Genomic DNA, 288,358 nt, shown 5'->3' with positions numbered 1-288,358 from the left:
TGCTAATCTGCTTTTGATGTAGTCCTTGCTCCGTCCATCATGGGGTATTTTGCTGCTCAAGTAGCAGAAATCATTAATTTCCTCTACTTCGTGTCCATCAATCCCGATGTTAAGTTTCTCGCTGACATTTCTGCTACTTCTCATTACTTTCGTCTTTCGTCGATTTACTCTCAGTCCATATTCTGTATTTTTTAGACTGTTCATCCCATTCAGCAGATCGTGTAATTCTTCTTCACTTTCACTCAGAATAACAATTTCATCAGCGAATCGTATCATTCATATCCTTTCACCTTGAATTTTAACTCCACTTCTCGACCTATGTTTTATTTCCATCATTGCTTCTTCGATGTACATACTGAACAGTAGAGGCGAAAGGCTAATTCCTGTCTTACGTGCTTTGTACTCCGAACACTTCGTACTGGATCTTCCATTCTTATTATTCCCTCTTCGTTCTTGTACGTATTGTACATTACTCGTCTCTCCGTATGGCGTACCCCTACTTTCCTCAGAATTTCGAACATCTTGCAGCATTTTACACTGTCGATCGCTTTTTCCAAGTTGACAAATCCTATTAACGTATCTAAATTTTTCTTTAGTCTTGCCTGTTATCAAGTGCAACGTCGGAATTGCCTCTCTGCTACCTTTACGTTTCCTGAAGCCAAACCGATCGTCATCTAACACATCCTAAACGTTTGTTTCCCCCTCCACATCCCTTAAACACGCACCTCGAAGCACGGGGCACGGAGTCGTACCACATGGGATTAGCACGATCTTAATCTAGCGGCTTACGAGCAGGAGCTGCCCTCGCTCGGCACCGTTGTCGTGATGTCACGCGGGCTATTTATAGGCCGACTCCCACTACAGCGTGGCGCGCGGCGACGGCAGCGGCAGCGGCAGCGGCAAGCGTTTTCCGCTGTGGCGCGGCTGCAATTGGCGTTCCCATATGGAAATGTCAGACGCTAGCGGTAGCCGGTGACGCACCGCCACTGTGGTGTGGGGCGGGTCTCACTGAAACGCCTGCCGCATTTGATTAACTATACCGTGAAGCTACATGAAAGAAAGGCTAATTGGATGATGACATAGCAATTTTTTATTTTCTTTACGGGGTACTGTTTCACATATTTCATTATTCATGTTTCCTTATTTCACCATAAACAGATTCGATGATTACTATTCACAACTGTTTACTGTCTCATACTGAAAACCGTTCGACCCAGAACAGAAACTTATTATTACTGTCATAACAGCATTTAATATTGCAGATTGCAGCACCTAAATGCAGTTTACTATAATGATAGTACATTACCTGTTATGTAGAAGTCTTTTATTTATAATTGTTGAAAATGTCTGACGGTTGACACTGGGTATGTGCTGTGTTAATATCATGTATTTTAGCCACTGTGTGAGTGTTGGTAATTGAAACTACCAATTTAGTGGTATCACCAAACCCAGCTAAATCTCTAAACTGCCATTAACATTATCATTATCAAGATAGACATAAAGTTAACACCAACATCACAGTGATACAAGTTTACATGGCTATCTACACCACGGATGACGAACAGATTGAAACAATGTACGAGAAAAGACTCTTCACACAGTTAAGAGAGACAAAAATTTAAAATGTGATGAGAGACTGGAATTCTAGAGGAGGCACAGGAAACGAAAATAGTAGAAAATAATAGGTTTGAGGAAAGGGATGAAAGGCGAAGCCAACTGAAAGAATTTTTGCCCAGAGCGTAATTTAACCATCGCCAAAACTTTGCTTAAGAATCATGAAAGGAGGAATCATATTTGGAAAAAGGATTTCGGAACCAGATTTTAAAACGTAGTACATTTCACGGTGCAGACGCAGTTCGACGATAATATATTGGTTATGATCTGCAGTTTACGACTAAAGGGATAGTAAACGGAAGCAAATCAAGGAGATAGAACCTGAATAATTTAAGATCCAGAGTTTTACGATAATCTTAAAGTGGCAATTAGGCAATGACTGACTGAAATTGAGGAAGGAATCCACTACAGTACGAATGGGTATCTTTGAGAGGAGAAGTGGTGAAGGCAGCAGAGGATGCAAATGGCAAAAGGTACAGTAAAAATCCTTGGATAAAACACGATATATTGAACTCAATTGACAATAGGGACAATATAAAAATGCAGCAAATAAAGTAGACCATAGGGGATAGAGATGTCTAAAAATGACGTTGACAGAGCTCAAAATCTCAACTACTATTCTGCGATTCGAAAACATAGATGCAGATTAAAAAAGGAAAACAGGGAAGTAAACATTGCTCAAAAGAGAAGCAACTGTCAAGAGCTCATTTGGCAAACCAAAACTAAGCAATGAAGAGAAGGCTAGAAGGTGGAATACGTGGAAAAAAAAGGGGGAGGGGCTATATGAAGTAACATGAAGACAATTCCTGTGACATGTCTGAACACGGAAGACAGTACTGATCCTGCCACTTAACTAGTAGGCAGGCTGACAAAACGCTTACCTGTGTTTAGAGCATTTGTACTTTTAGAGAATGATTTTGACAACCTTAACTGAAAGACACTCTTTGAACGCACTGTGCTCCCTGCCGCCGTTGGATAAGCAGCTGCAGCAGCAAGTCGTATACTCCTAGCTCACTCATTTGTTACATAGTTTAATTCTTAATTTCTTTGCCTGTTTTTGGTACTTGCATTGTTTAATTCATAAATTTCGAGCGTATTATAGTATTTGAGAGTTGTAGCATCGCGTTTTAGTACCTGAATAGTGTAAATTCGCGTAGTCGTTTGTCTACTGTTTTGATTTTAACGGCCAGTGTCGGTTGGTCGCAGTCAGTGTGCTCCCTGCCGCCGTTGGATAAGCAGCTGAGCAGCAAGTCGTATACTCCTAGCTCACTCATTTGTTACATAGTTTAATTCTTAATTTCTTTGCGTGTTTTTGGTACTTGCATTGTTTAATTCATAAATTTCGAGCGTATTATAGTATTTGAGAGTTGTAGCATCGCGTTTTAGTACCTGAATAGTGTAAATTCGCGTAGTCGTTTGTCTACTGTTTTGTTTTGAACGGCCAGTGTCGGTTGGCCGCAGTCAGTGTGCTCCCTGCCGCCGTTGGATAAGCAGCTGAGCAGCAAGTCGTATACTCGTAGCTCACTCATTTGTTACATAGTTTAATTCTTAATTTCTTTGCGTGTTTTTGGTACTTGCATTGTTTAATTCATAAATTTCGAGCGTATTATAGTATTTGAGAGTTGTAGCATCGCGTTTTAGTACCTGAATAGTGTAAATTCGCGTAGTCGTTTGTCTACTGTTTTGTTTTGAACGGCCAGTGTCGGTTGGTCACAGTCAGTGTGCTCCCTGCCGCCGTTGGATAAGCAGCTGCAGCAGCAAGTCGTATACTCCTAGCTCACTCATTTGTTACATAGTTTAATTCTTAATTTCTTTGCCTGTTTTTGGTACTTGCATTGTTTAATTCATAAATTTCGAGCGTATTATAGTATTTGAGAGTTGTAGCATCGCGTTTTAGTACCTGAATAGTGTAAATTCGCGTAGTCGTTTGTCTACTGTTTTGTTTTGAACGGCCAGTGTCGGTTGGTCGCAGTCAGTGTGCTCCCTGCCGCCGTTGGATAAGCAGCTGAGCAGCAAGTCGTATACTCCTAGCTCACTCATTTGTTACATAGTTTAATTCTTAATTTCTTTGCGTGTTTTTGGTTCTTGCATTGTTTAATTCATAAATTTCGGGCGTATTATAGTATTTGAGAGTGTAGCATCGTGTTTTAGTACCTGAATAGTGTAATTTCGCTTAGTCTCCTTCCGCCGCCGAGCAGTGTCAGCAGTGCGCAAGTAGCAGCATTACTGCATTTACTAGGCAATCTTGTATTTTAATAACCGTTTAAATTTTGTCGATTTGTTTACGCTCTCTGTAGATTAGTTCAGACGTTCTTAGCAAAACAGTTTTTAGCATGGATAGGGACTGCAACTGCTGTGTTCGGATGCAGGCTGAGTTGGCATCCCTTCGCTCCCAGCTTCAGGCAGTGTTGGCTTCGGTCACACAGCTTGAGGCTGTTGCCAATGGGCATCACTGTGGGGGTCGGGATGGGGGTTTGTCGGGGACGGCCAGCTCGTCCCACGCATCCCCTGATCGGACTACGACTGTGGTTGCCCGGGATACTGCCCGCATTGAGGCTGATCCCTCACCTGTGGTAGAGTGGGAGGTCGTTTCAAGGTGTGGCAGGGGGCGAAAGACATTCCGGAGGGCTGAACGGAAAGCCTCTCCAGTTTGTCTGACGAACCGGTTTCAGGCTCTGTCTCAGGCTGATACTGATCTTCGGCCTGACATGGCTGCTTGTCCTGTTCCAGAGGTTGCCCCTCAGTCTGCAAGATCCGGGCAGTCGCAGAGGGTGGGCTTACTGGTAGTTGGGAGCTCCAACGTCAGGCGCGTAATGGGGCCCCTTAGGGAAATGGCAGCAAGAGAGGGGAAGAAAACCAATGTGCACTCCGTGTGCATACCGGGGGGAGTCATTCCAGATGTGGAAAGGGTCCTTCCGGATGCCATGAAGGGTACAGGGTGCACCCATCTGCAGGTGGTCGCTCATGTCGGCACCAATGATGTGTGTCGCTATGGATCGGAGGAAATCCTCTCTGGCTTCCGGCGGCTATCTGATTTGGTGAAGACTGCCAGTCTCGCTATCGGGATGAAAGCAGAGCTCACCATCTGCAGCATCGTCGACAGGACTGACTGCGGACCTTTGGTACAGAGCCGAGTGGAGGCTCTGAATCAGAGGCTGAGACGGTTCTGCGACCGTGTGGGCTGCAGAGTCCTCGACTTGCGCCATAGGGTGGTGGGGTTTCGGGTTCCGCTGGATAGGTCAGGAGCCCACTACACGCAACAAGCGGCTACACGGGTAGCAGGGGTTGTGTGGCGTGGGCTGGGCGGTTTTTTAGGTTAGATGGCCTTGGGCAAGTACAGAAAGGGCAACAGCCTCAACGGGTGCGGGGCAAAGTCAGGACATGCGGGGACCAAGCAGCAATCGGTATTGTAATTGTCAACTGTCGAAGCTGCGTTGGTAAAGTACCGGAACTTCAAGCGCTGATAGAAAGCACCGAAGCTGAAATCGTTATAGGTACAGAAAGCTGGCTTAAGCCAGAGATAAATTCTCCCGAAATTTTTACAAAGGTACAGACGGTGTTTAGAAAGGATAGATTGCATGCAACCGGTGGTGGAGTGTTCATCGCTGTTAGTAGTAGTTTATCCTGTAGTGAAGTAGAAGTGGATAGTTCCTGTGAATTATTATGGGTGGAGGTTACACTAAACAACCGAACTAGGTTAATAATTGGCTCCTTTTACCGACCTCCCGACTCAGCAGCATTAGTGGCAGAACAACTGAGAGAAAATTTGGAATACATTTCACATAAATTTTCTCAGCATGTTATAGTCTTAGGTGGAGATTTCAATTTACCAGATATAGACTGGGACACTCAGATGTTTAGGACGGGTGGTAGGGACAGAGCATCGAGTGACATTATACTGAGTGCACTATCCGAAAATTACCTCGAGCAATTAAACAGAGAACCGACTCGTGGAGATAACGTATTGGACCTACTGATAACAAACAGACCCGAACTTTTCGAATCTGTATGTACAGAACAGGGAATCAGTGATCATAAGGCCGTTGCAGCATCCCTGAATATGGAAGTTAATAGGAATATAAAAAAAGGGAGGAAGGTTTATCTGTTTAGCAAGAGTAATAGAAGGCAGATTTCAGACTACCTAACAGATCAAAACGAAAATTTCTGTTCCGACACTGACAATGTTGAGTGTTTATGGAAAAAGTTCAAGGCAATCGTAAAATGCGTTTTAGACAGGTACGTGCCGAGTAAAACTGTGAGGGACGGGAAAAACCCACCGTGGTACAACAACAATGTTAGGAAACTACTGCGAAAGCAAAGAGAGCTCCACTCCAAGTTTAAACGCAGCCAAAACCTCTCAGACAAACAGAAGCTAAACGATGTCAAAGTTAGCGTAAGGAGGGCTATGCGTGAAGCGTTCATTGAATTCGAAAGTAAAATTCTATGTACCGACTTGACAGAAAATCCTAGGAAGTTCTGGTCGTACGTTAAATCAGTAAGTGGCTCGAAACAGCATATCCAGACACTACGGGATGATGATGGCATTGAAACAGAGGATGACACGCGTAAAGCTGAAATACTAAACACCTTTTTCCAAAGCTGTTTCACAGAGGAAGACCGCACTGCAGTTCCTTCTCTAAATCCTCGCACAAACGAAAAAATGGCTGACATCGAAATAAGTGTCCAAGGAATAGAAAAGCAACTGGAATCACTCAATAGAGGAAAGTCCACTGGACCTGACGGGATACCAATTCGATTCTACACAGAGTACGCGAAAGAACTTGCCCCCCTTCTAACAGCCGTGTATCGCAAGTCTCTAGAGGAACGGAGGGTTCCAAATGATTGGAAAAGAGCACAGATAGTCCCAGTCTTCAAGAAGGGTCGTCGAGCAGATGCGCAGAACTATAGACCTATATCTCTTACGTCGATCTCTTGTAGAATTTTAGAACATGTTTTTTGCTCGCGTATCATGTCATTTCTGGAAACCCAGAATCTACTATGTAGGAATCAACATGGATTCCGGAAACAGCGATCGTGTGAGACCCAACTCGCCTTATTTGTTCATGAGACCCAGAAAATATTAGATACAGGCTCCCAGGTAGATGCTATTTTTCTTGACTTCCGGAAGGCGTTCGATACAGTTCCGCACTGTCGCCTGATAAACAAAGTAAGAGCCTACGGAATATCAGACCAGCTGTGTGGCTGGATTGAAGAGTTTTTAGCAAACAGAACACAGCATGTTGTTATCAATGGAGAGACGTCTACAGACGTTAAAGTAACCTCTGGCGTACCACAGGGGAGTGTTATGGGACCATTGCTTTTCACAATATATATAAATGACTTAGTAGATAGTGTCGGAAGTTCCATGCGGCTTTTCGCGGATGATGCTGTAGTATACAGAGAAGTTGCTGCATTAGAAAATTGTAGCGAAATACAGGAAGATCTGCAGCGGATAGGCACTTGGTGCAGGGAGTGGCAACTGACCCTTAACATAGACAAATGTAATGTATTGCGAATACATAGAAAGAAGGATCCTTTATTGTATGATTATATGATAGCGGAACAAACACTGGTAGCAGTTACTTCTGTAAAATATCTGGGAGTATGCGTACGGAACGATTTGAAGTGGAATGATCATATAAAACTAATTGTTGGTAAGGCGGGTACCAGGTTGAGATTCATTGGGAGAGTGCTTAGAAAATGTAGTCCATCAACAAAGGAGGTGGCTTACAAAACACTCGTTCGACCTATACTTGAGTATTGCTCATCAGTGTGGGATCCGTACCAGGTCGGGTTGACGGAGGAGATAGAGAAGATCCAAAGAAGAGCGGCGCGTTTCGTCACTGGGTTATTTGGTAACCGTGATAGCGTTACGGAGATGTTTAATAAACTCAAGTGGCAGACTCTGCAAGAGAGGCGCTCTGCATCGCGGTGTAGCTTGCTCGCCAGGTTTCGAGAGGGTGCGTTTCTGGATGAGGTATCGAATATATTGCTTCCCCCTACTTATACCTCCCGAGGAGATCACGAATGTAAAATTAGAGAGATTCGAGCGCGCACGGAGGCTTTCAGACAGTCGTTCTTCCCGCGAACCATACGCGACTGGAACAGGAAAGGGAGGTAATGACAGTGGCACGTAAAGTGCCCTCCGCCACACACCGTTGGGTGGCTTGCGGAGTATCAATGTAGATGTAGATGTAGATGTATCAGCGAAAAATCACAGGGACTTTTAAAGAACCCAAACTGCAGTTGTAAGGCCTTAATGACTTGAAAGGGAAGCCGTAATTAAGAAGGCAGAAGTAGAGTAGATACAAAATGCAGACCACCAATAGCAAGAAAAGCGTTTCTGGAAAAGGAAATGTATTCAAATCGAATATAAATTTAAATAGTTGGGTAGTACTTTATAGGGTATTTGTATGGAGTGTAGTCAAGTGAAACGTAGACAATGACCATTTCTGTCAAGAAGACAATGGACGCTTTCAAAATGTGGAGCTAAAAAAGAATGCTGAAGATTAGATATGTAGATCGTATAATTAAAGAAGAGATACTGAATTAAATGGAGGGGGAAAAGGAAATTGCGGCATAACGTCTCTGAAGGAAGAGATTAGAAAACAGGACATATTCTGAGGCATCTAGGAATCGTCATTTAGTAATGAAGGCTAAATTTTGGAGAGAGAGAGAAAGAGATAGAGACCAAGGCTTGCCAACGGCAAGCAGATTCGAATGGATGTAGGATGCAGTAGTTACGTAGAGACGAAGAGGCCTACACAGGGTGGACTACTGTAGAGCACTCTACCAACACAGTCTTCAGGCGGAAGACTACAGCAAAAAAAATGAGACGAACTGTATTTCTTGTTAATGTAACCCAGCGGCAAGTAACATTACCTTTGATTAGGTACGTCACTTGCGTATTTATAGCCACAACAATTTTTTAATATAGCCTCCAGCACATATCACTGTAATGTATTTGTGTATGTATCTCTATTACTCTCTGCAAATAGCCTTATGTTAGGGAAAAATTACAACCTCAATTCAGTTTTCTTATGGCAACTGTCAGCAAACGATAAAGCTGAATTGCTGCTTTGGCGGCTCAACCATTTGCGGCATTTTCCACAGAACTTTTATACCTTCATGAACCAACAACCAGTAACCGGTTACGAATTATCAAATGTTCAAATTTGTGTGAAATCTGCTAAGGTTATCAGTCCCTAAGCTTACACACCACTTAACCTAAATTATCCTACGGACAAACACACACACCAATGCCCGAGGGAGGACTCGAACCTCCGCCGGGACCAGCCGCACAGTCTATGACTGCAGCGCCCGAGACCGCTCGGCTAATCCCGCGCGGCTATGAATTATCCAGGATTTTCGAATGCGCTGATAGCTCTCAAACTGTGTAGAAGTCATCGGTGTTAAATGTATTGCAGTGCAGTTCTACGTATACTGTCACACGCTTTTGTGGAGTCTTTTCCGCTGACTTTCAATATCATGTACCAATTCTTAGACGTATTAAAGGATGCTCTAACATCGTATGAAACAATTTTTAATTACCGTTTGTGACAGGAAAGCATGTTAATCAAAAAATAAGTAGGACATTTTGGCAACTAAATGTCGACTCGGCAATTGGATCATAACACCTAAAGCCGTAACTGTGAAACCAATTATTATTATTGGTCCTTCATAACTATCGGCAAGACTGGGATCAGTGAGACTTTACGGATGTCGAAGACGATGCATAAAATATTATATTTGGTACTTCATACCAAGGTGTTCGAAACAAACATTCGATCAGACATGTAACATCTTTCGGTAAAAGAAATCGACTTATCATAGGATATATATCCCGCCGGTAAAGACTAATTTAGCAATGCTGGAAAGAGTAATCGGCAATCTGGTGTTATTACAAATAATTATAAAGTATTCCAAATGTTGCAAATAAAAAATGTCTCAATGCAAACAAAATAATTAGTAACAAATTTGTTTACTTGTACATCACCAACATAATAAACGCCATTTTCTTCCTGTGATGTATTTTATTTGTTCCAGACGCGTTTCACCTTTTACTTTAAGGCGTTTCCAGTGGAATCTTTGCAATATTTGTAGATTATATAACAGCTTACCTCTTATTTTTTACGTGAATGAGTAATTACTTACACTTACTCGACTTTTTGGCTGGCGTCTGCGTTCCATCCCATCTGGCCTCAGGCTATAGGTCACACTATAACTTCACTTATGGGACATAAGCACATTTTCACATTACAAATATTTTTTTTCACAATTTTCATGTTCTTTGCGATAATTGGTGTGGAGCAATATTATTCATCTGTCACTAGCTACGGATATTTTACCAAAAACTGATTTATACTCGTAACTACTGTGTGTTCAATTTATGTCTCACCTTATTTGGTTTGTTTATGTACATGTTGCCTACCTTAACAAGTATATGCTGAAAAGTCTGTTCATTTCTGTTCGCTTTATATGTGTTTCTGTGTAGTTAGTCAGGACGAATTGTAGAAAGTTGAATGTGAATCTAATAGCTGTCAAAGAGTGATTGAAAGTTTCTGTGTTCAGCTGATCCGATTTTTGGTTTAAATACAAAGTGGAAATGTTCATGTAAAAGTGAGGCTAAAGGGGTTGGGTGGTAATATTCCGATAATAATTCTCTGCTGGAGTGTTATTCCACTACTCCATTTATCAAAGTAAGCAGTGAGTTTGCTCTTACATGAACCCCTCCACAAAACATTTCAACCAAAACTCAAATCAGCTGTACAGCAAAACTTTCAACTACTCTTTGACAGCTATTGCTTTCACATTCAGCTTTCTAAGACTTACACCAGCTAGGCACATACATATACAGATATAAGGAGAACAGAAATGAGAAGATGTTAATTTTCTGCATATAATTCGTTAAGTTGCCAACGTGTACATAAACACACCAAATAGGTAGAGCTAAAAGTGAATGCACTGCAGTTACCACTTTAAATCACAGTGTTTGGCAAAATGCCTACAACTAGTGGTAGAAGAATAAAAGGACTCCACACCAATTAGCGCAAATAACATGAAAATTTTGAAGAAAAAAGTGCGAACGTGAAAATTTGCTTATGTTCCGCAAGTTAAGTTATAGTGCGATCTCCAGCATGTGACCAGATGAGAATAAACGCAGATGTCAGCCAAAACTCGATTAACTGTAAGTAATCACTTATTTACGTAAAAAAATAAGTTGTGAACTGTTTTATAATTTACAAATATCGCATATCTAAACAAAATTGAATTATTCTAGACTCCACTGAAAATGTGTTAAAGTAACAGGCGAAACGCATTTGGAACAAGTAACATACACTGCAACAAGAAAAAATCGTTTGTTACTTACAAAACGAAATAACCAATAGTTGTAGATACTTAGCAACTCACATCTTATGAGATATCAGCAAATTAGTTTCGCTTTAACTAGTGTAGGTCTATATGTTGTTGTTGTTGTTGTGGTCTTCAGTCCTGAGAGTGGTTTGATGCAGCTCTCCATGCTACTCTATCCTGTGCAAGCTTCTTCATCTCCCAGTACATACAGCAACCTACATCCTTCTGAATCTGCTTAGTGTATTCGTATCTTGGTCTCCCTCTACGATTTGTACCCTCCACGCTGTCCTCCAATGCTAAATTTGTGATCCCTTGATGCCTCAGAATATGTCCTACCAACCGGTCCCTTCTTCTTGTCAAATTGTGCCACAAACTCTTCTTCTCCCCAATTGTATTCAATACCTCCTCATTAGTTATGTGATCTACCCATCTAATCTTCAGCATTCTTCCTTAGCACCACATTTCGAAAGCTTCTATTCTCTTCTTGTACAAACTCTTTATCGTCCATGTTTCACTTCCATACATGGCTACACCCCATGCAAATACTTTCAGAAACGACTTCCTGACACTTAAATCTATACTCGATGTTAACAAATTTCTCTTCTTCAGAAACGCTTTCCTTGCCATTGCCAGTCTACATTTTATATCCTCTCTACTTCGACCATCATCAGTTATTTTGGCCCCCAAATAGCAAAACTCCTTTACTACTTTAAGTGTCTCATTTCCTAATCTAATTCCCTCAGCATCATCCGACTTAATTTGACTACATTCCATTATCCTCGTTTTGCTTTTGTTGATGTTCAACTTATATCCTCCTTTCAAGGCACTGTCCATTCCTTTCAACTGCTCTTCCAAGTCCTTTACTGTCTCTGACAGAATTACACTGTCATCGGCGAACCTCGAAGCTTTTATTTCTTCTTTATGGATTTTAATACCTACTCAGAATTTTTCTTTTGTTTCCGTTACCGCTTGCTCAATATACAGATTGAATAACATCAGGGAGAGGCTACAAACCTGTCTCATTCCCTTCCTAACCACTGCTTCCCATTCATGCCCCTCGACTCTTATAACTGCCATCTGGTTTCTGTACAAACTGTAAACAGCCTTTCGCTCCCTGCACACCTTCAGAATTTAAAGAGTATTCCAGTCCATATTGTCAAAAGCTTTCTCTAAGTCTACAAATGCTAGGAACGTAGCTTTGCCTTTGCTTAATCTTTCATCTAAGATAAGTCTTAGGGTCAGTATTGCCTCACGTGTTCCAATATTATAGGATATTATAAATATTAATGTTTTTCATGACACTGTAATTTTCATTTCAGATGCTATTAAATGCCGTTTGAAGACGTTCATCGATCCATTGTGAAAAACTGTAGTTCTTTTCACGTCTCGATAGATAAATAGCGTTTTCACACTTATCATGCGACAAAATACGTGACTCTTTAAGAGCTATCATTTTCAAAGAAACCACGATTCGATTTCTTGATCCGTTCCCGAAACGGGGGCTGATACAACCACATGATATACGACGAACACTGCGGAGTATTAGTTGCATCGCTAGCGACCCGTGCGCGGCCACCATGAGGCCTGTCCGCCGACATGTCATCCAGTATCTCGAGAGCGGTGGTAGCTATCATTCTGCTCTCAAATTTAAAAACATTTTCCATGCGTTGGCTACATTTCATATGCAGTAATTTATTACCTAAAATTAACTATAAGCAAAGTCTACGCAATGAGTTTTTATCTCTGGGCACTCAATGAAATTTCGTAGAGTAGTTCACTTAAGTGATACAGCAAGTAACCATGATGAATAACGAAATCAAATTCAGTCCTTTATCGAACAAAGGCTGTAAGATGCAGAAAAATCAAATTTTTTTCAGCTAATAGTTTCCTTGAAATTGGATGATAAGTACACTCCTGGAAATTGAAATAAGAACACCGTGAATTCATTGTCCCAGGAAGGGGAAACTTTATTGACACATTCCTGGGGTCAGATACATCACATGATCACACTGACAGAACCACAGGCACATAGACACAGGCAACAGAGCATGCACAATGTCGGCACTGGTACAGTGTATATCCACCTTTCGCAGCAATGCAGGCTGCTACTCTCCCATGGAGACGATCGTAGAGATGCTGGATGTAGTCCTGTGGAACGGCTTGCCATGCCATTTCCACCTGGCGCCTCAGTTGGACCTGCGTTCGTGCTGGACGTGCAGACCGCATGAGACGACGCTTCATCCAGTCCCAAACATGCTCAATGGGGGACAGATCCGGAGATCTTGCTGGCCAGGGTAGTTGATTTACACCTTCTAGAGCACGTTGGGTGGCACGGGATACATGCGAACGTGCATTGTCCTGTTGGAACAGCAAGTTCCCTTGCCGGTCTAGGAATGGTAGAACGATGGGTTCGATGACGGTTTGGATGTACCATGCACTATTCAGTGTCCCCTCGACGATCACCAGTGGTGTACGGCCAGTGTAGGAGATCGCTCCCCACACCATGATGCCGGGTGGTGGCCCTGTGTGCCTCGGTCGTATGCAGTCCTGATTGTGGCGCTCACCTGCACGGCGCCAAACACGCATACGACCATCATTGGCACCAAGGTAGAAGCGACTCTCATCGCTGAAGACGACACGTCTCCATTCGTCCCTCCATTCACGCCTGTCGCGACACCACTGGAGGCGGGCTGCACGATGTTGGGGCGTGAGCGGAAGACGGCCTAACGGTGTGCGGGACCGTAGCCCAGCTTCAGGGAGACGGTTGCGAATGGTCCTCGCCGATACCCCAGGAGCAACAGTGTCCCTAATTTGCTGGGAAGTGGCGGTGCGGTCCCCTACGGCACTGCGTAGGATCCTACGGTCTTGGCGTGCATCCGTGCGTCGCTGCGGTCCGGTCCCAGGTCGACGGGCACGTGCACCTTCCGCCGACCACTGGCGACAATATCGATGTACTGTGGAGACCTCACGTCCCACGTGTTGAGCAATTCGGCGGTACGTCCACCCGGCCTCCCGCATGCCCACTATACGCCCTCGCTCAAAGTCCGTCAACTGCACATACGGTTCAGGTCCACGCTGTCGCGGCATGGTACCAGTGTTAAAGACTGCGATGGAGCTCCGTATGCCACGGCAAACTGGCTGACACTGACGGCGGCGGTGCACAAATGCTGCGCAGCTAGCGCCATTCGACGGCCAACACCGCGGTTCCTGGTGTGTCCGCTGTGCCGTGAGTGTGATCATTGCTTGTACAGCCCTCTCGCAGTGTCCGGAGCAAGTATGGTGGGCCTGAGACACCGGTGTCAATGTGTTCTTTTTTCCATTTCCAGGAGTGTATTTCATAGCTTCCGCAGCGCCTGCGCCAGCACTTCGGCGAAAGTATGTATGGCCAGATGTCCTGTACCTGACGTCACGCCCAACGCGTTCTGCGATTGGCGGCACGGACCTGCAGAGCGGCACGAGGCAACGGTTCGACATGGGCAAACCGCGATGCAGAGCCGGCCTTGTCGCGCCTGTGACGGCGTTTCCATGGCAACTAAGGCACTGCCGCGCAGTTTTGATGCGCGGAAACCCTAATGGGAAGCGGCCGTATCAGTTGTTGGAGTTCCAGCTCTGCAACCCTCGCAGCTTGCGCGGCAGCGTGGGTCTGGAAGGTTACGTCGGTGGCGGATGGTGCCCGCACCTCGAAGCCTGGGCACCCCCCCCCCCTTTACCCCCCACCACCATCCCGGCTCACCCGCAGCAGCACACCACTCGAGGCAGCGTCGCTTAACCCGACGCCATGCTGCGCGCGTTATTGCCGCCGGATAAGCTCCTCTCATCCACGAGCGGCCACTGCTACGGTTAATTTGCAGCTCTCTCTCATTTCAGACGCACACGTCGCCTGCTAATGCGTCGGAACTGATGCAACTTCTCTCTTACAAATACCTGCTGAGGCCACTACCGTTATTCCTGCAGTAGTCAACGTTTCTGCATATCGACACTGTTCACTGTACGAGGACTGAGCATTCTGACTGGCAGCGTTGCTTTCACCTACTGGCTAGTATAGCTGGTTGCGCCTGTCACCTTAACGCGATAATTTGCCACGAACGCTGCACATGCACGGCGGGAACTGTCAGCTGTCTGATGACACATATTCACTTTTTAATTAATTTTCTTTTGGTTGAATCTCACGAGGATTTATCATCTTACTTCAATAAAAGATATGCAGGTATGTGGAGAATGATTCACAGAAAGTAAAATCGCCGGCCGCGGTGGTCTCGCGGATCTAGGCGCGCAGTCCGGAGCCGCGCGACTGCTAAGGTCGCAGGTTCGAATCCTGCCTCGGGCATGGATGTGTGTGATGTCCTTAGGTTAGTTAGGTTTAAGTAGTTCTAAGTTCTAGGGGACTGATGACCACAGCTGTTAAGTCCCATAGTGCTCAGAGCCATTTGAACCATTTTTTTGAAAGTAAAATCGTTTTTTAATCACTGGAAGGAACCAGTTGCTTACATCCACATCTCTACGCATGATTTGAAATCCACGGTGAAGTGAAGGGCAGAGGGACTCCCCAATACACGTGTTATTACAACTTCTTTGCGTGCCACTGACATGCGGTGCATGGGCAGAATAATGCTCGGAGATTTTTGTCCAATCTTGTCATAGTGTTCCAAACAGGAACGATGTGTATGGGAGTTGTGTTATATTCGCAGATTCATCACTTAAAGGTGGTTCTAGAAACATTCTAAGTAGGCTTTCATGGGATAGACTGCTTCTATCTTCAAGTCACTAGCATCTTCGGCATTGCATCTTCTTGACAACACATCTGCGTCCATTTATGCTGCCTTCCTCGGCATACATTCAATGTCCTCTGTCAGTCTTATTCGGTGCTGGTCTAATTCACCTGATCAGTATGATACGATGTATCTCACAGATCATTTCTAAGCTGTCACCTCAGCCATTGAATCTGAAGTGTAGGTGCACGAGCAAGACTATCTCCCGTAAACTGACTCATTCCACATGATTTAGACAGATGATTCGTTCATATGATATATTGACCATGTTACTAACTAATTCATATCTGGTGATTTATTCGGTACCTTATTTGCTGATATTGGTGCAGTAACAGACCTTAGATGTCCATTGCATTTCGGAGGCGTAGAACGGTTATTATTCTTCTGAGAAATTTACTTTCAAAGATGAATTTGACCCAAATTACAATAAACATCTGCCCGCTTAGTTTGCGGGAATCATACCAGTACATAAACTTCGTCCTTACTGATCACTGAAGTGAGACACCAGCATACCTTATATTCATATAAATTAACTTCGTTATATTTTCATAATTGTTTCAAATTCTAATTTTACTTTTACAATAGCAAATCACTTTCCTTTCTGTATAAATTTACATCAAAATCTCAGGAACTGAAATTTACAACGTGACTGCCGTTAATAATCCAAAATCCCTTTTTTCGAGTATCTGTAATACATCCGGCTCCATTGACATCGCAGATAGAACTAGTTTATTGTCTTTCTTCATTCTGCGACTCGCAGCAAGCGCGGGATACTGACGCGCCCGATGCCAATTATTAGCGTTGGAACTCACAATGGAATCTAACACTATTTTTACACAATTGTATCACAAAAGAACACTTTCGGTTAGTGACCTGTCTTCCCCTTTCCTATGGGACGCAAGCTCCCTTTCACACGCTGTCTCATGTCATACCAGAAGATGTACTTTCATACCGTTATTCATGTGTAATTCCGACAATTCAAAAGACGACTGTGTAGAAACTATAAGCCTTATAGAAAAGATGACGTGGGCAGAGCATCTCTCAAATTTTTCAACTCACACGAAAGGCGCTGAATATAATCACCATCTGCGATTTGCCAGCGTCAGTAAGTACGTGCAGCTCAATGAAGTGTCTGCTGCTGCTGCTACTCGGTAAAATGCGACAACAACAGCCCGCTTTGGAAATCTATAGGTTGGATTGCCTATTTGCAGCCACTGACTAATTCGATGACACAGTATGGAACGGATGATCTGTCTATAAGGTGCGGCGCTTAAATCCGGACAAATTTCAGTTTGAATTTCCTGCCATATCGTTGTTCCACCGGATTAGTCATTGGCGTCCTTGAAAGCCATAAACATGTAGTAAACAGTGATAACGTTAAAATGGCCGATATGTTAAGGACAAGTACGGACTACAACCGAAAAGCCGCGATTATCGAAAGGTTTCAAGCTCGGCGTACGTACGTCCACTGAAATAGTTTGATTCCTCGGGTACCTGAGAACAACTGTTTACGATAATGTAGTCTAGTATAACGCTTCGGAGAAGTCTAGGGAAGATTCCGTTAACCCGGCGAGGAAATCTCACTCGAGTAAACGCGTGTCACGAACTGAGGCACTCATCGAAAAGGCACAGGCGCGATTTACTATTAAAATTTCTGGGCAGCACTTTAAAGGAGAAGTCAGACAATATATTACTCCCCCCCCCCCCCCCACCCTACACACATCGTGCGTATTGACCATGAGGAAAAAATTCGAGAAATTACAGCCAATACAGAGGCTTACCGACAATCATTCTTCCCACGCACTATTCGCGAGTGGAACAGGGCTGGAGGGATCAGATAGTGGCACCGAAAGTACCCTCCACCACACACCATTAGGTGCCTTGCGAAGTACGATGTAGACGTAGATGTAGATTTCGGAGGACACGGAGCAATCGCTAAGAAACTGGTATCATTGAATGTGAGCGAGCGAACAAAATGCGTCGGATGGCAGAGGAGGACCTCACACGAGCCATTCAGTCCAAAACTGGTTCTCGGATAACGTCAAAGGACTTCTAGCCCCGGAATAGTCCAAATTTTAACCTCCAAGACTTCTATGTTTGGAGCGTAGTCGAAAGAGTTACCAACAAGACGAGGCATCGTAATGTCGCGTCTCTACGCACCGTTATCGAAGCAGCATTCCCGAATATGGAAAGCGCCGTCTCAAAGAGAGCGTGCGACGGCTCCTAAACAAAACTGGAGGTGGGCGTTTGCGCTGGAGGGAGTTTCATCGAGTAATGTTGCTCTCGAAAGATACCTCTGCTTATATGTACAAGGATTTTTATTTAGTTCGCCTGCCTAGTGCGAGTCTTATGTCAGTCGACGCCACATTGGGGGACTCGTGCGCCGATGATGAGCATGAGGACGACGAGGACAACACAACACCCAATCCCCGAGTGGAGAACATCTCCAACCCGGCCGGGAATTGAACCCGGGCCCGCTTGCGTGGGAGGCGATCACGTTACCATCCAGCTAAGCAGGCGGACATTTTCATTTGTATTTCACTTTAATAAATTTGCTTTTAAAGAAAAGTTTCATTTATCCGAATTTAAGCGACACACCCTGTACACGTCCGGATCGGCTGCCTCCTGGTCGTACGCTGTGGAACTACGCCACAGTTTATATAATCAGTCTAAACTTATGGAGCTGTTCTGTCAACTGATACGGGTCATTTTTATCTACGTCTAGCAATTATCTTCTCAAACCGCGGAGAGACGTATGAGTAAAACTGTATTTGTTGTCAATACGCATGCAGAAACTTGTGTTTTCCATTTCCTTTCTTTATTTTATTCTCAGACTCAAAAATCATATTTCTGCGAACAAAACTGCAAAACAAAACTACCGCGAATGAAGAACTGGCACCTACAGATATGTACAGACACTCGAGCAGCTGCGGTGGAAATACGCGGTCCTGTTTGGAAGGGGGCAGCTGATGTTCGGAAGCTGCTGACAGGCTGTGGAACGCCCCAGTGCGGCTTCCGTAGCGCTCAGCACGAAGCTGGGCCGCCTCTAGCCGGCCACGCCCTCCCACCACACCTCTGCAGGCCACGCCCAGTGCTGAATGCTGTGCGCTCTGAGGGAACTGTCAAATGTTCAAATGGCTACGAGCACTATGAGACTTTCCATCTGAGATCATCAGTCCGCTAGAACTTAGAACTACTCAAACCTAACTAACCTAACGACACCACACACTTCCATGCCCGAGGCAGGATTCGAACCTGCGACCGTAGTAGTCGCGCGGTTCTGGGCTGAAGCGCCTAGAACCGCTCGGCCACAGCGGCCGGCTGGAAACTCTCCTGTTTTGTCCTATCCTGTCCTGACTGGGAGCGATCGCAGACAACAACTATACTTTACTACCCTACTCACAACTGCAAATTGTACTGCAGGTGCTTCACGTCCACGAGAATCCACCGGCGGTTCTGTAACCTGAACAGAACACTCTTACCTTTGGGGTGCGCTGTTTTTTTCCACCATTAGCGTATTTGCAGGGAAGTAACATCCACATGTACCTTCGGATTTCAACGCGGAAAATAGTTACGGAGTGCGTGGTAGAAATTTCTTTTCATTGTAACATATTCGTCGTGTTTGACCATGAATAATAAACGCGACGATAGTTTGAAAAGTTCGCAGAACCACCGCCCGATGTTAGCTCTAGCACAAACGGGTCACCACGAGGTAATACGTCACCCTTTATGAGTAAACAAGTGACGCATCAGTCCTATGAGTAGAGGTCGGTGGTGCGATCGATGGTTCAAATGGCTCTGAGCACTATGGGACTTAACATCTGAGGTCATTAGTCCCCTAGAACTTAGAACTACTTAAACCTAACTAACCTAAGGACATCACACACATCCATGCCCGAAGCAGGATTCGAACCTGCGACCGTAGCGGTCGTGCGGTTCCGGACTGAATGGCCTAGAACCTCTCGGCCACAACGGCCCGCTGGTGCGGTCGCTTTTCTGTTCTATACACTTATGTGGATATGGTGTCTGTTCTTTCGGACATGTCCGAAAGAGCAGACACCATATCCCTATACGTATATAGTTACGGCAATACCGGCCATGACCTTCCTCTTCTGTACGGGTGCACACATATTACCCGAACTCTTATGGGACTTGGTAAGACTGTCTTCCACGAGTAATGAGTGTGTTGGGTAGGGACACTACGAATGTGGGTCCCGCAGGAGGCGAGAGCTAGATAGTCCCTGCAGTTGCACAATCCTCTGTGCCCTCGATGGCTCAGATGGATAGAGCGTCTGTCATGTAAGCAGGAGATCCCGGGTTCGAGACCCGGTCGGGGCACACATTTTCACTTGTCCCCGTTGAGATATATCAACGCTCTTCACCAGCTAAAGGCATTAATATATAATTCTAATTTGTTTTCTGTTCTGGTTACCGAGCAATGATTTGAGAAGACAGAGAAAAAAATCCAGATTAGAGCAGTGATTAACTAATAGGAAGGTGTGAAAGGAAAGGGAATATATGCCAATTTTCAGAACACACTGCTAGGCTCTGATCCTTCATATTCAAAACTTTCGAAGTGAACGAACTAGTTTAAAGTTGCTGGGGACAGCTTAGGTGGTGATCCGAGTACTAGTCGAACAAGATTTGCCACTATCCCAGAAATTATTAATATCCATCATCTGTGTATTCTGTTTCCTTATACTATCGTTCATTTTTTGCAACATCTCCATGATCGCGTCCTGTCCTGTGACACTGTCTTCCGCTGAACTGTGCGATCTCTTTCTATTGTGTGTCTAGGTGACTTTAGAACTGAAATTAGTTTTGCCGATGACGGAAAATTACGAAACTGAAGAGAATCTTCAAACTGTATAGTAACTTGATCATACTTGGCATGCTTTAGGAAATCCGGGATAAAGGTAGCTGTAATAGAAAGCGATTGTGGACAAGAGTGGGAAAAGGCGGAAGACGACCGATCTGCTCCAGACAATAAGCCAATACGCGCACGGTCACAGTGAAGCCGATGTCATCGCCTGGTGGTACAGACTTACGGCGACAGTCGGTGAAAAATATAATGTAAGAAATTGACAAGATTAATCCAAGAAGGAACGAGTTTTTGGCATCCGGAGGTTGAAAATTATCATAACCGAGATATAGCTCTGAATTTGTGGACTGAAATCGTAGCTATACTGGAAACAAACGCCAGGCAAAATCTTTATGGAAAATTTCAAGGGTAAATTATACTTTGAAAAAATAAGTTTTCATGTGTGAAGAGTGGTATTCCGTAAACTTTAATGGGTCTTTTTTCAGTTACAGTAGAGGTGCATTAGCTGACGACACATTATTATTACTGCTTACTGGCGTTTTTATGCCATTGGACAGGTGTTTCTGTCACGTAAAGTGGTTTGCAATTGTTGTGTATATGTCTTTGTCTTCATGTTTAGAGGATCTTATCTTAAAATTGATTTTCATCTTTTATACGCACGTTGTATGACAGTAGCTGAAGGTTAATTGACATACGTTTATTTTGCTGAATTTATTCGAATTTGTGAAGAGTGTTTGGGACTCATGTTTGCATTACAACTTTTCTCTCTTCGTATCATATATTCGTAAAACTAGTCTGCTTATTTCCATAAGAGTGTATCGAGTGAGGTGGCACAGTGGTTAGCACACTAGACTCGCATTCGGGATGACGACGGTTCAAACCCGAGTCCGGGCATCCTGTTTATATTTTCCGTCATTTCCCTAAAATCGCCTCAGACAAATGACGGGATGGTTTCATCGAAAGGGCACGGCCGACTTCCTTACGCCGGCGGGAGTGGCCGACGGTTCTAGGCACTACAGTCTGGAACCGCGCGACCGCTACGGTCGCAGATTCGAAACGTGCCTCCGGCCTGGATGTGTGTGATGTCCCTAGGTTAGTTAGGTTTAAGTAGCTCTAATTCTGGGGACTGCTGACCTCAAAAGTTAAGTCCCATGGTGCTCAGAGCCATTTTGACTTCCTTCCCCATCCTTCCCTAATCCGACGGGACCAACGACCTCGCTGTTTGGTGCCCTCCTCCAGATCAACTAAGCAACCCATAAGAGTACAGTACTCGCCAGTTTCTTTTGTAGACAGAATTAGCTCCTTTATATGCATTCAGTGTCTTTTTAATAACAAAATGCGCTGTGTAGAACCCGTCTTCAAGTACAGAGGCGTCGTGCCATTCTTCCCGCCGTCGAAGGTTAAAACAGAGTCAAATCTTTTTGATACAGCAGATTTTTAATGCAACCTAACCTAACATCATTGACCTCTTGACAAACTGACGCGAGAGATCGGACACACTGTGACCAACCTTTGGGACGGTGTTATCGGGCGACATCTGGCGACGGCGTCTGGCGGTCGTCGTCGGTGCCCGTGTGAACGCGGTCCTAGAAGGGCAGTGTCGTCCGCGTAGACTGCACTGTTAGCTTCCCACAACCAGGCTGGTGGCTTGCTAACCCTTCTGCGAGATTCGATTTGTCAGCCACTGGCTGGGGAATGGAGTGTCCGTCCCCCTGGGCCAACACTACGGTGGAATCTGCGGGACATTTTGTCGGCGCGGCCCAGCGGCCGGCAGCCGGTGTGCCGACCCCGCCGTCGTGTGAGCCTCCTGCGTCCTCGAGCTCGCCTCGCCTCGCCTCCTCTCCGCTCCTCTCCTCTCCTCTGCTCTCGCGGCGCTGGCGACAAGAGCCCTCTGGAGGAGGACCACACCCACACCCACGCCTCACACCTCACACCTCACGCCTCGGCCGCGCCTCGCCTGCTCTATATTTAGACAGGCGGCGCGCGCCCGCGGCAGCGCCGCTCTGGCGCGCTTCTCGATCCAGCTTCACTGCAGGCTGCGGCCTTCTACAGTGCCTCCACTACGTGACACCCAGCCGGGATGCTGGTTGTGGTAGGCATCTGCAGCAGCCCACTACGCATCTGTGGCGTGGAGATAGGGCAGACGTGATTAGACAAGTAACAGCTAGCACAGAGTTGCGAAAGCTGTCACTTCACACCATGAATAGGGAGAAAATAAACCTCAATACAGGGTGTCTTTGGAGGGGTAATACAGACAGGGCTACTAGAAATGGTTAATTCGGTTTCGAACATCTGTATTACATATAGAAATAGGACTGATGCTGGAATAGAACTGCAAAAGCACCAGATTCGCATTTTACACTCTGCTAAAATTCTATGAGTACCCCTCTGGTGACATAACACACTTCCAAATGGTAAAGTTCGTTCCTCAACTGAAGTAGCGTTATCCTGTCTATGGTCATAACAGCAGCGTTGATGGGTTCTCTGAGCTCTTCCAGAGTCCTTGGAAGAGGGAGGGGAGGGGAATGACAACAAGGCTTTATGTAGAAACACCTTCGGCGATGGCGGGGGATGGAGAGGGGGGCATGGGAACAGAGCCATATCCACATCATTTTCGTCAAAAATGGTTCAAATGGCTCGGAGCACTATGGATCAATCTCTGAGGTCATCAGTCCCCTAGACCCCTTAGACCTAACTCACCTCAGGGCATGACACACATCCATGCCCGAGACAGTATTCGAACTTGCGACCGCAGCAGCAGCGCGGTTCTGGACTGGAGCGCCTAGAACCTCTCGGTCACCGCGGCCGGCCATCTTCGTCACTACACTCCTTGTCTTTCATTAGCAAAAAAAAAAAAAAAAAATGGCTCTGATCACTATGACACTTAACATCTTAGGTTATCAGTCCCCTAGAACTTAGAACCACTTAAACCTAACTAACCTAAGCACATCACACACATCCATGCCCGAGGCAGGATTCGAACCTGCTACCGTAGCAGTCCCGCGGTTCCGGACCGCAGCGCCTAGAACCGCACGGCCACCGCGGCCGGCTTTCATTAACCAAACAGAACATAAAAATGTGAAACTTCCTTAAGACTAAGTCGTGCACATATATTAACTTAGGATTAAATTGCAAACGAGTTAAATGCAGCCCAAGGAAAAACATGAACACAAGAGAAAGGACAAAATTACCTTGAAACACGGGAGCGCATAGGGACACAATGTAAAAGCCATACTTTTAAGCCGGCCGCGGTGGTCATGCGGTTCTAGGCACTCAGTCCGGAACCGCGCGAGTGCTACGGTCGCTGGTTCGAATCCTGCCTCGGGCATGGATGTGTGTGTTATTCTTAGGTTAGTTTAAGTAGTTCTAAATTCTAGGGGACTGATGACCTCAGATGTTAAGTCCCATAGTGCTCAGAGCCATTTGAAGCGTTTTAAACGGTTGAGTTCAGTTCTGTAATATACACAGCTAAATATGCCGCAGACGTCAATGTATCACCAGCGGCGCAGTGGGCCCAAAATGGCGGCCACTGGCAAGTTTGTCGTACTTTCCCTATACGGAGCTTCAGTTCGCTGCTTTCCTCTCGCGCTGCTGCGCTCCCGTCTGTGACATGCCGCCACGCCAGGCGCCGGCAACGTGGCTCACATCAGTCTGCGGTCGCGATTGATTTAAAGATGCGGCGGTCCCTCCGGGCAGCGGCCGTTCCCGGCTCGAATAAAAGTATAGTCCGAGCCCGACCGGATGCGTTTCCAATGCAAAGCGGGCCGCGCGAAAAAAGAGCCCTTCGGAAGGGGTTCATTCCGCGCGTGGCGGGTCGGATTTCCATAAAACACGTCCCATTTCGGCAGGAAGTCGCCCTGTCCGTAGCGGGGAAACAGACCGCGCTGCTCTTAGTTTCGACTGCAGCCTCAGTGTCTCATCTTTCTTGACCGACAGGTAATCTACGAGTCAGTGATTAATATAGGGCCAATGACTAAAATTTCATTCCTCAGCGTTCTTTAACTGCATGCTTTGACATATTGCCACCGTCAGAAACAAATTATAGTTTCTTAAAAGACATCATAGTCGCCGTTGACTGCATAAAATATTTATTTTTACTATTGCAATTTCGGCCTTATGGCCATTTTCAAATAATCTGCAAAAGTTACATTCTGGCAGAATATAAAACTGACATGAGTACATGTCTTCGTCAAAATACAGCCTTTTGACTGTGAGAGTCCCACAAGATCCCACAAAAGGCTGCATTTTGACGACGACATGTAGCTACTCATGTCAGATAGTTTTATTTTCTGACAGAATGCAACATTTGCAGTTAACTTTAAAACAGCCATAAGGCCGGAATTGCAATAGTAACAATAAATATTTTATACAGTCAACGGCTACTATGATGTCTTTTAAAAAATATTATATGACTGGAATCCCAACCATGAGAAGTTAATCAAATATAGAACGGTGGCATCTGTTTGAGAAACAAGTGAGTTATCTGCGAAATATGGTTTATCTCCCCTGTTACTTTCTACGGTACAACCACGTCAAATTTAGTACAAAAAGACCCTTTTCACACACCTCTCCTATCACTTCTGGTATCGCTTTGCACTTGGAAACGTACTGGTCACCGTATTCACACTCAGGAAAAGAGAGAAATTTTACACGATCTTTCGAAACAGCGTCGTCAAAGACAGCTGCCGACGGCTGTATGTGAAGAACATGCTCCGGTTTAGTCAGAAAACGTTAATAAATTTTAGAGAACAACATTTTGCAACCGTTATCGGTCACGGACAGTAATGTTAGCGAATCGGTAAATCTACTGGGGCTCCACCATTAGCAGTATCTCTTGCCATTTAGGTGCAGTCCTCTGTTCATTAAGACGGTTTCCATTTATCCTGAATGTTTCGTACATGTATTTCTTAATGCGCAAAGAGGGGCTGGAGCGTCGCAAACAAATGTCCGAGTGTCGGGCATGGCATTGGTAGCTCCAGTGATTGTATACTATTAAACAGCGTCTACAGAATGGAAATGGAAATGAGCGTTTGGCGTCATTGGCCGGGAGGCCCCTCGCGGGGCAGGTCCGGCCGCCATATCGCAGGTCTTATTACATTCGGCGCCACGTTGGGCGACCTGCACGCCGCATGGGGATGAAATGATGATGAACACAACACAACACCCAGTCCCTGAGCGGAGAAAATCTCCGACCCAGCCGGGAATCGAACCCGGGCCCAGAGGACGGCAATCCGTCACGCTGACCACTCAGCTACTGGGGCGGACATGTCTACAGAATAGGGATCTGCATTTGGTTCGCTCTTATTCTTGTCACTGATAAAAGAAAATCTTCCATTACATATCCAAAGTGCCCCATTCGCTGACAGTGCAGGTATTATAATCAAGCCTAATCGAGAAACTTCTGCACTAGAAAATGTAAACGGAATTTTCTTGAAAATGAATAACTAACTCTCTACAAATGGACCGTCTATTAATTTAGATAAAACATAGTACTTACTCTTCAGTACTCCACAAGACCTGACCCAGCCACTGTAAATAATGAGTGACGTACAATCAACAAACGAATACTCTAGGTCCTTAAGGGTGTGTATTGACAGGAAGCTGATCAGGAAGTCACATGCTACAGATCTTAAACGCCTAAGTTTCAAAATCGTTGCAGTACAGATAATTTCACACTTCTGAGCTGAAAACGACAAAAAATGCCTTACTTTGCATATTTTCGTTCATTAAAGTGTCATAACGCCATATTATCGGTAACGTGTTTATCGCACAGAATCATGTCAAATGGTTCAAATGGTTCTGAGCACATCTGAGGTGATCAGTCCCCTAGAACTTATATCTACTTAAACCTAACTAACCTAAAGAAACATCCATGCCCGAGGCAGGATTCGAACCTGCGACCGTAGCGGTCAGGCGGTTCCAGACTGAAGCTCCTAGAACAGCTCGGCCACACCGGTCGGCAAGAATTATGTCGTAGGATGATGTGTCCACATAGAACATCTTGTAGAGCACTGTTTATTCACAGTTATAACGGTCGTGGTGGTACAACATTGTTTCCCCCATTTTCTTCTTTTTAGTTTATTTTGCAGTTTTCCGATCCTAACTTCATACAATTTTGTTTGTAACTAACTAAAATCACAGCTGTCATGCTACTCTATACTCTGGAAGCCTCTTCATCTCGAAATAATTACTACAATATTTACAATATACGTCCAACTGAATCTGCATCTGCTTAGTGTATTTCTGCCTTCGTCTCCCTCTAGGAGTCTGAGCCCCCTCCCCCCTCCTTCGACACACACACACAGTTTCCACCAGTACTAAACAGATGATCTCTTGATGCCTCAAAATGTGTCCTGTCAACCGATTCCTTCTTTTAGTCAAGTTGTGTCACTAACTTCTTGTCTCCCTAATTCTATTCAGTACTCCTCATAAATTACACGACTTCCCATGAAATATTCAGCATTCTTCTGTATCACAACATTTCAGAAGCTTCTATTCTTTCCTTGCCTAAAATGTTTATCGTCCATGTTTCACACCCAAGACAAACACTTAAGTCAGTATTCGATGTTAACAAATTTCTCTTCTTCAGAAACGCTTTGCTTCCCATTGCCAGTCTACATTTTATATCCTGTCCACTTTGGCTATCATCAGTTATTTTACTGCCCAAATAACAAGACCTGTTTACTGCTTTTTGTGTCTTATATCATAATTTATTCTCTCAGCATTACGTGATTTAATTTTATTATAATCCACGCACTTGTTTTGCTGTTGTTGATGTTCATCTTACACCCTTCAATCTAGACACTGTCCAATCCGTTCAACTGCTCTCTCAAGTCCTTTGCTGTCTCTGGTGGAATAACAGTGTCATCGGAAAGTCTCAAAGATTTTTCCTGTAATAATTTTCGGGTCTTGATCCCGTCGACATCCTGACACCATATTTCGGCCCAGAGACGTCCTGCCGTCATCGGGTGAGTAGGAAACTACTTGACAGCCCAGGTACATTCATCGTATTTATGCCGAATCTCGCGCAGAATCCTGCCTAACGCTGTTGAAATGTGTGCCACAACGGAGTAGCACCTCGCCAGCTGCAAGAACTGCTGTCCACAGCCTCCGAGAAGATACTAGCATAGTCTTACTCCCTGCAGACAAAGGTAATGCCACCGTTCTCTTGACAAGAGATGCCTACAACGAGAACATGTTTAGTCAGCTCAGTGATTCTACGTGCCACAAAATCGAAAAGGACCTAACAAGCCGTACATTAAGAAATCAGCCACTCTTAAACGATAGTTCTCTATGTAAACAAGTTATCATGAGGCTGAGACCACACAATTCAGTACCACCAAGACTATATGTTGTTCCCAAGATATGCAAGGATAGTGTTCCACTACTATTAAAAGTGAGTAATATCGGTGCCTCGGCCCATTCTACTGCGAAACATCTGGCCTCTACTCAAGCCGCATATGGGAAAATGTTATCACCATATACGTAATTCTGTGGATTTTATCAATAGCTTGAAGACAGTTAAGCTCGTATTTAGTCGTTAGCTATGATGTGGTCTCACTTTTTACCAAAGTGCCTTTAATGGACTCGTTACATCTTATTTAACTTCCACAGTGCAGACCTGACGGCCTTGTTTGTACATACTCTCTCTTCAACCTACTTCTTATTTAATAATGAATACTTTCAACAAACAGACGACGTTGTCGGGGTGGCTAATTATTTTTTGTGGACGACTTTGAGGAAAACGCACTTGAATCTGTTGTTTAAAAGAGCACGGTTTTCTGGCGTTATGTAGGTGATACTATTGTTGTATGACCTCATGGCAGACAAGAACTGAACAATTCCTTTGTCACTTAAACGCATTACAGAGAACATCAAGTTTACGGTGGAGACTGAGAAAGAGGGGATTTTACCCTTTCTAGACGTGCTAGTACGCAGTAAGTGATGGGTCATTGGGACATTCTGTGTACAGAGAGCCAACGCACACAGTTCTGTGTCTCCTGGAGTCTAGCTGACGTCACCCTGCACAAACCGCCGGTGTTTTTAGTACCTTAACACATCCGGTGCACGTAATATCGGACGATGAAATCCTCCACACAGAATTAGAACACTTGGAGAAGGTTTTCTAAGAGCATTGCTACACTTCACGCCAAATAGGGAGAGCCATTCACAGCCATAACAACAAGAAGCAAATGCACTAAGGACACTGATGACAACTATAAACAAACTTAATTCCTTCCTAGTGCCGGTAATTTGTCTTCCAAAATATACAGATCGCTCAGGAAAAATAAAACCAATCTTATCTTCCATCCATGAGAGAATGGCTTGGCCCTGGTTAGATCCGTTAAGGCGATTTACAACTGAAAAGAGAGGGCGTTCACAAAAATCTCTGTGAGTGTGGTGCTGCATATATAGGCCAGACGACACGACCTGTCGAGGAGCATTGTAGAGAACACGAAAGATACACCCATTATCGGCGACCGTTAAAACAAGCGGTTACAGAACACTGTATTCCCATGGAACACTCAATCGAATACAATGTAACAAAATTTTTAACTCCAGTTTCCTGTTTCTGGGATTCAGTAATCAAAGAATTGGTAGAAATACGTCTCTCCGGTAATCCTACAAAACGAGACAACGGCTTTCAACTGAATAAAATTTGGAATCCTATAATTAGAGTTATCGAGTCACAGCGGAATCGACGGGGTCATTCGATACTCAACGATTAAATCATCTCTCATTTCCACCACCGAGGGCAGCACACACAACTCGGTTGTCCCGCTTTTGTCACCACCTGACGCATGCGCCGCAAGACGCCAGCACATCTCGCATGCGCGAGGTTTTGCACAATTACCGTGAATGCACCTGGGCTCTTCAGTAATTGTCTACTCATCGGAAGATGGCCGGACGTCTCTGGGTCGAAATATCAAGGCAGCACACCCGAAAATTACTAGAAGAAGAAACACGATGGGAAAATTTCAGAAGTTGCCTCAAAGTTTTTATTGCTCTTCACTGAGCTTTAATTTCTACTCCGTGTTTTTCTTTGGTTTCCCTTACTGTTTGCTCAATGTACAGATCGAATGACATCGGGGATAAGACTGTCTCACTTCCTTCTCAACCACTGCTTTGCTTTCGACTTTCGACTACTGTCTGGTTTCTGTATGAATTGTAAATAGCCTTTCGCCCCTGTATTTTACCTTCAGATCTGCAAAGAAAGTATTCCAGTGAGCATTGTCAAACGCTTTCTCTAGGACTACAAATGCTATAAACGTAGGTATGCCTTCCGTTAACTTATCTTCTAAGATAAGTAGGAGATTCAGTATTGCCCCATGTGTGCTTCATTTCTGCGGAACCCAGACTCATCTTCACCGAGGTCAGCTTCAACTAGTTTCATTTTGCGTTCTGCTGTAAAGAATTAGTGTTCGTATTTGCTACCGTGCGGTTTTAAACTGATAAGTTGATAACTATAGCAGTTGTCAGCAGCAACTGCTTTCTTTGGAATTGGAATTATTACATTCTTCTTCAAGTCTGAAGGGATTTCGAGTAGATGTAATAAAAGCCTCACAACATGACAAGGTGCAGATGTAAATACAAACATAGACTCAAGTTTTACGTAACAATTTTTAATTCGTAATTAAGTTTCATAGTAGACTCTCAAGGAGTCTTACTCGTAAGGATTGGACAAAATGCATCAGTATTGTAAAAGTAAGAAAGTATTATTTACAATTGTGATGACTAGCAACAAACATGAATAAATGATAATTTTTATGGTGTTACATGTCAGTCTCATTTTGTGTTCCTGTTATAGTAACAGTGCCAAAATTTCGCCGCTATTTTTGTCCTGGTCATGAATGTAATAGATGAATAAACGTTGAATTAGGGTGTTGGCTGGCTAAGGAAGTTCGTTCTAAAGACTGTCAGATATAGTGGGTATTTCATCTGAAATAATTTAAACTTTTAAGTCAGTGTGGAACACAAAACAGGCGAATATGTTGGTCTTTAAAAGACTCGGACAGAAAAATGGGGAACGAGTGCTTCAATCTCATTCCACTTTCCTCACTAAAACTTTTGGCATGCTAATATATTCCCACCCTTTTAACACAGGACATTCAAAATCCTTTTACTACTCTTTGTCACTCACCCTCTCCTCCCACCGGCACTGTCTCCACAGCAAGTCAAACATTCTGAGTGGTCCATTCTACTTTTTCCCCTACACCTACGTGTTTAACATTTCGGTTGAAAATGCTCGCTGCTCCACACCTACGTGTTAAAGCTCACCTGTCTGGGAAGACAACCGTCCCCGTTTACCCCTCCCTCCCCCCTCGAAGCCTATATTTGGTCACCACGTTACTTTTCATTTCTACTCTCTCTTTAGCTCCCATTACATCTGTTTCCAGCGATCTCTCTATCTGTCTCTTTCGCTGCCATTGTCTCTCACTGATCATCACTATCTCCTCGCTCTTTGACTCTTTGTCTTCATGCATCTCTCTTTTTCTTTTACTGCAACTCTCTTTTGCACACTATCACTGACTCTTCTCTCCCTATCTCCCATTGCCACTCCCTCCTCTCTCTTCCACCGTCGTTGTCTCGTTGTTACTTTCTTTCGGCAGTCTTTTGTAGACGAACATGCTCGTCTATTTTGTGCTCCAACAGGGGCATTTTTCCGCTGGTTTCCTTCTATTACCTGCTATCGGAGGGCGTGCTGCTCATAAAAAACGATTTCTGGAGGACGGTAAAGTTTTGACAGTATATTTATATCTCTCGACACGTTTATGAGCTTGGACACATTGGCAATGTACGGTTAATACAGAATCATTTCTTTTATATTTATCCTGGATATTTTGCTCATCAATTGCGATTAATCGAAAGCTCCGTGTTTATACGAGGGCTATCCACAAAGTACATTACGTTTTGGAATTAAAAATAAATAAAGTATTGAAATTTTTTTTAATTATATACAGATGAAAGCCACACTTAAATACTACTTTTCTACATAGTTGCCATTTAAATTAAGGCACTTATCGTAGCGATGGACGAGCTTGGAAATTCCTTCGTCGTAAAATTCGGCCGCCTGCGCCTTCAACCACGTGGTTACCTCTTCTTTTGGGACAGAAAAGGTGTGATTTTTGTGGATTGCCTGGAAAAAGACACTACAATAAACTCTCAAAGGTATTGTCAAACTCTGCAAAAACTCAGAAGAGCAATACAAAACAAGCGCAGGGGAAAGTTGGGCTCAAAGATCTTGCTGATTCACGACAACGCACGGGCCCACACGGCAAATGCCACTCGTGAAGTTCTCGAATCTTTTAAGTGGGAGTTGTTTCGTCATCCGCCGTACAGTCCCGACCTGGCACCGAGCGACTTCCACTTATTCCCAGCAATGAAGAAGTGGTTGGCAATGCAGCGGTTTGATGACGACGCACAGCTTCAAGAAGATGTAACCACGTGGTTGAAGGCGCAGGCGGCCGAATTTTACGACGAAGGAATTTCCAAGCTCGTCCATCGCTACGATAAGTGCCTTAATTTAAATGGCAACTATGTAGAAAAGTAGTATTTAAGTGTGGCTTTAATCTGTATATAATAAAAAAATTTCCAATACTTTATTTATTTTTAATTCCAAAACGTAATGTACTTTGTGGATAGCCCTCGTATTTTGTGTCATAAAAGAGTAAAATACTTATTGCGAATATTTTACTGAATTTTCAGCCTTTCCAGTTTTGCATAATTTGTTGCAGTTATTTATGAGCTGTTTTCAGGCATGTTAAGACCATTTTTAGCCCATTGATGTCACTGTAGTCTGTATTTGGACATAACTGAATAGGTGAGAAGTATGTAATATACAGAGACAGTGCATCATAACGATTTATTGGTGAAAAGATGATAACTAAAAATTTAGTTTTTTGATCTCAGAATCATGACGATAAACTTGCCATTTGTTCACTGAGTCAGTGAAAGCTACATTTACGCTTCGTATCGGGTACTACATACGTATTTTACGTACATAAATAAGGCTACTTTAAACCTCTGCATTTAGATAAGGAAAAATGATATAGAAAATAGTCTCAAAGTTTCCCATGAATATCGTCTTGTGCGGTTCTGGGCGCTTCAGTCTGGAACCGCGTGACCGCTGCGGTCGCAGGTTCGAATCCTGCCTCGGGCATGGATGTGTGTGATGTCCTTATGTTAGTTAGGTTTAATTAGTTCTAAGTTCTAGGCGACTGATGACCTCAGAAGTTAAGTCGCATAGTGCTCAGAGCCATTTGACCCAATATCGTCTGACGAACATATGCAAAAAGTTGGGAAGATTTACGATGGATAGAAATTATAGAAATGACCATCCTCACGATTGGTGCTCTTGGTACACAAAAATCATCATTGTCCGGACGTATCTTGATGAAGGATAAAGATTTTCCAAAACGGAAAAATGGCATTTCTGCATTAATTTCTGGAGAATTTATAGTTAAAATTTCAGCTATTTTCTACTGTTAGTTATTTGTATCACTGCGACCCACGATTCAAAGAATGCTAAATACCAGTGTTTGCGATGCTCTGTATACGTGTGGAAACTTTCAACCTCTGGATTTCGGTAACGAATAAGAATATGGAAAAAAATTTCGAAGTTCGCCGAGAATATCATATTACATGTAGTAAAAATTTCGGCAATCTGCCATGAATAGAAATTATAGAATTGGCCACCCCACAATTGGAATTTTCCGTACCCTAAATCCATGGTTTCTCTGAGTTTTTGCAGCAACCGCCCACGAGCAAATTGTGCTTTTGTAAGTTACCTAATATCACCTTAGACTGCAGTAAATCCAAAAGAAAGCAGCTGATTTGTTTTATTTTCCTGGGGGGAGGAAGTATGTAATATTTGAGTTTTGACCCTGTACTGCTGGTAAATACAGTATACAAATTGTCCCTATGACAAAGGCTATACTAAACACTTCACACCTCATCTCTGTTATCAACTACACCCGAGATATTAGCCCGTGGAAAAGCTGCCTTCTGGAACATTTTGTTCCTGTGTACTGTAGTGCTAGGACCGATTATGTTCTTTCCATTGTTTTGAACACTCCGAATTTCGTCAATGTGTGTAGATGGAGCACGTGGCCATGTGGTGACAGACGTATAGATTACCGGTTTTACTGTCGACTTGTAAAGCAGGGGAGTGTTTTTCTTATTTAGAAACGACCTTCTGCCGCTAAATGGATATAAGGCAGCTAACCCTGTTTCCTTCTTACCTGACCAGTCATATTTCCTTATCTGGGTGTGGAAATACGAAGTTCCGCATAAGGAAACGGTAGATTTCATGTCCAAAGCAGATGAATCCTAAGTTCTAAATACTGCAACTACTCCGAAATTACCAATCGAGCCTCATTTAGAACTGCGAGAGAAACATCCAGAAATTACTACAGATCCATCTGAAAAAGCAGAGTTGATAATGACACATCTGTAATTAACATAGCTACGGAAAGAAGCTATACCTCGTTCAATGAGGACTTTCTCACTGTTCATCCGGATGAACATAGTTTTACGATGTGGTCAGCTTAACAGAGCTGCCCTGTGCATTCCGCGCGCCACCGTACAGTCTTGCAACGGGGAATACTTCTTACCAGTACCAATCGTATCTTCTGTCTTGTTCCAATACGTAATGTTCTTGTGCGCGTTCCAATCTTATCGTCTGGTCGCTACTTGGCGTGTGTGAGCGACAGTCACACGGATAATAATTATTACCTCAAAAATTGAATTTAGGTAGTTACCTGGTAGTTTGTTTGCGGGTACACGTACACAGTCGGGGTACACGCTAAAATTCCCATCACGCAGTCCCCTGGCACCAACGTTAGACAAGCGAAAATAAAATAGAGCAACCCATTGATACAGTGGATTATCGTGGGGTAATTCGGTTACGGCAGCAGTCCATATGTTTCCGCTGCGTCACGCCGGTCCAGGCGATTTCTCTAGACGTGTGCACTGTCCTGACACAACTACAGTATACTGCCGTAAGCGAATTACCCCACGATCATATCAGCAGCCTGCGCTATTTTGAGGCTAGGGTACCACGGCACGGGAATTTTAGTGTGTACTAGAAACGCACACATGTAATTACCAACAAAAAAATAAACAATTACTTACGGTGCTTTATTTATTCGAAGTGACAAGGTTTTGTGACTGTAGTCATTGTGTTAACTGAAGAACGAGCAGCGTTTGTGGTGGGAGATTCTGGCTGTTCGCGGAAGAATGCCTTACCCGCCACACTGGATGAGTAAGTGTCATTTTCCCGTCTAGAAGTGCATGGCAGTGTGAGGTGATAAACGTAGAATGTGTCCGTGCACTTTCCTTTCATACGTCTCCTAGTAGGTAACAACTGCGTTCCGCATAATGTTAACCTTTCCCGAAATAAACCTCCCACGATGTCTCTACCTGTCGCATCGCCACTCAAGCAAGGCACGCTCTGCGAAAGTACTGTTATAAGCCCGTGAAACAGCCAGTAGTTGTTACACGTGACATCGACTGTGTGGGGATTCACCTGCTCGCTTTTCAGTTTGCAGATGGGCTATACCTGTTGTTCTGCGCTGGCGGCATGGACGATCTCACAGTCTTTTCCGTACACACGTTCTTCACACTTATCCGACGTAATTTCTCGAGATAGCAGTCGCCTTTCTTGCAAAGATTCCAAAATACGTTCCTTGGCCGTGTCTGTTACGCTCCCGTCCCATGATGTACCGATCTGTCACTAGCAGACTGGCTGTGGACTGACTTTACAGAGACGCTCGCCCACAACATTTCAGCACATCACAGCCTTCCTTTCTACTCTAGACTGATTTCACATGTTCATTTCATTTCGCATCACTTCCAAGCAACAATGATGTGCCTTTCAACGATATAAAGTGCTCCAAATATACACCACTAATGACGTAACTGGATAATGCGTGGTTATTTTTATTTCCTATGGAGGGGACTTCAGGGCTGGTTGACAATGCTAGTGGTTCACAATTCGTAATAAAATCATTGTTGAGATTGTATTTCTGTGGACGTATTAATAAAAGAGGATTTTCTAGCACATAGTATACTATTTTTAAAATTACCAAATATACAGAACCAGTTGAAAAATCATGTTTTATTTATTGTGAATAAATAAAACATGATTCTGCGACTGGTTGCTGCATATTTGGTAATTTTATGGTTTACGGGCGCTGCACGATTTGTGAATCACATGGAGCCCGCCATTGATAAGTATTATTTTTGTTTTAAAGAAATCACACTTATTTCCCGGTTTTAGAAGCTAATGAAACAGCGTCATAAGATAACTCTAACGATGCTGCTAGATGACGAAGACCAATAAAAGTTACATACACCTCATTCGTAGAAAGTATAAAGCAGTACATTAGGTAGTTTAACTTTGACATGTATTTCTTGTTCAATGGTGTTTAATGAAATGATTGTGATGTTGAAAGTTAACTTTCTATACCTCTACATCTGTGTTCTTCATTCACAAATATTCCTGCTTGGGAATTTGAGCATTAGCAACACTCCAGTCAGTCTTCTGGTTGAGGATGAACGTACAGTAAAAAACGAATTTTTGTCTATGGCGTCCGTGGTTGATTATTTTGTAAATTTTGCTTGTTTGTTTATAGACGCAATCACATGTTTATGACACAGTCATAACCGGATTCGACCATACAATGACCGTCTTCAGATGCTAAAGGCGGCATACACTGAACACAGGTTCATGCGTTGCCAAGGCACGAAGCTGTGTTCAGTGTATGTCGCCTTTAGAATCTGAAGATGGTCATTGTATGGCCGAAACCGGTTATGACTGTGTCGTAAACATGTGGTTGCGTCGATAAACAAACAAACAAAATTTTCAACGTACAGGGTTCGGTCAAAATTTTTCAAGCACCTCGAGAAATGAATGCTTGAACATAAATGCAGATGTTAGCAAAGCCTGCAAGTTGTGCTGTTGTATTTGACCACGAAATTTACCAGAGCAATGTCCTAAATACGCTGCAAGTGTCAGTCGTGCTGAGAACAGTGTTCTGCGCAGTTGGGGTGTATGTGTCGGACCTAAGTGACTTTAGGCTGTGCGGCTGGTCCCTGCGGAGGTTCGAGCTACTGTGCGGCTGGTCCCGGCGGAGGTTCGGGGCTTCGAGTCTCCCGTCGGCCATGGGTGTTCGTCGTTAGGTTAAGAAGTGTGTAAGCTTAGGGACTGATGACTTTAGATGTTAAGTCCCAATAAGATTTCACACACATTTTTTTGACTGTAGGCTTCACCAAATCGCTAATGCTGGTTTGGCAGGTACCACCGTAACCAAGGTAGTGGAAATTTTTGTATTCCATGAGCCGACGTATCGAAGGTAGCGTATACACGGAAAACGGAAAAACATCGTCCAATTCACAAGGATAAAAATGTGTGTTGAGTGATCATGAGAGACAGATACTGAAGAGGACTATGACGAAAGAGGACGATAGCTGGGAAAGCCACTGCAGAACTGAGTGTCGCACTAGCGAATCCTGCTGTCAGACCTACAACAACAAGAAGGGAGCCCCATAAGCTGGGGACTGCAGCGCGAGCGGGTATTCCGAAACGACTCATGGGTGACGCAACTGCCAAAGCCCTAAAACATGGACTGTGGGGTAATGGAAGAGAGTAACTTCATCTTGTGATCTTGTTTCATACTGTTTCTAACTTCAGGCCGAGTTTACATCCCAAGAGTGAAAGAGCCGCATAGTCACTGCAGAAGACAACATTACTTCCATGGAGTACCTAAGCCTGGAGCCTTTTGGCTGACCAGGTCCACCGCATGGTATGACATTTCTTGACAAATGTGTTACCGTGTTCCGAGACGACGAGGTCCCTGTTAATATTGTTTGTATCTTCGAGGACTCGTTTCGTGAGCAAGAGGATGAAATATCGCATCTCCCCTGGCTATCGCAGTTCGCAGATCTGAATGTTATTGAGCTTTCGTGGTCTGCTTTCGTCAGATGGGTTCGAGATCGTTACCCACCTACACCATTGTTAACCTGAACATGCCACTGCTTTTGCTGGGAAATCAAGACAAGATTCCATTGAGAAGCAAACAGGATCTGTATTTATCCATTCAAGACGACGGGATCTCTCCTCCACGGGGTTATGAATTTATAAAAGACGAAAACAAAAGACGGATCGAAAGTTAGTTGGGCATCTACTGAGTTCTAAACGGTAAAAAAATTGGGAAACAGCACCCGCCTGGCTAGCCTCGCGGCCTAACGCGCAGCTTCCCGAGCGGGAAGGCGTGCCGGTTCCCGGCAAGAATCCGCCCGGCACATTAGTGACGAGGTCTGGCGTGCCGGACAGCCTGTGGATGGTTTTTAAGACGGTTTTCCATATGCCTCGGCGAATGCGGGCTCGTTCCCCTTATTCCACCTCAGTTGGCGACTGCTGCGAAACACTGTCTCCTCGAACGCGTTCACCATCATTTATCTACCAGGCAAACATTTGGGGTTACTTTTTCAACTTCTCGCGGCGTAATGAATACTCCATTAAATTCCGGACATGCAGCCATGCAAATAAAATTTCCTCCACTGATATTTCGGCAGCGTATCGTCCAGCCATCCTCAGAGCGAGTCACAAGACTGACGGCAATATGCCAACCGCGGCCTTATATGCTGCACCGCGGCGGTAGTGCGCATGCGGGTCACATATTCTGGTCGGCGGCAGAGACATACGCTTACACATGTAAGACTGTGGCGAAATCGTAGACATTCGATTCGCTTATCGATGTATGATCGGCGGCGGTGACACCATGACGACTTGCAGTTTTACTACCCCAAGAGCCGGATTCCATTGTTTGTCCAAATTAAAACCATTATTAAATTACTAGCTAATCTAATCGCTAGAGCTTCCTTGAAGATAGATTCCCAAAAGGAAGAGGTGGATGTTAAAATCTTCACATCACTGTAATTAATAGAATGCCCTGTATCAATACAATTTTCGGCCTCAGCTGACTTGTCTGGCTGTAATAAGCGTGTGTATCTTCGAAGCTCCAAACATCTCTCAAGAACAGTGCGTGTTGTTTGACCTATGTACGACTTCTCACAATTTCCGCAAGGAATCTGATACATACTCGCTTTACGAAGCTATAAATCGTCCTTCACAGAGCCGAGTAAAGCTGCAATTTTCCTGGGGGGCAGGAAGATCACATTAACACAGTGTTTCTCAAGAATACGGCTTATCTTCGAGGAAAGAGCACCTACATAGGGCAAAAACGCATTAGATCTGAAGGAATTACTATCTTCTTCCCCATCACATACCTGCATTCTAGGTTTTCCACTGAATGCTCTACGAATTTGTTGCGGAAAAAATCCATTCGATTTAAAAATGCTCTTGAGGTATGTGAGCTCTTATTTGCAAATTGTCTTTATCGGATATACGATGCGACCTATGCACTAAATTGGTTAAAATGGCTCTGAGCACTACGGGACTTAACTTCTGAGATCGTCAGTCCCCTAGAACGTAGAAGTACTTAAACCTAACTAACCTACGGACAACACACACATTCATGCCCGAGGCAGGATTCGAACCTGCGACCGTAGCGGTAACGCGATTCCAGACTGTAGCACCTAGAACGGCTCGGCCACCCTGGCCGGCCCTATGCACTATGGTCTTAAGGACACATATGATCTGTGAAGGGAAGATTTTAACATCCACTTCTTCCTTTTGGGAATCTGTCTTCAAGGAAGCTATAAAGATTAGATTATCTAATAATTTAATAAATAGAGGTAGTGGTTTTAATTTGGAAAAAAAACACGGGGTGGTTAAACTGCAGAGAAGTCGTCATCGTGTCACCGCCACCGATCATACATCGATAAGTGAATCGAAAGTCTGTACACCTTCGCCACAGGCGGAACATGTGTAAGCGTATTTCTTTGCCGCCGTCCAGCATATGCGTCCAGCATGCGCAGTACTGCCGCGGTGGAGCGTATAAAGCAGCGCTTGGCATCTTGTCGTCAGTCATGTGACTCACTCTGAGGATGGCCGGACGATACGTGGCCGAAATATTAGTGGCGGAAATTTTATTTGCGTGGCTGCATGCCCGAAATTTAATGGACTACTTGCGGACACACTCGTCTGGTATGAGACATTCCCGTGGGTGGGGGTGGGGGGTGTGGAGAGGAGGGTGGTCCAATGGGGGCCAAACCGCAGAATAACCTTCGGTTCGCTGTGGGGCGGCGGTGGGGTTGGTGGACTGCTGTGGCCTGTTGTGAGGTTGTGAACCTCAGAGGCCTACTGCGGGACGAAGCCTCACCGTCGTTTCTAGGTCCCCGGTTCAATACACACACAATACACACAATGGGAAACATCTCGGAGAGAAAGAGCAGAGACGTTGTTTGATGACGAGGGTGAATGAGATTCGAATTCCGCCATTCCTCCATACTGGTTTGCAATTTTTTTTATGTGCCTAAATGCCGTCCCCACAGTCTGTAGGTCACAAGAGAGAGATAAAACTCAGGGAGCAACCAAGCGCGTGACGTATGATGAGTGTCAGAACACCGGTGCATGGGCATCTTCATCGTCCCCGCAGTGTGTGGCCGAGAACTGTCATGAAGAGGGTAATGCAAGAGGGTTGCCTTATGTGGGCTGCATGAAATCAGGCGAAATCTCTCAGCAGCCACTAATACTTGGTGAGAGACAGTATTTTCTAGCCACTGTACGTACTCGCTGTGCGCTCAGAACTGCGAAGAGTGACGTGACGCGTCGTCGTGCATATTGGAGGCACTACCCAACATATCTGAGCAAAGCTTAATCGAATTTTCAATAGGGTTTACATTTCGCATCTAATCGGTCCTTAATAAACGAATATCTGCCGCAGCATCGGCCAGTGGTTTGCAGCCGACTCGCGGTGCAGTTTGCGTTGTCTCAGAGGTCGCCGTTGCCGAATGCAACCTCTAACGCCCGACCGCATCCCTACCGTGATTACTCTGTACCCGTTAGACCCCAAGGTGATGGAGGCCAGAAAATGCTGCTAAGATGGTAGTGGCGGAGTTCCACACCAGTTTCCAGGAACTGTGCAAAGCCGAACGGCGTCGAAAGGAGCCTACGGCAGTGTTGGCTGCAGAAAAAATGGCTCTGAGCACTATGGGACTTAACATCTGAGGTCATCAGCCCCCTAAAACTTAGAACTACTTAATCCTAACTAACCTAAGCACGTCACACACATCCATGTCCGAGGCAGGATTTGAACCTGCGACCGTAGCAGTCACGCGGTTCCGAACAGAAGCGCCTAGAACCGCTAGGCCACCGCGGCCGGCAGTTGGCTGCAGAGCTTGTCGCCATTAATTTTATTGCCACCAAGGTAGCGTTGCCTTCACTTCACCAGTGAAACAGGGACCGTGCAGCCAGCACCGCAGGGGAAGCCGCGCTGGGAACTGCTACTGCCTTCTACGTAGTGGAGACAGCGGCGACTTCCAGACTCGTATGCTGTCCACTGTGCTGTGGCACCAGTCGGGTGCACCGGGATAGATGGTCTCCATCAGCGCCAGCGTCGAAACGAAGCCGATTTCAACAAAACATTTCTTTTACCTTCAACGGTTCATGCCATCGAGGGCCTGGTATTTTTCTGTTGGTTTTAATACGAGGGACGATCAGAAAGTCAGTTTCGTCACTCTTTCTCATGTCATCATGAACTATACGCCTTTCACAGTTTTTCGTCATAGTGGTCATCGACACTAAGACGTTTCTCGAGGCGTTCAGTAAGTTTGAAGAAACCACTGTGGTTAATCTCTGTGCCCTAGAATGTAAGGAATTGTCGCAGCCATTCTATCACCATTGATTTCATTTGCGGTTATGGAGGGACGATCATCTCAACCTTCATTCTCTACACTATGTCTTCTACCCGCCAACGTGCAACACCAGCGACGAACTATTTGACGAAGCAACACGTCATTCTGCCATCCTGATGTGTAGTCTGCTCACCGGTCTCCTACTAATCTCTCTACACTCTACTCGTGCGTCTTTAGGCCACCGCTGAAGCCACTTCCATTGTTGAACCAGAAACGGATGGTGGTGGTGGGTAGTGTTTAACGTCCCGTCGACAACGAGGTCATTCGAGACGGAGCGCAAGCTCGGGTTAGGGAAGGATTGGGAAGGAAATCGGCCGTGCCCTTCCAAAGGAACCATCCCGGCATTTGCCTGAAACGATTTAGGGAAATCACGGAAAACGTAAATCAGGACGGCTGGAGACGGGATTGAACCGTCGTCCTCCCGAATGCGAGTGCAGCGTGCTAACCACTGCGCCACCTCGCTCGGTCCAGAAATGGATGTGGATTCGTACAACACCAGTTTGCGTCACCTGGTGTACAGTCTTGTCTTTCAAAAGTAGTGATGAATCTTCCTTTCAGAACGAGCCTCGTATAATGCTTGGCGAGTATCACATGTTCCGAACTTTTCATTCGATGGTCCTTTACTGCTGTAACACATCAGTAGGTGCATAATGAAGAGAAAATGTTTATTTTGTATTTCGATGTTAGGTTTTACAGCTCATTAAATGTGCAGTCAGTCCACCTGCAATTGTGGTCATTTGGAGGTGTAATTTTCCCTTCAGTACGTACCCGTTATTTAACTTTTCATCAGTTGAATAATTCGATACTCTTCCTTTCTTAACTCTGGTCGAAACGTTCGTTAAGTGTGTGAAACATCTACGACAATAGTTCCCAACTTTTCTTGCACCACCTTTACCGCTGAGTGCAATTAACACCTTAACTACTGTCCTCCCTCCCCCTGCCATCTGTTGCCTTCCCGCCTCCCCCAGATTATGACCAAATGTAGCACCTGATTAAGTTGCAGAATGAAAGACTTTTCTTGGAAGACTTTTGTTGTGGGTTGACAGGAGAGCCAACACCGGGTTAATAGAGGAAGCCGAAAGGCACGCGTTTTAGCTCACGCAGGCTGGCGTGAGGTCTGGAACAGGACAAGAAAATTAGAGTTTAGAAAAAACGGACGTAGCTGGTGGAATACTTAACTTTAATCCATAAATGATGAGCGTCGCTCTTGACGGTACATTATTCATAATATCACTAGTAACTGAACATGGCGCCTTGCTAGGTCGCAGCAAATGACGTAGCTGAAGCCTATGCTAACTATCGTCTCGGCAAATGAGAGCGTATTTTGTCAGTGAACCATCGCTAGCAAAGTCGGTTGTACAACTGGGGCGAGTGCTAGGAAGTCTCTCTAGACCTGCCGTGTGGCGGCGCTCGGTCTGCAATCACTGATAGTGGCGACACGCGGGTCCGACGTATACTAACGGACCGCGGCCGATTTAAAGGCTACCACCTAGTAAGTGTGGTGTCTGGCGGTGACACCACAACTTTACTTTCAAAAATTAGGAAAGACGAATTATATTTAGCTCGTTTGTGTGAGTTATGGGAAAGTGGGGTGCTAGAATGAATCACGAAGGAACTTGTGCTACCCACAACTCTTTCTCAGATAAGAAAGCTAACTATCCACAGTACGGGTAGATTCTTGTTACAAAACATACTTCACCTGCATTATTCCTCAACATAGCGGCTCTTGCTTGACCTGCACGTAGTAACCCCATTTAAAATCAAACAAGTTCAGATGTGTGTATTATATTTACTGCTCATAGATAACTTGTCTGCTGCACTCTTTGCTTCTGAACTAGCAGAAATTGGAAGACTTGAGGATATTAATGCTTTGAGTCCAACCAATCTAATAATAATAATAATAAATAATAATAATAACAATAACACTGCGTACAGCACTACAGTAACCCTCATGTAGTTACTACTGTGTCGTGCTGCCAGTTAATTCATTTATGTGTTTCGAAAAGAATAATGAAGCAACACGAGCCGGCGGGGTGGCCGAGCGGTTCTAGGCGCTGCAGTCTGAAACCGCGCGACCGCTACGGTCGCAGGTTCGAATCCTGCCTCGGGCATGGCTGTGTGTGATGTCTTTAGGTTAGTTCGGTTTAAGTAGTTCTAAGTTCTAGGGGACTGATGACCTCAGATGTTAAGTCCCATAGTGCTCAGAGCCATTTGAACCATACGAGCATATGGACTTATATAAGACTTGGAGAAGACGTTTTCTTAATATATTTAGTATTTCCAGCATGAGATTTTCACTCTGCAGCGGAGTGTGCGCTGATATGAAACTTCCTGGCACATTAAAACAGTGTGCCGCACCGAGACTCGAACTTTACCTTTCGCGGGCACGTGCTCTACAAACTATTTTGTTTTTCATTTTATTCGTCGTTGATCGTTGTGTTTGGTCGTTGCGGACGTCACGTAGCGTCCGTTCAAGTTCGTAGTTGACCCTTTCAATCAGTTTTTTATTACACAGGCCAACGAGCTCTCTGACCAAACACGCTGAGCTACCGTGCCGGCTACCAACTGAGCTACGCAAGCACGACTCAAGCCCTGTCCTCACAGCTTTACTTGCCCACGAAAGGCAAAGGTCCCGAGTTAGAGTCTCGGTCAAGCACACCGTTTTAATCTGCCAGGAAGTTTCATATTTAGTATTTGTTATGTATGTGTCTCACTTTTACCGTCAACCAAGTAAGTGACAAAGCACATGTTTCTGTAGTGGGTGGGCTGTATGAGGACCTCTCACCTCTACCACGTTAATAGTACTAATTGAGAGAAAATAATTACTGATACCTTATGTAATCAACATTAGAGGCTTACAAAACTGTTGCAGTAGTAATGATCTTTTGAAGATTTAGTTACGCGACTAACACAGAATCGAATCGCTTATTTTTTACCCCTCAGAAAATGTCATTTTACCTCTCCAGGGGTAATTACCCCCAGGTTGGGAAACACTGATCTAGGAAGAGCGTGAGGTGCACAGTGTCGGCTGATCGGCACACGAGTCGCTGCGAGCGGGTCGCCAGGTGTCTGTCTGATCGCGGCGTCGGCGGCGGCGTCGGCGGTGGCGTCGGTTCGGGAGCAGCGCAGCGCCGCGCTGCGGGAGGCAGGCGCCGGATCGATGCGGCTTGGGAACCGCCGCCGCCGCCACCGCCGCCGCCGCCCCCTCTCCGCCCCCGGCCCGGCGGGCTGCAGCCGGTCGCTCTCATTACGCAGCGCCGCCTGTGACGCCGCCCCCGCCGCCGCCAGAATTGGCCGTCCGGTGGCCGCTGCCATTATTTCGCCACAGCCGGAACGCGCAGCTCCGCGGGTTCCCCATTAGGTCGCGCGGCCGTTCTGAACGCAACGCTGCGCTCGGCTCTGCCGCCGCGGCGCAGTTCCGCGGTACCGCTTGCCGACTATTCTCCCTCCTCCACACCGCGCGTTACTAACAGAATCCGCAACTACACAATGGTGCTCGTTGTCCAGTAACCACGCGATAGATGCCTCGAATAAAATCCACTCTGATCGTGTTCTCTGTTACAATCTCAAGTGTTCCACAGAAAACTGAGATAGTCACGGGTAGATAAAAACTATAAGTTGGGCTACACAGAAAGTGTTACTAGAACTGAAATATTTACCAATCAATCGCGGTCTTCGTCTTATTGGGTGTGGGGGAAATGTAAAGTGGTGTGTCTTATGGTAACTGCTGCAAGCAATAGAATTTTCTACAGTTATAATCTTATCTGTTAACAAGCTGGAGACGTTCGAAATGCGGAAGTACCGAAGCATGTCAAGACGTTATGACTCCGTCGCATCACGAGTGCTTGACCAATAACGAACCGTCTGATAAAAATTTTCATTTCGTAATGACCCTGAAACACAGGAAAGCGTGGTATTTCGTACACTTCTCTCGGAATGACCGCAGCCTCATATGGTTCGTCAAAAGGTGGAATTTATGGCTGTGGTCTGAGAAGAGTTTCACGCTTTCAGAACCTGCGACACCACCTCCGATATCGCAGCTATTGCAACATTGACTAGAGAACTGACTATGGAGGAGAATGTTCCATAGTCGTCAACAGCCTTCTCTCGGGAGAAGGAGTTTCACGTTCTGAGACTCTCCGAGAACGGCTTGGATTCGCAGCTATTAAGACAGTGACTAGAGTACTCTAATGACCTCCACAGAGGAAACAGATACGGAAAGAAAACAGAGAGAGGGTAAACGGAGAGAGAGGAGGGAGAGGACGGGATGAACGGAGCACAGAAAGAAGAGGAGATGCCCAGGGGTGGGGGGTAGGAGGAAATCGAGAGAGAAAATGAACAGAGAGAGGGGATAGGAAGAGACAGATAAAGAAAAGGGGAACAGGAAGTAGAATTGGAAAGGGAAGAAGGAGACAGAAAGAGAGGAGAAGCAAACGAATAGAGCGAGGAGGAGCAGATAGTATGAGGTGGGAAGGGAAGATAGAGAGAGGGGCAGGAGGAGATGGACAGAGAGAAGAAGATGGGCAGAAGATGGGTTGGTGGAGATAGGCAGAGAGAAGGGTAAGGAGTAGATGGACTAATAGAACATTGGAATAAATTATATACCCGCGAGACACCGGCTGTTCAGATAGTTCGTTATCTGATACAGACTAGACATCAAACTCATTCTGGTTATTAGAGAGCCCTTTCTGAACTTTCATCTCTAGGCAACAGAAGCCTCTCATGGATTCAATCCAGAAACATAAAGATACTTAAGCATACGCTCAATACTTTGTCTCGGGTTTATTTCTCTGAGGATGTGAGACCCAGCCAGTGAACGCGAAAAACTTCTAGAAACGGTGGAAATGTGGACGCGAGGCACAATCAGGCACACAGCTCGATCCGAACGAAAATAAATCATCGTTCACTCGAAGAAGTTAGGCAAGCCGTGGATGAAGTATAACGAGCGACCAGAAAACTTCTAGGTTACTTACTAAAGCTTAACAAACAGGTAAAAACCTTTTATAAAGAATAAATACATGTTTAAAAGTGCGGAGTGTGACCAAGGGGAACAGAAACCCAAAGATGTGAGGATCGGGGTGGCCACTAAATCTATCGATTGATGAAATGCTCAGTGTGAGACCAAAGAAAACGGTTTTAACCATCATGTTTAGAATATGGCAATGTTGGTGGTGAAATATCCACACACCACTCATAAACAGATCAGGGCAACTCACAGAGTCCGCTCACGCTTCTTAACTTACAGTAAATCTACAATCTAAGTAAGCAAGGGGGAAAATATTTCAATCGGAGCGCAAAAAAGGGCTAATACGCCCCTGTTTCAAAATATTGTGACTGAAAAGTGTGGTACTAGTTGATCCAGTTTATCTTCCTCGTCACATTTAAAAACAGTTCCCAAAAAATCTGGCATGCGAACGTATGTTGTAGGATGGTGGACTAAATCTAGGAAAATTTACAATAAACCGACCTGGACTATTTTTCGGCCAATGCTCAGAAATTTGTGGAGAAAACCATACATTTATACCAATTGTAATTGAAAGAACTTCGGTAAATTTATTTATTAAGTGATTATCTAAGATATCTAAGGAGTTAGTTAAAAAGTATGACATTAGAGTGTCAATCTAAAATAACTAAACAATTAGTACACCTTGAAACATCAGACAACTGGAAGTATGTAATCGTCTCTTAAAGGCGCTACAGTCTGGAACCGCACGATCGCTACGGTCGCAGGTTCGAATCCTGCCTCGGGCATGGATGTGTGTGATGTCCTTAGGTTAGTTAGGTTTAAGTAGTTCTAAGTTCTAGGGGACTTATGACCACAGCAGCTGAGTCCCATAGTGCTCAGAGCCATTTGAACCATTGTCTCTTAAACCAAACAATAGTAATTTAACGACTGCTTCTGATGGGGAAATTTAAATCCAAGCATGCTACGAAATTTTGGTCTTTCTTCAGGCCAACGAGCTTAGTGAAAGGGACAGTGATCCATGTCAGAAACTGTTCCTTAAAAAAAGCGATTTTCTTTATAGATGCATCCATTTTCGCCATTAAATGAAAAGTAAGTTGTTTCTCACCTTGCAATGTGTTACTGAGAGTAGTCTGCATATAACTCTATTTAACATGGAAAGTCTGTAATCAATTACGGATTCTTTAATTTTCGTTCTTGGTTTATTTTCGCTTTAAAAATTGCAAAATAGCGAGTCTTCATAGAGAATTCGCTCGAGATACGTCCTTTCATTTAATAAAAACACTTTTCCGCAATTTAGCTATTTATTAGTTCACAGATTCATAGAGAATTCGCTCGAGATACGTCCTTTCATTTAATAAAAACACTTTTCCGCAATTTAGCTATTTATTAGTTCACAGATCATTTAGTAAAACAGTATCGCACATGTCAGAAACATTACAGAAATAATATATATACGTATAAAACACTAGCAAAAAAGATTGACAAGATGAGGAAAATGAAGGTGCAAAAGTGATATAAATGTTACGAGCGACATAACTGCTTCATAGGCTTTCATTGATTATGAAAATAAATAATTCACGATTGTGTGGCAACTGAGTGATTCGTTTGTGATATACGTTGTTGAGAAATATGAAACTAAGGTGCACGCAATACTTTCACAGTTTTCTCTCGTCCCCTCTCCTCCCTCTCAAATAACGTGCTGTTGTAGAGGGCAAGCGTGCACTCAGGCGAGAGCGACTGGTCCGCATGCACGAGCGCTGCACGCGAGGCCGAATTCCCGGCCACCCCTAATGCAGAAGAAGCGACGAATAAGCATGTGACGTTCAACTTTATTTCAGGAAAGTAATGACTGGCCCCTGCGAATCTGCAAACAGTGGCAGCTCGACCGACAAAGACGAAACCATCCCTCTAACGAAAGCGTCATTTGCACAAGAAAGAGATATCTCCAGTGCTGCGCGGCAGCCGACGCTGTCACTTGGTGCCTGCTGTGAGGGCTACGCGAGGAGTCACGTACAGTAGCAGGTGATGAGCGCGACTGCGTGCGCCCAGCGAAAACAGCGCTGATGAGATTTCGCGGCGAGCGGCAGGCTGGCGCCGTATTAGCGGCTCCCTCGCCACTGGCGCCACAAATTGGCCTCCTCCAGTTCTTGCTCCTCTTTCACCTCTCCCGCCGCCGCCGCCCCTCTCCCGTAATAAGGTGGGCGGGGGCGGCGTGCGAACGCAAATTACCTGCCGACTCGGCCCCTGCGTTCGCCCCCGCCACGCCGCCGTAAACACGCAAAAGAAAACGCCGCCGGCGCCCGCCTACCGCCGGTCTCAGGCTGAGATAACCCGCGTGCCGACGTGGCCTGTTGCGTCACAGCGCGCTTGCCGGCGCCAAGATTCCTACTCGGTAAATATCTGTGATCTGTGCAACGACCGATGATAACATTACAATAGACAGCTTACATTACGACTAAATGTCCTCGTTGTACTACATCGACATCTCGACTTCCCCCTGAAGTGCTCCCACGCGACGAACCTGCTTCACTGTAGCGGAGGTGAGGCGACAGTCTGCATCTCCGGGTGCAGTTCAACTGAGAATCGCGTCAACTTTTCGCTCCTGGCAATGCTATCAGCTATTTTGTTAACGTCCAACTAAGCATATGAAGGGACGTGATAAATGTGCACTACAGGCCATTAAGATTGTTACACCAGGAAGATGACGTGCTAAAGACGCGAAGTTTAACCGACAGGAAGAAGATGCTGTGATATGCAAATGATTAGCTCTTCAGAGCATTCAAACAAGGTTGGCGTCGGTGGCGACACCTACAACGTGCTGACATGAGGAAACTTTCCAACCGATTGCTCTTACACAAACAGCAGTTGACTGGCGTTGCCTGGTGAAACGTTTTTGTGATGCCTCATGTAAGGAGGAGAAATGCGTACCATCACGCTTCCGACTTTGATAAAGGTCGGATTGTAGCCTGTCAGGATTGCGGTTTATCATATCGCGACACTGTTGCTCGCGCTGCTCGCGTTGGTCGAGATCCAATGACTGTTAGCAGAACATGGAATGGGTGGGTTCAGGACGGTACGAAACACCGTGCTGGATCCCAACGGCCTCGTATCACTAGCAGTCGAGATGACAGGCATCTTATCTGCATGGCTGTAACGGATCGTGCAGCCACGTCTCGATCCCTGAGTCAACGGATGGGGACGTTTGCAAGACCACAACCATCTGCACGAACAGTTCGACGTCGTTTGCAGCAGCATGGACTATTAGCTCGGAGACCATGGCTGCGGTTACCGTTGACGTTGCATCACAGACAAGAGCGCCTGCGATGGTGTACTCAACGACGAACCTGGGTGCAAGAATGGCAAAATGTCTTTTTTTAGATGAATCCAGGTTCTGTTTACAGCGTCATGATTGTCACATCCGTGTTTGGCGACATCGCGGTGAACTCACATTGGAAGCGTGTATTCGTCAGCGCCATACTGGCGTATCACCCGGCGTGATGGTATGGGGTGGCATTGCTTACACGTCTCGGTCACCTCTTGTTCGCATTGACGGCACTTTGAACAGTGGACGTTATATTTCAGATATGTTACAGCCCGTGGCTCTACCCTTCATTCGATCCCAGCGAAACCATACATTTCAGCACGATAATGCACGACCGCATGTTGCAGGTCCTGTACGGGCCTTTCTGGTTACAGAAAATGTTCGACTGCTGCCCTGGCCGGCACATTCTCCACATCTCTGACCAATTGAAATCGTCTGGTCAATGGTGGCCGAGCAACTGGCTCGTCACAATACGCCAGTCACTACTCTTGATGATCTGTGGTACCGTGTTGAAGCTGCATGGGCAGCTGTACCTGTACACGCCATCCAAGCTCTGTTTGACTCAATGCCCAGGCGCATCAAGGCCGTTATTACGGCCAGAGGTAGTTGTTCTGGGTACTGATGTCTCGAGATCTATGCACCCAAATAGCGTGAAAATGCAATCACATGTCTGTTTTAGTAGAATACATTTGTCCAATGAATACCCGTTTATCATCTGTATTTCTTCTTGGCGTTGCAATTTTAATGGCCAGCAGTGTACATGGTACAGAGTCATTCAGCTGTCTCTACCGATGTCATTTTATACAACTCGCAATGTTGAATCTAGCCGTCTAAAATCACACGTGAGATTTTCATGTTCTCTACTTCACTAAGTGCAAACTCCTACTCCTATAGAAGTCCGCCACCATATCTGAGTGGGCGGCGCGCCGACTTGTCATGCCGGGGTGCCCGGGTTCGATTCTCTGTTGGGTCGCAGAATTTTCTCCGCTCAGGGACTGGGTGTTTGTGTCGTCTTCATCATAATCATTGCATCCTCATCGATGAACAAATCGCCGAAGTGGTGTCACCTCAAAAGAGTTGCACCAGGTGATCTGGTCTACCCACCGGGAGGCCCTCGCCACACGGCATTTGACTTCACGACTACAGAATAAATTACCGGAACCTTTTGTGGGAAATTTGTAGTAGTAAGTTTTCTACTGATAGACGTTTTCGGCAGAGGCCAGAGTTTTCACTTTACTGAAGAAAACTCACAAAAGTGACCTTCAAACGCACTCATTCACTGTACAAAAATTTCCGACAACACGAACTATTCCCGATATTCGACCTCTTCTGGTTTCCCTTGATTGGGGCGTTACGCCAGGAGCATCGCCGGCTACTTCGTTAACATTATTAATTTAAGAGTGCCCGTGAGGGTATTGCAAGACAAGCAACTTTTGTAAACGTTACGGTAAAACTAATATTACGTTGGCTGTTCGATCCAACTTTAGCCCTTGCGAGCGCAGTAGTTCGTAGTCAGAAGGTCTGACGAATACAACGATATAATTGTTTAATTTCCGCTATAAAAATTCACAAAATTGTTGCGTAGAACTTACACAAACGTCAATTTTACAGTCGTCGAATGCGAAAAATAATTCGTGCAGTCGCAATATATATATATATATATATATATATATAATTTTTTGCACTGGCGGAAAGGAGTGCCACCAAATCATGAGCGTTGGACTGAGTGTAGAAATCTGGATGTGCTTGAAAGTCACATTTGTACGTTCTTCTTGAATAACTCGAAAATTATTGCCTCTAGCGAATGCGTATCCAAGTACAAAACTGAACTACATTAAATTTCGTACAAGAAGGTTCCGTTCACTTTTTCAGTAGGACGGGCTGTCTGCTTGTAGCGAGCAAGAGAATATAAAAATCTTACGTGTGGCTTTTGATGGACAAGTATAACATTTCAGGATGCATAAAACGACGTCGGAAATGAAGCTGAATTATCCGGTATGAGAACCGCAATTTTCACAGTGACTCGGTTTTCGCTACTTTAACGTCTAGAAAAGGGCAAGTCAGATTTTCTCTATCATACTTTTTATCTGTATCTGACTAAAGATACAGCTTTGAAATATGCTGGAAAGCCTTTTCTGATCGACACGATTTTGACTGATATTACGGTAATCCGGAAATTGTTGCGCGTATATGAAGTACACTATCGCAACTGAATACGACGAAAGTCAGCCAACAGGGCGAATGATCTTGCAGATCCGCCTGCTCTGTTACTACAGATGTTTCCATTTGTACACAAGTTGCATGACGTATAAAGGCCCTAGTTGAGTCTTGCCGCAAGAAAGCAGAACCCTGAAATCCTGAAAATGTATACCACCCTGGCAACTACAAGTGATGTTTTCGTCCTTGCATAGCAGTACTGCCGGCCGTTGCGGCCGAGCGGTTCTAGGCGCTTCAGTCTGGAACCACGCGACCGCTACGGTCGCAGGTTCTAATCCTGCCTCGGGCATGGATGTGTGTGATGTCCTTAGGTTAGTTAGGTTTAAGTAGTTCTAAGTTCTAGGACACTGATGACCTCAGATGTTAAGTCCCATAGTGCTCAGAGGCATTTAAACCATTTTTGAACACGAGTACCACATCGAGTTCAACACTCTTGCTGTGAGAACTGTAATGGACCTACTCGTAAACTGGCTACTTATCACTGCTACTGAGATTAAACTTCAGAAGTTTGTTCAGAAGCGATCGATTTTTAATTCCGTACTTAATCAGGTAAAGACGAAAACTGATCACAAAAACTGTATGGTGGCAAACGTTCACCTACAAAAGTCACTCATGAAGAGTATAATCATCCATGTTATTCAAAACTGTAATCCTGTAGCACTAATAGGTATGCTACAAGTATGGCAATTGTTTCACACATCATATTACACTTCCTAACCATAAATTATTCTCTGCTGTGCTTACAGACTCGCGATTTTATATGGGCACTGAAAACTTTTGGACCGTACTCTTTGGGCCCTCAAGTAAGGCAGACTTGGGTAGCATGACACCACTTCTCTAGGCGGTCATTTGGCGCACAGCCAAAGGCATACAATCTGATTCGACTACATTGATCTTTCTATGTAGATACTAAAATCAAATTTTGGGTGTGTAGTAACAGAATACTATTGATTGGTTTTCCCCTGTGCTTACTAACTAAATCCGATTTATATTTTAGAAATAATAACTTAATGCTAACGTGAATTTTGGCACGTTGAACCGAGAGCTATCCCTGTATCACCTATCAGAGCTTCCGACCATACAACACAACTATTCAGTTAGTGTAATTTCTCATGATAGATGTACTACCACTGTCGGCCGCCGAGAATGGCCGCGTGGTTTGAGGGAGCATGTCACGGATTGCGCGGCTTTCCCCCACCGGAGGTTCGAGTCCTCAATCGGGCATGGGTGTGTGTGTTGTTCTTAGCATAAGTTGGCCGCGTGGTTTGAGGGAGCATGTCACGGATTGCGCGGCTTTCCCCCACCGGAGGTTCGAGTCCTCAATCGGGCATGGGTGTGTGTGTTGTTCTTAGCATAAGTTAGTATAACTTAGTTAATGTACTGTGTAAGTCTGGGGACCGAAGACCGCAGCAGTTTGATTCGTTAGGAATTCACACACATTTGAACATACTACCATTGTTGTTCTTACCTCATTCCACTATATGACTTCATGTGTCCACTACTCCGTCGTTGCACAACTGTCATTTAGAGCACCGCAATAAGTCTATTATCTCACTGAGCCACAGGTGTTACAATATGCATGGTCACTATGATATTGAACGGCCATCAAACCAGACATTGTTTTCCTTCTTTGACAACTATTTTGGTATGCTAACACATTCTAACAATTTTTTAGAGTCTGGTGCTGTATTGGGATGAAGTTTTACATCTTTTGGGTTACTGTGCAGGAGGTTATATATGCAAAACGTTGACTCTGTGAGCACATCTTTCCACAGACCTCAATTTTCTTGCTAATTTAGCCAATGTTACATGTTATACATGCAGCAGCAGTCTAACTAAGGCGGAGGTGTTTCCCATTTTTGTTGCTTGATACGATGCAGACGCCTGCCTTTGAAATGCAGTCCCGATCTCCATGTTGGCGCTCAGTCGATGCACCACAGCCTTCACCTGGCAACAGAGAGCCAGAGCCCTGTCCCAGTTGGGACTTAAGCTGCACTTGTTTTGGGTCGTCATACGAGACCCTGCTGCGTCAGTGCAGGCTGGCGTGGCGAGCGGACAACTTCACATGCAACAGTCCGTCAGACGAGCATTTGAAGTCGATTCAGCCGCAATACTTGTTCCTTCTGAGACATTTAAAAAAAATTTCTAATGATATGTAAAATAGAAGTATTTACTTTGACCGTGTTATGTATTGAAAAAGAAAACGAACCAAATGTGAGCCAGTAGTTGATGCAATGACCAATGTATGCTGCACCCGCTGTGATCTGGAGTAGCGTTTTCTGACGTGTTGCTAACAGGCTGATATAATGAACCAGCCCTTGGAAGGATGTGTATTGCTGTCATTGGTGGGCTGCTTTTCCCTACATCGTCCTGTTGCCAGCACAGAATATCTACGCACTTTTACTTTCGTCAGTTTTATACGCCTGGTATCTACTGAGTTCTGTAATATATCGTACGGGGCATAATCGAGCCTCGCTCATTGGCAGTCATGCTTTGTACACTTTTGACGATCAAGTATTTGGTGTGCTCAATGTTGCTATGACAACCTAACAATGTGGTTTACTCTTAACTTCCTGATATCTGAGACTCCATCTGCATTATCTAATACTATCATTTTGAACCTGATGTGGCATCTATGCTGAAGTGAAACAGGTGGTTACAAATGAAGCACGTACAGCTACAGGGCTTTAGAAACACACCATTCTTATAATTTTTATGATAATTTCAACGGCTATTGTTATTCGCACAATTTTAATTTTTTCTACGCCGTTGCTGCAGAAATAAACTAATTTACTCCCAGTCCCCCCAGATCTCAAACAGCCCACATATCTCTTTGCTCGTAGTAGGGAATGAAAACAAAAATTGGTATAGTCTTGTAAGTGCCCATAAAACAAAGAATGACCCTTCTTTACATACGTGGCTGTGCTTGTGCCGGTTTCAGCACATGAGTCCATATGTACATTTGTGGACTGGCAAGACAGCCAATCCACTAGGACGGGAGGCCGAAGGGCACGCGTTTAAGCTCACGCAGGATGGCGTGAGGTCTGGAACAGGACAAGGTTTCTATAGTAGCAAAAATAGTACGTAGCTTCTGGAATACTTAACTTTAATCCATAATTGGTGAACATCGGTCTGACGGTACATGCATCACAAGATAAATAGCAATTGATAATGGCGCCTTGCTAGGTCGTAGCAAATGACGTAGCTGAAAGCTATGCTAACTATCGTCTCGGCAAATGAGTGCGTAATTTGTCAGTGAACCATCGCTAGCAAAGTCGGCTGTACAACTGGGGCGAGTGCTAGGAAGTCTCTCTAGACCTGCCGTGTGGCGGCGCTCGGTCTGCAATCACTGATAGTGGCGACACGCGTGTCCGACGTATACTAATGGACCGCGGCCGATTTAAAGGCTACCACCTAGTAAGTGTGGTGTCTGGCGGTGACACCACATGTACTCTGCAGCAGTTACCAAAAAGGCCCGTGACGTACTCTTTGTCACATGACTTCAGTCTCCTCCTATCCCGTATCCGGGAATGTTTTCATTATGTAAAGTTGTTTCTTGCGTAGATGTTGGATGTAGGAGGAAATGTTTTGTCTGTAGTCTAACAACAACCCAAGACATTTGGCACCCTCATGTCTTTTAGCTGCTCCTCATTTTTTACTGTAGAGTTTCTGCCACTTGAGAACGCCTAGGTGGCATCGTAGGAGATGCGTCGTCATTTGGATTTTACCATAATGGCACACACTTCTGCCGCGTATCCTTAACCTCTTCTTGACAGATCTCCACGTCTTCCCTCCTGCCTCTGCATCACCGTGTACCTTACCTCCAGACTGGATCCATCCTAAGCGTGGAGGCCAAGTTTTCCCTCATGCTGTTAGGAGTGTGGTGGTTGTTTCATGCTTTTGTTCAGACCATATCTTCTGCAACATCTGCGCCGTATCAGGTGCCACTATTCCGAGCAGTACATGTAAGTAGTCTGCAGCGTGTGTCGTATACAGCACTTTGTCCAACAGCAAGTGCAGTTCCATGTCCACTCGTGTGGCATGAGTGCAGACTCGCTCCACACTGGGACTCAGAACTCTGCTGCCAAATACTCGTACGTAGCGTAAGCATAGGGCGGCCGTGGGCAGAGGGGAATGATGATCGCCCACACTGTGCCGGCTGGAAGTTCCAACAACGTGATATCAGAGGTAAGGTCTCCCATGATGGTAGCTCCCAGACAGTAGAGATTGCTGCAGGGCTTCATACCTAATCCTTTAAGCGTGACTCAAATTTCGCTTAACCTCTCCGTTTAGAAGAGTAAAAGTGCAAGTCTGAGTTATGACTGGATTTGCTCGTAACTGGTAACACTTTCACTGTCTATCCGAAGTGCTGAGAACGGCAAATGTATTACTGTTCTGGCTCTCGTGTAACGCCTCGATGGCACTGGCAAGAACTGAGACGGTGCCGGCCGCGGTGGTCTCGCGGTTCTAGGCGCTCAGTCCGGAACCGTGCGACTGCTACGGTCGCAGGTTCGAATCCTGCCTCGGGCATGGATGTGTGTGATGTCCTTAGGTTAGTTAGGTTTAAGTAGTTCTAAGTTCTAGGGGACTGATGACCACAGATGTTAAGTCCCATAGTGCTCAGAGCCATTTGAACCAACTGAGACGGAAAAATGACTTTCATCACTCACCAAGTGCATGCGAACGCTCAAATATGTTTCAGCTGCTCTTCTCGTGGTTACTTCTTCTGATCAGCAGCCCCTTCTCAATGCCCTTTTCACCAAAGGATATCGCCACGCACAGCCACTTGTGTGTAATGGAAGAAAAAGCAAACGTGTACGCTTATTGCAGTTCAATATACTGTGCTATGTATGCCATTGTGATAGCGAAATGGCGGCTTGCGTTCGCTGCCCGTTGTGTCAACACGACGCGAAACGCTGTTGAAAGTTGAGGCCGTGTGTGCGGGGACACTTTGTGGCTCGTCGCGTTTTCAACACAAGAAGTTATCCGCCAAACCGTCATAGACTACAATGACGTCATGCGAACATTGAACCACCGTCGTGAGCCACAGAATACAGAAATTCTGGTTCGAAGTCGTCCGCGTCAGCAAAACTTATGCTTTGTTGGGCCAGACAGCAGAGAAATGTGTTCACACGATAGGTCTGGGCTCTAGGCATGTATTACATACAACCTTACGTGCACTACCGTGCTGGTCAAAGAAGCTGTCTCGGACGCGTCTGTCGGGGGGACGAATAGGTGCAGTTTCACGTATCCGTCTTGCCGTGCCATGGGTTCGGCAGGGAGGTGTGTCCATCATGATTTGGGCTGCTATGTGCTACTGACGGAAAAATCCACATCACCAAAAAATTAATTAATGTAGAGGAATTTTATTTTGAAATACATTTGTCTAGGTAACACATTCAAGCGATTAACACTGCAAGACCACAGGTTAATGTAAGGGTGAAGTGAAACATGGCAAATGTGAAATACTGGTACATCAATAACCAGAGTAATCGCCAGAATGTAGAGTGCAAGCATGCACACATTGCATGCACTTTGTTGCAGAGGTATCGTATGTCAGTTTGAGGGGATCGAATTCTATGCCTGTTGCAAATGGTTCAAATGGCTCTGAGCACTATGGGACTCGACTGCTGAGGTCATTAGTCCCCTAGAACTTAGAACTAGTTAAACCTAACTAACCTAAGGACATCACAAACATCCATGCCCGAGGCAGGATTCGAACCTGCGACCGTAGCGGTCTTGCGGTTCCAGACTGCAGCGCCTTTAACCGCACAGTGCCTGTTGCACTTGCCAGTCAATACAGAGACAGTAACACCGGTTGTGGATGACACTGTAGTCTTCGTTCAATAGTGTCCCATATGTGCTCGACTGGAAACAGATGTGGTGATCGAGCAGGCCAAAACAACATGTCACCATTCTGTAGAGCATATTGGATTACAACAGCGGTTGTATCCTGTTGGAAAACAACCCGTGGAATGTTGTTGATGATGGCAGTACAACAGGTTGAATAGGATTAGTAGCGTACATGTGGTTCAAATGGCTCTGAGCACTATGGGACTTAACTGCTGTGGTCATCAGTCCCCCAGAACTTAGAACTACTTAAACCTAACTAACCTAAGGACATCACACACATCCATGCCCGAGGCAGGATTCGAACCTGCGACCGTAGCGGTCACGCGGTTCCAGACTGTAGCGCCTAGAACCGCTCGGCCACTCCGGCCGGCAGTAGCGTGCAAGTTTGTAGTCGGGGTGCTTGGGGTAGTCACCATTACGTTCCTGCTGTTCTTCTGAATCGCACCCTAGACCATAACTCCAGGCAAAGGTCCAGAGCGTATAGCACGCAGACAGGTTGTCTGCAGACCCTCAGCTGACCTCCATCTAACCAACACACGGCCATCACTGGCACGGAAGCAGATCAAGCTTTCATAAGGAACCACGACGGGCCTAGACTCGCCCTCAAATGGGCTCTCGCTTGAAAACATGAAGACGGAAATGGCGACGGTTAGGGCTCAGTGGAATGCACGTTACAAGTGTCTGGCTCGGAGCCATCTATGAAATAACTGATTTGTAACAGTCACTGTATCACTGTGCTGCCAACTGCTGCTCAAATTGCTGCTGCAGGTGCAGTACGAAGCGCCACAGCTATACGCCGCACACGATAGCCTCCGCTCACGGCAGTGCGCCATGGCCGTCCGGAGCACTGTCATCTTGCGACCAGCCGGCCGTTGTGGCCGAGCGGTTGTAGGTGCTTCAGTCCGGCACCGCGCTTCTCCTGCGGTCGCAGGATCGAATTCTGCCTCCGGCATGGTTGTGTGTGATGTCCTTAGGTTGGTTAGTGTGGTGTCACCGCCAGACACCACACTTGCTAGGTGGTAGCCTTTAAATCGGCCGCGGTCCATTAGTATACGCCGGACCCGCGTGTTGCCACTGTCAGTGATCGCAGACCGAGCGCCACCACACGGCAGGTCTAGAGAGACTTACTAGCACTCGCCCCAGTTGTACAGCCGACTTTGCTAGCGAAGCTACACTGATCAATACGCTCTCATTTGCCGAGACGATAGTTAGCATAGCCTTCAGCTAAGTCATTGGCTACGACCTAGCAAGGCGCCATTACCAGTGTATAGTAAAATGGAGATTATATCTGTACAAGAGCGATGTATACCGATTATGGATTAAAGTTAAGTATTACAAGATTTTCGTACTTTATTGCAATTCTCAAGACATTGTCCTGTTCCAGACCTCACGCCGGTCTGCGTGTATTTAGACGCGTGCATTTCGGCCTCCTGTAGCGACACGGTGTTGGCTCTTGAGCCAACACTACAGTTAGGTTTAAGTAGTTCTAGGTGACTGATGACCTCAGATGTTATGTCTCATAGTGCTTAGAGCCATTTGAACCATCTTGCGACCGTACATTCTCGCGACCACTGCTGCCGGCAGTCATGCATGGTGGCTATATTCCTGCCAAGTCTTTCTGCAATCGCAGAAGGAACATCCAGTTTCTCGTAGCCCTATCACAGGATCTCGTTCAGTGAGGTGTTGATAACGGCTTCTCGTCTTTGACGGCTTAAAGCCATTACTGTCTAACGTCATCTCGCGACTTCCAATGTGTAGAATCATAGCCACAGATACTGCTACAACGCCGCGCCAACACAAGGCTGGCAGCCCGTCGTCTGTCGAGCACAGCGGAATCTAGCGGGCTGTGCAGCTCAACAGAACTGGAGTGTGCCTCGTTCACTTCTTAGCTAGATTTCAACCTAGGCAGACGCACTTTCATAATCGGCCCTCAGCCAGTTCTGTAATGTTTGCATTGATTCTCTGAGGAGGGCCGTTCAGGTTTAGTCTCTTAGAATATGTTGTATCAGTTCATGGTATTCCATGTTTCGAGATTTTGTTATAGCCGCAGCTGTAGTTCTACAAACTACTGAAGATAAGTAATTTTCATTGTTCTATGTGTTTCTTGAATAATAATCCTTCTTTCTAACAGCGTGCCGTACCGCATACTATTGCAGCCTGGACTCCTTCAGAACCTATCAACTCGGCCTCCTACTTATCTGCATTTAGTAACGAGCTGAAAACACCCATGCGTTTTGTGCCTCTAAACAGTTAGACACAATACAATGGCAAGGGTAACTAACGCCCACGCCCACGCTCATCGCGTATCGAAAGCAAACCGTGCTGTCCTCCTCATTTTCATGCCTCTAACGCCACTGTTATGCGACTGGCGTGAAATCTTTCAGATGTAGAAACACTCCTACCAATTTACGTTTATGTCGCGCAACTCTTTCTTGTTGTTGCGATTATATGGTGACGTGTAATCCATTGTACAGTGCTTCTACGGATTAGTGTGTGTTTATGTTCCATCATAGTGGTAGTTAAGGCATTAGGAGACACAACAGTTGCGCGTGTTGCGTCGCGCATTGACTTACATGAGCGAAGGAATCCTGAATCCTGAGCTTAAGCCTGAGTTACGTCTGCTGACAGAGGCGAGACGGCCGCTAGCTCTTGTCGTGGCAGGGAACTGGCGCAAGTCGCAGCGGCTGGTGGGCGGGCATGGCCGGGGGGAAGGGGGGGGAGGGTCTTAGCTCCAACTCCAGTCCATTACTGGCAGGGCATGCCTCAAATAAGCAAAGCGGAAATAATCGCATTACGGATAGCGCCAACTTCTCTGGAGCAGCAAACACAATTACTTCTGGTTTTACGGTCTGTCTCGTTAGCTCTAGGTGGCGGAGCTCACCCTCTGCCGCGCTGCTGCTTCTCCTGTTTCGCTCTCCTCTCCTCTCCGTCCCCTCTCTCCATCCTTACCCGCTGTCTGCCTCGTTACCCGTGACGTCTGCTGGGTTTCCCGATCAGCCGCGATTCTTTCCGCCGCGAAACGTCGCCCTCAAGCCGAGCGCTCCTGCCCGGACAGCGCAACGCCCAGCAGGGACAGACGTTGCAACAACATCCCGAGACACGTGCCGCCCTGATTCTCAGAGACAGTTTACTTGTTTTGTAGACTAAGAGGAAGAGAGAGGCAAGACATAGGAGGGGAAGATAAAGAGGTACTAGCCACATATAACACCATTGCACTCTTCAAACACGGAAGGGTGACCATTTGTACAATTTTCCCGATGTCTGACGAGTGGACACAAAGAGAGTGCGACCAGAGAACGGCGGGCAGTGTGCAGCACAAACATCAACGTTAAATACTACGAACTGCTTTTATAGTTACGAGTGCTGCGTAAATTTACATACATACTCCGCAAGTAACTTTGCAGAGGTTTCTTACCTCTGTGCTAGTTATTAGTGCATCTTCCAATTACTGTCCCGTATATAGCGTGGGATGAACGTTTAAACGCCTCTATGCGCAGTGTAATTAGTTCAGTATTGCCCTAGCAATTACTAAGGTAGTCGTGCATAAATGAATGAACACCCCTCGTATTTACTAAACAGGATTTCACAGAATAGTTTGTGTCTACCTCCAGGTGCCTCATAATTCAATTTCTCGACCATCGTGACTCGTGACTATTTCTGCTGACGCTCGAAATTCTCCGTCAATGCTATTTGGTACTGGTCCCAGACGCTTGACCAATATTCTAGGATGTGACACACAATCGTTTTCAAATAATTTCCTTTGTAGATGTATTGCTGTGTTGTGCGTACTGTAAGACCTTCGGTACACACACCATCAGATTATTTGAGTTATCGCTCTAACGAAGTAGGCGAGTGTCAGGAATATGTCTCGTGCCCTTATCGTGACGTGTTTATCTTCTGCTGTTAGGTCAGATGATAGAAATGCCACTTGCACGCTTAGAGTAGCAGTTTGATGGTGACCAACTTTAAACAGAACATGATTAATTTTCACACTCATTTATTAAAATAATAACAAGCTTAAACATTATGTAACTTGATTTTGGATGCTATTTACAATTGACAGTCTGAAGTTCCTTTGGTCTTGGTATGTTAATCTTATTCTCACATATCTCTGATACTTGACAAAGTGTCTCTACATTTCTCTTCATGGCTATGTACAGGAATATGATAATCTTATTAGGCGCAGACTGAAACTTGACTATAGACTGGTACAGACTAATGCAGACTTGTACAGACTGGTGCAGACAAATGCAGACTAACTAATCGGAGGTCTGTACACTCGTTATAATACCTCGCGCTTTCAGATATCTCTGTGCGAGTGTGATCCGCGAGGAGAAAAGGTTCTACATTAGCAGCAGTCTCATTGGCTGCGTTACATATTAATATGTGGATCGGCGGAAGCAGAATTTGGTCCGTCTCTAAGGCAGCGCCATCTCGTAGTACGGAGACGGACGAGCGCTGCGCCTGCGCTATTGTGTTTAGCGGGGCACGCTCTAGGGGGAAAGTTGTGTATGCGCTGACTATGCGGAACTATGTAAACAACAATTGCATTTCCCACTTTTTCTACCAAGTCAGCCGCCTGCTTTACCTGAGACAGTGCATAAGAGATCATTCTGTTTCATATCCCTGCAGGCCGTTACAACCACATCTTTGTATGAGCTGACAGACTCCAACTGTGAGCCTGTGATACTGAAGCAAGTTGCCAATACTTGCACCACTTTGAAATCTTATCTGTATACGGCTTAATTTTTGTCCAGCTTTTCCACGCAGTGCGTTATAGATAACTACTTCATCTGTGAAAGGTCTGAATTTACTATTACTAATGTCTACAATGTCATTAATATACGACATGAATAGTAAGGGTTCCAACATACTATCCACAGGCACATCTGAAGTTACTCCTACACATTCCCTAAAGAAATTCTCAATCCCGTCACAAGTTTCGCTTCATACCCCACACAATCTTATCTTCGGTAATAACCTTGTTCATTCGCAAAGATGATTATACAAATTTGTCACCATAGGTCCAGTCAGGGTGTAGTAACTTGTGTCAATAAATTACATCTTGCGAAGAATTAATCAGCAAAAATTCTTCTTATGAAAGAGAAATGAAATATATTTTAAAGAATTGGCGAAGTGGGAGTAGAGATTGTGCATTGAGGGTTCCGTCCCAATTTAATTATGTATGTAGATAGGTCATTCACATTTACCTCTTACCGATTTCGATACTGCCAATGTATTGGCGCTGGGAATTCCAAGACGTTCGAGAATGTTTTAATTTCAAGTTAGATTTTTTTGTGCAATTATGCATTCGCTATTGTAATTTTTCGTTTACTTTATTAATTCTACGATTATATTAACAAGCTCTGCTAATTAGCAGTATCAATTACTTTTCCTTTACATGTACTGTAAAACTTTACCTGTTGCCAAATATCTTCATTCTAGGTGAAAGGGAAGCACCCGATAGATTTTGGTGAGTGGATTTCCAAGTATCAAAACATAGGAAGTAAATGGCAGCAAGTTTTGACTGCATTGAGTTGAAAGCTTAAAATTTTTCAACGACAAGGGAGCGCAGATAAGTAGCCCAGATGCAAAAGCGGCTAAGTCAGTTTTAAAACGTTTTTGAGAAAATCCGAAAAACGTAGCTTTGCTCTAACAGCAATATTACAACGGTGGTTAAGTACTGAAATTCTGGTTTATTTTAAATATTTAAGAAGATTGAAACCTTTACACAAAAAAACTAAACATGAATTACTACAACGAACAATATTAATATCACTCAGATTTCGTCACTGAATTCAGTCTTAACATCTATCATGAAAGTGAGAAATCTTCGGAAATAAATCTTGGGAAAATGAAGTATTGCAAAGAAACTATCACAAAGTAAAATGAAGTATACAGCGTTTAAGCTGTGTTGGGGGAATCGCCGTCGCCTAAAAGCTCAAAATCAAGTCCTTCATCCTTGCTGTTTCGACATTTGTCTGTTTCCATGATCTGCTGCTCAAAAACATCAGTGCAGGAACTTTTCCTCCTCCGACCATGTCTCTCCCCAGTGTAGTTCTAAGAGCCGCCTGACGTCCATAATCTTAGCTTTTTTTCTGTGGGGCGCCTTTTGGAATCTCCTCAGGGAGAGTTTCTTTCGTGATACGTTTGTCTCTTTTAACAATAGATTTCGGCTCTCCACTTTCAAAATTGTAGGTTCGGGAGTGGAATCAAAATTCAAGACGATAGGATATCAATTATACGATTTGCTGGTGACGCTGCTATCCTCAATGAAAGTGACAAAGAGTTACAGAATCTGGTGACTGGAAGTAACAGTCTAATGAGTACATAACATGGGCTAAGAGTAAATCGAAGAAAGACGAAAGCAACAAGAAGTAGCATAAATGGCAACAGCGAGAATGTTAACATCAAGATTCATGGTCACAAAGTAGATGAAATTAAGGTATTGGGGAGGTCATTCCTGGCCAAGAGATGTCTACTAGTAGCAAGCGCAGGCCTTAATCTGAGGAAGAAATTTCTGAGAATGTACATTTGTAGCACAGCATTCTATGGAGGTGAAACATGGACGGTGGGAAAATCGGAACAGAAGACAATCGAAGGATCTGAGATGAGGTTCTAGAGACAGTATGTTGAAAATTAGGTTGTTTGATAAGGTAAGAAATGATGAGATTCTGCAGAGAACAGAAAAGGATAGGAATATGTGGAAAACACTGACAAGGAAAAGGGACAGGATCACAGAACATCTGTTAAGACATTGCGGAATAACTTCCATGGTACTAGAGGGTGTTGTAGAGGGTACAAGCTCATGAGGAAGACAGAGACAGGAATGCATCCAGTAAATAATAGAGGACTTAGGTAGCAAGTAATACTTGGCACTGGAGAGGAATTTGGGGCGGATCCCATCACCTATTCAGAAGACCGATTATTTAAAAAAGAAAAGAATGGGACAGGGTGAGTTGTAGCTTACGGCTGTTTGCTGATAACGAACTGTCGTCATTTAATGAGAATTGGCATATACAATGTGACGTAGGCTACATTTCTAGTTTGTGTGATGAATGGCTTCTTGCTCTACACGTAGAAAAATGTAGGTTAATGTAAATGAGTAGGAAAAGCAGTCCCGTAACGTTGTAATAAAGGATTAGGATGGTCTTGCTTGACACAGACACGTCGACTAAATATCTGGGTGTAGCGTTGCAAAGCCATATGAAATGGAATGAGCATGTCAGGTTGGTAGTAGGTAAGGCAAATGCTCGACTTAGTTTTATTGGGAGAGTTTTGGAACGTGTACCTTACACGTAAAGGGGTCATAATATGGGTCGCCATTGCGACCAGTTCTTGAGTACTGTTCGAGCATTTGGAATCCCCACTACATAGGATTAAAGGGAGTAATCGAAACAATTCAGCGGCGTACTGATAGGTTTGTTTCGGTAGGATCGATACGCATACAGGCATTACATAGATGCTTCATGAGGTCAAATGGGAATTCCTGGGAGGAAGATGACGCTCTTTCCGCATGGCGCTGTTGCGGAAATCTTGAGAACCGGCATTTGTGTAGAACGATTCTATTGCCAAATGGTTCAAATGGCTCTGAGCACTTTGGGACTTAACTTCTATGGTCATCAGTCCCCTACAACTTAGAACTACTTAAACCTAACTAACCTAAGGACATCACACACATCCATGCCCGAGGCAGGATTCGAACCTGCGACCGTAGCGGTCGCGCGGGTCCAGACTGTAGCGCCTTTAACCGCTTGGCCACCCCGGCCGGCATTCTATTGCCGCTAGTGTACATTTCGCGTAAGGCCACGAAGATGAGGTACGAAAATCATGGTTCGTAGAAAAGCTTTTAGACAGTCGCTTTACCCTCGCTCTGCGATAAAAACAGGGAAGGAATTGACTAGAAGTGGTAAGATGTGCCAAGCCACTCGGGGCAGCCGTACGGTCTATGGCGCCTTATCACGGTCCGTGCGGCTCCCCCTCCCCCCTCCGCTCTCCCCCCCCCCTCCCCCCCCTCCGTCGGCACGTACGGGTGTGCTGGATAAGGCATCCGAATCAGACTGCATGTGAGCCTCCGTCATCCAAGATGAGGTCCCACGGCTGGTGAGCCCTTTCAATATAAAGACGTTGCAAGTCTGTGACCGCATACAGGTTCGAACTGTGTGCAGTTGTCCTTCCGACCGTGAGTCTTTATTTTTGAAGCAATATATGAGTGCGTTGCGTCTCTTCTTTCTGATATTTGAGAAAGAACAGACGGCACGCATTCATGTACTCGATTGGCCTCAATGGCCAAATGATTGATACACTTCAGTACAGTTCGACATTCACGTCGACCTCCAGCGGGAATCTAAAATTTGCGAGCGTGGATGGGCAATGCAGACAGGTGACGCTGGGTGTGAATGTGAGTCAGCCGGATATTGTACAGAGATAGCATACGGTTTTGCGATAAACTCTGTGTCTGGGCCGGCCGCTGTGGCCGAGCGGTTCTAGGAGCTTCAGTCCGGAACCGCGCTGCTGCTACGGTCGCAGGTTCGATTCCTGCCTCTGACATGGATGTGTGTGATGTCCTTAGGTTAGTTAGGTTTAAGTTATTCTAAGTCTAGGTCTGATGACCTAAGATGTTAAGTCCCACAGTGCTTAGAGCCATTTCAACTATTTGAACCATCTGTGTCTGGTCGGTGCAGTACTTAACGCAACTGCCTAGGAAGCAGGATGTCCCAGGCCGGATCCGGTACACAATTCCACTAATCGCCGCTGATTCGGCATACAGTCCTTATGCTGCTGATATCAATAGTTCCTTCCCTCCCCTTTCCTTATGTGCCCAATCCACGGTCAATTTACGGAATCCTCTAGAACAGGCAGAGCTACATTCATGGTCATGAAATTAAACAGAAACATTGGTAAAAATAAGCTGATTGTTGAGTTACGCACATACGGTCGTTAACCAGAAAGTCCATCCGTATTCGCAAATTTTGGGCGCAGCCTCGAATCCTCCCGCGGACAGAAAAATGGTACCGAATACTCCCAAGCCCGCAAGGGTGTGAGAAACGGTGGGACCGAATACTCCAGTTTGGAGCAGGTAGCAGTTCTAAACGTTATGAATACTCCAAGCAGACAGAGGAAAGCATATGAAGTTACAGTAGAATATGTAAAAAATTTTCGCGAGGATTGTATGTTTCAAAGTTTTATCTTTTATCTTATTGAGATAAAGTCTTGCCGGCACAGCGCCAGCAACAAGGTCCTACTCAAGGTCACGCGCAAAGCGTGCGTAAGTGAATCAATATTTTTTGTTCAAAACATGGGAGGGGTAGGGGAAGGAGATGAGGAACATGGCAGAGATAATTAAACTATTGTCTATAACACAACATACAATGTGTCAGTTTGGGAGGATTCGGTCCTGTTACCTGCTTACCTACCTGGTTTCGGGAGGATTTGGGGCTGCGCCCCAAATTTTAAACCACGCATTTTCATAGCTGTTCCATGCTCTCTCTCCCTCCCTGTCCCCCTAACTCTCTCTCTCTCTCTCTCTCTCTCTTTCTCTTTTTTCCCACCTCCCACCCCTACCTCTCTCTCCTCTCCATTCTAAACACCTACTCACACAAGCACACACGTCACAGTGCCAATATTTGCGTCCAAGAACGACTGTCAAACCAGTGCGCGCACCCGCTCGTGTCGGTGTTATCATTACTCGCAGCGCATACGCTTACGGGCAAACGCCGCCCGTTTGCGGACCTCGAGGGTACACACGGCGGCCTCGATGCTGCAACGGATGATCGGCGAAGTTAGGGGTGAGGTTGCCGGGACGCACCTGGCCAGTAATCAAGCCAAATGGAATGTAAATAAATACGGACCGGGCCGTGCGGCTGAATCCACTAGCGCGGCGCGCGGCCCTGTTTGCGAGCACAACAGCAGGCGTGGTGTGGTGTGGTGTGGTGTGGCGTGGCGTGGCGTGCCGTCCGTTGCCGTGGCGGCCTAGGCGAGTCTTTTAATAGTCGCTAATCCGGCGCTCATCTCGTCGATAACCCGGCGCCGAGCCGCGCCGTCCCGCGCCGCAGCCTACGGCTACCGCTGTGCCCCAGGCTGGCCTGGCCGCTGCTGTCGAGATGGAGCGCCCACTGTCAGCAGCTGACAGCGTCAGTATGGCGGCGTGTGGCAGGATTCCGTGCCACAACTCGATTTAAAGTTACATTATCTGCTGCTCGGGAGCACTAGCTTTAATCGTTAGCCTGTATGTTCGTCCTGTGTATGACTTCGTACACAAAAGTAAGGAAAGGTGGGCTACAGAGTCGTGCCACAGCTGTCGTCGTAGGAAAGCTGGACAGCAGCAGAAATGATTAGTGAACAACTAACACAGCAGACACAAGATTTACTTAAGGGGGGACGTTTATGAAATTGACCAAAAATGTAATTTTCGATTTATTTTTTTATTTGTTATTACAACTCATGTACAGTAAGTTCCCAAAGTTCCAATGTTGAAATCGCATCCGAAGTGGCTGAAAATTAGTTAAAAGAGTGACGCGGCCTCCCTGCCACGCCCACGTTTTGAAGCAGCACTGCAATAGCAGCTCAGTGAACAACGATTCTGTGCAATACTTTGCCGGCCAAAGTGGCCGTGCGGTTAAAGGCGCTGCAGTCTGGAACCGCAAGACCGCTACGGTCGCAGGTTCGAATCCTGCCTCGGGCATGGATGTTTGTGATGTCCTTAGGTTAGTTAGGTTTAACTAGTTCTAAGTTCTAGGGGACTAATGACCTCAGCAGTTGAGTCCCATAGTGCTCAGAGCCATTTGAACCATTTGTGCAATACTTTCAACCAAACGTGTGCGGGATACATCTAGAAGGCCGTGATACATACTCTTCGGTTTTATAAATCATCTTTGTTCCGCATCTTATAAACAATAACAAACTAGCTGCATCGTTTATGATCCGAATGAGTCTCTAAACTCACTCACATGGAAACGACGCCCTAAAAACACATTTGTGTCTCCTACAGTTGTCAGAATTGCAACTTATAAAGCAGTTATTGTATTTAATGATGGTAACGTCGGGATGATGAAGGTATTACAAAGAATCGGCTTCAAGATAGGAAATTTTACTTAATACATCCTGAGAAAAATAGATTTACAGCGTGTCTCGGCAGCTGAAAAATCAGTTGAAGACCTGGTAAAGGGAAGAAGACAGACAACAAGAAATCAGAAGAGAAGGCTTGAAAGGAAAGACGACCCAGAGTACAAACATGATACCTTCTGAAGAAGTGACATAAGGAAAACGTTAAGTTGAACTTTAAATTACGTTTCCTGAAAAGTTTTTTTTAAGGTTATGTACTTTTTCCTCAGATTCTATTAAAGCTAGGATTACGAAATTTTCTCCAAATATTTCTGTAAACATAATAAACGTTGTCTAAAGAGCAAATTTAGTAATACTGATTGCAAGCTGAGATATGGAGTACAGCGCTTGAAATTTTGCATGAATTTAAAATTGTACTTGAGGAATTATAATTCAAAAATTACGAAAAGTCTTCTATTTGACATATTCCACAAACCTCATGAGAGAAGCTTACAACATATAAAGAGATGAAACAGAGAAATTTTTGTAGAAAACTCTTGAATACTTTCTAAGAAAAAGGAACATGCATTATTATTTGAAAATAAAATTTCAAATTTCATTAAAAGAAAAGTGGAACACATATAATCAAAGGATTTTATATGTAAATGTGTTACTTTAATGTAAAGCGTGATACACAATTTCATTGACATACCTCCAAAACTGTGGACTTGGTGCAATTTTGAAATAGTGTGTGTTTTTCGTCACTGTCCCCCCTTATGTTTCTCTAAACGTTCGAAGACTCATTACAAACGATACAACAAGAAATAGAATGTAGCTCACAAGGAAGAAGAACGAACGAAACTGTCGCGGCATAGCGGCTCCGAGCGCAAATCGCCGTGTACCTCGGTGTCAGAGGGCGCTCGTGGTATGGTGCCACTGCAGGTGTGGCTCAACGGGTGCGCACCACTGGCTCTGCCCGATCCCGAGTGACGGCTATTCGCGTCGATTCGAAGCTTGCAGTTCAGTTGCTATGACGCCTGGATGGTAATATCAACACATGGTATCACAGATCCGACTCAAATTTTTCTCTTCTTCTTCTGCCTTTCACACATTAGCCTATCTAGATCCATACCTACATCACTAATCTCCAGTCCACTCATAAGTGACTGGCACAGGATTCACTTTCACTCTGTCTGTCTACTATTCCACTATTCCACTCTCGAAATCTTTACGTGCAATTTCTGAGTTTTCTGATTATATTTCAGTGATCAGTTCTCCCATTACTTTCGCATTTGGAGGATAAAATTGGTGATTGAAGTGTGACGAGAAAATCTCGCCACAACCAAAAATGTCTTTATTTTAATAATAGCCATCCCAAACCGCACATCGTAGCTGTAACACTTTCTCACCTTTATCGCGATGACAAAAACGAGCTGCCCTTCTTTGAACTTTTTCGATATCCCCTGTCAGTTCCCTCTGGAAAGCATCCCATACTGCGGAGGGATGGAGAGGTTGGAAAAGCCTAATGTGGGTAGTCTCTTTACTAGACCTGTTACGTCCTCTAAGTGTTTTGCAGATAAAACGCAGTCCTCGACTCGTCTTCACTACCCCATTACCTAAGTGACTGTTTCTACTGAAGTTGTTTCTCATTGTTATTCCTACGTATTTAGAAATGCCTTTAGATTTGCTAGATTTACCGAGTAACGTTAATGTAATACTCATGTGGATCACCTCCCACTTTGCTTTATTTATGGCAATTACTACTTTTTTCACCATGCTTAGAACTTCTTTAAATCATTTTGCAATTGGTTTCCATCTTCTGAAGACTCACCCATTCAAATAAACGAGAGCCCAACGAGTACAATCCTATTTCTTTGAAAAGCATTGAACTAATTCAGTTCTAATAACTACAAGTAGATATTATAATAAACGGAACTCATTTTCCTTAATACTTCAAGGTTTCTTCATATATTTAAATAAATGTTGTTGTTGTGGTCTTCAGTCGAAAGACTGCTATGATGCAGCTCTCCATGCTACTTTATCCTCTACAAGCCTCTTCATCGCCGAATAACTACTGCAGCCTACATCTCTTGCTCTCTCTCTACAATTTTTAATCCCCCCCCCCCTGCCGCCGCGTTTCCCTCCACTACTAAATTGGTGATCCCTTGATGACTAGAATCATTTACTACCAACCGATACCTTCTTATAGTCTAGTTCTACCACAACTTCTTTTCCTCCCCAATTCTATTCAATACTTTCTCATTAGTTCATTAGTTCCGTGATCTACCCACATAATCTTTAGCATTCTTCTGTAGCACCACATTTCAAAAGCTCCTATTCTCTTCTTATCTGAACTATTCATCGTCCATTTTCACTTTCATACATGTCTACACACCATACAAATACTTTCAGAAAAGACTTCCTGGCACTTAAACCTATACTGGATGTTAACAAATTTCTCTTCTTCAGAAACTCTTTCCTTGCCATCGCCAATCTACATTTTTTATCCTCTCTACTTCGACCATCATCAGTTATTTTACTGCCCAAATAGCAAAACTCATCTAGTACTGTAAGTGTCTCATTTCCTATTCTAATTCCCTCAGAATCACCTGATTTAATTCGACCATATTCCATTATTTCTATTTGCTTTGTTTTATGTTCATCTTATATCCTGCTTTCAACACACGGTCCAATCCGTTCAACTGCTCTTCCAAGTCCTTTGTTATCTCTGACAGAATTACAATGTCGTAACGTTTAAGTTCACACATTAATACATTTAAGTAGAATTTATTCATGTTCCAGTAATATTTCTTCACGAGGCATTTATTTTCCGAAGATTTTATTCCTGGAGAATGACGTTAGCCTACGTTTTCATAAAATAAAATGTTTTTCCTGAAAATTGCTGTGTTTTGCCCAAGTATACCACGCTTTAGAGGGATAAGGCGGTTAATTACATGCACCCTGTTGATACGCACAGTGCAGCTAGTTTCTGTGACAGCTTTTCTCAGCTGAGGAACATCAAATGTCACTTCAGAATGGACCGTGAAGAACTCCCTAAGGTGTGTACATTCCTTATAAGCAGAAACAAGCTTGAGGAAGCGACGCCGGAACACTAATGCATCATCAGAGTTTGTGCGAACACCGCCACAGGGGGAGTGTGGGAGGAGGAGGAGGTTGGTTTGGTGGAAAGGTAGCTCGCGCTTCGACAAGGGATGATACCAGGTGAATTAGATTCACTGAAATGAAATAAGTTGACCTATAGGTTTCAAATTAGTCACGACATATTGATTTCAATGCGGGATAATCATTTCTGACTGCTTCTCACCGATACACTTCATGTTACTGCACCTTTATTAATTTTATCCAAATCAGTTATTCATTTCATAATAAACGAAAAAACTATGGAAGTGGAGAGTACATACAAAGAGTTTTACGGCTTCGTCAAGGCGGCGGTTACGGCAGCAGCACGCTGACACTTTCGCCACTCGGCAACAAGGCGAACTGTTTACCGTCTACGAACGTGCTCAACGTGCAGGGCAAGCGAATCGACAGAGATGCGATAGTAATATAGACTGACGAGCCAAAACATTATGACCACCTGCTTAACAGCTTGCTGGGCCATCTATGTAATGTGATATACCGCCGATTCTACTTCACATCGTATCTACAGTTCGCTGGTAGTTTTGTGGAGCTATGTGGCAGCAGGTGTCCCGTGAGTAACTGGCCACTGATTTGTGTTCGCGGTGATGACGCTCGATAGCTAGCCGGATGGGAACCATCGGATTTACATCAGGCGAATATGGTGGCCAAGATCATGCTCCTCGAACCATTGTAGCACGATTCTGGCTTCGAGACACAGACAATAATTTTGCTGAAAGATGACATCGCCGCCAGGAAAGACAACAAGCAGGCGCTTTGCAGCTGATATGATGTCTTCGATTACGACCACAGGTCCCATGCAACCACAGGAAAGTGTTTATCACAGCATAATACTGTTCCCACTAGCCTACGTCCATAGCGCGGTCCACCCATCGAGCAGCCGTTCGCCCAGATGACGGCGTATACGTAGACAAACATTAATCTGGTGTAGCAAAAACGTTTATTCATTTTACGAGCCTACACGATTCCAGTGATACAAAGGTCCTATCTCGATGACCCTGGGCCCACTACAATCGTAACTGACGATATCGTTGGACCAACATGGGTATAGACTGGGTTCGGCTGCTGTGGAGCCCCTTTTTTAACAATGTGCGCTGACTGGTGTGCTCCGGAACACACGTGCGTCCACCGGCGTTATGCTCTTTCACCAGAGGTGCCGTAGATCGAGATCTGTCCTACTTTTTTTTTCACAGCATAATACTGCTCCCACTAGCCTACGTCCATAGCGCGGTCCACGCTTCGAGCAGCCGTTCGCTCAGATGACGGCGTATACGTAGACGAATAATCTGGTGTAGCAAAAACGTTTATTCATCTTACGAACCTACACGATTCTAGTGATACAAAGGTCCTATCTCGATGACCCTGGGCCCACTACAATCGTAACTGACGATATCGTTGGACCAGCATGGGTATAGACTGGGCTCGGCTGCTGTGGAGCCCCTTTTACAACAATGTTCGCTGACTGGTGTGCTCCGGAACACACGTGCGTCCACTGGCATTGTGCTCTTTCACCAGAGGTGCCGTAGATCGCCATCTCTCCCACTTTACGCAGCATGTAAGCCTCGAATCCTCACATTCTGTGAAGAGTTGTGGACGTCGAACCACTTAGCGGCTAGTTGTTCTACCTTTTTTCATAGATGCTCACGAGAGCAACACGAGGCAAATCGACCAGCGTCGCATTTTTCGAAATACTCATTCACAGGCTCTGCCTAATAGCGATCAGCCCTTCGGAAAATCGTAGTGGATTTCTCTGTTTCCAGCTCATATCATCGCTACGGTAATCCCCCAGCTATCTCTCTTCTGCTTAGACGATTTTCTTACTGGGTAAAGTACCCGCAACGCCACAGATGAGACATCGAACCTTTCAGTGGGCAGTGGACATAACGTTTTGGTTGATGCGTGTGCAGTTACGACGCTAGTCGAAGACCACGGACCTGCCAGCACGCTGGTTACACAGAGGACGCTGCCACAGGCCAAACTCTCTGCACCGAATTCGGCGGACTTTATTTGTTACCCAGCCACCGCCATGGTTTACTGCGACCGGCTCCAGCATCCGATTATGCTTCGCCTTCGCACGTCGCTGCCGTCAACAAAATACCACGTAGTTAGGGACTCTACTTGGGAATTAGACTGAGATAGAGAGAAATACCGAATACAAAGTATTGTTTACCTGTTACTTACGTTATTGAAAGTGACTGCGTATGATTTTTTTTGTTGTTTCAAATTTATGAGTATGATTGGCGACATGTGTCACACTTCGATTTATTTCTTAGCCCTTTCCCGAAAACAAAATCCTTCCGTTTGTTTCTTTCCTTTTGTATGATGTGCGTACTGTATACTGAGAAAATGCTCTAATCTGTTGTTAGTGAGAAATTATTTTAAAACCATGTCTGGTCACTTTAAAATAGAATTACTTTCTCTACTATGCTCCCACAAATGTCACTCACGCCGTCTATAGCTTGCGCACGGCGTTTTAATTCACGTGACAAGCGGGAAGTTTCTGTGAGTAACGAATTGGAGGTTCCCAAATACTCCCGACTCGCACCAAAAAAAACTACAAATTGTATGTGGGATAAAGACGTGGTAAAATGTATTCGCTACTCAATTGTCTCTACTGACTTGCTCCGTTGATTGTCACGAAAAATGGCTCTGAGCACTATGGGACTCAACTTCTGAGGTCATCAGTCCCCTAAACCTAACTAACCTAAGGACATCACACACATCCATGCCCCAGGCGGGATTCGAACCTACGAGCGTAGCTCTCACGCGGCTCCAGACTGAAGCGCCTAGAACCGCTCGGCCACCCCACCCGGTCGATTTTCACAGAAAGGACGAATATGAAAACCACGAAGTCGGCAACTCTGGAATGTGGAGATGAAGTTGCCGCGGATCAGTGGTCCCCGTTTCTATGTAGTGAGAAATGCAAACAATTAGAGGGTTGTTTACAAGTAATGTTAAGGGACCAAAACTTAAGACTAGAGTCTAAAATCCAACGACTCAATTTTCAGTCTATGGGATTAAGTGAACGCTCTGAATATCAAAATAACATTAACAGATCAAAGATGTTTAGAAAAACTATAAAAAACAGATGTAAAGAAATAAAAAAGAAAATACATATAAAAACTGCAATGATCATCCACAGGGGTACGTGTAGAATTAAGTATTGTCGAGGCTAGTGCAGCAATATATCTACATGTAGTTGCAGTTGTACTGGGTGGCTACAATTGAAACGCAGTTACATGCGGAGGTCCAGTGTCGGTTGTAATTATCGTATGGCGACGACACTTAGTAGATATGCTACTTCGTTAATATGGAACCGAATTACTCTGGAAATAAATACAACCAGTTTTTGCCACCCGGCGCAAATCTGGCGCTGCGAATGGAAGAAAGATATAAAAATGCTTCCGTATGTAATGCTTTAGGAACACGCCGTGTGCAGAAAGATTAAATAAGTGATAAAAGTGTTTATCTGTATATTTATATATATTCTCTGGCCCTCGTATAATTTATTTAATATGAGCGCCGGAGACGTCAACAAGATGCTGTACAGCGCCAGATTTGTACCTGATGTACAAAATTGGACCTAGTTTTTTTCCATGATGGATCGATTCCGCATTAACGCAGTAGCATACCTCCCAGGTTTCATTGCCACACGATAATAACAACCCACACTGGAACTCCGTCAGTCGCTGCACTTTAGTTGAAACCACCAACTTGTTAGTAAAGCTCGGGCTCCTGCCAAGCTGCCAGCAACAATTTTAGTAATACATGCTGGAAGCTATTCACTTACAGCTTGAATAAAATTCCAATTAGTTTGTATTGGTTAATTTTTCAGTATTATATTTTATTGCCACTCTAGCTGTTCCCAACCAAGTGTTGGTATGGCTGTCTGAGAAAAAAAGGGAAAGAGGAAGTACACATTTCTAATAGGTATGGGAATTGGATGTACATCCTAATCCTTCCCCTATTATCTATCTCCTCCTCCTCCTCCTCCTCCTCCTCCTTTTGTCCATATCCGTCCCTTTCACCTCTCTCTGTCCATCACCTCCTCCATCTCTCTTGTCCATCTTCTTCACCCCTTTCTCTCCATCTCCTCCTGCCCTTCTCTCTTCTCTTCTCTCTGTCCATCACCTCATTCCCTCTTTCTATATCCTACTCTACTTGTCTTTCATCTCCTCCTGACCACTCTCACTGAGTGTCTCCTCATTTCCTCACTATAAGTCAGTTTCCTCTCTGCCTATCTTCCCTTCCTCCTCCCCCACCCCCCCACCATCCTCTCCCTGTAACTGATCTTGACGATTGTATACTGTTATCGCAAATTCACATTCCGTAGTTGCATTCTAATTATAAGCTGACAAGCCACGAATACAACTTACCAACAACGTTTCACTATTATATACTTTAGAAATATATTTATTCAGGGTGAATCACTAACTATTTCCACCAAGAATAACTCCGGAAGTATGATATGAGATGACAAGTTTGAGGAACGAAAGTTGCATGGGACAATGGGGACCATAATATGACGTTGGTTTTTTGTTGCTTGGTCGGGTCGCCCCAGAGATATAAAGGTCAACTTTGTTTTCTTAAATGGGATGCTATAGTTTGGTATTTATTTTCTCATAGCGGCTCTTCGAAGGTCAACGAAGTCACAAAGATGGCATGAACGTCCATTTACAGAAGGTGTTCGAAGTGATGACCATTGGTATCAATGCAGTGCTTCAATCTTCTTATCATGGATTGACTGGTATTCCTTATCACATCGGCACTTACCGAAGCACATGATCTGATAATTCTCTATCGCATATCTTCTGGTGTTGTTGGAACGTATTTATAAACAACGTCTTTTACGAATCCCCACAAAAAAAAATTATCCAGAGGCGTCAAGTTTGGCGAAAGAGCTGGCCACGACACATCTCCTCCGCGTCCAATCCAACGATTTGGGAATTGTCTCTGCAACTCATTTCTAGCCATCAGCAAGAAATGTGCCGGACACCCATCCTGTTGATATCACATTCTATTCCTTGTTCCTAAACATATTTCTTCCAATAACAGACCTAATGTTTTTTGCAGGAATGTGGTGTACTTCCTACGATGAAGATGAAATAGGGGCCTACGATTCTGTCCTCCAGATTCCAGCACCATACATTCACCGCCCACGGTTTTTGGTGTGCGACTTGCCGCCGCCAACATGGATTTTCAGTTGCCCAATAATGCATGTTATGCAAATGAACATTTCCATGGTTCGTGAATGTAGCCTCATCAGTAAATAAAATCAAATCATAAAATGTGTCATCCGTCTGAATCTGCCCATCGCCAGCATTCAAGGCGACGCATCTCGAACCACAGTAGCCGTTCCCTCGTTAGGAACTTGTATATCCGTACCAGTTAAATCTTGGTGGAGACTCACATGGTAGGGATGATATTTATGGCGATGCAGAACACGAACAACACTACTCTGGCTCGTGCCAGATTCCTTTGCGATTTGGCGTGAATTAACACAAGGATCTCGAACCACAGCAGCAAGAGTATCAGTTCCCGTTCCCTCTTCAGGAACTTTCCTTTACCGAATATGTTTCCGATGCGTTAAAGATACAGCTGTCCTCAATTTATCAAACACGTATTTAATTGTACGACGTGTAGGGTGAGTACATTGAGGATATCTTTAAGCGTATAAGTCTCTAGTTCTCACTGAATTTCGTTGGTATTCTCCGGAAACGAGGAGCATATCGACTTGTTCTTTGAAGGAATACATCATTTACATTCGCTTGATTCGACGATACTAGTCTTACCGTTCCTACTAGTGTTGTATTGTGAAACCGTCGAATGGTTTTTATATGTCAATGGCACGTTAGATCGATACGCCATATTCGGCCAAATTCACTATTTGCACGATATACGAGAGAGAATTATCAGAGTATTTGCTTCGATAAGTGCCGATGTGATAAGAAACACCACTCAATCCGTGATAAGAAGATGGCAGCACTGCACTGATACCAATGGTCATCACTTCGAACACCTTCTGTAAATGAACGTTCATGCCACCGTTGTGACCTTCAAAGACCTTACTGTTACACATCATTGGATTCGTCTCCATAGCCGCTAACAGAAAATAAGTACCAAACCACAACATCATATTTTAAAAAAAAAAACAAAGTTGACCTTCGTATCTCTGAAGCGACCCCGCCTAGCAACGAAAGACCAACGTCATATTATGGCGCCCGCTGTGCCATGCAACATTCGTCCCACAAACTTTTCAGCTACTATCATACTTTCGGAGTTATTCTGGGTGGCAAAAGTTGGTGACTCACTCTGTATACAAGCGCAAAAATTTGAGGTAAATCGGTCATAAGCTTATTGAGAGTTTTGGTAATAACGTTTTCCCCTGATATATTACGCATTTGTTTATATGTTATGTACATTAGATGTAAGTATATACAAACACCCTCGTATTCGAATTTAGCGTTTTGTCGATATTTCAAAGCAATGATGAAAAACATTCGGAGATTTAAAATTTTGAAGAAAACGAACATTTTCGTTCTCCTATAGATTTCTCATAAAAGTATTAATATACACTGATATGTTACGCAGTTCAACAAAAAAATTATTGACAAAGATGTTCGAACACATTCATTATATTTCAGAGGCCCTAAAAACATGACTTTACTTTTCCGGAATTGGCTCTAGTTCTGAAGAGATTTATGTTTTTGGACTATTTTAAAATTTTCCATAGATGCTGATATTCCATCAGTATCGTTTGTCTTTATTTTTATCCAACTTTTTACACTCTTTAATACTGCACAATTAAACGTTGTGTTAAATACTTTAAAATTTATTTTGTATTCTTAATTTATCTGTTTCTGGAGTTCTTCACGAAGAGTATGGATAAACAACTCCGATGTCTTCTGCTGTATTTTGCGGAGAATATTGCCTCTGGAGACACACTTTGTAAAGAAGGCATACCTTGCATATTTTGGGATACTGCTTGGCGACCAAGGTAGACCATGTGATCCCCACACCGTTTTTAAAAATTGTGTAGAATGTCTTCGACAGTGAAAGAATGGACTAAGAGAATGCTTAAATGTCGTTTTACCAATGATCTGGCGAGAGGCAAAAAATCACCATAATGACTGTTACTTTCGTGTTGTAGATGTCAAAGGTTTCAATCGATTCAGGAAACGTAAATATGAGTATCTAAATTTAGAATCAGCCAAGAGACCTGTGGCACGTAGTGGAGAAGTTCCTATATCAGTGTTTACTAAACAACCTGAACTTGTAATGTCAGAACCTAAGAAATACAGGATTTGGAGTTCAAAAGCAGCATCAGCAGTGGAAGTGAATATGAAGGAGAAATTTCTACGCCTGAACTGTTCACTCTAGAGAAACTAAATGATATGGTACAATATCGCCAACGAATGGAGCAGAACTTCTGGCATCCACGCTAAAGGAAACCAACTGTCTTAGTCCAGAAGCGAAAATTACCGTGTACCGTACAAGGGATGCAGATCTTCTGCAATACTTCAGGCAAGACGGATAATGTATACATATTGCAGTAACATTACCGGTCTACTCATTCAGATGGGATCACAGGAATATCGACCAAAAGACTCGCAGCTCCACCAGAGGCCTGAAATGTGTCTTGGTTCATAACAGTAACATCTTCTCATGCATTACCATTGGCCACTCAACAAAAGTGAAAGAGGAATATGAAACTATTAAAATCATATTTCAGAAATTACACTATGATGGCCATCAATGGTCTGTTTGTTGTGATATGACGATGCCAATCATCTCTCTTGGCCAGCAGTGTGTGTACACTATATACCCTCGTTTTATGTGCTAATGGAACACCAGAGGAAAACAAGATTATTGGAGCAAACTGACATTGTCTTTAAGCAAAACTCTTATCGTAGGTGCAGCCAACATCATCATCAGGAGCAATTACCAATTTACCATATAAAGCTAGGACTGATGAAGCAATTTGTTAAGGTACTAGATATTGAAGGAAATTGTTCCAAATACATATATAGATTTTTTTCTGCATGTAGCGTTGAAAAATTGAAAGCAGGTATATTTGATGGGCCACGGATTCGTAAACTCACGAATATTCCAACGAGACAAAGTTCACGAATGATTCAGAACTGTCGGCTTGGCGTGATGATAACTTAGTTGTGAAAAACTTCTTAGGTAATCATAAGGCAGACAATCGCAAAGAAATTGTGAAGAACATGTTGACAGCCATTAAAAAGTTGCGTGTTGATATGAGTACCAAAGTGCATTTCCTACAATGCCACTTATCAAGATTTTGGGATAACTAAGGCGATTACAGTGAGAAGCAAGGGGAGAGGTTTCGTGAAGAAATGAAGATAATGGAAGACAGATATCGAGGTAGGTGGGACACACACATACATGATGGCAGACTACTGTCGGCACCTCCTGCGCTATTGTCCTGAAGACCGATACAGAAGAAAATGAAACCAACATCGTTTCGCGAAAGAGTTATTGCTATAGACTCACTGAATGTAGGTATACTGTTTTGACTGTTACTATGTAATATAACGTAATTACTGAATTACATTAGTTAATACGTCATTATGGTGTTATCTGAGACAGTAATCACGTGACTTCCGATCAGGAGACGCCTACTCAGATATGATACTACAGTGTGTTTACCTTCACGAATAAATGTTAAACTGCCACAAAACGGGAGCCACTTCAGCAAAACGGAGGCTGTATTCGCATTCAGCAACACAAAGTGGTTCTAAAAGCACTTAAAAATCGTTGGCAAGAAAACAGCGTTTAGCAGTGTTGTATGTGGTGCTCTAGTAGACGTATAAAAGCACTTGGGAACTTCAATACAACGTTGTGTCAATATTTAGGGTAACCGGTGCAGAAATTTAAGAGATTTAGGATATTGAAAAAATAACCTTCGTTTTCTTTTTAAAAAATCTTAAACCCACGAAAGTTCTTCAGCGATTCCTTTGAAATTTTGCCACTACGTTGCATTCAAATACGTGCGTTTTTTAATTACCTTCTCCAGCGTCGTCTGGTATTTCACGTGAATCACCTACAACTTGCAGCGCAAATACAGCGGTAATGGAATGGATTATTGATGTGCGGGTTTCGCAGAATGGGTTAGTAGTCACGGGGCTCGTATTGTTAGCCAATCAACATGTTGCAATAATACGTATAAAATGTATTTTTTGTGCAAATATATTCTTAAATGTAACAATGCCTATTTACATTAACAAACTAAAGTAGGGTAAATTAAAATGTCAGTGGTGATTATTGCACGATTGGGGTAACAGTCGTTTTTGAAAAATCGTGTTTTGGAAAGTTCCCTTTTCGACACCTATATAGTACCTGTGGTAGTACACAGTAAAGAACAACAGAGGTGCAGGCAGCAGTTATGTGGATTCTGAGATCACTGAGCAGCACAGATTGTGTTCAAAACGACCACCGGTAGCAGCGGTACACGCTTCCAGTCTGATTGGAGCGACTGCTGCACACTTGCTGGGATTTCAGCAGCAATGGCCGTGCGGGCTGGGTAATATGTCGTTGCATATCATCTGATGCGGTTGGTTTGTCCTTCTAGACAGCCTCTTTCACCTTTCAACACAGAAAAAAGTTCTACAAGCGTCAAACCCGGGGATCGGCCAAGATACAAGTCCTCTGCATCCAATCCAATGATTTGGAATCACTTCGTGAATACGTGCTGTAGTACTCCGTCCACTATTGGCTGGACAACACTCACGTTGGCACCACAGGTTCCTCATAGTCTGCTGAGGAACACCTTCTAGCACCCGTAGAAGATGGTCTGCCGGCCGGTGTGGCCTAACGGTTCTAGGCGCTACAGTCTGGAACAGCGCGACCGCTACGCTCGCATGTTCGAATCCTGCCTCGGGCATGGATGTGTGTGATGTCCTTAGGTTAGTTAGGTTTAAGTAGTTCTAAGTTCTAGGGGACTGATGACCTCAGAAGTTAAGCCCCATAGTGCTCAGAGCCGTTTGAACCATTTTTTTTTTTTTTTAAAGATGGTCTATTAGAAAGATGCGATACTTGTGGCCGTTCATTCTTCCATCTATGAAAAACGGGCGTATGGGCTGATTCCTCACTATCACATACAACACGTTTACACGCAATGGACGCTGACGTTGCCCCAGACGAAGTCATCGGCTATTATCAACCGACAAATAGTGCATGTTTCGACAGTTTACCTCAGCTTGAATGATAATGTGGCTTCATCACTAAACAAGATACAAGATACATCAGGATTATTGTGTGCTAATGACCATGTAAAGAACCTAACCCGGTTGTTACTACCGTTTTCATGCAGCTCTTGATGGGGAGAGATGAGATAGGGATGGAATCTATGTTGATGGAGAATGCATAGGACACTTGCGTGACTCCTGACACTTCCTCGTGCGACTGTGCGGGAGCCAACGTCAACAGCAGAAGGACAGAAGAGGGGGAAATTACTGTCCTTCTGTTACGTTGTCCAAGTTTTATGCTAACACTGGCAAGTAACTGGTGGAAGAGGTTGATAAGTAACTGCCGAGATGGTTGACGTCTGTTGGGACATCTTGCCGCATACACCGTACAAGATCGAGCTGCATTCTTCGTACACTCTCCGTACGCCATGAGCATTTCGGCTTTTTCTGCACTGGTATATCCTATCGTCCACTCACGACCTATTGCTTGGACAGCCACACACTAACTGATAAGCGAATCGAAATACATTCAAGGAACACATGAACGCTGTAAGGAAACATAACAACATCGTACCTACACAGGATGAATGATACAAACAAGTGTCAGTTTGGAAACTCCGAAAAATACGATATTTCGTAAACGACTTGCAGTGGAATACTACAACAAACACCACAGACATTCTAATTTACCAAACTTTTATTTAGTTAATATCAGTAGGTATCGTTCCATTTAACAAAGTGTATACTTGCACAAGAGATGCGCTTTCTAAGTATTATTACAATCCATTGATTAGCTAACAATACCAGCCGATGTCTACCAATCCATTTTGTGAGAAACGCACGACAATAGCACTTTCCTTTTCCGCAATAGTTTCCGTGCTAGTTTTAGGTGATTCATCATGCACATATATACAGGTTGTTTCACAGTTCATATTACGTTATCACGTACTTCTGTATGTTGTAGAGGGGACTAAGTACATCAACTTTTACGTAGAAACCCACGTCCACAAACAACATTCACCGGTGGTACAGAGCATCAAAATTATAGGTGCCGACGCCTGTAGACGTATGTATATCCGGAGGGTATTCGTGACGAAGTTACCAACCTTCTAGGATAATCGAGAAGGATAAATATATCAGTTTGACGTAATGGTCTTTGCACCGGAAGCGAACGTGTTGAAAGTTACAGGCGAAAACCGTCCTGATACAACTGACAAGTGTTGGTACCGCTGTTGCTAAGATTGTGGGGTAGTATGGGCCACAACAAGGAAAGAATGTTCAGTAAATATTGGCTCAAAAGTGCATATCTGAGGAGCTAGGAGCACTTGTGCATATTGGCTACAGCGAAAGACATCTCTACTGAACAAGTGCTCATAGCTCTTAACGTATGGATTTTAGAGCCCATATTTACTGGAGATTACTTCCTTATTTTCGTCCATACTACCACCTCTGAAAGTTGCTTACCGTACAATCTTAGCAACGGCAGTACTTTTAGAGGTATCAGGACGGTCTTCGCTTATGACTTTCGACTATCTCGGTTCTTGTACAGAGGTTCTTACCACAAGTTGATACATATTTCCTTCGCCAACATCCTAGAAAGGTTGTAACATCGTCACGAAACCACCTCGAATGTACAAATACAAACATTTACGGGCGCCTACACTTAGAACTTTGATGCTCCGTGGCCGTCGGGTGTGGCCGAGCGATTGTAGGCGCTTCAGTCTGGAACCGCGCGACCACTACGGTCCCAGGTTCGAATCCTGCCTCGGGCATGGGTGTGTGTGATGTACCTAGGTTAGTTAGGTTTAAGTAGTTCTAGGTTCTAGGGGACTGATGACGTCAGATGTTGAGTCCCATAGTGCTCAGAGTCATTTTAATCATTTTTTGATGGTCCGTAGCTCGTTAGATGACGTTTCCGAACAAGGATTCCTGTGTAAGACTTGATCTACTAAGTTCCCACTAAAATCTTTAGAAGTGTGTAACATGATAACACGTCTAAAACTCATTGCAATAAACTGAATTTATTTCAAATGAGTCGTCACGAAAGTACGGCAATCGAGGCACTAATTGGAGGAATACAGAAATTACCGATTCACTCCCTACACAGAAATGTACTGCGTGCTGGTAAAACGACAAGCGAGTGATGTAATATTTCAGGCAAAACGCAAACGTTATTTGGAATCTAACAGTATATCTGTGACTCGGTAACAGATAAACGGGATAAGCAACAGCTCTAGAACAGGATTTCCTAAAAGAGTAAATAAATGCACCGCACTAAACTACTAATATCATGGCGTTTCCTTTTCGACATTCTGATGGTGCTGAGTATTTATTTTTAAATTTTATGGTGTTTTCTGTGCTACTAGTTATGATTTAAAATTGAAGTAATCACTTACATATTCGCCCTATTGTCATTCGGTTCAAATGATCCACAATATATCTTTATCTGCGTTGGGGTTGCCGTGACAGTTGTATTGGAGGAGCTGTTATTAACTTTCTTATTCGCAATCTCGTTAACGCCTTTGCGAGGTACACACACTAATGAGTAGTTATGGTTTAAAACTGAAGTAATCCTTGAGTAAAACAAGCTCTTCTGAGTTTTTTAAATTTTTTACCCTTCAAAGTAAATAAGGTGTTGCATCTAATTGCTAGGAACCTGAAAGTGTTCCGTCATGGGAAACTTTTGGGAGCCCTGGTCTAGACTGAGATGACAGTGATGCGTGGGAGCAGCGAGGCAGCGGCAGTCGGCCGCGGAGCTGCGGAGCGGTCTCTCTCGTCGGCAGAGACAATCGCAGCCCGCTCTCCCGCCCCCGCCACCGCCACCGCCCACGCTACGCGCCATTGCGCCCGCAGGCGCCGAGAGGAGCAAGCGTCTGGCCGCGCAGCTGCGCCACGCTCCGGCTGCCACCAAAAGAATTCCGATATCGCGACGGGGTCCGCACCCGCGGCGAACGAAGCACGACTCGCGCCCGATCTGTCACTGTTCGGAGGTGCTGCTCTGCTGCTTCATCGTCTGCACTGGACCCTCACTTTCCGTGTTACAGCTGCCGTGCATTTATTCCGGCGAGCAGGGTACAGATGTTTGGGATCGATATTCCGCAATTCCTATAGCAGTACAGATCGGCCCATTGTAATACCCCGTTTCCAGCCCGTGACTGTGCGTTTTTCCTTTGCTTTTTGTTTGCGGTAGGACCACTTGCAGGGGAGGAAGCTTCCTTCATCCCGGAGACGCGAGGCCGGCCTCTGACTGGTTTGACCCGGCTGGCATCGAATCCTCTCCTGTGCCTACCTCGTCACCCAAAAAAAAAAAAAAAAAAAAAAAACCATTATTTGCTGGGTGTATTCCAGTCTCTGTCTTCCTCTACCGTTTTTACCCTCTACAGCTCCTTCTAGTACCATGGAAGGTATTTTCTGATGTCTTAACATATGTCCTACCATCCTGTCCCTTCTATTTGTCTTTTCTTTTCGACATATTTCTTTATAATCATTTCTTATTCCGTACGTTATCATTCCACCTAATTTTCAACTTTCTTTTCTAGGACCGCATCTTAAATGCCTCTATTCTCCTCTCTTCCGATTTCTCCACAGTCCATTTTTCACCAGTACAATCCTGTGATCCAAAGGTACATTTCCTTCTTCGATTGAGGCCTATATTTAATATTAGTACGTTTCTCTAAGCCACGAAAGCCTTATTGCCAGTGTGCTTTTTATGTCCTTATTACCGAGCGAGGTGGCGCAGTGGTTAGCACACTGGACTCGCATTCGGGAGGACGACGGTTCAATCCCGTCTCCGGCCATCCTGATTTAGGTTTTCCGTGATTTCCCTAAATCGCTTCAGGCAAATGCCGGGATGGTTCCTTTGAAAGGGCACGGCCGATTTCCTTCCCCATCCTTCCCTCACCCGAGCTTGCGCTCCGTCTCTAATGACCTCGTTGTCGACGGGACGTTAAACACTAATATCCTCCTCCTCCTCCATGTCCTTATTACTCCTTCCATCATGGGTTATTTTGTCGAATAGGTAGCAGAGTTTCTTAACTTAGTCTACTATTTGATCAATATCTGGCTGTTCTCATCACTGTTGCTTTTCATTACTTTCTCCGATTTAATCTCAGTCCAAATTTGTACAGAGGCATATGGGCAGTCATTTTTTCCTCGTTCTGTTTCGGAGTGGAACAGGGAGAGAAGATGCTAGTTGTGGTACGAAGTACCCTCCGTCAAGCACCGTATGGTGGATTGCGGAGTATGTATGTAGATGTACATGTACTCATTTGACTGTTCAGTCCGTTCTACAGATTCCGTAATTCATCTTTATTTCCGGTGGCGATAGTAATATCATCAGCGGATATATAATACTGATATACTTTCACTTTGAATTTTAATTCCACTCTTGAATCTTTCTTTTATTTCCGACATTGTTAATTAGATATTTATTTTGGTCCAGACTGTGTACCAATTAGGTTCCTTTCAGAGTATGCTGATGCAGTAGCTCTATGCATATGAATCTTATACAACCGTTCGCTCGACGAAAAATCCGTACCCAAAGACTGGGAAGTTGCACAGGTCACACCAACATTCAAGAAAGGTAGTAGCATTAATCCACTAAGTTACAGGCCCATATCATTAACGTAGATATGCAGCAGGATTTTGGAGCATTTATTGTGTTCGGACATAATGAATTACCTTGAAGAAAACAGTCTATTGACACACAGTCAACACGGATTTACAAAATATCGTTCTTGTGAAACACAACTAGCTATTTATTCACATGAAGTGCTGAGTACTATTGACAAGGAATTTCAAATTTATCCAATATTTCTTGATTTCCGAAAGGCTTTTCACACTGTACCACCCAAGCCTCTTGCATTGAGCTTGCAGAGAAGCTCTGTGGATGGCCTTAAGTGTTTCGGCTGCCCTGAACATTTCGTTGACCTGATTAAACCTCTCCATGATGAGATCACTGGATAGGTCATCTGCCACAATGAAACATCTAATGAATTCCCAACAAATAATGGGCTCAAACAATGATGTGTTCCTGTACCAACATTATTTGCCTAGTACCTGGCAGCTATGGTCTATGAGGCATATATGAAGAACGCTGCGGTAGAACTAAAACACATGTTCGATGGAGGATTATTTAACCAATCCAGACTTCACTCAAAAAAGTTCACAAGTACCACTCGTGTAACGGAGCTGCAGTATGCTGACGACAGTGCCTCTCCAGCTCATTCACCTGGAAAGATATAGCAGTCTGTTAATTGTTCAGCAGGGCATATAAAGGACTATGGCTTTCTATCAATATTCAAAAGACAAAGGTGCTTGCACAGCCAGCCCCTGGTTTCTCCAAAAAATGGTTCGAATGGCTCTAAGCACTATGGGACTTAGTATCTGAGGTCATCAGTCCCCTAGAACTTAGAACTATTTAAACCTAACTAACCTAAGAACACCACACACGTCCATGCCCATGGCAGGATGCGAAACTGCGAACGTAGCAGCAGCGCGGTTCCGGACTGAAGCGCCTATAACCGCTCGGACACACTGGCTCCTCTCTTCTCGATTTTAGTATATCCATTTCTGATACACTCTTGGAACAATTGGATCTTTCCTTTATCTAGGAAGCGTATTGTCATCTAATAGCTCATCTGAAAAAGACGTGTAGAACAGAATACGTGCTGCCCATGTAGCATTTGGTCGTCTCAGAAAACGTGTGTTCCTGAATAAAGACATAACACCATACATAATACTGATGATGTATAAAGCTGTTGTCATCTCAACGCTGCTCTATGGTTGCGAAACCTGGACATTATACGGCCGCAGTCTGAAGAAACTAGAGTGAGTCAACCAACAGAAGCTAAGATACATCATGAATGTGAAATGGGATGACTTTATATCAAATACCACCGTTCTTCAGAAAGCGAAAATGAATGGTGCGCAAGCTCTCATTATTGGACACCAACTAAGATTGGTTTGGCATGCCCAGCGGATGAGACATGATAGACTTCCACTTAAAATGCTGTACAGTGAAGTGAACACAGGTAAAAGGCCGCGAGGTTCCCCTCTTACACGGTATAAGGATCAGTACAAGAAAAATCTAAAAATCATGAACATCGATCCTAGGAACTGGTCCACCATAGCAGAAGATCGCAGCTGCTGGCGCTCAGCTACCTCAAATGCTCTACAGAACTGTGAGCAGGATCGTCGAAGACTGGAGAATGACAAACGCCACAGACGTAAGCTCCTGCACATCCTACACCTTCTATCATTTGTAATTTGTGTGGTCGCCCGTTCCATTCTAGGATTGGACTACTAAGTCTTCAAAGACATTTCCACACCTTACCCGTGACAATGGAAATCTCAGGAGAGAAACGAAGACTCGGATACGCGTATCAACCGACGAGTTCAAAAATTCCGTAACTTTATTCATAAAATTTTTATACGGTTGTCTTTTACTTATTGTGCGTAGTCTCCTTCGAAATACTCTCCTCCGCAGTTGATACACCGCTCCAAAAAAAAAAATGGTTCAAATGGCTCTGAGCACTATGGGACTCAACTGCTGTGGTCATAAGTCCCCTAGAACTTAGAACTACTTAAACCTAACTAACCTAAGGACAACACACACATCCATGCCCGAGGCAGGATTCGAACCTGCGACCGTAGCGGCCATGCGGTTCCAGACTGTAGCGCCTTTAACCGCTCGGCCACTCCAGCCGGCTACACCGCTCCCAACGCCGTTTTCACTTCTGGAAGCAGACTTGGTATGCCTCTTACTGGATCACGTGAAACGCCCTCTGCGAATATTATTTCATCTCATTTATCGTTTCAAATCTTTGTCTCTTCAACGGAGTTTTCAACTTTAGAAATAAAGAAAAAAGTCCGCAGGAGCCTGGTCTGTAGAGTGCGTAGGACGAGGCAGCACTGTGATTTCGCGTATTGTGCAATAATGACGCACGAACAGGGATGCATGTGCGGATGCGTTATAGTGATGCCTAAGCTATGAATTTTCTCGCCACATTTCAGATCGTTTCCTTCTCACATTTTCTCACAGGGGTCGCAAACCGACCCGATAGTACTATCGAATAACAGTTTGTCCCTGTAGCACGACTAATGCTTCAAAGTCAATGAAAACTACCAGCGTGGCTTTGACATTTGACCTGGCGTGACGTGGCGAGCTTCTTTTGTCTTGGAGGACCTTTCTCGACCCGTTGTGAAAGCTGAACCCTCGTCTGAACATCGTAACCGTGGGCCCACTTCTCAGGACCAGTTACGATTCTCTTAAGGAGCACCTCGTTCTCATTTGCTCGATGCAAAAGCTCTTCACAGACTGCGAGGCGGTCTTCCCGGTCTTGACTCATGAGTTGTGGGACGAACTTGGCGGCGACACGACGCATTTTAAGTTGATGTGTAACGATTTGATGACATGATACAATTGAAATATTACATTCCTCTGCAATCTCTCGGACAGTCAGTCTTCGATTGGCACGCACAGTTCCACTGATGTTAGTGACATCAGCGTCGTTGGTAGATGTCGAAGGGCGTCCTGAACGAGAGTCATCTTTCACTTCCTTCCGACCATTTTTAAACCGTGAGTACCATTCGTAACACCGAGTACGGCTTAATCATTCATCACCGTAGGCTTCCTTCATCATTTGATGTGTCTCTGTAGAGATTTTCTAAGTTTCGCGCGTTGCTCCTCTAATTCTGCCACCTCGAAATGCACAAACTGTGCGACACAACGTTCTATTCAATACAGCACTGAATAATAACTAATAGGCATACGACAATGAAACTTTTGGCAGTTACACATTAAACACAGGCATTTGCAGAGATGCCAACCGCATTTCACTCCGACGCACAACTAGCTAGAAATTACAAACCTTCCGGGATTTTTTGAAAAGACGTCGTACAATAAATCGGTATTTCTGTTGTTTCAACAACAACACCTAAAACGATAAATACACGTTATAAATCAACGATTTTCGAGTAAAACCTGAATTAAAACAATGAAATTTTCAATTTTGCTATAAACAGTGTTTAGTTTTAAGTAATAGACAGCAGGACAGCTATGTAGAACAAAAATGTTCCGTAGGTTACACGGCGCTTCATACATCCAGGCTTATAGACGGTTGACTGCTTTCTGGTTTCTAGACGAATCTAGTAAGACATCGATCGGATACGTAAACAAAGCGCTCGAAACGAGGTAACGTCCGAATGGTGTGCAACACACTTAACGTAGAAATAACAGGGCTACCATATTAATTGACCAAAACTGCCAGGAAAACTACGATAGCCTGCGCCTACTTACGACAGTCTACAGTAGTCTTCTCTAGTTTTGCAACTACAGCTCTGAGTATTGTCACTGAACTAGTTGTAAGTTTAACACCGCCTCGTGAGTCAAGACGAGGCTAATGATCCTTATTTAAAGTGCTTTTATGTATGAGCAGTGAATTAATCTGGGACCACCATTAACCGTTTCCAATTAAATACTGGAGAGCTATACGTGACCGCGTAATTAGTCTCGCGCGTCGCACACCGGCCAGAGTAGGCTACTGTGTGCTCTGGCCACGGCCGCTCGAATTGACGGGAGCTCCGAGGCACACACGCTATGATGTAAATCACTGCGCCTCGGTTCGTGCTCACTTATTTGTTACATAGTTTAATTCTTAATTTAGTTGCGTGTTTTTGGTACTTGCATTCTTTAATTCATAAATTTCGGGCGTATTATAGTATTTGAGAGTTGTAGCATCTAGCGTACTAGTGTAAAACCGCGTAGACTCCTTCCGCCGCCGAGCAGTGTGTCAGCAGTGCGCAAGTAGCAGCATTACTACATTTACTGGGCAATCTTGTATTTTAATAACCGTTTAAATTTTGTGTCGATTTGTTTGTGCTCTCTGTAGATTAGTTCAGACGTTCTTTGCACAACAGTTTTTAGCATGGATGGGGACTGCAACTGCTGTGTTCGGATGAAGGCTGAGTTGGCATCCCTTCGCTCCCAGCTTCAGGCAGTGTTGGCTTCGGTCACACAGCTTGAGGCTGTTGCCAATGGGCATCACTGTGGAGGTCCGGATGGGAGTTTGTCGGGGACGGCCAGCTCGTCCCACGCATCCCCCGATCGGGCTACGACTGTGGCTGCCCGGGATACTGAACACATTGAGGCTGAACCCTCACCTGTGGTAGAGTGGGAGGTCGTCTCGAGGTGTGGCAGGGGGTGAAAGACACTCCGGAGGGCTAAACGGAAGGCCTCTCCAGTTTGTCTGACGAACCGGTTTCAGGCTCTGTCTCAGGCTGATACTGTTCTTCGGCCGGACATGGCTGCTTGTCCTGTTCCAGAGGTTGCCCCTCAGTCTGCAAGATCCGGGCGGTCGCAGAGGGTGGGCTTACTGGTAGTTGGGAGCTCCAACGTCGGGCGCGTAATGGGGCCCCTTAGGGATATGGCAGCAAGAGAGGGGAAGAAAACCAATGTGCACTCCGTGTGCATATCGGGGGGAGTCATTCCAGATGTGGAAAGGGTCCTTCTGGATGCCATGAAGGGTACAGGATGCACCCATCTGCAGGTGGACGCTGATGTCGGCACGAATGTTGTGTGTCGCTGTGGATCGGAGGAAATCCTCTCTGGCTTCCGGCGGTTATCTGATTTGGTGAAGACTGCCAGTCTCGCTATCGGGATGAAAGCAGAGACCACCATCTGCAGCATCGTCGACAGGACTGACTGCGGACCTTTGGTACAGAGCCGAGTGGAGGGTCTGAATCAGAGACTGAGACGGTTCTGCGACCGTGTGGGCTGCAGATTCCTCGACTTGCGCCATAGGATGGTGGGGTTTCGGGTTCCGCTGGATAGGTCAGGAGTCCACTACACACAGCAAGCGGCTGCACGGGTATCAGGGGTTGTGTGGCGTGGACTGGGTGGTTTTTTAGGTTAGATGGCCTCGGGCAAGTACAGAAAGGGCAACAGCCTCAAAGGGTGCGGGGCAAAGTCAGGACATGCGGGGACCAAGCAGCAATCGGTATTGTAATTGTAAACTGTCGAAGCTGCATTGGTAAAGTACCTGAACTTCAAGCGCTGATAGAAAGCACAGAAGCTGAAATCGTTATAGGTGCAGAAAGCTGGCTGAAGCGAGAGATAAATTCTGCCGAACTTTTTACAAAGGTACAGACGGTGTTTAGAAAGGACAGATTGCATGCAACCGGTGGTGGCGTGTTTGTCGCTGTTAGTAGTAGTTTATCCTGTAGTGAAGTAGAAGTCGATAGTTCCTGTGAATTATTATGGGTGGAAGTTACACTCAACAACCGAGCTAGGTTAATAATTGGCTCCTTTTACCGACCTCCCGACTCAGCAGCATTAGTGGCAGAACAACTGAGAGAAAATTTGGAATACATTTCACATAAATATTCTCAGCATGTTATAGTCTTAGGTGGAGATTTCAATTTACCAGATATAGACTGGGACACTCAGATGTTTAGGACGGGTGGTAGGGACAGAGCATCGAGTGACATTATACTGAGTGCACTATCCGAAAATTACCTCGAGCAATTAAACAGAGAACCGACTCGTGGAGATAACATCTTGGACTTACAGATAACAAACAGACCCGAACTTTTTGACTCTGTAAGTGCAGAACAGGGAATCAGTGATCATAAGGCCGTTGCAGCATCCCTGAATATGGAAGTTAATAGGAATATAAAAAATTGGAGGAAAGTTTATCTGTTTAGCAAGAGTAATAGAAGGCAGATTTCAGACTACCTAACAGATCAAAACGAAAATTTCTGTTCCGACACTGACATTGTTGAGTGTTTATGGAAAAAGTTCAAGGCAATCGTAAAATGCGTTTTAGACAGGTACGTGCCGAGTAAAACTGTGAGGGACGGGAAAAACCCACCGTGGTTCAACAACGAAGTTAGGAAACTACTGCGAAAGCAAAGAGAGATTCACTCCAAGTTTAAACGCAGCCAAAACCTCTCAGACAAACAGAAGCTAAACGATGTCAAAGTTAGCGTAAGGAGGGCTATGCGTGAAGCGTTCAGTGAATTCGAAAGTAAAATTCTATGTACCGACTTGACAGAAAATCCTAGGAAGTTCTGGTCTTACGTTAAATCAGTAAGTGGCTCGAAACAGCATATCCAGATACTCCGGGATGATGATGGCATTGAAACAGAGGATGACACGCGTAAAGCTGAAATACTAAACATCTTTTTCCAAAGCTGTTTCACAGAGGAAGACCGCACTGCAGTAACTTCTATAAATCCTCGCACTAACGAAAAAATGGCTGACATCGAAATAAGTGTCCAAGGAATAGAAAAGCAACTGGAATCACTCAACAGAGGAAAGTCCACTGGACCTGACGGGATACCAATTCCATTCTACACAGAGTACACGAAAGAACTTGCCCCCCTTCAAACAGCCGTGTACCGCAAGTCTCTAGGGGAACGGAAGGTTCCAAATGATTGGAAAAGAGCACACGTAGTCCCAGTTTTCAAGAAGGGTCGTCGAGCAGATGCGCAAAACTATAGACCTGTATCTCTGACGTCGAACTGTTGTAGAATTTTAGAACATGTTTTTTGCTCGAGTATGATGTCGTTTTTGGAAACCCAGAATCTACTCTGTAGGAATCAACATGGATCTCGGAAACAGCGATCGTGTGAGATCCAACACGCTTTATTTGTTCATGAGACCCAGAAAATATTAGATACAGGCTCCCAGGTAGATGTTATTTTCCTTGACTTCCGGAAGGCGTTCGATACAGTTCCGCACTGTCGCCTGATAAACAAAGTAAGATCCTACGGAATATCAGACCGGCTGTGTGAAGAGTTTTTAGCAAACAAGCATATTGTTATCAATGGAGAGACGCCTACAGACGTTAAAGTAACCTCTGGCGCGCCACAGGGGAGTGTTATGGGACCATTGCTTTTCACAATACACAGGTGAGTCACCTAACGTTACCGCCGGATATATTTCGTAAACCACATCAAATACTGACGAATCGATTCCACAGACCGAACGTGAGGAGAGGGGCTAGTGTAACTGGTTGATACAAACCATAAAAAAATGCACGGAAGTATGTTTTTTAACACAAACCTACGATTTTTTAAATGGAACCCCGTTAGTTTTGTTATCACATCTGAACATATAAAGAAATACGTAATCAGTGCCGTTTGTTGCATTGTAAAATGTTAATTACATCCGGCGATATTGTAACCTAAAGTTGACGCTTGAGTACCACTCCTCCGCTGTTCGATCGTGTGTATCGGAGAGCACCGAATTACGTAGGGATCCAAAGGGAACGGTGATGGACCTTAGGTACAGAAGAGACTGGAACAGCACATTACGTCCACATGCAAACACCTTTCTATTGGTCTTTCTCACTGACGCACATGTACATTACAATGAAGGGTGAGGTACACGTACACACGTGGTTTCCGTTTTCAATTACGGAGTGGAATAGAGTGTGTCCCGACATGTCAGGCCAATAGATGTTCAATGTGGTGGCCATTATTTGCTGCACACAATTGTAATCTCTGGCGTAATGAATGTCGTACACGCCGCAGTACATCTGGTGTAATGTCGACGCAGGCTGCCACAATACGTTGTTTCACATCCTCTGGGGTTGTAGGCACATCACGGTACACATTCTCCTTTAACGTAGCCCACAGAAAGAAGTCCAGAGTTGTAAGATCAGGAGAACGTCAGTGAAAAAGACCAATAAAAAGGTGTTAGCATGTGGACGTAATGTACTGTTCCAGTCTCATCTGTACCTAAGGTCCATCACCGTTCCCTTTGGATCCCTACGTAATTCGGTGCTCTCCGATACACACGATCGAACAGCGGAGGAGTGGTACTCAAGCGTCAACTTTAGGTTACAATATCTCCGGATGTAATTAACATTTTACAATGCAACAAACGGCACTGATTACGAATTTGTTTATATGTTCAGGTGTGATAGCAAAACTAACGGTGTTCCATTTAAAAAACGTAGGTTTGTGTTAAAAAACATTCTTCCGTGCATTTTTTTATGGTTTGTATTAACCAATTACACTAGCCCCTCTCCTCACTTTCGGTCTGTGGAATCGATTCGTCAGTATTTGATGTGGTTTACGAAATATATCCAGCGGTAATGTTAGGTGACTCACCCTGTATGTAAATGACCTAGTAGATAGTGTCGGACGTTCCATGCGGCTTTTCGCGGATGATGCTGTAGTATACAGAGAAGTTGCAGCATTAGAAAATTGTAGCTAAATGCAGGAAGATCTGCATCGGATAGGCACTTGGTGCAGGGAGTGGCAACTGACCCTTAACATAGACAAATGTGATGTATTGCGAATACATAGAAAGAAGGGTCCTTTATTGTATGATTATATGATAGCGGAACAAACACTGGTAGCAGTTACTTCTGTAAAATGTCTATGAGTATGCGTGCGGAACGATTTGAAGTGGAATGATCAAATGAAATTAATTGTTGGTAAGGCGGGTACCAGGATGAGATTCATTGGGAGGGTCCTTAGAAAATGTAGTCCGTCAACAAAGGAGGTGGCTTACAAAACACTCGTTCGACCTATACTTGAGTATTGCTCATCAGTGTGGGATCCGTAGCAGATCGGGTTGACAGAGGAGATAGAGAAGATCCAAAGAAGAGCGGCGCGTTTCGTCACAGGGTTATTTGGTAACCGTGATAGCGTTACGGAGATGTTTAGCAAACTCAAGTGGCAGACTCTGCAAGACAGGCGCTCTGCATCGCGGTGTAGCTTGCTCGCCACGTTTAGAGAGGGTGCGTTTCTGGATGAGGTATCGAATATATTGCTTCCCCCTACTTACACCTCCCGAGGAGATCACGAATGTAAAATTAGAGAGATTCGAGCACGCACGGAGGCTTTCAGACAGTCGTTCTTCCCGCGAACCATACGCGATTGGAACATAAATGGGAGGTAATGACAGTGGCGCGTAAAGTGCCCTCCGCCACACACCGTTGGGTGGCTTGCGGAGTATAAATGTAGATGTAGATGTAGACACTGGGAGCAGAGGCACGTCAGTGACGTGGGAGGACAGGCTGGTGGAAATTATCAAAAGTTTAGACTGCGTGACCTGACTGGTCTCCTACGTTTCCGCATTATGATTCTGTGGGGCAGTGTGGTCAACAAAAATACTGTCGAGTACCGTCTCGGGAATGTTACTCAGGCAAGTAGCATCTTTTGTTACCTTTCCACGTTTCATTGTAACTGTAAATATAATAGACAATGAGATAGCACTTTTATATTAAAAATGTTTTTGTTATTACTTCATAAACACCCCCTTTCAACAAAGCACTGTAGATAATACACGATACTGACAACACAAACAGTAATAAGCGTATATTCAACAGACAAGATCATGAAATAATTTTCACGTTTAATGTATGTAGCCTCGAACACTCAGAACAAATCCTTCCGGATATACACAAATACCTACAGTGAATATTTTTTAAAGTTTATTTGTTATTAGCTACTCACATACATACTGTGTAGGCATAATACTTTCATAGAATTTGCAACTGCGTCAAAGTAACATTTGACCATCCTCATAAATACATGTTATGGCACTCATCCTTAAATTTATCGTCAGAATGAAATTCTTACGGATATACAGCTATACTGATGGATACGTCAAAGTAACATTCGACCATCCTCATAAATACATGTTATGGCACTCATCCTTAAATTTGTCGGCAGAATGAAATTCTTACGGATATACAGTTATACTGATGGATATGAATTGATAGTTAACCAACTTGTTTGTACAAGAAGTATTTAATTCATTTCTTTCATTTATTTCAACGCCCACCTTTCCTTTCATTTCATGTTATAAAACGGGCTGTGGTGTCGCACGCACTCCTGGTTGTATCTCCAGAAACTGAGATAGTGTAAGACGACAGGCAGTAACCAAATCTCGAGCGATCCTTTGAAAAACTGACTCTGCTCTTGCATTCAAAGAAAATGCAGTTTATCACAAACTGTTACGTCATCACGTTGACAGCAGTACGCCGATTTTTTGTTAGTGGTCGGAGAACGATCAATGAGTAACACACATTCTCGCAATGGCCGCAACTTGCCGCAACTACACCGACGCAACACCAAGGAGTTTTGTGACATAAACGACAGCTGGTAGGCATTTTTCTACATCTGAAAGATCATTTCTATTCCCGTTTCGCTCCAAAAGCACCGTTTTGAGGACATAAATTAGGTTTGTTTTAAATACACGCTGTAACGGTCGTGGGAGTTAGTTACCTTTGAGACAGGACGCGGTGAGTTGATGTTAGTGAAGAATCCTTTTAGGTTAACATAGACACGCCTCAGCGACATTGAACGTTCACTAGGGCTACGAGAAGCTGGATGTTCCTCCTGTGATACTGCAGAAAGACTTGTCAGAAATGTGGCCACTGTTCCTGGTTGCTGGCAGAGGCGGTCACGAGAATGCACGGTACAAGAAGGTCGGCCTCCAGAGGTACACTTGACACTACCGAGGAGGAAGACCGTCGTTATCGGCGTATGGCTCTGGCGCTCCGTAGTGCATCTGCAGCAGCAATTTGAGGAGCAGTTGGCACCACAGTGACACAACGAACTGACACAAATCGGTTACTTCAAGGACAGCTCCGACCGGCCCCCCTGTAGTGTGCATTCCACTGACCCCAACCCACCACTATTTGCGACTTCAGTGCTGTCAAGCAAGAGCTCATTCGGGGAAAGCCGGAGGTCTGCTGTGTTTCCAGGTGAAAGCTGGATCTGCCTCGCTGCCAGTGATGGCCGTCTGTTGATTTAAAGGAGGCCAGTTGAGGTCCTGCAATCAACCTGCCTGCGTGCTACAAACACATGACCTATTCTGTGAGCTATGGTCTGGGGTGCGTTTTCGTACGACAGCAGAAACACTCCCGTTGTTGTCCCACGCACTCTGACAGCAAGTTTGTACGTCAGTCAGATGATGGCACCTGTTGTGTGCTACCGTTCATGAAGAGCATCCACGGGGTGTTTTCGAAAAGGATAACGTTAGCCCGCATACCGCTCTTGCCAGTCAACATGCGCTACAGAATGTCGACATGTTACCTTGACCTGTTCGATCACCAGATCCGTCTCCAGTCGAGTACATATGGAACATCATTCGACGACGACTCCAGCGTCATCCACAGACAGCTTTAACCGCCCCTGTCGTGACGGACCAAATACAACTGGCACGGAACTCCGTCCCTGCAAACTGACATCCGGCACCTATACAACGAAATGCATTCACGAGTGCATATTATGGCTGTTACTCTGGCCATTAATCTTCCAGCATTTCACAACTGCAACGGTTTATCTCGCACTTACGTTAACCTGTGATCTTGCAATGTTAATCACATAAATACACTACCTAGACAAATGTATGGTAGAAATTTCATTACTCTACGTCAATTACCTTTTCAGTGTTGCGATTTCTTTTCCATCATTTTATTTTCCTGGATTTTCTCTAGTTTGCAGACCATGGATAACTCGGTATCAAAGGCTGTAAACTTTCATAACTTTTACATCTTATATTTCGACTTTGGTTGCATTCCTGCCTCATTCAACATTTACCAACTGCAGCTATAAATCCGCACAGCTGTAGATCGATATGTATTAATTCATCTAGCAGCCCGCCCTACAACCTGTTATTTAAAGAATCGAAATCCCATGTAAGGAACATTTGTTTCATGGATGTCAATGTTTATAACTCATTGCCTCTTGAGCTTTGTGCCGTACATCAATATAATTCTGCAAGAGTATGCAGTGGTACATGCGAATATCTACAATTATAAGAGTAATCATAACTTAAAAAGTCAAGTCTCATGCTGATCCATAAACGGTAGAAGTGAGATAAACAATTGTCCTTTTGCCTTTCATTGTTTTGAGGGAAGGGGGGGTTAAGTGGTAAAAGTTTAAGATGGTGTCAGATTACATGTAAGGCTCTTCGAAGTCGCTAGGTGCTCTCATTCTCAAATACTGGAGTAACATATTTTTAGTAACTTACGAGCTATGACTTACACTTCCCTAAGACATGGGCGCAGTTTCTAAGTTTAATACTTGACTTCAAGTTGAAACAATCTCCAGACCCACCAAGAAGGTTAGGAACAGTTGACTTGGACATACCAACAAATCACTCGTAGCGGAATGTGTTTTTAAAGACAGTGAGCATGAAATAAATTTAAGTGACACGAGCGTGCTAGCCAGGACGTCGCATAGTTGTGCACATACATACGGGCAAGCTATAGAGATTCAGAAACACAAAAATAGTTTTAATAGAAAAGACGAAGTCTTAAAGTTAGACAAGATGTGGCGTTCGGCTTTGCACCAACTATGTGAAAATGATTACCTTCAATAGAAAATAATGACACTAGTCAGAGATAGATCTACAGCCTGTCCAACGTGACGTACTGTGGTGCCCTCTATGCGCTCTATATAAACGGGACCTCCATGGCCTGACAGCCAGTCGTTGACCCACCATGGAAGTTGTTGCCCGCAGTTGGTAACGAAATGTCAGGAAGAAGAAGCCTTACAAATCGACCATGATCTGTCAACCCGGAAGTTTTAACTAATGATTCATATATTTTACTTTGACTCCCTCGCGCTGCGCATAGCGTGGTTAAGACAATGTATGATAGGCAAGGAGAGAACCTTAGGACACAGACATGTGAATAGCATTGACCTATATTATATAGGACGTCCAGCGAAGTAGTCTTTGATTTGAAAATTACGTATCTATAAGATCGAAAGACGAATGCAACAAACGATATGTTTATTGCGAAGGCTGTATGAATTTTATACAGAAGTTTCGAAACAATTCAAAAACTGGCTAACACTTAGCGCTGTACCCCGTGCAGATCGTACAGTATCAGCGCCATAATTAAACTCGTCATGTGCAAGCACTCTTTGCAGTCACATCGCAATCATTTCGAAACGTCTACCAATCGCAATACAGAGAGGGCGCAAACGAACAATGAAGTTCGCCATCACGTCCTCTAGGTGCGTCAACCAAAATGTATTCGGATGCCACACGGATCACAAATTCAAGTGGTGTTGGGTTGTTCCGGTAGACACTGTCTTTCAATGTGCCCCACAAAAAGATCTCACAGGTATCCAGATCACGAGTTGAGGAGGCGGGGTGGTGTGGCAGTCCATCCCTGTACCAATAAATTTGCAGTAAATTCGCGCTTTGACTCTATTCCCGAAGTAGTCATCAAGAAAGCGAAACATTTATTCTGTGCGATGTGTCTGGCCTCCATCTTGCATGAACCACTCGGTGGCTTTTCGATAAAGCAAAGCAACAAACTGTTCCAAAACTGCCACGTAACGTTCTCCAGTGATCATTTCCCGCATGAAAAGAGAGTCAATAACGCATATACTGCATACCGCAACTCAAACAGTAACTCTGGGAGAATGTAGTGGTTTCGCTTCAGACAAATGGACGTGTTCAGAATCCCAAAATCATCAGTCATATTTATTCAGGACTCCATTCAAGTGGAAGTGTGCTTCATCTGTGAACCAGCTGTACCCAACACCAAATTCTTCATTGTCAATCACCATGAGAACCTGGTTTGCATAGACAGCCTTCTGTGGTACAGCATGTACAGGTATGGACTGGTGGCTCTGGATTTTGAATGGAAACGTGCGTGGGCTCTGTCTCAAACTATTCCTTGCTGCAATTCCTCAGACGGGTTTCCTTGCCTGAATAATTCCAGAAACTGTGGCGAGATTTTCAGGAGTAATTACGGTTTGCCTGGATCCAACATTCCCCGCTAGATCACAAGCCACGCAGTGCCGCCGGTCCATTGGGATGTCTCGACGAGTTTGCGAATGGTTTTCACGTCGGCTCCTTTTTGGAACATTAAATCGTGCCTGAAAACTGTACCTTGTTGCTGTAACTTACGGTATGCCAGCACCACATAAAAAACAAGTTGTTCAATGTCATACAAGATTTCGACTTCCCGCTTGGGTAGTCTAACCTCCTTTCACGTTTCTCCGGTGGAACTGATAGCCATGAGCTGCGGCGCACTATTTATAGGCAGTACGTATTGCGATTACAACGCCATCTCGTAGCAGCTTTTCTATTTCGAAATTTCTGTATAACTTCTGTGTAAAATTATTGCAAGTTTCATAATAAACATAATTTTCTTGGTGCTCGTCTATCGCATTAGGTTACGAAATACTTAATTTTCAATTCGGAGACTCCTTCGCTTGACACCAGTAACATCACAGATTAAGGGTCGACCTGCAACAGCAATCGCACAACTTGCGTACGGGCCGCTAGACGCCGCCGCGAGCGCTAAGAGTGCATTGCGATCGCAGGCGTGCGTGTTTCGTACGGGCCGCGAGGTGCCGCCACGAGCGCAACCGTATATAAGTGCCGACGGAGTTCGGCCAGCTCTCATTTTGTTGGCATCTCATTTTTGCCTATTCTCTTATTTGCTTAGTTGCTTAGCTCTTATTCGTTTATGGCTCATGTTATTGTGCTCTCTTTCAGCTATTCTGATTGTTTTGATTTACTCCCAATTGAGAAGTGCTCATTTTGCCATTTCACTTTTGCATATTTCTCATTTTGCTAATAATATGCTCCTTAGCTTTTTACAGTTGAATTAACGTAGTCTCATGTGTTGTTTGTTGATTTCAGTCTGTTCATATTTTCATGTTCTTTAAATACTGTAATAATTATCGGAAGAATTTCTTCCCTTAAACTTGTGTAAAGTATTCTCGATGTAGGATTTGTTCTATGACACAGGTGTAAGGTTTTGAATATAAATTATATACGAAACTGTGCTTTGAAAGGAATTTATTTTTTCAGTTTGTACTACATCAGACGACAATTTTGTGATATGAGGGAGAAATTTGAGGGGCGAACCCATGGAAATAGTCTTAAGTGATCCCCTCTAAAATTAAAAATTTGTGTGACACTGAAAGACGTGACACTGTAGGCACCAAAAAAAAAAATTTATATATAAAATTATACGTCACACACCCTGTATTTTTTAATGATAAATCACCCTACTCCTTGTGCTTACTCTTCGCACCTACGTCATTAGCTTGAAACAGGCCTTAGTTGTGCGTTCTCTTCTCCAGCGCTGAAAAGCCTAACAAAGGCCAGACTTGTATGTGTTTGACCGGACACGATTGCAAAAGACCGGACTTGCCCGGCTAAGCCCGGACACTTGGCTACCCTAGTGTGGCATACATACCACCACTATTTAAGACCTACTTCGTCCAGACTGGAAACAGATATGATGTAATTGCGGCAGTGCGTCACTTGTGACTATATTTACCGGTACCCCGTACTTGTACCTCTGACGAAAAGTAAATCAGAACCGCTAGTTTTGAGACGTCCTACGGCAGAGTTTTATTTTCTTGCCAGTAGACACGTTGTATTATCACCTTTAAAATACGCAGAAAAGCGGTGAAACAATATTTTGAAAAGTGTAAATTTCAACACCCCCCACCCCTCCAAGGAAGGTCACAATACCGGTACATTTTTTTTCTTTTTTACAAATCAAACAGTGAATTGTGGTACATTAGCCACATATCGTACATAAAAATGTGTGTATAATCTACGTTCCAAGATTTACCTATCGTAAAGTAGCCAGCGACCACGTTTTTAAATGCCAACTCAGCGAATGCATGAATTAAGGTTTCTCTTGTTTTATTTTAACACAGCGTTTCCTCGGAATCGACTGAAACCGAACCAATTCCACTGTGCACCTGCCCACGTGCCGTGCAGCAGTGCAGCCAAGTGGCATTGCGGGTTGCCTGCCTGCTAGGAGTGTACGCCACGTTTCCCGGATGGAGGCGCCGCTTTAGAGGCTTTCAGAGAGATGAGCGCCTAGCGCTTACGCAGGCCGCGCAACACGGCGCCCGCGTCACATTCAGCCAGCGAGATCCGTTCCCTAGTCTGCTGTAACAATGGCACCGACTTCGGTGGGTTCCGACGACAACCTACATGGGACATAAGACGGCCGAGCGTTTCCAGTCAGTACATCAGTACGTGCTCGGCCACAAAGCAGTCTATCTCACAGTCCGAACGTAGAGGCTTCGGACGACAATCGACGAAATTCAATTCAGTTTGTTTTCTTCCGTAGAAATGGCCGATTTCCTCATACACAATATGTTGCCTGTGAAAAACTGACAAGTTTAGTTGAAGAGAGAAGGAGTTTGTGTGATCCTGAGGATGGAATATATCATTGTCGCGATATACATCCGAATCTATCGACTGAAACAGCAGCTTTATTGGAATCCATAGGTAGGCAAAATTTCCAGCGGAAAATTTAGGCGTAAATTACATGCTAAGAAAATAATTTGTTCAAGTGAGAAGGGTGGTGTATCTTATGTTTAAAGTTACCATAGAGGATCCTTCTTGGTTTGTGGTAAGTTGTCAGTAAGTATTGTTAGTGCTGGTATCAGAGACTGTAAGCCTAAATTACAGCCTCATAAAATTAATTGTTCAAGTAAGAATACTGGCTTATCTCTGTTTAAAGTTACTGTAATGGATCTGTTTCGGTTGTGATAGATGCAGGGTTTAGCTGGCTACGAATTTTTACTGCTGCTTACTGCTATTTCAACGTGATTAGGGTGTGTTATATGAAGTGATTCGCAAAATTAATGCAGTGCGTGTGCTTCCGCTTCTCAGTGCTTAGATGTTCAGGGAATCTTATTGTAAAAGTTATCCATGTCTCTCACACATATTCTGAATGACAGTCATTACAAGTTAACTGACACACGCATGATTTTTTCTAAATTTGTTAAAACTGTGAGAAACGTTCGAAATCTTCTCTGAGAAATTCATACCGTGGACACTCACTTTCGTGTTTATGTCCGATATGTGTACAAAATATGCATCAAAATACACACGAACAGTTATACGATTATCTAAAATACATATTCTAAATGAAACAGCAAGGTATAATGCAGTTTTAAAGCTGACATGCTGAAGTGCGTTAAATATGGCAATGAGTGTGTATAAATATGATGCGAACATAAACATTAGACTACCTTACAGATCAGTCTGTTACCACAATCTTCTGTTTTACATTACCCTCGTTATCTTTGTCAACTTACAAGTAAACTATCGCCCTCCAACATAAATTACACCTCGGGCTACGCTAAAGATCAGTGTGTCACCACGCCACCATGACCTGGATTTCAGGTGGTTTAACACTCTCTAGCCGTCTTCTTTGTAGTACGCTGTCCATTGTGATTGCAGCTTGTATACCTTGCTTCCCTACAATGTTTCACACTCTATATGTAAGTTTGTTACGAAATGTCTGTGTGTCCTATATGTTCTTGTTCCATGAGACAGTCTGTTCTTGGTGCGTTTTGTGTATTTCTTCTTGCTATGTGATTATTACTGTTGCATACTGTAGCGGTTTTCTTTCGTATGTTTTGTGCCTGTTGTGTTTATTTTATATGTCTTACTTATACATATATTTGGAAGCAACCTGTCTGATTATGTTCAGTTCGTACAAGTAAGTGTATTTATTCACCGTAACTCAATAGATTCTATACGAGGTTCAAATGGCTCTGAGCACTATGGGACTTAACTTCTGAGGTCATCAGTCCCCTAGAACTAAGAACTATTTAAACATAGTTAACCTAAGGACAGCACACACATCCATGCGCGAGGCAGGATTCGAACCTGCGTCCGTAGCGGTCGCGCGGTTCCAGATTGTAGCGGCTAGAACCGCTCGGCCACCCCCTATACGAGGTATTTGGCCTATTTGTCTGTTGGTCTAGTTAGATTTGTTGTGTGTTTGTATGATGGATGTTGTGCCTTCTTGTCTACTGAGAACTGGTACTGGTGGTCTGTAGTTCCAGTGTGATGTTTGTCTGCCAGGCTAAATGATTTCTTGCTGCAGCTCTAAAATAAATCACTGTTTTCCTTAGCACTTCCAGTTGATGAATTCTTGATTAATTTTATACATCAGTCTTGCTTTATTTTTATATTCCTTTTTGTTACCAATCTTCTGACTTGTTTGGGTAGCACTTGTAAGATACATCTTTAATTATTTGCTGGATTTACCGCAGTCTCTGTTTTCCTCTAAAACTTTTACACTCGGCATCTTCCTTTAGTATCATGCGAGTGATTCCACGGCGTTTTAACAGGTTTCCTATCACCGTCCCCTTCCCCTTCTCAGTGTTTTTCACATATTCCTTTCCTCTCCGAATCTACACAGAACCTCCTCATTCATTACCTTATAATTCCACCTAATTTTCATCATTCGTCTGTAGCACCACATCTCAAATTCTTCGATTATCTTCTGTTCCACTTCTTCCAGAGTCCGTGTTTCACTAAGTGCTCCAAATTTACATTCTCAGAAGTTTCTTCTTCACATTAAGACCTATGCTTGATTCCAGTAGATTTCTATTGGCCAGAAATACTCTTTTTGCCATTTCTAGTCTGTTTTTGACGTGCGCCTTGCTCCATCCATCATCGGTTATTTTGTTGCCTAGGTAGTAGATTTCCTTGATCTACTTTGTGACCATCAACCTCGATATTAATCTGCTACTTGTCATTACTTTCGTCTTTCTTCGATTTACTTTCAGTCAGTATTCTGTACAATAGACAATTCATTCCACCCAGCATATCCTGAAATTCTTCTTCACTTTCGCTCGGGGTAGCAATGTCATCAGCGAATCTTATCGCTGATACCCTTTCACCTTGACTCTTGATTCCACTACTGAACATATCTTTTACTTCCATTATTGCTTCTTCGATGCATAGATTGAACAGTAGGTGCGGAAGAATACATCCCTGTCTTACACCCATTTTAATCCGAGTACTTCGTTCTTTGTCTTCCAGTCTTCTTATTCCCTCTTGGCTCTTGTACATGTTGTTTAGTTAGTACCCGTCTCTCCCTGTAGATTAGGCTTATTTTCCTAAGAAATTTGAAAATCGTGCACCATTTTACATAGTGGAAAGCTTTTTCCAAGTCGACAAATCCTATGAACGTGTATTCATCTTTCTATAGTCGTGCTTCCATTATCAAACGCAACGTCAGAACTGCCTCTCTGGTGCCTTTACCTTTCCTAAAGCCAAACTGATCGTCTTTTAACACATCCTCAATTTTATTTTCCATTCTTCTGTGTACTATTTTTGTAAGCATCTTGGATGCATGAGCTGCCACGGTGATTGTGCGATAATTCTCGCATTTGTCAGCTCTTGCAGTATTCAGAATTGTGTGGATGATATTTTTTTCGAAAGTCGGATGGAACATCGCCAGGCTCACACATTCTACACCCCCACGTCAATAGTCGCTTTGTTGCCACTTACCCCAATGATTTCAGAAATTCTTATGGAACGTTATCTATCCCTTCTGTCTTCGAAAGCTCTTTCAAATATTGGCTCCGATACTGGACCCAAATCTCTTCGAAATCGACTTATGTTTCGTCATCTATCACATCAGACAAGTCTTCGCCCTCATAGAGGCCTTCATTGTACCCTTTCCACCTATCCACTCTCTCCTCTGCATTTAAGAGTAGAATTCCTGTTGCACTCTTAATGTTACCATCCCCCTTACCTTTAATTTCACTAAATATTGTTTTGACTTTTCTATATTCTGTGTCAGTCCTTCCGATAATCATTTCTATTTCGATTTCTTACATTCTTCACGCTGCCATTTCTCCATTTTATGTTTAACCAAGAATATTTTGAACAGAGTGACGGCGTCGTATTGGTAGCCCCATAACTCCACTGGAGGCTAACCTTTTGCAGAGGATTTTCAGGAAAGAACACTTGAATCAAAGGTTCTTAAACCATTTCTTTTTGGAGCCACATTGATGATATTATTATAGTGTGGCCCCGCGAGAAAGATAATTTGATGGAGTTTTTACATAATTTTAACTCCATTCATGAGAACATTCGATTTACTATGGAATTACAGAGAGGTGGTTGCGTATGTTTTGGTCAGACGGAAGAGTGACGGCTCTCTGGGACACACTGTTTGTCGTAAGATTACTCACACTGATTTGTACTTCCATTCCTCAAGCAGCCATCACTAATCCCAAACCATGAGTGTGTTTAAAACCCTTGTACACAAGGCCCATACAGTGTCGGATGTCGATAGTTCGTCCAGAGACCTTGCACATTTAAGGACACTGTTCAGAGACAACGGATACTCGACCTGGCAAATTAACAGGGCATTATCAGCTAAAACCAAGAACCGTGAAGTGGATGAAGAGGAGAACTCACCACCAAATTCCCTAGCTTTTCTTTCCTTCGTTGGAAATATTTCCTACAAAATAGCAAAAATCCTTAGTAATTTTGCCAGCCGGAGTGGCCGAGTGGTTCTAAGCGCTACAGTCTGGACCCGCGCGACCGCTGCGGTCGCAGGTTCGAATCCTGCCTCGGGCATCGATGTGTCTGATTTCCTTAGGTTGGTTAGGTTTAAGTAGTTCTAAGTTCTAGGGGACTGATGACCTTAGCAGTTAAGTCCCATAGTGCTCAGAGCCATTTCAACCTTAGTAATTTTAAGGTGAAAGTGACTTTCCGCCCACCATCTAAGATTTCGAACCTGCTGTGATCGGTGAGGTATACTTTGTCATTGCAGAATGCGGTAATTTACAAAATACCTTGCCGGTGTGGTATGACCTATACTGGACAAACTACACGCACAGTGGAACAACGTTGCACAGAACATAAACGTTGCATTCGCCTTTTGCAATCCAACAAGTCCTGCAATTGCGGAACATTGTATCTCCAACGGACAGAACATTAATTTTGGCTACAGAAACATCTTTCTGGTACTCCAGCATAAAAGAATTCTGTGAAATACGCGTCGCGGAAAATCTAATGACCCGTGACACCGGCTACCAGATGGATAATGCGTGGAATCCAATCATCTCCGAGATTTGCTCCAGACGAAGACGCGGCCATGACTGCGGCGAGCGGGAACGCCGAAGGCAGCTGATCCTTGCAGTTCCACCAGCGAGGGTGCTGCCGCCGGCGGGTGTGGTCCTTCTGTCACCGTGATTCTGAAGCACGCGAGACGATTCTCTCGACGCGCTATATAAGGCGGAGGGGAGAATGTCAGACTCATCACGTCATACCTGCGTGACCGGACGTTCCACGTTCGTGCCGAAGACCTCTGGGGACCTGAGCAACGAAATGGCTGCCGAAATTAAATGCCACTAAAAGTAAGGCCGTTATAATAACGATATGTTGAGTGCCCATCGACCTTCAGCCGTTGCGAATCATGGGAGGCCCCTCCCCTGGTCTCGCACGGCTAAATATCTAGGGGTAACGCTTGATAGGCATCTCACCTGGAAACAGCACGTCAGTGATGTCTGGGGGAAAGCGAATGGTCGTTTGAAGGCGCTATATCCCCTAATAAACCCACAATCGACGCTTCCACACCGCTGTGGAATTACGCTATATCTGGCACTGTTCCGACCAGTGCTAGAATAAGCGTCTGCAGTGTGGAGGATTGCAGCGGATACTGACAAACGTCGGCACAGAGCTATGTGACTCGCCCTGCTAGACTACCCGACCAGGGCCTTCCTTGAGGAGACAGGGGACCTCGTGGTAAGGAATCGAATAAACAGACTGCCAGACGAATTTTTGAAGCGTCGCGGCAGTCTGACAATAGGCTCGTTTCAAGTCTGGGAAACCAGCAGCACCGACGACGCTATAACCGCTGGCGCAACCTGCTTCGGCAGTGAGTTAGGCGGTAACAGAAACGCGTCAACGGTCCTGACGCGAAGAGGAAACACAAGAACGTTAGGGTAAGAAAGGGCGCATGGAGAAAACTCAGGAACAGTTGGAAGATATCTTATCCTGCACAAACACAGGCAGAAAGGACTGTCGTTTAGGAAAAGAGCACGTGTTATCGTTAGTCTTCGATGATTCACTGGAACGTGACTGGCAAGCATCCAGTCGGAACATTGTGAAGCGAAGTTTACGACGACCGGCTGCGATCCGGAAATCTCTTCGAACATTATTTCATCTGGTTTAGAGTTAGGTGCTCTGCAGATCAGCACTCTAGAAGAGATATGCTGCAACAGGTATAAGCAGCCTCAATTGTTTCAACTTGGTATTAAAAAGTATAAATAAAAGTTCAATATGATTACGACTAGTCTGTTTTTCACTGAAATTCATTGTCTGAAGTTGGATTGATTCTCATTTTCCCCACTAATCATCTCTAGTACGTAACAGAATGTTACTCTCTTCATATGCATACACGTGTAGAATTTTTGTGGTTCTTGTTCTATTAATAGTAACTGAGGTAAGAACTTAAGGCTGTCACCACCTTCTTCTAGAAACTGATTTAGCTCATTAATACGCAGTAGGCGTCGTCTGTAGACACAGAAACGCCGACGCCTCCATTTCGCCAAGAAATGACGATGGAGACGGGGACGCAGTGCGGCCAAGCTGTCGGCCGATGTAATCGGGTGACTACTGGCGATGGCGTCTGGCAAATGCGGGCAGAACACTGCTTTGCACACAGCGCCCTCTTGTCTGGCGACCTCAATAAGCCTCCCACAGCATGCCGTGCTTCACAGAACCACGACCATGGCGACCTGCAGGAAACAAAGTGATTCTCTGTGCGTCAGTCCCGTTCTCCGTACTGGTCGCTCCGGTGTGATGAGGTTACCAGGATGCGCCTCCACGTGGGACACGGTCCACTAACGTTACCTACTCCGACGCGAAGGTCCCCAGTGTGTTAAACCTGTGGTCTACGGCTCACCATTAGCCACATTTTAATACACTGAATTTTGAATTTGGACCAAGGGGCAGCAGTTAATGTTATTGCAACTGTCATCAGGTTCAGGTAATGACCAGACGAGTGCTACACTTTTCAATTTTTTGCAGTGTGTAGTCTCAAACCTGAGGTCTCAAATAGGAATGGGTTTTATTCTCCGTGTGTGTGTGTGTGTGTGTGTGTGTGTGTGTGTGTGTGTGTGTGCGTGTGTGTGCGTGTGTATGTGTTTGTGTTTGTGTGTGTGTGTGTGTGTGTGTGTGTGTGTGTTTGTGTGCGTGTGTGTTTGTTTGTGTGTGTGTGTGTGTGTGTGTGTGTGTGTGTGTGTGTGTGTGTGTTTGAGTGAGAGAGTGGGAGAGAGAGAGGGAGAAAGAGAGAGAAAGGCTGCATAAAAGTAAATTTCAGATGATTTTTTTTTAATTTCGGTATTCTACTTTTTTCCCTTCTTCTGTTTTAGTTAAACATTGCATAGCTCTCTCTTTTAAAGTCTCAGTAATCTCTGTTCCTCCCCTTTAATGTGGAGCCGTTAACCAGAAAATTGCGGCCAGAGCCCACATCTGCCTTTATATTTAGGTTTTGAAATCGCATTCTTCCAGTTTCACGGGATGACCCAGGCGGAATAATCATATTCAGGGATGGGACAGGAACGTCTTCATGGACGACTATTCGTACCCCTATCGTGCGCATCTTGTGAATGACTTCATTCAGGATAACGACATCGCTCTACTAGAGTGACCAGCGTGTTCTCCCGACATGACGCTATCGAACAGGCCTGGGATGGATTGAAAAGGGCTCTTTATGGACGACGTGATCCACCAACCAGCCTGAGGGACCGACGCCGAATCGTCGTTGAGGAGTGGGACATTCAGAAAAAACAGTGCCTTGATGAACTTGTGGACAGTATGCCACGTCGAATACAGGCATGTATCAGTGCAAGAGGAAGTGCCACTGGGTATTAGAGTTACTGGTATGTACAGCAGTCTGGACCACCACCTCTGAAGGTCACGTGTGGTGTCACCGCCAGACACCACACTTGCTAGGTGGTAGCCTTTAAATCGGCCGCGGTCCGGTAGTATACGTCGGGCCCGCGTGTCGCCACTGTCAGTGATAGCAGACTGAGCGCCACCACACGGCAGGTCTAGAGAGACGTCCTAGCACTCGCCCCAGTTGTAGAGCAGACTTTGCTAGCAATGCTACACTGACAAATACGCTCTCAACTGCCGAGACGATAGTTAGCATGGCCTTCAGCTACGTCATTTGCTACGACCTAGCAAGACGCCATTACCAGTTTATATTGAGATTATTATTGATGTATCAACAAGAGCGATGTTCTCCAATTGTGGATTAAAGTTAAGTATTCCAAGATCTTCGTACTTTATTTGCAGTTATCAAGACATTGTCCTGTTCCAGACCTCACGCCAGTCTGCGTGAGCTTAAACGCGTGCCTTTCGGCTAACTCCGAGTGGCTTGGCTGTCTTGCCAAGTCACAACATCACGTTGTATGGTGATACAACATGCAATGTGTGGTTTTCATGAGCAATAAAAAGGGCGGAAATGATGTTTATGTTTATCTCTACACCAACTTTCTGTACAGGTTCCGTAACACCCAGAGCCCTGGGGATGGAAAACGTTTTTTTGATGTGTGTACGTATCTGTCTTAAGAGCTATGAGCCCTTATACATCTTCGACGCTGTGAAACACATCTCTTCCACTGCAAAATCTTTTCTTTCCATATTTTGAGCGATGGTAGTATGGATCAAAATGTTTCAATTGGCTCTATGGGACTAAACATCTGAGGTCATCAGTCCACTAGTACGTAGGAGTACTTAAACCTAACTAACCTAAGGACATCACAATTATCCATGCCCGAGGCAGGATTCGAACTTGCGACCGCTAGTCGCATGGCTCCAGACTGAAGCGCCTAGAACAGCTCGACCACATCGGTCGGCTAGTATGGATCAAAAAAACAAAAAACGTCAAGTAAACATGAGCTCTAAAGTGCACACCTTAAGGACAATGAGCACTCGTTCGTCTTCGCTACCGTGCAACGTATCTCCTTCACCGAACAAGTGCTCGCAGCTCTCAAAGAAGCCATGTGTACTTGACACGTTTTCTTATTTCCGTTCATAACACCTATTTTCAAAATATGGAACATGTTATCCATTTTATAGCCTATACATACTACACTTTCGTTGTTCCCATCATATCCGTAAATACTAACCATTCCTCGTTGGATCTCCAGGATTTGATCTCCAGGATTTTTCTACTTATGATGATTGTGTAAGTAAATGATTAAATCATGGACTCCGTAAAATTCTTGTACCGTACGTAGTTTCCCCTTTAACTGCTCCCACGACGCCCCCCCCCCCCCCCCCCCCGCACACACACTTTCGGAGCATCTATTCTTACTATTTTTTACTTCTCTTCTTTTTTTTTAGTGTCAAATTCCAGCCTCCCGTAATAACTAAATTTTCATCTCATATCTGAGAAATTTCTTAAATTTCATAAATTCCTTCCATCTGTTTATCGAATGCAGAATTAATACAGCTATATACTTGTACTGTTGGGTTTTGGATTCGGATTTATATTGCTACGATAGTCTGTTCGTTATGCTGTTCATAGAACCTTACTATTTTCTTATAAATTATTATCCCTGGCCTAGAATTACTCCTATCTGATGTTGTCTTCATTAACTCATTTGACTAGATTACCTTTCTTTCTTTCAAAGAGCCCGCCGGAGTCGCCGAGCGGCTCTAGTCGCTACAGTCTGGAACCGCGCGACCGCTACGGTCGCAGGTTCGAATCCTGCCTCGGGCATGGATGTGTGTGATGTCCTTACGTTAGTAAGGTTTAAGTAGTTCTAACTTCTAGGGGACTGATGACCACAGCAGTTAAGTCCCATAGTGCTCAGAGCCATTTGAAACATTCTTTTTTTTTTTCTTTCAAAGAACTTCACTAATTACCACTACATCTAACTAAAACCTACACAATTCGACATTTTAAATGCTCTTACCGAGCTATCTCATTAAGGGATTTAACATTCCACACCGTGTCACAAAGAACACTAATTTCGTTTCTACTAATGACGACAAACTCCTGCGTAGTCCGAGGCGGGAGGCCCGAATGAGGGAATCTTTGAGCTCCCGAATGTTTTACCCAAGTTAATGCAATTACGATTAAGTTATACAGCAAAGTTGTAGATTATATGCTGAGTTAGGAGTATACAAATGAACAAGTGGTCTCCATTACTTTAAAAGCAGAATTTTTTGTTCAAATGGCTCTGAGCACTATGGGACTTAATTTCTGAGGTCATCAGTCCCCTAAGAACTACTTAAACTTAACTAACCTAAGTACATCACACACATCCATGCCCGAGGCAGGATTCGAACCTGAAACCGCAGCGGTCGTGCGGTTACAGACTGTAGCGCCTAGAACCGCTCGGCCACCCTGAAATTTTTTGTATGACTCTGTAGTTGATACAGTACTTTCCGCTGGAAATAAAAGCTCCACAGCTGCACTTCTTTTGTTTCAGGGTCGCGGACCTTCTGTCGAGCAGTGATGAAGCGTTTCTAGCGTTTCTGATCATTAAATGAGTTCATTCTGCTTCTGATACTGGGTTAAAAGTGGCACTGGTGATCTATTACCTTTCTAGGGCGCGAACCCACTGCGCCCGTTTTATCACTTTGTTCTGTGTAGAATTTTGCAGCTTCTTACGACAATACTTCGCAGTATGTGCAAAACTAGTGGATGGACCGCACTTTAACTCCTTAGTGACTGAATTTTGTTATGCGTCTCTCCCGCTCTTTTTTTTTTTTTTTTTTTTTTTTTTTTTTTTTTTTTTTTTTTTTTTTTTTTTTTTTTTACGTGATTATCGCGTAGCAACTGTTTGTGCTCGGCGACAAAAATTCAGTTTCTCTGGAAAAATTTTTAAACACGATCCGAGCTGTGAATCACAGTGTCAGGCAGCCAGTGGCGGCAGAAGTCGCACATGGGGCTTTTGGCTGGAACTCGTCTGCAGCGAACACGCGGCGTCCATCGCTTATCGCAATAATGGCCGCGCACCGCAAATACGGAGGCCGGGCCCCGAATCGAAATGAAGTATCCTCCTGTGTATATGTGATTGTCCAAACAGCCGGACAAAAGATTTCATATTTGATGCACATTGTCGTGTTAAACAAGGCCGCAAACGAATGTATCGCTGTATAATGCCGTTTTCCATAATCACGTTTTCAATTAAGCGCCACCAAAGGCTTGTCGTTAGCGGCGGAACAAAACCCATTGGTGGCGATGACGCGCTTGTGCGTCCGTCCGTCCGTGAGCGTGCGTGTGTGTGTGTGTGTGTGTGTGTGTGTGAATGTGTGTGTGTGTGTGTGTGTGTGTGTGTGCGGGGCAGCGAAATGCCGCTCTGCGCCAGCGCCGCGTGCGTCCGTGACGCCCCGGACCTGCTCGAAGCACGTCGTGTGTGTGTGCGTATGTGTGTGTGTGTGTCTGTGTGTGGGTGGGTGGTTGGGTGGTTGGGGGGGGGGGGGGGAAGGGCGAGTGCTGACGCAACGCATTCTGCCGATGCGAGGGGCTGCACCAGCAGACTGCCAGTGTCTCCCACGCCACTACTTCTTACGGAAGTGAAAGCTTCTATTCTCCCGTCTGACAAACTTCCTAGTGTAATAAAATGACGCCAGAATTGAATCGCTGATAGCCCAGACACAAGGACCAGAACAAGTCGAATAGAGGAAACAAAGCACGAAATCCTGTTGATAATAGCTCTGAGCACTATGGGACTTAACTTCAGTCTCTTAGAACTTAGAACTATTTAAACCTAACTAACCTAAGGACATCACACACATCCATGCCCGAGGTAGGATTCGAACCTGCGACCGTAACGGTCGCGCGGTTCCAGACTGTAGAGCCTAGAACCGCTCGGCCATCCCGGCCGGCTGAAATCGCGTAATCTCATGCTTTTGTACAGTGCTAGGAGGGAACATCATGAACAGCACACCAAAAATCTCCACTAGTTGGCTGTGAACTTAGGATTCCAGGTTGCGTTTGGACGCCACTTTTTTATCTATTTCTTGAACATTTAGAAAACAGAGGATTCTATAGAAAATGTTTCCCAGCAAAAAATTATACTACACTAATTTTCCTATGAAAGTGTCCTATTCATTTCCTCTGTAGGACAAACATTACCTGCGTTGCAGGGAACGAAAAGAATCGCACATTATTAAAAGTAGTGTTTTAATAGTATAAAATTAACGTTTACATTTATATGAAGTGAATTAAGAACAAAATTACATATGTGTGCCACGCCTAAGTGCAGTAGAGACGTATTAAGGGGTAAATTATATGCTGGGGGTATGACAGTGTACAGAGGGCCGGGTTGGAGTGTATGTGGGGGAAAATACAAGGCGACATTTATTCAACTATACGAAATAAAATCCTCATAACTTCTGAAAGATTTTCTTTAGGGCGTTCAAACTGCGCAGTTGGCCGCGGGGGATGGTGGAAATTAATGTGCGCATGCGGTTTATTGCTGTCGGCCATTTGCACGTTAAAATGTCATGCTACAGCGTGCCAGAGAGTATAGCCCATCAGCCATTAAGCCCCAGCGCCATGGAACAGCGATTGTGTTTAGCCAACACTGTTGTCCACAGAACTGACGAACAGGACTTCGTTGTGAAAATGGTTTGGTTCGGCGACGAATCCCTCTTTCATTTGAATGGGATCGTCAATAAGCAAAATTGGCGCATTTGGGGGACTGAGAATCCGCATTTCGCGATCGAGGAGTCTGTTCAACCTCAACGGGTAACAGTGTGGTATGCAATGTCCAGTCACGGAATAATCGGTGCGACATTCCTTGATACCACAATAACTACCATGAAGGATTTGGAAGATGATTTCATCCCCATTATCCAAAGTGACTCTGATTTTGACAAGACGTGGTTCATGCAAGATGGAGATCGACCTCATCGAATGTCCTGGAGGAGCACTTTGGGTACCGCATTCTGGCTCTCGGGGTACCCAGAGACCACTGGCATGGGCCTCGCTTGACCACCATATCTTCGGATCTGAACACATATGACTCCTTTTTGTGGCGCTGTATTAAAGACCAGGTGTACAGTAATAACCAGTTAACCATTTCTGAGCTGAAAACTGCCATTCAAGAGGTCACCGACAGCATCGATGCGCCGACACTTCAGCGGGTCACGCAAAATTTCACTATTCGTCTGCGCCGCTTCATCACCAATGACGGCAGGCGTACCGAACATGTCGTAACCTAAATCCGAATACCTGTAATGTCTTTCACATGCTGAATAAAATGTGGTCACGCCGTAGTTTGTAAGTAGTTTGCTTTCTTTCATATAGTTCAATAATTGTCGCCCTGATGGTCACCTGACTGCGGTCTGTGGTTGTGCACTTCCCTCCTTCATAAGTGTGCAGACTGAACAGCGGGCTGGTGATTCAGCACTCTGTCCAGATCACAGGCATACCTGGGGAGTGTTTATTTTCCATAAACTTCAATAACACTACGGGGAATACGGGTTTGAGTTACTGTTAATAGTAAAGCAAGAAACTCGAATGTACGGAATCCGCGTAAAGCTTTCCACACTGTTCTACACTGCTAGAGGGGAAACTAATTCTTAGTTAATCTTTACGGCTACTGTAGAGTTTTTCTTCGAAAGCACCTTGCCCCACCACGAGCGCTGCTCGCTTTTCATTTTGCGGACAGACTACACCTCCCTAGCACTTCCTGTCGAGTTATCTCACTTGAGTAGAAATATGAACTTCACTGAGTTCCTCTTCGTATGCTGAAGTCCTTTTCAGTTGATTGAGCGAACGCTTATTTGCAGTTGTTAAAAGAGGTATTAGGTAAAAAAGTTCAAAACCTGGAGCTGTGAAGACTCTTACACACTGAAGGGCTGCCCCGAACGTAACGTGTTTTCAATAAGTATTCGATAGTGTCGATTTCATTGTCTTCACTATCACTGGCTGGACTTCCAGAGCATGACGTATCAAAAGCATCATTCCAGTCTCAGCTCTTCCAACATTTGAAGAGGGCCAGAGGCTTAAATTGTCTCCCTCTGCGACAGAAATAGGTAACTTAGGCGTTATGGAACTTCAGATCTTTCAAAGCAAGTCAAGAAATGCATAAGATTACTGTTGTAGACTTGAACTGGATCAGCCCTATTTCATCAGATATCTTGAAACCTACCTTGCACAGTATATTGTGGACGCATGGACAGTGTTTCCACACAGTGCAGCTCACTGCACATGTGCCATCAGTTCCTGAATGGATGAGTTTTACGGACTCTACCAGTAACACAATACATGGTGAGAGAAGTTCAGTAACTTTATGACACTCATTAATTCACTACCAACTGAACATAACACGACTGCACAGCTTTACAATATGCTGTGAACAACAGACAGCAACAAGATGACACATTTACCAACCAAACCCCTTTCCCACCAACACCACATCTCAGCCATACGTTAGAGGCAAGTATTGTACATATAAAACACTTAACAACTGCAAAAAATTACTCATTTAATAAACAGATAATAAATTCACTATATAAACACAAGCTCAATTAAGCTCTTTTCCTTCTGCTCACGTAAGAGGAAATGTTGAGAAGGTGTACTCTGTCTGTAAACTGAAAAGCGTGTAGCACTTGTCCTGCGGGAAATTGCCTTTCCTGGAAGAACGCTACGGCTGCCGTACGGGGTAAGTAAGAATTAATTTCCCCTCTAGGAGTGTAGGACAATGCGAAGAGATTTATGTAGAGTTTGTCCATATGCGTCTCTTGAGTTACTGTCGTTAGTGACTCACATCTCTATTACACGTAGTGTTAACGCATTTTGTGGGGAATACACACACTCCAGGGCATATCTGCGTATTGCTCCACCACTGTTCACAAGGCGCGCTGTGTAGTGTCAGTATAACTTTGTGAAACACCCTGTGGTTGCTTCTTGTAACATGGTTGGTTATATAGCGTGGGGAATCACCTACTCTGTCTCCAACTGTCAGATTAATGACGTTGAGAACTAGATGACCACAACCCGGCGACCTGCCTTACATCACGCTTCTATCGCCCATTTCTCCCTCCATTCTGTTATAACCCCCAAATGAAATATATCTCTTAACAGTTAGACGTGGTACACATCTTTAGTATATGTTCTTAATCCACTTCATTCAACGATAAACGTTAATTGTACACCATTAAAAGTGTATTTTCAATCTTGTTCGATCCATTATAAATTATCAGTGCAAGTCTGCGACTGTGAAAACAGTGGATTTGTTTATAAAACACTTTTTCTGCTACCAATCTTTCATTTATATTTTACACGACGCGTTTTGGGAAATGAGTCTCATTTTCAAGTGCCTTTTCCCCTGTGTAATACTCCGGATTTTCGTAACGATTTTTATGTGTGGGATTCTGCTTTTTTATGTTGACTATATATGTTTCATGGCCTATTTGCGCAGGGTCTCGCGGAAGTTAAACATCACACACAGTTTGAAACGGGCAGTATCGAAAACAGGAAACTTAAATAAAGAAACAGTTTTTGCGTATTTATTATATAAATATAACGATATTTAAAAAATTGTATACACTGCTATGTGCTGTTTCGTTTTCTTCCTGGCAGTCGGTTTTAACTGGAAAATGGGAAAGTTGTGTGAATGGCTTACGAGGAGCGAGAAGGAAATGGACACAGAGAGAAGGGAGAAGAAGATCAGGATGTGTATCCAGTTGCCATACATATTTAGGAATTGCCAATCTTGCCGTGTTCGCTAGTGTTACATATGTGCAAGGGGCCTCTACCGAACTGAGATTTGTATGTAACCCACTCTGTTATAAAAGATTTGAATGTGTTCTACAAACAATTCCAACTTGTTCTTAGCCATGATGCACTTAATATTGCAGAGACATGAAATCAAAGAACTAGGGCAAAAGTGCCGCGCAGAAGCAAGATCCCTACCAAATTTGTTCACAGACAATACACTGCCTTCCACTGTGCATGTGAAAGGTGTTTTCGAAAAAATCGTTCAGCAGCTCCAGCATTATAACTTCCATTTCCCAAGAAAGGTCACAGATTAACTAATCTTATCCACTCCAGGATCTGTATCGTAAAGTTTTGGATAGCGAAACCTTTACCTGTTTGGGAGGTAGGGGTGTTAGCAAATTGTTGCTGGACAGTTTTTTGGTACTGATACAGGATTGGACGCCAGCTGCAGGTAATAGTTTATGAAAGACTCGTCGTGTTCTCTACTTGCTCGATCCGTCATTGCCCTGCTTAGGACGCTTAAAAACTTTGATTTTCGTGAAAAAAAACCTATCAGGTGCCCAAATGCACGCACACCTTCTTATAGTAAGACTTCTTTGATTCTTCTTTCGCATTCCTGGCCAGAGTCGTCATATGGCTAATAAATATAAAGTTGGAACAAAAAATATCGGTTCGCAAAGCCCTGAGTGGAAACCTTCTCTTAGCTCTAGCGCGACAGCATTCAGAAGTAGAACAGGGAATGCGACAGTGGCACCTAGAACTCGCTAACCTGGGAGCGTTATCGTAGGGTGCTGTGGGGACACCGTTCTTAAACTGACTATACCTGCCTTCTAAGTCGGTGTGGGTTCTCCAGATTCGAAAATTTTGGTTATTGTTGTCTGGCACACGTGACAGTTTGTGCGTTTGTAATAAAGCCTACCGTGACTTGTACAGCGACGCCGAGCGGCAACAAGAAAGTTATTGGAGATTTTCGAGAAAACAGTGGTCGCTACGTGAGACGTCAGACTGGGGCATCTACCGCGATTTTAAAGATAAAGTGGTGACAGGGCACCATCAGTGCTGCAGTGGAGAAGTGTGGAGCAGCATTAACTGATTAAACAAATCAGTACTGCTCTGGAGTAGCCACACGCGACGGAACTAAGAGGGAGAACGGAACATCAGAGAAGGCGGCGCGGCGACGTCAGCCTGAAGCCCGCTGACAGGGACCGCGCGGCGACAGGAGCGATCTCTGCAAAAAGGTAAGGTTAGTGCCGCTCCTGCCAGCCTCGGCCGGACATTAGTGGACAGTATTCGCGGAGCGTAGCACGGCCCAGCAGAGTCCTACAAGGACAGTTAATAGAGATCTACAAACTGTGCAACAGGCTTGCTCGTTTGATCATTGTGAGTAACAAGGACTCGGATTTATCTTGCATGTCGCCCATCGCCCGAGACACCTTTGTACATTTAAGTTAAGTATTGCCAATCTGCTTTATTGAAATAAAACTAGTGATAGTATTTACTTGAGTTGTTGTATAGCATTCCGAGACCGCAGCATCCCTTAGGCACCCTATACCAGACGAGTGGGCAAGACCTAACAAACTGGCGAAGAGTCTCATCCGTATTCCGTGCCTGAGGCCCTGGGCATTTCGTGTATATTGTGCTGGGGCCTTAATTCTCTCTTGTCTTTACTTTGCAGAGGCGCTTATTTCTGTAAGTTTCTTGTCGTTTCGGCTAATCATTTTTTTCGGGTGGAAATTAGAGAAAAATTTCTTTGTGCTTATATTTGTCTGTTTGTTGCATATGTGTCTTCCCACATGCTCACCCCTTCCATCCCCCCCCCCCCCCCTGTCCCTCCCCCTTCTGAGGCGCCGCAGCCGGAAGTGTTAGATGCTACACAGCAAATGCAGATGTTTCAGTTTCAGACGCAGCAAATATCTACCCTGCTCAACACGGTGCAGCAGCTACTGGCCAACGCTGAGCGCTCGACAGAACAAGCACCAACTTCTACAGCTGCTATGCCACCTTTTCGACAGGTTTGTGAACAGGAAGAGGAAGGGCTCCAGTGGCTGTCCCAGTACGAATCACATCTCCTCGCTCACAATGTACCAGGTACCGTGAAACTTCTCTATCTGTTACCAAATGCCGGCCGGTGTGGCAGAGCGGTTCTAGGCGCTTCAGTCTAGAACCGCGCGACTGCTACGGTCGCGGGTTCGAATAATGCCTCGCGCATGGATGTATGATATCCTTAGGTTAGGTACGTTTAAATAGTTCTAAGCTATAGGGGACTGATGACCTCAGGTGTTAAGTCCCATAGTGCTCAGAGCCATTTGAACCATGTTATCAAATGTTCAAATGTGTGTGAATCCATAAGGGACCAAACTGCTAAGGCCATCGGTCGCTAGACTTACACACTACTTAAACTAACTTATGCTAAGAACAACACTCACACCCATGCCCCAGGGAGGACTCGAACCTCGGCAAGAGCGGCTGCGCAGTCCGTGACATGGCGCCTCAAACCACGTGGCCACTCCGCGTGGCTATCTATTCTCCACAGTAGGAAGTGCAGTGTTCAGACTTATCCAGAAGTTAAATCCTAGCGCCACTCCGAGCGAACTGTTGTACGACCAAGCTGTACAGTCCCTAACGAACTATTATGACCAACAAGAGAATGTGGTAGGGCAGCTAGGTGTCAATTCTTTAATTTCAAGAAACGGTCATAACAATCAATCACGAGTACATAAAAGATTTGCAGGGTATGGCAAGGAAATGCAAATTTAAATGTGCTTGTGGTGCCCTATATTCAAATGTTATGTTGCGATTGTGTACAATGTGTCTGATGTCAAACTCAGAGAACAGATTTTGAAACAGTCTGATCCATCATTTCAGCCGGTAGTGCAAATACTAGACCAGCACGATTTCGGTGCCTTCTCGGCTCATACATTTCAGCAGACAGTTGTTTGCCGGGTTGAGTACCTTCGTTGTGATCACCTCATTCCGCACCGGCGGCGTGCCCTGGACAAGCCGAGTAAATAACCTTCCACGCTGCGTACGTAGTTCGCTAAACAATAGGTTACACGGGCGAACAGAATGAAGTCTTGCCGCGCGGGAATAGCCGAGCGGTCTGGGCCGCTGCAGTCATGGACTGTGCGGCTGGTCCCGGCGGAGGTTCGAGTCCTCCCTCGGGCATGGGTGCCATAAGATTTCTTGCCCTCGCTGTTATACACTGCGCAAACGCCAAGACTGTCCCTCCCAAAAAGGTCAGTGCTACACTTGGGGTAGGAAAAGACATGTGCAAGCCGTATGTTTGCAACGGATCAAGCATAAGAAATCTAGTCACAAGGCACCTGTCATTATTGCAGTATAGTCCAAGGCTGCAACTAGCAAGCACGCAGTTTTGTCAGTGATACGTCAGTCAAACAAACTTTTTGTTCCATTTACTTATTTGTGGGAAACGTGGGAAATTTCAATTGGACATGGATGCCTCTGTCACATTGCTCAATTGTCACACAAATGAACTGTTAGGCTACCCACGCCTGTCTAAAACTAGCACGCAACTGACGGCTTATAATGGACAAGATCTTCCCGCTCTTGGAGCATGTACTTTGCCTGCCATGTATCGCTCGCGTATGAGAACAGTGACTTTTACAGTGCTACAATCACGTGAGTGTGAAAATATATTTGGTCTTGATTCTTTTCACTTGTTTGACTTTCACATTCAGGACAATGTGTTGTCAGTGTCTGCATATAATGCCAAAGAAAATGTAGCTAGCTTGCTAAAAGAATTCCCAGAACTCATTTCTGAAGGTTTAGGCAAAGCTAATAATTTTGTTGCACATATTACTCTGAAAAATAATGCTCAACTGAAATTTTGCCGGCCAAGAACTGTTCCCATTGCATTACGGGACAAAGTCGCTGCTGAACTTCAAGAATTGAAAGATAACAGAGTTATTGCACCCGTGTCGGCTACTCAATGGGCAAGTCCACAGATTTTGCTTCCCCAACCTTCAGATTGCATTCGCCTCTGTGTTAACCTTAAATCTTAAATCTACAGTCAACCCACGAACTGTAATTGATATTTATCCATTGCCACGCCCAGATTATCTCATGGACAAATTAGGTGCTGGACGCTACTTTTCAATGATTAGGGCGACGCGTATCTTCAAATTCCACTCGGTGAAGAATCTGAAAACGTGTGTGTAGTAAACACTCACTTGGGATTGTTTAAATATTTGCGTTTGCCCTTTTGGCACTCCTTTCGCACCCGCCATTTTCTAACGGTATTTGAAACAGCTGATTGCGCAAGTACCAGACTGTTGAAACTATTTCGACGACATTGTCGTAGCAGGCCGTGCACCTCAAGATCATATTGCAAATTTCCGTGCTTCATTTCGTATGTTATCTGATACAGGAATAGAGTATAGACTGGACAAATAGAATTTCTTAAACCTGAGTTGCAGTATCTTGATCATTTCATAAACAGGCAAGGTATACATCCTCTTCAGTCGCATTTGTTAACCATACGAGACTTGCCAGTTTCTCTCACTATCACAGAATCTCAGTCAGTTTTGGGGAAAATGAACTATTATATTCGGTTCATACTGAATGCTGCACAAATCGCAGCTCCATTGCATCGCTTGCGTCACAAGAATGTCCCATTTGTTTGGACAGATGAGTGACAAGTAGATTTTCAAAAATTTAAATATGCGTTGCTCAGTGATCGATGCTTAATTCACTTTGATCCTGACAAACCAGTTGTATTTCAAGTAGACGCTTCTTCTTACGGAGTCGGTGCCGTGCTTTCGCGCAGAATTGGTGACAAAGACACACCTATTGTTTTTGAATCAAAAGTGTTGTCCAAAGCTCAGTGTAACTATTCACAGATTGAAAAAGAGGCATACGCTATTGTGTATAGTGTCACCAAATTCCACCACTATTTGTGTGGCAGAAAATTCTGCTTAGCAACGGATCACAAGCCTTTTCTGTCGTTGTTTCATCCTTTGAAACCGGTTCCTCTACGAACCACCCAAAAATTAAAAGATGGGCTTTGTTGTTGTCTCAATACCAGTACGAGACTGTGTACCGTCCGACAACTAAACATGGGAATGCGGAAGCACTTTCCCGTCTTCCGATCGGCGCTGATACAGAGTTTGACGCTTCTGCTGCATCTTGTTGTCACATCGATGATCAGGGTTCTGAATCGCTTCAGTCTTTTCCGCTGGACTATAAGAGAATTGCACAGGCCACGGAATCTGATCCAGATTTGTATGTTTTGCTCAACTACATTCGCACACCTTCGTCTCACTCATTCACTAAAATAAGGAACTCTGTAGTGCACCGATATTTTGCACTTCGGCATAGCCTAGCGGCACAGAAAGGTGTAATTCTTATTCAGAATGACAGTGGACGGCCACGTATGTTGATCTCCAAAGCTTTGCAAAGGGAAGGGTTGCATTTAATTCACCAAGGACACTGGGGGATTGTACGTAGGAAACAGGTATCGCGCAGACGCTGTACTTGGCAGGGTATGGACGCCCAAATAGGACAAATGGCGTCACAGTGTCAACAAGTGCGGAAAATCAGTCCGCTCCGCCACAAAATTGTCTGCTTGGCCTAAACCGTAATCGTCATGGCAACGTGTGCACATAGACTTTGTGGGACCTTTTTGGAATACCCGTTGGTTAGTTGTGGTTGACTCATACAGCAAGTTTCCTTTTGCGGTGAAAATGAACTCGACAACGTCACGTAGCACAATTTAGGTGTTGTCATCGATTTTTTGCCTAGAAGGTTTACCTGACGTAATAGTGTCAGGCAACAGACCGCAGCACACGCCAAACGAAATCGCAATATTCTGTGAATGCAGTGGCGTACATCATCTAACTAGTGCACCGTTCCATCCACAGTCAAACGGCGAAGCGGAACGTTTTGCCAGAATCTTAAAGCAGCAGATGGCCAAACTTCGCTCCTCACACACCAGGGATCAAGCACTGCAGCTGTTTCTCGCCTACCATCGTTCGCACCCTCCAGATGGACCATCGCCGGCGGAATTGCTTAACGGCCGCCGCCATCGGACACACAACAACTGCTCCATCCTCCTCAGCATCTGGCGCCGAAGGAAGGCCGCAAGTATCGCTCCGCGCCGCATGATATTGTCTTTTACAGGGTTTTTAGCGGCAGCAGACGGTGGGCGTCAGGCGGGATGGTCAGTTGACTTGGCGCTTGCTTGTATCTTCTTTCAGGTCCAGATGGCTTGCAGCGCCACCATCAGAATCAGCTTCGCTATTGTCACGTACAAGTGGATCTTTCAGTCTCTCTTCCCCCACAATAACGGGTCCAGAGGACAGCGCGGTACGACTCCATGGAGACAGAGCCTTCGCCCCCTCCGCCTCCTTTCGTCCTACCGATGGAGCTGGGCTTGAACACACCGTAGCAGTCGCCGCCTTCTGGTCCGTGGCAGCAGGAGGTGGACGCGTACCCTTCTGGTCTTTTTCCAGAGGACGTTCGCGCCAGATCGTAGGCCGGATGGCGGGGTACGGCCGGAAGCTCCACGTCCCCTCAGCCCCAGCTTCCGGCCAGACGTTGGGCCCATACTCCTGCATCCCCCGCTGTGGTCGCAATCCCTACGCGACGACGGTCCGTCGCTTTTGGGGGGAAGAATTTTCTGGCGTAACCACAAGCGCCGGAACGAAGAGGAAGAACTCAAGACCAGAGAAGGCGCTGTGGCGGCGTCAGACAGTAGCCCGCTGACAGGGACCGCTGACAGGAGCGACCCCTGCAAAAAGTTAAGATAAGCGCCGCTACTGCAAGCCTCGGTCGGACACTAGTGGACAGGATTCGCTGAGCGTAGCACGGCCTAACAGAGTGCTACAAGAACAGCAGTGATCTAGAAACTATGTAACAAGCTTGTTAGTTTGAACACCGTGTATAGTAAGGACGCGGATTTATGTTGCATGTCACCCATCGCTCGAGACACCTCTGTACAGTAAAGTACTGCCAATCTGCTTTATAGAAGTAAAACTGCTAATGTTACTTGCTTGAATTGTTGTATAGCATTCAGAGAACGCAGTATCCCCTAGGCACCCCATACGAGACGAGCGGGCAAGACCCAACAAGTATAAGTGAATTCCAAAATGTGAATGTAAGGTGATCCTAAAGCACCTAATATTTTGTAACGTTAAAATATCAAGCGGTAAAGTATCGGTGCATATATTGTTTACCTGTCTATTAATTGGAGGCGGTTCCAACATGACCATCATCTCTGCCTTAACTATAAATATTGTGCTGACGGTCAATAATATTCACGTTGTAAGTTAACCAAGTTTGGGTGATTATTGCAGTTCTTGCGTGAAATCGGTTATACCAGCTATCATGTCACTACATTTGTTTCTTAGACTTCTCTCATTTCACTGGAGAATAGTAAATGGTAGGTTGGTTGCATTAGGTGTGTATTTGTAAAATGTTCTCGCACAAGTAGGATTGCTGGTGTTTCGCACTAAATTTATCTTATCTGAGAAAATACGATCACACGATATTTTCTATAAATGATTTTATGTATGATAGAGAAATTGGAACTGGCTAATCATTGGCTGGAACAATGGCCTTACTATCGAATCCAGGCAGTAGTTTCGTTGTAATGCTAGATAGAACTTGCCAGACAAATTTGGGGTTACGAAATAACTCTGCCCTAGTTTGCTTGCCAACACATGGTCCCTAGCATGCTCGCAAATGAGTGTTTTGGCAGGGCTGCTTTCGCTGAATTCGGAGGCACCGTTCGGCCCAGCTGCGCTTATTGCTGTGTGTCGGACGCTGGGCGGAAATGAGTTGTTCGGGTGCGGAAAGGAAGCTGCGAACTCGGAACATAAATGAACAGACTGCAGTCGAATGACCCGAAACGAGTTTTGCCGTTATTTAGGATATAGTGAACATGAGCAATCAGTGGTTAACTGTGTACCAGAGCAGAGTATACAAATAAACTCGTCGCGCTTTGTAACCGCGTAGGCTTCCGCTGCTTGTCTCACTTGACATAAGAGTTTTCAAAGATTTTCGCCACGTCATATTATAAAAAAGACTATTACTGGAGAAACCAATGTTTCGGCGACTCTTACAGTGGCCTTCTTGAAGGTCCACCCAGGTACCAGTAGCACCAGTCTCACAAACCTTTAATATTAACTGCTGTACACTGCTGTATCATGTTCAGCTTCGTATTTGGCACATCTTGTTCGTCTCAGACACTATGCACATACGTGACTGAAAGGAAGACAATTATAATATTCTTTAATGGGAGGCACTCGAAGCTGAAATGCGTACCTCAGTCTGTAAACATAGACATATTCGGCGAGACTTTGAGACTTGAACAGTGACACAACGGGAAGGGACGACGGTACTTGATTCCAGTAGAGACGTGTATACGCGAAATCTGATTGATCTTTACAGCAGAAGAGAAACTGAGACTGTGACACTGTTAACATACCAGTGTACATCTACATGTACATCTACATGGATACTCTGCAAATCACATTTAAGTGCCTGGCAGAGGGTTCATCGAACCACCTTCACAATTATCTATTATTCCAATCTCTTACAGCGCGTGGAAAGAATGAACACCTATATCTTTCCCTACGAGCTCTGATTTCCCTCATTTTATAATGGTGATCGTTCTTCCCTATGTAGGTCGGTGTCAACAAAACATTTTCGCATTCGGAGGGTAAAGTTTGTGATTCGAATTTCGTGAGAAGATTCTGTCGCAAGGAAAAACGCCTTTCTTTTAATGATTTCCAGCCCAAATCCTGTATCATTTCTGTGGCACTCTCTCCCATACTTCGCGATAATACAAAACGCTGCCTTCTTTTGAATTTTTTTGATGTATTCCGTCAGCCCTGTATGGTGAGGATCCCACACTACGCAGAGTATTCTAAAAGAGGACGGACAAGCGTAGTGTAGGCAGTCTCCTTAGCAGGTCTGTTACATTTTCTAAGTGTCCTACCAATAAAACGCATTCTTTGGTTAGCCTTCCCCACAACATTTCCTATGTGTTCTTTCCAATTTACGTTGTTCGTAACTGCAATACCTAGGTAATCGAGATCTTTGTCAGTGATCCGCTGTTTGCTTTTACCATCGGTAAAGTAGCCAATAGATTAGTACCACTCGGAGAATCGTGCTAAACTCTGATTCTGTTCCCTACCACTCTCTTGATTTCTACAGATTTTCTTTCCATGCATCAGTCCCGTCCATCTCCTCATCGGAGTGACACTGGCGCACTACCTCAGCGTGTACGGTTACTGGACCGGCAAATGGCCTGGCAAACTCCTGCAATGTGGAAAAAAAACAAAAACTGAGTGATGTTTTCACACATGGAATTTAGTAAATTAATCTGATATGTGTCATGCAATATCCACAGAGAACTGATGGCGAAAAATAGCGAAGGCACAGATAGGTGGGACGAAAGAAAACGGTGGTGAGAATAAACGGTTGCCATGCGGAAGATGAGGTTCTCTTTCCAGGTACTGCCGGGGATTTTCCGTTGGTACACTGGTATGGTGTTCACTGAGCCTCGTGATGCAAGTTGTTGAGCTACGGGCTACTTGATTCAGAAACGGAGGGTCCCAGGTCCATAAAGTCGACAAAAGGGCCCTGAGAGTGGTGGGCTGGCCACACGGCCCTCCACGCCGCATCTGCAGGACGACACATGCCACAGGATGACGCGCCGACCGGTCGACATCCCTTGGACCTTCAGTCTGGACGAGGAGCTCCATTTATACATTAGATAAGTCAGATCTCGATGTCTCCCTGTATGGAGCTAAGTTTGCTACAGGAAATTTATCACCGACATTTGAGTAGGGGCAGTTGCGTAATACCGTAAAGAGGGTGAAAGGGGCGCTTGAGACACTTATGAAGTTTGTAAACGTATTACTGCCGATAGCTGATACGGATCCACTGTCGTAAACAGACGTGCAGTACGCCAGTTAATGTGCTTCGCGGGCCGCGTATATCAAAGGGCGCGTTTATTCCGCTCGTGGACATTGAGTGGATCTTGGTGTGATGCTACGAATTCTTCGACAATAGCTCGAAGAAACGTTCGGCGTCCTTTTATTATACCTAACTTGACAGATCGGCAGCGTTTGCGGCGACCGCAGACGTCGGTGCGATGTCGCCGCTTCGCCAGAGGCATCCGATTACACTCAGTAACTCTAGGCTGACAGGCAGGGGGCGTCCCGGTCACTCCAGATCATTCGTGATTCGGCGCAAGTCCAAGAGGTGGTGCTTCGTACACAGCCAGAGGTCGCCGCTGGCGGTGAGCCAGATCGCTGGTCGATCATCAGCGATCGGCTTGTTATCTTTGGCGCGTCTCCGGGCATGAGCATCTTTGCGTTTTCGGCTGGGGCGCGCGGGACGGCGAGAGGCAGTGGGTTTGGGCCGGTCGGTGAGACTGGCGGAGTTGTGGCTCGGGCGTAAGCACATGTGTGATGTCTGTTACGCTGGGGCTGTTTGCTAATCGTGAAACTCCTGCGACGGTTACTGGCTGCCTGGAAGGCATTTCATATAAACTGCACCTAGCCTCGCAGTGAGAGGGGAGTCCGGAGTTGGTGTTGGTCTAGATGTTTGTACAAATTGAGGTGCCTGTGTGTGAAGCACTGCATGGGCCTGTTGGTTGCTTCGTCCTTCTGGCAGCCACCGCAAGCGGATGTTCGGCCGGAATGTCTACAGTATTTTGGTGAGCATGGTGTGAACAAGTTCTCGTAGGATGTGCTCCCAGCCTCTTAGCCTGTGTTATTTGTGGGTGCCGACCCCTTGTCTGTTACTGCTTCCCGGTGTCCTGTAAGATTTCACAGCAAAACTGTGTTCTTGTGGCATTCTGTGTTTCTGGCTCAGCCGCCGCCTAGACAGGGGAAAGATTTGTGCCCCAACTGAAAGGGGGGGGGGGGGTTCGATTAGACATCTTTTGGAATTCCTTAATGCTGTAATTTAGACATATAAAAATAATTGTTCTTTCAGAATAAGCGCATGTTTCTTTGGGACACTGCAGTTCAAACAGGAGTGGCGTAATGTTAATGAGTATTTGTTATTCGTCAAATGAAGTGTATTTAATGTCTTCCTGTTTTCTAGTGCACGCAGCTGTGTTATTGAACTCATTTTGAAATGTTCTCTCGGGTGAATGACTGCTCCCCACTTCAGTGTATTCTTTTGAGTAGTATTGTAAGGTTTTTTGGATATTTGTCAGTGGGGTGTATTGTGTCAATTTTGTTTTTCTCTTTCTTTTGAATTACGGTGAATTGTTTGTCTGGTTATTGGCGTAACTCGCACTTCACGCACTAAATCAGCTGACATTGAAATTGTTTTTTTATTCCTGTTTAATGTCAGGTAGATTCAAATGTAACTTCATTTATGTTATTTGAAATAAATGTTTTGGACTGACCTTAATGAATTATGTGCAATCGAACTAAGGGAGCCAGTCCTTCATTAGTGCTTAACAGTGGCACGTGGTTCGGGTTGTGAGTCCCGTGGTCGCGCCAGACGGCAACTCCCATGATGGAGCAAACTGTTAGCTCTCTATCCTCTTTACACTGAGGTGACAAATGTTATGGGATACAGATGCGCACACATGCATATGGTTGTAGTACCGTGTACACAAGACATAAAAGGGCAGTGCAGTGTCGGTGTTGTCAGTTGCACTCAGGCGATTCATGTGAAAAGGTTTCCGATGTGATTATGGCCGCACCACGGCAGTTAACAGACTTTGATAGCGGAATCGTACTTGGAGCTAGACGTATGGGACATTCCATTTCGCAAATGGTTGGCGAATTCAATATCCCGAGAGCCACAATGCCAAGAGTGTGTCGGGAATACCAAAGTTCAAGTATTACCTTTCACCAAGGGCACCACAGTGGCCGAGTGACTGACAGCCTTCACTTAACGACCGACAGCAACGGCGTTTTCCTAGAGTTGTCACCGCTAACATACAAGCAACACTACGTGAAATAACGATAGAAATCAATGTGGGACATACAATGAAAGCGTCCGATACAATGAACGTGTCCCTTAGGACAGTGCGGCGAGATTGGGCGTTAATGGGCTGTGGCACCAGACCGACGCGACTGCCTTTGCTAACAGCACGGCATCACATGCAGCGCCTCTTCTGAGGTCGTGACTGCCTCAGATGGACCCTAGACGACTGGAAAGTCGTGGTCCGGTCACATGAGACCGGATTTCAATTTGTTGGATCTGACGGTAGGGTTCGAGTGTGTCGCACACCAGACGAAGCCATAGACTTAAGTTATCAACAAGGCACTGTGCACGCTGGCTGCGGCTCCATAATGGTGTAGACTATGTTTTCATGGAATGGACTGGGTCCTCTGGTCCAAATGAACCGACCATTGACTCAAAATGGTTATGTTTGGCAACTTGGAAACCATCTGCACTCATTTACGGATTTCAAGTTCCCAAGCAATACAACTGTGCGAGGTGCCGGAGATAGCAGTGTATTTAACACTAAATTCTTCTAGAATTTTCATGTGTAAATGATGCTCTAAGCCCCCCCTTATTCTAACTCCGACTTTTGCTGTTGCACATGGGTTAAGAAGAAACGCGAACTGACTGTAATCGACCCTGCAAGTGGAGTAGAAAAGAGTTTGGCACCTGCAATAATGTAATTTGTCAGAAATTAATTAAATAAAGGAAAGTTTCATTAACGTAGTGAGAAATGAAAGGTTTGCTCTACTGATTAACAGAATGAAAATTCTGTCCAAAATAACAATTTGATTTATTATGACTAAACTCAAAATAATAAACAAAACACATCAAACATTTACAATACTTCAAATTGGATCAAATTGGATACTCAAATAAATGCTGTGTAGGTGAGAAGGTGAAGTTGTCCATAAACTAGATTGTGATATTTATGACGAAGTAGTATGTGGAGCCAATTCCTTGCAACTCCAATCTTAAGAGAAACACACAGCCAACCCAACATTAATTGCTGCTACAGTAGTGAGAACTCAGACAATGAACACCCAAGACAGAACAAAGTTAGAAAAAGACGAACAGGCGCGCTCTGCTGAGCTCTGATTGTCACCTAGGAAAATCCCTATCTGCCGGTGCTGCGGACATACATTACCAAACTGTTTTCTTAACTGCAAGGACACGATCTGGCGTTCCGGAGATGATCGCTGGTTGCTTCGACGTCCCGTCGTGGTGATGATAATGTCGCGAGTATAGCCCGAAACAAATTATCCTGGTCTGGTTGTTCCAGACTAAAGACTTCCTAGCGATACAAATGCGCCACTGAGGGAGACGAAGAAGGCTCCCCACACAATCACTGATGGTACAGTGATTGGTTTTAACAAGTGAAGTCACACAGTAACTACGATACAGTCAACTTTAGCCAAAACTGCTCAAGACAGACAACATTTGCCGCTTGTACGCAGAACGCTCAATTGCCAACTGTACTCGGAAAGTTACGTTGAAGTCGAAACTTCAGCAACTTTGTCAAACAGTTACAATTAAATAAAAGTATATTAGACAGCCAACGAAAGGCGGGCTGTCCAGAGCGGCGAGAGCTCAGTCTTGTAACCTACTCCGACCGAAAGGCGAGAGCCGACTACCGCAAGAGCACCCGTACAAACCGAACACAGAAAATTCCCGCCCCCACGACAGTGGTCGTCGTTAAACGTTTCAATCAGCAACTCGAAAACCGGCGGAAAATTCCACTCTAATGCCGAAGCACAACCATTCCACCAATGGAGATTCTTGGCGCCAATTTCTGCGCCGATTTTGCTACGTCACGGAGCTATGCCCTGAGCAAGCCAATCACAGTTACGATTTTGCAGAAAACGCGGGAATTTTCCCGCCAGGACTGCCTGGCAACACAAGTCATTCCCACGCCTCGATGGTAGCCCGCCAGAAAGTGTTTTCGCTAAGTTTCTGCGAAGTAACGGAATCTCTAGCCCCGCCACTCCCTCAGGCCCCTGCAGGAGCGTCTCCGCCGCTATTATGACAATGTCGGCGTCTGGAAAGCATTGACTCGACTCCCTCACACCCGTCGCCTTAACCCTTTCAAGATCAGCAGAGCCCACCTGTCACTCGACCACCCAGGTGACGAGAGATGCTGCGTGGGAAGTCTGCGTGTGAAGGAATAGCAAATTTTCACTGCATGCAATTAGGGAGGAAAATCGAATTTCTTAGAGTAAGATAGAAATATGTGAGGGGGTTTCTGCCACCTCTCAGCTGTTCCAGTACAACTAGAGTGAAGAGCAATCTCAACAATTCGGGCGAATAATTTGACCACCCAGATCACCTGACATTAATCCCATAGAACATTTACGGTTGTAATCGAAAGGTCAGTTTGTGTACAAAATCCTTCAGCGCCAAAACGTACGATATTATGACGGCTGCAGATGCAGCACGGCTCGGTATTTCTGCAGGGGACGTCCAACAACTTGAGTCCATGCTACGTCGAATCATTGCACTACACTGGACAAAAGGAGATCCGATACTATATTAGGAGGCATCCCATGACTTTTGGCTCCTCAGTAAGTCAGTGCACGCAGAAATCGAATGGAAGACACTGAGAAGTCGCACCAAAGATAAGGCCAATCTTGGAAGACTTCCTGACCCCAGTACCACGAATGTCAGTTACTAGAAGCAATAACTCAGAAGCGAGGACAGATCTCTGAGGCAAATCATTATAAATAAAACAGAAGTAGTTCAGTATTCATGTTGCCAGCTTTTACTGCCTGTAAATATTGGAAACAGTCAAATGTAAATTTTACACACGAATCTGTGTGTCATTGCGTTTGCAGTCTAACAAGCTACCTTATATGCTCCGCCTACTAGTGGATATCCAATGGCCGCCGATTCCGGATGTCTGTCTGACCGTATCTTCAGGTATTGGCCATCTATTGCCATTACCAATGTTGTGTATTTCAGCCGTAACGACAGATTTTCTTATTGGCACAACATGGAAATACGGATAAGTCTTCATCGCACAGTTCTTCATTAAGTGTTGCGCGCTACGAAATTTTATCATCAGAGAGAAATTTCGAAACGCGTAACGCTTAATACCCATTTGTGCGATCAAGACTTTTCCGTATGTCCGAGTTGTGCCAAATCTGAATGGTTGCCTGCCTCTAACACGGATCAAGTAACGGGGCTTTTCTTACTGCAGCCAGTGTCACGCCAAGTAGCTGAGTCGATTACCTCAGGCTCCAGACCCGGTGATAAGTTGGCCGATCGTGACCTGCAGTGGGGCAGCACTAGGAGCCGCCGACATAGTTGTTTAATTTCATTAGGAAATTGCGCAGATTAATGGCAGGGGGACGAGGTGTGTAAGCTAATGTTCCGGATTTTCCTGAAGTCTTCCTTGTTCGCTCTTATAGCAGTAAATGAGAGTGCCTAACTTTAACTTAACATCTCTTATAATTCTTGAACAGTGCCGCGCTAAAATTATAAAATTTCCGCCAGTCTTACTTAAGTAATGTCGGCTCCGTATAAAGCTAAAATCTAAAATTACTGTCTGTTGTCGCGTTAAAAAAAGTGGAAACAAAATTTGGAACGTAAAATATATGTGGTATCGATAGCTACGATGCCACGGCGTAGGTGCAAGTTCATAGGTTGCCACTACGAGACCGACACCTACGACAGCGCCCTCTAGCAGGCACTGTCCAGATCTACGAGCTCCGCTCCAGATTCTACCCATTTGATTTCGAGGAGCAGACCTAGCAACATTGTTTTTACTTCATAGGGGGCCATTACAGACTTTGTTACTTCAATAATAGTTTGTCCTACTACTAGTGGCTATTAACGTTGATGTCTATTCAGTTGCACCTACGGGCTCTTCAGTGTAAAGGTACGTATGTCATTGACTAATATTCTCTATTAAATGTACTTTCACGTAAAACGCTGTACCGAGAATCTTACCTCACCTGCTCCTGCTCACTTCCTACATTCGGCCTACCCATTCAGTTTACAGGAGCACACCCAAGCGCCGCCTTCCAGGCGGGATACAAAAAAATATATATTGACAATACTGCAGAAGTGTTCGTTTTATTTGAGGGAATAATTTGAATAACTTCTCTTGTTTATCGAAGGAAGTGTCCGCCAAATTCAAGCTTGGGACTCTTATGGGAATAATCTACCTATTATTTTCTCTTTGCTTTTTTCCTATAATTATAAAAATTTTATTTCATTAATTTTCGGTAAAAGAGTTAGGTAGGGAGATGTACACGACAGAGCAACCGTTATTAACAGTGTTTTTACTTTCAGAGAGTAACTGTAAGCAATTGTTGTATTTCTGTGGGTTATATCCAGTGCCGAGGAGAGGGATGCATTCGTGTGTCGCACCTCAAAGGATACAAAATTTGTGTCTGTCTACCGTGTCTTCCTTCGTCGTCGTCGTTGTTGCCGTGAAGCACCGTTACACCAAGTGGAAAGGCGCGTCGATCTTAGAGCATGAGATATGGTAACCTTAAGTCACTGACAACACACAACGGTCACGGTAGCACCTGATTCCAGAATAGCTGCAGTAGTTAGGATCTACGAACTACGCCCTCTTGACCGGGTCCCCAAAACTAAACTCGTAACGAGATCCCTTCGAAGCAAATTGTCATAACGATCGTCTATAAAGGCTTCGTACAAAAATAAGAAATGTTACAGTTTATGGAATAATAACAGATACGACCAAACTGTCTTGTTTCTTCTGTTTTATTTAACGTAACTTTGTTCACAGTTTTATTTCGCGTTCACCACTCATTCACACTCTGATGTGGAGTATTTGCGAGTGCCTGAAACCTAACTCCCAAGTTCCATCGAAACCCTTTGATGAACAGTTTTGGTTGCTTGACACCAACAGTCAATGAAAATGATACAGTTTTTCTCCTTTTCATAAATTGGAGCCCGCTTTCAGCGATATAATAAAAAAAAAAAAAACGGTCTCAATACCGCGTCCCTCGTGAGATGCGTATAGATTTATCCCGGAATTGACAGCCCTGTAGGTGTACTCAATTTAATGACCACACTTCGCTATCCGCGATTTGATGTAGCTAAATGTCCTTTTGCTACTCTGATTGTATACCGTAGTTATTTAAAACTCGCCCCTATATTTTTTCACCACGCACAATTAGCACTTCTTTACTTATTTATTTCTAAGAGTAAACGAAAAAAATGACGCCGTATCATCGGCTTCGTCGATATAGAGCAAAACAACTCTATATGCCCAATTTTACCTCTTCTTATAGGATCGGCGACCTTACTCATTAATTTACTACATATTATTTCAAATAACACTAAACAGGTATCGCCGTTATATTTTAATTGTATTCAAAAGCATGTTATTATTATTATGACCGACCAAATCGTAACAAATCGCGCGGCGTGCGTTTTTAACGATAGCTTTACACTCGCCCAGCCTTTGTTCATGCAATATTATATATAAATAAACAGACAGGACCGAAAGATCGATCTCTCTACCGTAACCAATAGAGGCAAATACGCTATTCAAGTTCCGTTCCATCTATCTTGACTCGTATTGTTACATCTGAATAGTCATGAAATTATTTCATAAACTAAGAGTGACTGACGGGATGAAAAATTTTCTTTTAGGCGTATTCTCAACGAACGGGTACTCCGGCTATCGATAGGCATGCGACAGCATGCGAAACCTAATATCTTCCAAAACGCCGCACATAAAAATGGGATTTTACCAAGGCCCATACCTCCTGTCCCATTGGTGTCAGAAGGGTAGAATCAAGTGTTTCGGTAGCCCTTGGGATAGGGACCGCCTTCACACTCAACAAAAGGATAGTCTTACTGTAACTATCCTACAGTACAGGGTCAAAGTCCGAATATTACATATTTCTTCCAACTTCGGCAAATGGAGGAAATCGGCCGGTTCTTTTCGCATTGAGGGGCTTATCCAACTCTCACATAGTTCATATACGGTACCTGAGAAAGCCCGAAAACATGGTTTTTAGGTACGAAAACTGAGCTACGGGTTCCGAAGAAACCGATCTCAAATACCCTTGAAAATCATTCTGTTGTCATTACCGGTTTCTGCGATACAGCGCATCAAAGTTGTCTTATTAGTATACGTAAAGTACGCACATAATATCCGCTGTGAGGCGAAAACAGAGTTTATAAAGTGAAGCAGCACGGAGAAATATGCTGTAACGTTGTAAACTACGAAAATTATACTGACCCAGAAAACTCTTCTTCTATGAGTGACAAGCCTTGCTGCGCAGGGAGAAGAAGAGAACCGAAGGAAAAATCCTCTCTTGGAGCACAAAAAAGGCGAGTATAGGAAAAGAAATCCACTGCTGCACAGCTACACTATTGATGACAAACAGCTTGAGACAGCGCCTGCCGTAAAATATGTAGGTTCAAATTTCTAAATCAATGATTCAAATGGCTCTGAGCACTATGGAACTTAACTTCTGAGATCATCAGTCCCCGAGAACTTAGAACTACTTAAACCTAACTAACCTAAGGACATCACACACATCCATACCCGAGGCAGGATTCGAACCTATGACCTGAGCGAACGCGTGGTTCCAGACTGTAGCGCCTAGAACCACTCGGCCACTCCAGCCGGCTTCAAGTTTCTAGAGCGACCGTATTGGAATGACCATATAAAACCGATAGTGGGAAAAGCAGACACCAGACATATTCATCGGGAGAATTTTAAGGAAATGTAACTCAACCACGATGGCAGTGGCTCATGAGGCGCTTGATCGCCCGATTCTTGAGTGTTGTTCATCTATCTGGGTCTGATAGAGGAGATGGAGAAGATCCAACGGAGAGCGGCGCGTTTCCTCACAGGATGTTTAGCTGGAGAGAGAGCGTTACGGAGATGCTAAACATACTCGACTGGCAGACGCTACAAGAGAGGCGTTGTGCATCACGGATAGATATACTATAGAAATTTCGGACAGCACTTTTCAGGAGGAGTTGGACAACATATTACTTTTCCCACATACATCTCGCGTATTGACCACGAGCAGAAAATTCGAGAAATCAGAGCCAGTACAGAGGTTTACTGACAATCATTCTCCCACGCACTATTCGCGAGTGGAACAGGGTTGGAGGGATCAGATAGTGGTACCGGAAGTACCCTCCGCCACACACCATTCGATGGCTTGCGGAATATGATGTAGATGTAGCGTTTGTTAGGAGTCTCTGACTGGAAAGTGGGGTACCTGCTGCCTCATTCTACCCTCCTCATCATGTTTAAAAGTTTTCCCAAAAATTTTGGCATGCGAACATAGTTGCGCTTTTTTATGTTTAGAGAGAAGGAGGTAGTGGCAGAGGGAAAGAGACGAAAAAGTAAGGAATTTTGCAAGGTAGTACACATTGGCAACGGTATAGAAAGAGCGAAGAAGAGAATGACACTGTATGACAATGAGAGGGACAGTTGTAGTGGATCATGACCGACAACGACAAAATGGTGCTAGCAAACAGTGATGGATGCAGTGTCAGTGGGAGACGGATAAAGAGAAGGAGAAAGTGGAAGGTGTGTGAGAGCCAGTGATAATGAGTTGCAGTGTCTATGGCAATGACAACGAGAAAGAGAACTGTAGTGAAAATGAGAAGATACAGCAGCTGTGGCAAGGAATGAAAGTTGCAGTAAGTGAGAGAGAGCAACAGAGACAGTAGGAGGAGGCAGTATTAGTAGGGCTAAACGAAGGAGATTGTGGCTGTGAGAAAGAAGTCAGCGACAGTTAGATTGCCTCGAAGAGGTAATAACAATGAGCTGGGCTGACTGAGTGAGTGAGTATGGTCAAGAGGGAGTGGGTGGATATCAGTGGCTTACAGCGATGTACTAGTGGGTGTGACAGAGTTATAGTTAGGGGAGGTAGTGGGAGTGAAGGGTGAGCTGCATGTTAAAAAGAGTGCAAATATATTCGCATGCCAAAATTTTTGGGAAAATGTGATGAGGAAGGCAAAATGAGGCAGCTGCCAACCCACTTTTAAGGAAGAGGTTAAGGAAACATAAAGATAAATATATTACGATGGTGGAATAATGTGTTCATTAGACGTATGCTTTTCATACGTGCAGCTTTCGCTTCAGGTCATCAATATCACACTCCTCCTATTTCCATTCCGCTACGTGTATGCTCGAGTAGGCTCACCCGTGAGCTCCCGTACTCGAGTCACGAGTTGATTCCCTGCCCCTCTCCGGAGCAACTACTAAGGTTCCGAGTAACGAACGAACTGGACGCGCGTTCCGATCGCCTTCACCAGGTAGACGGTGGAGCACACGGTGCTGGTAATTCAATGATGGTCAACACGTTTCACTTAACGATACGTCCTATTTCTTCACGCAGGTAGAGTACCACTGCAACTAGGTGGGATTCCTGGAACAGCGTGGCGCCGCTTTGGAGGCGGCTCCCACCTTTAGAGGCGTGGCGGTCGTCGTACTGGAAGGTGACCGCGGCCACAACACGGAACACAGCCCTCTGAGTGCGCGCGCGCGCCCCAGGGCACCCGTTGGTGTGAATTCATTATCACAAGTCGCTGCACCCATTGCTGAGCACCACGAATCACAGCTTTCCATCCCTAACGGTAACCACTCTTCCTAAGAGCCTGCTGAAAAGATAGCTGGAGACCTTATCGATTTGGTATGTCAACCTGCTCGCTGGTCTCCTCCACGGTCCCGTGTCGTCGATCTTTCCTTGCATAATTATTTTCTCTACACTATGAACAACGGCTTGGAGAATATTTGGTTGACACCTGATGAAAGGCACTTACTGAGTTGCGCGGCAATGAACACATTATTTCTTCTTTCTGTCGATTTTATGAGCAGCACCAGCACCAAAGCTCAACTGCATCGGGCACTACTTGTGTCTGGCCTTAAACGTCCGTATCTCACATCCAGAAAAGAACACGATAAACACTAGTCTTTCAACGGGCCGGACCTTTGTACAGTTTGTCATCGCTCTGAATTTTCAGATGTTGCTGAACTTCTTCATAGCCGCTCGTCACAGCTTGACCCGTCCTCTTATCTTCCCAACTTCCAGTTTCGTGGAATGTTAACACACGATAGATGAAAGAACACTTGGCTTTCAGTTAGTTTAATCGTCCTGCGATTTGGACCCCATGTTCCTCGATTGGTTATAGTGAATTCTGACTTCCTAAGATTCCATTCCATAGAATAAGGACCATTACATTTGTTAGTAACTCAATAAGTTCATGTTTACTGCTGGCCGAATGTATAGTATCATCAGCAAATCATAGGCTGTTCATGGTTCTTATACCAATTCAGATGCTTATAGCCTTGTGGTATCGGCCGCTATCCGGCCGGCCACACCCCCGTCAGTTACGCCCCCGTGTTTCCTACAGCCGCCACCGCGTCACAAGGGCTTTTCCACGAATGATTACGGGGCTGCCAATGACATGCAAATAGCACTGGGTGTTGTGTTGTCCTCATCATCGTTTCATCCTTATCACCGGCGTGCGAGTCGTCCAATTTGGCGTCGAATGAAATAAGACTTGCACTTGGCGGCCGGACTTCTCCAAAAGGATGCCATTCGCTCATTCCATTTTTATCCTCTCTCCAGAGGTCCAGCGGCGGGTGTACTTGAGTTCAAACATTCAAGCAGTGACCCCCATTTCCTGTGTTTGCCGCTCGGGGTAGCCGCTCGAACTGAAGCGTCTTGCCACAGTTCGCGTGGCTGCCCCCGTAGCAGGTTCGAGTCCTCCCCCTGGCACGGGTGTCGCGTTGTCCTTAGCGTAAGTTAGTTTACGTTAGATTAAGTAGTGTGTAAGCTTATGGGCCGGTGACTTCAGCAGTTAGATCCCAGAAGGTCTAAGATTGTACCTGTGGTCTAGGGGTAGCGTCTTCGAGTCATAATCAAAACGTCTTCTGTCCCGGGTTCGATCCCCGCCACTGCCTAAATTTTGATAAATAATCGGCATTGGCAGACGAAGACTTCCGGCATAAGAAGTCAGCCTCATTCTGCCAACGGCCTTGTCAAAGAGGGTGGAGGAGCGGATAGAGGTTCAGGGCACGCTCTTGTTCTAGGGGTGAGAAATTGCCCTAAAGGTTGAAGAATCAGCAATGATCAACGACATGAGAATGCAGAAGGGAATGGAAACCACTGCATTAAAAAGACGTAACGTGTATCTATAGGACATGTGGCCTGTAATTGAAGAAGTGTCATGATGATCTCTCCATTGGCAAAAGATTCCGAAATAGTCCCCCATTCGGATCTCCGGGAGGGGACTGCCAAGGGGGAGGTTACCGTGAGAAAAAGATTGAACAATCTACGAAAGGATAACGTTCTACGAGTCGGGGCGAAAATGTCAGAAGCTTGAACGTGGTAGGGAAACTAGAAAATCTGAAAAGGGAAATGCAAAGGCTCAATCTAGATAGAGTAGGGGTCAGTGAAGTGAAGTGGAAGGAAGACAAGGATTTCTGGTCAGATGAGTATCGGGTAATATCAACAGCAGCAGAATATGGTATAACAGGTGTAGGATTCGTTATGAATAGGAAGGTAGGGCAGAGGGTGTGTTACTGTGAACAGTTCAGTGACCAGGTTGTTCTAATCAGAATCGACAGCACACCAACACCGACAACGATAGTTCAGGTATACATGCCGACGTCGCAAGCTGAAGATGAACAGATTGAGACAGTGTATGAGGATGTTGAAAGGGTAATGCAGTATGTAAAGGGGGACGAAAATCTAATAGTCATGGGCGACTGGAATGCAGTTGTAGGGGAAGGAGTAGAAGAAAAGGTTACAGGAGAATATGGGCTTGGGACAAGGATTGAAAGAGGAGAAAGACTAATTGGGTTCTGTAACAAGTTTCAGCTAGTAATAGCGAATACCCTGTTCAAGAATCACAAGAGGAGGAGGTATACTTGGAAAAGGCCGGGAGATACGGGAAGATTTCAATTAAATTACATCATGGTCAGACAGAGATTCCGAAATCAGATACTGGATTGTAAGGCGTACCCAGGAGCAGATATAGACTCAGATCACAATATAGTAGTGATGAAGAGTAGGCTGAAGTTCAAGACATTAGTCAGGAAGAATCAATACGCAAAGAAGTGGGATACGGAAGTACTAAGGAATGACGAGATACAATTGAAGTTCTCTAACGCTATAGATACAGCAGTAAGGAATAGCGCAGTAGGTAGTAGGCAGTACAATTGAAGAGGAATGGACATCTCTAAAAAGGGCCATCACAGAAGTTGGGAAGGAAAACATAGGTACAAAGAAGGTAGCTGCGAAGAAACCATCGGTAACAGAAGAAATACCTCAGTTGATTGATGAAAGGAGGAAGTACAAACATGTTCCGGGAAAATCAGGAAGACAGAAATACAAGTCGCTGAGGAATGAAATAAATAGGAAGTGCAGGGAAGCTAAGACGAAATGGCTGCAGGAAAAATGTGAAGACATCGAAAAAGATATGATTGTCGGAAGGACAGACTCAGCATACAGGAAAGTCAAAACAACCTTTGGTGACATTAAAAGCAACGGTGGTAACTTTAAGAGTGCAACAGGAATTCCACTGTTAAATGCAGAGGAGAGAGCAGATAGGTGGAAAGAATACATTGAAAGCCTCTATGAGGGTGAAGATATGTCTGATGTGATAAAAGAAGAAACAGGAGTCGATTTAGAAGAGATAGGGGATCCTGTATTAGAATCGGATTTTAAAAGAGCTTTGGAGGACTTACGGTCAAATAAGGCAGAAGGAATAGGTAACTTTTCATCAGAATTTCTAAAATCATTGGGGGAAGTGGCAACAAAACGACTATTCACGTTGGTGTGTAGAATATATGAGTCTGGCGATATACCATCTGACTTTCGGAAAAGCATCATCCACACAATTCCGAAGACGGCAAGAGCTGACAAGTGCGAGAATTATCGCACAATCAGCTTAACAGCTCATGCATCGAAGCTGCTTACAAGAATAATATACAGAAGAATGGAAAAGAAAATTGAGAATGCGCTAGGTGACGATCAGTTTGGCTTTAGGAAAAGTAAAGGGACGAGAAAAGCAATTCTGACGTTACGGCTAATAATGGAAGCAAGGCTAAAGAAAAATCAAGACACTTTCATAGAAGTTGTCGACCTGGAAAAAGCGTTCGACGATATAAAATTTTGCAAGCTGTTCGAGATTCTGAAACAAGTAGGGGTAAGCTATAGGGAGAGACGGGTCATATACAATATGTACAACAACCAAGAGGGAATAATAAGAGGGGACGATCAAGAACGAAGTGCTCGTATTAAGAAGGGTGTAAGACAAGGCTGTAGCCTTTCGTCCCTACTCTTCAATCTGATCGAGGAAGCAATGATGGAAATAAAAGAAAGGTTCAGGAGTGGAATTAAAATACAAGGTGAAAGGATATCAATGATACGATTCGCTGATGACATTGCTATCGTGAGTGAAAGTGAAGAAGAATTAAATGATCTGCTGAACGGAATGGACAGTCTAATGAGTACACAGTATGGTTTGAGAGTAAATCGGAGAAAGACGAAGGTAATGAGAAGTAGTAGAAATGAGAACAGCGAGACACTTAACATCAGGATTGATGGTCACGAAATCAATGAAGTTAAGGAATTCTGCTACCTAGGCAGTAAAATAACCAATGACGGACGGAGCAAGGAGGACATCAAAAGCAGACTCGTTATGGCAAAAAAGGCATTTCTGGCCAAGAGAAGTCTACTAATATCAAATACCAGCCTCAATTTGAGGAAGAAATTTCTGATGATGTACGTCTGGAGTACAGCATTGTATGGTAGTGAAACATGGACTGTGGGAAAACCGGAACAGAAGAGAATCGAAGCATTTGAGATGTGGTGCTATAGACGAATGTTGAAAATTAGGTGGACTGATAAGGTAAGGAATGAGGAGGTTCTACGCAGAATCGGAGAGGAAAGGAATATGTGGAAAACACTGATAAGGAGAAGGGGCAGGATGATAGGATATCTGCTAAGACATGAGGGAATGACTTCCATGGTACTAGAGGGAGCTGTAGAGGGCAAAAACTGTAGAGGAAGGCAGAGATTGGAATACGTCAAGCTAATAATTTAGGACGTAGGTTGTAAGTGCTACTCTGAGATGAAGAGGTTAGCACAGGAAAGGAATTCTTGGCGGGCCGCATCAAACCAGTCAGTAGATCAGTAGACTGATGACCAAAAAAAAAGTCTAAAGCGCTGCAGTCATGGACTGTGCCGCTGGTCCAGGCTGAGGTTCGAGTCCTCCCTCGGGCATGGGTGTGTGTGTTTGTCCTTAGGATAATGTAGGTTAAGTAGTGTGTAGGCTTAGGGACTGATGACCTTAGCCGTTATGTCCCATAAGATTTCACACACACACACCACACACACACACACACACACACACACACACACACACACACACACACACACACACAAATTTCCAAAATTTCCTGGGTTTCCCAGTTCAACAACATTTACAGACTTTCATAGTGGTCAGGGCTCCGCCTCTCCTGACTAGCGATCGTATTGAAGAGTGACAGACCTATAAATCCTTTCTATCTGTACCTCTTTATACATTCAAATCTAGTGTTAGCAACTGACACTGTAAATTCAGAAAGAAAGTTGTGTATTTGATACTAGATGTACAATAAATTAATATCTGAACTCTCTGTTCGTGAATCTCATCTGTTTCTCGCTCCTGTGTGCACTAAAGAACGACGCAGCATGCGAAGGACGACATAAGAAGTCTGACCAGCAGGAGATATCCTAATGACATATGTTGCACACTTGGCCGCATGGGTCGCAACCTTGTCTGACACCTTTTAATAGAATGAAGAAATCACACGTGGCAGCACTTGTCTTCACAACTGGGAGATCATTGTTGTAGATACTTCTGAGCAATTCCCTGAAGTGTCGTGGGACACAAAACTCTGCAAGAAACTGCTGCAACTTTTCCAGACAAGAATGTCAAAGGCTTTCCTTTCGTCACGGGATCAGATGAAAACGGGAACTCAGAACTCTCTTGATTTCTCAGTTATTTGTCGTATGCTGACGACCTGTCCCCGAGTTCATTTTTCTTCAGCAAAACCTGTTTGTTTTGTGGATATATGAGCCTGAATGTAGGGCTTCAAACGCACAGAAAAGAACAGGATGTTGTAATGTTGTAACAACGTGGATAATTCTTCTTAGTGTCGCCTACTATCCAAAGGAAGTGGATGTGACCTTTAAAATGAAATGCTGATTACTCGTAGTTTAGACGAGCCGACACGTACTTAGTTCACAATAAAAAACGTACGTTGAAAGGAGGGAATTTTAAGGTAGACAACGATTTATTTACAGGTGGGTGCGTGGAAGCGTTCATGAAAAACTGCGTTACTGACAATAACTTACCGTGTACTTGTAAATTTACAGCGATGACATGGAAACTACAGATAATGACGGGGCAGAATTCACAACTTTTTGCGAAAACTCTGTCTTGCGAAGAAATTACTTGGGTTTCTAAGGTTTCTTCTCTTACGGCTAGTCCGAATATCGATATCTACATACGAGTCCAGAGAACACTGTGGTCCGCTAGTCGTAGCAATCAGTAAAACTACATCTCTGGTCACAACGCTGTATTTCTTTGCACGGCGGACAGTACGAGTCGGTCTGACGATATTAGGGCGAGTAGTGAATGGTTGAAGAGGTCGACAGTGAGACATTTATTTTGAGACCATTCGCCTATTAAGGATAAGAAACTTACTCAAGCCAAATAATTAAAGGTTCAATCTGCCACTGCGCCAACGCCCGGTGTCGATGGTCACGTGCCATTTCAGTCCTAGTTGCCGATGTCTTGGTGTTGACATTGGCACACACATGGGAGGTCGCCTGCGGACGCCCATCATTAGGAGTGTTCGGTGCACTGTATGTTCAGAACCCACTTTACTCCGCCCAGCATCAAAGTCTGGTGTTATATCCGTAACAGCTCACCGCCTGTACTGTTTCACCTGTTTATCCAGGCTACGACGGCCGACGTATGTATTGAGGGGTGGCCGCCATTTACCACGACGTCCAGACATCGTAGCCAGCCGAAGAGGCCGTGCAGTTCTGGGCGCTACAGTCTGGAACCGAGCGACCGCTACGGGCGCAGGTTCGAATCCTGCCTCGGGCATGGATGTGTGTGATGTCCTTAGGTTGACCTCAGAAGTTAAGTCGCATAGTGCTCAGAGCCATTTGAACCATTTGAACCATCCAAACGCCGTTTCACCGCGTCTTTCGTCACCTTCTGGAGACACTAATCACAGCATTTCTCGAACGCCAGACGATTCGTGGAGTTGCCGAAACGGTCGTGCTGGGCCTCCGGACCATCAAATCAGCCCACGGAAAAACACAGATAGATCGGGTGCCTTCCCCATTCTACACACAGCCAGCACGCTCATTGATACTACATGCTCCGTGTGTGTGTCTGACTAGTAGTCATTCGTCGTCAGGTGACGCTGGTATCGCCTACTTGGGTTTATATTGATAGCAAGTCGGTGGTCATAATGCTCTGGCTGAGCAGTGTATTTCATAAACGTTAAATAATTTAGTGTGGGCGGAGCGATAGTGTTGTAAGACAGGAAGCGAAAACCGTGAATGGTGAAGGTCAAGTTCCGAATGTTGTGCGAGTGTATCTCATTAACCACTCCCCGTTACGTCGTGCAGCTCTCTCACTCGTCGGACGTGTAGACGTGACGACCTGCTGTGCGTCTGAGCGCTGGCGTCCACGTGCCGCCCGTCCTCTCCCTGCAGCCAATCGCGGCCACTTGTCGCAATCAGGGACCCTGCTGTCTCACTCACAGCTGAAGCCGCAAGCGCCACGCACCTCTCTGTCGTCGAGGGCCGTACACGGCTCACCACTTACGTGTGTCATTCCTACAGCCGCAGTACTATCAAGGAACCTCTTTAATGTATAGGGTGAGTCATCTAACATTACCGCTGGATATATTTCGTAAACCACATCAAATTCTGACGAACCGCTTCCACAGACCGAACGTGAGGAGAGGCCTAGTGTAATTGTTTCACACAAACCATACAAAAATGCACGGAAGTACGTTTTTTAACACAAACCTACGTTTTTTAAAAATGGAACCACGTTAGTTTTGTTAGCACATCTGAACATATAAACAAATACGTAATCAGTGCCGTTTGTTGCATTGTAAAATGTTAATTACACCCGGAGATATTGTAACCTAAAGTTGACGCTTGAAACCTCCGACGTTCAGTTGCGTGTTGTAACAAACACGGGCCACGGTCGGCGACCAGCGTCTGCAGGGACATGTTTACGATGACGGCCGTGTTTACGAGTGTGGCTGTAGTGCACTGTTGTGGTTTGGTCTAGCTTTTGCAGCGTCCGCACATAGCGCTTGCTGCTATTGTTATGCTGCATTCGTCTCCGCACGCGGACCGACTGTAGTACACCGTGTTACCAGACGTCTGTGATAGTGTAGTGTTGTAGGAACTGTGACTGTGGTGTCACCGCCAGACACCACACTTGCTAGGTGGTAGCTTAAATCGGCCGCGGTCCATTTAGTACATGTCGGACCCGCGTGTCGCCACTGTGTGATCGCAGACCGAGCGCCACCACAAGGCAGGTCTCGAGATACGGGATAGGACTCGCCCCAGTTGTACGACGACTTTGCTAGCGACTACACTGACGAAGCCTTTCTCTTATTTGCCGAGAGACAGTTAGAATAGCCTTCAGCTAAGTCCATGGCTACGACCTAGCAAGGCGCCATTAGCCTTACATACTTTGATAGTATCGTATGCAATGTCTTAACAAGAAGAACGATGTACACAACAAGGATAAATAAAAGATAAGTATTCGAGGAGCTGCATACTTTTCTTATGAGAATTCACTACTTGTCCTGTTCCAGAATTCACGCCCGTCTGCTTTAGATAGCTTCCATTTCGGCCTCCTCTATCTACAAGATGTTGGCACATTTACCAACACATCAGTGACCATGGTGTATTCGAACTCTGAAAAGGCGGAGATGATACTCATCTATGGCGAGTGTCGACGAAATGCAGCTGAAGCCGGCAGGGTGTATGCAGAACGGTACCCGGACAGAGAGCATCCAACGTGCCGCACATTGCAAAACATCTACCGCCAACTGTATGCAACAGGTATGGTCGTAGCACGCAAACGGGTCCGTAACAGGCCCGTCACAGGAGAAGCTGGTGCAGTTGGTGTGTTAGCTGCTGTTGCCATGAACCCACACATGAGTACACGGGACATTGCGAGAGCCGGTGGACTGAGTCAAAGTAGTGTCATGCGCGTACTGCATCGTCAGACAAATAGAGCGACTGCGACCGTGGACTGCAAATGTATGGTGCGGAATCATTGGCGACCACCTCATTGGTCCTCACTTCATTGCAGGGGCCCAAAAAGCTGCAACATACATCGCGTTTCTACAGAATGATCTGTCAACGTTGCTCGAAAATGTCCCACTGGAAACGCGTCGACGTATGTGGTATCAGCATGACGGTGCACCTGCACATTCAGCAATTAACACTAAGCTGACCCTTGACAGGACGTTCGACGGGCGTTTCATAGGACGTGGAGGACGCATAAATTGGCCAGCCCGTTCTCCTGATCTTACACCTCTGGACTTCTTTCTGTGGGGTACGTTAAAGGAGAATGTAGACCGTGATGTGCCTACAACAACCCCAGAGGATATGAAACAACGTATTGTGGCAGCCTGCGGCGACATTACACCACATGTACTGCTGCGTGTACGACATTCATTACGCCAGAGATTGCAATTGTGTGCAGCAAATAATGGCCACTACATTGAACATCTATTGGCCTGACATGTCGGGACACACTCTATTCCACTCCGTAATTGAAAACGGAAACCACGTGTGTACGTGTACCTCACCCCTCATGGTAATGTACATGTGCGTCAGTGAAAAAGACCAATAAAAAGGTATTAGCATGTGGACGTAATGTGCTGTTCCAGTCTCTTCTGTACCTAAGGTCCATCACCGTTCCCTTTGGATCCCTACGTAATTCGGTGCTCTCCGATACACACGATCGAACAACGGAAGAATGGTACTCAAGCGTCAACTTTAGGTTACAATATCACCGGATGTAATTAACATTTTACAATGCAACAAACGGCACTGATTACGTATTTGTTTATATATTCAGATGTGCTAACAAAACTAACGGGGTTCCATTTTTAAAAGAAACGTAGGTTTGTGTTAAAAAACATACTTCCGTGCATTTTTTATGGTTTGCATTAACCAATTACACTAGCCTCTCTCCTCACGTTCGGTCTGTGGAATCGATTCGTCAGTATTTGATGTGGTTTACGAAATATATCCAGCGGTTATGTTAGGTGACTCACCCTGTATATATAAAACTCTTGAAGACGATGTCTCGGAAGGCCAATAACGTTTACGGCATTCGACGCTGCTCATATTATATTATCTACCATGAATCCACAGTATTGACTGCTATTGGCAACAGGTAGCGGGAATGAAGGTATCCAATGGTGAGCACAGCATGAGGCTAAGAAGGATAGCTGAACTGTTTAGTAGACGAGTAACTCACAACAGTGCTACAGTACTAGTAGCAAAGAAATTGCACCGATAAACAAAGCAAACATTACATTATATCTACAAAAACTGTTACCGAAGTTAACATTTCGTCAGAAATGAGTCCAAAGAATTTCGCAGAGTGAAAAAGAAGTAGCAGATGAAATACCGGCGTTTTTGCAAGATGAGTAAATGGGATATGTTGTATCGTATAAGCTCGACTGTGCGGACAGTGTACCTGACGAATACAATGATGACGACAGGTGCTTTAACAAGTGAAAGTGGTACTGGGACAGGTGTCGAGCCATGGTTCATCATCCTCATCGGACAGCGAGTCAAATTCCACCTCCACTGAACCGTAGTAAAGGACTGAACATAATTACATACTTGGAAGATAATCCATAGCAAAATAAAATAAAATAAAATAAAAAAATAAAGCAATTTTGAACAGATTTCAAATGAGACCGCAGCAGTATGACCGTGTAGTGCAAAAGAAAAACTACAGATATTTAAGGAAGCACAAGGCGACCTCATTACGAAAACTATTGTTTGCTCGTTTCAAGGTTGCTCGACACAATTTTACATGATACGCATAAGAGTGACCTACTACGTAATGCACACCAAACAGCGCGTGACAGATATTACAGACATTTCAAGGGAAACAAGATGGTTGCATAACTTCAGACAGTCCTACTGAATTGGAAGAAGTAAGGTAACAAAATTTCAAACAAAGCGTCAACTTGAAGATCCACAGCAAACTACGGAGGCCCTAAATTTTATGGATGAGACAGACAAACTGCTCCCAGTCGTTCACCAAGGAATTCGTTTTCAACTCCAACTATCGGGATTTGAAGTGGAAGTGCGTATGAAAGGAATGCAGGAAAGCAGAGATACCAAAATACTTGTATCAAGATCATCTAACATGAATGCCTTAACGTATTCTTATATAATTATGCCGACTGTTAATCTGGACGATAAATGGGCTGGAAAGTTATTTATTGTTCTGCGAGAAGATGAAGGTGCTCTGCCCCCTTCGATTCTTTCTCGTCTGCGTGATCTTACAAGTTTTTGTTGTTGTGGTCTTCAGTCCTGAGACTGGTTTGATGCAGCTCTCCATGCTACTCTATCCTGTGCAAGCTTCTTCATCTCCCAGTACTTACTGCAACCTACATCCTTCTGAATCTGCTTAGTGTATTCATCTCTTGGTCTTCCTCTACGATTTTTACTCTCCACACTGCCCTCCAATGCTAAATTTGTGATTCCTTGATGCCTCAAAACATGTCCTACCAACCGATCCCTTCTTCTACTCAAGTTGTGCCACAAGCTTCTCTTCTCCCCAATCCTATTCAATACCTCCTCACAATACGTGATCTACCCATCTAATCTTCAGCATTCTTCTGTAGCACCACATTTCGAAAGCTTCTATTCTCTTCTTGTCTAAACTACACTCCTGGAAATTGAAATAAGAACACCGTGAATTCATTGTCCCAGGAAGGGGAAACTTTATTGACACATTCCTGGGGTCAGATACATCACATGATCACACTGACAGAACCACAGGCACATAGACACAGGCAACAGAGCATGCACAATGTCGGCACTAGTACAGTGTATATCCACCTTTCGCAGCAATGCAGGCTGCTATTCTCCCATGGAGACGATCGTAGAGATGCTGGATGTAGTCCTGTGGAACGGCTTGCCATGCCATTTCCACCTGGCGCCTCAGTTGGACCAGCGTTCGTGCTGGACGTGCAGACCGCGTGAGACGACGCTTCATCCAGTCCCAAACATGCTCAATGGGGGACAGATCCGGAGATCTCGCTGGCCAGGGTAGTTGACATACACCTTCTAGAGCACGTTGGGTGGCACGGGATACATGCGGACGTGCATTGTCCTGTTGGAACAGCAAGTTCCCTTGCCGGTCTAGGAATGGTAGAACGATGGGTTCGATGACGGTTTGGATGTACCGTGCACTATTCAGTGTCCCCTCGACGATCACGAGTGGTGTACGGCCAGTGTAGGAGATCGCTCCCCACACCATGATGCCGGGTGTTGGCCCTGTGTGCCTCGGTCGTATGCAGTCCTGATTGTGGCGCTCACCTGCACGGCGCCAAACACGCATACGACCATCATTGGCACCAAGGCAGAAGCGACTCTCATCGCTGAAGACGACACGTCTCCATTCGTCCCTCCATTCACGCCTGTCGCGACACCACTGGAGGCGGGCTGCACGATGTTGGGGCGTGAGCGGAAGACGGCCTAACGGTGTGCGGGACCGTAGCCCAGCTTCATGGAGACGGTTGCGAATGGTCCTCGCCGATACCCCAGGAGCAACAGTGTCCCTAATTTGCTGGGAAGTGGCGGTGCGGTCCCCTACGGCACTGCGTAGGATCCTACGGTCTTGGCGTGCATCCGTGCGTCGCTGCGGTCCGGTCCCAGGTCGACGGGCACGTGCACCTTCCGCCGACCACTGGCGACAACATCGATGTACTGTGGAGACCTCACGCCCCACGTGTTGAGCAATTCGGCGGTACGTCCACCCGGCCTCCCGCATGCCCACTATACGCCCTCGCTCAAAGTCCGTCAACTGCACATACGGTTCACGTCCACGCTGTCGCGGCATGCTACCAGTGTTAAAGACTGCGATGGAGCTCCGTATGCCACGGCAAACTGGCTGACACTGACGGCGGCGGTGGACAAATGCTGCGCAGCTAGCGCCATTCGACGGCCAACACCGCGCTTCCTGGTGTGTCCGCTGTGCCGTGCGTGTGATCATTGCTTGTACAGCCCTCTGGCAGTGTCCGGAGCAAGTATGGTGGGTATGACACACCGGTGTCAATGTGTTCTTTTTTCCATTTCCAGGAGTGTATTTATCGTCCATGTTTCACTTCCATACATGGCTACACACCATACAAACACTTTCAGAAACGACTTCCTGACACTTAAATCTATACTCGATGTTAACAAATTTCTCTTATTCAGAAACGCTTTCCTTCCCATTGCCAGTCTACATTTTACTCCCTAAATAGCAAAACTCCTTTACTACTTTAAGTGTCTCATTTCCTAATCTAATTCCCTCAGCATCACCCGATTTAATTTGACTACATTCCATTATCCTCGTTTTGCTTTTGTTGATGTTCATCTTATATCCTCCTTTCAAGACACTGTCCATTCCGTTCAACACCTCTTCCAAGTCCTTTGCTGTCTCTGACAGAATTACAATGTCATCGGCGAACCTCAAAGTTTTTGCTTCTTCTCCATTAATTTTAATACCTACTCCGAATTTTTCTTTTGTTTCCTTTACTGCCTGCTCATTATACAGATTGAATAACGTCAGGGAGAGGCTACAACCCTGTCTTACTCCCTTCCCAACCACTGCTTCCCTTTCATGTCCCTCGACTCTTATAACTGCCATTTGGTTTCTGTATAAATTGTAAATAGCCTCTCGCTCCCTGTATTTTACCCCTGCCACCTTTAGAATTTGAAAGAGAGTATTCCAGTCAACATTGTCAAAAGCTTTCTCTAAGTCTACAAATGCTAGAAACGTAGGTTTGCCTTTCCTTAATCTTTCTTCTAAGATAAGTCGTAAGGTCAGTATTGCCTCACGTGTTCCAATATTTCTACGGAATCCAAACTGATCTTCCCCGCGGTCGGCTTCTACCAGTTTTTCCATTCGTCTGTAAAGAATTCGTGTTAGTATTTTGCAGCTGTGACTTATTAAACTGATAGTTCGGTAGTTTTCACATCTGTCAACACCTGCTTTCTTTGGGATTGGAATTATTATATTCTTCTCGAAGTCTGAGGGTATTTCGCCTGTCTCATACTTCTTGCTCACCAGATGGTAGAGTTTTGTCATGACTGGCTCTCCCAAGGCCATCAGTAGTTCTAATGGAATGTTGTCTACTCCCGGGGCCTTGTTTCGACTCAGGTCTTTCAGTGCTCTGTCAAACACTTCACGCAGTATCTTATCTCCCATTTCGTCTTCATCTACATCCTCTTCCATTTCCATAATATTGTCCTCAAGTACATTGCCCTTGTATAAACCCTCTATATACTCCTTCCACCTTTCTGCCTTCCCTTCTTTGCTTAGAACTGGGTTGCCATCTGAGATCTTACAAGGGCAGTAGGAAATATCTACGTCATAGCAAGCAAGAGTGAAAAAATGGGCGCAAGAGAACTACAAATATGGTATGAGCACTGCTTTTGTCCAACAACTGGCCAAAATAAATTGCTTTTGTTCATTTGGAGGTCTGCGTACAAAAACCATTTTTCTTCAGAAGAGATTGTCCCTCCTGAAAAGTGTGTGACATTGCAGTGAGTACCACCTAGAATCAATAGACAAACTCAGCCTCTGTATGTTTTTTCCGTGCCTATAAAACATATTATCACATGATCTGCAGCTAGGCCTTAAAGTATAGCCAGATTCACGATAAGCTCCACGACGGACTGTTTCGCATTCGGTTGCGTGCAGTCGCTTTCCGTAAGGTCTCATCAACCCCTTACAACAATGCGCATGTGTATGCATTCTTTTAAGAGTTGATGCCTAACTGAAAGTATTGCACGTTTTGTAACTCCCAGGGAGTTCTACTTCTTTCTTGAAGGTGGCAACCTTTGTGATCACTGTGACGCGCCATTTTTCATTCGGTATTCATTGTGTAAGTTAATGGTTTGTTCTGAACATTTGCTTAATGTCGACGATGTCTATTTCGTGAACTGTAATACCTAAATCCCATAGAAGGTTGCCCGCATCTCGTGGTCGTGCGGTAGCGTTCTCGCTTCCCACGCCCGGGTTCCCGGGTTCCCGGGTTCGATTCCCGGCGGGCTCAGGGATTTTCTCTGCCTCGTGATGGCTGGGTGTTGTGTGCTGTCCTTAGGTTAGTTAGGTTTAAGTAGTTCTAAGTTCTAGGGGACTTATGACCACAGCAGTTGAGTCCCATAGTGCTCAGAGCCAGCCATAGAAGGTTAATCTCTGCACCTTCTGGAGACTCATTTTCTGCCACCCTCCTGGTGCACATGGTGAGCAGCAGCTATTGTTTTACTGCCATATCTGGTAAGCCCACACTTTCAATAGAGCCTCACTAAAGAGTGAATTTGCGACCTCGAAAGCAAGGGGTTCCTTGCAAGCCATCACCCGAAACACACTACTCAATTACTCACACCTTCCTACACAGGAACGAACAGGCAAGATGGTCGGCAGGAAACGCATCTCATTTACCTACTGCCACCGTATTACAGAGCACAGCAAATGGAGCGTCTGAATGGGAATGTAGACGTCTAAAAAATGAGACTGACAACAATTGTGAAATGGTTAAGCTGGAATGTTTGCAGCCCAAATACAAAAGTATGCATGTCTATGGGAATAATAGATTCCGGCTGTAGGAAAATTAAAAAGAGCATTGGAACAAAGAGAAGCACCTGCATAAATATCGTTCTCACTGCAAGCCAGTGCTCAGCAAAGAAGGAAAAGCTGAATACAAAGACACCGTTCCTCATAAGAGGTAGCTAATCAAATTTCATGCCTATGGAGTATCATCTCAGTTGGGCGACTGGATTCGTGATATCCTGTCAGAAAAGTCACATTTTGTAATAACTGACGGAAAGCAATCGAGTAAAACAAAGAAGTGTTTCAGCCCTTCTGCTCTTTCTGGTGTCAATAAGCGATTGAAGTCATCAAATGATCAAAACCAATTACAACATGACGTATAAAGGGTATCAGTATTGTGCGAAAAGGGACAATTGACTCTAAATAATGTAACATGCGAAGCCATCTACATGAGTATAGAAAGGAATCCGCTAAATTTCGGTTGCAAGACGTATCACACAAATCTAAAGGCCGCCAATTCAACTAAATAAGTAGGGATTACAATTATGAATAACTGGAATTGGAACGATCACATAGATAACTTTATGAAAGCAAACCAAAATCTGCCTTTTGTTGGTAGAACACTTTGAAAATGCAACAGACCTATTAAATGGAATGTTTCCGCTAAGCGCGTGCGCCCTCTCCTGGAGTGTTCCTGTGCGGTGTGGGATCCACATCAGATAGGATTGACGGAGAACATCGATAAAGTTGAAAGAAGGGCATCTCGTTTTGCATTATCGCGGAAGTAGAGCAGACAGAGAGACGGATGAGATACGGGAGTAGGGGTGGTCATCGTTAAAGCAATGGCGCCTTTCGTTGCAACAGGATCTTCTCATGAAATTTCAATCACCAACTTTCTCCTCAGAGTGCGGAAATGTTTCGTTGGACCCCATCTACTTAGGAAGAAATTATCATCATAATAAAATAAGGAAAACTGAAGATCGCACGGCGCTGTTCGCGATTGGAACTGTAGAGAATGGAACGGTGGAGGAATAATATGACAGTGGTTGGATGACCATCCGCCAGGAACTTAATTGTGACTAGCAGAGTGATTATATACAGGGCTATTACAAATGATTGAAGCGATTTCATAAATTCACTGTAGCTCCATTCATTGACATATGGTCACGACACACTACAAATACGTAGAAAAACTCATAAAGTTTTGTTCGGCTGAAGCCGCACTTCAGGTTTCTGCCGCCAGAGCGCTCGAGAGCGCAGTGAGACAAAATGGCGACAGGAGCCGAGAAAGCGTATGTCATGCTTGAAATTCACTCACGTCAGTCAGTCTTAACAGTGCAACGATACTTCAGGACGAAGTTCAACAAAGATCCACCAACTACTAACTCCATTCGGCGATGGTATGCGCAGTTTAAAGCTTCTGGATGCCTCTGTAAGGGGAAATCAACGGGTCGGCCTGCAGTGAACGAAGAAACGGTTGAACGCGTGGGGGCAAGTTTCACGCGTAGCCCGCGGAAATCGACGAATAAAGCAAGCAGGGAGCTAAACGTACCATAGCTGACGGTTTGGAAAATCTTACGGAAAAGGCTAAAGCAGAGGCCTTACCGTTTACAATTGCTACAAGCCCTGACACCCGATGACAAAGTCAAACGCTTTCAATTTTTGGCGCGGTTGCTACAGCTCATGGAAGAGGATGCCTTCAGCGCGAAACTTGTTTTCAGTGATGAAGCAACATTTTTTCTTAATGGTGAAGTGAACAGACGCAATGTGCGAATCTGGGCGGTAGAGAATCCTCACGCATTCGTGCAGCAAATTCGCAATTCACCAAAAGTTAACGTGTTTTGTGCAATCTCACGGTTTAAAATTTACGGCCCCTTTTTCTTCTGCGAAAAAAACGTTACAGGATACGTATATCTGGACATGCTGGAAAATTGGCTCATGCCACAACTGGAGACCGACAGCACCGACTTCATCTTTCAACAGGATGGTGCTCCACCGCACTTCCATCATGATGTTCGGCATTTCTTAAACAGGAGATTGGAAAACCGATGGATCGGTCGTGGTGGAGATCATGATCAGCAATTCTTGTCATGGCCTCCACGCTCTCCCGACTTAACCCCATGCGATTTCTTTCTGTGGGGTTATGTGAAAGATTCAGTGTTTAAACCTCCTCTACCAAGAAACGTGCCAGAACTGCGAGCTCGCATCAACGATGCTTTCGAACTCATTGATGGGGACATGCTGCGCCGAGTGTGGGAGGAACTTGATAATCGGCTTGATGTCTACCGAATCACTAAAGAGGCACATATCGAACATTTGTGAATGCCTAAAAAAACTTTTTGAATTTTTGTATGTGTGTGCAAAGCATTGTGAAAATATCTCAAATAATAAAGTTATTGTACAGCTGTGAAATCGCTTCAATCATTTGTAATAACCCTGTAGATGTAGATGGGCTACACAAGGGAAAAAACGTGATGGCAGCACCATAGGAAGGAAAGAGGAAATAATTTAAGTTGAAATAGGATATGTGATCCAGATCTTTCCCCGATAGAACAAGAGTGACACCAGCTCGACAGTCAACCCTCCCAGTGGCAGTATATACGGGATAGCCGGGTCCTGTTACAACAGCTGTGGGCCACATGGCTTCAGGGGAGGATGGCATTATCAGCACCCAACAGAGTTTAGTGGGGGCTACAGTTGGATGGGTAATAGTACCGTGCAATATGCTGATTTGTAAGGCTTCTCAGCGGAGTGTTTGCGTGCATCCAGGTCAGAGGAGATGCAACGTCACACTCCTACGTACGCCCATATTGGCAGGTTACTTGCACCTTCGGGTCGATTTTGTAATCACTCAAATAACATCTTGTACCCTCTCAACACGTAAAGTTTCATTTTGTTTCCTCGTTCGCTCCTTGGTGCTTCGCTCTTTTGTCAGGCAGTGTATTACAAAAATATTAAATATCGTTATGCATGCGACAGCGTGCGTACTTAATATCTTCCAAAATGACGCGCATAAAAACGTGATTTTCTGGTGCTTATCCTTGCATTCTATTGGTGATAAAAAGATAGGGTCAATTACTCTGGATAGTCCTTGGGTTAGGACCATCTGTATACACAAAACAAATGTCGTCTCAGTGCATCTATCCTAGAACACAGGATCAAGGTGTGAATACTACTCACTTCCTGCTGCTTAGGCAAATGGAGCCAATTGGTTGGCTCTTTTTGCATTTGATGTGCTCTACTGTGAGGTTGATGGTGATTATGGAGGCATCATCGGTTCATTGGCGGTACCTCGGAAAACACCACGTAAAGATAATCAAAATATCCACGGGTGTACTGCCGGTCTACGGTGTCCAACGGGCACAATGTTTCGGCGATCATACATGTCGCCGTCATCAGGTGAACTAACGCACTGCGCTCCTGTGAATGTGCCGGCACGGAGATCCGTGCGCTATAGCTGCTCAGGTGGAACTGTGTTCGGTCGCGGCGGCGGCCGATTTAAATACCCTCCGCCCGCGGCGCGCTCCCTCCGCTGTCCGTGCCCCGCGCCACGGTCGCGCGGTGGAACAAATTGCGACGGCGTCTGAGATGATGTCGGTGTGATGGCTCTGTCCGCCGGGGTCCTCACAACTATACGTTTGCTCGATTTACTCTTGATTAACCCAATCGCTGGTTCCCAAGCCTTGCTCAGATTATAGCCACAGTCACGGTTTATGAGGTCGTCATTGGTGCGAATTTCGATGGCCTCTCTAACAACGCTGCCCCAATATCTCGACGTCTGTACCAGAATCCTCGTGCTTTCATACTCCATAGCGTGATTTTCCGACAAACAATTTTCAGCGACCGCCGACTTGCTCGGATACATCAGTCGAATGTGCCTCTGGTGTTCACGGCATCGATCCTCGACGGTACGCATCGTCTGACCAATATACGACTTGCCACATTGACACGGAATCTGGTACACGCCGGCCTTCCTCAAACCGAGGTCATCTTTGGCGCTCCCCACCAGTGCACGAGTTTTATTCGGAGGACAAAACACAGTTCCGACCCGGTGTTTCTTCAAAATGCGGGCGATTTTCCCCGAGAGTGCGCCTGTATATGGAATAAACGCAGTGCCTACCTCCTCCCACGTGATTTCATCCATCTCCACAGGTTGTGCTGTTGTGGTTGGGCGGAGAGCATGTTGAATCTGCCACTCTAAGTACCCATTTTTTCGAAATACAGTTCTCAGGTGTTCCAATTCCTGGGGTAGACTCTCTGCGTCAGAGATAGTGCGCGCCCTATGTACTAGAGTTTTAAGTACACCATTCCTCTGTGAAGGGCGGTGGCAACTGTCTGCGTACAAATACAGATCAGTGTGCGTTGTCTTCCGATGCACGCCATGACCTAGGGTGCCGTCAGCCCTACCACTACATTCTCCTCTCCCCGTCCGTGTCCCACTCTTGCTCTCTCTTACTGTTAATATCTCATTACAGGCCATTTGGCAGCACTTAACCTATTGTTTTGTTAAGTGGTTTCCATGTCACCCCCATTTCCTTAAACTGTTCACCGCCTTTGATACCAAATTAAGTAATTAGTTAAGTCATCCCACCATTTTCTGGTACACTTTTCGAATTTCACATGCTTTTGAACACTATTTCTGGCGCATTTTTCTTTGTCACGCACTCGCATAAACTATTGCACTTTCGTTTTAGATAAAAATTATGCAATTTAACCTGGTGTTCTGCACTTAACCTGCTGATCTGCTCCATATCACCCACTCACGCACACCCTCCCCTTAACTACTGTACTGTTAACATAATACTGATATTAAAAATTTATGTAAATCTTCACATTTGTGGGGTAGTTTTTTTCTAATTCACAACATACTATTGGTCAGTGAAATAGGTGAAATATAGTGTAAACAAAAGATCCCTAGTAAAAGACTCATCCTGCCACCTGACACACAACGCTGATGGCGCCAAACACGCACACACCCCCAGGAGGTGGGGTGCACCATTGGCCACTGCAAAGTGATGATGCGGCCGTCAGCAGCTGAGCCATGCACAGGTGTCCATTCGGGTTCCGCAAGCATGAGGCGGTGGAGTCCCTTTCATGCTTGACACCTAAGAAATTCCTGACGAAATTCATGTTCATCTAGGCACAGTGCTGCTGTGATACCTCTCTACCTGTGGATGCTGATGTCACAGGTCGCACTAGATTAACCTTATTCAATGCTTCTGAGAATAGCACTGTGTGCATTGTTCCTAGCGATCCTAACGGGACAGCCCATCCGTCACTGAATTTACCTGTCAAACTGCTGCTGCTGCTGGTGTGAGGGAACTGTCCACCATTGCTTTCTGCATACGAGACTTTCAGTGGCAAAACTATTTTGTGGAGATCGCCACATTGCACTGACAGTTAAAACTCGCAAAAGTTGTCTACAAATCTTCAAATACATACAAGACTCACAAGAATATTACAAACCAGAAACATATTTACCTGTGTAACTACAATTAAATATTACGATTGCTGCTGCAGTCTGACACAGGTCGATCTATGGGTAATGTCTCCTCTTGTGATGTACTCTTGCATCTCGCATATGAAATCGAGACTTCAGTTTCATAATTGAGGTGATGCGAAGTTAGCAATAGGTGTTTGTGACACAGCTCAATCCCCATGTATACATCTGCTTGATAGATGTCCTGTTTACAGAGTTAGTGGTGGCATGACGTGTAATTTCACATGGTCGGATGCCACTGCTATACGTTTATCCGTTTCCTTGTAAGAGGTTTTCACTGTTACTAATGATCTTTTTATATTGGACTGAGGCAGGCATAGTGTAATTTGTGAACCATGATCAGGTGTGAACACTGGACGCTATGCTTCTCTGGAAAGCTTAATTGTGTGCATATCACACAGAATCTATATTTTAAGGAAGTAGTTTTTTTCCGTTTTACAGTTTGTTACCTTAATTTATCGCACAGAAACCTCCAGCAAGGATGTATTTCATGTGGTGCAAATATATTTCTTACACTGGAATACTAGCAGTGCTCATTCCAGATGACTGACAGGCTGGAAACTGAAGCGATCTAGCATACAGCCCGTTTTAAGTGCAGAACCTTCCAGACTTATGAGTGTATGAGTTTAAGTTCTCTCTTACCAACACCCTCCTGGCACTGATCCCACACACTAGAACAATAATTTAAAATTGATAGCATAGTTGATTTATGTAAAACGCTTTGAACTCGATCCATCTGGAGCTCCATCATGCGTAAAAATCACCCATGTCTTCTTCCCCTTAACCATCTGCTGTTACATCACAACACTTTCAGATCTACTACTATACACCAATAAGGGGTGCAAACCTCCTTGACATGGGCACGCCTGGAGAAATTTTGTGCACTTGGATGGGCGAGGGCTCATCAATCTCCATTCATTCCCGAGATGTGGAATGTAGTGGTCTACTTCTGGTCAGATGCAGATTAAATCGGTAGTGGTGCTGCAGAGAAGGTTGGTCAAAGACAGTGCGACAGAGTCTTTCAGTCTCTAATTTTATCCTAAGACTGCGAGAATGCTCTGTGACACCCATCTGCATAGAGATAGATCGTAAATTATGCAGTATACTCAAGACGCCAGAAACATGTAGGGTGTTGTCTGGTTTACTTTTGATGATGTATATGTTCGAGAATTAACCATGAATGGATGTTCTTCACAGTCATCTATCTACATTTGCAATGATACTCGCAAAGTGGAGAAGGGGCCGTTTAGCTATGACATTGAAATGAAATTGGGTAACATGCTGTTGCACCACTGGTCAGTGTTGATGCTTATTATTACGGTACACCGATTGTGTCTTTTCGACCTCATCCATCGACTGGTTACCACATAATGATTGACTTACATCTCTTGTTTGAGATAGAGAAAGTGTTTTGGTGGAAGGGCAACACCTTCTGGGGCTTGGCTAGCACCGACACAGTGATCGCGTGAATGATTGAAATATGAGGAATCAGTTGGGACACAGAGCCGTCAGCTATTCTGTCACTGTGACAGTTGAGTTTAGATGTAGAGGTCGTCAGTCACCTTTGGACAGCAGTTTGGAAGCTCTCCACAATGCAGCCAAACTTTTCCAGTTCCCTTATGTTGTAATTGTCTTTTATTTAAAATCATCCAGTGTGTGTGGTGTGGTTTGGCAGCAGCAGTAACAACATGATTTATACCATGCAAAGTCTAGTTCCCTGTGAGAATCTATGAATCAGAACGTGATAATATCCATTTAGAACCTGACACGGACCCTGAAGTCGTGGCGGAGAAACGGAATTATGGTAGTGTACAAAACGTGTTACAGCAGAAAAAGCAATGTTTCAAACAACGACACAGGATAACAGGGGTCGTCTCTTGTGACTTATTGTATAGTTTATGGGATATGGTCATCCTCCTACAGTGCAGGCGATGCAGCTTTACACTTCTCTGTGCAATAGATCAATACCTGTTTAATTAATAGGACTGTCACATGTGCTCGATGCCGGCATGCAGACAGTATTTGATTTCGACATATGGGAGGAGAGAGATGCAGTACAAATCTAATGGAGATCTCTATCAGATGAAGTTAGTGTAGCTTTTATAGTTCGTAATTTTTCGCTGTTGGATGGTACAGAATAACGATGATAGCATTTGGGGTGATAGATGTGAATGGGACCTGAGCAATGTGAACCTGCTCGAGACTAAAGTATCTGTATGAAGTTTGGAGACGCACCACAATGCAGTAACAAAATCCTCGTCCTTCTCCCAGTTCTCGTACTGTCTTTTAAAGTACCTCATGTTGCAGGAGCAGGCTTCATTCGGCAGAGACCTTACACATCATACGTAGCTGGCAGAGCTACACCAACATGTTCCCATTTCCATCGAATGGTCACAACACAGTCTTGTCATACTAACTCAGCTTAGCCTGTTTCTACTCAGGTTGCAGAAGGTGGTAGATATAGTTTTCTCTGACTTCTACTCAGTTCCGACTGAAACTGGAACGATCACATGTGCAGAGCTGCAGGGATAGTAGGGCAGAGTCTGTGGGGCAGTTGCAAGATGCATAGAGACTAGCTAAAACCACATTGGAATTTTACTGTAGCAAACAAGTTCGAGAAAGGTGACTCGTTTTGACATATGGGAGTGCCATATGAATCACTAGCGGCTGTAATCATTAAAGGAATTCTCCATGGGATCCAATGCAGGTATGTGGTTGAATGCAAAGACTTGATTCCTTATTCCAAACAGCATTTCTAGTGGACAGTGTAACACTAGAAATCTGAGAAGCCTGTGTGCTTTTCGTACAACGTCAATCAGCGCACCATCTACTGTTTGTGATCCTTCTCAATCAACCTTTGCCTATAAACTAGTAGGCATATCGCAGAACCTCTGACATGGCATCGAGACAAAATACGTTACAAATACTGGAGAAATAACTAGCGGCGGCATGAAGGCATTGGAAATATCTGTTTCATACCACGTGCCCCAGCTGAATCACTTTCGAAACTCAGCGATTTTATCATGAGGTCGCATCATGAGGTATGGGTAACCGCACTGCTGGTCTGATAATATAAACTCCTACGATCGCCATCGACATTCAGTGTCACGGTATTTGTCTGGAAAAATCAATTCATTCAGAGGTAATGCCATACATCGATTTATAAAGCCAGTATAGCTTTTACATGAATATTCATGTGTACCTGTACAACCAAGACCGATTGCGATAGTAATATGGTCGTTGCCATCGTGTTCTTTTTTTTTTTTAACATATTGCGGTTTGTGAGATGATTATGCCTCTCTTTCTAAGACACAATGGTAGTACTCGCAGGAAAAACTTATGAGACATGTCCACCTTTCGCTAATTTTCTGTCAGTGTTGTTATGTATCGCCAGCAGTCAGTTATTGGCGAAGCTTTATACTTAGTAGTAGCGGATGTGTGATAGGTTCGCCTTGAGCATCAGGCTTATAAAGTATGTGTGTGTGTGTGTGTGTGTGTGTGTGTGTGTGTGTGTGTGTGTGTGTGTGTGTGTGAGAGAGAGAGAGAGAGAGAGAGAGAGAGTGTGTATTCTGACATGTGCAAAGGAAATGACTATGTCCAGTCGTAAGGAACATATGGATTTGATGTGGAATACTGTGACATCAAAGAGAAGAGTATGTCAAGTCATAAGAATGGTACAGATATTTCTGTTTCAAGGGCCACAGCCATCAGCAAGGTTATTTCCGATACTTCGCTCATTGTCGAATGTCGTCCAATTGAGACCGCTATCGTAATATTTAACTGTATGTACAGTGACAAAATATATATGTGGTCAGTTTGCTAGGGCGATTCTGTCTATTTGTGCTTGGTGCGCTGCAGCGGCCTGTGGAAGAATGATTCACGTTTCCGGCTAACGGTAAGAGCTGTCTGAATGGAGAGGCTTGCTTGTATGCAGGAATGTAGCTGACTTAACTGTGTTGTTCTCTGGACGGCCGAATAGTGAACTGATACATAGTATGTGTTCATCAGCTTTCGTGATCGCGTGGAAATTTGAGAAGATTCAATATGGACGTGTGTTTGCGCTGGACCATTATTCCTTCCCACGTAAATTGTCTGGCTGACCGTATCTGCACATTTCGCTCCTACATTTAGTTGAGGGAACATCAATTGTGGCGGCTGTATCTAGCATGTGAAAGATGAGAGGAAGACACATTTGCTGGTTCTCTAAGCATAACGTTCTAACAGCTTGTTTAGTTTTTTCGTAAGACACTCAGTTTTGCCAACTGAAACGACAGATCCATCTCGCGCTAATCCTACTCTTGCTCTAATGTGTTAAACAGGTTCGGTGCTTAACAGCATGAACTCAAAAATGCGCTTAGACTACGAGAGTTATGCAGTTTCTACACCCACCTACTCCGCCTGTGAAAATTAACTCCAAATGAATGTATTCTTGTGTTGTTTGCGCTCACAATGATTCCCCAGTCATGGGATAGTTGTATGATCTAGATGGTGGAATATATGAATGGAATGCACTGACAAAAACCCCAACTTGGCGGTCTGAATGTGTATATATAAAAGATACCACTGCATATTGGCTGGATTTACAAGTATCGACAATGCCAAACGGTTTCGTGGAAGTGGTGAAATCGATAAACCAAGAAGGTTCTAGGGCTTTTTAAAATTTTAATCACATCCTTTAGTCATCAAAAAATACGTAATGGCGGGAGGCTATTTTGCAGTGCGAAAACGAGACCTAGCTGCTGCAAATGTGGACATCTCATGATTTTTTTATACGCCTACAATTGATAGAAATATCATGCTCTTGCTTCAATAGAAAGGTACCGTTGCCTATGTTCCGACATACGTTTGTGAGAAGTAAGCAAATTACTATTCATATAAAAAAAAATTACGAATGTCTAGTCATAATGGGAGGATAGATTGCACATTGCGAATTGTGATTTCAATGCACTGAGGAGTCTATCCGAACGTAAGTGGTGACAGATTCATTTCGTAAATAGCTGCACAATGTGGCAATGAAAGTGTTCAACTGAACCTGCTATAGTGTACAAACGTGTCGGGCAATGCAGTTGAAACAATACGTCCCCTCTTTGGCACACCTAAGTGTACCCTCGCATTTTCCTTGTTGTTATATCGATAGTTATGTTGATTACAGTACACCAAACTGCGTTGGTGATGTCCTTCCAAGCATTACATCATTGGGTGCAGCATTCATTATCACATAGTGCCGGACACCTGCCCTTCATAACACTTGTCTGAGAGAATCTTGGCAGGATACAGCACCTTCCAGAAGTGTTGATTCAAAAACTTTGTCAGATAATTTTCTAGGACTAAAGAGAATCTAAACATATAGCCAGTGTGAGTGTATATATACCATAATTTTTTTTGGTGCTGTAGAGATATAAAAGATAACTGCAGTGTTTGTGTAAAATGTGTATTTATTGCACTGTAATGTTACTGTAGCTTATGTTCTTGCATGATCAGAGAAAATGAGTGTGTATCCTATCATGAGACACGTATAGATTCAGTGCATCGATGACCGCTAGGGTATGAGAGAGATTTTTATGTGGAAAAATTTGTGTGCCATACGTACTGAGATTTCTTCCAAAACCACAGCTGTCAAGAGGATACATTACCTATAAATCGGTCAGTGTCAGATTGCAGCAACAATCGTAATACTTAATTGTAGTTACACTGGTAAATATGTTCCTGGTTCCCAATATCTTTGTGAGTCTTGTATGTATTTGATGATATGTACACAACTTTTATGGGGTTTAACTGTCACTGTAATGTGGCGATCTGTGCAAAATAGTTTTGCCGCGAATGTCTCGTCTGCACAAAACAATGGCAGATGGTGCTCACACACAGCAGGGGCAGCAGTTTGATAGGTAAATTCAGTCATGAACAGGCTGTCCCATTAGGATCGCTAGGTACAATGCACCCGTACTATTCTGGGAAGCGTTGTAAGAGATTTATGTAGCACAACCTGTGACATCAGTATCCACAGGTAGAGAGATATCGCGCCAGCATGGTGCCTAGGTGAACACGTATTTCGACAGGATTTTCTCAGGTGTCAAGTATGAAAGGGATGCCGCCACTTCATGCTTGCGGGACCCGAATGGACACTTGTATGTGGCTCGGCAGCTGACCGCCACGTCATCACTTCGCAGGGGCTGATGATGCACCCCGACTTTTGGGAGTGTGTGAGGAGTCGGCAGCATTGGCGTTGGGCATCAGGTGGCGAGATGTGTTTTTTACTAGTGATGTTTTGTTTAAACTATATTCGATCGATTGCACTGACCAAAAGAATTCTGTGAATTAGAAAAAACTTCCCCATACATACGAAGAATATCGATTTAATTAATTTGCATAAATTTTTTAGATCAGCACGGTGTTCGCCATACAATAGTTAATGGGAGGGTGTGCATGAGTGGGTGACATGGAGCAGAACAGCAGGTTAAGTGCAGAAGACCAGCTTAATTTGCATAATTTTTATGTAAAACCCAGTACAATAGTTTAAAGGGGTGGTTGACAGAGAAAAATGCGCCAGAAATAGCATTCAAAAGCTTGTGAAATTCGAAAAGTGTACCAGAGAATGGTGGGTGGACACTTAATTTGGTATCAAAGGTGGTGAATAGCTTACTACATGTTTCCAAACAGCAGAGAATGATGAGCAAGAGAAATCCAACTCCCACAAACTGAATTTTTTGTAAATAAACAATATACCTTTGAGTTTCCACCATAGAGTCACCAATTTCCATGTATTCCACACAGTGCCATAAATCCTCTAAATTTTTTAAATAAACAATATTCCACACATTTTTTGAACTGTTTAAACAATATTCCATATACTGCAATCGAATTACCTCCAAATGACCAATCAACTGCGTCTCTTTCCCGCCAATTTCCACGAAGAGATGGGAGGGGAGGGGTTCTACCAGAGGGGCAGAGTTTAATTAATTGATCAATTTAATTAAGTAGCCAATCTAATTTATGAGAGTGAGAAGGGCTATTCCAATAACTCAGACCTGAAAGTGTACCTGTAGCATCAAGGGGTGAGGGGGACTTTTCCTGTGAGCTGGGGGGGAGAGGGAGAGGGGATGGGAGAACAGTAGGTTAAGTACCTGTTAGTGAAAAGGAAGGATCCTTTTAGCAGAACAATAGGTTAATGATATGTCAATCAAAGGAGAACATTAGGTTTGTCCCTGAGTACATTCGGGAGGACAATGGTTCAATCCCTCATCTGGCCATCCTGATTTAGGTTTTCCATGATATCCCTGAATCGCTGAAGGCAAATTCTGCAATGGTTCCTTTGAAAGAGTACAGCCAGCTCCCTTGGCCATCCTTCCCTAATCCAATGAGAGTGATGACCTTGGTGTTTGGTCTCCTCCCCCAAACAATTCAACCCACTCTGAGTGCATACCTGCCCCTGATGCAGGCAACCCACACTAACAAAAGGCGCTCGAACATAATTTGTTACACTACTTGCATGCTGTTGCAAGCATGCCAATATCAGATTGTGTATAGTGAGGAGAATGTAACTGACATATGCATGACTTCTGAAGTGTAATGTACTGAGGTCAATCTAACATGGAAGTTATGGGTTTGTAGTTATACATATGAAGTTATACATTCATTATATTTTTCAGTAATATTTCTTCGTTTGTAGCAATGTCAGATGATTCAGATCTTATTTTCGTATAGACGCATAATGGCTCACACCTTTTGAAATAACACCTTTGAAAATAGTCTCTGTACAGGGAGACTCACTCGCTGGCATAGTGTGGACTGTCTGTTCACTCCTAAGACAGCTGACGATCGACTAGAAAGGCGAAAGCTCGTTCACGGCAAAAAATGGAATAATGAAATAAACAATGTTGCCCAATATTTGTACTTTGTTTTTCGGTTTTTAAAGTGTTAGTTTCTGTCAATCGTGGGGCAACCTGTACGCAAGGTACCATTTTCTTTCGACTTAAATGCATGCGAACCAACTGATGGATAATTTCGTGAGTTCTATCCACGTAACAGAGATTTGTTTTCCGGAAAAGTGAAGCGAAATCAGATTTTGATTGGTTTCTATATCTCGTACCAGCAATGGTTCTCCAAGAACGTCGATATTTTGAGAAAACAGTATTCGGACATATCTCGCATTCGAAAGACTGTACCAGCAGTAGCGTTATCAGCATTTACCAGATGTGGTTAAACACCAGCAAACACCTTTGAAACTTTAGACCAGCAGCTAGAATACGACTTGTCACACACGCGACAGCAGAATTTAGATGGACAGAAGATTGGTACGCTATTACAGCGGACGCCGGCAGACGGGCGCCCGCCTCCTCACCCAACCCCCAACTCACCGCTACTGGCCCGCTCGGCCGCCGCCGCCGCCTATTTATCACGGCCACACTCACCCCCTCCACCCCCACCAGTAGGGGTGGCTGACCTGGTGCGCGGTCGAGGACCTCGCCCTCACAAAGGGCCGCTCGGCACAGCCCCACAGCCCCACCCTACACCTGCTCTCCGCTGCCCAGAATAGGGCCACAGTGTTTGGCAAGGGTGCCTGTGTATTCGTGTGGCCGTGGGGTCCCACGTACTGATACGCGCTGCAGCCCGCAAAAGGCTCATCGGCAGCCGTTTAACCGAACGTATGATGGACTCACGCCTTCAACAAACTTATAAAGAGGACCTTAACTGATCATACTTTGAAATGCGAAGTCTATGACGTACAATTTCATATCTTAGCGTTCAATTTACAAATAATACAATATTTTTTGTAGAAAGGAAGAGGTAGTTAAATAAATTAAAATATGAGTTCCTACCTAGCACAAAACTACGGATTCTAGCTACCGATTAGTTGTAGTCCACAATTAAGAAACCTCTTAGAGAGGTATTACATGCATTCGACATCAAAGAAAGTAATGCCACATAAGTTCGCGGTCGGAACAGGGACGCCGATGTTTCATTTCTACAGGTGTCGACTGCAGTCGGCAGTGAAACGTTAGTGAATAATTTTACGGTTCGAACACGGAGTGTCGGGCACGTCACAAGTCCACACAACCAACAGACAACACGTACATAAACATTTAAACACATACAGATCATTATTTTTTTTAAATTTTAGTCTGTGATAATTCACAACTTTGTCCCAGAAATAAATTGAAGCAGTTCCAATCCTCCAGTCAGACCAAAGTTTTGGAGAGGTTTTTGTCAACTGTTAGGAGAATGCCAGTCCTGTTGCTCCCTTCCTACTCAGTTCGAATTGGGACTTCCTCAGCCCTGCCCCGACCCCATTGTGCCGTGAAATATGGCTCAGAACGACCGGGAGTCTTTAGTGGTCCAGATTTCAAACAGATCCCACTGCTCTTGCATAACGATGCACCTCGGTATGGAAATTTTCTCAGAACTTAACTGCAATCGTAAAAGACTACTTCTTATTAAACACTTTTATAATTACAGCAATGCCTGTAGGAAAGTACTATTATCCACGCCAGCACATTGAAGTGACTTGGACTCGACTAATGTCTGAAGTAGTACTGAAGGGAGCGGACACCAAGAATCCTGCAGGACTCTCCATAAATTCGTAAGAGTACGAAATGGTGGAGAGCTCTTCTGAACAGCATGTTGCAAGGCATCCCAGATATTCTCAATAATGTTCATGTCTGGGAAGTTTGGTGGCCAGCGGAAGTGTTCCTGGAGCCACTCTACAGCAATTGTGGACGTGTGAGTTGTCGCATTGTCCCGCTGGAATTGCCCAAATCCACCGTATTGCACGATGTACATGAGTGAATACAGGTGACCAGACACGATTCTTACGTATGTGTCACTTGTCAGAATCATATCTAGACTCCCCATATCACTCCAACTGTACATGCCTCACCCCATTATAGAGCCTCCACCAGCTTGAACAGTCCCCTGCTGACATTCAGGGTCCATGGATTCGTCAGATTGTCTCCATACAATAGAATTTGAAACGATATTCGTCCGACCGGGCACCATGTTTCCAGTCATTAACAATCCAACGTCGAATTTGACTGGCCCTGACGAAGTGTAAAGCTTTGTGTGGTGCAGTGATCGAGGGTACACGGCTGGGCCTTCGGCTCCAAAAGCCCATATCGATTCAGTTGAATGGTTCGCACGCTGAAACTTGTAGATGGCTCAGCATTGAAATCTGCAGCAGTTCGCCGAACGGTTGCACTTCTGTCACACTGAACGATTCTCTTCAGTCGTCGTTGGTCCCGTTCTTGGAGGATCTTTTTCCGGCCCCAGCGATGTCGGAGATTGATCTTTTACTGTACACTCGTGATATGCTTGTATGGGAAAATCCCCACTTCATCGCTATCTCGGAGATGCTGTGTTCCATCGCTCGTGCGCCGACTATAACACCACGTTCAGACTCACTTTAATCTTGATAACCTGCCATTGTAGCGACAATGACCGATGTAACAACTGCGCCAGACATGTGTTGTCTTATGTAGGCATTGGCGACCGCAGCTCCGTTTTATGCATGTTTACATATCCCATCATGCCTATACCGGCTTCTTTGGCGCTTCAGTGTAACTGTGGCAAAGGCGGCGAATGATATCTTCGGTGCGGATCCACACCAAGCTCGAACTTTTACGAGAGTCAGCGAAATGCTGCAAGTAATGAAGATAATTACCAAATGGCACTGCATTAGTAGTACGCGGATAAGTTAAGAATTTAGGTCTGACATGAGGCGTACTAGCGTAGTCTGTGGATGGCTTAGTTGTCAGAGCAACGGCCTGGTAAGCAAGGGACCCTGGTTTGAATTCTGGTCCGGCTCAGATTTTCAACTTTCCCTACATCAATCTTTGCCCAGTTGTAGCCATTGTCTATAACTGACTTACGTCTTAAAACATTACCATTTCTCATAAACTAACAATTAAGTTTCAAAGCCAAATTATTTATAATGCGATAGTTGTAGATCTCATGGTATTTTTCCGTTTTGGTACTTAGTTACCGTCGGCATGTCTGCCCATAAAAAAGAATAGCACTCTTTACACAATGCGCTTTCTGTGTGCATTGATATATATTTCCCAGCGTCCGCATCTCGTGGTCGTGCGGTAGCGTTCTCGCTTCCCACGCCCGGGTTCCCGGGTTCGATTCCCGGCGGGGTCAGGGATTTTCTCTGCCTCGTGATGACTGGGTGTTGTGTGCTGTCCTTAGGATAGTTGGGTTTAAGTAGTTCTAAGTTCTAGGGGACTGATGACCATAGATGTTAAGTCCCATAGCGCTCAGAGCCAGCCATTAGCCATTTCCCAGTGTTTCCGGGAAATTAAGACTTCGTATAGTTTTTGTACACTTGTAACCGTCTTGTAGTAGTTGCCATATTCAGAGCAGTCTGTCTCCTCTAAATGTCTCTATAGCTCAAGTGTCAGTGTGGTGTAAGTTTTGGCTATCAGTTGTAAGACGCATTGCATAATCTAGCATTTTGTCGCCCTTGGCACCCCTCTCAGCTTAGCATCCTAAATCATGGTTTGTGTCGCTTAGACATTAAACTAGCCTTGGATAAATGAGACACATGGATATTAATAAAAACATTCTGTAAGTCATACCGTAGATCCTACTTGACATATGAGAAAATCAAAACCGTTATCGTATCATGAGACTTCAATGAAAATGGATGAAATTAAAGACAAGTTAATGCTGAAAAAAAAGAAAAAAAAAGGAAATATCCGCAGCTCGTGGTCTAGTGCTCCCTCTGGATCACGGGGTCTCGGGTTGGGGATTTTCTCTGCCCAGGGACTGGGTATTTGTGTTGTCCTCATCATTTCATCATCATCATTTGTGACAGTGGCTGGATTGGATTGTGAAAAAATCGGACCGTGTAAAAATTGGAACTTTGTACGGGCGCTGATGACCGCGCAGTTGAGCTCCCCAGAAACCAAACATCATCATCATCAATGCTGCAAAATTGTTCTGTCTGTACTACTTACGTATAGAAAGATATAAAGAATACGCACAGTTTGTGTGTGTGTGTGTGTGTGTGTGTGTGTGTGTGTGTGTGTGTTTGAGAATGGTGCTGAGAATGAGAAAGGAAGATACAGAGGGAGAAAGATGGTGACAAACGGGCGAGGATAAGGATGGAGGAAAGAAGTCTTCCTTAGCGCTTGTTTGCTCCTTTCGAGCACGCATTCTGTGAAACAGGTTCTGTAGTTTGATTAACAAACATATTTTTTTATGTTTTGTTACAGATAAGTAGAAAGTCTTATGAGGACATTAAAGAACCTTAAACATCGCAGCGCGTCAGCAATCGTTGGTTAATATATTAAAAAACTAAAAACCCGCCTCGATTGCGAAAAATGCACCTAGTGTTATGTGTTAACCCAGGTTTCGGCGTAGATAACTATACCTTCTTCGCCGGCCGGAGTGGCCGAGCGGTTAAAGGCGCTACAGTCTGGAACCGCACGACCGCTACGGTCGCAGGTTCGAATCCTGCCTCGGGCATGGATGTGTGTGATGTCCTTAGGTTAGTCAGGTTTAAGTAGTTCTAAGATCTAGGGGACTTATGACCACAGCAGTTGAGTCCCATAGTGCTCAGAGCCATTTTTATACCTCCTTCAGGACAACAATAAAACCCACATGTGCCTAAGAAGACCTTTGTCAATGATTAAAAGAACACCATAGCTTGACATTTATAAACGAAAAAAAAGGAAAACACGAACAGTACGTATGTACAAAGTCAGAACCACTACTTAACTTAATGGTGTACGCTCCACTTCACACCGGCCTATGTTCGATGGGCCATGACCCGCCATAAACTGCTATGAGGAAATGTAATAACGGGTTAACTGTAAACCTAGCGCTCTCTATCTCCAATTGGAATCAAACAGGCGACCGCTGAGGTTTCCACACGCGAGAGTTCCGGTTTGCAGCAACTGAAAACATAATTTACTCTTAAGATTTAGTACTCGTAAACTAACTGCTTGAATTCAATAACAGAAAACTTTCTATTACTGCTGATAATTGATTTATGATCAAACAGCCGTAATCCAAGGCATAGTTCTATGCCTAAGGTTCCGTCCTCCACTGCTGCAGACATCGTCACTGGCTCTAGCTACACAGCGATCTGTGAAAGTCCCAAACAAGCTCAGAAAGCTGAACTGTTTAGGTGAGACCGCAACAGCTTTCTGGGACGATATAAACTTTGACGCCGTCTCCATCGGTGGAAGACGAAAGTTTATAGAACTAAGCCGTGAACTGCGGTCATATTCCCACGAATAAAATATCAATAATAGCGCAAATACTGGCCGTGGAGGCCTGGATTCTGCGACAGAAGTTTCCACCACGGCGAAAATTCGGTAATGACGTCAGGAAATTAATTTTCGTACATGCTGTCTATAACGCATTATAAATTTGCTACCGCAGTTAAATATGAAATGAAAGTATAGAGTAGCTCCTCCAGAAGACACTGATGCTAGTTCTGTCTTTGTATATCGAGTGGTTTGCGAGTCTGGGTCAGTTGAACAAAATGTAAGATTACCCGTGTGTTCTTGGCGGGACGTCGCAACGTAATGCTCAGCGCCACCATGTGTCATTCCTCCACAGGTTTTGCACAGGCTGTACGTAATATTCTGTACAAGGACCGTAAAGGTGTGAAACGCCATCAAGAGACAATGCCGAGTCATATGGAACCCATAGTTCAGAACAGGAGGATGGATGGACAATAAACAAAAAAAAAACAGTTGGAAGAATAGCTCGATAGTTGATGCCCTCCAAATAGAGGTATTAAAAATACAGGAAATGAAATGTTAAATAAGTAACTGTACTGTGCCAAAAATTTTCGCCCAACTGCGTCTGTCCTACAGAGAAGGAAGAAACATTTGCATACCAATTCTGAAGGGAGAGGAATCCAAAAAAGCATTAAAATTACAGAACAATATCTTTGATACCACATGTTATCAAGATTCTCTTCCAAAAGTTCATCCAGAACTGACTAAAACAAGTCAAAAAGTTAGAGCTGTCAACAACACTTATTTACGAGCAAAGCATTTAGCCCTGTCAGTTACAAAAAGAAAGTGAGAATTACTAGGTTTTGTGGGAATACGAGAACGTCAAATATAGTTAACAAGAAATCCGTAGAAAAACCAAGAAACAAAAGTAAAAGTACGGAAAGAATATACAGAAACTTTCGATACAGGGAAAGGACTCGGACAGGGACGTATTAGATCTCCGTACCTTCTCAATTTGTATGGTGACTACGTAATGAGAACTGCAGGTCGAGAAACTGGAATTAAAACTGCGGACGGAAGAGGACATTTGATCAACAACTCTTGTGATGTGCAGAGGACACAAGTCTTATAACAGGTGGTGAAGAAGACATTAAAAATATGGTGAAATGAATATATGAAAAAAGTGAATAAATTGTATACTCCTAAATTTGAAGAAAACAAAAATAATTTTGATAACAGGATGCAGACAGTGTTAGAGCGACAAGTCATTGAGGAAGTCGATAAATATGGGGTATGTTTCAAACGTCTATGGGTGACGGATCACGTTATAGGGAACGACTTTTGTTAGAGACCAAAACGTTCGCGGACGCTTCGCCGTGCGTAGTTTCATTGAATTTACCGGCTCTGAGACGACGAGGTTTCACCGAAATAGCAGGCTGTACAAACCAGGTGCGCTCCGTCTGTGTTCTAAGTACCCCAGTAAACTGATACAGTGATTTTTCAGCAAGGAATCTTTAAAACTGAATGTATCCAAGCGGAGAAAAATATTTTAGAGGCTCGGCCAATCCCCTTCTATCTTTCACGCAGAGCCCGTCACTGGATTACAGGCAACACACGTTGCACACTAACATCGCAGAATGCCTACGACCTGCAGACTCTCAGGAGTACAGCCCATTAGAAAAGACGCTTAGTGGAGCCGGGAAGCGACAGCGAACATTTGGTCTCGAAGAAAAGGCGTTCATCACGACGCGGTCCACCACTTCACGACAATATCGAGCAGGTGCCACACAGTGGAAATAAGGGTTTAATTTGGAAAAGCCGTTACAATTAGACTAAATAAATTTCTAAAGGCAAGGAAAGAGCGGCTTAAACATCCACATTCCCCATTATTTGGCACGGATGTGAATCATGAACAACGAAAAAAGTAGATAGCAAAAACATTATTTTGCAATGCGGAATTGGAGAAGGGCCGCTAGGGTTCAGTAGACCGGAGAAACAAAAACGTGGAAGACTCTTGGGGGAAAAAAAAAACTATCTTCGGAGCTCATCATACTCGAGATGTTATTAACGTACTTCGGGCATATCATGAGACAAGAAGACTCGCTTTAAAAAGCTTTAAAGCTTATCAGAACGGAAAGTTTCAGATGGAGAGACAGACCACGGGGAAGTTGAACGGAGGACACGAGAGAAAGCACCGGAATGAATCTGGAAGAACTGAAGACCAAAGCAACATCCAGGTCTGCATGAGAGGACACCGTTTATTTCGTAGGCAGCGGTCGGAGACGACTTGATTGATTACAACAAGAACAAGTAAGTACGACCGTGCAAGGGAGATTCCTCAGCTATTCTGGAAAGCGCTAGAAATGGAAGGGTGTACGAGAGCAACCATAGGGTTGACGATCGAGACCACAAACAAAGGCCATCCTCGTCGAGCTGACGAGGCGAGCGGAACGAGGCTAGCCACCTCGCAGGAGAGGGTCCTACCGACAAATCCTGGTTTCTAAACGGGCGGACGAGAATCACCAACATACTTTGCTAACAGCCTTGCTCTTCCCGGACAGATTCCTTGCTCACTTACTTCTACATATTAAAAAAAAAAAACTCTTATGTTCCACCGCTTTATAGGTGCCATTCTGTTCTAAAGGACGGCAATTACGTTTTCTCAGAATCTGTAACTCGTCCCACTTCCTGCTTAGAAAGCGTTATCCAATGTTCCGATTTCACCTTGGCCACTAGTGCATAATTATCCGTCAGTAGATGCGTCCAATATGCGTTCGGTGGAGTCATGCGGTTAGTGGTGGGACACTTTCCGGAACGAGCAAATTAACTAAAGCAAGTCGACGCAGATTAAGTGCCGAATTTCTATATTTACCCGCTACCTTTACGTTAATTAAATCATCAGCACATTACACAGACGGCGAACCATCTAATTACGCAAATGCGTCACTGCAAAATTGTGAGCTCATTTATACCGTCAACAGAAACTTCATTAAAGTTATTATCACCCTGTCAGAGAAATGGTTGGGAAAGTTTACAGCAACTAAATCACAGTTCATGCTCAACCGAAACACTCAATGGGAAAAATCGTGAGTGAACAGGCTGGCGGAATGTCTATCATTGATCGCACAACTTTAGCTGGTCATTGGAGCCCCCTTTGGAAGAGACCTTACACGTCAACAGGCTACCTCTTGAGTAACTAATAAGCGTTAGAACACGTAGCACAGCAACAGCAGCTGGAAGTTTGTTCGTAAGAACGCAGCATGAGTTATTTGGCTTTTCACCAGTTTAACGACAAAGGCTTAATTTTCGGAGACTGTCAGTAACGAATGTAAACGGTATATGTCTCGACAATACCGAGTACACACGGTACAGTATGTATTGGTTACCTATGTGGAAGTAGGTGCGATACGGCCTGGTGTCGCTGATCGACGTCGAGGCAAGTTCCCTGAAGTGTAGTTCTCACCTCAGGAAGTGTCCAATAGGCGCTGCATCGACCCGAGGTGTGGATAAGACCTTTGAAACCCAACGAGCTCCAAAGTGCCCAGTGGCCACTGAGTCGTGCCGTCTACAAAGCTGTCAACTGCTTGGCAACCCCAACAACAGTTGTAGGTCTTCAAAGCAAACACAAGCGCTGCGCTGTAATACAGAAATAATTTACTCCTTAGTATAGCAGTTCAGACGTCAAGATATTTCCACTTCATCCCGTTCTATAACATGTAGTCCGTGTGACTTCGTGTTTCACCGGATTTAACAGAACACGTTAGAGTTCTTTATCAGGCTGGTACACTAGAGAATTTGAAAATAGAAATACAGTGGTCGACGTGAGGTGTAGTGGGAGGTAGTGAACTTTGCTAGCAGGAAGAATACGACAACTGCTCCGGTGAGTAGAAAACCAAACATAGCTAATACCGTACTAAGCCTTGTAACAAATAAAAAAATAGGAACTTGGATCAGCAGCATAGTGAACGCATTTTCTTGGTCGTGATAGACACCAGGTTAACACCAACGGTCGTAGTACAAGATCTAGCTCCAAAGATAATGAAGAGAGTCAAAGAATGTATACTCAGTTAACGAAAATTATTCAGATAGTCAAGAGGAATGAAGATTTAATAATTGTGACCGAAGAATGGAATTCGATAAAAGGGAAATGAAGAGACGCGAAAATAATACGATAACATGGACTAGGGAAATGGTATGAAACAGCATGCTGCCTGCAGGAATTTTGCACAGATCACAATATGAAAGTTAACCATAATGGAAAGATATTCTTAACGTACAAGAGGCTTCGATACACTGTTTTCAGATACATCACATAGTGGTAACGCAAGTATTTCGTAACCAAATTTTAAACCGCAGAACATTTCCAAAGCCACACTTGGAATCTCATCACAGTTGATTCTTACTAACTTCAGATTAAACTGAATAAATTGCACAAATGTGCAAAACAAGCCACATACAACCCGGATAAATTGAAAGAAGAAATGCGAATGAATAGCTTTGAGAGAAGAAATAGAGAAGACAGCAATGGATAAAATTGGACTAGACATAGTCCAGTAGGAGTAACTGTATTACACAAAATATATTAAATTCAATTCACGAAGGGATGAAATATATAAAATTTACACCTCTGAAGTAGACAGAAGGGAACACAGGCGACTAAAAATGATACCGACAGAAATTGCGTAATGGAAAAACAATGGCTAGAACAGAAATACAAACCTGAACAATCATGCATGACTATGCGGAAAATAAATGCCGCCAACAGGAAATTCAAAGAGGCTTTTGGAGATATTATAAACGTGACTATTAATATCATGAGCTCAGATAATGCCAGTACTAAATAAGGAAGGATAGGCTCAAATTTGTAAAGAATATTAGGAAAGACTGTACAAAGAAAACGAACTTGAAGGCAATATTCTAAAAAGAGAAAATAACGACTCAAGTCTAAAGAAGACCGGCAGAGTGGCGATATCTCTCAGAACCTTTGGGAAAGCGGTGCATAAAAACAATAATTCCACCGGGCTTGCGAGATTTGTGAGACAGGCAAAATATCGTCAGATTTGAAGATAGAGTAGCTCCAACTCGGAAAAAAAAACCAGGTGCAGACAGGTGTGAATATTACCGAACGAACAGTTTAACAAATCACTGTAGCAAAGCACTAGTACGATTTATTTGCATCAGAATGAGAAGACTACTAGAGAGCGACCTCGGAGTATCTCAGTCTGAGTTCCGGAGACGTGTAGGAGGCAATACGGATCCTACGACTGAGAGTCGAACTATATGAAGGGGTAGAGAAGCAAGTGAGACAGGTTGTAGCCTCTCTCAAATATTATTCAATTTGTACATTGAGCGAAGACAAAGGAAAACTAAGACAGCGAGTTAAAGTTTAGGAAGAAGCAACGAAAACTTCGTCTCTTTCCGATGAAATTGTAATTCTGCCAGAGGCAGCAACACAACTGGAAGAGCATTTGAAACGAATGGATAGACTAGTGAAAAGAGGATGCAAAATGAATGTAAAAAACTAAATAATGCGTAATGGAACATTGTTAAAGTAAAGCAGAAAGAGATTAGGAAATGAGATGCTAAAAGGATAGACGAGAATTTTTCAGCAAAATAAGTAGCGATGGACAAAGTAGACAGCATTTAAAATGCAGAGGGAAAATAGCAAGAAAACCATTTCTAAGAAGATGAAAATTTTGACATGGAATACAGATACTAATGTTACTAAGGCTTCCTGAGTTATTTTCCTCGTAGTGTATTATTATACGAAAACCGAACGTGGACGATAAACAGTTCAGAAAAGAAGAGAACAGAAACTTTTAAACTATATTGTTACAGAAGTGTGCCAAATACTGGAATGGTTTGTAAAATTGCATTGGGGAAGAAATAAATATATGCCACAACTTCAGTAAAAAGAGGGACTGGTAATAAGACACATCCAGAGACATAAAATATTCGTCAACTTGATTATGGAGGGAAACGTGGGAGATAAAAATTTGAGATGGAGACCAATGCATAAATATGGTGGGAATGTTCAAATGAAGTTAAGTTGTTGTAATTATTGTGAGTTGAAGAAGCTTTCACAACACAGACTCATTGGAAATTTTAGTTTTTTACTGAAATCTAGAAGCTGAAATATTTCTGGCAGCGTAGGTTAATCTTCAAGTAGTTACTTCAGATAATTATCGTGTTTTTTCTTTCGTTCTCTCCTATCCCCCACATCTCTTCCTCTCTCTCTCTCTCTCTCTCTCTCTCTCTCTCTCTCTCGTCCTTTTTCTCCCCTTTTCTTTGTTACCTCGAACTTCTGTTCTCACCAGAGCAGCATCAGATATGAGTGCTTTGAGCTTCAGCTGTAACCTGTAATGATCATCGTAAACGGTGGTTGCATATGAATGGAGTACGTCCTTAGATATTCCTTATTGGAAACAAATTGCGGGTATCACGAAGCTCAAGCTTGACTGCACTCACTTAACCGACCAGTGCTATTATATATCTCACTATCGAGGAGTAACATATACTGGCGGCACATAATTCACAATTCTAGTTGCTGACCAGGACACCTCTGTTGAGATGTGTTACCACAGCTATCTGTACACCGGCTATCTCTCTGAAAGAACGGAATTTGAGAGGAAACCTACAGAAAAGTGTTTTATCTCATGGCGATATTCTGAGACTGACGTATACGTAATGACAACGATGGATCATCTACAGCCTAAGGGAGCTGCTCAGACTGTCTCCTAAATCATTCTTACACAGTATGTCTAGAACAGGAAAGATCCTATCACATCTAGTTGATGCCTACCAGGTTTGAGTTCAATAGATGAATTCCCGTCAATTATTATATACTGTAACCTACCTGGTAGTAAAACACGAAACCAGCACCAACAGCTGAGACTATCATCCGCAGGCACACATTTTTTATTAGAAAGCCTCTCAAAATCCAGGTATATGGAATTGATGTCTATAACATTAATTCGAGCGAACCGAAAGTCAGTTGTGTTTCGCTTGTGTTTCATTCGAATGGCATCTTCTTAGTACGTGCAGATTAAAAACATCAGACGGTGTCAGGTGTCACGCGAGCTGCTGCTCTAGATGAGAATGCCGCTGCCACGACACGGGCCCTGCTGCCACTAAAGCCCCTACTACTCGACGCACCTCTGGCGAATACCTCTGCACAATACACGTGGGATATTAATGCCGCGAAAGCCAGAACGAAAAGATAAAGCTATATTCATTCATGTTGCATATAAGGGCTGTACAAAAATATGGTTAAACAACAAACACAGCGCAATACCACGTCTAATACAGAGTAGGAAAACAGTAGGTGTTCAAAACACCTTCGGGTCTGGTTTCGAAGAAATCGTAAACCATTCTTCCTGCAAAATAGTAGCGACTTCAGGTAATCATGAAGGAGGCGGACATGGATCACGTACCCTTCTACTCACAGAAGACCACAAAGGCTCCATAACACTACGATCTCTTCACTGTGATGGCTAGGGGCGATGCGACAATTCACCCTCGTGGTCACAAAACCAGTACAGGACGATGCGAGCCGTGTGAAGAGATACCCTATGGTGATGGAACACATCATCAACATTGGGAAATAAATACTGTACCATGGGATGCACCTGATTAACGCAAATATCACATAATCCACAGAAGAAAAGCGACGTCCCGATGAACCCATGGGGCCCATGGAATACCACGATACGCCCGCCCAAAGCATCACCAAACCGTCGCCATGTTTCATTCTGGGAGCTAAACTCCGCTTGAAGTTGGAAACAGTTTGCAGCAAGCCCATACCGACCAGATGACTTTCCACAATCGCTACGTAGTGCAGGTTTCTGTGTTTACCTCTTACGGGTATATCCAAGACTGATGAGTGGTTTTATAATTGCAGCTCACCCTGCTGTTTCCTGGTTACAGAGCTTCCCCCGTTGTTTTGGTGCTGACAGGGTTCGCGACTGGCGACATACAGTTCCGCAGGTACTTTTGCAGCTGTCGTCCACTTACCCTTCGTCGCAGTCCTCTTGAATGGTCGTCTATCACGATCACTAAAAACACACTTTTGTCCTCGTTGCGATTTGTAACGTTTTTCTCCTTTCCGTGTATGTGGTACAAATCTTCGAGGCGGTACTACCTGAAACAGCAAACAGTTCGGCTACTTTGTACAGGAATACCTCCCATACGAATACCAACAATTTTCTTGCGTTCGAATTCACTTAGAAAAACACATTGCTATCCCAACTGCCCATAACACTATTCTGAACACGACTGGGATTTTCAGCGTATTGACGACATTCCCCAAGTGGCGTTCATGGTGAAGTACAGCAGCGCAACCTGCTGGCTTGACTAGCATCTGCATTTATATTGAATCATGCATCCGTCGTGGTTTTTCCACAGTCCAACCTCTGCATTTCTGGAAGATCAATGTCTATATTTATTAAGTAACTGTTGATTTCTTATATACTTATCACAAAGAAATGAAGTGACATTGCCGAAACCGTAATAACATGCCGAGCCCGTAGAGACACGGCAAAGGAGGTGAAGTAGTATTTGTTTTACAGTCTGATAATTTCTTGCAAAAGCGTATTTTTACGAATATTTTTGTTTATACAATATTCCCCACACGGAGGACGCAGTTACTTCTGCAGCTGTTGTCCACACAGTGACTATAGAGCCAGGACGACGACGACATTGACGACGAAATGCCAGATGTAGCTGAGTTCCACGCTGGTTGGGAAGAAGGGACGAAGACAGGGCCGTATATTCCCTCGCGACAATAGATGTGGCTTGCTTTGACAAACTGCTGTCGATGGTAATGGAAGGGTTCGAATGGTTCAAATGGCTCTGAGCACTATGGGACTTAACATCTGAGGTCATCAGTCCCCTAGAACTTAGAACTACTCAAACCTAACTAAGGACAGCACACACATCCATGCCCGAGGCACGATTCGAACCTGCGACCGTAGCGGTCGCGCGGTTCCAGACTGAAGCGCCTAGAACCGCTCGGCCACACCGGAAGGGGCCCGTCCAAGTGCCCACAGTTACGTGGGAGGCAATTTCAGCTAGTCGGGTGTTAAAATTGAATCGTTTGTTTATCTACTTTGTGGTGGGACTCCCTCGCCGACAGTTGGCGTTTCAGTCTTGCTGGCTTGCTGAAATAAAGCAAACGATTCATTCAAGTCAGAGGTGAACTTCCACCAATTAATGGGCTACATATACAAATTGAGAAACACATATGTAATGTTATTCATATTTACTCGTCAGTAAACGACTGCCCAGGTGTTATTATGATACAGCGAGTCGCGAGGATCAGACAGACCATACGACGCTGTAGCCTGGATGACTCTCAAACCTTGTTTGTCATATTCCATTCCTAGGAAAAGAATAAATCAGTACGAAGTTTGTTTTTCGCAACAGCAATACGTGAAAAAGAAAGTACGGTGGCAACACAAATTTCATTCGTTTTATTACGGCATTTATCACTAATTATCTAGTGAAAAATGTGCACGAAGTTCCAGTACGGAAGCCTATAGTCTGCAGAAAGCACGGCCTGACTAACGCCTCATGCGTACGTGCGCGTCGTCACGGGCTGGAGTGCGGATTCGCTGCAGTTCAGAACTGCTGTCTACTCCCGCGAGCCGATAATGCGTCTGCTAATTCTGTTACTGCTCGCTCCACCCGTTCTGCCGCCAGATGGCAGCCGCGCCAGACCTGTTTCGTCGGTGGCGGATCGTCGAGTAATAGCCCCTTAACAAACGCAGTGCGTGTCGTGTCGTGGGAGACTCGGCGGCGGCAGATAAAAGCGGGCCGGCCGCAGCTGCCGGCCGCCAGCTGCCGCGCAGCTTCTGCGCTGCATCACGCACAGTGCGGCGAGGCGCAGCTGTGGCGCGACAGCTGCGGGCGTGACCGCGCCGCTACACACACACACACAGAGTGACACGGACACCATAGAGGCGCAATTAGGCGGCCAGCCGGAGCACAGCTTGGCCGCGTCTGGTCCAGGCTGTGTCGGCAGCAGCGTTCTGCCCCGCTGCCACCGCAGAAACCGCGGCCACCATCCGTCCCTTACAGACCTCCTCTCGAGGCTCGGTTAATGTCTCCATCCCACGTCACTATCATTACTGCGGCACTGTTTCTCGAATGCGTAACGCGTCTGCCGACGTTCGCAATTTTCACGCACTTTTTATTCTCTTATCATTATTTTACGAAGAGCGTTCAGTAAATAACGGAACACATCTTTTTCAAGCCCCAATTTCGGTTGAAAAAATACAGTAGAGTCTCGATTATCCTATCTTCAATTATCCGACCCTTTCACCGCGCCGGCCGTGCGCCAGCCGGCGACAGGTCAGTGACTAACGTGTTTTTTGTCGATACTCAGTTCATTGTCGCCGTTTGCTACTCCTCACTCCTCAGTGCTAACTTAGATCTGTAGTGGTGCAAGATTATAACGTCGGGAAAACAACAGTTGGAGACTGGAAAAGGAACCGCAATGTAATTGAGAAGTGGTGTTCTCAGCGAGCAACCTCTGGTGTTTTGGAAGATCGGAAAACCATTAAAAAATGTGATTATAAAAAAGTAAGTGAAGCTTTGTTCCTATGGTTTACTCAACATAAAGATAAAGGTGTACCCGTGTCGGGACCTTCTTCGCAGGAAAAAGCCTTAAATGAAATGATAATTAAATTGACACCCTAGCTGCAAACAGGCGTTGATGTACTTCATTGGGGACAAGACTGCCAAATCCACTGGTTAGTCCCTCAGCCGTTAGGGGTAAAACCCAATGGGACTCGGGGCAAGTAAGGCTAGCAACCTGCTTCTCTGGTACTTTAAATATGATGCTGGCAACAATCAGAGCAAAATGCCTCGGACCTTTGGAGGTGACGGAGTCCCACCTCTAACTGACAAATCAGGGACTCCTAAGGTACGACTTGGCAAACAAATGGTAATGAGATGGGGAGCTATTAATATCAATGGGGGCTACTCTGGGAAGAAGGTAGAGCTGGCAGAGGCTGCAAGTAAGATGGGGCTGGACGTTTTAGCTGTTAGTGACATTCGGGTAAGGGGTGAGAAAGAAGAGGAAGTGGGAGAATACAAGGTCTACCTGTCAGGAGTCAAAGCAGGAATAGCACAATGGGGTGTAGGGCTTTACATCAGGAAAGAAATGGAACCCAGCGTAGTTGTAAAAAGGTATGTAAACGAACGACTGATGTGGATAGATTTGACAGTGTCTAGCAAGAAAATTAGGGTTGTGTCAGTATATTCGCATTGTGAAGGGACAGATCAAGATAAGATGGATAGTTTTTATGAGGCACTCAGTGATGTAGTTGTTACAGTAAAGGACAAGGACAGTGTTCTGCTCATGGGTGATTTTAACGCCAGGATTGGAAATCGAACAGAAGGGTATGAAAAGGTTATGGGTAAATTTGGAGAGGATATGGAGGCCAACAGGAACGGGAAACAACTCTTAGATTTCTGTGCCAGTATGGGCTTAGTAATCACAAACTCCTTTTTTAAACATAAGAACATTCACCGGTATACTTGGGAAGGCAGGGGAACCAGATCTGCCATTGACTATATATTAACAGATCAGGAATTCAGGAAGGCTGTGGGGGACACACGTGTATTCAGGGGATTCTTTAATGACACTGATCATTATTTAATCTGCAGTGAAATTGGGATTGTGAGGCCGAAAGTGCAGGAGGTCAGGTCCATATGTAGGAGGACAAAAGTGGAGAAACTTCAGGATAAGGAAATCAGGCACAAGTACATAACAGCGATCTCAGAAAGGTACCAATTAGTTGAATGTAGTCAATTACAGTCATTGGAAAAGGAATGGACAAGGTACAGGGACACGGTACTAGAAGTTGCTAAAGAATGTCTTGGAACAATAGTGTGTAAAAGTAGGATGAAGCAAACAGCTTGGTGGAATGATACAGTCAAGGCAGCCTGTAAAAGGAAAAAGAAGGCGTATCAAAAATGGCTACATACTAGAACCCAGGTAGACAGAGAAAGTTATGTTGAAGAAAGAAACAAAACCAAACAGATAATTGCAGCATCCAAGAAGAAATCGTGGGAAGACTTTGGAAACAGGTTGGAGACCATGGGTCAAGCTGCTGGAAAACCATTCTGGAGTGTAATTAGCAGTCTTCGAAAGGGAGGTAAGAAGAAAATGACAAGTATTTTGGACAGGTCAGGAAAACTGCTGGTGTATCCTGTGGATGCCTTGGGCAGATGGAGGGAATATTTTGAAGAATTGCTCAATGTAGGTGAAAATGCGATCAGTTATGTTTCAGATTTCGAGGTAGAATGGGATAGGAATGATGATGGAAATAGGATCACATTTGAGGAAGTGGAAAAAATGGTCAATAGATTGCAGTACAATAAAGCGGGTGGGGTGCATCAAATTAAGTCGGAACTCATCAAATACAGTGGAATGTCAGGTCTTAAATGGCTACACAGGGTAACTGAAATGGCCTGGGAGTCGGGACAGGTTCCATCAGACTGGACAAAAGCAGTAATCACACCAATCTTTAAACACGGAAACAGAAAAGATTGTAACAACTACAGAGGTGTCTATTTAATCAGCGTTGTGGGTAAAATCTTCTCAGGTATTGTTGAAAGGAAAGTGCGAGTATTAGTTGAGGACTAATTGGATGAAAATCAGTGTGGGTTTAGGCCTCTTAGAGGTTGTCAGGACCAGATCTTTAGCTTACGGCAAATAATGAAGTGTTATGAGTGGAACAGGGAATTGTATCTATGCTTTATAGATCTAGAAAAGGCATATGACCTGGTTCCTAGGAGGAAGTTACTGTCTGTTCTGCAAGATTATGGAATAGGAGGCAAACTTTTACAAGCAATTAAAGGTCTTTTTTTACATGGATATTCAGGCAGCAGTTAGAGTTGACGGTAAATTGAGTTCATGGTTCAGAGTAGTTTCAGGGGTAAGACAAGGCTGCAACCTGTCTCCACTGTTGTTCATAATATTTATGGATCATATGTTGAAAACAATAGACTGGCTGGGTGAGATTAAGATATGTGAACACAAAATAAGCAGTCTTGCATATGCGGATGACTTAGTTGTGATAGCAGATTCGATTGAAAGTTTGCAAAGTAATATTTCAGAGCTAGATCAGAAATGTAAGGACTATGGTATGAAGATTAGCATCTCCAAAACGAAAGTAATGTCAGTGGGGAAGAAATATAAACGGATTGAGTGCCAAATAGGAGGAACAAAGTTAGAACAGGTGGACGGTTTCAAGTACTTAGGATGCATATTCTCACAGGATGGCAACATAGTGAAAGAACTGGAAGCGAGGTGTAGCAAAGCTAATGCACTGAGCGCTCAGCTACGATCTACTCTCTTCTGCAAGAAGGAAGTCAGTACCAAGACTAAGTTATCTGTGCACCGTTCAATCTTTCGACCAACTTTGTTGTATGGGAGCGAAAGGTGGGTGGATTCAGGTTACCTTATCGACAAGGTTGAGGTTACGGATATGAAAGTAGCTAGGATGATTGCAGGTACTAGTAGGTGGGAACAATGGCAGGAGGGTGTCCACAATGAGGAAATCAAAGAAAAATGGTTCAAATGTCTCTGAGCACTATGGGACTTAACTACTGAGGTCATCAGTCCCCTAGAACTTAGAACTACTTAAACCTAACTAACCTAAGGACATCACACACATCCATGCCCGAGGCAGGATTCGAACCTGCGACCGTAGCGGTCACGCGGTTCCAAACTGACGCGCTTACAACCGCACGGCCACACCGGCCGGCCGAAATCAAAGAAAAACTGGGAATGAACTCTATAGATGTAGCAGTCAGGGCGAACAGGCTTAGATGGTGGGGTCATGTTACACGCATGGGAGAAGCAAGGTTACCCAAGAGACTCATGGATTCAGCAGTAGAGGGTAGGAGGAGTCGGGGAAGACCGAGGAGAAGGTACCAGGATTCGGTTAAGAATGATTTTGAAGTAATAGGTTTAACATCAGAAGAGGCACCAATGTTAGTACTGAATAGGGGATCATGGAGGAACTGTATAAGGGGGGCTATGCTCCAGACTGAACGCTGAAAGGCATAATCAGTCTTAAATGATGATGATGATGATGATGATGATGTATTAAATGTTTAACTCATTTGGCCTACTTTAGTTTAATTTTTGTGTTTTTTTTATTATTTTCCGTGTTATCCGACCTTCCCGCTTATCCGCCATTGCCGCGACCGGTTTAGGTAATATAATCGAGACTCTACTGTATGATATTTGGTGTGAGACAATCGTGGAATATTCGGTCTTCAGCCCCTATAGTTTCATGAGGCTCCTATCGGTGGTGGCTCTATACCTGGCCTTGAGAATGGCGTCTGTAACGCAGTACGTTCGTAGCAGAAAACGGTCATCGAGTTCATTCTTGCGGTAAACCAGTGACAGGAATTCATGGGCGTTTGCAGAACGTCCATGGAGACCTGAACGAAAGGAAAGCGAGTCGTTGGGCGACGCATCTGTCATCACTGCAACAAACCTGTCCGATCTGCCGTGTGCTAGCCGGCGGCACGCAGCTGCCGCACTGGCAGTGTTGAAGCGTGCAGACACTCTCACAGGTGACGGACGGATCACAGTCCAACACCTCGCTGCACAACAGAGCTTCTCTGTTGGTTGTGCTGACGCACTCGTCCTCCATTTCGGGTAGCCAGAGGTGCGCGCCCGCTGAGTTCCTCGCCGTCGAACAGAAGAACATAGAGCAACGAAAGAGGCGTCTATGATGAGATGATTGCGCGTTACAAGGCTTATCGTCACAATGTCTGTCGAACATCGGCGATGGAGCATGGGTTCATCACTTCAAGACCTGTAGAGAGGTACCATGCTGCCATACAGGTCACCCCTAAGGTGGCGTGAGGCCGTCGCATTGAACTGACATTTTATTGAAAACTAGGGTTTTCTTAGCTAAAAGAGTAATACGGTTTACTGAAATCCTTAATAAAAGAACAACCCTCGTATGTCGGTACTATACCTGTAGCTGGACCTGAGATGAATATAATTTAGGGCATCATTCTGTGAGCAAAGAAATTGATATATGTGGAAAGAAAACAATTCCCGGTAACTTTTTGTCGCTGAGATGAAACACTCAATACGTTAACGTCTACGATTGGTTTTCACTCAGGGAGGAATACATAATGCCACTTTGTAGCTTTGTAATAACGAGATTCGACTTTAGTTCTCATCTTTACTTTTTGTGTGCTGCATTTTCTACATTCCTTCATTCTGTGTGCAAGGAGTATTGTAGGATTGCAGGACGCATATTTCCACGTACCTTCTGCTATACAACGCATTTGAGTTGCGTAGAATGTTTATTGTATCTTTTCTATTGTGATCTGATAATGATATTGGAAGAAGGAACTAAGAGTTTGTCTCGTTGACATGGAGGTCATTAGACACGGAGCACAAGCTCGGATTGTTTCAAGGATCGGGAAGACAATAGGCCGTGCCCTTTCTAAATCTACGTCTGCATAGATATTCCGCCAGCCATAGTACGGGGCGTCGTGTAGGGTACGCAGTCATTTCCTTTCCTCTTCCACTCACAAATAGAGGGAGGGAAAAATGACGGTCTTTATGCGTCTGTATGAGCCTTAATTTCTCGTATCTTGTCTTCGTAGTCCTTCAGCGCAATCTACGTTGGTGGCAGTAGAATACTTCGCCAGTCAGAGTCAAATGCCGGTTCTCTAAATTTTCTCAAGAGCGTTTCCCGAAGAGAACGTTGCCTTCCTCCAGGGATTGCCATTTGAGTTCCTGAAGCACCTCCGTGAAACTTACGTGTCGTTCGAACCCACAGCTAACAGATCCAGTAGCCCACCTCTGAATTGCTTCGATGTCTTCCTTCAATCCACTTGATACGGATCCCAAATACTCGAACAGTACTCAAGCATTGATGGAACCAGCGTCCTATATGCGCTCTCCTTTGGAGGTGAAAAAAAAATTCTCCCAATAAACCACAGTCGACTATTCGTCTTCCCTATCACAGTTCTCACATGCTTGTCCCATATCAAATCGCTTTGCAACGTTAAGTTCAGATATTTAAACGACTTGAGTGTGTCAAGCAGGAGACTAGTAACACTGTATCCGAGCATTACAGGCTTAATCTTCCGACTCATCCGCATTAACTTACATTTTTCCGTATTTAGGGCTAGCTGCCATTGAACACATCAACTGAAAATTTTGTCTGAGTCGTCTTGTATCTTTCTACAGTCACTCAACTTCAAGTACACCACGACTTCATCAGCAAACAACCGCCGATTCCTGCCCATCCTCTCCGCCAAATCATTTATGTATATAGAGAACGACAGCGGTGGTATCACACTTCCCTGGGGCACTCCTGACGTTATCCTTGTCTCTGATGTACACTTTCAAAGGAACCATCCCGGTATTCCCTGGAGTGGTTACGGAAATCAAGGAAAATATAAATCTGCGTGGCTGTAGGTGAATTTGAACCGCCGTTCTCGGAAATGCTAATCTACTGCGCCACCTGCCTCAGCGATTGTGGAAAAGAATTGAAAACAGTAATACTGTTGTCGTGGCTGTCAAATTTAATTGCGGTTATATAGTGGATGTTTCCTTTGGGTTGTGTAAGGTGCGATCAAAAATTTTACGTTTGAGGACGTTGCGGCAGCGTATATGCAACCTAGCGCGCCTCCGATGCATGTATATAAACACCGACATCAGTGTCGCATCCGTGTCTTTCCCACTGCGGAAACATCAACTCTGGTGACGTTAACACCAAATGCGTCTGTTACACCACCAACATGCAGTTATGCAGTTACTCTTATCCTGGTACGGTGCTGTGGTACGCTATGGTAGAGGTGTACACCACATGCACCAAATACCTTTCCCGCATTGCCTCATTTCATCACGTACCATCTTCGTGCGATCACAACGCGGCTGCACGCAATTGGTACGTTCGTAAACAGGTAGGCTGGGGGCCCAGGGCAGCCGGGTGTGGTAGCTGCTGCGGGGACCATAGGTGCCGCAGGGGATTAGCCGAGCGGCCTCAGGGCGCTGCAGTCATGGACTGTGCGGCTAATGCCGTCGGAGGTTCGAGTCCTCCCTCGGGCATGGGTGTGTGTGTTTGTCCTCAGGATAATGTAGGTTAGGCAGTGTGTAAGCTTAGCTACTGATGACCTTAGAAGTTAACTCCCCTAAGATTTCACACACATTTGAGCATTTGATTTGCACCATAAGTCAGAGCTAACTGTCTACGCAATGGGCGCACCGTGAACCGGGGCATTTGAAAGTCTTCCTAAATTCAAACTTATTTTACATCCAAACGTTACATTTCCGGATATGGGTTCCTTTTATCTAAACTTTACCTACAAGGGAAACTCTCCATCAGATTTAGTGGTAAGATAGACAACGGACATCCCGTCGAAAACTGAACACAGATCAAGCATGGAAAGAGGAGCAAGGTGTACTGAACAGTGAAAGAAGAAAGGAAATAGAAACAGTGAATGATCAAAGCTCAAGATGTGCAACATCAAGCAAGCATAAATACCATAGTTGTCGTGGATGTGTGGTAACGGAGTTGGACTACGAAAAGGGAGATTCGAGTTCGAATCTCCTTCGTGCCAAATTTCTTCCTTTTCTCCACAAAATTATAAACTGTCAGTCCGGTCATCGTCGTGTCTGTTCGCATATTCTAATTTGTGTCTGTGTCGTGGCGAAACGTCCGTTTGCAACAGCGAGATGTAATGAAGGGATCTCCAGGCATCTGTAGGTCCTACTTGTTCCTCACAAGTACCACATGTTATGACTCTTGCAATTCTTTTGGAAATTTTGACTCTTGAATTCCTTTTGTAGTAAAATAGTTCACACTTGTTTATTTGTTGTTTCGCTTTTTGTGAGAAGTCTATGCGTCATCTCGCCTACTCTCACTGTTCATGGCGTTTACCTGTGACGGTAATGTTCGTACCACTTGACTCATACTCTATAACCAGTGACAATTGCCGAGGGTATTGAAGGAGAACAGATCCGTCGATGACCAGCCGGAAAATTCATAATTTTATGAAAAAAGAAAAGAAAAAATTGGCATAAGGAAGATTTGAACACGGGTCTCCCACCTTCCGATCCAAGATCGAGCCCATATAACCACAACGGCTCCGTTATTACCAGTCGCTTGATGTTCCAAAATCTTGAGCTTGGACTGTTCACTGCTTTTATTTTGCTTCTTTTTTCACCATTCAGTACACACTCTTCCTGTTTTTATGCTTTGTCTGTGTTCAATTTTTGACGGGTTATCCACTTGGCTATTTTACCACAAAATCAGAGCAGTGTGCGACGGAGATTTTGCCTTGTAAGTCCCCCCTGCAACGCTTAGGCACCTTAATAAGAGTTGTGGAACACACTGTAGAAGAGAAAACGTGGGAAGATCGCCAGAAACACTCTCGAGTGGGCACCCACAGCAGCATCATCAGGCAAAGTGGTATGAGACGTACCCACAGCCGGCGAAAAGGTCACTGCACTTTGATAACACTCTCCTAGGGAACAGCCCATGCAGATGAAACACGAACATTGTAGCAAGGTAACGCGTTATGAAAATTTCCAACGAGTATTAGTGCAGTAGCAGTCTGTGACGCAACAGGGTAGCCTCGACGTTATAGTGCTGAGTGCCATCCACCTGTAATCAAGCTGCGAGGAAGACTGAATTCCCTTTCGGAGAGCTGCTGACTTAGGTAAGTAAAGAGCCACAAAAACAGTGGATGTTTTTGTCTCTGTGTCATGTATTGCATAAATACGAGCCATCTACAGTTGTCTCTATTAGTAAGATGATATGTTACTGTAATCACAGTGGCATCTACAACGGTAGCCACGTGTCGTCGCAAGAAGTCGGCCGATAAGAGCTGAAAGCATCGTCAGGACAGCCACTTTTGCTTCGCCAGGTTTTGGCGGGACGGAAGCCACGACGGCACTTTGCTCGGAAACGAAAGCAGAATTGCGGATTTTGCTATTAAAACGATGCAGAACGAATATGTGTCTCGTCTAGGACATGGAAAATAGTGTACAATCTTTCCACAACTCGACAGGTTTTACGAATATAAGAGATACAGAAAGAAACGTTCTCGATATGATTTGTGGTGACCCTGAAAAACAAGACTGCATCCACTCTACACAACTTCAGACAAGTTCAGCAAACTGTCAGCGTTCAATGACAGTACACGTGTACTGCACGCGTGTGAAAGACAAAGATACTATGTACACCTAAAATACGTAATTAGTGTATGTAACCATCTCATATGATGGGTGAATGCAAATGAAAGAATAGAATTTAATTGCTTGCAACAGATAAAGTATGAAAGACAGAATAACACTGACAAGTCACTGGATAGAGGAAGGTTCAGAGTTTTGACGCAGCTGAGCTGCTGTTTGTTCGAAGCAATATGGCGACTAAACCACACGTGAAATCATTTTCCGTGTTGGAATTTCCGAGAAGTCAGTCCATTGTCCAAGTGCAACGTGCATGCCGCCGTCGATTCAGCAAGAAGCCGCTTCTGCACAAAAAGATTTTTGTCTGGCATACAGAACTGTTGTAAGTTGATTGCATATAGAAAAGGAACAGCACTGGTCGACCACGCACGTCTCTTAAAAATGTCAGACGTATCCGAGATGCGTTGACGCGGAGCTCGCCGAAGTCCACAAGACTGGCATACCAGGAAAGTCGGTTTCCTCAAACAGTGTTGAGGTGCGTTCTGAAGTGACGCCTGCATATGAAGCCTTACAAGTCGTAGTTACTGAGGCAAATTCCAATTGGCAACCATAACACAATAAACGAATTTTGAATTTCAGTTAAAATAAAAAAAAAAATGGTTCAAGTGGCTCTGAGCACTATGGGACTCAACAGCTGAGGTTATTAGTCCCCTATAACTTAGAACTAGTTAAACCTAACTAACCTAAGGACATCACAACAATCCATGCCCGAGGCAGGATGCGAACCTGCGACCGTAGCGGTCTTGCGGTTCCAGACTGCAGCGCCTTTAACCGCACGGCCACTTCGGCCGGCGAATTTCAGTTCTGCAGGATTAGGCAGAGGACGAATCGACGTTTCATCTATCTGCTAAAGTAAACCACCATAATGTAAAATTTTAGGGGTCACAAAATCGTGGCGTCTTCGTCGAACAAGAAAGAGACTCACCGAAAATCATGTGTTTTGTGACGTTTCTGTTCAAAAAAGTTTGCGGATCTTCCGTTTCTCCGGAGGAAACTCTGACAGTAATGTCTTACCTGGACAGTCTGCAAAGTTGATTGCTTCCTCAACTTCACGAATATTCCGATGATTTAATTTTTATGTATGACGGTGACCTGACCTCTTTTACTTTGAGGTGCGGCATTATCTGAACAGCACCATTCCACAACGTTGGAATAAAAAAAGTACGAAACAACATCTTGTTCGTTGCTTTTGGCCTCCCACGTCAGGAGAACTCGCACCATGCGACTATTTTTCTGTGGGGATACACAGAAGCCGGAATGTATATTCTACCTATGACAGCAACTTTTCAAGAGCTGAAAAATCGAATTGTTGAAGCTGTCCAATGAATACAAAGAGCCTGTTGATTCGTATGTGAAATGAAATGGACTACCGTTTCAATGTTTCTGCAGGAACGCACCGTGCTCAGGGTCAGTGTACGGTATAGTGTCTGTGCGAACGTAAACTATCCAGTGATACGTGCAATGTGTCCCAAATTTCATGGTTTGTCTGTAACTAACAACTGAAACCTGTTCTCTCTTTTTGAACCACTTTGTGTAAGAATCATCATCCCACTGACATCGAAATACCAACTATGCAGTAATGACAATTCGTAGGCAGCTGATGCCCACCTACCACAACCCAAAATAGATACGCTGCAATAACTATAAGCGTCAGAATTGACACATACAAATTTCCTAATATGAAAATGGGGGGTCGTTCAGTAAGTAATGCCCCACTTTTATTTTTTTTTTTTTTTTTTAAAGCAACTGATGTACCTGGACAAACGTCCGTTATGGTGCTTCTCATTAAATGTTTGTTCTGTACGCCGGTGAAGTTTCTGACTGTTCTGGCAGACGGCAGAGCCGTAGTACAACGTCAAAATGTCGTCTACACACTACCTACGTTGCAAGCAGCGTGCTGTTATTGAATTCTTGTGCGCAGAAAAAGAAACCGTGGTGAACATCCATAAACGCTTGTGTGCAGTGTATGGCGATGCTGCTGTTGATAGGAGTACAGATGTACGATGAGTAAGGAAAGTTACATTTTCAGGAAATGCAGAACCAGAGCTCCATGACAAGCCACGCTCTGGACGTAATATCACAGCCACTGCTCAAGACTTGCTGATTCGTGCGGATGCCATTATTCGTGCCAACCGGCGCATTACAACTTGATAGTTGAGCATTGCAGAGCATTGGAAGTACGTCTGCAATGATAGAGACTCTCGGATATTCAAAGAGGTGAGAACGACGGGTTCCATGAATGCTCACAGCGGACCACAAGATTCGAGGAAAGGTCATTTCATCTGACCAGAGGTTGAAAATACCGCTACAGTTGTAAGGTTCTTTTTATTTAACACACGACCGGTTTCGGACTCTGATACGCTTATCTACAGGTGTCGTAAGTTGGTGCTGTGACCCCGGCCACCGCGGTGGACGTATACAAGACGCGGTGTGCTACCAATCTTGTTTCCACAAGTAGCAAGAATGCCGCTGAGCGACCTACGCAGACGGCAAAGGTAAATATTTCAAAGTCAAAATTAAACATATTAACTATTTTTGGTCTCTTTTAGCCACGTCACAACAGTTGCACTTATCCATATTGGTGCTTTCAAGTAAAGTGGAAAGGGTTTAATAGAAGAAGATCTTGCAAATTTTATTAGAGAGAAAGAATTTATTCCAGACGAATAATTTATTTAGTTGATACTGGAGCACGCCACAAATTTCATAACATGGCTCTCTAGAGGACAATTCGTGCATTTCCAGGTCTATGCATCTTATCCAGAAGAACTCTTAGGATTTGCTTTGCAGTGCTCGGCCCGCGAAACGAGCAGCTTGTGGACGAGCAAGACAGGAGGAATGTTCACACTGGATAAACTGATGAAGAGAAAACACCTTTGTTCACAGAACGGAAAGAATTGCATCGTCTATTTGGCGTAGTGCTGTGGTATCCACTGCCAGGAATAGTTTCTGACGAAACTGTCGAGTTTCAGGGCAACCAGTTAAAAGCACACTTTGGAAGCGGAAATAACCAGCTGCGCCTGAAAACACTTGTAAGGGAAGTATAAACTATTTGGTTAATATATTGCACAAATGATCTCTTAGCGCTTGGGCGATGCCATACGAAGTACCCTCCGCCTTTGACAAGGTTCTGTTAAACAGCAGACATGCCTGGTAACTTCAAGTCAAAGGCATGAAGCCGAAGCGTGACATTGATTTTCCTCGTACATGGGATACTCCCCATGGAACACCCCCCCCCCCCCCGCCCTTCCCCCGCCAAGCAAGTGGTAAGTTGGCTCATAGGATAGCCTATCAAAAACACAGATCAAACATAAAAACAGGAAGATGTAATGAACTATGGAAAAAAGAAGCAAAATAGACACAGTGAACTGCAAAATTTAATACGTGCAATATCGAGCGATGTTAGGGACTATGGCTTCAAATGGCTCTGAGCACTATGGGACTTAACTTCTGAGGTCACACCTTGCGCCGTGGTTATCTGGTCACAACGATAGATTTCGGAGGGTGATAGACTGTGAAGGGGGAGATCCAGGTTGAAATCACCCTTGTACCCCACATTCTTTTCTCTTCACAAAATTACGAACTGCCCGTTCACTCATTGAGGTGTCTGTCTGCTGTATTCCAATTTGTGTGTATGTCGTGGTGTAACATCCGTTTGCAACAGCGAAGTATAACGAAGGGACCTCCAGACGTACGGACCTCCTATTTGTTCTTCACAGGTACCACATGTTATGCCTCTTGGTTCCGTTTTGGAAGTTTTGACTATTTCCTTCGTTTTGACATAGTTCACACCGTTTACTTGTTGTCCGTTCCCACTATACATCACAGAATGTGAGTCATGTGGTAGGACTATATTACCGTCGCGAGTAAATTTGATGACTAGTGAGAGCAGACAAGATGCCGTACAGTCCTCATACAGAAATAAAAACAGCAAATAAACGGGTGTGAACTGTGTTACAACGAAGGAATTCAAGATTCAAAATTTTTAAAACGGAACGGAAGAGGTATAAGATGTGATATCTGTGTAGAACAAATAGGAGGTACCAACTTCTTGGGTTGCTTCGTTACATATTGCTGTTGCAAACGGACATTTCACCACGACACATGCACAAATTTGAATACAGCAAACAGACACGCCAGTGTTATACTTTAGCTACATAATTTTCATTTCAAAACTCGCGTAGTCACAGTCTCCGTAAACGCTACTTGCGCTCTGATTGTCTCTTTGTTAATCGGTGGAGTGAAAATGGATGACACAACTTCCTGCTTCGGAGTGTAACACGCGCGCCAGAGACAAGTTGCTCGTATTGTTTTTTACAAGATTACAGGGAAAAATCAGCTTTGGCTTTCTTCGAAGAACATTATATAATAAGTATAAGGAAAGGTATTTTAACTATATGCTTGGCGTGAAACGGTAGCTTCACAGAATGATAATCGTGTACGTTCGAAATCCGTTGTGGTCTACAATTTTTTCTTCGGTTTGACTACCTAAATCATTTAAGTATAAAAATTCATCAAATATGTTTCAATTAACTCATACTTATCCATCATTTTTCAAGAAGAATGTTCGTCTTCTAGTTTCTAATTACTCAAAATTCTGGTTTTCACTGCAACTTTACATTCTTAATCATCGATATTTTATAAAAGATTGTCCGAGATATCTGAAGTTAACAAAACATTATGCAATTAAATTTTCTGAGAAGAATTAAAAATCAGATATTCTTCACTTGAATACGTCCATTGTTTTGTAGGAAGGATGTGGTCTCAAACGAGCCGGAGTGCTAAGCGTCGTAGAAACGTGGAAAACAATAATTTTCGCGGCGTTGAGCAGACTAAAAATGCTGCATTTTAACTGTTGCCGCCGTAACACTGCAATCTGAACCAAATAGAACTGATCTGGAGTCGAGAGGTGTAAGCTGCTAAACGTACTGGAAATAACGCACGAAGCTTTGTGACACTGCTGAACGAAGGCGAAATGCAGAAGAGCATGGTTTAAAAGAAGATAATGTGGAATTTTTGGTAGCTTGGGTTTCTGTTACTGATTGCCTCGTTATCAACGTAGCAGTACTGAGATCTATTCCTCGGAGTCCAATATGCAAGGACTTCAGAGATTACCAGACGACTGACTGTAATACCCACAGTGGCCTCAATATTTAATTAAATGATGAAATCGCAGCAGTGCGCTTTTACGACACACGCAGCTCATTCAGAAAAACTGGCCTTGGTAAAGTGAGGAATTTTCACGACTTTCGTTTTCAATTACAATATGTTGTGACTTGGCAAGACAGCCAAGTCACTAGGAGAGGAAGCCGAAAGGCACGCGTTTAAGCTCACGCAGGATGGCATGAGGTCTGGAACTGGTCAGGGATATGAGACTAGCAAAAATAGTACGTATCTGTTGGAATACTTAACATTAATCCATAATTGGTGAACATCGGTCTGACGGTACATGCATCACAAGATAAATAGCAAATGATAATGGCGCCTTGCTAGGTCGTAGCAATTGACGTAGCTGAAGGCTATGCTAACTATCGTCTGGGCAAATAAGAGCGTAATTTGTCAGTGAACCATCGCTAGCAAAGTCGGCTGTACAACTGGGACGAGTGCTAGGAAGTCTCTCTAGACCTGCCGTGTGGCGGCACTCGGTCTGCAATCACTGACAGTGGCGACACGCGGGTCCGACGTATACTAACGGACCGCGGCCGATTTAAAGGCTACCACCTAGCAAGTGTGGTGTCTGGCGGTGACACCACACAATACTGTGTTAGCTAAGATAGAGAGCATGCTATGTTTTCCGTCCGCTCAACTAAAAAGCGCATCATCTTGTTTTTACCACATGTTGCTTCCTTGACATTCAAAGTTATATTATTCTCTGTTGTCTCTTTTTACGTCCTTACTACAACTGTTCGCATTACTGCAGGTTAGCTGGATCACTTGCCTGGCCAGTGCCGTCTAAGATAAATGCGCCGGTAATGTAGTTGTCCCCTATTATCGCTGAGTCGGTACACGCTTAACGCACAGCATGAAATGTATCCTCATTATCGTACTTGACTGTACTCGAGACAGCTTGGCTTCAGCTCCACGCGAAACAAAACCAGTGAGGTTCCAGCAAATGCCGTTGCGTACATAGTGTAATGTTTACAAGTGATTTCTCTTATGAAGTATGAAGTATGGTATACTCGCAGGGCGCTTTTACGGCGCGGCTTCTCGTGTGGCTGCTTCCCTGTCGAGCCACCAGCAAGGGAACATCGTCAGCCATGACACCGGTGGCGTGTGAGTTTCGTGTCACGTCCATGGACCCGGCGAGAAATTGGACTACACAGCTCGATAATACACACATCAAAAATGTTTTGTATCACCCCGAGTCCCAGAACTACTGAAGATAGACGTTGACTGTGTATATTATATCGGCGACACAGTCCCTTTGTTCAGAGATGACACTAAACCCGCCCAAAGATGTAAACAACCATGCATGAGCAGCGCCTATTGGACGGAGGGGGTCCGACAGACGATCAGTTCCAGTCATTCCATCAGGAAGGAGGTACACGGCTCGTGTTGTCTGTAGTTCAACCATGCCTAGACGGTCAATACCGTGGTTCGATCGCGTCTGCATTGTTACTTTGTGCCAGGAAGGCTCTCAACAATGGAAGTGTCCAGGCGTCTTGTAATAGACCAAAGTGTTGTTGTTTGGACATGGAGGAGATACAGAGAGACAGGAATTGTCCATGACAAGCCTCGTTCATGCCGCCCAAGGACTACTACTGCAGTGGACGACCACTACCCACGGGTTATAGCTCGGAGGAACCGTGACAGCTACGCCACCACGCTGAATTATGCTTTTGTTGCAGCCATAGGAAGTATGTTACGACTTAAACTGTGCGCAATAGGCTATATGATGCGCATCTTCACTCCCGACGTCCATGGCGGGGTCCATCTTAGCAACCACGACACCGTGCAGCGCGGTACACATGGGCCCAACAACATGCCGAATGGTCTGGTCAGGATTGGCACCACTTTCTCTTCACCACGAGCGTCGCGTATGCCTTCAACCAGACAATCGTCAGAGACGTGTTTCGAGGCAACCTGGTCAGGCTTAGACACAGTGTCCAGCGAGTGCAGCAAGGTGCTGTTTTGGGGTGGCATTATGTGGGACCGACGTACGCCGGTGGTGGTTATGGAACGCGCCGTAATGGCTGTACGATACGTGAATGCCATCCTCCGACCGATAGTGCAACCATATCGGCAGCATATTGTCGAGGAATTCCTCTTCATGGACGACAATTCGCGACCTCATCGTGCACATCTTGTGGTCAGGATAAAGACATCGCTCGACTAGAGTGGCTAGCATATGCTCCAGACATGAACCCCATCGATCATGCCTGGCATAGATTGAAAAGGGCTGTTTATGGACGACGAGACCCACCAACCACTCTGACTGATCTACGCTGAATCGCCGTTGAGGAGTGGGACCATCAGGACCAACAGTGCCTTGATGAACTCGTGAATAGTATGCAACGACGAACACACGCATACAGGCGTGCATCAATGCAAGAGGACGTGCCACTGGTATTTGAGGTATCGGTGTGTACAGAAATCGGAGCCACCACCTTTGTAGGTCTCGCTGTAAGGTGGTACCACATGAAATACGTGGCTTTCATGGGTAATTAAAAGGACGGAAATGATGTTTATGTTGATCTTTAGTCCAATTTTCTGTACAGGTTCGGGAACTCTCTGAACCAAGGCGATGCAAAACTTTTTTTGATGTGTGCACATGACCTTGGGAACTTGTTGTGTGGCAGCGCAACTGTTTCTTAAAAGGTGCTTGTAGTAAGCTGTACTGCACAATGATGCATGTCCGTGCAGGTGCAAATGTAATTATGTTTCTTTAAATCTATACAAACGCTTTTCTATTCTTTGTTGCCAAATAGTCGTTATCTCCAAGTTAGCTAACGTGGCCCATTGAGTGGTTGTGGTTTTCGCAAGGGCGTCTGTGATAACGAGTATCCATGTTTACTACTGATGTGTGGCTGTCCTCTGTCTTGGATGGCCCCACGTAGACTAAACAATGTTCCCTCAAACCTCTGGTTGTCTTTGGTTGGGGTTGATTGTTTGGGAAGGACCAATATCAATTCGAAATCTTATGTGATTGGTTTAAGAAAATCTTCTTACAAAAGATTTGCAAGTGGTGACATAGACCTGACAGGTCTAGGTTAATTCTTTTAATTGTGTCATTGGTAGTTTGTTAACTTTGAGAGTTAACATTTCTAAAATTCTGTAACTATAGACAAATGTACAAAAAAACAACGTGCTCTTGGTAAGTCACCAAGCACTGAAATGGTAGACTATTGCAGCAGCATTTCATAGCAAATAAAACATTAAATACGTGGAGCATTTAACCACTGATACGTACGTTCCCATCGTTTTATTGTAACAAGCAGTACAAAAAACGAGGCGTTTTCGAGAGATCTTCATTTTGCTGGTGCTTTGCAACAATTTATATTCTTACGACGTACGTTACACCATAAAAACCATAGATAGGAGTTCACCTCCATTTGAATTAATACAGTATGATGTCTACTAAGTTCAGCTCGTGACGTAAGTCCGATACTGCACCTCTACACGAAGCAAAATGTGACACGGAAGACTTTTTCTTTCACGCGTTGATGACTTCAGGCTGTGAAGTTATCAACTCCTCGTCCGCAAACACGTCCCGAGAGAGGACGCCTTAACGCATAACGCGCTCGCTTGCGCGGGAGGGGGGGGGGGGCAGCCGCACCTGGGGCGAATGCGCGGGGCAGGTTAATGACGGTGAGCTAACCTGGCAGAGGTTTTTCGGTGGTTCGGCTCGGGTATTTAGGCAAATTCTGGGATGGTACCCGAATTCCGCCTCCAAAAATGAGGTGGACAGGCGTCTCACGCAATTTTCTTCCCACAGTTATAACCGATGAGTGATGCGACACGAAGAACATCCAGCCACAAATGTTAAATGAAAAAGAAATTTCACCAAACTTGGAACCCACATCTAATACGGGGTACCGTTTACGAAAAGAAGAATCGGAATGAAACTGACTGGAAATACACACATACCCTGCGTATGTGGCTAATTTGTAAACCTCTGTGCACATGCTCTCTTTTACTGGCAAACGTCTTCATGTAAACCTAAATTTACGTCATTACTCTGCAATTCACAATTAAGTTCCAGGCAGAAGGTTCATCGAACCACCTCCAAGCTATTTCTCTATCTTTCAAATCTAGAAGAGTGCACAGGGAAAATGAAGACTTAAATGTTTCTGTGCGACCTCTGATTTCCCTTATTTTATTATGACTATCATAATCTTATGCAGATGGGCTCAAACAAAATATTTTCGCACTCTGAGGAGCGAGTTGTTGACTGAAATTCCATGAGATCCTGCCGCAACGAAAACTGCCTTTCTTTTCATCATTTCCAGCCCAATTTGCGTATCACATCCGTCTCATTCTCTCCCCTATATCGCGATAACAAAAACCGAACTGCCCATCTTTGGACTTTTCCGCTGTCCTCTGTCATTGCCTAACTAATGTGGATCCCACACCGAACAGTAATACTCCAGAAGGGGGCGGACAAGAGTAGTGTAACCAGTCTCTTTAGTACACCTGTTGCAGTTTATAAGTGTTTCGCCAGTAAACCGCAGTCTGTGGTGTGCTCTCCGTGCAGCATTTACCATACGATCGTTTCAGTTTAAGTTGTTCGTAATTCTAATCATTGTGTATTTAGTTGAATTTACAGCCTTTTGATTTGTGTGATTTATCGTGTAGCCGACATTAGTGTATTCCTTCTAGTACTTACTCGTTTGGAGGGCCTCACACTTTTCACTATCTAGTCAAATGCCACTTTTTACACCATACAGATATCTTCTCTAAATCATTTTGCAATTGGTTCTGATAACCTGATGACTTTACAAGACGGTAAATAACAGCGCCATCTGCAAGCAATGCAATCGGGCTGTTCAGATTGTCACCTACATAATTTATGTAGATCAGGAACAGTAGTGAGTCTGTAACACTTCCTTGGGGAACACCATATATTATTTCTGTTTTACTCGATTACTTTCCGTCACTTTCACATGAAATGGTAATAGCTTTACTCACTCGGATATTACGCAACCATCCTAAACCTCAAAAATGTAGGCGCACTCAAACGTTCGACCCAATCGTTTGTTATTTTCCGAAAACGTGATGGCTAGACGCAGTTAATAAAGCAGTTACGCACATATTAACTAGCATGGATAAGATTTTCAAACCTCTTATTAAAAATCTTCCTCCTCCTCCTCCATGCGTTATCAGAGACATGCTTAAGGAATTCGTACTCTGCACTTACACAACGAGGGATACTGATAACTTCACTTTACAATATTTTTGAAAAACTGATTTATAGATACCATCTGTGTAAAACATTTGACGCTCAGGAAGCTGATATTTGACTGAGCTAGGGAAACATATTCGGCGCTTACGTGAAAATGTTCCTGTTGTCTGTCCTGGAAATTGGAATGCCGTGTGGCTAGGGCCTCCCGTCAGGTAAACCGTTCGCCTGGTGCAAGTCTTTCAAGACTAGTTTGATGCACATTTACATGTTAGTGCGTCCTGCTTGTGTCTAAAGATTTCTGAATAATTACTGTGGCTTACTTTAATCGAGCATTGTCCTTCCTCTGCAATTCCTATCCCTATACTTACATCTATTACTAAATTAAATATTCCCTGACGCCTCAAGATATGTCCTACCTGCGGTGTCACCGCCAGACACCACACTTGCTAGGTGGTAGCTTTAAATCGGCCGCGGTCCGCTAGTATACGACGGACCCGCGTGTCGCCACTATCAGTGAATCCAGACCGAGCGCCGCCACACGGCAGGTCTATAGAGACGTACTGGCACTCGCCCCAGTTGTACAGCCGACGTTGCTAGGAACGGTTCACTGAGAATTACGCTCTCATTTGCCGAGACGATAGTTAGCATAGCCTTCAGCTAAGTCAATTGCTACGGCCTAGCAAGGCGCCATTACAGTCAATATTCTTGATAACGTACCGTCAAGAACGATGTATTCAAACGATGGATTAAAGTTAAGTATTCCAGCAGCTACGTACTTTTCTTTATAGCATTCATTACGTATCCTGTTTCAGACCTCACGCCAGCCTGCGTGAGTTTAACGCGTGCATTTCGGCCTTCTCTAGCTATACAACACTACCAACCTATAGCCTTTTCTAATCAAGTAGCGCCATAAACATATTTTCACACACGCAGATACAGACGTTGGCTGTGAGTGGGCACTGTTGGAAATCAAATGCCAAAGTTGAAAATCCGTGCTTATTCGGCAGAGGCTCTCATCGCTGAGCCAACCGGACGCAGCGCTCATTCACTGTAACTGCTCAGACTACCCTGGCACTCGTTCCTTTGTGGATTCGCTGATGATGGATCCTGGAACAAAAATCGTGTCTGCTCTTTTGCACGTGTTCAAAGGAACAGACACCACATACTTATGAACACATTTTCTCCCCGACTCATTTAGGCCTCTCTTCATTGGTTATCCTATCCATCGATCTTACCGGCAGCAGTACTGTGCAACACCACATTTCAGTAGCATCCATTAACTTCTTATCAGAATTGTGTATCGTCCTTAAAAGGCCACAGTGCACGAAGTATGTTCTGAAAAGCATGTAAATTTGGTATTATTAACAAGATTCACGAGCTATGAGAAGCCTTCGCTGTTACCAAGTGGGGAAGCGCAGTGTTTAGCACACTGGACTCGCATGCGGGAGGACGACAGTTCAAACCCGCCTCCGGCCGTCCTGATTTAGGTTTTCTGTGATTTTTCTAAACTGCATCATGCAAAGTTGGAAGGGGTCGTGGCCGGTTTCCTTTTCCATGCTTCCTAATGGGAGCTTGTGCTCCGTATGTAAGTAGCTCGTTGTCGATGGCACGTTAAACACTAATCTCGTCCTCCTCCTCGCTACTGATGTCACAATGCTTAGCAAAGTGGTTCTACCTTACCATTTAATTTTCCAGTTCAGCATCCGATAGATTTTTTATCTTCTCTGATGCTGTCAAAGTGTTGTAATTTTGGTCTTCCGAAAGGTCTTGTTCCTTGCGGATGTTCTGTAAGTGCTTGGTAGATTTACCTATCTTCTGGAGCTCGAAGTGTGTATCCAATCCGACAAGCTCTCCTAGCTTTAATTTTGGATGCAATATCCGTTTCGCCATATAGGTCATACACTTATTTGTTTTTAGTAATCTGTATTCTGTTGCGTTGCTATCTTGAATCCACCAAATATCGTCATCAAAATTTTCTTTTTCGATATTCTTACTATTTATTCTTCTGGCTTTTTTAGCGTCCATGCCTCACAAGAGTATGTCAGAAAACTAAGGGCAAGATTTTTAAATATGCGAATCTTTGAATTTATTGAAATTAGTTGGTTTTTTAATAGTCCAGTAATGTATTCTCCTATTTACTTCTTCTTTAACACTATGGTCTGAAATTAGCAAGGTTCCTAGATAAATAAACTGAGTTGCTCATTTGTTTCTGTCTGCACCTACTTCATAGATAGAATCTGCATTAGTTTTCGACTGCACAGAGAAGTTTTTGGTTTTACTGATTTTATTGTCTACACTTGTTCCAAGTGAGCTGTTATACAATATTCCAGCGAGTGAAATAGTTTCTTGTTAATTTCCTCCTATGATTTCTTTATTTCTTTGCTATTTTCTTCTAAAGCATTATATACATACAAGTAAAGACCAAATCTTGCACACGACCTGACACGAATATAGCATGTAACATTTTAACGTAATTTATAATGTATTAATATAATTAAACATTATGGTGTTTAAGCGGGCTGGGTCATGAACACAACGGGAAATCCTGAAGAAATTGACCATTTTCTAAATAGTGTAACTCAAAAAATAAGAGTTGTAAGCCCCTGTAATGTTTACCATCTTTCAACAGATGTCTTGTGAACATTTTGATGCATGAATAACAGCTTGTGGTCTCATACTTTTTTCTGAATTATGTTTCGTGTTGCAAGTGAAATAAAGCTTGTCAATTATTTTGGACACCATAGGTAGACATATCTCTAAATAAAAACAAAGTAGAAACTTGACTTTTTCTAGTCGTTGTATACGTTGTCTTTAACGTAGACCTCAAAAAAGAGGTTGTCATAAATTACGGTTCAAAAAAATTTTATGATGAGTATTAAAAATTTCAATAATTGACTCATGGTCTTCCTTTTAAAATGTCTTTAATTTTCAAATTTAAGTCACACAGATAGCGTACTTTGTAGGTAAGTATGTTTTACTATAGTTTAGAAAATTTCAGCCTTTTCATAATTTTTAACTAAAGCGTTTCATAACATCAAAAGATTGAAATTTTGGGAAATTCAGCTTTTGGTTAAACCTGTTTGTCTATCTAACATGCTTAACACTAATCCATCCCAGTTCCACTTTCGCCTTGTTTACAGTGATGTTCTTCCTCCCTTTCCTTTTTCAGACTTCTCCTTCTTATTTTTGCTTTTTTGGTGCTCTCCCACACTGATTTTTCTGCTCCGAAGTATCTCACCAGGCAGTCCCATGAAATTCCACAGCTTCAAACCTTGACACGGCACCATCATTAAAATATACCAGAGCTTCCACCACATCTACTGTTTAAGTATTTAGTCCTACCAAAACAGTTTATGGTAGTTGTTCCAACGACCCTCATTTGAATTTTGAGTCTTACTATGTAAAAGACTCTGTGATAATCTTACGTTAAATGGAAAAGAGTGCTTATGGTGAGAACAAAATTCGGTTTAAAACAGAGCTGTCTCCATGACATGCAGGCGTCACCATGTGCGCAGCCACTTTTAAATTCCTCTGATTTTGGGGCCTTCTAAGGTAGAAGTTTCTTTGAAGGAACTTTTCCTTATCCAGGAAACTACAGAGAATTTTTTAAGAGAAACACAAAACTACAAATTTTTACTGTTACCCCTTAAGGATGGGTAAATCTACAAAAAATACAATTTTTTATAGAAAGAACGAAAATTCTACATACTGTTCGTAATGTCATCTTTGCCGATAACTATAACTGCATTGTGTGTAGTATGGAAGTTCATACTTACAGTTTTTGAGTATTTATGAGTAGTCTATTTGCTGAAAACCACGATTGTAAATGACACGTAGTTTCATTAACTGCATCTTGCAATGTGTCACCTCTACTGGCTATCAGGATATGCCCAATATCTGGCATAAATATATTCATCCAGAATCCAGAACACACATGCTATTGCTCTGTTGTACTATGATGTATTGCTGGATCGCAAGTTTCGTAGTTTGTAACTCTGGACTAACTGCTACTCTTAAGATTGTAATGTCCTTAGCATATGCTGAAAGTTCAAATAATTTACGGGTTTGCTGCCGGGTGACGTCGTCGACCACCGACGATATTTCGGCAGGAGCACACCCTGCCATTCTCAAGGCACAACTGCAACGAGGAAACAATGTGCAAGGGAATTTAATGCCTCAGTTCACAGAGCAGAAACAAGGAAGATACCACACAGAACAAGTAACCACAAAGTCAACACACAACTAAAGATAACCAACATCAGAAATATCGATAGTGACTATTAATCAACAGGTGAGGTAGCCCTAGTTCTGTTCCTCTGTTGTTTGACGAGAGACAGAGCCGGATTCCAAGCAGCATTTAGACAAAATCCACCACCATTTCTGTTTATAAGGTTGCTTGACAGTTTGATTTCAACAGCTTCCTTAATGACACCATCCCAATAGCTGGACGTGCAAGCCAGAATCTCCGTGTTGTTGTATTCCATAGGATGACCGGTGTCAAGGCAATGTTCTGCAATAGCGGATTTGCTCGGCTGTTGTAAGCGTGTGTGACGCTTATGTTCAATACACCGATCATCCACAGTCCTGATTGTCTGACCAATATATGACATGCCACAACTGCAAGGAATACGATAGACACCAGCCTTACGCAAACCAAGATCATCTTTTACGGACGCCACCAGGGCCTTAATCTTAGAAGGTGGTCGAAAAACACGTTTCACATCATATTTCCGCAAAACATGGCCAATCCTGTTAGAAACTCTTCCTGCGTGCAACTTTGTTGCTACCGTCACATACTCGTTGCACAGAAGGCTGATAGCGCAACGCACGTTTGATCTGCCTCCACTATAACCATTCTGACGAAAGGTGACTTCGAGATGTTATAGCTGCCAAACTTTCAGGGTCTGGGATAACGTGGACCCAGTGAACCAAGGTACGAAATAGTCATTCACGCTGAGCTGGATGTTGACAACTATCAGCTGCAGATACAAGTTAGTGTGAGTAGGATTCCTATAAACAGAATGTCCCAACGTACCATCAGTTCTCCTTCTGAACAACAGATTAAGGAAGGGAAGGCAGCCATCTTTTCTACCTCAATAGTGAACTGAATATTCGGATGGATTGAATTCAGGTGTTCCAAAAACCGGTTTAAATTCTCACTACCATGGCCAAACAACAAAAGTATCGTCTACAAATCTGAAAAAAAAACCACACCGGTTGTAAGTAGGCTGTTTAGCGCTCTATATGAAAATCACTGGCTGTGCTGTGTGCAGTCTGTGGCTGGTTTGCAGTGTTGTTTGCTATTGTAGTGTTGGGCTGCTGGATGTTAACAGCGCGTAGCGTTGCGCAGTTGGAGGTGAGCCGCCAGCAGTGGTGGATGTGGGGAGAGAGGATTTGAGAGCGGATGATCTGGACGTGTGTCCATCAGATACAGTAAATTTGTAAGACTGGATGTCATGAACTGCTATATGTATTATGACTTTTGAACACTATTAAGGTACATACATTGTTTGTTCTCTATTAAAATCTTTCATTTGCTAACTATGCCTGTCAGGCCTAAGGGGACGTTTCAATTTTTCAAGGTCGTTGACTCCAAGGCAGCCGGCAGGAGTGGCCGTGAGGTTCTAGGCGCTACAGTCTGGAACCGAGCGACCGCTACGGTCGCAGGTTCGAATCCTACCTCGGGAATGGATGTGTGTGATGTCCTTAGGTTAGTTAGGTTTAATTAGTTCTACGTTCTAGGCGACTGATGACCTCAGATGTTAAGTCGCATAGTGCACAGAGCCTTTGAACGACTTGATCTCCAAGGCACGTTCCTCAAAGTCCTCCACAAACAAATTGGCCATAATAGCTGACAACGGGCTTCCCATTGCAACTCCATCAGTCTGTTAGTAGTGCTGACCATTGAATAAAAAGTAAGTGGAAGTCAGCACACGTCGAAACAAATTTGTTAACTCGACACCTAACTTAACCTCAATTACCTGCAACGAATCAGAGAGAGAAACGTGAGTGAAAAGAGAAACCACATGAAAACTGACTAAAATATCAGAGTCTTTGAAACGCAATCCCTGCAATCGACGTAAGAAATCTGCAGAGTTCTTAATGTGGTGTTCTCACCTACCTACTAGTGGGCTCAACGAACTAGCAAGATGTTTAGCTACACGATATGTCGGAGCACCAATATTAGAAACTATATACCTCAGCGGGACAGTCTCTTTATGGACCTTAGGGAAGCCATATAATCTAGGTGGTACAGCACAGTAAGAATTAAGACTCTTGAGAGCCTCCTGTGATAAAGAACTTTTCTTCTGGAGGTTATTAGTCTTTCTCTCAACACTCTTAGTATGGTCAGCACCAGTTTTGCGATACGCCGAATCAGAAAGTAGACACTGCACCGGGAAAAGTTAAGGTCTCACATATGCCGAAATATTATAACTGTGCTCTACGGGTGGTTTTGTTCGAAGTCGCAATGATTCTATTTTCGTGATTATTAGTCCATAATTTTGTATCCACCTTCAGATAATTGTGTCGCAGTATAAACATGTAAGTAGTAACCGGGCGGCCATCTGGCCGTCTGGCTGAAGGACTTTGGCGGAGGGTCCGGATTCTGTAGGGTAAGGCCGGGTAAGAAGCTGTAGCGAGCAGATGGCGGAGCTTTCGCAAGGTAACGGATCCCCGGGCCAGTAATCCGGCTGGATGACGCGTTCACTCAATTACGAGGTGGGGCTGGCAGAGTGGCGGGGTGGGGTAGGGGGTTGGTGCGCAGCCCGGCCGCGTCCACCCCCGCCCCTCGTTACGGCGGTGGCGCTGAATGGCGCCAGTCGCCCAGAGCTTGCTGCTAACGGCACCCCAGGGCCGCGGGCGGGGCCCCCGGGGCGCGCTGCCATTTGCGAGGGGTGGGGGTGGGGGTGGGGGCGTTGTAATGCTGCCCGCTCCGTAAATGTCGCCAGGCGCCGAGCAGAGCGAGAGGGGAACGTCAGTGCCACTGCCCTACCCTGCCGGAGACACTTCTTCCCTCATCCACGACTTTGTTAAAGTTAATTTGTGCAAACGGCTCCTTTTTACCGTGACAGTCAAACGCCCATTCCAGCGCTCTACTCGGGCGCAGTCGCCGTCTTCTCCTCCTTCCAGCGACGACGCAAGTGCTGCTCCTGCGATTGTAGTAAGGGAAATGACGACTGTTTGTCGTCAACAAATCCGAAAAACACATTTTATCAGTCGCGGCTCGTGGTTTCCATACTGGAGAAGGCGGCGAAATTTATCTATCGGAGCTATACGTTGCACTACGTTACAGATCGGTCTGTCCCCACAACGAGCGTGTTAATAGGTGAGGGTTTGGGGGGGAGGGAGGGGGAGGACAAATCACATACACTGTACCTTCTTTCCGTTTCGTAATGAACTACTAAATAAGATCAAAAGCTAACCCAAAGGTAGCCGCGCGGAGTGGCCGCGCGGTTTGAGGCATCGTGTCACGAACTGCGCGGCCACACCCGCCGGAGGTTCGAGTCCTCCCTCGGGCATGGGTGTATGTGTTGTTCTTAGCATACGTTAGTTTAAGTAGTGTGTAAGTTGTACGTAGGCTGAATTAGGTTTTTTATGTTGGTAACGCCACGTAGCGCTCTATATGAAAATCACTGACTGCGCTGTGTGAAGGCTGTGGTTGGTTTGCATTGTTGGAGTATATGCTATTGCAGTGTTGGGCAGTTGGCTGTTAACAGCGTGTAGCGTTGCGCAGTTGGAGGCGAGCCGCCAGCAATGGTGGATGTGGGGAGAGAAATGGCGGAGTTTTGAGAGCGGATGATCTGGACGTGTGTCCATCGGAGACAGTAAATTTGTAAGACTGGATGTCATGAACTGATATATATATATATATATATATATATATATATATATATATATATATAATGTCTTTTGAACACTATTAAGGTAAATACATTGTTTGTTCTCTATCAAAACCATTCATTTGCTAACCATGCCTATCAGTAATTAGTGTCTTCAGTAGTTTGAATCTTTTATTTAGCTGGCAGTATTGGCGCGCGCTGTATTGCAATAGTTCGAGTAATGAAGATTTTTGTGAGGTAAGTGATTCGTGAAAGGTATAGGTTATTGTTAGTCAGGGTCATTCTTTTGTAGGGATTATTAAAAGTCAGATTGCGTTGCGCTAAAAATATTGTGTGTCAGTTTAATACACGACTGTGCGGCCTTGGTTAAATTGTTGGAGCCTTTGCGCTATCGCTGGACACAACATTGCATCTGGTTCACACGCCGTCACAACTTCAGCGTGAATGTGTGTGCAATTTAAGTGTTACGCCCACAAGAAACGTACTGCCGGGCATATTTCAACTTCATAGTCCATTTTAGGTTGCCGCATCTTTTCGGTCAGACAATGTGATGAACTTGTTACGTGTGCCACAGCAGAACAGTGTCTACAGGAAATGCGCAACGTGCACTGTCTTCTGAGAATGCACTACTCTCGCTGCGCACTGGGATCAGCGTGGGACGACGTGCGTATTTAACTTCCTGAAATCCTTATGTACCAATCAACGCACCACGACAGCGCAGCTGCTTATTACTTGCGGTGTTAGCGTCGTGCGTTAAGAGGACAAAGTGGTGGAACAAGAATAGGCTTCTTAATATAAGCCTTAGCCGTATCAATCACTTTCATTCACGCAGCTCAATCGATGTATCAGGCTGGATTCCACAGTACCTACACCACATTACGACGTACTTTTGTTCCCCGAGAAGTCATAAGCAGAGCAGATGAATACCGAATGCCTCTAATTGTAGGTTTAGTAGATTATGGAAACAGCTTTTATTCAGTTAGACCGCGTGCTGTGGCGCAAGGTTTCGCTGAACAAGTGTGTAGGTGGACCATATTAAAATCCTGGACCATATATACCAAATTTCTAGAGATTTAGTTAATATCAGATAGCCCGCTCAAGAGTTTCCAATACACAGAGGCCTGTAACAAGGTGATACCACGTTTTCCAAGCTGCTGTCTCCCCTCCTGGAAAAGGCAATCTCGGAACTGAAGAGGGATAACAAAGGAGTCAGAAACAACGAAAAGACACATAACAACATGAGCTTTGCAGATGGCGTAGTGCTATTTGCGAATTATTTTCAAACACTTCAGGCTTTTGTACCGGATCTCGCCTTTGAATGTCAGACAGTGGGGGTGAAAATAAGCGTTCCCAAGAGAAAAATTATTTGTGATAAATGGACCACGGTAGGAGACGTACATCTCAAACACACGTCACTGGACACTATCAGAGAACATACGTATTTGGACAGCTTGTAGATAATAATGGAGACTTAGGGTCGAAGTTCCTTCGACACATCTCGCAAGATTGGTAAATTCTGGGCAGATATTCAGTTATTTTCGGGTGAACGATGTCAGTGAAACCGAAAAAAATACTTTTGATCATTGTATCCTCAGCGTGTTGACTTATGGCTAAGAGACTTGGACACTTCACGAACATAGGAAACTTAGAACCACAAAGCGTGATGGCATTGAAAGGGAAAGACCAAAAAAGGGCAGAGCATATCTGATCAATTATCGACGTGCAAGACATCTACATGATAACTCTGCAATTCACAATGAGGTGCCTGGCGTAGCGTTCGTCGGATCACCTTTAACGTATTTTCTTACCGTTCCACTCACGAACGGTACGCCGGCAACACGAGTACTTTAATCTTTCTATGCGAGCTCTTATTTCTCGAATTTCGTGACGATGATCATTTCTCCCCCTGTAGATGGGAGGCTACAGAATATTTTCTCAATCAGAGGAGAAATTTAACGAAAAGATCCTGCCACAACGAAAAATGCCTTCGTTTCAATCATTGCCACCCCAATACACGTATCATATCCGTGGCACTCTCTTCCCTGTTTGCGATAGAACAAAACGAGATGCGCATCTCTGAGCTTTTTCGATGTCCTCGGTCATTTCCACCTGATACGGATCCCACAATGCATTTCAATACTCCGCAAGAGGGCGGACGAGCGTACGGTAAGCAGTCTCTTTAGTGAAACTGTTGCATTTTCTAATAGTTCTACCAACAAATCGCCGCCTTTGGTTTGCTTTCTCCACAAAGTTATCTATGTGACTATTCCAGTTGTCATTAGTCATTGTAATCCCAAAGTATTTAGTTGAATTTACAGCCTTTTTGATTTGCGCGATGTATCGTGTAACCGACATTTAGCGGATTTTTTTGGAGAGAACAGCTGTTACGTAATGGCAATCAGCCGGCCTTGTCGCCAGAAGCAGTAATGACAAATGGACAAAGGCGGAGCTGGAATTCAGTACAAGAGGCAAAGATATATCACGACGAAGACCGCCAAACCGACGCAACAAAGTACTGCGGATAATTGCCGGAGCTAACTGGCTGAACAGTGTTCAATACTTCAAAAGCCACAGTACCTATTGACAAAAGGGCTGCTCCCGTTGGTGAAGATGATGGCTCTTGGAAAACCAGAGAAAGCAGAAGAGCAAACCGAGCGATATGGCAGTGGGTAGCACATTGGTTTCGCATTCGGGAAGATGACGGTTCATACACGCGTCCGGCCATCGTGGTTTAGGTTTTCCGTGGTTTCCCTAAATCCCTCAGGCAAATGCCAGGATGGTTCCTTTAAAAGGGCACGGTAGATCTCCTTTCCCATCCTTCCCTAATCCGAGCTTGTACTCCGTCAGCTATCAGAACAACATTTGAATGTTGTTGGCAATCGTACCAAACCATAACGACGTTCTACAGCTGTTGCTGTGTATATGTATTAGGGAAATATTTTGGCAGGTTTTCCGACAACATTTAAAGGAAGCACATTTGAGATTCCATCACAAGGAACGTGGTTTTAGCGTACGGTGTCTAAAGAAAAAGTCGTGCATTCAAGATTAAGCACTAAATAGAATTGCATGCAATTGACCTGTAAGAATCATAAAAGTGAAAAGCAAGAGCTGTATTGTCTATGCTGGTACTGGGGAATGTTCTTTAACATATTACATGACGAAAAAATTATTTTACAATAGCAACCTCATATTTTCCAGCTGACTATTCTAGGGCACCCAGGACGTCGGGCTCCCCGAGAGGCTTGGTGCCCGGGGGTTTTGCCCACACCCTGCTCTCCCCCCCCCCCCCCCCCCCCCTCAACCTCTCTCTATCATCTAGCCTGTCCTTCACCACTTCTGCGCTACTATTTCTCTCCATGTTATTGAAATTTGACTAGTTTCATCATTAAAAATTGCTTTTCCCACAATAATGAACCCATCTTAAAACCCTTTTAACTTACAACACGTGTAATGTACTGAAGTTATACTTACCGAAACTTTTACACAACAAATCGTCGCCATATCTGTACACTTTGGAAAAGTCTCTAATTCCGCCCGTCAGTTACGATGCACGTTTTCGTAAAGTGTAATTACTGAAACTATCGAATACGGCAATTCATCTTCAAAAACACGTAAAATAATGGTACCAAATTTTACTCTGTGTGCCAAATATTTGACCGTGTAGGGTTTTGTTTGACACGGAGCGTGTTTTACGTGTTTGACCGAAATTTTGATTGATGGACAATTTGAAAACGTGGCTGACTTTGAATTTCTGTTTCGCCGCAGATGCTTTGTTACAGTTTTGTATATGAGTGTATCGTGAGTCATCACAACCTGTGGAACCTACGATCAAGTAAGAAAATAAAACAGGAAGGATGGTTAAACACTAAGGGCCGAAAGGTGAACTTCTCTTTAATGCATAGATAAAGTAGTCAAGCACAGAGAACCATAGCGTCGAGCTGGTTAGAGTTTAGAAGTGCTGCGGGGCACGAGAGCTGACGATGACTCTTACATTTCCAAATGGCCTACAGGAAGCGACCAACAGCTGCGGGCAGTGGGCGGCGGTGGCTGCAGATGGCTGATGTTTCGCTGTTCACCTGGTGGCTGACTCCAGTAGGCTGCGCACGAAGAAACGGAATTGGACAGGAGCAAATTGTAAATACTGTTCGTGAAAACTAACGCCTGTACGATGTTGTGACAGTGGTCTAGTCTTTATACTACAACTCTGAATAGAGATCAATAGGTAGTTAGGTGGAGATGCAAATCGGAGTCCACTGGTCGGATTTCCTCTGTGCAGTCAGACGGCAGCACTGTGCAGATCGATACGGCGGGAGTAGAGACTAATTAATCCCGTGTCGCGGGACAGAGCGAAGCCGGCGAACCTCATTAAAACAATTGATGGAGGTACAAGTCCAGTCAATACAACTGAGAGCGCTGATAAAATGTATTCTTTGTTATCGCATTACACTGCGCAGTAGACGCATGTGAAGGGGTTAGCGAGGTTGCGTCTTCAGGATGAAGGCGGATAGCAATCTGTTTGTCACGAAATCTAGAGATTATATAACTAGTGGAACAAGTACATGGTTAATGGAAGTAAGGTGACTGTAGACTGACACTGGCGAAGTGTTTTCTCCAACAAAAACACTCTACTGACTACGAAGTTAGTCATATTAGCGAAGAAGACGTTTCTGAAGTTATGTGTCTGTTCTTAAATGTTACGTGGAAACGAAGTGTAGTCTGTGGTAAACCTAGAGACAGCCATAATGGAGCGTACTGCAGCAGGAATTAAAAATCAGTTTTGAGATGTAGTGTAGAGTGCAGAAGTAAGCCTAACTGAAAGCACACACGCTATATGAGCAGCAATACCCAGCGGCGAAAGTGCTGTATGGAGTTAACTCAGACTACACTGCGCAACAAAATTTAAAAATAACTTTTTTGAAACCTCTTAATTGCCTCCCGTTGCAACAGATCAGTTTGAATTTTGGCTCACAGGTGCCAACAACCTACCTCTGTTACGGTAAAAAACTGAGGAGTCCTTTGACGTTACTCCCGGGCTCGGCGACGTTACAAACATCAAGGTGTCGGCACATGCGAAAAAGGTCAGAGCTTAGACGTTCATATGAGGTGTACGGTGGGTTAATTATGTTTCATTGGCCACAAATATCACCACAATTCTGCCTAATGCCACCATAGACGTGCCTTAACGACATTTCACCCCGTTTTCGACGCATATGTGATGGTAGCTAGAACGCCGATACTCAGCATTGAAATCACACGGTTTTCGTATGGGTGGCAGGGAAATCAACTCAAATAGGCCCCTGGGAGGAGCACAAAGGGCGTCAGTGGAACCACGCCTTCCCTCTGGGCCCTTCAACCCGACGCTAAAGATATCACGGACCTACAACAGCACTGAAGGTGATTTCACTCCTCGGAGTGTAGTGTGATACCAACATTTACGTTGCCATACAGAGAGGATCCAGTAGGTACCGCTCAAAGCTGTTCTATGAAATTTGAACGTGATCCGAAGCAGTAGAGTATTTTTGTGCTTCTTTATTCTTTCGCTTACTCACGTGGCGTGATCACATGAGGGCTCGTCATTGACAGATGGCAACGTGTCCCTCTTCGACCACCCAGTTCGTCAACAACCTCCATGCCACCCGCTCACCTTTCTGAGCACATTAACAATGTACCTGGCGCAAACTTAAACACCAATTCCAGCAAGAATCTGCCCTAGCGCCTGATGGTTAGGCACCTTCTTACTTGCATGCAGTTTGCTTGCCTTCAGGAGGTAGAGGAGCCTCGTGGTTGAATTGATGCTGAAGTTTCTGGCTCAGCAAAGGTGTGTAGATGACACAGAAAGTGTTGCCAAACTGCGTGATCTTTGAGAGTCACTATGTCATTTTATTCACGCATGTTTCAATGTCGAACCTTCCCATGATCACACCACAGAAGGGCACGAAAGTGAAAGGCTAAAAGAGCATAGAAACACGTTACTGCTTTGTATGATGGTCAGATATCGTCAAATGGCTGTGAAAGGCCCCGAATGGTTCCATGATTCCTCCCTCTAAATCACTGTCACGCTACATTCATCAGAGCAGCTAAGTCGGGTTGCAGCCCCACAATGTCAATAGTGTGGTGTGGTTGGCAGCGGTGGGCAGTTTTGTCAAGAGCATTGCCCTATTGCTCGTCATAGTGCGAATAGTCGTTTTTGACCAAGAAATGTGTGGGAACGAATGCTCCAAGTGAAAGCCTGATTCCACTGACGTCCTGTATGCCACCACACGAGACATTTTCGAGTTGATTTTGAGTGACGGTGTGTCTGAAATATTTTCCGCCACCACCCAAGCGAAATGCGCGACATTTCAACGCTTTCTGTCCCGCTTCGCAGAGGCGTCAAAGAAAGGGGTGATATGTGTGTAAGAGAGCATATGATTATCTTATCGCCGGCCCGGGTGGCCGAGCGGTTCTAGGCGCTACAGTCTGGAACCGCGCGACCGCTACGGTCGCAGGTTCGAATCCTGTATCGGGCATGGATGTGTGTGGCGTCCTTAGGTTAGTTAGGTTTAATTAGTTCTAAGTTCTAGGGGACTGATGACCTCAGCAGTTCAGTCCCATAGTGCTCAGAACCATTTGAACCATTTGATTATCTTATCATCGTGTGACGCGTTCACCGTGTGGCTGAACAGGGCTATGGCGAAATTTGGTGCCCTTCCGACATCATTAACCCACATCACACATCAGACGACCTTCTGAGCTCTGACCTTTTCTTCATATGTGTCGACAACTTGCTGTTTGAAGCGCTGCCGATCGGAAGAGTCCCACGCTTTTGCACTGTTTTAGAGGAACCTCTGAGCCAAATTTAAATTTCTATCATATTCGTCGCAGTTGAAAACAATTACGTGGTTTCGCAAAAATGGTCGTTTAATTTTGTTGGGTGGTGTGGTCTGGCCGGACAAGGAAAAAACACTGACGTAAATTATTGGTGTAGAAAGAATGCGGAGATGAAAGACTGAAAGCGAGTACATCGACGTCGAGCGAAAAAAGAAGAAAGAAAGATAACAATTACTCGTACATTAATGAAACTTCCTGGCAGATTAAAACTGTGTGCCGGACCGAGATTCGAACTCGGGACCTTTGCCTTTCGCGGGCAGGTGCTCTACCGTCAGAAGTGCTCTACTGTCAGAATTAAAGCTCTGAGGACGGGCCGTGAGTCGTGCTTGGCTAGCTCTGTCGGTAGAGCACTTGCCCGCGAAAGGCAAAGGTCCCGAGTTCGAATCTCGGTCCGGCACACAGTTTTAATCTGCCAGGATGTTTCATATCAGCGCACACTCCACTGCAGAGTGAAAATCTCATTCTGAATAACATTAATGATGATAATAGTAATAAAGTATTAATGCAGGGTCAGATGTGGACTCTGACCACAATTTATTGATTATGAACTGTAGATGAAAACTGAAGACACTGCAAAAAGGTGGGAATTTAAGGAGATGGGACATGGATAAAGAACCAGAGGTTGTAGAAAATTTCAGAGAGAGTACTAGGGAACAGTTGACAAGAACAGGGGAAAGAAATACAGTATAAGAAGAATGGGCAACTTTGACTCATGAAATAGTGAAGGCAGCAGAGGAATAAGTAGGTAAAAAGACGAGGGTTAATAGAAATGCTTGAGTAACAGAAGAGTTATTGAAATTTAATTGATGAAAGGAGAAAACATAAGAATGCAGTAAATGAAGAAGGCGAAAATGAATACAGACATCTCAAAGAAGAGATCGACAGGAAGTGCAAAATACTTAAGCAGGGATAACAACAGAACACATGTTAAGGGTGTAGAAGCATGTATCACTACAGGAAAATTAAAGAGATTTTTGGAGAAGAGAAAATCATCTACATGAATGTCCAGAACTGAGATGGAAAATGAGACGTAAACAACGAAAGGAAAGCGGAAAGATGGAAGGAGTATATAGAGGGTCTACACAAGGGCGATGTACTTATGGGCAATATTATGGAAATCGAAGTGCACATGAATGAAGATGAAATGACAGATGTGATACTGCGTGAAGAATTTGACAGAACACTGAAAGATTTGAGTCGACCCGATGCCCCTGGAGTAGGCAACATTCTATTAGAACTACTAATAGCCTTGGGAGAGACAGCCATGACAAAACTCTTCCAATTAGTGAGCAAGATGTATGAGACAGACTTCAAGAAGAATATAATAATTCCAATCCCAAAGAAGGTGTTGACAAGTGTGAAATTTACCGAACTATCAGTTTAATAAATCATGTTTTCAAGATACTGACACGAATTCTTTACAAACGAATCGAAAAGCTTGTAGAAGCCAACGTAGAAGAAAATCAGTTTGGATTCCGTAGAAATGTACGAACACGCGAGGTAATACTGACCCTACGATTTCTCGTGGGAGGTAGGTTAAGGAAAGGCAAAGCTACGTTTCTAGCTCTTGTAGACTCAAGAAAAGCTTTTGACAATGTTGACTGGAATATTCTCTTTCAAATTTTGAAAGTGGCAGGTGTAAAATACGGGGAGCGAAAGGGTATTTACAATTTGTACACAAGCCATATGGCAATTATAAGAGTCGAGGAGCATGAAAGGGAAGCAGTGGTTGAGAAGGGAGTGAGTCATGGTCGTAGCTTATCCCGGCTTTTATTCAATCTGTACATTGAGCAACATGTAGAAGAAAGTAAAGCGAAATTTGGATTAGAAATTAACGTTCACAGAGAAGCAATAAAAGCTTTGAAGTTTGCTGACGACATTGTAATTCTGTCAGAGTCAGCAAAGGATCGGGAAGAGCAGCTGAACGGAAGGGACAGTATCTTGAAAGGAGGATATAAGATGAACATTAACAAAAGCAAAACGAGGATAATGGAATGTATTTGAATTAAATCAGGTGGGGCTGAGGGAATTAGATTAGGAAATGGGACACTTAAAGTGGTAGATGAATTTTGCAATGAGGAGCAAAGTAACTGATGATGGTCGACGTAGAGAGGATATAAAATGTAGACTGGCAATGGCAAGCAAAGCTTTTCTGAAGAATAGAAATTTGTTAACATCGAGTACAGATCTAAGTGTCAGGAAATCTTTCGTGAAAGTATTTGTATGGAGTGTAGACACGTATGGAAGTGAAACATGGACAATAAAGAGTTTAGACAAGAAGAGAATAGAAGCTGGTGGTGCTACAGAAGAATGCTGTAGATTAGGTGGGTAGATCACATAACCAATGAGGAGGTATTGAACAGAATTGGGAAGAAGGGAAATTTGTGGCACAACTTGACTAGAAGAAGGGATCGTTTGGTAGGACACGTTATGAAGCATCAAAGGATAACCAGTTTAGTATTGAAGGGAAGCGTGGAGGGTAAAAATCGTAGAGGGAGAGATCAATAGACTAAGCAGATTCAAAGGGATATAGGTTGCAGTAGTTATTCGGAGATGAAGAGACTTGCGCAGACCAGAGTAGCATGGAGAGCTGCTTCAAATCAGTCTCTGGACTGAAGGCCACAACACAACAACAACAATGCAAGGTTGGCTCGGTAGCTCAGTGTGTAAGTCGGACTACAAATCCAGAGCTCTAGGAATCTATCCCCTGTCGGCTTTGGCTTCTTTTCTGTCAAGGAATCTTTCTTTCACCCCTGGCTATGATACATTGATGCGGCAAATTCCAAGATGCACCGCGGTTCGGGATTCGCGTTAAACTATAGGTAGCTGACTGCGTTGGTGAAGGCCGCATCAACCCCAGAGTTGCCGTGGGGTTACGCCATGACTCGCTGGAGGCCGTGGCCACCAGCACCGACGGACTCTCCTGGCGCGGCTGCAGTGCGCGGCTCTAGACGCGGGAATGGCACTACGGACTCCAGTAACGTATCTGGAGGCAGCCCTTCCTAAAGACCCTATTACACGATGCTCCTAAACCGTACACCTATGCACCAGCGCCCCAAGCACGCAGATCTGCAACTACAGGCTGTTTCACGTCGCCCTAATTACACCATCCACGAGGGATATGACTGGCGTGTATGCACGGTAGACACTAATAACGCGCGAAACCCAAATAGAGATGACTGATATCTTGTAATCGTTCGTTCTGCCACGAAAAACACTAGGGGGACTGTGTGATATATTGCAACGTCTTTCGTTCTAATTATTTTTGTGAGCTCAAGATTCCTATAAAACAAGAAATTATTTTTATCATTATTTATTAAGCAATTGTTATTCTCTTACGTAGGTTACTACTGTTCTGAATTACAGACTGAACAGCTTGTTATATATTACGACACTTGGTGACACACGTATATGTGTATCTAAATTTACACTTCTGGCCATTAAAGTTGCTACACCAAGAAGGAATGCAGATGATAAACGGATATTCATTGTACAAATATATTATACTAGAACTGACATGTGATTACATTTTCATGCAGTTTGGGTCCATAGATCTTGAGAAATCAGAACAACCACCTCTGGCCGCAATAGCGGCCTTGATACGCCTGGTCATTGAGTCAAACAAAGTTTGGATGGCGTGTACCAATGCAGCTTCAACACAATACCATAGTTGATCAAGACTAGTGACTGGCGTATTATGACAAGCCTGTTGGTCGGCCACCATTGACTAGACGTTTTAAGTTGCTGAGAGATCTGGGGAATGTGCTGGCCAAGGCAGCAGTCGAACATTTTCTTCTTCCAGAAAGGCCCGTACAGGACCTGCAGGATGCGGTCGTGCATTATCCTGCTGAAATGTAGGGTTTCGCAGGCATCGAATGAAGAGTAGAGCCACAGGTCGTAACACGACCATGCGTCCACTGTTCAAAGTGCCGTCAATGCGAACAAGAGGTGACCGAGATGTGTAACCAGTGGCACCTCATACCATCACGCCTGGTGATACCCCAGTATGGCGATGACGAATACACGCTTCCAATGTGCGTCACCGCAATGTCGCCAAACACGGATGCGACCATCATGATGCTCTAAACAGAACCTGGATTCATCCGAAAAAATGACGTTTCGCCATTCGTGCACCCAGGTTCGTCGTTGAGTACACCATCGCAGGCGCTCCTGTCTGTGATGCAGCGTCAAGGGTAACCGCAGCCATGGTCTCCGAGCTGATAGTTCATGCTGCTGCAAACGTCGTCGAACTGTTCGTGCAGATGGTTATTGTCTTGCAAACGTCCTCATCTGTTGACTCAGGGATCGCGACGTGGCTGCACGATCCTTTACAGCCATGCGGATGCCTGTCAGCTGGACTGCTAGTGATACGAGGCGGTTGGGATCCAGCACGACGTTCCGTATTACCCTCCTCAACCCACCGATTCCATATTCTGCTAACAGTCATTGGATTTCGACCAACGCGAGCAGCAATGTCGCAATACGGTAAACCACAATCGCGATGGGCTACAATCCGACCTTTATCAAAGTCGCAAACGTGATGGTACGCATTTCTCCTCCTTAGACGAAGCATCATAACAACGTTTCACCAGGCAACGCCGGTCAACTGTTGATTGTGCATGAGAAATCGGGTGCAAACTTTCCTCATGTCAGCACGTTGTAGGTGTCGCGACCGGCGCCAACCTTGTGTGAAATCTCTGAAAAGATAATCATTTGCATATCACAGCGTTTTCTTCCTGTCGGTTAAATTTGGCGTCTGTAGCACGTCATCTTCGTGGTGTAGCAATCTTAATGGCCAGTAGTGTACATTTATACGGTATTTTGCAAATGGAGGTCTCAATTGTTTTCGGAGCTATTGCCCTGGCAGTGACAGTACTCATTCGGATTAGGGCAGAACGACGAAGAAAACGAAAAGCTAGACATTGTTGTATAAGACTCCGGCTGATATGAAGGGACGAAGGCAGGTGAATATATTCATTGCATATGAAAGAACAGATGCCCGAAGATCCGCAAGAACTTCGGAACTTCGTGAGGCCGCACATGGCCTGTTTCTAGAAGCTGCTGTCTATGACAGAAGATGGAAATAGTAAGTGTGATGCAATAATGAGGGTGGCTATCTCACCTTCTCGAAAGTATGAATTAAATCATATGTCTATAAATTTTCTTCTCGTACCAGCATAAATCACTGATCAAATTCCGGTACAAGCCCTGTTATGTTGCAGGTTAGAACTACTCTCTAGTCTAGCGCGCGGATAGTGTGTCTGCTTGTTTTCGCAGTTTCACCCGTTCTACCGCTACCGTCCGCGGAGTGTTCGCAGCCGCGCGGTAGCAGCATCTACATCTGCATCCATCTACATCCATACTCCGCAATCCACCTGACGGTGTGTGGCGGAGGGTACCTTGAGTACCTCTATCGGTTCTCCCTTCTATTCCAGTCTCGTATTGTTCGTGGAATGAAGGATTGTCGGTATGCCTCTGTGTGGGCTCTAATCTCTCTGATTTTATCCTCGTGGTCTCTTCGCGAGATATACGTAGGAGGGAGTAATATACTGCTTGACTCTTCGGTGAAGGTATCTTCTCGAAACTTTAACAAAAGCCCGTACCGAGATACTGAGCGTCTGTCCTGCAGAGTCTTCCACTGGAGTTTATCTATCATCTCCGTAACGCTTTCGCGATTACTACATGATCCTGTAACGAAGCGCGCTGCTCTCCGTTGGATCTTCTCTATCTCTTCTATCAACCCTACCTGGTACGGATCCCACACTGCTGAGCCGAATTCAAGCAGTGGCCGAACAAGCGCACTGTAACCTACTTCCTTTGTTTTCGGATTGCATTTCCTTAGGATTCTTGCAATGAATCTCAGTCTGGCATATGCTCTACCGACGATCAACTTTATATGATCATTCCATTTTAAATCACTCCTAATGCGTACTCCCAGATAATTTATGGAATTAACTGCTTCCAGTTGCTGACCTACTATATCGTAGCTAAATGATAAGGGATATTTCTTTCTATGTATTCGCAGCACATTACACTTGTCTACATTGAGATTCAATTGCCATTCCCTGCATCATGCGTCAATTCGCTGCAGATCTTCCTGCATTTCAGTACAATTTTCCATTGTTACAACCTCTCGATATACCACAGCATCATCCTCGGAAAGCCTCAGTGAACTTCCGATTTCACCCACAAGGTCATTTATGTATGTTTTGAATAGCAACGGTCCTACGACACTCCCCTGCGGCACACTTGAAATCACTCTTACTTCGGAAGACTTCTCTCCATTGAGAATGACATGCTGCGTTCTGTTATCTAGGAACTCCTCAATCCAATCACACAATTGGTCTGATAGTCCATATGCTCTTACTTTGTTCATTAAACGACTGTGGGGAACTGTATCGGACGCCTTGCGGAAGTCAAGAAACACGGCATCTACCTGTGAACCCGTGTCTGTGGCCCTCTGAGTCTCGTGGACGAATAGCGCATCTTCAAGCAGGCGTCTGCAGCGGCGTCGCGCAAGACTAACTAGTTCCCTGCCGAACGCTGTGTACCCAGCTGCTCCGAATGGATGTTTCACAACTGGTGGAATCAGGGCCAGGACATCCAAGCTTCTGCAACGCTTAACGTCATCAACATAAACATGCTAATCTCAGTAAAGATATGTTAACGGAAAGTGTATGATCGTTGAAACTGCGAGTGGCATCATATATTGATTTGGACTTAAGTTTTTCCCATCATTCGTGTTGCGCCATTTGAGTCACCATCACAGCTACAAGTATACAGCAGTTTACTCTAATCATAGGTGGCAGGACGGTCACTGTAAATGTAATCCCTGCACAGTACAGTCCAATGTCCCAACCGCTGTCACTGGGATATGATCGAGGCCAGCGCCGGACGACGTGGAGGGTGTAAACACTGCGAACACTTACAGTTGATTAGCGGCATTGTGTGGAGACCGTGAAACGTCACGAAGAAGTGCTCTTGCGGCACGGGAACGCTCGTCCCCATGTGAGACGGAAAACCGCGGCTGCCATCGCTGAAATGGTACTGCAACACCCACTGCGTTTTCCTGGCTTGGCCGCTTTAAAATCTTTAAGTCGTCTTGGAGTCTGCTGCATCCACCATAACAGTTTCTGGAAGGCTGCAAAATGATATCCACGCAGAAGTATCTTCGTAGCGCCAAGTAGGTGGTAATCAGAAGGGGTCAACAAGAGTTTACGGTAGGTGTGGCAATATTTCGATCCCCATTTCAGTGATGGAGCCATGGTTTTCGGACTCGTACGGGGACAAGCATTGTTCGTGTTTCAAGAACACTTCTTCATGAAGCTGCACACTCTCCACAGACTGTAACCAATCGCCTGTCAATATCCGCAGTGTTTGTACCCCCTTCCACAGAAACCATATCGTCCGGCACTGTCCTTTATGATGACACCCTACATTATCGGCCCACATAACGACATCAGCTGGGAAAAAGGGCTGTACTGTGCAGGGATTACACTTCTAGCGATTGTCCTGGCACCCACGCTTAGACCAAGGTACTACATGCTTGCAATTGCAATAATGAGTCAAATGACACAGCCTGACTGGTGGTAAAAGGTAAAGTGTAAATCAATATGGAATGCCCCTCATAGAACGTGATTACAATACTCTCCACATTTTTCTTTCATTTTGTCAAGGTTTTCTGGCCATTTGTTTCGTTTGAGCTAGCGCTAGTTGTAAAATAATCAGTGAAACATTCTCTTCAGTAAAATCTTCGATGTTTGCAAAGCCATCCCTAGCCGCAAAAGCAAAAAAATCCGGTTTTGGTAGTTGCTCTGAGAATTATTTTGGTCTGTGATGCTTCCGGCAAGGACTTCTAAAAGTTTGTACTGCAAAGGGGCTGGTAAACACCTTCTCTCATAGGATATTCAGATGCTCTTAATCAAACCTAGTAGGTTGCGACCACAAACCAGTTTATATGGTTTATGTAAAATCGTATCTCTTATCTCAAGGATGCACATATCCGCCCCGAATTTCTGCTGCTTAACGAAAGCGGCTCTCATCTGCACGACAGCCAAGACAGCGAGACCATAGGCACAGAAAGGACTGACGTCTAAACGCACCTCCTTAGCACTCAGCTGTTTTGGGTCTACTTAACAACAGGGAATGCCATCGGTCAGAACACAGAACTTCCTTTTATAAAGGTTCTGTGCATTAGGAAACAACTGGTCCGATACCGATTCTGACAGATGCAGGTGCACTGACGGTGACGTAGTAGCCTGCTGAGCAATGTGTGGTGACCAAACGAGGCTGGTTTCGTCCGGCAATAACTGTCGGTTGCTTAAATCTTCTGGTAGAAGTCTTATAAAACTAGAACACATGAATTATTAGTTCATTTTATTACATAAATCAGTCAAAGATTTACTTAAATTTGACCTCTTTTTGTCAGAGGAGTACTGGAGAATTTACAACTATCACTGACTACGAAAGCGTCACTTGATCCACTAACAAGGGAACCTCCCCATCGCAATCCCCTCAGATTTAGTTATAAGTTGGCACAGTGGATAGGCCTTGAAAAACTGAACATAGATCAATCGAGAAAACAGGAAGAAGTTGTGTGGAACTATGAAAAAAATTAGTAAAATATACAAACTGAGTAGTCCATGCGCACGATAGGCAACATCAAGGAAAAAGTGAGCCCAGGAGTGCCGTGGTCCCGAGGTCTAGCCGGCACGGTAGCTCAGCGTGTTCGGTCAGAGGGTTAGCAGCCCTTTGTAATAAAAAAACTGAGTTAATCGATCAACAACGAACTTAAACGGATGTCTTACAACGTCCGCCCCGAGCAGATGCAACGAACAAAATGAGATTTTTTTAAAAAAAGAAAAAAAAAAAAAGGTTAGCGTGAGTAGCTGTGGAACGAGAGGCCCTTGGTTCAAGTCTTCCCTCGACTGAAGATTTTACTTTCTTTATTTTCGCAAAGTTATGACCTGTCCGTTCGTTCATTGACGTCTCTGTTCACTGTAATAAGTTTAGTGTCTGTGTTTTGCGACCGCACCGCAAAACCGTGCGATTAGTAGACGAAAGGACGTGCCTCTCCAATGGGGACCGAAAACATTTGATCGCAGGGTCATAGGTCAACCGATTCCTCCACAGGAAAACACATCTGATATATTCTACACGACACTGGTGACGGCATGTGCGTCACATGACAGGAATATGTTGTCGACCCACCTAACTTGTACACAAAGCGAATTGGTAAAAAGATTCTTCTACCTTGCCCGATTTAGGTTTTCTTGTGGATGCGATAATCACTCCCAAAAAAGTGATGAAAACATAAGAGTTTGTAACATAAACTAGAATAAAAAATTAAACTTTTCACTCGAGGAAAGACTTGAACCAAGGACCTCTCGTTCCGAAACTGCTCTCGCTAACCACGGGACCACGGCGCTCCGTGGCTCAAATTGTCCTTTATGTTGCCTATCTTCGCATGGACTACTCAGTTTTCATAGTTCCACACAACTTCTTCCTGTTTTCTCGATTGATCTGTGTTCAGTTTTTCAAGGCCTATCCACTGTGTCAACTTATGACTAAATCTGAGGGGGGTGCGATGGGGAGGTTCCCTTGTAAGTAACATACTGTTCTTTTGAGGCACAATATTGCACAAATACAACAGCACAAGTTCATCTTAGAGTATAACAACGCGTTAGTCGTAACTATGATGCTGACTGCTGGAACTGATGTCTCGAACTGAGCAGAGCTCTCGCGTGCTCGACACTATATTGACCTCACCGTCAGAGCGAAACCGGAATAACATTGCTCTGGGCGGAGCTTGTGTAGTGCGCATTTCTGCTGTTAGGCGTTTTTAGCGCAGCTCATTGGCAGTTGAGTGCCGCCTGTGCTGTCGATCTGTCTTGTGCTGTTCATCTGCAGTGATTGTTTTTGCTAGAGCTGTTTTGTTCTTGTTTCGTTCTTTATGATGGCAAGTTTAAGTGAACAACGCGCAGCTGCTGAAACTCTTTTATTGTAGAATATAGATTACCAAGAGAAGATGACGCTATGGGAAAAACTCAAGTGTACAACTGGTTTGCTCGATTTAAAAATGACGACTTGTCGATTGATGATAAACCCACAGACAACTGATCAGCAGTCAGAGAAGTTTTAAGAGAATTGTGCAACATTGTTCGTCCACACATGAAAAGGGGCATGAAAGGACACCGTTTTTACAACACTGAAGAAGTCAAGAAAAAAAAAGTTTAGAACTGTGGAAGCATCGCTGGGACACATATATTAGTTGTAATGGAGAGTTTCTCAAGGGATAAGGCTTTTTTGTAAACAATTTGAAAATACATAGCTTTTAAACATTATTTCAGCTTTTTTTTGGTACGCCCTCGTATGCTGAGAGGGAAGCTTGAGGAGCGGAACCTCGATAACGACTGTGGTATCGAAATGCGTTGCCTACTTTGGCGTGGCACCGCGATCTGTGGGCAATACTTCGCATTGACTACTAAGGAAGGAGGCACGAGCCATTCTTCTGGTTTGTGAGGATGGCGTTTGGCACTTCCACCTGTGTGTTGTCGGTTCGGCGGTTTGATGAGGGCTACAAAAGTTCAGCAGAGGAAGAGGTGGCTGCACCAAGAACAACACAGTTTGGGAAGTCTCTCTATTGTTTCAGCAAACCGGGGCAGGTGTAGGTGTGCGCTCTGTTCTGGTGGCACGACCTCGTGTCGATTCGTGTCGTCCGCGTCCTGCAGGCGAGGTTAGGCGTCGATATCACATTCGGAGGCAAAGCATTGTCAAGAAGACGTCAGCAGCTCCAACGCTCAGTGGGTCCCGAGCACAGTCTCTTCACGTGGTAAACATTCTCGTTTGGTGGCTGGGCTGCATCAGAGGCTTCAGAATGGTTCCGGAAAGCCGAGCAGGGCGTGTCGGCAGTCTGCCCAACCGTGGAGAGGGACGGGACCAAAGGCACCCGGGCTGTGTGCCCCAGCCTGGGCGTCTCGGTGGCGGTGTCTGGCACTGGATGGCGTCCAGAGGCTCAGCGGCAGGGAGGGCCTTAGTTCCATCTTCAGCCCATTGGTGCTGCGGTGAAATGGCAGTTCCCTCACAGCAGGTGACACCACTGTGGGAGGAGACTCGGCGACCCGCCAGTGCGTCAGCAGGCCTGGCTGGACAGTCAGTGCTGACATCCGCCAGAGAGAACGTTTCGGCGTGGCTGCTACAGATGTCACGTAAGCCACGTGCCTAACTGTTCTCAGTTTCAGTAACTCGCTGGTCACCGACGGCCTATCTGGCTGCAGTGGCGCCATAAAGGCCCTACCGCACCCATACCGGCACACCACAGCAGGTCTGCTGGACGCTCTCCGGGCAGCGGTCGGGTCTAGACGCCAGCAGGGACGCCACAGAAGTTCCTTCAGTCTCCGCTCGGTACAAGAGCAACTGTCTTTGTGTGGAAATTCAAAATATATACGCAGAGCAGATAAAGAATTTCTGGGCACATCCCTTCATTGCTGATCGTCACATTACCGGGATATTTGACACGCTTTCTTCTTCTTCTTCTTCTTCTTCTTCTTCTTCTGCTTTTACGGCCGCATTGGACCACTTCATTCAATCATTTCTGGTCCTCTTCTTTGGTATTTTCCCCTTCCGAGTGGCCCAGTATCTCTTCATTCGTTCCGATGCTTTTCGTCGTTCCTCATCTGTAAATACCCTTTTCATTGTATGTCGTTTGTCAATTTTTGGTTTAAATCTTATTTCTGTGTCCCTCAACTTCTTTAAATTTGGCGTTTTGTTCTGCAAATCATCCAGAGTTATTTCCAGTTCTTCCATATCCTCTCTTATTTCCTTAAGCCATCCTCCTTGTTGTTTCAAATTCCAGAGTTTCTCAATAATTTTCCTTGATAATCTTGTTTCTGGTGTCCTCAGAATGTGACCACAAAAAGAGATCCTATTCTTTCGTATAGTATCGGTGATGGGCTCCAGTTCTCTGTATACCACTTCATTTGGAACTATCCGCCATTGCCCAGCTTTTTGATATTTCTTATTTATGCATGTTCTAACAATTCTTCTCTCTACTTTTAAAATTTTGTCAATTCTGTTTTTCTGGGTGACTTTAAAAAGAGTTTCACTTCCGTATGTAACCTCTGGTTGAACCACCGTCTTGTAATGTTTTAATTTTGTTTTAATTGATAGACATTTTTTATTGTACGTAGACCATGTTAGTTTTTGAGCTTTTATCATTTTATTAGTTCTTGCTCGCCATGCAGGTTTCTCGTCCAATTTATGTGTTATAATTTCACCCAGGTATTTAAATTGTTTCACTATTTTAATTTCCCTATTGTTCACTGTGATGTGATCTATTACAAGTGGATCCGTTACCATTATTTCAGTCTTTTCAAATGATATCTGGAGTCCTAATTTTTGTGCTATATTTTGTAAGCTTGTTATTTGTTTCGTGGCTTCCTGAATATTATTAGCTAGTAATGCTAGGTCATCAGCAAATCCCAAGCAATTTAGGTTTATTTTATCTTTCTTAGTTCCAATTTTAATATTCATAGGATTTTCCTTGTACCATTCTCTCATTACATATTCAAGAGCACAATTGAATAGCAATGGTGATAAACAATCTCCCTGTCTCAACCCTGTTTTAATCGTAAATGGTTCAGATATTTCTCCTCTAAATTTTACTTTGGATTTGGTGTTTGTTAAGGTTAACTGTATCATTTTTATTAATTTAGGATGAAGTCCAAAATTCCTTAATATTTTCATCATTGAAGATCTATGGATGCAATCATACGCCTTTTTGAAGGTTATGACTAGTTGTTTATGCCTTCTTTTGTAGACATCCATAACTAACTTCAAGGTGATTATCTGTTCTGGGCAGCTTCTCCAGGATCTAAATCCTCCTTGATATTCTCCCAGTTCCAGTTCTAGTTGATCTTTACAGCGGTTGTATAGTATTCTTGACATGATCTTATACGTGCAGTCCAAAAGGGAAATTCCTCTATAGTTGTCTGGATTTGATTTTTCTCCTTTCTTATGTAATGGATGTACTATAGCAGTAGTCCAATTTTCTGGTAATTTCTCTTCATTCCAGATTTTTACTATGCATTGGTGTAATGCTATCTTTACTGGTTCTGCTGCATACTTCCAAAGTTCAGCAAACGTTTGATCTTCTCCACTTGCTTTGTAGTTTTTGAGTTCTTTCAAAGCTCTGTAGACCTCATTAATTGTAGGTGGATTTATATTTTCTGCTGGTGTTTTATTTGGGGTTTCTGTGTTTATCTGAAGAAGTTCTGGGGGATCTTCACAATTTAGTAACTTGTTAAATGTTTCTGCTAGAATTTCTGTATTTTTACTATTGCTATGGGCTAGGTTATTATCTTTATCTTTTAACATTAATGTTGGAGGATCATATCTTTGTAATTGTCTGCCAAATATTTTGTAATAATCTCTTGAGTTTGTTTTTTCACTATTTGTTTCTATCATTAGAAGTATATCTTTTTGGTACTGACGTTTAACTCTCCTTATTATTTTTTGTGTTGTCTTCCTTTGTTTTGTGAGTTCCAAATATGATTTTTCTGTTTTTTCATTTTGATGCCTTAACCAGGCTTGGTGTCGACCCAACACTGCTTCATCACATTTATCGTTCCACCACTGGTGTTTTTTCCTTGGATTTATAGGGGCAAATTGTTCAGCTATTTGTTTCAATTTGGGAATTATTTCTTCCAGATCATCTGTTATTTTTATATCCCTGATTTGTGCTTCATAATCCTCATTTTGTATCAGTTTATGAGGGTCATAGGTTCTCTTCTTCTTTTGGTGGGATTTTTTCTTTGCTAATGGGGTTAATTTAATTTTAATTTTTATCATGTAATGATCTGATCCGGTATCTGTCCCTCTCAGTACTTTCACATTGTAAATTTCCTTGTGGTAATTCTTATCCATGCAGACACGGTCCAGTTGCCATTCTCCTTTTTTCCAGTCTGGATGTTTCCAAGTTTTTAGTTTACTTGGTCTTCTCTTAAAATATGTCGACTTTGAGATCATGTCATGGTTTCTGCAAAATTCCACTAGTCTTATGCCATTTTTGTTTGTTCTTCTTTGTGCTGTCCATTTCCCTATTATGTCTCTATGTCTCTTTTCCCTTCCTAGCTGGGCATTGAAGTCTCCAATTAAAATTTTGATGTGATTTTTATTAATGTTATTCGTCGTTTGATCTAATAGCTCCCAAAATTTTTCTACCTCTTCTCTGTGTTCTTTTTTATTATTTTTATCATTTGTCGAGGCATGGGCATTTATTATTGTGTACATTTTATTTGCAGCTTTTAGAGTTAATGTTGAGAGCCTGGGAGATTGTGCTTTAAATTCTATTATGGACTCTATTATTTTCAGACTCACCACGAATCCTGTTCGAAATTGTGGACACTGTTTCATGACTCTTTTCCCTGGTATTCCCTTATAAATCCTATATCCTTGTGACTCTATCGGCTCCTGATCAGTATTTCTCATTTCTTGAAGTCCGGTTATGAGAATCCCCTTGCGATCCATTTCATCCGTCAGAATTTTGAGTTTGCCTGGTTGTATGAGGGAATTTATATTGTGTGTCGCAATGTAGTTTATTTGTCCTGTCTTGAGTTTTGGTCGTCTGTCCGTTTTGGGTATTTTCAGATGCTCCGACTCATCCAAGTTATCTTTCAGGTGACTGCCCACCGTATCCGAGTGCAGTCTTCCTTGGTTATTGCCAAGCGGTGGATTATTCCTTGAAAGATTTCCTTCCATGTTTGACTTTCAAAGGTAGTCAACCTTGTATGGAGCAAGCTCCGAGTTACAACTACGGTTGTTAGCCGTAGAGGTTGTTTAGTGTTTGGTCCGCGAGAGCTATTTTATTTCGCTCAAGTCCGCCGGTAAACCGGTGAGGACCCCCCTATCCGCCACCTGGGACGCGCCACGTCGGAGTATCACCTCTCCGCCTGCTACGACATTACAGTGCTAAGTTTTCCAGTATCCTGGGATTGTCATTCCGTTCATCAGACGAGGTTGTAGAGATCTCCCTATATTAAATGACGAAAAAAGTCACTGTTTTAAGGAAAGTCATCTCACCACCATATTAAAAGGTTTTCGTGACCTGTGTACTCGGTAGCTAATTATTTGTTGTCTGCAGTGATATTTACAGTTTTTGTTGTAACTGTAAAGTATAGATACAAGTGTTTTTGAGCTTTTAATTGAAAAGCACTTTATAATAAACTTAAATGAAATTTACAAATGTTTTAGACAAGAAGTCGGAAACACGTCACCTTTGTTTACATATATTTTCTCTTAAAATAATTCTAGCGTATCTGATGTATCTGGAACATTAGCATTACTTGTTGCAGCAAGACAAGTAGCTGTGGTATTTCGGTCTGGAAGTAGGTTTCGAGGAAAACTTCCAGATCCCGGGCAGTAAACGTGCTATGTCTGTAGTGTAAAGCTCTTGTGGTTGAAATAGAGCTTCTGGAACAGGCTGTGAGGAAACAGAGGAACGTTAATTTGCACGATTTCCAGGAAGCTAGAGTCCAGAAAGTGAGTTATTGTAAGTAGTTTGAACGTAATTGCAATGTGGAGAGGCTTATTCTTGAACATAAGCTTCATTTACGATCCTCGTAGTTCAAGACACATATCTTTCCGGTTCGCGTTTTTAATAGTTCTGAGGTAAGTCTCCCAGTTGCTGACCTCATCTGAATCTCAGACATAAAAGATTCGGTGTCAAAACTATGTATGCCGCTCACGTGGACGGAGAAAACTACGCTGGTGTCCACAATTAAAGCAAAAATTGGAAATTTCGCAAGGCTGAGTTTCTTTTACCACGAAACAGTATCAGCAGGTAACACTGAAGTAGAAAATATGTAAAGAATGCAGAACGTAAATAACTGCTATATGCATAACGGCAGATAAAAATGTTCTTCGTTTTTTCCAACGTAACAGATTCGCACACAGTCCGACAGCTGCTTAATATACACAGTGTCGGATGTGACGACATCTGGTAGCAACACAGGCCCGACAACTTGGGGCATACTGTGAATAATGTCGTCAAACTTATGTTCACGCAATAACGCCCATTTTTCCTGCAGAGCTGCTCGCAAGTCTTGGAGAGTGGATAGCGGATACTGACCTGATGGAATCCGTATCCCTAGTGCTTACCAGACATACTACATGAGATTCAAATCGGGAAAGAGAGCAGGCTACGCCAAGCGTGGAATTTTTGGGGCTTCCAAGGAGACATCAACCACACGTTCTCTGTGAGGTCAAGCATTATCGTCCACCAGTACAAAGTCTGGGTCCACATCACCTCTTAACAACCACACATGATGTCCCAAGACCTCGTCACGATACCTGACAGCAGTTAAACCTTGCCCATTCATCCGTACAATTTCATGAAGAGGTATTTGAGTAGTCAACGTAATCCTGACCCACGCCGTTACAGATCCTACTCAATATCGGTCTCTTTCCACAATGTTTCGGTCCTGAAATTGTGTTTCTTGTTCCCACCAGATGCGAATGCTTCGAGAATCACTCTTCAGACCGAACCAAGACCCATCTGTGAAAAGAACAGTAGCCCACTGTCCGACCGTCCAGGTTGTGTGTTGACGACTCAACGTTATGCGTCTTGTTTAGTGAACACGCATCGGAGGTACACATACAGCAGGTCTCGACAGTAAACGCCAATCTGCGGAATCCTTCTGTACACCGCTTGCCTCGATACACAACGTCCAGCGGATGCTGCGAGGTCAGATGTCCGTTGCCGTGCAATTCTACGGCGGTATCGTCGTGCATTTACAACCAAATAACAGTCCCCTCTGCCGGCCTCTGGTAGCCGAGCGGTTCTAGGCGCTTCAGTCTGGAACCGCGCGACCGCTACGGTCGCAGGTTCGAATCCTGCCTCGGGCATGGATGTGTGTGATGTCCTTAGGTTAGTTAGGTTTAAGTAGTTCTAAGTTCTAGGGGCCTGATGACCTGAGATATTAAGTCCCATAGTGCTCAGAGCCATTTGAACCATTTTTTTGAACAGTCCCCTCTTTCTAATACCATACATGGACGGCCCTGTCCTGGTCATTGGGATACTGTTTCGGTCCCTATAAATTGTCGACACATCTGAGAAACAACAGAGCGGCTCACATTGAGCCTTCCGGCCACATCAATTTACGACTGTCCTGCTTCCGTTCTTCTTGTGGCACTTCATTGCAGAGAGTCTGGTAGGTGTCTTCCTTGTGCTATACCGCCCAGCCTATGCCTGTATACAAAGCGATTATGGATGGCCGCACGGAATGGCCGCTTATGGTTTGAGACGTCATGTCATGGACTGAGCGGCCCCTCCCGCCGAAGATTCGAGTCCTCCTTCGGACATGGGTGTATGTGTCGTTCTTAGCATAAGTTAGTTTAAGTAGAGTGTAAGGCTAGGGACCGATGACCTAAGCAGTTTGTCCCTTAGGAATTCACACACATTTGAACATTTGATTGTGGATGTGGTATAACCCGGCACACACTACTCCGTTTGATATGTGCCTTGACGTTATCGTTGGTGTGGTTGTCCATTGACCGGGATGCCACCTTCCGTGCAGAGCATGACTATGCGGATATCTGTTGACACTTTGTATGATTATACTGTGAATTAGACATACGACTGGGAAATAGCGGTTTGTTGCTTTATTTTTGGACACCAGTGTAGGTACGGGCGAGCTGCATGTAGCGCTCGGCAGCTCTGCTGGCGTCCTGGTGTGGGTGCGGCCTTAACCCCCCGTGTGTTCCACTGACAGCGCCGCCAGGCTGGCAGACCTGCCGGCACAGCCGCCACACTCAGGTAGATGCCAGGTGCGGCAGTCTCCATAGCGTCTAGCGCCTCTGCAAACAGACTTGCCGTGGCATCCCAGTGCGGTAGGGCCCCGGCACATTACAGAAAGTGTCTGCCTACAATAAAGATCTCTTACGCATAAGTCTCGCGCAATTACACTGTAGAGGCTGTTGATGAATTTCATTTTTGTCTGTCTCTGGACACGACCGAGACGCTGGGAATAATGGCAGCCACTTGAAACGATGTCACGGTACAGTCATCCATTGCGCCGATGTACGCCTGCAGAGAGGGCCCCACCTGTGGCGGGAGAGCGTGTAAGGCGAGAAGAGGCCGCGGCTCTCCGCAGCTTACAGCGATAAGTGGCGCGCTCCCGTGTTCGTTAGCGCGTCCCCTCTCAACGGCGCCCAAGGGTGCCGTCCGTCGCGCCTGGGGCGAGGGACGAATCCCCGCTGTACAGGGACACGGCGCGAGGTGCGAAACTATTGTGCCGTGCGCGCGAAACCAGAGAGGACCGAGTCACGTGCACACATAAATCCAAACAATGAATTGGATGGTGGAGAAGAGTGTGTGCGTGTGTGCGTGCGCGCGTGCGCGAAGAAGCAAGTAGGAGGACAGGACCGGAGAAAGAGATGGAAACCGACATAGGTGAGTGAGAAACTGTGAAAATTAAGAAACTGTTAATTATGTCAAGAATAATGGAAATGGACAACGTTTCAACTGCTTAGAAATGCCGCGCGGGGTAGCCGCGAGGTCTTAGGAGCCTTGTCACGGTCCGTGCGGCTGCCGCATCAGAGGTTCGAGTCCTCTCTCGGGCGTGGGTATGTGTGTTGTCCGTAGCGTAAATTAGTTTAAGTTAGATTAAGCAGAGTGTGGGTTTAGGGACCGATGAACTCAGAAGTTTGGTCCCATTAGACCCTACCATAAATTTCCAAATTTACTTCGATATGAAAGCAAATAAGCCCAAGTTTGAATTTGATGTAGCACTGAAAGTCCAAAGTTGAAACAAGGCCCTTGGAGCAGACAGTTCCCTTAGAACTACTGATAGCCTTGGGAGACCCAGCCATCTCAAAACTCTTCCATCTGCTGTGCAAGATGTGTGAGACGGGTGAAGTACCCTCAGACTTAAAGAAGAATATAATAATTCCAATTCAAAACAGAACAGGTACCGACACGTGTGGAAAATTACTGAACTATCAGTTTAATAAGCGATGGTTGCAAAATACTAACACGAATTCTTTACAGACGAAGGGAAAAACTGGTAGAAGCCGACATTGGAGAAGATCAGTTTAGATTGCGGAGAAATGTTGGAATACTCGAGGCAATACTGACCCTACTACTTCTCATAGAAGATAGATTAAGGAATGGCAAACCCACTTTTATAGCATTTGTAGACTTAGACAAAGCTTCTGACACTGTTGACTGCAATACTCTCTTTCAAATTCTTAAAGTGGCATGGGTAAAATAAAGGGAGCGAAAGGCTATTTACAATTTGCACAGATACCAGATGGCAGTTATAAGGGTCGAGGGGCATGAAAGGGAAGCAGTGAAGGAAAACAAAGAAAAATTTGGAGTAGGAATTAAAGCCCAGGAAGAAGAAACAAAAAGTTTGAGGTTTGCCGATGACATTGTAATTCCGTCAGAGCCAGCTAAGTACCTTGAACACCAGTTGAATGCAGCGGACAGTGACAGGAAAGGATATAAGATAAACATTAACAAAAGCAAAACGCGTATAATGGAATGAAGTGGAATTATGTCAGGTCATGCTGATCGAATTAGATCAGGAAAGAGACACATAAAGTAGCAGATGAATTTTGCTATTAGGGAAGCAAAATAATTGATGATAGTCGAAGTAGAGAGGATATAAAATGTAGATTGGCAGATTTCTGAAGAAGAGAAATTTGTTTACATTGAGTACAGGTGTAAGTGTCAGGATGTCCTTTCTAAAAGTATTTGCATGAAATGTGGTCATATATACAAGTAAAATATGGATGATGTATAAGTTATGCAAGAAGAGAATAGGAGCTTTTGAAATGTGGTGCTACAAAAGAATGCTGAAGATTAGATGAGTAGATCACGTAGCTAATGAGTAGGTACTGAATAGAATTACGGAAAAGAGAAATATGTGGTACAACATGTTTAGGAGAAAGTTTCGCTTGGTAAGACACATTCTAAAGCATCAAGGGATCACTAATTTAGTATTGGAGGGGGGTGGGAGGTAAAAGTCGTAGAGGGAGACCAAGAGATGAATACAGTAAGCAGATTCAGAAGGATATAAAATGCAGCAGTTAGTCGGAGATGAAGAGACTATCACAGGACAGAGTAGCACGGAGAGCTGCCCAAACCAGTCTTTGGACTCAATACCACGACAACAACAACAACACCACAAAATTTATACTGCGGCGAAATGCCCACTCTGATATCGTCAGTGGGATGTCCTGCTTCCTCTGCGTCGTCTTGAGAGATTGTAAGCACGAGATGGCGCTCCTCAGACCGCTTCCCTTGCTTCGGTAGTTGGTCGTGTTACATAAGCATCGTCATAAACAGGAAACACTTGTGTATCGAAAGAATATCAGGCGAATTAGGGATAATATTTATTCTTTGAAAATGCTGTTTGTTCGATGGTTTTTCACCTTTATCATAATTGTGAAAATGCTTTTGTTAGTTGATATTTTCTACCTGAAATGATTCACTGTAATAAATATTACGCTTACACAACTGCCAACGTGTTTAACGCTTCCATACTGACATTACTGAAAACAAAAATAAGTATTTCCGTTATGTTTCCACAAATAAATCGCTGAAGCGATTTCGATGGTATTTGGTACGGAGATAACTTAAATCTTAAGGAAGAACATGGGCTACTTTGTAATTTTAAAAAAAGAAAAGAAAAAAAGAAAAGAAAGAAAAAGTCTACACCTAAGAGGATGGAGTAGGGAATGGAATATCTTTTTCACATCAGTGAACATAAATTATATTAAAAATCATTAAATTACCTGCACAATGTACACATCGTATAATGTATAGCTGCTTCAATGGCACTATGCATAGACGCACGCTCTTGCCTATGCCCTTCGGGACCAACGCTGGGCAGTGACACCTTGCGTGTCACGTTGTCGTGCGTTTGGCAGACAGGGGAGGGAGGTGAAGGGCAGCAGATCACTAGCTATGCCAACCAGAACGTGCAGCCACGCGAGACAGCTGCCACTATTGTACATGCAATAGCTTACTTATCCACCATCTCCCATCACTACAGAACTGCAGCAGGTAGCAGCTATTATTTCATAAATAATACACTCAGCAAAATGTTGCACTTCAATTTTGTTAGGTGCCCTTGCGGTTATGTCATACAACTATGATGGAAAATGCACCCGTTAGTGTGTTCCCACTAACAAGGGAACCTCCCCATCGCACCCCCCTCAGATGTAGTTATAAGTTGGCACAGTTGATAGGCCTTTAAAAACTGAACACAGATCAATCGAGAAAACAGGAAGAAGTTGTGTGGAACTATGATAAAATAAGCAAAATATACAAACTGAGTAGCCAATGTGTAAGATTGCAACATTAAAGATAACGTGACCCCAGGAGCGCAGTGGTCCCGTGGTTAGCGTGAGCAACTGCGGAGCGATAGGTCGGTAGTTCAAGTCTCCCCTCGAGCGAAAATTTTTTCTTTATTTTCGCAAAGTTATGATCTGTTCATTGGTTCATTGACGTCTCTGTTCACTGTAATAAGTTTAGTGTCTGTGTTTTGCGACCGCACCGCAAAACCGTGCGATTAGTAGACGAAAGGACGTGCCTCTCCAATGGGAACCGAAAACATTTGATCGCAAGGTCATAAGTCAACCGATTCCTCCACAGGAAAACACGTCTGATATATTCTATACGACAGTGGTGACGGCATTTGAGTCACATGACAGGAATATGTTGTCGACCCACCTAACTTGTACACTTGGCGAATGGGTAAAAACATTCTTCTACGTTGCCCGATTTAGGTTTTCTTGTGGATGTGATAATTACTCCCAAAAAAGTGATGAAAACATAAGAGTTTGTCACATAAACTGCGACAAATGAATGCAACAGTTTCACTGTGCTCTGTCAAAACGTTTTCAAATTTTTCCGTGTGTAGACCGTCAAATCCTGCATATGTCCAAGCAAATCTGAACATGTCCTGGAATTTTGGAGAGCGAAGTGTGGAGAGTGTGTGTGTGCCTGAACTTTGATAATTGTCTGAAAATAAAAAATTAAAATTTTCACTCGAGGGAAGAGTTGAACCAGGGACCTTTCGTTCCACAGCTGCTCACGCTAACCACAGGACCATGGCGCTCCTGGGCTCATGTTATCTTTAATGTTTCCTATCTTACACATGGACTACTCAGTTAGTATATTTTGCTTATTTTTTCATAGTTCCACACAACTTCTTCATGTTTTCTCCATTGATCTGTGTTCAGTTTTTCAAGGCCCATCCATTGTGGCAACTTTTAACTAAATCCGAGGGTGGTGCGATACGGAGGTTCCCTTGTAAGTGCAATACTTCCGACATGTGGTGTACTAAACATCTCCCGTATCTTCACTAAGCTCAACTTTTGTAGACAGTGGTGTTCTTACTACGAAGATACCGACATGCCCATTGCTTCCTGTAGGCTACAAACTTCAGCTACATTAATATGGCCCTCTTGCAAGTTATGTCACATGTGGTTTCCACCGATGCTGCATTATTCGGTTTGCCGGCGTGTGGTCTAACATCCCCTGCACATTGTTCAGTAATGTTAGAGGCGTTACAGATAAAAAGAAATGTTCGATTCCATTGTAGTTTATTTGTTTAACATACGTCTAGCATCACGTAATACCAGGAAACTTATTTTCCTTAGCAACGCATATACAGATATTTAACACGTAGGAAACTGGTCATGATTATAAGTTGATTAAATTTACAATATTTAAAAAGTACAGGAGTTCACAGCCTTATGTCCAACTGCTGAACTTACACGACTTAGTTACTAACAGGACCTCCGGATCGCCAGGGAAGGATCGGTTTGGGTATGTACGTATGATGTGCTGAACAGTTTGTCGTTCTGCACCACGTCACAGCTGGCCGATGCTTTTAGTCCCCTTTTGTACATTGAGTCTGCACGTCATGCACTACTTGTCCTTATTGTAGTGAGAAAAGAACAGTTCTTTCAATGATCTTCAAACTCTGGTGGGCTGGTCGAGATGCAGAGCATCTTCACCTGTTCTGCGGTAGCGTCTGTCCATCGGTCTGCTGTTGTTGCTCCGCAGTGCACCAGAGAGTTTGCACTTTGTAGAGATGGGTGACGGGAGCGAAGTCTGTTTTTAATAAGTACAGGAATGTCCTTATGTATAGAGAAGTAAGGACCACCAGATGTTTTTGTAAACTGCCGCTTGAGGGCAGCTTCACTGGGGGAGCTGTATGACTGAGAATAGGCAGCCATGCAGCTGGAATATTCCTGATTATTTCTGTGATGGTGCCCATAGTCTGCTTGAGCTGCATATCGATGGGTCTGGTGTATAGGCTATTGATCCAGACTGGAGCGCAATAGTTTGCCCCATGGTACACCAGTCCAACAGCAGATGCCCTAAGTGTTGGAGCTGATAATGCCTATTTCGTGTCACAAAGTTTCTGCAAGGTGACATTTCTCCACTTCATCTTAGAAGCAGTTTACAGCAAATGATGTTTGAAACTGATTGTACTGTCAAGAGTGACACCTAGATACTGTGGGCTTTGGTTATGGCACGAGTGTTCTTCTTCAAAATGTACCCTTATTTCCTTGTTGCCGAAGCAGAAGCTGGCGACTTTTCTTGTGGCAGCACTTGACTGTAACCTCCAGTTACGAAAGTATTTGCCAACAATTTGTAGATTTTCAGTCACGACAGACACAGTAATGCGCAGGCCTTTGTGGGTCACAGCAAAAGCCCAATAGTCAGCACACTCTAATATCCTTTATGATATCTTAGGCATGTCTGCTGTAAACAGATAAACAGAGCAGGAGATACCACTGGTCCTCGCGGAAGGCCACTGTTAAGCTTCATTAGATGAGTCCTCTTATCACCCATTAGAACTTGAAAAGTTGTATTGCTTAACACAGCACTGATGAGGTTTCCAGTTTAAGACATGCCATGACCCTAAAAGTTTGAATAAAAGACGTTGCCTCCACACAGTACCATAGGCTGTTGTCATAACTATATGTACAGTTGAAGTCTTTTATTTGTTTTTCGAGTCTTGCTTCAACAAAAGTTTTCAGTGAAAGAATTTGATCGGTGCATCTGCGGTTTGGGCGAAATCTTGCCTGTTGAGCAGGCAGGTTTTGGAAATTTTGAGACTGATTCTGCTACACAGTATTTCTGCAAATGTCTGTATAGTGTGTTAAGTAAAGCAAAGGGTCCGTAGCTTTGCTATTGTCATTTGGTCTCACTGGTTTCAAGAAGGCTAACCTTTTTTCTCTTTTCAAATCATGGGGTGTGTGCCAGTTTAAGGGATATCATGAAAGATCTCTCATTGGCCAGTTTTGTACCTCCTTCCCACTGTCGACGAGAGATTCTGAATGGATGCCTTCGAAACGAAGTGCCTTCCCCGCTTCCATTTCTTTGGGATCTGCTTTAATTTCTCACTGTTGAATGGTCTGCAGTGGTCTGACTCAGGTTTACAGGCTAATTTAAGAGCCTTCGATTCCTTTCTGACCTTAACTGTATGTGATCAAATCTTAGGTGTTCTAGATGTGGTCAGAACGTTATTTGCTCCTTCATGCGGTCTGGTGGGTTGATACCTACAAGACGATGTTACTCGCGTCCCAATCATACTCTGTGCTGTTTGTCCCCTGGGTGGTTCTAAACTAGTAATAATACGGACACCAGGCAATCCCAATTATTTTCTGGTCTACATCGCATCACCGCACGCGAAGTCCGTTACAGACGAGAAGTACAATCATTTCCCGTAATATCCGCTAATGACGTAATTAGGGTGAACTGAAACAATTGTGTCCGCAGCTCGTGGTCGTGCGGTAGCGTTCTCGCTTCCCACGCCCGGGTTCCCCGGTTCGATTCCCGGCGGGGACAAGGATTTTCTCTGCCTCGTGATGACTGGGTGTTGTGTGATGTCCTTAGGTTAGTTAGGTTTAAGTAGTTCTAAGTTCTAGGGGATTGATGACCATATATGGTAAGTCCCATAGTGCTCAGAGCCATTTGAGCCATTTTTGAAACCATTGCCTGTATTCAACAGTTTCTGATTGTAGTGATGAACACGGATATCGTAGAGAATGCTGGAACTAAAGTCAACAAATCAATATCAACAGACAGAAATCCGTGTGTTACGTGAAGCGAGGGTAAGATGGCTTTGCTCCTAATTTTCACTGCCCCATGTTTTTCCCTTTCGCGGCTTCGTAAACGACCCCTGCAGTAGAAACACTTTTCTCGTCTACGAATCTGTGGTCCCGTACGTGGTGTGTCGAGAGCGCAGCGCCCTTGCATCTCAAAGCATCGCAACTCAGCCGCCACCTCCGCGAACGATTCAGTCTGAGCACCAGAACTTTCCTGTCCTCTCTGTGGGAAGGTTACCACGCAAGTTTAAGCACTTGTTCCGAAGTTCCCAACTCCCTGTACCTAATTAGCCGGCAGCATTAAGTATTAAATCTGTGCAGCCAGCGAAAAGTTGTGCGCCGAACATTATGATCTTCCGAGAACAGCACGGCGCTGAATTTATTCGTGACGGCCTCTATAGTCGTAAAAATTTTCCACCATCCTCAGCGTAGAGCCCTTGCATACCACTGTCTTGCCTGAAACATCACATTCAAAGAGCGAAAGCAGGTAAAAGCCGTCCTTAACTTATTTTTGATGTTCTGTGCCCAGTCTGTCACATTAGGAATTGTGATCCAGGAAGGCTCACAGCCTAATGTCGCATCCTTTCCAAGACATGCCCCGTTGTGTGCTTAATGGTAACTTAAGTATCAGGCATTGGGACTAGAGTCACTCCAGAAGTTCGGCAACAGAGAAAAGAGCGCAAGTGGTCATCGTGGCCAACTAGTGCTCGTTTAGAACTAAACCAAAAATGGTTGTACTATGAAAGTCACGGAAGCACTGCATTTTATTTATCCTGATGGGACATAGCTTTAACTGATTAACAGTGGGGTTCCGGGTGTTCTACCGAATCTCTTTTATTTTTTTATATTTTTTTTAATGCAGTATAGTTTGACAACCGATCTAGCCGTCTTCTTCGGAAGTTGCGAGTTTTGCAGTCTGACTGGAGTCCAGGCATCATCTACACAGGACAGCAAAACCTGCAACACCCGAAGACGATGGTCAGGTCACTCGTCGAAACACGAAGTGTGAGAAAAAAGTAATGAGACTGACAGCACTCTGGAAACGCTGTGTAGTTCTACTTGTGTAGACCTGGGTGTCCTTCCCTTCCAGATGCCCAGTCCCAGTTTCAGCTCCGTACAGCCATATTGTGATTTTTGCGGCTCCACGAGTAAAGCTGTGTTTTTGTTGTGTGTTACGAAAATGGAACAGTGGAATTTAGAGAAAAGTTGTATCATCACGTTTTATGTTAAACTTGGGTAATCTGCGTTTTCGCTGGCACAATCATTTTTGGAAGACCGAGAACACGTTGAAGGTGAACCTCGCTCAGAGAGACCTTCAGTTTCAAAAAGCGACGAAATCATCTGACGGGTGCGTGCTCTTGTGACACTGTTCCTTCAGCACAAACTGTAAAACAAGTCTTTTGCAAAGATGTCCTTGAAAGACTCACGGAAGGGGTGAATCACATGAGGCAGGTCAATGCACGCAAATGGACGATGCGTCGTGTCGACGCCCCATGTCGCACGGCCACATCCATCACGGAATTTCTGACTTGAAAAGGCACTCCTGTTGCTCCACGGCCCGCTGTACACCTGATCTGCGTCCTTGTTAAATTTTTCTTTTCATAAAATCAAAAATGCCTTAAAAGGACGTTATTTTGGGAGTCTGCAGACCATTCAAAAGAATGAGACCTAAATGTTAAAGGGCCTACCAGCCGAAGCCTTTGCAGCGCTACTTCCAAGATCGGGAACAACGACTCGGCCGGTGCAGAATTGCTGAAGGGGTCTACTTCGAAGGGGACGATATTCTTTCTTTCTTTGGCTTGTGCCTTAGTCCCGCCGCCACCCCATATTGAATCAGTGAACCCCAGCTGTCTGCATCTAGTGTAAAGCATGAAATAGTGTGAACGAGTTTCAAATGTCTGCGAGTCGTGTAACTGAGGCGTAATGTGGGGACCAGCCCGTTATTCACCTAGCGGGATGTGGAAAAGCGCCTAAAAACCACATCCAGGCTGGTCGGCACACCGGCCCACGTCGTTAATCCGCCGGGCGAATTCGATTCGGGGCCGGCGCGCCTACCCGACTCCAGGGAGCAGCGCGTTAGCGCTCTCGGCTAATCTGGCGGGTCCTGCAGGGGCCATACTTTTGTCTGACAAAGATAAAAGTATTCTGACTAGTTTTCTTCGTTTTCGAAAAAAAATCAATCCCGGAGAACACTTGGAAACTCACTATTAATCAAAAAAATGGCTCTGAGCACTATGGGACTCAACTGCTGTGGTCATAAGTCCCCTAGAACTTAGAACTACTTAAACCTAACTAACCTAAGGACATCACACACATCCATGCCCGAGGCAGGATTCGAACCTGCGACCGTAGCGGTCGTGCGGTTCCAGGCTGTAGCGCCTTTAACCGCTCGGCCACTCCGGCCGGCACACTATTAATCAGTGACGTCGTGAAAACCTAAGAGATCTTAATTTAACTGGTCTGCAAATGCAGCTGTTGTAAAACAATCACATTGGTTACTGTTTCCTGAAACACGTCTCCTGACTAGTCGCGATTAAACGCGTTGTACTTGTGTAAACGCTACTTCTTTTCGTGTATCTGTGCACATTTAGCTGTTAGACGAAAACTTGACCCTATTTCACAGAACTTGTACGCACTTAATTTTGGCTTTATGGTTACTGACCAAGAAGGGAAATGAACTATCTGCGTAGGTATCAGGTGTTTCATATGTTTTACACTACATTCAGCTGTTTTAATGAGCTGGAGTGCGCGGCAGATCGTTGCTTTCGTCATACAAGACAAATTGAAATCACTTGAATAACAAAAATATATGGAACATCTAAATTTCCTGTTTCCTACATGGCCTTTTCGAAACACAGAATGGTTACCAGCATCAATGGGTGACTCCCAAGACAGTTTTAGTGAGTGAAGGCGAAAAATTTGATGAGCATTTAGAACAATGAGAAGGATCAAGGCGTGTTGACCCTGTGTTTCAGGGCCCCTGCTTGCTGCAGAGACGAACAACAGTACCATTCTAACGATAAATGTTTTACTGGGTGTGAAGTACCTCCAGTACAGCAGAATCAGTATTGTTAACTGCAACACACACTGAAAAATGATGGAAGTATGGGCTCAGTCTGTGGGTAGCGTTTCTGTCTCTGATCACAAACGCATAAACTTGAAAGGTTTACGATTAACGCTGAAGACCTTTCCAGAATAATATATTCGTCGGTTGATGAGACAAATTTAGAAACATACCAGACACAAACAAATGTATTTTGGTTCAGGAGACAAATTTAGAAACATACCACAACTAAACAAATGTATTTGCGGTGGAGGTTTGTCTGTGTACAGTTTTCTATGTATTTGAGAATGTGTTGCGATAGTATAGAATCTCATTAGCTACATTGTGAAGCGGACAAGAAATTTTCGGAATGAGTAGCCGACAGTAAAATCACAGGCCTTTATCTTAAGGCTCATCAAATTTTTATTGCATCACTGAGTCACTAAAGGAAAGAGGAACTATTTTGCAATTACTAAACATTGTGAAACTCATTTGCAGTTACTCTTTCCTTTAACTCATATTAACATATTACCACCAGTAACAGTTAATAGACGTTCTTTGGTAAAGAATGCTTTCACAATGCAGACAACAGGATGAAATAATTATAGTTCGGTACCTCCACTACTAACTTCCACAACTCCAGAAGATGAAATACTTCTGGTACGGTAACTCCACTATTGCGGTATCTTCACTACTTAAAATATATTCAACGTGCATTGAAAATATATATTATTCTGCTTTCAGCTCTAAAATTAACTTGGATTGTCAGCCACAATTATTATTCAACAGTTTATGAGCTAAATTGCAAAAGACTCAAAGTAAGCAGCGACTACAGTTTTCAGTGCAAACTCTACGAGTATGTTTGTTAAACTCGAAATAGGCTCTGAGAACTATGCGACTTAACTTCTGAGGTCATCAGTCGCCTAGAACTTAGAACTAATTAAACCTAACTAACCTAAGGACATCACACACATCCACGCCCGAGGCAGGATTCGAACCTGCGACCGTAGCGACTGTAGCGCCTAGAGCCGCACGGAAGCTCGAAATATGTTAATAACTACGGCTATTAATGAAAATGTAGGCAGTCCATTATCCCAGAACTGCTCTCATTAATAAACGGTCACAATGCCAACATAGTACTAGGGACAGAAAGTTGGCTGAAACCAGATGTAAACAGCAATGAAATTCTAAACTCAGATTGGAGTGTATACCGCAGAGACAGGCTGGACAGTGAAGGGGGAGGTGTGTTTATAGCGATAAAAAGTGCAATAGTATCGAAGGAAATTGACGGAGATCGGAAATGTGAAATAATTTGGGTGAAGGTCACGGTTAAAGCAGGCTCAGTAATGGTAATTGGATGTCTCTATAGGCCCCCTGGCTCAGCAGCCGTTGTGGCTGAGCACCTGGAAAATATTTCAAGTACATTTCCCCACCATGTTATAGTTCTGATGGAGATTTTAATTTGCCGGATATAGACTGGGAGAGTAAAACGTTCGTAACGGGTGGCAAGGACAAGGAATCCAATGAAATTTTTTTTTTAAGTGCATTATCTCAAAACTGCCTTGAGCAGTTAAACAGAGAACCGACTCGTGGCGACAACATATTAGACCTTCTGGTGACAAACAGACCGGAACTATTTGAAACAGTTAACGCTGAACAGGGAATCAGCGATGATAAAGCGGTTACTGCATCGATGATTTCAGCCGTAAATAGAAATATTATAAAAGGTAGGAAGATTTTTCTGTTTAGTAAAAGTGACATAAAGCAGATTTCAGAGTACTTGACGGCTCAACACAAAAGTTTTGTCTCAAGTACAGATAGTGTTGAGGATCAGTGGACAAAGTTCAAAACCATCGTACAATATGCGTTAGATGAGTATGTGCCAAGCAAGATCGTAAGAGATGGAAAAGCGCCACCGTGGTACAACAACCGAGTTAGAAAACTGCTGCAGAAGCAAAGGGAACTTCACAGCAAACATAGCCAAAGCCTTGCAGACAAACAAAAATTACGCGAAGCGAAATGTAGTGTGAGGAGGGCTATGCGAGAGGCGTTCAATGAATTCTAAAGAAAAGTTATATGTACTGAATTTGCAGAAAACGCTAAGAAATTTTGGTCTTATGTCAAAGCGGTAGGTGGATCAAAACAAAATGTCCAGACACTCTGTGACTAAAATGGAACTGAAACAGAGGATGACAGACTAAAGGCCGAAATTCTAAATGTCTTTTTCGAAAGCTGTTTCACAGAGGAAGACTGTACTGTAGTTCCTTCTCTAGATTATCGTACAGATGACAAAATGGTAGATATCGAAATAGACGACAGAGGGATAGAGAAACAATTAAAATCGCTCGAAAGAGGAAAGGCCGCTAGACCTGAAGGGATACCAGTTCGATTTTACACAGAGTACGCGAAGGAACTTGCCCCCCTTCTTGCAGCGGTGTGCCGTAGGTCTCTAGAAGAGCGTAGCATTCCAAAGGATAGGAAAAGGGCACAGGTCATCCCCGTTTTCAAGAAGGGACATCGAACAGATGTGCAGAACTATAGACCTATATCTCTAACGTTGATCTGTTGTAGAATTTTGGAACACGTATCATGTTCGAGTATAATGACTTTTCTGGAGACTAGAAATCTACTCTGTAGGAATCAGCATGGGTTTCGAAAACGACGATCGTGTGAAACCCAGCTCGCGCTATTCGCCCACGAGACTCAGAGGGCCATAGACGCGGGTTCCCAGGTAGATGCCGTGTTTCTTGACATCCGCAAGGCTTTCGTAACAGTTCCCCACAGTCGTTTACTGAACAAAGTAAGAGTATATGGACTATCAGACCAATTGTGTGATTGGATTGAAGAGTTCCTAGATAACAGAACGCAGCATGTCATTCTCAATGGAGAGAAATCTTCCGAAGTAAGAGTGATTTCAGGTGTGCCACAGGGGAGTGTCGTAGGACCATTGCTATTCACAATATACGTAAATAACCTTGTGGATAACATCGGAAGTTCACTGAGGCTTTTTGCGGATGGTGCTGTAGTATATCGAGAGGTTGTAACAATAGAAAATTGTACTGAAATCTGCAACGAATTGACTCATGTTGCAGGAAATGGCAACTGAATCTCAATGTAGACAAGTGTAATGTGCTGCGAATATATAGAAAGAAAGATCGTTTATCATTTAGGTACAATATAGCAAGTCAGCAACTGGAAGCAGTTAATTACCTAAATTATCTGTGAGTAGGCATTAGGAGTGATTTAAAATGGAATGATCATATAAAGTTGAGCGTCGGTAAAGCAGATGCCAGACAGAGATTCAATGGAAGAATCCTAAGGAAATGCAATCCGAAAACAAAGGAAGTAGGTTACAGTACACTTGTTCGACCACTGCTTGAATATTGCTCTCCAGTGTGGGATCCGTACCAGATAGGGTTGATAGAAGAGATAGAGAAGATCCAACGGAGAGCAGCGCACTTCGTTACAGGATCATTTAGTAATCGCGAAAGCGTTACGGAGATGATAGATAAACTCCTGTGGAAGACTCTGCAGGAGAGACGCTCAGTAGCTCGGTACGGGCTTTTGTTGAAGTTTCGAGAACATACCTTCACCGAGGAATCAAGCAGTATATTACTCCCTCCTACGTATATCTCGCGAAGAGATCATGGGGATAAAACCACAGAGATTAGAGCCCACACTGAGGCATATCAACTATCTTTCTTTCCACGAACGATACGAGACTGGAATAGAAGGGAGAACCGATAGAGGTACTCAAGTACCCTCCGCCACACACCGTCAGGTGGCTTGCAGAGTATGGATGTAGATGTAGATTGTAAAGTGAGAAATTACCTTGAACCAAGGTTTTTTAACAAAACAGCTTGCTCAGGATCGGCTGAAACTTAACTGCCGCAACTCCCCCGTGCGCGCCATCTACACTCGCGCCGTGCAGCTGTGTGGTCCACCCCGGTAGACGCCACGTGTCACCAGAACCCGCTGTGGAAACCGTGTAATACAGTGTGCTGAAAAACTGTGTTGACGGTTGCTTTCAGTCTGTCGTAAGTTAACGAAAGAGATCGTCAGTCGCAGAAAAAATCGAGTAGAAGCTCTTTATGAAATCAAAACTTAATTTACAAATTCACAACAATTTTTTACAGTTTTTGTAATTCAGTAGTATTCTCGGCGTACATCCATTTAGGGATCCCAGATATATAAACCTGAATTAGTGTTTCGTTATTTCAGCTCACACAGTCACTGACAGAATATCCGAGAATAAAAGCGCATATACCTATTTCAATGATAGAATTGGTTGCAAATAACTCGCTATATCATATATATGCGAAGATTAAGTAAACTGTTTAAACTTAGTATATTCCACGACAGTGTTGTACTAGAACACCATGTCAAGACAATTTATAAATTGTTTTATCAGCTTCTATTCCTAGAGTCGACAAATAATGTTCTAAGTTAAACTTCAATATGCCGTATTGGAACATAATACAGGATATAAAAATAAAATAACATATATACTCGTGATGAGTAAATGGTTTAACATACAAAAAAAAAGGACAGGAAACGTTGGGACTGATCAAAGAGAGCTCCATTTTAGATACGAGTTAAATAAATTCCACCACATTTCTGTCCAATTTCACGTTTGTCAGTATTTTCGAAAATTTTAGAATATTCAAAAGGCAACCGCCTTCTTTATCATCTGGCTGCAGATAGTCACAGTTCGTATATCCAAAGTATTCCAATTCTGAGAAGGTTATTTACACATACAGCGAGAACGTACCTGATTCGAATCTATAAATTACTGTCTATTCTTATAATCTGTGATTTGTCAAAGCTATTTGGTAGTATACATGGCAACATCCTTTGAAGTACATTATAACATTATGATTTCACAGCAAATCTCACAAAATGGTTCAGATAGTATCTCTCTGACATGTAATAAACATTGCCCGTCGAAAAGCTATTGTTCTTCATCCAACGGGGAACTGGTTAGATCTCGTGTAACCACAGTGCTGAATCTTAGGGTCTTTGATTTTATTGCGAACATTAACATTTATCAGACGCCAAGTTCGTTTCCACTGAGGATGACAAAAATATTATAGCGAACAGAAAGTCAAGAATAGTTTTAGTATGATTGGTTGATGCAATTTTTATGAACATTAATAATTTTTCCTAGTCAAATCTTTGTCATTGAACTTTGAAAAGAAAATGCCATCGCTGCAGAACTTACAAGAAATTTTCTTACAGTATGTGCCTAAAATATGATACCAGCTGGATACAAGAGGCTTACAGTGTTAAATTTCTGGAGTTCCAACTTGGTTATAAATCCAGTTGAGTGGAGCGTGCCACAAAATTGCTGAAGGCCCACATTAGTTTATTTATTTGCAAAGCGAATTTTGTCAGAGAAATGTGACATATACATGAAACAGCTAACAGAAGACATTGAATTTCATTACATAATGCCCTATAGGATAAGTTTTTATAATTCATCAAGTAACGCTAAAGTTTTTTTATTTCAATAGGGCGTAACAAGAATTATTTATTGTGTGATATAAACTACGTTCTGAAAAGGCTGATCAAGGAACTGATGCTCCTAAGTATTACGTCACAAAGTATTTATTCCACAATATTAAAAGTAAAGATGATCTTCATAAATATTCAAAGTCGTTCATATTTGATCCAGAAAAATGTCCCTTATACAAAAACACACATTTTCAGTTGCATGCTAGAACACAAAAACCAAGAAGAAAGTTCAGTTTAAGAGAATCCTAAGGAATGTATTAGTAGCTGACCTTTATACCCCACTGCCAAACTTCTTAGTAAAATCGATTGATAACTTAAGAATTACGTAATATCTGATTTATAATCTTCAGTGCAGCAATGAGACCAACGCAAATAAGCATCGTAAAATGATTTTGTGAATTGTGGCAACAGCAGACTAAAGATATCAAATGTACCGCAGTTCACTGCGCGTTTACACGATTTTTTTATTACTGATTATATGAAGATATATTTACGACTTTTTGTCTCATTCTATATGCACTTGGACCATTTGACTTAGGATTTGTGGAAGGAACGCTAGCATGGCTCTTCTTATTTGTGAAAATGAATTATTAATTCTTGTTATTTGCCATATTCTCTATATATGAGTATCTTCTCACTCTGGAATTCCTACTCTAATCTAATGTAAAGTACTTTCTTTCATTAATAAGAAAAGCTATTACGATGCAATGTTTTATTTTCTTTAGTGACATCGATAAGATTTAGGTGTTTTCGCAGAGGATAAAAGTATAATATTATTCCATATTTCCAGAGAGGCGCTAGAGCATATTAGTACTGATGTATGTCCAGAGCGAGACGAAAAATAATGATCCAGAGTCAGGTCAGTCAGACCAGACATGATCATGAGATTAAGGTTTCAGACAGAAGGGCAAGACTTTTCTGTACATTGGGAGTACACAAACAGAAGGAATAGAACTCAGGTGCAAACGCATACGATTTGAATCGCAAAAGTTTCGTGGATTATCAGCACGTGTGTTCGATTCCCGGCGGGGTCAGGGATTTTCTCTGCCTCGTGATGACTGGGTGTTGTGTGATGTCCTTAGGTTAGTTAGGTTTAAGTAGTTCTAAGTTCTATGGAACTGATGACCATAGATGTTAATTCCCATAGTGCTCAGAGCCATTTGAACCAATTGTCAGCACATGAGAATGTGAAAAACACATTATTTGCCAAGTGGCGCAACTCATCGGTTTCAGAAGTTAACGAAAAATATAAGATGGAAGGAAGGAGGATGAAAGTTATTTGTTTGGTTTCTTTTGCTGTGTCATGAAGAACAGCTAAAACTTACGGATGCCGACTTATAAGACAATAACTTCGCGGCTGGTGTAGGCATATATGCTTTGCGTATCCAGACGTTACATGGTATGTGAACAGTCAGTAATTTACAGAAACATGAAAGTTTATTGGTTTCGTTGTGTGAAGACAGAGAAGTTCTGTAAACGGTGGCGCAGAATTTATTCTTGTGTTGCCTACTCACAATTAATGAATACGTTACTCACAGCCTTGATGTAATGAGTCCCAGAATACTTGCGTGTGTATTCAAGAGGATTGAATTAATAACTTTTAATTTTCATGTCACCAGGGAAAACACACAAGTGTTACCAACACATCTGAAATTGAGTAATAAACATAATGTCTGAAATTGTAAATTAATAGCTCGACATTTTCAAAGAAACGTTCAAGCCATTCTGACCATATTCCATCCACTCCAATATTTCACGTAGTGGTGTACTCTGGAAGATATTAATAAATGTTATGCCCTACTAAAATTTGAAAACTTATATACTGATGAAGTGTTGTATTGCAATAACCTCCTGTTCACATATTTGTATTCCATACCAGGAAAAGCGTCTAAGTAATGTTTAACCTGTGAAGAACAATATGTACAGAAATTTTAACAGTTTTGTAACACGCGTCTGAGCCTTGGCTGAAATGCATCAGATGTTTCGCTCAAACAAAACGATGGACAACAACGAAGTTTCCGAAATTAGCGTGTGACGAGAGCTAGATTCACGCTAATTTATGTTGTGCTACGGAAGGAATGGTTATTACGCACAAAACTAGAAATGGTAGGTCAAATATTTTCACGTATGCAGCGTATTGTGCCCCAGCTGTATCACTAAGTGCGCGAATGTGTACTCGAATATTTCGTTTTCCTTTACGTTAAGTGCTGACACCTTCCCACACGTAAATGCTCGTATGTAACGTTTAAAACGCGACATCTAAAGTCAAGCTGTATCCCTTCGAAACTGACAGTTACAGAGACTGGTCCCTCAACATTAGCGTCAATCACTTTAGAATAGGTGTTTATACTGAATGGAGCAAGTGAGCTCTTAGAAACACAATGGGGCGGGCTGTATACAAAGAGTTCTTTGATCATTTACTAGGATATGCTGAAGAGCACAGAAAAAAACGCAGACTTACTACAAGAAACATGATAACGGCTTGAGAAACTGCGAAAGCAAAGAGAGCTCCACTCCAAGTTTAAACGCAGCCAAAACCTCTCAGACAAACAGAAGCTAAACGATGTCAAAGTTAGCGTAAGGAGGGCTATGCGTGAAGCGTTCATTGAATTCGAAAGTAAAATTCTATGTACCGACTTGACAGAAAATCCTAGGAAGTTCTGGTCTTACGTTAAATCAGTAAGTGGCTCGAAACAGCATATCCAGACACTACGGGATGATGATGGCATTGAAACAGAGGATGACACGCGTAAAGCTGAAATACTAAACACCTTTTTCCAAAGCTGTTTCACAGAGGAAGACCGCACTGCAGTTCCTTCTCTAAATCCTCGCACAAACGAAAAAATGGCTGACATCGAAATAAGTGTCCAAGGAATAGAAAAGCAACTGGAATCACTCAATAGAGGAAAGTCCACTGGACCTGACGGGATACCAATTCGATTCTACACAGAGTACGCGAAAGAACTTGCCCCCCTTCTAACAGCCGTGTACCGCAAGTCTCTAGAGGAACGGAGGGTTCCAAATGATTGGAAAAGAGCACAGATAGTCCCAGTCTTCAAGAAGGGTCGTCGAGCAGATGCGCAAAACTATAGACCTATATCTCTTACGTCGATCTCTTGTAGAATTTTAGAACATGTTTTTTGCTCGCGTATCATGTCATTTCTGGAAACCCAGAATCTACTATGTAGGAATCAACATGGATTCCGGAAACAGCGATCGTGTGAGACCCAACTCGCCTTATTTGTTCATGAGACCCAGAAAATATTAGATACAGGCTCCCAGGTAGATGCTATTTTTCTTGACTTCCGGAAGGCGTTCGATACAGTTCCGCACTGTCGCCTGATAAGCAAAGTAAGAGCCTACGGAATATCAGACCAGCTGTGTGGCTGGATTGAGGAGTTTTTGGCAAACAGAACACAGCATGTTGTTATCAATGGAGAGACGTCTACAGACGTTAAAGTAACCTCTGGCGTGCCACAGGGGAGTGTTATGGGACCATTGCTTTTCACAATATATATAAATGACTTAGTAGATAGTGTCGGAAGTTCCATGCGGCTTTTCGCGGATGATGCTGTAGTATACAGAGAAGTTGCTGCATTAGAAAATTGTAGCGAAATACAGGAAGATCTGCAGCGGATAGGCACTTGGTGCAGGGAGTGGCAACTGACCCTTAACATAGACAAATGTAATGTATTGCGAATACATAGAAAGAAGGATCCTTTATTGTATGATTATATGATAGCGGAACAAACACTGGTAGCAGTTACTTCTGTAAAATATCTGGGAGTATGCGTACGGAACGATTTGAAGTGGAATGATCATATAAAACTAATTGTTGGTAAGGCGGGTACCAGGTTGAGATTCATTGGGAGAGTGCTTAGAAAATGTAGTCCATCAACAAAGGAGGTGGCTTACAAAACACTCGTTCGACCTATACTTGAGTATTGCTCATCAGTGTGGGATCCGTACCAGGTCGGGTTGACGGAGGAGATAGAGAAGATCCAAAGAAGAGCGGCGCGTTTCGTCACTGGGTTATTTGGTAACCGTGATAGCGTTACGGAGATGTTTAATAAACTCAAGTGGCAGACTCTGCAAGAGAGGCGCTCTGCATCGCGGTGTAGCTTGCTCGCCAGGTTTCGAGAGGGTGCGTTTCTGGATGAGGTATCGAATATATTGCTTCCCCCTACTTATACTTCCCGAGGAGATCACGAATGTAAAATTAGAGAGATTAGAGCGCGCACGGAGGCTTTCAGACAGTCGTTCTTCCCGCGAACCATACGCGACTGGAACAGGAAAGGGAGGTAATGACAGTGGCACGTAAAGTGCCCTCCGCCACACACCGTTGGGTGGCTTGCGGAGTATCAATGTAGATGTAGATGTAGAGATGAAGAACGGAGGGAGTGATGTGAAACCGTTCGTGCAGCCTCCCTTTCGCGGTGAGTTTTGCAAGTTTTGTTGTCACTTTGCAGTTCTATTAAAGACCATTCATATGTAGCTCGTATCAGCGTACTTGCGCCTAAATGTATCACGGGTTATGTGTGCTTCTAAATGATTGATGAACAGTTTACATTACCGGATCCATGAATTTTTTTTTTTTTTTTACTCTTTTGTTCTCGCGAGGAATCACTATGTTTCATTCCCATTTCGTCATTTTCTACTGGTGTTTCCGTGTGACATTTGATAGTATCATTAATGAATGATGAATTGTTTCGGCTGACAGTGATGGATGCTTATGAGTGACTATCGGGTTTAGCTACTGCAGCCACCTACGGCGCGTTTATGAATCGACAATTACGCACGACTGTTTACAGACATTTTTCTGTACCACACTACTAGGAATTTATTGTCACGTGGTGGCGTAGTGTAGCATCTTCAGGGATATGCTACTGTTATTTCATAACTGTGGAAAATTGTGAGGCACAGACTGTATTTTTATTTCGATTGTGAAGTACACCTGTTCATTGTGTTCTTTTCATTAATTCCTCTTGCCTGAAGTTTTTAGGTTTCAGTGTGCATTTCCGATTTTAAATTGTGCTTCAAAAATTCAGAATTGCTTATATTTTTTTAAAGTTTGGACAACATATTAATCGAGTGTTAGATAGCATTCCTATCTTTGTATGTCTGCCTCATTAGGAAACATTAGCTCAACTACACAATTGACGTTTCGACCGCCATTTTAGCAGTCCTCTTCAGACCGACTTAACTCACGGATTCTGGGTATGATATTTCCTGTATAAATATCGTTATCTTTCAGTTGCCAGGTGACAACAGACGTAAAATTCTGATTTGGTATTCGGCAGTGAGAAGTCAGTGTATGTACAGAGGGACGGCAGCTCTGTAGGCTATTACCTGCGCTGCTCTAGGAGGTGACAGGCCGGCAACAGTGAATCATCAGTTTCTACTCAGGGGGCAGCGTTTTCATGCACAGAGACGCTGCTAGCGCGAGATAGATCTCTGGTCCTAAAGACTACGTGCACATACATAAACAGCGACTTTGGCCATGAAATGGGTGTATTACACTTGCTGTCACGGTATGAGCTGGGTGAAATAAATTGTCACTGTCTTCCTTCCACAAAACAGCCGTCACTGGGAAGGCATTTCCTTTACCAGCGCCCCGCCAAATGCCCTACGTTGCCAGACCGTTAAATCGGCAATATTTTCTTTCTCACAGCGAGCCTCTCTTCATCTGAGGAGACATCTTTAGTTTTCTATATCTAAACTTTCAAATTCAGCTTCACTTTTTGTGTCATCACCTAGTCACTTAAGTTTTTTATGTTAGACCTTCTAACAAAAATCGCAAAGCAAGGAACTACGTGATTATTAATTAAAATAAATCTTTCCTCTCTTTGGGACATCATGTTTCATTCCCAAACTAATTTAATTTTTTTTCATTTCAGCAAGTTCGCTTAAGGTTAATGAAATTTGTAACAAAACGTAGGTGCTAGTTTAGCCTCATTGATGGTTTCCTTTTTGATTTTTGCATTTAGTGGTCGAAAGCTAATTTTAAATAATGTGCAAACAAACGACATGATGAAGTTTCAAAGGTGTGGTAGAATATTTAATGTTTGAAGCATTGTCTGCTATTGTAGCAATGATTTTAAAACTGATAACTGAACTGGTAACAGACTTCATCGTACCAGAAATATTTTCTGCATCGTGTTTTGCTTCAGTCTGGCTGCAAATTCAAAGATACGATATGTATTGGGTCTTTTCGTCTATAAACTGGTCCATGATTGAACAGAAACTAGTATTATTTATAATATAAGACAATCTTACCTACCACTAAAGCATTTCTCTGCCAACATACGAATTTTCGAAAATAAAAAATCTTTCCCAGATTCTGCATGTTTGAGTAGATATTTACATCCAATATACTGTCTCCTGACTTCGAATGGAGGCTCGTTAGTTTCGAGAAGAATACTATTTTTAAGGGTTGACCACAGTACATGATCACTTTATTCTGGAATCTGTCATGTGTTTGTACAATAGATTCAGAAGCTGAACCATAGCAAAGACAATTAATCTGTGAAGCTCATTTGATAATTTTACTTTACAAAAATATACAATAGATGGTTAAAGGACAATATGTAGACAATGGTATCGTATTCAAATAAGAGTATACAATAATAAACGAATTGTTTGTTTGTGTGGAAAGAAATTTCCTATAAACTATTATAAAAAATCATTTACAACGAATTCTGAGTGAAGAGCATTCAAAGATATTGCTGTCACTGAAAGATGATGAAGAGTAACAAAGCGGCACATCCTCAAAAAAGTGCATTGTTTGTCAAGAAATTAAAGATTTTACCCAAACCCACCATGTAGCAACACACTTACAAGTAAATGTAAAAGATGTACTCAAGAAAATATCAAAAACAAGAAACCAGACTAACCTCAATTTTCAAATTCCTTAATAAAGTTTTTCTATATCATATGTTGTTTTGTTGTTGTTGTGGTCTTCAGTCCTGAGACTGGTTTGATGCAGCTCTCCATGCCACTCTATCCTGTGCAAGCTTTTTCATCTCCCAGTACCTACTGCAACCTACATCCTTCTGAATCTGCTTAGTGTATTCATCTCTTGGTCTCCCTCTACGATTTTTACCCTCCACGCTGCCCTCCAATACTAAATTGGTGATCCCTTGATGCCTCAGAACATGTCCTACCAAACGATCCCTTCTTCTGGTCAAGTTGTGCCACAAACTTCTCTTCTCCCCAATCCTATTCAATACTTCCTCATTAGTTATGTGATCTACCCATCTAATCTTCAGCATTCTTCTGTAGCACCACATTTCGAAAGCTTCTATTCTCTTCTTGTCCAAACTATTTATCGTCCATGTTTCACTTCCATACATGGCTACACTCCATACGAATACTTTCAGAAATGACTTCCTGACACTTAAATCAATACTGGATGTTAACAAATTTCTCTTCTTCAGAAACGCTTTCCTTGCCATTGCCAGCCTACATTTTATATCCTCTCTACTTCTACCATCATCAGTTATTTTGCTCCCCAAATAGCAAAACTCCTTTACTACTTTAAGTGCCTCATTTCCTAATCTAATTCCCTCAGCATCACCCGACTTAATTAGACTACATTCCATTATCCTTGTTTTGCTTTTGTTGATGTTCATCTTATATCCTCCTTTCAAGACACTGTCCATTCCATTCAATTGCTCTTCCAAGTCCTTTGCTGTCTCTGACAGAATTACAGTGTCATCGGCGAACCTCAAGGTTTTTATTTCCTCTCCATGAATTTTAATACCTACTCCGAATTTTTCTTTTGTTTCCTTTACTGCTTGCTCAATATACAGATTGAACAACATCGGGGAGAGGCTACAACCCTGTCTTACTCCCTTCCCAACCACTGCTTCCCTTTCATGTCCCTCGACTCTTATAACTGCCACCTGGTTTCTGTACAAATTGTAAATAGTCTTTCGCTCCCTGTATTTTACCCCTGCCACCTTCAGAATTTGAAAGAGAGTATTCCAGTCAACATTGTCAAAAGCTTTCTCTAAGTCTACAAATGCTAGAAACGTAGGTTTGCCTTTCCTTAATCTTTCTTCTAAGATAAGTCGTAAGGTCAGTATTGCCTCACGTGTTCCAGTGTTTCTACGGAATCCAAACTGATCTTCCCCGAGGTTGGCTTCTACCAGTTTTTCCATTCGTTTGTAAAGAATTCGTGTTAATATTTTGCATCTGTGACTTATTAAGCTGATAGTTCGGTAATTTTCACATCTGTCAACACCTGCTTTCTTTGGGATTGGAATTATTATATTCTTCTTGAAGTCTGAGGGTATTTCGCCTGTTTCATACATCTTGCTCACCAGATGGTAGAGTTTTGTCAGGACTGGCTCTCCCACGGTTGTCAGTAGTTCCAATGGAATATTGTCTACTCCGGGGGCCTTGTTTCGACTCAGGTCTTTCAGTGCTCTGTCAAACTCTTCACGCAGTATCGTATCTCCCATTTCATCTTCATCTACATCCTCTTCCATTTCCATAATATTGTCCTCAAGTACATCGCCCTTGTATAGACCCTCTATATACTCCTTCCACCTTTCTGCTTTCCCTTCTTTGCTTCGAACTGGGTTTCCATCTGAGCTCTTGATATTCATACCAGTCGTTCTCTTATCTCCAAAGGTCTCTTTAATTTTCCTGTAGGCGGTATCTATCTTACCTGTAGTGAGATAGGCCTCTACATCCTTACATTTGTCCTCTAGCCATTCCTGCTTAGCCATTTTGCACTTCCTGTCGATCTCATTTTTGAGACGTTTGTATTCCTTTTTGCCTGTTTCACTTACTGCATTTTTATATTTTCTCCTTTCATCAATTAAATTCAATATTTCTTGTGTTACCCAAGGATTTCTACTAGCCCTCGTCTTTTTACCTATTTGATCCTCTGCTGCCTTCACTACTTCGTCCCTCAAAGCTACCCATTCTTCTTCTACTGTATTTATTTCCCCCATTCCTGTCAATTGCTCCCTTATGCTCTCCCTGAATCTCTGTACAACCTCTGGTTCTTTCAGTTTATCCAGGTCCCATCTCCTTAAATTCCCATCTTTTTGCAGTTTCTTCAGTTTTAATCTACAGGTCATAACCAATAGATTGTGGTCAGAGTCCACATCTGCCCCTGGAAATGTCTTACAATTTAAAACCTGGTTCCTAAATCTCTGTCTTACCATTATATAATCTATCTGATACCTTTTAGTATCTCCAGGGTTCTTCCATGTATACAACCTTCTTTCATGATTCTTAAACCAAGTGTTAGTTATGATTATGTTGTGCTCTGTGCAAAATTCTACCAGGCGGTTTCCTCTTTCATTTCTGTCCCCCAATCCATATTCAAAGGATTTGCAGACAGACTTCAAATTGTAAACTCTGAAAACAGTCTCAATTTGCTTGACTCAAATTTCTTCTTGAATGGATCGAAACAAAAAATTATGAAAATTGTGAAAGATAATCTAAAAGTACATAGTTGTACGAAAGTAACTTAAATTTTTTTGTGAGTACAGAATGCAGACAAGTAGAAATATGATGGAATTTAAGTCGAAGACACAGAAATGTAGGATCACAAATGAAATAGTGTTAGTTAAAAATGTAGGATCACAAATGAAAGAGAGCTAATTAAAAATTTAGGAATGGTAAACAAAATATTTGATAAACATTATTAAGTTACAAGCATAGGGATCTGATTGGAAATTAATTATTTTTATTGATTTATAATTAGGGATTAATAGATATGTTTCACTGAGAGGTTCATTTTACATTGAATTACTAGAAAAAATAAAAAAAATAGAAAAGTGTGAATCAATGATGATCAAAAATGTTTTGTGTGGGCTATAAAATCTGCATTATTTTCTGTAAATAAAAATGCAGAAAGAGTCACAAAACATAAAAATGTCAGACTACAAACTGATAAAAAACCGGAATATTTTAAATTTCCTGGAATGGTTGATAATATTCCAAAAATAAAGACAAAAATTTATATATCGATTAATATTTATATGTTTGATGAAAAACTTCTGGTGTCTCCATTAAAAATTACAATAACAAAGAGAAACGTATAAATTTCCTTTATTTCAAGAATGAAAATAATTTACATTATTATTGGACAAAAGACTTATTTAACTTGTTCCAAGTCAAATTACAAAACATATAGAAGAAAAATTTATTTGTGAGCTATGTTTACTACATGTTGACAACAAGGAAAAATTAGATGGTCATACAATGAACTGTTTAGTTAACAAACCATTAAAAGTAGAATTACCAGAGAAAAGCTTCTATGTAGGTTTTAAATATTATCAACATACACAGAAAGATTCATTCGTTTTTTATGCTAATTTCGATAGTTTGTTGCTATTTGTCAACCAAATACAGAATCTTCATATACAATGAAATATCAACAACACAGACAAAGAAGTTTCTGCTGCTATATCAAGTAAATCAATGGAGACTATAAGGATTCCGTCATTTACAGCGGGCCAAACTGTCACAAAAAGTCTATTGAATGTATGAAAAAACAGCTCAAAGACATGGAAGAAACTGTGGTCTGGTGATGAGGACAGGTGGATGCTGGTGCCTGTGAGGTTTCTACAGCCGTCTCTGCATGAGCCTTGCACTGCCGGTACGGTGCAGCGTGGGAGGCAGGGAGACGCCTGTCGACGGCGGCGGTCACGCACGCGCCGCTTATCTCGCCCTGGCCACGCCCACCTTGTTGTGTGACGTGTCGCGGCCGCCCACAAAACGACCGCCTGCCACTTGCCGATAGCCGGCGAGCTCGCACTTTATCCGCCTGTTGCCCACCGGGAACACCAATGTCTCACCCTGGAGGCCGCCGACTGCAAAGCCCTTCGGCGACACCGGAAAACGCTTCACAGCTGTGTATTTCGAAGACACCTGGACGGCCAGCACAGTGTGAAGCTCAGTCCCAAAGCACTTGCGTTGGATGTGGATGTCAGAAGTTCCCGCATCACCTGCAATAATTTGATACCAAGATGGTAAGTTCTTTGGCAACTTAGAAGTAAATCCTGTGCCATGTCAGCAACTGAGCTGTCTGGAAAGCCATATCTGAGAGCAGCGTTTAGCGGAGGAGGGCTATCAGCGCCAGCGGGATATGCCCAGTAGCATAGCCCGCGCTCTGCTCTCGAAGCTGAGTGAATGCAAACCGTTAACGTGAAGCTGTTTTGAGGCTTGCCAAATCTGAGGATCGGCAGGCAGCCGGCAGGGCTGTCGCTAGGGAGTCGGTGCCTTGTGAGGCGGAGTGACGACAATTCAGTAGTGCCGAGCGACTGTCGCTAATAAATGAGTCTCTGCTGTCAGTAAAGTTTTTTTGCCAGTACAGCCTAAGCTATACCTGAATACAAAATCCCTCTACTATGTGTAAAATTTCCCATTTTTAGGTATTATGATAGATTGTAAAAACGTAACTGGAAGTTCTAAACTGTACGCATTAAGTTACCGATTTACACTGAAGTAATGTTCCTCCTTTGGGACAACAAGATATCACAGAAGCCAAAACAGGCTATCTGCAATACCGATTAGATTCCAGTTTTGACTTAATCACTAGGTAGATGTCCTCTGAACCAGAGAGAATAACTAAATCCGAGCTGCTGAAATGAAGCTTGTTAGAACTACACTTAAGCTAGAAAAAGGATAAAACAAGCAATTAAAGGAACAAAATGGAAACACATGTAGACAGTGAGTTCGAAAAACTGCAACAACCTAGACCGACCCTTCATGTAACACGTAAACGTACAGGGTAAACCAGTACTCCACCGACAAAATGTCGGAGTTCGTTTAAGAATATTTTCAGAGTATTTTGGTTTAGAGCAGTGTCACCGGTAACGATGTAATTGCGATTTATTCAGTTATTGAACGCAGTTGTCTTTATTTATGGGAAAATACCTCACAAGAGTGAAAATATCTATAACGTAGCAATACAAAACACAAAGTAATGCGACAACTCTCAAACACAAGCAACAGTAGTGTAAAAGGGCTGTCGTCAGTCGGAGAACACGTCATCATACGTCGTTGTGCCGCCTTATAATTGCAGTGAAAACAAACAGTAGGTGCAGGTAACCTCTCCGCCAGTAAATACACTGAAGAGCCAAAAAAACTGGTACACCTCCTTAATAATCGCGTAGGGCCCCGCGAGCAAGCAGAAGTGTCACAACACGACGTATCATGGACTCGATTAGTGTCTGAATTAGTTCTGAAAGGAATTGACACCATGTATCCTGCAGGACTGTCCAAAAATCCGTAAGAGTACGAGAGGGCAGAGATCTCTCCTGAACAGCACGTTGAAAGGCATCCCGGATATAATCAATAATGCTCATGTCTGGGCTGTTTGGCGGGCAGTGGAATTGTTTTAACTCAGAAGAGTGTTCCTGGAACCACTCTGTAGCAATTCTGGACGTGTGGGTTGTCGCATTGTCTTTTTGGAAATGCCCAAGTCCGTCGGAATATACAGTGGACATGAAGGGATGCAGATGATCAGACAGGATGCTTACTTACATGTCACCTGTCAGAGTCGTATCTAGGCATATCAGTTTGCCATTTCACTCCAACTGCACACGCCCCGTACACAGTATCTCCACCAGCTTGAACAATGCCACGCTGACATGCTGCGTCCATGGATTCATGAGGTTGTCTCCATACCCGTACACGTCCATCCGCTCGATACAATTTGAAACGAGACTCGTCCGACCAGGCAGCATACCTCTAGTCATCAACAGTCCAATGTCGTTGTTGACGACTCCAGGTCTGGCGTAAAACTTTCTGTCATGCAGTCGTCAAGAATACACGAGGCGTCCTTCGGCTCCGAAAGCCCATATCGGTGATAATTCGTTGAATGGTTCGCACGCTGGCAACTGTTGATGGCCCAGTGATGAAATCTGCAGCAATTTGCGGAAGGGTTGCACTTCCGTCACGTTGAACGATTCTCTTCAGTCGTCGTTGGTCCCATTCTTGCAGGATCTTTTTCCGGCCGCGGCGATGTCGGAGATTTGATGTTTTACCGTATTCTGATATTCACGGTACACTCGTGAAATGGTCGTACGGGGAAATCCCCACTTCATCGCTACCTCAGAGGTGCTATGTCCCATCGCTCGTCCGCCAACTATAACACCACGTTCAAAAAAAAAGTTTTGATAACATGTCATTGTAGCGGCAGTAACTGGGCCAGACGCTTGTAATCCTACATATTTGGTGCAGAACGAAGTGCCGTATTCTGCCTGTTTATATGTCTCTGTATTTGAATACGTATGCCTATACCACGTATGCTTACGAATAACTATCTCAGACGAAAAAAAAAGAATGAAAGAGATATATCCGAGCGGTCCTCAATGCAGTCTCGAAGTAGAAGAGTAAAATGTGCTTTACTGTTGACATCAAGAAGTAGCATGAGTGAATGGAATAAGTGTTCCCAAACAAGACAAGCAATACGTACCGTCGAGACTTGTTGTGTTATTCATGTATTTTCAGTGCAATACAGATACAAGGAGAGGTAAGGGCAAGCAATTACCCATCGAATGTATTGCTGTCTTAAAACATAATACTCAGAAAGTGTTCCCGAAAACCTACGAATTTTTGTCGATGGAGTTATGGTTCACACCGTATCCACCATTGTATTTTCTTCCGCTGATTAATTGCTACGATTTTTTCCACCTACTACCTCATAGTGGAAATCAATAATAAACTGAGCAGTTTTATTCATTACTGTGCTCAATAAGCACTCCTGACATACATTTCATTGTTATAGTGCAGAGTATTACTCCGAGGTTGCCGATGAACGATTCCGACTAAACACGTCGCGCAATCTGTCTCAGTGTCTCACGTCATAAACATTCCGTCGCTTCAGGCCGCGTTCGCAAGTGCGACTTTGTGTGACGCTATAAAACCCCCGAGAATGAAACGGACAGTATATTTCAGCACTTCGAGACCAATGGAGCACTACTCGACTGAGAGCATTTTCTCGACCAGCAGGAACGCAATAAACGCTGACATTGACAGAATGGTCGTACCTTGAATGTGATACCTGCTTCTAGTAAGCATCAAATTGGCTGTTATTAGAGAAAAGTTTAGCACGTTTATGTTTAAACCAAACTTCATCATGTCACACATTTTGGACTCTCTACTCTAATGTGACGCATTAGTTATTCGAGCTACCTAAATCTTTACCTACGGAGGACTGACATAGCTGCTTGGAAAGCGTGCAGGATGTGCAGCCCCGTACAGACAGACCATACTTGTTTAGTGAAGCCGCAGTCTATATTACTTAACGCAATTTTCCACAGTTTTTCTTTCGTTTTTTTTCAGGCCTCCACTACGTAATACACAGGGGTGGAATAACAGTTTTTCTGCAAAAAATATACACTTTCGCAACCGATAACAGTTTACATAAAACGTTTTTGGCTACCCGTAATATAAGCCAGTTTCAAATTCTGCGTCAAGCGGAATTTCTCGGTTATCGTGTACTGCAATCTGAAGAAGCTCACTAAGAGAATTGGCAGAAATATTGGTCCGTAATACAACATGACGAGACCAGAAACCGTAAAATATTCAGATTTCTTTGATAACCTCTACGGCAGTACCGGTATATCGTGGTTTGTGGTCAAAACCATTTTATTTTGTTGTTTCCAGAATACTGTGCAAACCTGAGATATTACTGAACAGAGAGAACGAATACTTGTTATTTCCTTCGCTGTCTTTATTTTACCGTCGGACGTAAACTTCATCTTAGCTCTGGAATTCAGAAAAGTGCTTTTCTCATATCAGAACGTTATCACAAATTTTTGCAGATGTCGTTCAAGAACTTTTTGACCTATGACGTTGATAAGTACTTTCGATATTCCTCTTCCTCAAACGGAAGCATAAATTTATACCATGTGATCAGAAGTATCCAGACACCTGGCTGAATATAATCTACAAGTTCGTGAAATTCGACATAGTGTTGGCCCGCACTTAGCCTTGATGACAGCTTCCACTCTCGCAGGCATACATTCAATGGAAGGTTTCTTGGGAAATGTCAGCCAATTCTTCACGGAGTGCTGCACTGAGAAAAAGTATCAATGTCGGTCGGTGAGGCCTGGCACGATGTCGGCGTTCCAAAACATTCCAAAGGTGGTCTATAGGATTCAGGTCAGGACTCTTCGCAGACGTCCATTACAGGGATGTTACTGTCGTGTAACCACTCCGCCACAGGCCGTGCATTATGAACAGGTGCTCGATCGTGTTCAAAGATGCAATCGCCATCCCCGAATTGCTCCAACAGTGGGAAGCAAGAAGGCGCTTAAAACATCTGTGTAGGCCTGTGCGATGATAGTGTTACGCAAACCAACAAGGGGTGCAAGCGTCCTCATGAAAAACACTACCACACTGTAACACCACCGCCTCCGAATTTTACTGTTGGCACTACACAGGCTGGCAGATGACGTTATGTGTGGCTTATGAGGAGCCGCTCGACCATGAAATCCAAGTTTTCTCGCTTCCCGCTGTACTGTCATAGTACTTGCAGTGGATCCTGATGCAGTTTGCAATTCCTGTATGATGGTCTGGACAGATGTCTGCCTATTATACATTACGACCCTCTTCAATTGTCGGCGGTCTCTGTACGTGTCGCTTCACGTTTCCACTACACTATCACATCGGAAACAGTGGAGCTAGGAATGTTTAGGAGTGTGGAAATCTCGCGTACAGACATATGACACAAGTGACAACCAATCACCTGACTGCGTTCGAAGTGCGTGAGTTCCGCGGAGAGCCCAATTCTGCTCTCTCACTATGTCTAGCGACTACTGAGGTCGCTGATATGGTGTACGTGGCTGTAGGTCGCAGGACAATGGTCCTAATATGAAAAACGTATGTTTCTGGGGGTGTCCGGATACTTTTGATCAAATAGTGTATGTGATACTTGCAGGCACGATCAATCAAAATGGCCAATGCAACTTCACCGCATTATGGCACGTGTCGATTCATATCCAGAAAGTTTCACATTGTTTATTGAGTAGAGTAATCAAAAAGCCTTATTGCCGCTCTAACTTAGTGTCCTATGCTTTGGCGTCTCCCCTACGGCTCCTGAAAATACGAAGCCACATGAGCAAAGTCTGAAAGACTCAAGAGACGCTAAGCATAACAATTTCAAATGGTTCAAATGGCTCTGAGCACTATGGGACTTAACATCTGAGGTCATCAGTTCGCTACAACTTAGAACTACTTAAACCTAACTAGCCTAAGGACATCACACACATCCATGCCCGAGGCAGGATTCGAACCTGCGACCGTAGCGGTCGCGTGGTTCCAAACTGAAGCGCCTAGAACCGCTCGGCCACACCGGCCGGCTAACAATTTCAACACACCACTCTTCTAGGCTAGATCTATCCGATTTAGAGGGATGTGGGGTATAACTGGAAGTGGTCAACGAAGGGTACGATCGTAGCAAACCACTGCGGTTTGGCAGAAACGCGGTATTAATTATGTACGATAATGTCGAATTAACACAAACAGAGACATTTATATTCATTCTTGTGGCATTTTATAGCAAGTAATCTTTCATTGTCTGTGTTCGTCCCATGTCTTTCTAAAGTGTTTATGCATGTAACATCTGGAGTTTGCCAGAAAATCGTGGCAACAATATCAACAGGCGACGTTGTGCATGCGTTGCCGGAGAGAAGGCGCTGCTATTGTTAGTAAAGGCCGGCTTCAATGCGTGCGCCATCGAGAGCTATCGATCGCGTGAGTGTTTGCAAGCCGGGAAGGTGATTAAGTGGGCTGAATGATGTTTGCCCAGCGCGAACAACTCCAGTGCACAAAAATTCCCGTGGCCCGTGCCAAGCGCGTGGTGAGGTGGGCAAAGCAGCAGTACGGGCGTTAACAAAAAATCGGATCGTTAACTGTCTCTGCTGAAAGTAAAAACATTTTTTGAGACACTTCTTTGGAAAATATTGAAAAAATGTAAGAATCAGATAAAATACTCTCATGGAAAAAACTTGTTGATAACAGCAGACATAAATGCGAATAGTGTATTCTGGTTTAGCAGACATACAGAAGACAGGGGTCAGAAGGCTTTTAGGCTTCATTCCAGAACTTGAACTGTTAGTGGCGAATCATCCAGGACAACCAGAGGCATACCACGAGGCAAACGGCACAGCTACCAACATTAGGCATCATGCTAACAAAAAGTGGGAATGCAAAAAAATTTCCGAGAGGAAAGTCCACTCTCGACTAACCAGCAGTGATGCAGAACTATTACACTCACACCTACCAATAAAAAACAACACCGATCGACACATAATCATGGCATAAAGATTTAACTTTAAATAAAACTTCGATCAAGTCACACCTAACGCAGCGACAGAAAAGAAATGTCACGTCTTCAGATAGTGTTACGCGCTATGAAATGTAATAAACAGCTGCTCAGAAAGTTTTTTTTTTCAGATTCGCTTACTTTTGCTACGTTAGTATATTTGTTTCGTCTTCACTTCCCGTGTGTGATGTAGCATCCGATTCCGCATCTGTGCTTGTGTCTGTGTTGTTTACTATGTACTACTGATCTATCCGACGTGAAGCCTGTCTTATTCTAGCGTATGGTCTCTCCTGTTTGTGTGTCGCATACAATGTTCGTGATACTTTGCCTGCGATGTTGTTTATAGAGTTCCAGTCATCTTGTATGCGCATTAACTGTCCTAAGTCCTGGTTTCCTAATCTCAGCCTTGTGTGTCCTAGCGCATCGCAGAGGAGCGTTATGTGTTCAGGTGTACCATTCTCTCCACAGGCGCAAGTGTTAATTTGTGTTAGGCCAAACCTGTGGACATGCACAGGATATGTACGGGCCATGGCCCGTGAGAAAGTGCGCCATCCCCCGTGTTGGATTTATGTACTTCAAATTCATCAGCTCTCGTATACTGGGGGAGTAGACTGCTCTTCCCTTATCAATTGTGTCCCATTCTATCTGCCATGTATCAGTTCTCCATTTGTTTAATTTCCGTCTGTCGGTTATGCCTTAGCTAGTTATTTCTCATACTTTGTCGTCTCTTCCCCTCTTCAAATCAAATGGTTCACATGGCTCTGAGCACTATGGGACTTAACATCTATGGTCATCAGTCCCCTAGAACTACTTCAACCTAACTAATCGAAGGAGATCACACAACACCCAATCATCACGAGGCAGAGAAAATCCTTGACCCCGCCGTCTCCTCTTCATCCAGTATGCAGCTCCTCTCTGGCGAGTTGTTGTGTGTATGGGGAAAACTCCCAGTACCACGCACGGTGTCTCAATCGAGGTCGTGCCGAAAGCCCCCGAGATTCTGAGTAGAACACTCCTCTGGCCGCGCCTCACAATGGTTTTATGCGTACCTATGCATAATCGATGTGTCCAAGGACTAGCCGGAAAACAAGTAATTGACTCAAAGAGTGCTGTGTAATATGTCCTTACTGGCTGAAGGAGTAGTCTTATCTTATAGTCTTCAGTCTTACAACTTTGTGCACCAGTTTAATTGTCAATCTGGGCCTGTTCGTTAAAGTGTAAATATTCGTCAATATAAATGCCAAGGTATCTTGTAACAGTTTTTCTTTTTATTTATTTCGTTCAACTTTATAATTGGATTTCTTTTCAGAGTGCCTCTTAGAAGTACGTACAAAGTTTTGTTTCTTCCTGCTTTGAGTTGTTTGTTCGTGTACCGTACTGCTCTTGAGAAAGTGAAAAATATCCACTATTGTACAATTGCACTATTGTCGACAGTTCACTAGAAATAGCAACTAACGTGAAATGTCTAGCACTAAGAATCTAAAGCTAGCTACAGTGGAATGACCGGACAAAACAACGTGTAGGAGTGTTCATCTGTCTTACCAGGTTGGATTAATAGAAAAGATAGAAAACATACAGCGAAGACGATAGGTTGGTGACGTCGGCACGAGAGCATTACAGAGTTGCGCTGCCAACTGCTACAAAAGAGTAGTTGTACATCTCGGAGATGTTTACTCTTAAAATTCTGAGAGATTACATTCCTGGAAGGACGTCACGTACATTGTTGAATGGTGTACTTAAGGCTCATCCCCTACAGTAGCGGCTCAACCTCCACCACGGGGATGGGATTGTCGTAAGTTCTTTTCCTGCCGCAGGTATCAGGATTCGTCAGTATCGGACTTTCATTGCCCCAATCACACCACTTATTGTCCTGACTGCTTCAAAATGCACCAACGTGCAGACTGTCCTGATCGCTGGGCGCACCGCAATCGATGTGGAAAGGATGGGCATCTCCGAAGTATTTGCTGTCCATCATCTGAAGAGTCGATTCCCTCTCCACAAGCATCAAGTGAAGGTGCATGAACTCAAGGCCACTGTTAGCCATGGCCATCCCCACCCCACCGTGTTGTTTATTGATATCTGACTGCACATCAGGACGTCCGGTTCCAGCATGGTAGCGACAGTTTATCTGCTGAAGCTCCTAACATGTTCTTGCCTGGGTTACCCATCTTTGGCTCCATCTTCCCACAAGTTGGTCTGGTATCATGACGGCACAATTACCCTCAGAGGTCAGCTCATAACTGCAGCAGCTTACGTTGTTTGGTGTCAGTAGTGGCAAAACTAATGCTTGACAACACTCCTGGCAGCGATTAAAAAATCAAATGGCTCCTTCTGGTCCATGGATATTTTGGGTCAACGGTTAATGCCCAGATACATCCAGAAGCCCAACCAGAAACCCGTCTGGAAGACCTCCACACAAAGCTAGTCAGCAGTGAATATTTTTCTAAGATAAACCTTATTTACTTTTTTACAAACTCCACTGGATAGGGAATCACAACGCATTATGGACATCAATACACCCTTTGCTTGTAAAAATACCAATTTTTGCTGTTTGACATCTCTTATCTTCCTGGAAATCTTCTAGAGATACCAGGAACAGTTAACCATGTCCATTCCTGCATGACTTAATAGTTAGGGACACTATGCACAACCTCTACATACTCATTACTATGTTGTGTGATGCAGGGGTGAAGTTCCACCTACACAAGGGCCGGTTTTCTTCAGGAGCATGTGGAATATCCTGGCCACTTGCTCAAGAAAGACTGCATTCAGTCCACTAACCACAACGTTGACGGGTCCGCCAGTGGCTTCTGGCTGTTTCCGATTCCAGTTACTATACATTATGTATCTAGGACTATGCGTCCATAGTGGGCACGTACTAATCGTTCTAGGAAAATCATGTCGCAGACTGATTCCTTCAAATGGACCTAAGGAAATATGGTTCTTATATTTAGGAAAGTTGTAGCTCACGAAAGGCATTATCAACCGTTTCTATTGTTTATCAATCTGCGACCCATAACGCTAGGACTGATACAGAAGACGATGAAGATGCAATGAAGATAGTCACGTTTCTTCATGGACTTGTGCAATGAGCGCTACTGTGTTTCGGAAGGGGTTCGAGACGGTACACTGCAAGAAGAGACAGCCAACATATTAATATCCCCAACAAACAGCTCGAGGAATGAGCACGGGTGTAAGGAATAATCACAGGATTTGGATCTCAGACGAAGACTTACCACCAGCGCTTCTACCCGCACAATCTTCAAGAAAGGAAGAAGCCACCGAAACATCCTTTGGAACACACATGTGAGTGAAACTACGGATTTACAGGTATATGTTCATTGTAAACCAAGTTACTAGTGAAGATAAAATTTTTACGATGTTGCTCTTTGATTTCTTCTTGCACAAAGGACGTTTATTCTCCCTGTGCTGCGACTTTCTTGAGGGTTTTAAGGGGTCCGTAGGCCCTTACTATAAGTTTGCACTCGGCACAGGTCGATAGGGCAAACAATCGATAGTGTGTCGTGTTGCGAGAGCGAGTGTAGAGTTGAGTTCAGTTCCCAGGTTGCGGGCCGAGTGTGCAGAGGCCGGTTGCTGTGATACAAGGCTGACCGACAAAGGGAGTGGCCATCGCCGCGGTTTAACCCCTTTGTGTAAGAATAATACGGGAGAGTGAAGAAATATAATTACTAGAGTGATCAGTGATATTTCTGTGCCGATATTTTTGGTTTCGCGTCTACCGCGCCGGCATCATTTGGATTGCAGTGTTGGACTGCAGTGTTGGATTGCAGTGTTGGATTGCAGTGATTGCATTTGCGAGTGACAATAATGAATAGCGAGGAAGCCTGTGCTGAGATTAGCCGTAATTAAATATGTATGACGAAGGCAGTGGCTGTCTCCCCCCTTTGTATTTTTGAGACGAATATAGGTCCTTGATTAGTGAAGCTGTGTTGGCGTTTCTTCTTGTCACCAGACATTTCATTATTACAGCATTTGAGTAGGACAAAATGTAATGTAACAACTCCGTAGCAGTCCAATCCGATTGCCAGCCCCATTAGGTACACGGTCACATTAATTAATATTTGTTTGGGCTGGTATCTGATCCCGATCGAGCGGCATACATAAATCGGACTTGTTACACCCTTGGCTTACCGTGAAAGGAGAAGTGCAATTTTCGGACGAATGGTAAAGAACAATAGGTAATTTTACCTTGCTTAACGCGAGAAAATATTTTTCCAATGTTGGATCGAGACAGAGTATAAACTTTAAAATCGCGACAAGAATCAGTGCATTTTTGAATAATACGAAGTAATAACATCTTACAATTGTGACTAAACTTTCTTTTCTTGCCATATTAGATAAGAATAATAGTGTCGATAAACTGTGGTATAATGTGCAAATGCGTAAATCCGCGCGAAAAACTGTGAAAAGTGAACACTAAAGAAAGACACGTGTGAACTTTAAAATAGCAAAACGAGCCAAGAATTCGTCACTAAAGCTTTTACAGAAGTGTTTAATAGTAATATTGTGACCAGTCTTCGATTCCACTATCCTGTTTTTACATTAATCTCTAATGCTGTTGTATAGAGCCAGTGGAACATTCATCTCTCGAAGTCTTGTAAACAGCGGCGGCCACGAGAGGTTGTTGAAAGCACCAGCTATGTCAATTAGGGTTGCTACAATGTATTTATCATGTATTGTCTGTGTCATTTCTGTGGCCCTGTTTACTGCGACGTCGGTAGATTTATGTGGTCGAAAACCAAACAGATTTGGGCTAAGGCCGAAGAGCTTTCAGTGCGACTGAAGTCTGACGCACATCAATCTCTTCTGTACCTTTGCCACAATGTTAATCAGGCATATTGGTCCGTATGTCTTATCGTCAGTCGGGTCTTTATGCTCCACTTTTTTGATTATAAATGCATTTGCCGTCTCCATATATTCGGTATTCGTTCTTCTAGTACAGCATCATTCAGCAAATGTGTCATGTGTGGTACGATGAATGCAGCAACTTGTTTAATGGTTTCCGGACGGATGCCATCAGGGTTCGGAGGCTTTTTGTTCTTTATTTTGTGTATTACCAGTACAACTTCCTCGTGAGCAAAGGGGATGGTGATTCCTCAGTTTTCGTATTTGTCACAAAGTAGTCTACGAAGGGCGGTGTGAAGTTGGTTGTCCTGAGTGTGGTCATCGCCAGGAAGTAGTTTGTTGATTTAATTTAACAACAGTTTACTTCTCAATAGTTCATTCTTATTCAGCAAGATGTCTTTCATTGGCACTGCATCACTGAAATCAGTGAGTACACCCTGCCATCTTGTACGTCGGTCCTTGCCATCAACTTCAGGTTGCTCAGTTGTACCTTCTTTGCTATAAGAGACTAGCACTCTGCTTGTAACTCTTTCTGATAATTCATTGTCAGGCACTTCAGCTAGAGTGGGAGACAAGAGCGAGGTAGCACTTACAATTTCCTGTGTTCTGACACACACAAAATAACTAATATTACTCGTGTCACGCGGGAAATACCAACTGTTACTTGTCGCTGTTACTGGAGACAAACGCCGCACAGCTTCACTTAAAACTTCCGGGCTGATAGGCCATGGTCGATGTATAAAACTCTCCCCTGACGTTTCGTCTCCGACTGCGGGAGACATCCTCTGAGGTAAAGCGGCGAACTGCAAAGAGAATTCGAGGAAACGCTGATTATGTAGGCAGTGAACAGGGCGCCACTGTCCATCAAAGCCGAAGCCACGTGATGAACAGTGGCGCCCTCAGTACTGTCTACATAATCAGCGTTTCCTCGAATTCTATTTGCAGTTCGCCGCTTTACCTCGGTGGATGTCTCCCGCAGTCGGAGACGAAACGTCAGGGGAGAGCTTTTTACATCGACCGTGGCCTATGAGCCCGGAAGTTTTAAGTGAAGACAACACCAGCCGTGAAAGCCTACATTGTATGATCCGCAGAGCCTGTTCTTTTCCAACAGACAGAAAAAGACCTGTGGCTGGGTACCTATTGAAAACTCAGTTGTCCTCCTGCGAATGTATAAAGACTTATAATAGTTTTTAGTGCAACTGTGTACTTAATGATCCCAATGACTTGCACCTAGCTGCTTCCTGGTCACGACTCTTTTTAAGTGATGGAAATTGACTGTGGCTGTCATGGTCCAGTGCACTACTCCCTTATACATTCGTTTTTCAAGGACTCGTGCACGTCTTTCTCTAGCAGTGTTGCTTTCTCCGGACGCTACCGAGAGTCTTCCTAATGACCGAAATCTTTCCAGAAGTTTCTCGAACATTTTGGCTTCAGTCCCGCATTTGCCATTTTCCAGATCCCCACCTGGTAACACGCCTTGTGCTTCGTCTGACTATTACAGCTTCTCTCTTCCCTCCGTTCCCATGTCACTTTTTCCATTAATAAAATGCGACCGCCATGACAGGAAATTAGCCAGCAATCGTTTTATCACTGCCTGCATGGAGACAAGTGTGCGACATCTGCTCATCAATAATGCAGTAGTAAGGAGATGCAGATTGTAGCAAATTTTCGTGACTGACCAGATACACTGTGATTCATCTGGTATCGTGAAAGGAACTTTGTCGGACGACAGTTTCATGGCTGCCTTGTTTAGGGATCTGTGGGGAGGTGTTCCTTCTCGCGCAGCAGAGTCTGAGTGGAGAAGTCGAGGGCGTGTCGGCCGGCCGGTGGCTCGTATGAACAGTGGCTGTTTGGCGGCCCACTCTGCCGGCGTCACAGAGGGCCCGGCAGGTGGCGCGAGCACGCTTTCAGGAGGCTCTCCTTTCAGGAGGGTCCTCCTTTCAGGAGGCGTGAAAAGCGGCCGTAAATCGCGCCAGCCCAGCGCAGCCACGCGTGCTCCAATCGCGGGAGTCCCTTTCATGTGAGAAAACTGAGGTGCGGCGGCCAATGCGTCCTCGAGAGTCACACATCGGGTGGGAGAGGGAGAGACGGTGGGGAAAGGGATGATGGGGGGAGGGGGGGGGGGAGGGATTCACCGTACTCCGTGGCTCCCAGGCTGTCCCACCTATTCCGAGAAGGGTGGGGGGCGGCGGCGGGTTCGGGTGCGATAATTAATTGCCTTGAGGACCGCGGTCGTTAGCTGTTGGCTCTTCCGTTAAGGCAGCTGACGTCGATCTCTGGCTTTTAAACAATCAGAATAAGAGAGTCTTCTGGGGAGTATCTTTTACGCATGTTCAGCTCTTTCATCCCACAAATTATGATATGAAAACTCATCTGTTATTGTAGACGAGCCGTTGGTGTGGTATGTGTATGTTCCTTAGCTTGTTGGCTGTGTTGTACATAGCTCGCTGCTTCATGACCACGTGTATCTGCCCAGTGCACACAGGGTGTTCGCGTAATAGTGTGCAAAAATTTAACAGGACGTAGAGGATGCTGCACAGAACAATTTGACGGAGGGAACCTGGAGTCAGAAAAGTCAGCTTAAGGAGGTAACAGGAATAAAATCACATTATTGTGTGCTTTTTAATTTACATTGTTTAACTGCAAATATCATCATTGACACAATGAAGGTACCATTTGTACTGTATCTTACTAAATGTGCTGAAAGTGACAGCCATCAACCTCAATGCAAGCTTTACATCGGAGAATAAGATTCTGACGCACCCTTACAAATATCCCTGGTGTGTTTCGAATCACATCACAGGCAGCTACAATTCTGGCAACTAATTCAATCACCGTGTCCACTGGGTGTCACACACAAGTGACTTTGGATATCCCCACAGGAAATATTCAAGGGGATTCGTGTCAGATGACTTTGCAGATCATGGAAAGGATCTCCCCTTCCAATCCAGCGAGCAGGAAATACTGTACCGGTACTGCTCCAACGTATTGGACTGTAAATCTCTGAATAGCACAGTGTAATAAGTGGGTCTGTCATTGATTCACTGCACGTTCTGTAATGGAACAATATAAATACGATACAACAGAACCACCTTATGGACAACTTAGAAAAAAAAAAAAAAAAAAAAACCTCTATCATGATTTCCTGGTAACCTGGCTCATCTTCCTTGTTTCCATGCAGGAAACAAAGAATGTACATGAAAATAAACATCAGTATACATATAAACTTGTATACAAATTAATTGTAAATGAGCTGGAAAACAGTAACTTTAGGCAAAGCGGTATACATGTTTACTTCCATATCTACTGAAGTGGCCTCTCCGCCGCAGGTTCCCTGTCTCAATTTGTACAGTGGAGCATCCTCTACGTCCTGTTACATTCATGCACGCTCTTACGGAAACACTCTGTACACCGATCAAACGGAAGATGTAAATCCAGTGTTCTAGGTTTCATTTAACGGTTTGTACTTACACAACGAGCGATATTGTTATTTGTGAGTTGCCGTACGTGTCTACGCCTTAGATCAGCTTCAATGCTATGGGGACGAATGTGAACGTTATTTCTTGGTTCCCGCAGAGTAGAGCCCTGAAAGAGCAGCCCTTCATGACGGTGGCGGCGGTAAAAAAACAAACCCGAGTGGCCACAGCGGCTGATTTTAGTCCGGATCGTTCGTGTCATACGTGCCTCTGGAACTCTTTCTTGTCTGAGTTATACACTGACGAGCCAAAGAAACTGGTACACCTGCCTAATAACGTGTACGGTCCACGCGAGCAAGCAGAAGTGACGCAACACGACGTGGCATGGACTCAACTAATATCTGAAGTAGTGCTGGAGGGGATTGACACCATGAATCGTGCAGGGCTGTCCATAAATCCGTAAGAGTACGAGTGGGTGGAGATCACTTCTCAACAGCACTTTCCAAGGCATCCCAGATATGCTAAAAAATGGTAATATGTGGGGAGTTTGGTGGCCTTTGGAAGTGTTTAAACTCAGAAGAGTGTTCATGGAGCCACTCTGTAGTAATTCTGGTTGTGTCAGGTGTCGCACTGTCCTGCTGGAATTGACCCAGTCTGTCAGAATGCACAATGGATGCGAACCGATGCAGTTGATCAGACAGGATGGTTACATGCGTGTCACCTGTCAGAGTCGTATCTAGACGTATCAGGCGTCCCATATCACTCCAACTGCACACGCCCCCACCATTCCAGAGCCTCCACCATCTTCAACAGTCTCTTTATCTGAATACGCATGCCTTTACCCGTTTCTTTGTCGCTGCAGTGTATAAACCCCATAGTTGTGTCCTGGATCTCGCTCTAAAGTGCTGAAGCCACAACTGTTTCAACCATTTCGGTTATCTTAGAAAACTGAGCGAGTTACTCGACTGATTGCTCTCTAAACAGCACTAAGCGCTACAGCAGATGGGTTTAAGGATGGAGAGATCGTTTATTATTGGTTCTTCATAGTTCATGTAAGTGTGACCTACAATCTACATGGCTTGTTTTGTGGTGTACTGAGATAACACACAATAAGAGTTTGCGACAGGTGGTGCGAGAAGTACAGCGGACATCCATCCGCAGCTGGAACTTCGCAGCGCGCAAAACCAGTCACGCTGGCCGTTATATTAACTGCCCTGGAGCGGTAGCACCACCAGGGAGATAAGGGCGCTCTTAAATAACCGTGCGCGAGTAGAAGTTATTAACTGCAGAGTCTTGCTAGGGAGTTCCCGTAGAACGTTCGTCGTGTCTTCAGGTCAGCGAGGGAGATAGAAACAGTGGCAGAAGACAGACAATGGTTAGTCTTCAGCAGAAACAGGACAGTGAGTAGAATTATCGTGCCGGCCGCGGTGGCCGTGCGGTTCTGGCACTGCAGTCCGGAACCGCGGGACTGCTACGGTCGCAGGTTCGAATCCTGCCTCGGGCATGGGTGTGTGTGATATCCTTAGGTTAGTTAGGTTGATGTAGTTCTAAGTTCTAGGGGACTTATGACCTAAGATGTTGAGTCCCATAGTGCTCAGAGCCATTTGAACCACTTTTTAGAATTATCGTGATGGACAGAGACCGTCTGCCCAGAGATTTAACTGAGTACTGTTAGTCTGGAACTCTTCTTCGAATAGTTTTCCTCTGACTTTAGTTCAGAGAACATTATTTAATTCATGTCGAAGGAATAGTAGTCAACGGAGGACAGAATGGCTTAACCGGGAATCTACTATTGCTGAACCATGGACCTTGCCGTTGGTGGGGAGGCTTGCGTGCTTCAGCGATACAGATAGCCGTACCGTAAGTACAACCACAACGGAGGGGTATCTGTTGAGAGGCCAGACAAACGTATTGTTCCTGAAGAGGGGCAGCAGCCTTTTCAGTAGTTGCAAGGGCAAAAGTCTGGATGATTGACTGATCTGACCTTGTAACAATAACCAAAACGGCCATGCTGTGCTGTTACTGCGAACGGCTGAAAGCAAGGGGAAACTACGTCCGTAATTTTTCCCGAGGGCATGCAGCTTTACTGTATGATTGAAAGATGATGGCGTCGTCATGGGTAAAATATTCCGGAGCTAAAATAGTCCCCCATTCGGATCTCCGGGCGGGGACTACTCAAGAGGATGTCGTTATCAGGAGATAGAAAACTGGCGTTCTACGGATCGGAGCGTGGAATGTCAGATCCCTTAATCGGGCAGGTAGGTTAGAAAATTTAAAAAGGGAAATGGATAGGTTAAAGTTAGATACAGTGGGAATTAGTGAAGTTCGGTGGCAGGAGGAACAAGACTTCTGGTCAGGTGACTACAGGGTATAAACACAAAATCAAATAGGGGTAATGCAGGAGTAGCTTTAATAGTGAATAGGAAAATAGGAATGCGGGTAAGCTACTACAAACAGCACAGTGAACGCATTATTGTGGCCAAGATAGATACGAAGCCCACACCTACTACAGTAGTACAAGTTTATATGACAACTAGCTCTACAGATGACGAAGAAATTGAAGAAATGTATGATGAAATAAAAGAAATAATTCAGATAGTGAAGGGAGATGAAAATTTAATAGTCATGGGTGACTGGAATTCGACAGTAGGAAAAGGGAGAAAAGGAAACGTAGTAGGTGGATATGGATTGGGGCTAAGAAATGAAAGAGGAAGCCGCCTGGTAGAATTTTGCACAGAGCACATGTTAAGCACACTTGGTTTAAGAATCATGAAAGAAGGTTGTATACATGGAAGAATCCTGGAGATACTAAAAGATATCAGATAGATTATATAATGGTAAGACAGAGATTTAGGAACCAGGTTTTAAATTGTAAGACATTTCCAAAGACAGATGTGGACTCTGACCACAATCTATTGGTTATGACATGTAGATTAAAACTGAAGATACTGCTAAAAGGTGGGAATTTAAGGAGATGGGACCTGGATAAACTGATAAAACCAGAGGTTGTACAGAGTTTCAGGCAGAGCATAAGGGAACAATTGACAGGAATGGGGGAAAGAAATACAGTATAAGAAGAATGGGTATCTTTGAGGGATGAAGTAGTGAAGGCAGCAGAGGATCAAGTAGGTAAAAAGACGAGGGCTAGTAGAAATCCTTGGGTAACAGAAGAAATATTGAATTTAATTGATGAAAGGAGAAAATATAAAAATGCAATGAATGAAACAGGCAAAAAGCAATACAAACGTCTCAAAAATGAGATCGACAGGAAGTGCAAAATGGCTAAGCAGGGATGGCTAGAGGACAAATGTAAGGATGTAGAGGATTATCTCACTAGGGGTAAGATAGATACTGCCTACAGGAAAATTAAAGAGACCTTTGGAGACAAGAGAACCACTTGTATGAACATCAAGAGCTCAGATGGAAACCCAGTTCTAAGCAAAGAAGGGAAAGCAGAAAGGTGGAAGGAGTAAATACAGGATCTGTACAAGGGCGATGTACTTGAGGACAATATTATGGAAATGGACGAGGATGTAGATGAAGATGAAATGGGAGATACGATACTGCGTGAAGAGTTTGACAGAGCACTGAAAGACCTGAGTCGAAACAAGGCCTCCGGAGTAGACAACATTCCATTGGAACTACTGACGTCCTTGGGAGAGCCAGTCGTGACAAAACTCTACCATCTGGTGAGCAAGATGTATGAAACAGGCGAAATACCCTCAGACTTCAAGAAGAATATAATAATTCCAATCCCAAAGAAAGCAGGTGTTGACAGATGTGAAAATTACCGAACTATCAGTTTAATAAGCCACAACTGCAAAATACTAACACGAATTCTTTACAGACGAAAAGAAAAACTAGTAGAAGCCCACCTCGGGGAAGATCAGTTTGGATTTCGTAGAAATACTGGAACACGTGAGGCAATACTGACGTTACCAGCCGGCCGGAGTAGCCAAGCGGTTAAAGGCGCTACAGTCTGGAACCGCACGACCGCTACGGTCGCAGGTTCGAATCCTGCCTCGGGCATGGATATGTGTGCTGTCCTTAGGTTAGTTAGGTTTAAGTAGTTCTAAGTTCTAGGGGACTTATGACCACAGCAGTTGAGTCCCATAGTGCTCAGAGCCATCTGAACCATTTTTTGACCTTACGACTTATCTTAGAAGAAAGATTAAGGAAAGGCAAACCTACGTTTCTAGCATTTGTAGACTTAGAGAAAGCTTTTGACAATGTTGACTGGAATACTCTTTTTCAAATCTAAAGGTGGCAGGGGTAAAATACAGGGAGCGAAAGGCTATTTACAATTTGCACAGAAACCAGATGGCAGTTATAAGAGTCGATGGGCATGAAAGGGGAACAGTGGTTGGGAAGGGAGTAAGACAGGTTTGAAGCCTCTCCCCGATGTTATTGAATCTGTATATTGAGCAAGCAGCAAAGGAAACAAAAGAAAAATTCGGAGTAGGTATTAAAATCCATGGAGAAGAAATAAAATCTTTGAGGTTCACCGATGACATTGTAATTCTGTCAGAGACAGCAAAGGACTTGGAAGAGCAGTTGAATGGAATGGACAATGTCTTGAAAGGAGGGTATAAGATGAACATCAACAAAAGCAAAACGAGGAAAATGGAATGTAGTAGAATTAATTCGGGTGATGCTGAGGGAATTAGATTAGGAAATGAGACACTTAAAGTAGTAAAGGAGGTTCGCTACTAGGGGAGCAAAATGACTGATGATGGTCGAAGTAGAGAGGATATAAAATGTAGACTGGCAATGACAAGGAAAGCGTTTCTGAAGAAGAGAAATTTGTTTGCATCGAGTATAGATTTAGTGTCAGGAAGTGTTTTCTGAAAGTATTTGTATGGAGTGTAGCCATGTATGGAAGGGAAACATGGACGATAAATAGTTTGGACAAGAAGAAAATAGAAGCTTTCGAAATGTGGTGCTACAGAAGAATGCTGAAGATTAGACGGGTAGATCACATAACTAATGAGGAAGTATTGAATAGGATTGGGGAGAAGAGAAGTTTGTGGCGCAAGTTGACCAGAAGAAGGGATCGGTTGGTAGGACATGTTCTGAGACATCAAGAGATCACCAATTTAGTATTGGAGGGCAGTATGGAGGGTAAAAATCGTAGAGGGAGACCAAGAGATGAGTACACTATGCAGATTCAGAAGGATGTAGTTTGCAGTAGGTACTGGGAGATGAGGAACCTTCACAGGATAAAGTAGCATGGAGAGCTGCATCAAACCAGTCTCAGGACTGAAGACCACAACAACAACAACTATTGCTGTAACCAGCATTACCAAAGTTGAGTAAAATGTTTGACCTATTCCTATCCTGTGTTGCTTTCATTGTGTGTGTGCTACCCTGGAACTGACGTATCCGTCCAACTAGGACACCTTTAGCAGACATTTTCAGCGGGAGAGATGTTTTTCATCAAAGTGGATGCCCCCAGCCCACAACATGGTTAATGACAACTGAGACAGATGCGAAACCAGATTAAAATTATGTGCCGGACCGAGACTCGAACTCCTGACCTTTGGTTTTCCTGGGCAACTACTCTACCGACTGAGTACGACTCACAACCAGTCCTTTCATTCTTTAGAGAGATATGGCTTTCCCACTATTCAGTACTAGCTCCATCTGGTTTTCACAATATACTTCATCACACCTCTGCATTTGTACGAATACCGACTGCACAGATTGGCCTAAATTCCTCGGTCTCGGCGAATTTCCCCCTTCAGGATGACTATCTCAACTGATAGCGATATCTCTCATGTGGTTACAACAGGACAATGAATATAAGACATCGCGCAAGAAACGCGCTAATAAGAGAACCATAAGGACTTGCCATCACCGATTTGTTGCATATCGGCAGTGTATGTCAGGCACAATGAGGACTGCAACATACTTAAGTAAAGAGACACAACTCTCAACCGCTGTTGAGAAAAATCGATTTCGAATATTTTACACCAGTTGTAGGGTAAGGGCGACTGAAGTACAATTTTGATATCAAATTGATATGCAAATTAATTAAATTGATCAATTAATCACCTCCGACCAATCCCGCCCACTCCCGCGTGGATGATGTCACGTGTATTCTCGGCTGCACGTGTGCCCCAGCCCTCTCCTCCCCCTTAACCCCCCTACCACCCCCCCCCCCAACCTATGCTATTGGTGGGAATTTCGAATTTTGGTGGGAATTTCGAACTTTGGCGGAAATTTCTCTGTCCCAGGACTGTGCTGACATCCCACCCCACCCGGGAATTGACTTGAATCCTGGTCCTCCTGGGCGGATGTGAACAGTGGACATTATACATCTCTGGAAAGCTGTATTGTGCACATGGTGTTTTCATTTTACAGCTTGTTTCCGTAGGAAGGATGTATGTCAAGCGCTGGAAATATATTTCTTACACTGGAATGATCACAGCGTTGCATTCCACATGACTGAGCCATAGGATCGAAACGTGTTTATGTCAGTTTAGCACCAGCTGACAGGGGCTTCTAAGTCATGGTAGAAGAAAACGAAGTGCATGGTTGTGTGCATGGTTGTGGAGTTGTTACAACCGAAAAGAACGATGTATTAAACTGATTATGAATGAACAATACAGGAACATTCTCGTGTGACATAGTCTGTTGGATATGGTAATTCTACAGTACAAGTGATGAAACCTTACACCAGTCTGTGGAAGTGACTTCTTTCACGAACCACCTGTTCCAATGAACCAATACCTGTATATTAAATAGGATCGCCACATACGTTTGGGTGGTAAACATGAATCCTTCGGACTAGCTGCATGTCGTTAGGAGATGTGTCGCAAAAATCTTCGTCCTACCTCCATGCCTTGTATGATGTTTAGCCTTCCTAATTTTCCCACCAAGAAACACCACCGTAACTGCTCGTACTATCTCACCTACTACCTCATGCTGCAGGAGAAAGCTTCGTTCGGCGCTGGTCTTACTCAAGGTACAAGATGCAGAGGGATTGCCTAAAAAACAGTGATGGAATTACTATTGTATATGATCCTTAGCATATAGGTTCGAAAAAGGTGACTCATTTAGAGATATGGGAGTGCCACGAATATGATTCACCAGTGGCTGTAATCATTAGAAGATGTCTCTACGGGATCCAATGCAAGTAAGTGGTTGAATGGATAGACTTGGTTCAAAATCGCTGACAGCGTTTCTACCAGAGAGCGTAACAGTATCAATGGCTTGTGTGTGTACCTGTAGACTCAAGACTGCCTTTTATGCAGGTGACAGTAACGTGGTCGCCATGATCGTGTTTTTAATAGCACGGTCCTTACGCGAAATGTATGTTTTGGGCGGTAAAATCCCTCTGAGGCCAACGTCAAATGTCATTTCTGAATAGTGTTCCTCGAAAAGAGCATCGTGTTCCCTCCTCGGATTCCCAGTTCCCCTACCTGTTGAGTGTAATCTGAACACAGAAAAAAAAAAGAACAGAAACAAAAGTTACTCGCCACGCAAAGTGACTCTCATTATCAATTTAATTTCGTAATAACGGGGATATTCTGCGATGAACGGCAGTTTTCGCATCAAAATAGTCGCAGGTTTTTGTTGTTGTTTTTTTCCTGATTTTACGCAGGGTGGGTATGTGTCTGCTGATCATTTGTGGTCGGTAGCGGAACACTTCGTTGGACGTCACAAAATAATGAGATGCGAGTGCTATCGAACATAAAAAACCATACCGATTTGCTCATAAAACTACATGAAAATGGACTTTGCCTATTTTCATGGAAAGAGGACATTAATATCGTCGCAATTTTTTTCCTTTTTTAATAGTTGTTTTATTACAGGAATCGAGTTGATGTTAAGTAGTCCATCGCAGAATGGCAGACTGCTTCCCTACGAGACCGTGGCTCTCCCCCGGTCCCAGCTGGAGCGTCCTACGTAACGTTGAACAAAACTGTTTTCCACCTCAGAACGAGAGGAATATTGGAAGCGCTGAAGACCTGTCTAATCTGTGACAGCTCATCGCCACAGGTGTGCCCCTATCCAGTAGGGGTGGCTGTGTCGCTACACTTTGAACGACCAAGATGCATTCGGATAGCCTTTCGTTTAGTTAACTATACCTGCTTTTGTGTTGGCAAAGGACCATCGTCTGAAGGTGGCCAGCGGCCAGCACGTGTCACGGGGCTGCTGGCGGAGTTGCTCCTCGCCCCCGTCCATCCACCCTGTAAGTGGTTGGACGGAGGGAGGGGAGACGGTCTCAATTTCCGCCAATTTGTGATTGTACATGAAGGAGGACGAACGTTCAACTACCGCCTCCTGTGCAGTCTCTTAGGACGACGATTTTCCCCAGTACAAATTCTGCATTTTGCCCCTTTCAGTACGAGTGCTGGTTTTTTCACGACAATTTCCAAGTGTAAGTAGAACTGTGATGCATTATGTCCATCAGCTGTGGTAGCGTGTATTGGCATCGGTTACCTGGGCTGCAAGCTGATTTTTAGTAGCTGTCTGTAGCGACAACGACACATGCTGTATGCCTGCAGGTAATACACGTTTTAAAGTCCTCTCTGTCCAACACCAGCATCTAGTCAGTTGAACGAATTTCCCATCAAAAGGAATAAAGATAGTTCCTATCACCCCACCCGTTTTTCCGCCAGCTTGTAGGTGTAGGGTTGACTTTGAGTGTTTCTGTCGCTGGTTTCGAGTGGTATTGCGAAATTTTTTCTCAGAATGATAACACCAGTTGTATGGTATCTTTAGTTTTTGCGCTGTATTGCGTTTTCATGTCGTCCTTGTGCAGCGCTATGGATGTAGCTGTGTAATTAGGACCGATCCTTGTGATTAATTATGTAATTAACATCGATCTTTCCGTTAGCTTCCTCACCAAAGTAAATAAAGCCCACTAACCTGACCTTCCTCTCCCACATCACACAGTTTCCATGTGTTGGGGGATTGGAGTACTTGGGCCTTCCATCCAGTAGAATCAAGGTTCATGCCCCAGAAAAGGCACCACCATTTTTAATTTCCCGTCAATTCCAAGCGCCTCTGGTGGTTTAATTGAGTTGGGGGGTACACTTGAGCTTTCCGCCCATGAGGACCACGGTTCGAGTCGCGGAAAGGATACCGCCAATTTTAATTTCCCGACAATACCCGGGTGTGGGTTGGGATGAGAAGTTAGCACAGCCCTGGGACAAAGAAATTCCCGCCAACATTCGAAATTCCCACGAAAATTCGAAATCCCCACCAAAACTAGAAATTTTCGCCAATAGAGTAGGTTGGGGGCGGGGTGGGGGTGTGGAATGAGGGGCTTGGGCACACGTGCAGCTGAGAAAACACGTGACGCCATCCTAGAGGCGGGAGTAAGCGTCGTCGGGCTGGTTTGGGCGGGGTTGATTAATTGATCAATTTGCATATCAAAATTGCGCCTCAACCACCCTTGCCCTACTACTTACACCTGTGTACATACTTTGTATGGTCGTTAGTATAAGCGGAGTCGGCTGTCGAGAGCGGTAATTTCCAAAAGTGCGATGTCTTCGGTTGGAATCTCCCGGCTGGCTCGTTTTTTTTTTTCAGTCCCAGGTGTTTCTAAAAATGGATTTGTCATGACTGTACAGATTATGAATATTTAATGATTCACTTATTATTTTATCATCTTTATCCTGGAAAAAGCAGAAAATTTTCGTAGGGATATGTTGAATTATAGAAAAGAATACACAAGAACTTTCAATCAAGTCAGAATAGTCATTATTTGCATGTCATTGTACCTACATTTGTGGCAAGTATAATGTGTGCCGCACGGGACACTGCACGAGACAGGATGGTATTGGCTGTAGAAATATGGAAAACAATTATTATTGCGACATAGAGCACCTGTACTGAACACCGGAATTTTTTGTGCATGATTTTTCAAATATTTGTAGCAAATCAAAGGTTCGTTAAGTTGACGAAGGGTTCTCGGTCATTTCAGAATTTCATGCCGTTCCACGCATGTCTGTTATCGTATACAGAGAACTCTGACCAAGGGGCCTCACGTTTAAGAAACGACGCGCTTACTCGCTTTGTTGCGGAATTCTTGAACACCAGTGGCCACTGTTTAAAATAACGACACGGCTAGAACTTTCAAATTCAAACTGCTAACAGCTGCGTGCAGTAGTCTACACATACTCACACACTAGTAAAACTTCTCCACCATGTCAATATGTATCAAATCGGTGAGAGCGTGTCACTGCACAATTAGAGAAAGATGTCGCGCCTCTATAACATGAACCGGCACTTAACCTACGAGTATTCGGGATATTTTCTGAGTATTTTAGTCTAAGAGGTCAGCGCTCCCCGGAGGGTCATTACAGAGTAATAACATTTACTCTGAGTTATATCTTTCATTTGTCGTTGCTCCGACAATATCTGCCCAACAGTGCAAATAACGACTGCATGCGCTGTGTGCCCTGTTTGGAGACAAACGTGACCCGTTCGTTCTGGATACTAGCTGTAGACAACAGTACTGCCCATTTCGCTCTTTGGTCGCGTGCTTGTATTCAGAGCTGCCCGGTTCTGCGTCGCGTTTGTTTTTCCAGCAGTTTAGTTCTACGTTGATAGTGATACACAGCAGCAGGGTTAGGTCTCCCCATGAAGACTTCGCCGATGTCCACTTCGTGTATGTGTTCACAGAATACAATCTCAAAGGCGCACAACGACGCTATGAAGAGCCGTTCCTGGAACGACAGCAACTCACATCACATTACGTTTGTATCCATTTGATGGTTGTAGTATTGCTCTCTGTTTTTGTAGTACGTTTAATGAGTGCACTGTTGTGAAGATATTTTCACAGGAACAAACGCATTTGAAGTCACGGCCAGGTAAAATCACAATTATATAATTACTCTGTAACAAGTCACCGGAAAACAATAAAGGGGGCCCTTACCCGTTATAGCTACATCGGTCTGATTAGACAAAAATAACATCAGAAGAACTGCACGGAGAGAAGTTTTTCAGTAGGAAGGGAAGGGGCTATCGACAGCAGCGCCGTGTGCACAAAGTACCAGGACATGCAGTTTCTTGCGTAATACTTAACGTAAAATTCGATGTGCTCTACTCACAGTCTCCACTGAATGATTCATTGATATTCACGACATAATCAGAGATTTACATTACTCATTGATACAACTGTAGCGAGTTTATTTCAAGAGGGCAAATGATGGCAATAATAATAAGAAGAAGACAGGAGAGTATTTTGTTGGTTTGCGATCACAAAATTACCGCTGACTGGTTGGTAGTTGAATTTTTGTTTACGAGGGATGTCATGCTCGGAGCAAAATATGGGGTACCGCTAATAATCTTCAAACATTATGGAAAAGGTGAAGTAGTAACGAAATTCACATGTGCATTTCTTTGGTTATGAATATAAAATAAATTTTGTACTTTACACCCGTGGTAGTTAAGTGTTACTATTAATTTCGTAGTACTTCATATTATTTTGAGAATTGCTACAACCGTGGTATAGTATTTGTCTAGCCCACGAACTGAGGCGAGCCTCGTAATACGATACATAGGTTAGCGCTACAGAACGTTCTATACTCTTTAAACAACTGTGGATCTATGCTTGAGAAAAGAGGCTTAATATGGTATTATTGTAATGCTAAAGTGAGCCCGCCCCACTAGCCCTGCGGACTAACCCGCTGCTTCCCGAGCGGGAAGGGGTAGCGGTCTCCGGC

At 44.0% G+C, this 288,358-nt stretch overlaps 1 protein-coding gene and 1 non-coding gene across 2 annotated transcripts; both read left to right on the top strand.

Moving 5' to 3' along the window:
• The first annotated feature begins 20,000 nt into the window (after positions 1 to 20,000).
• Trnat-ugu (transfer RNA threonine (anticodon UGU)) lies at positions 20,001 to 20,075 on the top strand. The gene has a single exon. It is a non-coding gene; the product is annotated as a tRNA-Thr (tRNA).
• Positions 20,076 to 48,190: 28,115 nt separating this feature from the next.
• LOC126455747 (uncharacterized) lies at positions 48,191 to 168,458 on the top strand. Its single transcript, XM_050091515.1, has 3 exons — positions 48,191 to 48,332; positions 48,433 to 48,737; positions 168,231 to 168,458. Exons 1-3 carry the CDS (start codon positions 48,191 to 48,193, stop codon positions 168,456 to 168,458), a joined length of 675 nt encoding a protein of 224 aa, XP_049947472.1.
• Positions 168,459 to 288,358: the final 119,900 nt, after the last annotated feature.

This window comes from Schistocerca serialis, chromosome 2 (assembly GCF_023864345.2).
Source record: "Schistocerca serialis cubense isolate TAMUIC-IGC-003099 chromosome 2, iqSchSeri2.2, whole genome shotgun sequence".
NCBI lineage: Eukaryota > Metazoa > Arthropoda > Insecta > Orthoptera > Acrididae > Schistocerca > Schistocerca serialis.
Note: the sequence above shows the minus strand (reverse complement) of the source record. Positions and strands in the feature narration are given on the sequence as shown.

What these genes read in the sequence shown, in the direction of transcription:
- LOC126455747 (XM_050091515.1), top strand. Translation starts at nt 48,191, where the DNA reads ATGACTGGCCCCTGCGAATCTGCAAACAGTGGCAGCTCGACCGACAAA. An exon ending in GCTGTCACTTGGTGCCTGCT is followed by an intron (nt 48,333 to 48,432) that starts GTGAGGGCTACG and finishes GGCGAGCGGCAG; the next exon opens with GCTGGCGCCGTATTAGCGGC. An exon ending in GGCGCCAAGATTCCTACTCG is followed by an intron (nt 48,738 to 168,230) that starts GTAAATATCTGT and finishes ACGCTATTACAG; the next exon opens with CGGACGCCGGCAGACGGGCG.